General features: G+C 40.1%; 6 protein-coding genes and 1 non-coding gene across 7 annotated transcripts; 3 read left to right on the forward strand and 4 right to left on the reverse strand.

Annotated features, from left to right (window-relative positions):
• Positions 1 to 11,195: 11,195 nt before the first annotated feature.
• LOC134677180 (trypsin-3-like) lies at positions 11,196 to 12,251 on the reverse strand. Its single transcript, XM_063535623.1, has one exon. It carries the CDS (start codon positions 12,132 to 12,134, stop codon positions 11,292 to 11,294), a length of 843 nt encoding a protein of 280 aa, XP_063391693.1. The 5' UTR covers positions 12,135 to 12,251; the 3' UTR covers positions 11,196 to 11,291.
• An 8,081-nt stretch (positions 12,252 to 20,332) lies between these two features.
• On the forward strand, positions 20,333 to 27,985 carry LOC134676861 (uncharacterized). Its single transcript, XM_063535243.1, has 2 exons — positions 20,333 to 20,383; positions 22,491 to 27,985. Exons 1-2 carry the CDS (start codon positions 20,333 to 20,335, stop codon positions 27,720 to 27,722), a joined length of 5,283 nt encoding a protein of 1,760 aa, XP_063391313.1. The 3' UTR covers positions 27,723 to 27,985.
• A 12,246-nt stretch (positions 27,986 to 40,231) lies between these two features.
• On the forward strand, positions 40,232 to 42,461 carry LOC134677191 (uncharacterized). The gene has a single exon (XM_063535634.1). The coding sequence runs from the start codon at positions 40,460 to 40,462 to the stop codon at positions 41,714 to 41,716; it is 1,257 nt and encodes a 418-aa protein (XP_063391704.1). The 5' UTR covers positions 40,232 to 40,459; the 3' UTR covers positions 41,717 to 42,461.
• A 13,927-nt stretch (positions 42,462 to 56,388) lies between these two features.
• Positions 56,389 to 67,788, reverse strand: LOC134676879 (cyclin-dependent kinase 6). Its single transcript, XM_063535264.1, has 7 exons — positions 67,461 to 67,788; positions 66,260 to 66,428; positions 61,339 to 61,477; positions 59,480 to 59,647; positions 59,105 to 59,265; positions 58,495 to 58,630; positions 56,389 to 57,436 (listed from the first exon to the last, which is right to left on the reverse strand). Exons 1-7 carry the CDS (start codon positions 67,579 to 67,581, stop codon positions 57,350 to 57,352), a joined length of 981 nt encoding a protein of 326 aa, XP_063391334.1. The 5' UTR covers positions 67,582 to 67,788; the 3' UTR covers positions 56,389 to 57,349.
• A 2,840-nt stretch (positions 67,789 to 70,628) lies between these two features.
• On the reverse strand, positions 70,629 to 70,700 carry Trnap-cgg (transfer RNA proline (anticodon CGG)). The gene has a single exon. It is a non-coding gene; the product is annotated as a tRNA-Pro (tRNA).
• A 608-nt stretch (positions 70,701 to 71,308) lies between these two features.
• Positions 71,309 to 117,734, forward strand: LOC134676862 (uncharacterized). Its single transcript, XM_063535244.1, has 20 exons — positions 71,309 to 71,601; positions 90,510 to 90,653; positions 101,939 to 103,576; positions 103,916 to 104,107; positions 104,471 to 104,644; positions 105,215 to 105,353; positions 105,958 to 106,031; positions 106,324 to 106,439; positions 106,737 to 106,811; positions 107,003 to 107,113; positions 108,692 to 108,839; positions 109,912 to 109,990; positions 110,354 to 110,488; positions 111,199 to 111,324; positions 111,937 to 112,048; positions 113,417 to 113,485; positions 113,913 to 113,995; positions 114,633 to 114,712; positions 116,238 to 116,353; positions 117,579 to 117,734. Exons 2-20 carry the CDS (start codon positions 90,575 to 90,577, stop codon positions 117,696 to 117,698), a joined length of 3,666 nt encoding a protein of 1,221 aa, XP_063391314.1. The 5' UTR covers positions 71,309 to 71,601; positions 90,510 to 90,574; the 3' UTR covers positions 117,699 to 117,734.
• Positions 117,735 to 120,126: 2,392 nt separating this feature from the next.
• LOC134677186 (talin-1) lies at positions 120,127 to 219,519 on the reverse strand. The gene is made up of 62 exons (XM_063535631.1): positions 219,414 to 219,519; positions 218,802 to 218,941; positions 218,285 to 218,439; positions 217,543 to 217,698; positions 216,678 to 216,781; positions 212,078 to 212,219; positions 209,013 to 209,204; positions 207,334 to 207,412; positions 206,496 to 206,664; positions 205,081 to 205,253; positions 203,847 to 204,008; positions 203,459 to 203,550; positions 202,246 to 202,334; positions 199,779 to 199,898; positions 199,295 to 199,433; positions 195,817 to 195,897; positions 194,774 to 194,898; positions 194,242 to 194,343; positions 185,201 to 185,371; positions 183,596 to 183,797; positions 182,961 to 183,112; positions 179,916 to 180,035; positions 179,402 to 179,512; positions 178,959 to 179,048; positions 178,468 to 178,605; positions 177,758 to 177,876; positions 176,738 to 176,882; positions 174,582 to 174,775; positions 173,144 to 173,273; positions 172,065 to 172,189; positions 171,271 to 171,439; positions 170,933 to 171,100; positions 169,601 to 169,763; positions 168,767 to 168,894; positions 168,260 to 168,391; positions 167,180 to 167,365; positions 165,821 to 165,975; positions 159,364 to 159,507; positions 158,966 to 159,099; positions 158,081 to 158,193; positions 157,507 to 157,665; positions 156,888 to 157,048; positions 150,646 to 150,748; positions 150,362 to 150,492; positions 149,369 to 149,501; positions 148,634 to 148,757; positions 148,021 to 148,185; positions 146,439 to 146,629; positions 142,975 to 144,762; positions 141,141 to 141,257; positions 140,372 to 140,557; positions 139,572 to 139,764; positions 138,902 to 139,032; positions 136,808 to 136,927; positions 135,066 to 135,275; positions 134,011 to 134,189; positions 133,630 to 133,776; positions 132,018 to 132,521; positions 129,976 to 129,999; positions 127,352 to 127,513; positions 124,627 to 125,571; positions 120,127 to 121,341 (listed from the first exon to the last, which is right to left on the reverse strand). Exons 3-61 carry the CDS (start codon positions 218,418 to 218,420, stop codon positions 124,629 to 124,631), a joined length of 11,121 nt encoding a protein of 3,706 aa, XP_063391701.1. The 5' UTR covers positions 218,421 to 218,439; positions 218,802 to 218,941; positions 219,414 to 219,519; the 3' UTR covers positions 120,127 to 121,341; positions 124,627 to 124,628.
• Between the last annotated feature and the right edge of the window lie 68,839 nt (positions 219,520 to 288,358).

Raw genomic sequence — 288,358 nt, forward strand, 5'->3', positions numbered from 1 at the left:
TTGATTTAGTTGAAAATGATACTAACGTTGACTTAGAACCTAAACTTAAAAAATTATTAACCTCAAACGTCGCAGACGCTTAAACCCCCCCCCCCCCCCACCCCCTACCTGCATCAAAAATCTGGGTGGCTCCACTTCTTAAATCCATCCTTGGGTCCTAAGGACCAATCCTGCTAAAGGAAATCTCTTGTTCATGCAACGCCGTGGTTGACCTTTTTTTGCTCCGAGCAAACACAACTATAACCTTCAGCCTACGCACGAGTAGATGGCGTTGATATTAATATTTAGTCAAATGGCGTTCTAACAGTTTTAATCTTCCGTCGAAAGATAAATAAATAAAATCTACTGTAGCTAGACTTAGACCACGAAAAGTCTGCAGCGATTTTAATAGCCCACGCAGTGCAAGTGTTATTTATACGTCATAATTTCATAGATTTAAAATAACACTTGCACTGCGTGGGCTATCAAAATTGCTGCAGACTTTTCTTGATGGAACTCTACATAATTTACCATGACATCAGTAACTCTCTATTTCAAATTCTCTTTGTACCTGTAAAAGTTCCAACATGTATCAGATAAACAACAAATTGAATAGTATGTGTTGCCTCTCTGTCGCACTTGTAAATTTGTACGTAAGTGTGACAGGGAGCCAACACGTCGGACGTGGTTCGCGGTGGCCCTCTGTGCACCCGCGCCAAAGAGCGGACGCCCTTGGCAGGTGTGGCTCACTCCGCGATTTCGTCGCTTCGCTACAGGTAGCTAAAAGTACATCCGTTCGACCCCAATTTTGGGGTTTGCCATAAGCCGCGCGTGGCGCTGTCGCCACCTAGCGGCCATATCTGTACTGATCATGACAGACGCGTTTCGTTAGAGAGTGAGTCTTCTGTACCTTGTACTATTATTTATTCTGTGAGACTACAAAGCAAACTATATAACAATACCTATAGTGGTAACCACATATAGTAACATATCATTGGTCTTGCAATTTGGTTTCGGTTTTGAAAAGCTTTGTGTTTTTTGTACATTTTAAACATATTGTAAAATACGGGCCGAAAACATGTTCTGTTGATATTATATTATGTGACTGATAGCGTGACAACGATAGACAGGTCATTGTCATGGAGTATAGACATAGATCCATAGATATAGATTACTTCTATTAGAGATGCAACGGATAGTTGTTTGGCCGGATACCGGATACCGGATATTCGGCCGAATATCCGGTATCCGGTCGCCGAATATTCGGCCAGCGGAATTATACCTACATTTCGGTTTTTCAGGTGCGCATTCCGCAGGTTTGACCTGTTTCCTAGTGAACGTTCGCGCGGACACATTTCTAGGTTTGAAATGAGTGCGCGTGCAAGTCAGTGGAATGTTTAAATTGTTTTAAAATAATAAACAAGTACGATTATGACCGTGTCTGTTTCTTAAATCCAATTTGTTTACTCCAAAATCAAGCATTGTTACTATCCTGTATCCGGTCGTATAGTAAAATAATGGCCGGATAGGCCGGATACCGGATAGTAACCGGATATCCGGTGCATCTCTAACTTCTATACTCGATGCCCTCGAGTGCGTCAAGCAAATCTTGTCAGTAGCAATGTAAAGCAAACTAAAGTAGGGCAACACTCAAAGAGTAGTATTGCGCTAAGAAAAGCAGCAATGTACAATGTACATCGAACCAAAACTTTTTTTCCGCTGAGCGCGCCCTGTTACGTACGTCAATTCAAATTGTCACTCGTGGATTCTCTATTGAAAATGTTTTAAATTGTTATTAAATGGTATGGACGGACAATTTAAAAGCGGTGTGTGGTGAATTTGAAGATCTCAAAATAAAATTAGAAGTGGAATATGCCGTTGAACAAGAATGTAATGAATAAAATCATTGCTTCAGCAGATAGATGTCCTATTGGATTTTAATATTTTATTAGATTTATCAGTTAGAACTGTAGGCATTGTAGGCACCTTAGCTTTGATTAAGCACAATTTTATTTAATAAATTGGTATTTAATGGTGACACAGCAGAAATATCTCTTGAAATAGAATCGATTCAGAATGTAAACAAAGATGATGGCTGTCATTCGCGATCCACATTCCACAGATAAAACACAGATGACACGCGATTTTCGAATTATTCGAACACAGTGTTGCTAACCCGCGATTTTTCAAATTTGCCGCCGTTTGCTACTGACAATGACAAGATTTGCTTGACCCAGATTAATATTGAAAGGCCATGGACCTGAAAAGTACGCAGTACGCTACTCACCTTCATCCACTGAAATAGGTCTATGCCTTCATCCAATAAATATAACTTGAAAATAACTTGAAAGAGAATTAATTCTGTCATATCATGTGAAATTTCACTGTCAAGAATTTGCGATGTCGTAAAATTCTAAATTTTCTACGTAATTATTTGGAAATTGTCTGCTATACCTTTAGAAATTCCTTATGTGCTGATCAAGTTTTGAAAACGCTGTGTAACTGTATTCTTACGGGCCATGTGAGTTATATACCTCAAAATGCACCAAAATCCCAAAATGCGCTCGAATATTTAATAAAGCAAGAAGATAGGGTACGTGAGCCACCAGCCACCTAAGCGCACCAGAGAGTGGATCAGCTACACTCTAATAACACGAGTTAAAATTTGCCTACTCCAGAGCACACAGTCGCTGTGGCCGAAATCGGTCAGGGGAGCATCATCATCATCATCATACCTACCGTCGCTTTCTAACTTACAGCAGAGTACCCGATAGACTGAGCTTAGCTCGGAAAACAGGTATAAAAAACTTGAAAATGCGCGTTTTCCGAGAGATAAGACATAGCTAGATCGATTTTTAGCCCCCGAAAACCCCCATGTAGCAAATTTCTTCGAAATCGTTAGAGCCGTTTCCGAGATCTCCGAAATATAAATATACACGGTGGCTAAAAAAATTGTCAGTTGCCAGGTCGGTTTTGGGATTATACTGAGCAACTTTTATTATGGGACCAATTGTAAATTCGCGAAAAAAAAATACTGGGCTATTGTGTAGAGGAGCCATAACCATCGCATGGCCATCTCGCTGGTACAGCGCTGGGCCATCGTGTAGAAGAGTCATTGATTGACAGTTTTCAGGATCGAAGAAAGCGAAGTTCAGGGCTGCTATCGACCCGATCTGTTCAACTACGTCTCAAAGTGGCTCAAATTAATGGTAAATCATTTTTACTTACCTTGATTATCATGAATCTAAGTAGTATATGGGTCAAACAGATCACTGTGTAACGTCTTTCCTGCAGACATACACAAGAGTTAAGGGCTATAAAGGTTAATTTTCTTATTTCTTTAACCCTTATCCACGTGAAAAGGTCCTCCTTTTATTTAGAGAACTATGATAAAATCATTACTTACATGCCCACAAGCTGTTAACTATTGAGGATAACAGGAGAGAAAACTAGTGTGTTCGCGCGAACTGTACATTTTTCTGTGGGCAATAGTTAACAGCTTGTGGGCATGTAAGTAATGATTTTATCATCTTGATCTGGCATGAAATGTGATCTTTCTCTGTCCCTTGCATCTTTATTTGTGAAGCGCGATGCACACGGAAACTACCTATAAACTATTTTATGTATAACTTATATAATTATATAGTTGGTCAAACCAATTTGACAGTCAGAACCAGGAGAACTATACTTACCCTTACTTGACGACCGGTCTGGCCTAGTGGGTAGTGACTAGTGACCCTGCCTATGAAGCCGATGGTCCCGGGTTCGAATCCTGGTAAGGACATTTATTTGTATGATGATACAGATATTTGTTCCTGGGTCATGGTTGTTTTCTATGTATTTAAGTATTTATATATTATATATATCGTTGTCTGAGTACCCACAACACAAGCCTTCTTGAGCTTACCGTGGGGCTTAGTCTATTTGTGTAAAAAAATGTCCTATAATATTTATTTATTATTTATATTTATCCTTTTCTTTTGGGTCCTAGTACTTTAGTGTAAGACAAAGGTAGTTATGATACACTCTATGTTTGAAATGAGACAGTCAAACTATAATCTTGCAGAACAGCGTAATACGAGAGGTGTAATATGGATGCTGACCGCTTGATGCAGGCTGTGCTGCAGAGCTTCCTCGATGCTGATCTCCGGGTTTGTGATACCTTCATATACTGCATATTTTGAGGGCTATGCTCGGAGTTTCTCTGCGTGGTCGAATCAGAAATGAGGAGATCCGTAGACGAACTAAAGTCACCGACATAGCTCACCGGATTAGCAAGCTGAAGTGGCAATGGGCAGGCCACATTGCGCGCAGAGAAGATGGCCGATGGGGTCGAAAAGTGCTCGAGTGGAGACCACGGGACTAGCAAGCGCAGCGTAGTACGTCCACCCACAAGATGGACGGACGACCTTGTTAAGGCTGCCGGAAGACGCTGGATGCGGGTCGCTTCCTGCCGGTACGAATGGAGGTCCAAGGGGAGGCCTATGTTCAGCAGTGGACGTCTTATGGCTGAGATGATGATGATGATGATGACTGCATATTTCTATTTTCTATCGCATGTATAACGGGGAGTGCTCCGAGAAATTGTTCGGATTAATGCCGCTTCTTTTCGCGGGTTATCCGCAGATGGTCTATAGAACGCAAAATGACTAGTGCGACTTTTGCCTAAATCGCAATTAGTCAACGTCGCAAACGGTCTAGAACGCAAAATGCCCACTTTTTATATCACCACATTTTACATAGGTAGGTTAGGTTCGTTAGGTATCTTCAAATGGCCGAAGGCCAAACAGCACAGAATAGCAGCCCCGCGGGAGCGGGGCTCCGCCGACATCGCTATAAAGTTAGGATAAATCGGAAAAAATCATTCGGGCATTTTGCGTTCTAGACCGTTTGCGATGTAGACTAATTGCGATTTAGGCAAAACAACACACTAGTCATTTTGCGTTCTAGACCATCTGCGGATAACCCCTTTTCGCCATCGCCCTACGCGACAACATTACCATCTTCACCACTTGATGGTTGGCAGTCCTCAACTGTGCGTTTCTCCAGAAACTTCCCGCCTCGCACAGCCAAACTGTGGAATGAACTGTCGCCTGCGGCATTTCCGGACCGATACGACCTTCAAACCTTCAAGAAAAGAGCGTACTCCCATCTTAAATGCCGGCAACGCGCTTGCAACCCTTCTGGTGTTGCGGGTGTCCATGGGCGGTGGTAATCGCTAATCGCTTACCATCAGGTGACCCGTCTGCTCGTTTGCCTCCTATTTCATAAAAAAAATGTATTTATTACTATTAACGACACTTGTTTTGTATTGACTTATTGGCCGCATGGCAACGAAGTCGTGTCGTGGCGTGTCGTACCAAGGCCCCAATTTCACCAGGGTGACAGGTGCGACAATTGTAAAACATCACTGTTGCTGACATCACAGGCATCCATGAGCTCCGGTTACCGCTTACCATCGGGCGGGTCGTACTCCTGTTTGCCACCATCATTGAATTATTAAAAAAAAGTTTATTATATCGGAAAAAAACAGATATTTCTCTTGCTAAGTTTATGACAATTGTCACAAGAAACACTACAATTGTAACGAAATTCCGACATATAACGCATTTCCTGTCAAGATTCACCGACAATTCTACAAATATGTCGACTAGTAAAAATAATTCTTGTTTCACAACATAATTGTAATATACAATTGTAGCAAAATGCCTGTCATGTTTGTATTTCTATAGAAAATATTTTATATAAATTGTAATATGTCAGCTGTCGCTTGACAATTGTCGCTCGACATATGTCACTGACAATTGTAGCCGTGGTGAAATTGGAGCCGGACACTAAAGGGCTGGCTTCGGAAGTTCGGATCGACCAAGGTGGAGGCAACTTTATTTATTTATTTATTTATTGAAAACACGTTTACATGACATTACAGTGTACCTATAACTAATGCGCCATGAAAGTAGTAACATTTAAATTACAGTATATATACATAAGATTGACTAAGTTATAACAGTTGAACAACGACTATCATCCATCCTCTCGCAATACCGCAAACATATCGCAGTCAGTAGCTGATGTCATGAGCGCATTCAACAATGCTCACTTTATCACGCTGCACCGACGAGGGCCCAGCTCAACTGAATGATGTCGAGGAAGCGTAGAGATGGACGTATGGCTAATGGCTCCTCTACACGATGGGCCAACGCCGGCCGCTCCAAGGGACTCAGCCATGCGGTAGAATGAGATAGCAATATCACTTGCTCCCTCTAACGCGTAAATGCGTCCCTTGGAGTGGCCGGCGTTGGCCCATCGCGTAGAGGACCAATTTCACTCTACGCCACTGATAGACACGGGGATTTCCCCGTAGGTAGGTAATACCCTGTAAACATTAGAAACTTGAAGTTTCCTCTACTCTAAAACTGATTGTTTTTTTTTTTTTTTTATTGATAATGGGAAACAAACAGCGAAAAATAACACATATAGATAATTACAATTAAATATTATTATATTATTATATGTTTCAGGTAGAACTAGTGGCAAAACCGGACCAGTACCCGGTCATACCCGGGATGACGGCGGAGACCGGGTCCGGGCCGAGCTACGATGCCAGTATTCAGGCCACCGGACGGCCACCTAACAACTACAAGGTACAGTCAGCAGCAGAAGTTGCTAAGCGGGCCAGGTGTTAAATGATCTCCACGCGACTTTATTTTTAAGAGTATAAGAGCGTGTCGAGATAATTTTGGACACCTGGCCGTTTAGCGATTTCTGCTGCTGCTGACTTAACCTTAACCACTGAAAAGATTATAGCGTTAGACAAAGAAAAATCTGCAACGATTTTAGTAGCACCCGCAGTGCAAGTGTTATTTTTAAAGTCAAACTTCTATGACAATATGACGTTTAAATAATACTTGCACTGCGTATGCTATCAAAATCGTTGCAGACTTATCTTCGTCTAACTCTACAAGTGTTTCTCTCGCCCCAATGTTTCTTTTACCCCATCTAATATAATCTTATTGGTATGTCGCCGCTTTGGACTCAGCGGAGCGCAGAGCCAGGAGGATGATAGGCGACAAGAAGCTAACGGCTAAGCTTCAGTCTTTGGCCCATCGGCGGAAAGTCGCCAGCCTGTCGGTATTCTACAGGTTGCACTTCGGGGAGTGTGCCCAAGAGCTACACGAGCTCATTCCACCGTCCCCATTCTACCATCGGACTTTTAGACGCACGGCCGGTTTCCATCCTTACTTGGTAGATATTCCACCAATTCGCACTAAGCGCTTTGCTTCTACTTTCCTTATGCGCACTGCCAAGGAATGGAATTCCTTGCCGGCGTCTATATTTCCGTATTCTTATAACCCGGCAACCTTCAAATCAAGAGTGAACAGGCACCTTCTGAGCGAGCTCGCTCCATCGTAGGCCACGTCTACGCCTCGGCTAGTCTGTGGCCATGAGTAAGCCCATTCATAATAAATAAATAAAAATGACATTTTCATAGTACCCTGAGCCGGGCCCGGGCCGTGTGAGAGGCTTTCCGTGCCCCATAGTTCAACACGACAGCACCACACAAGCCGTCGATGGACAATATTCCACCATCTACAGAGTAAGTAATCCATAGGTACAGTCAAGGAATTTAAATTCCGACCCATTTCGTACTTTGTCACAGTGACAATCAATATGAAAGCCGCTAGAGACCTCATACGGATGTCACTGCGACAAAGTACGAAATGGGTCGGAATTTAAATTCCTTGACTGTACCACAGAATTTAATAAATAATAGTACAGAAGACTCACTCTCTAACAAAACGCGTCTGTTGCGATCAGGACAGATATGGCTGCTAGGTGGCGACAGCGCCACGCGCGGCTTATGGTTAGCCCCCAAAATTGGTGTGGAACGGATGTACTTTGCTACCTGTAGCAAAGCGATGAAATCGCGGAGTGAGCCACGCCTGTCCATTATTATTATTATAAATTTAAAGGCGAAAGTGTGTCTGTATGTCTGTTACCTGTTCACGCTTAAGCCGCTGAACCGATTTAGTTGAACTTTGGTATAAAGATAGTTTGACTCCCGGGGAAGGAAATGGGATAGTTTTTATGTCGGAAATTATCCCTGAAAAGAGTGCAAAGGGGGGGGGGGGGGGGGTGGAATAGAAAGAGTTAATGAATTGCCTAATAATTGAAGTAAGCAATGCGCGAATTGAATGATTGCTATTAGCATTATCCAGGCGCTATACCTACTTTAGCTGCTGTCACCGTAGACGAAGTCGCGGGCAAAAGCTAGTTATATATAAAGATAGTTTATTATTCAAGTAGGCATATTACAATGCGATTAAAACTGTTAGAACGCCATTTGAATTTGATCATTATTCTTTCACTGATATGTGCCAGTTACTTGAGAGTAGGCTGAAGATACTCGTATGGCGCCATCGCTCGAAACGATTGCACCATACCTTTGACCTATATATAGTCGAGTAGATGGCGTTAATTAATATTTAATAAGTTAACACATATCAGTAAAAGAATAAGGATCAAAGTCAAATGGCGTTCTAAAAGTTTCTTTTACCTGTCGAAAGATGGCAGTAAATTTACAGTGGCTACATAATTTACTTGACAATCCGTCTCTATGCACTCTATTCTCTTTGCCAGTAGTTACACTAGTCTATTGATGATGTTACCAGGTACATCACTGTAAGATGAACCCGACTTCGCCTCCTCCGATGACCTCAGAGTTTCCACCGCAGCGCCCCGATGTCGCCTACGGTTAGTTCCACTTATCGGAGAAGGTTATTCTAAATTCATATCTATTACTTCTTCTTCAAGAGAAAATACACACTAAAACCTTCAAAAATGATGATGAACCTGTGTCATAATTTTTGAAGGTTTTAGTGTGTATTATTCACCTAGTCCATCTACGCTGGGCCTTACTGAAAATCAGAGTCGCGGTATGTGCCATGCGGCTCATACCGTGACACCTAGCTGAGTGAGGACCATGTAGCGCAACTTTTCATTTTGTGTAACTTTTCTTAGTTTATTTAGTGTAGGTTTTATACACCCACAGGGGTGTTCATAATAATTTTTGGGCACAGGGGTGTAGAGGGGTGAAAAGTAGGGACTTTTCCCTATTACTACTATCCCTTTCGGCTATTTAGGGTTGCACGTCTTCAGCAGCGGAGTTGAAATAATCGGCCGGGAGAGTATATATATCTAGTCCATATATCATTATCTTATCTGTGGTCGTGCACGCGAAGGGACGTCAAGTTGAGCTAACTCTAATAATTGCTCGGAGCAATGCTGAGCCGAACGGAGCCGAGTTTGCGCGAAGCGAGTTTCGCACTCCTGCCCATTGTGAATAGCCTTTGTGTTCTCAGGGTGTGACAACTTCCAAGTTGGCGGCAGGGGGAGCGGGGAGACAGGAGGCGTGCCTGTCAAGACTACCAGCTACAGAGGAGGAGGAATGAACTGGCCCAACAGAGGTACATAAGCGTGTTCTCAGGGTCTTCAGGGGGAGTTGGGAGGTGGTAGTGTGCCTGTCAAGACTACCAGCTACCGAGGAGGAATGAACTGGCCCAACAGAGGTACATAAGCGTATTCTCAGGGTCTGCAGAGGGAGTTGGGAGGTGGCAGTGTGCCTGTCAAGACTACCAGCTAACGAAGAGGAGGAATGAACTGGCCCAACAGAGGTACATAAGCGTATTCTCAGGGTCTGCAGAGGGAGTTGGGAGGTGGTAGTGTGCCTGTCAAGACTACCAGCTACCGAGGAGGAATGAACTGGCCCAACAGAGGTACATAAGCGTAGTCTCAGGGTCTGCAGAGGGAGTTGGGAGGTGGCAGTGTACCCGTCAAGACTACCAGCTACCGAGGAGGAATGAACTGGCCCAACAGAGGTACATAAGCTTATTCTCAGGGTCTGCAGAGGGAGTTGGGAGGTGGCAGTGTGCCTGTCAAGACTACCAGCTACAGAGGAGGAGGAATGAACTGGCCCAACAGAGGTACATAAGCGTATTCTCAGGGTCTGCAGGGGGAGTTGGGAGGTGGTAGTGTGCCTGTCAAGACTACCAGTTACCGAGGAGGATGAATGAACAGGCCCAACAGAGGTACATAGATGTGACAAAGGTTTCTAGAAGCACTGTTGCTGAGCTAAAAAGGTATTTCAGAAATAAAACAAAGTATATTTTAATTTTCATGCGAACAATCAGGTTGTCGCGAAGGCATTGATCAGTTTTTTGTGTTTTTTGTACAGTCAACGGTAAAAATATGGGTGTACAAATCATTTCAAAAATATGTACCAATAACTCTTGTCAGTGAATTAAGAACTATGGGACATATTTTTGAGTAAGTTGTCTACACCCATATTTTTACCGTTGACTGTAAGGTACGAGTACTAGTGCTCGACATGCTATGCCCAATACATGACTCCCTGCTGTCACCTCTATTGACAATGACTTAATTAAGTTTCAAGATGACATCTACTGGGACCGCGTCGAGCACTAGTACCACCACCATTATTTTATCTTTCATACCAGTTCTTAAATTCATATTCTTATAAAAAGGTGCTTGGTTATAGAGAGGAGAGGTCCAAGAGGAATGAAGCCTTTAAAATATTCTAAGGATTGTCCCTTCTTCTGAACTCGTTCCATCGCCCACACTGTTAACTGTACAACGGTGGACCTTATGCCTTTTGTAATAAGGTCCACCGATGTACAGTTAGGAATGTTGCTATTTGTTCACCGTGAATCTGAATACTGAGTTCTCTAAGATTCAAGGCAATTCGACAGTCTTCATCCACACTTTGAACTGTTGCGTTTTTTTTTCGGGTAGTTCAGTGTTGTTTACTTATATCTCCATTGAAATTTTGCTGGGACGTCATCCTTTCCGTGACCACAGCTGGTGCATAAATCATATCGCGGTGGACCCATTCGTGTAATTCTAATTAAATATGTAGTTGATCCACAGTTCATCATCGTTCGTCTACGGTCCTTAGATCTTCTACCTTCTCTCTTGCCTGCAATTAGCATCTCGATAGCGTTTCCATTGTATAGTGGCATGTACCTACATTGTACACTGTATAGTAATCCTCGAAGGCAAATAACCTAAGTTTTTAAGATGCTTTAATGGCTATTCGAATACTTCTTCTTCTTCCTAGCGTTGGCACTTTGACACTTCTTTCTTCTTACTTTTTTGGCAAGATTTCCAAGTGGACGCCTGGAGTCTGGTCTTGCTCTCCGTCCGGTTATTAGGTTATTAGTACGGTTTCCTCACGATGTTTTCCTAGCGATTGGTTATCCGAGGATACGTGGTGCAATTATGTTCCAAGACCCTTAGTGGTAGGCACGATTCGGCTTTCGAACCGGCGGCCTTTCGGCCGAACGCCCGTTCGAATTCACGACCTGTTTTATCCAATGCAAATAAATACTAACAGGAGTGAATGCGCCACTCACAGAATTATGATGAGCCAGGCCTCCTTTGACGACGCCAATTATTGTACCGTTGAGCACCAGTGGCCCTCCAGAATCGCCTTGAAGAGCCAGTTGCTTTCTGTTCGAACACTTCGGTGCAACACATACCACCGTACCAGCATCTCGAAAGTTATTGCAAGGAATTACAATACCTTCACCAATTTGTAGAGGCGTCCCAGCGAGCTGAATCGTTTTATTCATAGAAAAAGGTTCAGTTATAGTGCCATTCGTTTTTCCAAAACCGGCGAATTTCACTCGCAGGCCGAATAAAGATTTATAGTCTAACGCTAATAGTTTCGCGGGTTTATTTAGAATTTTTTCAACTAAAACCAATCCTAAGTCTTCTCTTGGCGCCATCTCCCATCCGTTCCCTGACAACGCTGGAATATGAGACGTCGGTGGAGCGAATGTTTTTATTATATCAGTATTTAATGATGTCTCACTTGGTGGTAAAGTAAAATCTCCATATCTAACAGCCAATTCTAAATCCGTCATAAAGCAGTGTGCGGCTGTGAGCACCCAGGTATTGGCAATTAGACTTCCAGTACACATTCTAAAAGTAAATTGTGGAATCGTTTTTAAGTATAACAGCACAATAAAAGGGAATTCGTTTTCTGAGTCGTTTTTCCCTTTGTATATACGTAGAGGGCCCGCAGCTAATGTGGCACGTAAGAGTACTGACAATATAACAGCGTGTTTCATCATCTTGCTGGGACAATCTTTGGTTATTCTTCTTGAAAAAGTTCATGCGCGAATTGTCGTAAGAATTCAGGATTTTTGCATAACCTATTTGATTCCTAGCTGGATGTAAATTTTAATTTTTTATTTTTATCTCCGTAGAAAAGGCCTTGTGTTTTCTAGTTTACTATCGACTACCAATATAGTAGGTAGGTAATAGGCAATATAACATTATACTGTTGAATAAAATAAAAACCGGGCAAGTGCGAATCGGACTCGCGCACGTAGGGTTCCGTACCATAATGAAAAAAAACGGAAAAAAAATGCAAAAAACAAAACGGTCACCCATCCAAGTACTGACCACGCCCGACGTTGCTTAACTTTGGTCAAAAATCACGTTTGTTGTATGGGAGCCCCATTTAAATCTTTATTTTATTCTGTTTTTAGTATTTTGTTGTTATAGCGGCAACAGAAATATCATCTGTGAAAATTTCAACTGTCTAGCTATCACGGTTCGTGAGATACAACCTGGTGACAGACAGACGGACGGACAGCGAAGTCTTAGTAATAGGGTCCCGTTTTACCTTTTGGGTACGGAACCCTAGAAAGCGATAAGCGCTGAACACGGGAAACAACTGCAACAAAAATGATTTTTCACGATTTCTTAATAATTTTGTTACAAAAAAGAATGAGGATTATCGAGGAAACTTTAAGAATATGCAAGTTTGCATGACTCCCCACGAAATTGAGAAATTTCCACATGGTAAAATGTATAAACCTCTCATATTTTTGTATGAAAATCAAAATTTTCGATATCCAAAATGAAACTATCCATTGTTTCCTGAGAAAATTTTCTGAAATTTGCGAGTTTATTGTACTTCTTTGAAAACTTCGCAAATTGCACATCTGTTTAATAGACATATTTTCAGAACCCGGGAATTGGTTTACCACACTACAATACAGATGTAGCGAACAATCCTTTGCCATCGTATTCTCTCGGAAACGTTCGTATTTGTCATGCTACTTCAGTCGACCTCAGTACTTTTTGTACCGAGACTGACTGAAATAGCATTAATAACACATTCGTGCGTTTCCGTGAAAACACGATAGTATAGGATTATTTCGCTACATCTGTAAAGTAATCTGTCGTAAAATATTGCTATTTTTGGATTCTACTTAATATGTAGGTACTGTAGTATACAATTTAGTGTTGTTGTGTCCAAAGAATTATATGACAAAGAACAACTCTCAATCTTCAAAAGTGTGACCAAAAATGAAATGCAAGTGTGTGCGTAAATTGTCTATGTGAGATCAAAAATAGTGATGTTATGTTACAACATATTAATAATCTGTCGATGTTTGATTGCTTTATCGACTACTTTTTCAAATGTGTTATTTTAAACACTAAAATTCTATGACATTATGACGTATAAATAACACTTGCACTGCGTTTGCCATAAAAATCGTTGCAGACTTATCTTAATGTAACTCTTACTGTGTTGGAAAGTGAAGTTATCATGACACGCTAAACATGAACACCTTCAAAAAAGTATAACAATCGTTATTATTTGAAGTCGGTTATAAAAGATAATATTCTAATGATGTCTTGTGAAGAAATAATTACATAGCTATTAATATACCGACAAGTTATCGATACTGTCATATGGACATTTTGTCAAGCCCTAGCGTAAACTAACAGTTTATGTTTCTACACAAAATATTCTAAATTATTGACTAATATGATAAAATATTAGCACGGAACGGAAGAAAAACTTATAATGAACTGTATAAACCGGCTTCTTACACTTTTTACGCTGTTAATTTAACAAAATATCGCTAGGAAAATTTCGCTAGGAATATCATAAATCCTCTGAAATGAGTATTTGCTTGGATTATTTGGCCCTGTGACACTGCAATCCGGCACACTACAAGACACCATCTTCACTGAATTACTTTATTTAATACTTTTCGTCCTAATCCGTGTATATTTTTCAATTTGAAAATTACCGTGATACGCTCTTGGCCGTCCGCGGCCGTCGTCAAACTCAAAACTGGTTACGTTTTCTCATTGGTAGTCTGACTCTTTCGCACTTATGGGATGTTCATATACGTGATGGCTTCCCTTTCGCACACTTAAGCTGTCTGTCAAGCGCAAGCGAATCCTAGGTCTATGAGTAAAACTTGAATGTAGTAATATGTAGCTACAAGTGTCCTGTAATTGGCTTTCCATCTCTTATTAATTTCGGATACTCTGTGTAGATAGCTGTTGGATCTCCAAAATATAAATAAATAAATGAACAATCTGTGTATGTTTTAGGTGAAGTGTACGCTCCACGCATGTCGCGCTACTCCGACACGTTCGAGAGGTCGCTCCGAAAGTACCCGTCCGTGTCTCCAGAACGCTCGGCCGAAGTGTTTGAGCGCCTGGTTACCTACGCTATGCCAAGGACCTGTAAGTTGGCTGTAGTTTTTTTAATGGGTCGCTCCGAAATACCCGTCCGTGTCTCCAGAACGCTCGGCCGAAGTGTTTGAACATCTAGTCACCTACGCTATGCCGAGGACCTGTAAGTTTGTTCTAGTTTCTTCAAGGGATCGCTCCGAAAGTATCTGTCCGTCCCTCCCGAACGCTCGGCCGAAGTGTTTGAGCGCCTGGTCACCTACGCTATGCCGAGGACCTGTAAGTTTGTTCTAGTTTCTTCAAGGGGTCGCTCCGAAAGCATCCGTCCGTCTCTCCTAAACGCTCGGCTGAAGTGTTTGAGCGCCTGGTTACCGACGCTATGCCAAGGACCTGTAAGTTGGCTGTAGTTTCTTCAAGGGGTCGCTCCGAAAGTATCTGTCCGTCCCTCCCGAACGCTCGGCCGAAGTGTTTGAGCGCCTGGTCACCTACGCTATGCCAAGGACCTGTAAGTTTTGTTGTAGTTTCTTCAAGGGGTCGCTCCGGAAGTACCCGTCCGTGTCTCCAGAACGCTCGGCCGAAGTGTTTGAACATCTAGTCACCTACGCTATGCCGAGGACCTGTAAGTTTGTTCTAGTTTCTTCAAGGGATCGCTCCGAAAGTATCTGTCCGTCCCTCCCGAACGCTCGGCCGAAGTGTTTGAGCGCCTGGTCACCTACGCTATGCCGAGGACCTGTAAGTTTGTTCTAGTTTCTTCAAGGGATCGCTCCGAAAGTATCTGTCCGTCCCTCCCGAACGCTCGGCCGAAGTGTGTGAGAGCCTGGTCACCTACGCTATGCCGAGGACCTGTAAGTTTGTTCTAGTTTCTTCAAGGGGTCGCTCCGAAAGCATCCGTCCGTCTCTCCTAAACGCTCGGCTGAAGTGTTTGAGCGCCTGGTCACCTACGCTTATGCCAAGGACCTGTAAGTTTGTTCTAGTATCTTCAAGGGCTCACTCCGAAAGTATCTGTCCGTCTCTCCTAAACGCTCGGCCGAAATGTTTGAGCGCCTGGTCACCTACGCCATGCCAAGGGCCTGTAAGTTGGCTGTAGTTTCTTCAAGGGGTCGCTCCAAAAGTATCTGTCCATTTCTCCCGAACGCTCGGCCGAAGTGTTTGAGAGCCTGGTCACCTACGCTATGCCGAGGACCTGTAAGTTTGTTCTAGTTTCTTCAAGGGGTCGCTCCGAAAGTATCTGTCCGTCCCTCCCGAACGCTCGGCCGAAGTGTTTGAGCGCCTGGTCACCTACGCTATGCCGAGGACCTGTAAGTTTGTTCTAGTTTCTTCAAGGGGTCGCTCCGAAAGTATCTGTCCGTCTCTCCCGAACGCTCGTCTGGTCAACTACGCCACGCCGACTATACCGAGCACCTGTAAGTTTGTTGTAGTTTCTTCAAAGGGTCGCTCCGAAAGTATCTGTCCATCTCTCCCGAATGCTCGTCTGGTCAACTACGCCACGCCGACTATACCGAGGACCTGTAAGTTTGTTGTAGTTTCTTCAAAGGGTCGCTCCGAAAGTATCTGTCCGTCTCTCCCGAACGCTCGTCTGGTCACCTACGCCATGCCAAGGACCTGTAAGTTGGCTGTTGTTTCTTCAAGGGGTCGCTCCGAAAGTATCTGTCCGTGTCTCCCAAAAACCTAGAAATTCGTGTGATTTAATTAACGGATGACCCCTAAGTCATAAAGTAATTAACATTACTGTAAAGTCTGGGTAGGCAATTGCCGATTCTTATATCATAATTAACATGAATGGCCAAGATGACAATCGTAGGTACATCAGCAAACCCCAAACGAAAGGAAAAATGTATTGGGATTCGGCATTACAGAGGCTACGACAAGTCACGTGATTATTTCCATACATTTAAGGCCGAGCCACACCGGCTTGCGTGTGCGTGACGTGCGCGTGTGCGTGCGCTAAAATGTTGGATGGAGCCGCACACGCACACGTCACGCAAGCGGTGTGCCATCTCTCATAAGGATCTGTATGCTTCAACGCCGCACGCGCACGTGCACGGCACGCACACGCAGCCGGTGTGCACAGGCCTTTAAGTTTCATTTGGCGTCTTCTACCAACGATTGTCATGTTGGCTAGTCCTCCAGTTATCCCATTTTTAGCCCGTTCCCCCCGCCACTCCCCGCAGCGGGAGCCCGCCCGCCCCAAGACCTATGAAGAGACCATCAAATACAGGCCTAGGGCTCCCGAGGAGGACCCGACGAGAGACAGGAGGGATGATTTGAGGTAATCTTTAAATCTTACCTAACATACTTCATTCATCATTTTATTTATTTTATTTTATTTTATTAGTCAAATAAGTAACACAGCATTACAGTAAAACCAAGGCACTGTGAAACTAAAAAAAAATACAATACAAAGAAACTACAAATAAAAACCAAAGACAAATTAAACATTAGATTTGGGCGACGACGTAACAGCGTGGCTCCGTTGCGTCGTCTGACTTGGTGTAGGATTGGGCAGGTTGCCCCGGTACCGCCGAAACACCACACCCTTCGGCCTTCGCTTGCGATGGTGTACGCCGTCCTGCAGCGGCCGCGGCACGCGCACCACAAATGAACTGAAGTGCATATAGTGACGCGACTGTAGCTGGTGCACCCTCAGCGTGCACATCATATCATTAATTCATTCTTTTCGGCGCTGGATCGGGAAAAGTGGAGTGCTCTCGTTTCGGAGGCCAAGATCCTCTTTATTTATTTATTTAATCTTTATTGCACATAAGGAAATACACTGTACAAAAGGCGAACTTAATGCCATAAGGCATTCTCTACCAGTCAACCTTTAGGCAAAGCAGATAAGTTGTAGGCGGTGCAAAAACATGTAGTAGATGATACAATTAGGTACCTGTACGAACACAATACAATCATAATAAATACACTAATATAAACATACATAAATATAAATAATATTGATACAAATACATATACCTACTTACATATACATATACATACATACATACATATGAAATCAGATGAACTTACAAAACAGAAACATTCAAGATTTTCCAGTACTGCCAGCAAAGTGCTCACTTAAGGATTTTTTAAAAGCAAATCTGTTCGGACTCTTTGGATCGTTGAGAAATATTAGTTAGTTAGTTAACATTTACCTGCTTATTTGGGCCGATTTTTTTTTGTAGTTTCCTTTTTCTTCAAATTTCGATTGGTGAATAGATTGAGTACCGTATTCTGTATTTCATGACGTAAGCCCAATTTCACCGTTACTAAAACATAAGGAATTATCGACTACTTACTCGTAAGTATCTAGGTATAAGTTGCTGAGGCTTTGAACGACTAGGTATTATGACTTGGAAATAGGAGCTTTCCTATTTCAAAGTCATGAATATTTCTCCTTTAGATGTGCAACTCAATTTCATAGTTTATGTTTTTATATTTAAGTAAAACATGCGTTACACTATATGTTAACTCTGCTGCTAAAAGTGTTGTATGTTATGTTATGTTTAATTAATGGGGTTGGCCGGTCGAAGTATTTAGCAGATGGCGCTAGCATAGCTTGCCCTGTCAATCCCTAGAATTGTGTCAAATGTATTGTTTTTTTTAATAGCATTTTATGCCCTGGATGCCAGCCCTTTAAGCCAAATCTCATAGAAAAAGGGGCAAGCTATGATGGCGCCATCTATGCAAACCTTTGACAGTTGCCAACCCCATTGTAGGTGACATATGACATTGTGGTAACTGACATTTGTCTTACAGAGAAGCCAGTAAGCAAACGTGCACGAAGCACGGTGACATCAGGCAGATCCGGGAGACGACCAGGAGGCTCCGGAAGAGTCTCAAAAGTACATCTTCCTATGTAAGTCTACGGTAGCATTGAGAAATATAGTAAGAATCGAGTCATCATCATCATCATCATCTCAGCCTATATACGTCCCACTGCTGGGCACAGGCCTCCTCTCGAGCGCGAGAATAATAGAGTGCTCACCCAGTTTTGGTACCAAAACTACTATTTTCGCAGTCGACACCTATAGTTCGTTTTTTTTAGCATTAGAAAGAACTTCGCAGAAGTAAGCTTGTGGTTCCAAATCCGGCACTTTTAACGGTAATAAATTGAAGTAAATTATATGTATTGACCGTGCTACATTAGATAATTCAATAATTATTAAGAATTAAAGAGGCTGATAGAAACTGTACGCTTACTTCTGTGGAGTTCTTTCTAATTAATCCTAAAAAAAACGAACTATAGCATCGAGTAGCGGAGTTATCAGTACAGCTACTCGATACTAGAATTCTCTAGTGTCGAGACTCAAGAAAATTGTATTGAACTTGGTACTAAAACTGAAGTATGGAGTGAGCACTATGTATTTTTTTCTCTATGACGGTAGTTCAATTTATTTAATTCTTTGGTCAATTCCCAGACGCACACACATATACTCTCAACGTACCTGGATAGCATCGACCATGAGTGCGACACACCGATTCAGGAGACTTCGGAGACTGAACATGAAGACACGCAGCCTTCGCAGGAGTCTGTGAGTCGAATTCCTCTTCCTTCTCGTTATCCCGGCATTTCGCCACGGCTCATGGGAGCCTGGGGTCCGCTTGACAAATAATCCCAAGAATTGACCTAGTCACTAGTTTTCACGAAAGCGACTGCCATCTGACCTTCCAATCCAGAGGGGATTAGTCCGGTTTGCTCACGATTTTTAAGTTCTCATTCACCGCAAAGGATCTGGTAAATATCAAATGATATTGTGTACAAAATAGTTCCGAAAAACTCATTGGTATGAGCTGCTGGGGTTTGAACCCGCGACCTTCGGATTAAAAGTCGCTCGCTCTTACCGCTAGGTAACAGCGCTTCTTTGTGAGTCGAATGAAAGCTCTTTTTTAGGGTTCCGTACCCAAAGGGTAAAACGGGACCCTATTACTAAGACTTCGCTGTCCGTCCATCCGTCCGTCTGTCACCAGGCTGTATCTCACGAACCGTGAAATTTTCACAAATGATGTATTTCTGTTGCCGCTATAACAACAAATACTAAAAACAGAATAAAATAAAGATTTAAATGGGGCTCCCATACAACAAACGTGATTTTTGACCAAAGTTAAGCAACGTCGGGAGTGGTCAGTACTTGGATGGGTGACCGTTTTTTTTTGCTTTTTTTTTGTTTTTTTTTGCATTATGGTACGGAACCCTTCGTGCGCGAGTCCGACTCGCACTTGCCCGGTTTTTTTATAATAGCAAGTATATAGCTACATTACATCACTTTAATGTTTCAGAGCTACCCAGTGAATACCACAGTACAAGGTAAATATTAATTACACAGCAATATATCTGTGCGTATTAAATGCGCCACTCGTCCTATCAATCAACCAGTCAAAGCATTTATTTTCAGGCAACTGAAGCCTATAGACACATACCTAGATACCTTACAAACGAACATATATATATATATATATACAATAATAAAAATTGTTTATACGACAACGGTTTCACTCACTTGAATTTTTTGTCGCTATTGGCGACAATGTTTCGGGCCCATCGGGGGTCCTTCCTCAGGCTCGAGTGCTCGCGGCGACTGCAACTGCAATTTAAAATATGTGTCACGAAAGTTTAATATCGAATAATAAAAATCTTAAATACTAAAAAATCATTGTCGTCCTATGGTCGTACTAACCCATTCGCCTGTTTTCAGCCGCCGTCTCCACCATCTCACTAGGGGTGGGAGCCAAACCATTACCACCACCCAATCCTGTCAAACGTACAGTAAGCATTATTTTGTTTCTTATACACTTAGCATGTATCTTCATCGCTCTTTGGAATCGCTCCCAAATGTCTGAAGATCGTGTTCATGACCATGAAGATGATAAGTTCGATCCGAAAGTAAGGAAAAATGTGTAGGTGAACTTCATATTACTATAACATTTCAGTTCATCGATATACCTAAAGCGTCATTCTATGGAACTTGCTAACTATGTAAACAAAAGCTACTAAGTATATTCATCATTCAGAGACACAATACGGCGGTTTGTTTACATAGTTAGCAACTCCCATAGAATGACACTTTACACTAGGAATAGAAATGGGCTTAAAATAGATCCTTGAGGTACTCCCATTGCCATCGCTATTTGGGCTTAAATTTCTCAATTTTTACTACCTTTTGTGATTGGAGTCTGTGCCCAGCAGTGGGCAATATAGGCTATATAGTTTGTTATTTTTATAATATATACCTTTCAATTATTATCTCTATGTGAATACTGTGATCTACACAATCAAAAGCTTCAGAAAGGTCACAGAACACAGCAATAGCGCTGTTTCATTCCCAGCACTCATCTTGCAGATAGCTGTCCCTCTCTCGCTTACGCCAACGTCAAGACACAATTTGCCTATCGCAACCAATTCGCTAGGAGTGGAAACCAAACTATCATTCACAAACAGACGTACAGTAAGCATATTTCTATTACTACATCCTACAATAACATATAATACATTATTATAGTATGTACGCCATACGCTTAAATTAATAAATAGTATGTAGGTACCATAGTATGTAAATGATAGAAATGAAAATGAAAATATTCACACACTTCATCCTCAAGTAAAAATTACCACCTCGTCCACATACACCACTACAGCACAGGATAAGATTCCGAAGCAAGAAACTTGATAAGATTCATTTTATCAAGTGATTCTACATGAAATCTTAAAAATACACGCCTTATTAGCTGCTTAACTTATGTATTACGTATTGGTTAGTCCAGCAATGTGAACGAATGATAAAGGAGATAAGAGCAAGATGCAAGAACTTCTTTACCGTGCAATACCTTAAGTTAGAAACAAATAAAGAGCCTTATGATTGGCGGCCAATATTTCTTTCCCATTCTTGTTGCAGATAGCTGTCCCTCTCTCTCCCACGGTCTCGTTAAAATGTACAACTGGGACGGATAACTTCGTAAACCCCTTAGCCAACTCTATTCCGAGACCGATGCTTTCCCTAGGGGTTGAAACAAATCCATCGTGGATAAGTAAACGTACAGTAAGTATATCCTTAAATAAACGGGGCAAGTGCGAGTCGGACTCGCGCACGAAGGGTTCCGTACCATAATGCAAAAAAAACGGAAAAAAATGCAAAAAGAAAACGGTCACCCATCCAAGTACTGACCACGCCCGACGTTGCCTAACTTTGATCAAAAATCACGTTTGCTGTATGGGAGCCCCACTTAAATCTTTATTTTATACTGTTTTTAGTATTTGTTGTTATAGCGGCAACAGAAATACATCATCTGTGAAAATTTCAACTGACTATCTATCACGGTTCGTGAGATACAGCCTGGTGACAGACAGACGGACAGACGGACGGACAGCGAAGTCTTACGCTACGTCTTACGTAGGCGAACAACGCGCGAACGCGGCGCGGCGCGGCGCGGCGAAAGCGGCCGCCGCCGCGCCGCGCCGCGCCGCGCCGCCTGACATTCGCGTGCAAATCGCGCCGCACCGCGTTCGCAACGAGATCGCTTACGTAGAACACTTCTATGGGCATCAAAGGATTGATTTCGCCGCGCCGCGCCGCGCCGCGTTCGCGCGTTGTTCGCCTACGTAAGACGTAGCGTTAGTAATATGGTCCCGTTTTACCCTTTGGGTACGGAACCCTAAAAAATCAAGCGCAAGTAATGAAAATATTGTTAGTAATTTTTTTTTTTAAATATTTATTTATTATTATAGCTTTATTTATCCATACAGTTACATATTTGAAATATTTATGTGTATAGTATATGCATATTATTGTATGGCCCCTATAGGGCAGAAAGCCTCCTCCATCTTATTCCATGTTTGTCTGTCTTGGGCTGTGGTCACCCAGTTTTTACCAGCTGTTTTTACAACATCGTCTACCCAACTACCCATCTTGCCTTTTGTCGTCCATGTCGTCTTTTTCCTGTGGGACCAATTTTTTTATACCCATCATTAAATCCTTACCTTACTTTTATTACAGATAGCGGTTCCTCTTTCCCCAATCTCCTCCAAACTAACCACGCGAGCTCACGACCTGCCTAGCCCTTTCATCACGAAGTCCGTCCAGACCTTCTACTTTCCAGGCAGATCCGTAGAAACCGTCACCAGCAACACAGAACTTCCGAAATGTGAGCCTGTTCCGATCATAGCCAATAAAAGTAAGAGTCTCAACGATTTCAGACTGAAACCGGACTTCAAAAGTGAGATCATAGCCTGGCTTGATGATACCAGCGATCCTAGAATTATAGAAATAAAAGACATTGTGTTAAGGAATTTAAAGTTCAGGTTACAGGGAGTACCTGTAACTGGAGACGAAAAGAAGATTAAAGTGAAGGTAGGTGATTGTTTAAAGACTAAAAAAAGAGTTTTAATAGAGCCATCAAGTATTAAAGTTAATAAAAAGGAACCTATTAATTCTACCGAAAGCCAAAGTGCAATGAAATTCAAACAATTTGATAAGAACGAATTTAAAGTTGCTGTAGACGAATGGTTAAATAACGTTTCTATAAAGAAACAGGACATTCTATCGAAGCCAGTGGAAGAAGCACAGAATTTAAATACCTTTGTTGATAGAATTAAATATTTAGCATTCGTAAAATCAAAACTCTGCAGTGAACAGGCGATTAGAACAGAGATTTTGGGAATTCTTGATGAGGTAATAGTTGAAATCAATGCTTGTGATAAGGCAGCTTTCCTTAACAAACTTACAGACGCTTTGATGTGTAAATTAGACAATGCTTTACTGGGGGAAATAAAAACTAAACCTAGTACGTGTAACAAATCTAATGTAAATCAAGCTATTGAAAAAGAAACTAAAGATTTACAAACTCAAAAAGTTCTCAATCCGGATTTGATAAAGCAAACAATAGTAGATTTAGTAGATATTTTAAAAGATTCGGTAAATAATAACATTGGATTCGAAGAAATAGCTTCTACACTTTATAATACAACTAAGTTCGAGCCAGAAGAAATTTTACCTCAACGAATGGAGAAACGTAGAAAAAAGCTTGCTAAGAAAACTTTTAATACACAGCCATTAACCGTTTTTATGGTTCAGAATTTGTCAAGAAATTATGTTTCTAAAACATCAGATAAAAAAGTGTCGTCTCAACACAGTATTGGCTCGATCTTGGATAGGGATATCGAGGAAAATTTAATCAATTTCAAAACACAACTGGCTCAGCAGATTGACCAATGGCTTACAGATTTTGCAATGTTAAAAGCAGAAGATACAGATTTTAGACGAGCAGTAATTCTTGACTTAGCCAATGATATAGTTGAGAGACAAAAATATTTGGAGTTCAACAAAAATAAAAACTCATCTATAGATGAGCTTGAACATTTAAAGTATTTAATATTTAAATGGATGAAAAGGTATGTCGGTGAAGAGAATATGGAAACTGTACATCATGCTGTACAATTGATGGAAATGATAAGGAATATACCCGTACCAATGTTGAGCAGATCCCGAGTCCTATTAAAAAAATCTAGCAGTTATTTATGTTGTAAAAAAGCCGACTGTGAACCTGGTACTTCTGCTGACACTAGCAAAGAAAGTGTACAAAATTCTAAATCGGATTCTGGTATACATGATAGAGAGTCATTAAGTTCAGCACCTTCATTTATTGTGATAGATAGTGAACCTCTATCTAAAAAAAAGAATAATGACACGATAAAACAAAAAGATCCAAAGTCACCAGTTAATCGATCGAATAAACCTGACCTAAGTTTTAATGCAGATAAAATAAATACCGAAAATGTTGTTCAGAATAATGTGGGCCAATCTAGCTGTGTAAATAAAGAAGAGCATTCTAGCCAAGATAGTTTCGTATCAAGCAGATCTCAGGATGATTATCATGAATCCAATAGCGATACACGCTGCAAAGACCATATGCCCGCACCTGGTATTTCTATTAGCATTACCAAAGATGACGTAAATACATCAAACGTAACACGAAAGAAAAATCAAAATGATTCTATATATACGAACTATGTAATACATAACATCAGCAAGAACACAAGTAATAGAAGAGATAAACCACGAGAAGAAACAAACGAAGGAAATAGTTCAATGATTAAGAAGAAATTAAATAAAACACAAGATTCAAGCAACGCTTCTAAGGTTTTTGTATCTTGCGAAAGTGTTAAATGTGCGCAAAATAAAAATGATAGCGCTAACAAAATTAATCCTCAACCAGGACCCTCTGGGTTAGTGACTCCAGTACCTCCTCATTCAGGTAGGCCATCCAGTGCAGCTGACCAGCTTATGGCAGAGTGGCGACCACATCCAGTGTTCACTCCGCCGGAGCCTGGACGACCCCTACTCGATAAGGTACAAGAAGAATTTAAAGAATACCTCACGAACTGGTGTGAACAAATCCCGATACCTGCCAATACTTGCAACGAGATTGAAGTAGCAGCAAAACTGAGATTAGGCATTTTGAATGGCATTTGGAGAACGATAACGATATTAAAAGCGCAACCGGCGGTGTTTCAGAACAAATTTTACTATGAAGATGTATTAGGGAAAGAGATAGATGGATTATTAGATTGTTTACCGCAAACACACGAGTTACAGGAAAAAAAGTACCCCCTTAAATCACAACTTCTCGATAAGATATCAGAAATGAATGATTTTATTAAAGAGACTGAAACTCCTGATAATTATAAGGAAATGGTAGCCCGGAAAGCTGAACTTTTGAAAGAACAGAAATTAAGGATAATCACCAGATTAGACCGCGAGCCTCCAGCGAAAATATTTGAAGAAATGCTGAAGTACTGTACCCTAGACGATTTTTTAAGGAAAAGCAATTATAAAGAGACCAATGAAATGGTAGGAAAAGCGTATAAAAACAAGTTATTGCAATCGATTCAGGCGTACATAGATGAATTTAAGAAAACTCATGATGGCAAAGAAATGGAAGAACTTTTCGGTGTCTTTAAAAAATGCGATATCTTTGAAAAACTTGGCAAAGTTCCCTTGCCGACAGAAGACGAAATAAAGGAAAATGCTGATGAAATTCTTCTGGGACTTGAAATTGAGGAGTGGGTGAAAGATTTGCCGCTAATTAAGAACGACGAACCAAATGAACAGCGTCAACGTGCAAGATTAAGGGATGCGTTGACGAAAAAAATATATGAAATGGGAAAAAGTCGAGTCAACATTGCTAACTGTTGCGAAGATACTGAAATGAAGCATGAGATTTCTTACTTTCTAGATATGGTTCCACTTGAAAAAGATCAAGATTTGAACATCAACAAGATGGTAGACGAGCTTACCAATAGATTAAAGAACAGACATGGCGGCGGTAGAAGAAAATCGGTAGCATTTCAAGATAGGAGTCGATTACTAAACAGAAGTGAGTATACTCTCGAATCTCCAGCATCGGATATTTATTCACCTTCATTCCAAGGCGACGAGGATGCTCAATATCAAAGCATTTTTAAAAATCCTCCTCTATGCTCCACTAGAATTGGGCAGACAGGCGAATGGGACTTGAGTGACGATCAAGACGCTCAATACAGGGCCATGTTTAAAGACGGCGTGCCGTGTTCTTCAATGATCGAGCCACAAGCTGGCTACGGCCCAGGCTCGCCTATGGCACCAGATTTTCGCCATTCATATGGTCAAGCGCAACATTTTGATTACCCTCCAAGGCAATTTAACGAAAGCGCTCGAAGTGGTTATTCTGTGCGTGGTTCGGTAGAATATCCTGATGTAATGGGACACCCAAGGACGCCTCAACAGGGCTCACAATCACCAGGGCTCTACAAAAGTGTAGCAGTAATGCCGAACATTCCACCAGACAGCCAGTTCCAATCGTTACAGGGAAGTAGAATGTCTGGTGCAGTTCCACCAGATATCCAGTTCCAATCGTTACAGGGAAGTAGAATGTCAGGTGCAGTTCCACCAGATATCCAGTTCCAATCGTTACAGAGAAGTAGAATGTCTGGTGCCGTTCCACCAGGTATCCAGTTCCAATCGTTACAGGGAAGTAGAATGGCTGCTGCAGTTCCACCAGATAGCCAGTTCCAATCGTTACATGGAAGTAGAATATCTGGGGCACCTTGTCAAGGTCCGAGAATGACGGGACAATTTAATCAGTCACGGGGTGTAGGATGGATACCGCCAGAGGAAGCATCAGGTTTAGTATCGGTCCGTGATGATCTTTCACCCCAAATGTTGCCTCCACTGCAGCGTTTCTCAAATGAACCACCTGCCTTTTCACATCACATATCACAAGCAGAAAGATCTGCAGCCCAAGGGTTTGTACCAATGACAAGCTACGGACACAGGGAGCCACAAGGATTTATTTCGATGGCTTCCGATAGACCAGGTGAAATACAGCCTGCTTCTTACCGTTCATTTCCTCCAAATGAATTCATGCAGCCACAACCTGCCGCGTTCATTCCCGAAGAGTCTCGTTGCTCAAGAAGATCAAAACCAGTATCAATTATTGATCCTAGTATGCGACAAGGAACAGTTATGGATCCTAGTATGCGACAAGTATTACCAGACGGCAGTGTTGAAATTGATCATAGTGTGGGACGGGGACCATTTGATGTATCAATTGAGGTTCATGAAGCGCCTCGTTCACGTCGGGAGGTACAAGATGGATCAGATCGATTTGTGTCAATGGTTAGCCAACAACGACAGAACAGGTCTGTTCGGCAACCGATCCAAAACCAACCCTGTATAAGAATTACTTCAGCTAGAGATCGAACTGATCTCGATGAAATTCAAGAGGTACCAAGCAGGAGCGCCCACTTGTCTCATATTCAACAACCCGAACCAGGTCGCCAGTCTTCACGTCAACCAACCGATAGAATGGAAGCGGCCAGCAGAGAGCCCTCGTCTCCTCAGAGAGCTAGATTAATAGCTTCAAACGCGCCTTCTACAGAAATAAGCAACCAGCCTGGCTTTTATTCAACTCCGAACCAACAAAGCCATCCACCTCCTCATAACATAAGAGAGCGAAGGCAGTTAGAAAAGGAAAGGGTTGCGGCGAGACGAGTTGACATGGACGCAGATGAGGCCGACGAAGGCGAGGAAAGGTGTCACTGCCGGCAAAGATTTAAGCAATGGAAGGGACATAATTGCCAGACTTGTGATGACTGTTTACAAGGAAGATTCCATCCTTACCTGTACCCGTTTCCGTATATGTATCCGCCGTATGGAAGACATCCGCCGCCGCCATATTGTAGAAGATAAATAATAAAGAAGTTTGTATAAAAACGCTTCAAACGCATACAATTTTGGAATAAATAACCAATCGCCGTCTCCTCACAATGTAATCTGGGGTCTACCGCGAAAATCTAAAATCGAAAATTCGTTATCCTGCTACTGTGGCTCGAATATGGAAAAGTGGTAGAGAGGCAGATGGTCTACCGCGAACCACGTTCTACGTGTTGCCTCCCTGTCACACTTACGTACGAATCTACAAGTGCGACAGAGAGGCAACACGTCGATCGTGTTTGGCGGTAGACCCTCAGATATCTAACGATATTTCGATTTTTGAGGTTGGTCCAAACCAAGATCCCACCAAACATATTTTGTAAATCATTATTAGACCACGACAATACGTCATACCTTATCGCTCGCACGAATATTATCTGTATCATGTATTCCAAACTCAATTTATTTTGGATTGTACCTATTTTATGTTTCTGTTACGATATAATTAAATAAAAAATAACAAAAAAATATGTAAAGCGTTTTTGTTGAAACAAATAATAAATCTATCTAAGAAGTATGTATCTAAAACCTTTAAACGAGCATTCCTGTCTATACATAATAATATATCTGGGGATCTCGGAAACGGCTCTAAGAATTTCGATGAAATTTACTATATGGGGGTTTCGAGGGCGATAAATCGATCCAGCTAGGTCCTATCAGTGGAAAACCCCTATTTTTTGACTTTTTATATATTTTTGTTTTTTTTTGAGCTCAGCCTCCTAAAGTACAAATAAAAAATCCTAAATATGCCACTGAAATACAGGGTGGAAAGAAAAGTCGGGCCCTGGAGGGAAACTACCTTAAATCCTTAAGCTGGCTCATTTTACTTAAAGGAGACATTCATTTATTTTTAAAAAGAAACAAAACTGCATTCATTAGGTAATATAAATAGTAGGTACCTATATGATGATACATTATTGACCGTTAACGATTATATAGTAACAGCACCAGTCATGGGACATTTAAGAGGAAATTTGGAGTATTTATGATATTTCCCTTATACATGTAAATGGTCTACCGCTTAGCGTGTTAAAAGATGAAAGTCCTATCCGTCTTTCATGTTTTAGGCGTGTTGTATCAAAGATACTGCAATTAGTTTCCACATATTTAACAAATTAAAACTATGCTTTTTTTCTCCAGTCATGGACACCAAAGTTCCAGTAATGGGCCCCCGGTAATGGACGTGGATCCAGTAATGGGCCCCCTATAATGGACATTGCTCTATCAGTATAAAATATTGAAATGGGGAATAAATTACGGCAAAATAAAAATTTTTTGGTATAAGCTTTTATCGCTGAAAGTATTTTTCTTTCCACAGCCAATTATTATTGTATATTAGATCCATCGAGACATTCTAATATACCCTAACACAATTAGTTAGGGTTTAATGCGATAAAGTTCCGATGGCCACCTCCTGTCTCCATCATCAGATCAGGTCCATGTTATCATAATATTGCATTATCATCCGATTTGCATACTTAATTACGTACTTACACAAAATTTCAACTGAATAGGAAATCGAAAAGTGGCTCAAATTCAGCTACCAAGATTGGACCCACACTAACTAACAGGGCAAGTTAAATAAAAGTTTGGAAAAACGATATTAATTTATCCGAAGTCCGAGAATACCTCCTGATTGACATATTTCTGAACTAAATTTTATTTCTGTATTGTTTAAACATGAAATAATGGCATAGAAAGCATCATTCTGTCATTTGTCCCATCATAGGAGGTACGCAGTTTTACAGCTCCTATAATGGGATTGGGCCAAATACCACTATTTTTTTACATCTGTGGAGTCACAACATAGTGTGTTGTATACCTTATCTCATGGTAAATGCAATTAACAAAACACATTCTAGTTTTCATCAAGTATTAATTAATTAAAATTTAACAAATTAACTCACCTCTCTTAGCGAAGTTGTTAAGAATTCGTAGTGGTATTTTTTTCAGTGACACGACAACTTTTAGGTTGGCGCCAATTTCTTAAAAAACAACCAAATTTAATAAAACTTCAAACTGAAACAGCTTTAGGACTCTTATTTATGATAATATACAGCCAGTGTTTATAAACTACTTTTAGATACTTATTTTAGAGGAATTATGTTTTTTTGTCCCATTACTGGTTCCACGTCCATTATAGGGTCCACTACTATATAGTTGAGATAATAAGCACAGGTCAAGAGGTGATAGCGGACGCTGTAACGGTTTCTTTTGGGGGCAATGTTACTCACTTTTTAGTACTGGGTAGAGGCTGTTTATAGTTTTTTTTAGCATTAGAAAAAAGGTAAACAATCTTGACATGTCTTTTTATTGAAAAACAGTTATGAAATATAAGTCACGGCAAATATGTAACAATTATAAATAATCTACGAATATTTAAAAAATTTTTGTTTCCATAACAAAATAATAGTTAGGTACTTACTGATTTTAAAAAGCGTTTTTCAATTAAAAGACCCGTCAAGTTCTCCTAGTCTTTTCTAATGCTATAAAAAACAAACTATAAGTAGGTTCTTCTTCGATTTGGCAGTTACAAAATGTGGCAGCGCCACTATATAATATAATACAATACAAATACTTACCTACTCTTAATACTTATTACCAGATATCGTAAATTTTATAGCATTTTCGGTGCAGCGGAGTGGTGACAGCACAGAAAACCGCCGGGTCTGTGCAGTGGTGTTACCATTTCAGTTGCAATTAAAGGTGAGTCGTATCGGCCCACTAGTAGTAAGTACTACTCACTAGTTGTAGCCAGAATACGCTTGGAGTGGCCCGCACTCTGCAGAGCAACGATACTAAATAGCTACGAAAGACGAAAGTGCTTGTTGCTATAGACAGGCGTGGCTCACTCCGCGATTTCGTCGCTTTGCTACAGGTAGCTAAAAGTACATCCGTTCGACCCCAATTTTGGGGTTTGCCATAAGCCGCGCGTGGCGCTGTCGCCACCTAGCGGCCATATCTGTGCTGATCGTGACAGACGCGTTTTGTTAGAGAGTGAGTCTTACTCAGTACAGTCAACGGTAAAAATATGGGTGTAGACAACTTACTCAAAAATATGTCCCATAGTTCTTAATTCACTGACATAAGAGTTATGGGACATATTTTTGAAATGATTTGTACACCCATATTTTTACCGTTGACTGTAGATACTATCATTTATTCTGTGCTATAGTCTGTATCTTTAGGTACCTATTTAAATAAAAGTAAACAAACAATTTGTAATATTTCGCGTAGTTAACCAACCGAATACAAAACCGCCTGGATCTGTCACTGCATGAACCACCTGCCGGCCTAGCCAAGGTTACAATCGCTATCGCTTCGACAACGAAAAGCATGATGTCTCTCTATCACTCTTCCATATTAGTGTGACAGTGACAGTTGCGTTTCGATCGCTACGGAGCGTTAGCGATTGGCATCTTGGCTACGCGGCCTGGCCCCTATTTCACCAACGTGACAGGTGCGACAATTCGACATGTCTCCTTGTTGCTGACGTCACAGGCATCCAATGGGCTACGGTTATCGCTTACCATCGGGCAGGCCGTATTCCTGTTTGTCACCATCATTGTATTATTTAAAAAAACTTTATTATATCGGCAAAACAGCTATTTCTCTTGTGATGTTTATGATGATAATGATGACAATTGTCACAAGATTTCAAAGACCTTTCGGTAATTATTGACAGCAAATGAGTTCTGTGTCGGAATTTCGTGACAATTGTCGTATTTCTTGTGACAATTGTCATTAGCAGACATCGGATTCCGTGGGGCGAAACTTCTTGACAGCTAGGGACTTCCTACGTCGATAAACTCATTTATCGATACTAGTTCTAAATACTAGTGATCACACAAAGGTTTGCTTATAAAATATTTTTTTATTAAAAGAGTATTATATAATAAAATAAGAACTAAATTTTCCTCTTCTTTTTTTAAAACGTTTTTAAAAGTTTACTCGTCACAATTTATTTCTTCATGACTGTCCCATCTATTGTTGTTAACCTTTTGGCCGCCGGACCTAGTCCGCAAAGACGCTCACTCACACGCCAGAGTAAATTCTAAGTAAACAACTAATAAAAAGTTTAGGGATTGCAAAATGTGATATCGATATTTACAATTTATGGTAAAAATCTTCTCAATTTGGCTTTGTTCTTAACCAACTTTAATTTATTTCGAGAATGCCAAAAATTAACATATTTTTTACACACGACAATGTTAAAAATAAAGGTCTTTATCATTAAAAACAACCACTAAACAATATCGATTCATGACGTAATATCACCGCACTAGGCTCTACGAGAAGTCTTGTATACATGACAACGGCGCGCATGGACTGCCCGCAGTGCAGACCGACAAGGACCGTTTCCGCGCGGATTAAGTAATAATAGTCTCTAGGTCAACGGCGTAAGCGCTTGTCGGTACGTAAACTTTATTAGCGTATGGTTAGAGCCGCGCATTGTGTGTCGATAATATAAATGTACCGGAACTGCATTGGGGAAAATGACACGTGGGTTGAATTGTCAATGAGTGAAGAACAATAATATTGGAAAAGGGTGGGGATCAGAAATGTTCGGGAATGCATGTTTCACATTCGACATGTTCCTTAGAAGAGCTTGTCAGTTCCCGTATTACACCCTCCCTACCATAATAATTTTTCGTCAATTTCAAATACATAACATTCTCATAGTTAGGCGACACTGACTAGTCCGAGCGTCCGCCTGTAGGTACCATTCTTGTGCGAAGCGGTCACTGCAGGGTATCACTCCCCACTACACTATCATCTCAAAATGAATCATTTGTTCTGCAAATAGACCACAAGGACAGATTTACTTGTCTGACTCTACTATGGACAGCTGAACAAGTTCCCTGAACTCCAGCTATAGTTATGCCTGTCCCTCTCTCGTTTAACGTATTCTAGTTACTAGTTATCACCAATTGGCATTTAACAGGTGTTCAAATGCTTAAATAAAACCAGATTGGCCACTTGATATTTATTTTGAATATTCTCTAGAGATGCACCGGATATTTTAGGTTTAAGATTCTTTATTCTCATTAAGAATTTGACAATTCACTTATATGAGAACTTAAAACTACACAAATACATTTATTTTGCATGAAATTAGCGAAAGAACTAAATAATAACATGGAGGGTATTTAAACATACAGTAAAATAAAAATCTGCCGACACACAAAACAAGGTGATTAGTGGTGCATCGATCGTACGGTTAACATTCCATCTACTTGAGATGTACAAAAACGATTTGCAGTTGACAGTAAGCTAAGGCCCAGTTTAACTTGTTTTCGAGATTCGTAATAACTATACGTCAGCGGGGATCATCCTTGGACTGGACTTGGATATTCGGTTACTATCCGGTATCCGCCCTATCCGGCCAGTATTTTAATATCCGGCCGGATACCGGATAGTGCCCTACTATCCGGCCGAATACCGGATAGTACCATTGTTTGATTTTGGAGTAAACAAATTGGATTTAAGAAACAGTCACGGTCATAATCGTACTTGTTTATTATTTTAAAACAATTTAGAGATTCAACTAACTTGCACGCGCACTCATTTCGAACCTAGAAATGTGTCCGCGCGAACGTTCACTTAGAAACAGGTCAAAACTGCAGAATGCGCACCTGAAAAACCGAAATGTAGGTGCAGCTCTGCTGGCCGATATTCGGCGGCCGGATACCGAATATTCGGCCGATGGTCAGGCCGAATATCCAGTATCCGGCCAAACAACTATCCGTTGCATCTCTAATATTCTCATATCGAATTAACATTCCCATCCCTAGCTGTCTTGTATACAAGACAACGGCGACGAGGAACATGAAAAACGTTGAAAACTGGAGCAATTTTTTTGATTGCCTTATTATAAAAGAATGGATTTATTTATCTGCTTTAAATGCAATTATTTAAAAAATCAAAGACCTAAAACATTAACACGAGTGTAAAAATATACTACAATTGATGTTTTTTCACATTTACCGAGCGGTTGAATTTGTGTCTTGTATACAAGACAGCGGCGCCAGTGTATCGTTCTATCGTTGTCTTGTATACATGCCAACGGCGGTCAAAGGGTTAAAGTAAACTACCAGAATTTTTTCCATATTTTCGGGCGTTAAGCGTCTCCGTCTTGGCTGAAAAATCCATTTCAGGTGGCTAAAAGACTTTTCAATTTCTGTGGAGGTTATAGGAGCATAGCAAAATTTCATAAAGTGATCAATGGTATTTCGTTTATTTATCGGTTGTAATGTAACTTCTTCACCTTTTAATAACAAATTGATTTTTTCCATTGTGTTGTACCCGGAGTTTTTGTAAAAAACGTTTTTAAATTTATCGTATACGATTTTCCCCTTTTTGTCCAAAAATATTTTAGATAATGCAGACTGTACCTTCTTCACTATTCGCACACCAAAGTCTAGAGACAAATTTGTTGCTTGTAATTTCTTTATCGACTCTTGAATGATATTTAGATTGTCGGCAATAAATTTAAGTTCACCCTGAAGAGAAGATTTATTTAGTGCAGCCTTGGCCATTTTAACTGCTTTCCCATCTGATGCAGAAAATGTATGCAGAACTCGTCTTATATCTTCAAAATATTTAGCGTAATAGTTTGCTGCTTGCAACCATGTGCCCCATCTTATAATGGTTGGTTGCGGCGGTAGAGGTACATTTGGTAACATATTTTTAAATACATTGATTCTCTTGGGACACTTCAAAAATACTTTTTTGAGGGATGATATCAAGTTATTAACATTTGGAAACAGATATCTAACTTTCTCAGCAACCCTATTTAATCCGTGAGCTGCACATGTTACGTGAGTCATATTTTGAAAAACTGAATCCAGTTTCTTACCCATTTTTATCATATAAGGTGCTGCGTCAGTCACCAACAATAGCACTTTTTTGAAATTATCGCTATTTGAATCACAGCACCAAAAATTTGATAGGGACGTTATAATCAAATTTGCAATAGTTTCATTATTTGTCTGCTGTAAACATTTACTTGCAATAACATACGGCCGACTTGGTGTGCTGTGAGAAAGTTTGCCAATGACAACATTTGCAATTTGGTCACCGTTAGAATTTGTAGTTTCATCTACCGACACGTAGATGTAATTGTTTCCAATTTCGTTCCTAATTTGTTGATACGTTTCATTATAAATTGGAGAAAGATAATTTTTTCTGATAGTAGATTCCGAAGGCACTGAAAACTTCCCATATCGTCCAGAAATGCAATTTTGAATAAAACCATAAAAATTTGGATTTTCTAATTGATACCACGATATATTGCAGGCCACCATGAACATAGTAAGCTCTTTGTAGAATTTATATTTTTCTTCTTGAATACTTGTATGTCTTCCGGTTTTCAAGTGCCTAGCAAGAGAATAATTTTTGCGATGAAAGGTCACTTGACATTGGCTACAGCGTAGCTTAGACCCGCGTTTAATTATTTCAGGATGCTTTTTAAGCAAGTCTTCTATTTTTTGAAGAGGCATTATTTATTTTCACTCATAAATATAAAATCTGTAATAAATAGCACGTCTTTACAAATGAGAATGACAGTGTCTGATGACATTGACAAGTATTGTTTCATAGTGAGTGTCTAAGTAGGTAAGGTACTTCTATTTAATTATCTGAAGAGGTTAAGATAATGGGTATCAACTATTTTATAATGCAATCGGTACTAGCCTTATCTATGTGTAACCTACCGATTATTTTAGACGCTATGTATGAATTTCATACTGGTCTTCAGAACAATAGTTACGAAAAACACACAATGTTGGGGGCGGTCACTAGTATATAGAACTAGTATCGATAAATGAGTTTATCGACGTAGGAAGTCCCTAGCTGTCAAGAAGTTTCGCCCCACGGAATCCGATGTCTGGTCATTAGCTTCGCAAAATAATACTTATTTACTGGCGATATAGTTGAGATTTTTTAAATTAACACGTTGGTGGCAAACACGTTAACGGGCACCGCCCGTCTGATGGTAAGCGGTTACCGTAGCCTATGGAGGCTTGTGACGTCAGTAACAGTGATGTCGACTAATGCGACATTTGTCACGTTGGTGAAATAGGGCCCTGACTTTAACCTACATTATTTGATAGTGTAATATTTCTACTTCATATTTCCCTCAACTGACGGAGCCATTTCAGGGTATAGATTTTGTTTACTTTTATTTAAATAGGTAACTAAAGATACAGACTATAGACCTAGGTAAGTACTTGAATAAAGAATATCTTGTATCTTGTTAGATAAATATATTTGGTCAAGCAGATCTTGTCAGTAAAAAAAGGCGGCTGAAAAATGTAGGCGCGAAGGGATATCGTCTCATAGAAAATTTGAATTTCGCGCCTTTTTCTACTGACAAGATTTGCTTGACCATCTATAGTTATTAAGAGCCCGTCGACGTGCACACTAGCGCCACTACTAAATTATTGTGATCAGGTATTTAAATTTCGCGAAAGATATTTAAAAAAGGAGGCCGCTACGGACTGTATTGTGTATTTAAGTACCTTTTGAATACATCAAACTAGTTTTTATGTTGCTGGATTTGTCAATCTATGCGTCCAAAGTAAAAACGTCCGTTTTTGTTCTGAGTTCCTAGATCGACGAATCCAGCAAAATAAAAACTAGTTTGATTTATTCAAAAGATACTTAAATACACAATACAGTCCGTAGCGGCCCCTATTTTTAAATACCTGTCGTTAAATTTAAATAATCACGATTATTTAGCAGTGGCGCTAGTGTGCACGTTGAAGGGCTCTTAACTACCTATCGCAGGGGCGGGCAAACTTTATTCATGGGGGGCCAGAAAGTTCAGGAAGTTTATGTGGAGGGCCAGAATTGTAGCCAAAATTTATTTTGATTTGTGATAATCGTGGGCCAAAGCCATATACAAATTTTTTCATAGGACCGGCGGCGGGCCGGATTAAATCCATTCGCGGGCCGCAGATGGCCCGCGGGCCGTAATTTGCCCACCACTGACCTATCGTATAATATATCGTTAAATCGTGAGCAACTGAGCAGTAAACTACCTTGCCTTGGACGATAACTATGTAATATTGTAGATTGTGGGCGCAACGCAATACTACCTTGAATATTACTACATAGGAAGGATTATATTCTACTGATGTATCAAATTTACGAAGTAAATAATAAACATTCAAGTACAGGATAGTCCGCTTTGTTTACCATTTAATTTTTAGGGTTCCGTACCTCAAAAGGACAAATCGGAACCCTTATAGTATCACTCATGCGTATGTCTGTCTGTCCGACCATTCTCCCCGTTTATCTCCGAAACTACTGGGTCTAAAATTTTGAAAAATATACACTAAATAGATCTTCACCTATACATGTCAAAGAAAACCTATTAGATGTGCAGTCAAGCGTGAGTCGGACTTAATTACTTAGTTTTTGATCCGACCCCTACGGGTTTTTTGAAGACATTAAATTTCATTCACGTTCGACATAAAAAAATACATTCTTAAAAATTGAGTAATGTACCTACGGAACCCTTGGAACGCGAGTCCGACTCGCGCTTGGCCTGTTTTATTTAGTGTATCGTATGGCATATTTTTTAAATACCAATAAGATCATGACGTAATTGTTTCGTCCGTTGCTCTAATGGGGACAACCTCCATTATCAATCACTTCTGACAACAAACATTGGGCCTATAAACAATAGAGGTCACTGAGCGCGTTCTTAATAAAGAGTAGGGGAGAGCGGGGCTAAACGTGCCGGAGGTAAGTTGTTCCGATGGGAATAGGAACGCAAAACCATGGAGCGATTCGTATGATGCTTGTCGCGAAAAGTCAGACCACTATGCGATTGCAGGAGCCGTTTTCGTTCCTTCCATTACAGTAGAATAGATAGTTATGGAAAATAAATCAAAAACGAGGGCACAACCAACCCCACGGAATATCCCATTTTTTTTTGGATTTTTTTACTAACTGTTGATAGTACACAATAAATAATCACATATTTCGACGAACTGCAAAGTACTATTTTAGCGTGTGTGAACCGAGATTAAAATATTTGACGAATAACTTAGAATTTTAAGCAACGGAACAACCAGCCCCATAGCGGGGTTAATTGTTCCGTTCCGACCTATCTCATGAAAAAAAAACTGGTAAAAAAAACAGTTAAACGATGCACAAAAAAATATCACTATTCAGAAACGCATCATCATCATCATCATCATTCTAGCCTTCAGTCGCCCACTGCTGAGCATAGGCCTCTCTTCGTGTACGCCACTTATCCCGGTCCTGGCTAGTCTCATCCAAAAGTGCCCCGCAATTTTCCGACTGTCATCCACCCAACGAGCTAACGGACGCCAGGCGCTTCTTTCATCCGAAAGCGGCCACCAATCCGTCAACCTTTTGGTCCACCTGCCATCACTCTGCCTAGCAACATGTCCCGCCCAACTCCATTTAAGCTTGGAGATGACGTCACCCACGTCTCGCACCTTGGTGCGGCGTCGGATTTCGACATTCCTCACTCGGTCTTGCAGTTTAATGCCGAGCATGGAGCGCTCCATGGCTCTTTGTGCTACTCGTATTTATGCACAGCCCCCCTAGTGAGCGTCCATGTCTCGGCACCGTATGTCATAGTGGGCAGGACACATTGAAGAGGCGAGTTTTCAGGCATTGTGGAAAGTTTTCAGATTTGAGGATGAAACGCAAATAATCATTACCTATTTAATATAGCGCAAGCAACATACCATATTCATACTGTTTTCATAGATTTTTGTATTTTATGGAAATCGACACGTTTAACCCCACTTGTATTGTATTGTACAACCATAAATACCTAACCGGATTTATTATATTTATAGTGTACTCCGTGTAGCTTCTTCTGTATTACTCCCTCGGGAATAAAATAAGTCTTTACTCCCTGTAGTACGCCTGCGTGAAATAGCACGTAGGTATATTCACCACCTAACCCAACGCTTTTGGTCAGATAGATAGTGTGATTAAAAAAAAAACAATATGATTTTAATGTATAGATGGTCAAGCAAATCTTATCAGTAGAAAAAGTCGCGAAATTCAAATTTTCTATGTGACGGCTTTCGGGCCTACATTTTTCAAATTTGCCGCCTTTTTCAACTGACAAGATGTGCTTGACCCAGTATATGTAATATTTAAAACATCTAGGTATTATATTATCAATTATCATATGGTCTCGTGAATAAACTTTCATTCATTCATTCATTCATTCAATGATAAGTTTGACGTATACTTAAAGAAGTATTCACTTTTAAGTTCTACGGAACCCTAAAACAGTGGGGCTACCGCGAAAACAGAAATTCGCAAATTGCGGGGATCTTTCTCATTTACTCCAATGAAGGCGTAATTAGAGTGACAGAGAAAAATGCCCGCAATTTGCGACGATTTTCGCGGTTATAGCCCAGTGTCGTAAATGTCGTAATTTACTTGAAATGCACGTCCTACGATAAAGTGCAACAACCATTACAATATTTAAAACCCTTCCGAAATCTGAGGCAAAATGCTTTGCATCACCCATGTAGCAACTACCTAGCAGACATTTTTTCTTCACAAATGTACACAAAAAACCACAGATTAGGTTTTTTTTTCATAAAACCGTTATGGCGTTTTGATTCGAATAAAACAAGTTTTATAATGCCGTTAGGTTATCTCTTTGTGGATCTTATTTGTTTGGTATAAGGTTGTTTTTTGATTAGTTTTTATTTAACAGTTGGAATGGTTAATTTGTTGCGGTATTGCATTCCAATGTTTGATGTTGATGTAAGTTTAAGGATAGTGGCTACCTTTGATGGAAGTGTAAGGTTTTTAAATGGTCGGCAACGCGCATGTAACATGGAGTTGCAGGCGTCCATAGGCTATGAGGACCGCTTATAGCCTGTCCGATTTCTAAGATCAAGTTGGCCATACATTTGATATGGTATTTAAAAAAAGTTATCGTTTTGTATGTACTTATTAAGAGGATACTGGATGACCGCTTCTCCATACAAAAATAGTTTTTAAGTAGTTACCACAATTTCTCTCTGGATATTGACATTATGTAATATATTTTTTCAAATTCCATACAAATTATTCGTCGGTGCCGCTAGGTTAGAGTTTAGACTAACTAGATTTTGGTCCTACGAGCCGGATTTAGTCTTTCATATTGTGTGTGTCTGTGTGATGGTAAAATTGTGGGTTCGAACCTCGGTTGTGCTGTGCCATACCTATGCCCATTTCTACCATACCAAGTTCAGACACCTGCCTAAAGGTGACAGTCCATTTCGAACGACAGCTGCATTACTGTTCATTTTACTATGGAAATTAACAATAACAGCGACGCGTTCAGTACTAGTAGTGCAGCTGCGGTCAGAAATAGAATGTTACCATTACGCATGATACCTACGCTACGCGTCCCGCACATTAAAATATCAATGCTAGCAATCCAGTTAATCACATCTATGGCCGCATGCACAGACAAGTCCACCGGCCACTAGTTTAGTTTTCGTATCGCCGCGCGAGACGAAGGCCGCGCGCGTTCTGCCAATTAAAAAAGTTTGTTTTCAACGCCACAACGGCCGGATTTTAAAAACAAAAGTGACAGTTGCCCGGTTTAACTAACTTTACATCGGTTTCAAAAACATTCGAACGTTATAATTAGTGTCTGAACAAGGACGACTGTAGTGTTGTGTAGTATGATTTCGCAATTAAAATAATACAAAATGGAGGACGTTTATACAATTAAAGTGAGAACTAAGCCTGATACAAGGAATTCTTATCCTTCTGAACGGAGATATTCGGCGTCTACAGTATCAGGGCTAGCTTGGGTGCACCTAGCTTTAGCTGCAACATCGTTTCTATTAGCATGTTTAGCTTTGGTCAACCCACACTCTGGCATAAAGAGAATAACTTTAAATGATACGGAAGAGCGAACAGTAAACAAAACTGAGCTGATATTTAATTTAACGGAATCTGTTGAAACGAATGATATTGAAAACATAACCAATGAAGTGCCTTATGAATCTTATGGTACACATGAAAGCAGCTATATTTTAGTGTTAGCACCAACTTTAATTACAGTTTTCGCAACGGCGGCCGGCATTGCCTCCATCATGGCTTCAGTGAGATGGTACATAGACCATAATATAACCTGGTTATTCATAATGTCAGTATTATCCACGATTTTCGCATTTGTATCGTTCACAATGATCATTGTCTGGTTCGTGACAACATCGAATACGGATTTTTCGGAATTTTATAAAGATAAAATACCATTTAAAGATCACTTGGTTGTAAAACACAGTGATGTGTTAATTAAAAATGAAACACATTTAGTTATTGCTTTAAATCCGCCCAAAGATGATGACGAAGAGGCATATGTATTTACAAAAAGAGTTCTATCAATAAATATCATGATAGCTGCTTTCTTAGAGCTACTCTGGTCGATTCTAAGCGTGAAAATATCCTTTAAAGGCATGAGGACTAATTACAAAGATGATACAGAACCGAGGAGCAACTGTATATCAGTAGTAACTACAATAAAAGGCAATAACACGAAGAAACTGCCAAGAAATGCTAAACTTCTCCCTCCAAAGCCAGATCTGATTGAACACTACCCAAGCAGAAAAATAAAGAAGATATTCTTAGCGCAAAGCGATAACGGTTTTTATTTAAAAGATCAGAATACGAAGAAACAAGACGATACAAGTTCCGAATTGTACAAGGAGAGAATGATGAACTTTTTGAATCGCTGCGCTCCCTCGGAAGTGTCCAATCCGGAACAGACCCCCAGTGTCCAGTCGGAAGCTCTAAACACTATACCGGAAGTTATTAATGTACAAATAAATGAGCGGGCCACTCCGGTCAGCTGGGGCGACACGCCTGATCACACGATCTACAACCAAAACAATATTAACTTTGAAAAGATTTTCAATTTCGGAAAAGAGAATACAGAAGAAACGAATGAAAATGTGCAATAAACGTGCAATAAAAGAGTGAAAATATAACACTGTCATCGAATTAAAAATTATGAAAGTTTCATGTTGAAAAGACTAAAATAAAACAACAACGATTCTGAGATTTTCTATTACGGAAAAGATGTAGAAAACGAAGTTTAAAGTAAAAATGTGCATGAAAAGGTTAAAAAATGTAAAAAGCATTGTTGAAAATACAACCAAAACAAGTTTGAGAAGATTTTCAAAGAGGAAAGCGAAGAAATAGTGAAAATGTGCATAAATAAGACGGTAAAAACGTAGAAAGTGTTGTGTTGTGGAGCGTTGGACTATAATTATATACTGCAGTCTGATTACTTATTATGGCTTTGAAATCTAGAATTTGCTTGCATACTGCGGTGGCAAAATACTTTTTGCTTAGGGTCTATTATGTTTTCTTAGTGCCCAGAAGTGAGATGTATGCATATGTGATGTTTTGAATGAAAATGTAACTTAAAAGCGACTTTTGTATGCTACCGTATATAGGATTACTTTTACTTTGTAACTCTGTTCTCATATAAGTGACTTGTATGTCTTTTGTGAGAATAAATATGTATAAACCTAAACCTAAAGGTAACACATGTTATAATATTGGCAACCGGATATAAAAACCTAGCTCAAAAACGGCACATATAATAGGTATAAGTACTATATGTTATGATGTGCGTATGTATGTAAGTATTACAATTAAGTTTCTATTGACGAAGAATGAATAAATCATTGAGATCAGGTTTTTGCTAGTTTTAAATATCTACAATAAGCATCAAGCGAATGCTCCTCTTAAATCATTAAATAGTGTGATAAAACTAAGAAAAAACCGGCCAAGTGCGAGTCGGACTCGCGTTTCTAGGGTTCCGTACATAATTCCGACTCATAGGTTTTCCTGTCATCTATAGGTAAAGAACTATTTTGTGTATTTTTCAAAATTTTAGACCCAGAAGATAAAGGGGGGAATGGTCATTTTTTAGCTATTTTCTTAAATAACTTCGAAACTGTATTTTAAAATGATAAAAAAATCATGTCCATCTTTTGGTTACTTTTGGCTACCAAAAATGAAATTTTTGCCAAAAACTTATTTTTATTACAAGCTTCTATTTAGTTTCACCTGACCGTTGTCTGTCTGTGTGTAATCAAATCTTGCAAGTTAAATTTGATCCACTTCCCGGTTTCCGATTGAGCTGAAATTTTGCATACATACGTAAGTCGGGTGACAATGCAATATTATGGTGTCATCGAGCTGATCTGATGATGGAGACCGGAGGTGGCCATAGATAGGAACTATGTGATAAAACAACGAAACCTAATTGTGTTTGGGGTTTGTAGAATTGTCTCGATGAGCATTAGTTGCCTGTGGAAAGAAAAGTACAGTAAGCGATAAAAACTTGTACCAAAAATGTAATTTTTGCCAAAAACTTTTGTGGCTTCGTTGTGTAACATATTATTGCAGGTGACTGTACTTATTTTCCTTGCGTTGGTGTGGTGAAAACGTTTGTGTTCACTTCACTCGGTAGCAAAGTTTGTTTACCTAACTATTATTTTGAGTTCATTGTTGCCGGACTTTTACAAGCATATTGACGGAACAACTGGTTTCATCAGTCAACAAAATTATTAGCCAATCTGCGCGTGCGCAGATATAAATAAAATCGTAAATATATATACCAGACTTACAAGATACCTAATTTCGAAACTGTAGGAATGACAGCAGGCGGTGTCAATGGCATTTCGAATGGAATAATGGAACCCGCGGGGCCGCGACGACATGACAACTCGACAAAAACTGACATAACAGTAAAAACAAAAAACCAAAATGCGTATAAAAAAAAACGGTCACCCATCCAAGTACTGACCCCGCCCGACGTTGCTTAACTTCGGTCAAAAATCACGTTAGTTGTATGGAAGCCCCACTTAAATCTTTATTTTATTCTGTTTTTAGTATTTGTTGTTATAGCGGCAACAGAAATACATCATCTGTGAAAATTTCAACTTCAAATTAAACCAGCGGTCAGTAACCTTTTAGCAGCCAAGTGCCACATAGTAGGTAGTTAATGAAGTTGACGCGGGCCACACTTTGGTAATATTTGTGACTTTGACATTTGTCAATACTCTGAGTCTGAGTAGAGGTTCGCGGGCCGCAAGCGAGAGGTTCACGCAAAATTCAACAGTCTAGCTATCACGGTTCGTGAGATACAACCTGGTGACAGACGGACGGACGGACGGACGGACAGCAAAGTCTTAGTAATAGGGTCCCATTTTACCCTTTGGGTACGAACCCTAAAAACTTAGGCCATAGACCTTTAAAGGAAATTAAAACTATAATATGTACAGTCACCTGCATAAATATATTACATAAAAGGCCGCAAAAATATCTGACACGATCTTATTTGTGGAGCCATAAATGCGTGTCACATATTTTTGCGGCCTTCGAAGAGTAGGTACTTAACATATTGTTGCAAGTCGTATATATAACGGACTGTATAACCGTAACACCTACGTAAGCGCTGGTGGCCTAGCGGTAAGAGCGTGCGACTTGCAATCTGGAGGTCGCGGGTTCAAACCCCGGCTCGTACCAATGAGTTTTTCGGAACTTATGTACGAAATATCATTTGATATTTACCAGACGCTTTTCGGTGAAGGAAAACATCGTGAGGAAACCGGACTAATCCCAATAAGGCCTAGTTTACCCTCTGGGTTGGAAGGTCAGGTGGCAGTCGCTTTCGTATTAAAACTGGTGCCTACGTCAAATCATGGGATTAGTTGTCAAGAGGACCCCAGGCTCCCATGAGCCGTGGCAGAATGCCGGGATAACGCGAGGAAGAAGAAGAAGAAGAAGATAACCTTAACACCTACATTTTATTCGTTTGGTTTTAATACGCACAACGTCGCAACTTCTAACTTTAAAATATAAGATTTAGTCGAACAACTTTTTAGGGTTCCGTACTGAAATTGTAAAAACGGGACCCTATTACTAAGACTCCACTGTCCGTCTGTCCATCCGTCCGTCTGTCTGTCTGTCACCAGGCTGTATCCTTATGAACCGTGATAACTAGACAGTTGAAATTTTCACAAATGATGTATTTTGTTGCCGCTATAACAACAAATACTAAAAGTACGGAACCCTCGGTGTGCGAGTCCGACTCGCACTTATCCGGTTTTTAACATACGTTTATAAACTTATGATTCGCGGCTGTCACATGCGAGTTGCTATACATTTAACCGTGAAGTGAGTGCAAGAACTGTTGCAATTGGCAATGACCTAAACAAAATGGCCGCCGCTAAAGAAAAACGGTCTTGGCGTGGCTAATTGATTGTATTGAATGTGGATATTGTAAGCTACGAATGTTGTAAGAATGTAACAATAATATTGTTACAATATACATACTAATATACATAGGAATCGGAAACTTAACAAAATTACGAAATTTCCACAGTGTTTTCGGAAACTTCTTATTCATTTTTATTGGGGATAGAAATTTTTCATTTCACAAATGAAATTTGCAATTGTTTCCTACAATGTTTTCCTGAAATTTCGAGAAACTTTACGAACATAAAACTACTCGCAACTTACATATGAAAAGGAAATTGTATGCGATTTCCAGAAGGGCCCGATTTGACTCGAGAAAGAAGCAAAACTTATCGTGGATTTAGTATAGTACATATTACTTGTCTCTCTTATAAACTCACGGGTATATACATCCCGGTCATTTGATAGGCGTGCGTGGGGATACAGATCCAACACGTAGAGGCCCTTTGGAGAAGTTTGCTGTTATGTAATACACCTGCTAGAACCCATTCACGGGTACAAATAGATACCCGTCAATCGGTCCCAACAGGCGTAGGGCTATTGTATACATATTACTTATTATTATGTATTAGGTACAAAAGTGATAGGATTACTTAGTAAGAATGACTTATTATAAGTGATAAGTATTTATTACCTGCTAATTACCTGGGATTGGTTTATTGTTTCAATGCCATTGTGTTTATTATGATTACATCATCAATTCATCACACACCGCATTATACTTGATATTGAAACAGTTCCGTATCCATAAACTAAACACCTGTACAATCGCCATCAGATATATCGGAGCGGCCAAGGTGTTCACAATATCTGAACACGCACTCTAACGCCCTGACAATAGAGGCGTGTTCAGATATTTGTGAGCGCCTTGGCCGCTCCGATATATCTGATGGCGACTGTACATTAAGGCAAGTAGAGATCCGCTACCGGCTTTGTTGTTTAAAAAACCGGCCAAGTGCGAGCCGGACTCGCGCACGAAGGGTTCCGTACCATTACGCAGAAAACGGCAAAAAGATCACGTTTGTTGTTGTCTTAGCGGCAACAGAAATACGTCATCTGTGAAAATTTCAACTGCGTATAGAGCTATCACGGTTCATAAGATACAGCCTGGTGTACAGACAGACGGACAGCGGAGTCTTAGTAATAGGGTCCCGTCTTTATCCTTTGGGTACGGAACCCTAAAAATATGTATTATAGACAAAGAAATACAAACACAACTAGGTTGAAGAATGTTATAGCCGCATAACTGACAGCTGACGTAGATGGCACTGGCTGGCCAAATTACAAAAGCTAACTTTGCACCGACACGAATTTATCAGAGTGTGAGAGTGTCATTAGGTCATCCTCACTAGGTCAGTCAAGGTCAATATCACTAGGTCATCTTAGTCCTAGTGATATTAGGCTTCATTTTGATACAAATATTTAAATATAAAAAATCTGTAGTCGGGTTGAACCTTTTAAACCCTTTTGAGTAAACTATTGTTTGTATAAATACTGAAACCATGTTTTTGATTTTTTAGAGCGGATTCGCACTACGTCCGATCCGAATCCGATCCGAACCCGTGAATATATAGTCCGTAGTATCCGTAGAACTATTTCTATGGTAAGTTACGCACTAGATCCGATCCCCGTCATCCGATTTCTTTCCGTCATTCTAGAATTCTAGTGCGTAACTTATTTTATTACCTACCATAGAAATAGTTCTACGGCTACTATGCACCATATTTTCACGCTCTTACTGTCTCATAATCTTCCTGCTTTTGTATCAATTGACAAATCGTTTAAACAATGAACAATGATTACAATGAAGTATTTGAACAAATTAAATTATTTTCCAGGAAATATTTTAATTTGTTTTTATCAAGTAGAAACACTACTATATAAATTATAAACTGAAATAAAAAACTACTACTACTACTACTACTGAACTACTACTACTAGTGAACTACTACTACTGAAGTAAAAAGTGCATATACTTGGAAAATTTGACTAATGTCTCTGTGACCCGGTGGCCGAGTGGTTCAGGCACCTGCCGCGATAGCAGAGGACGCTGCCGGCCTAGCCAAGCTTACAATCGCTATCGCTTCGACATCGAAAAGCATTATGTCTCTCTATCACTCTTCCTTATTAGCGCGACAGTGACAGTTGCGTTTCGATCGCTACGGAGCGTAAGCGATTGGCATCTTGGCTACGCGGCCTGGTTCGATTCCAGCCTGGGGCAATGGAGGCCTTGGTCACTTTTTCTTAGTATATGTCATTTATTTCAATGAACAATGAATTTGTCTTTGAGATATAAAAACATGATATAGATTATACATTATTCCTTAGAGGAGAAATCCATTAAATTATGAACCACACCTAAACATTTCTGCCATTAACTAAGGCGCGGCACACACGGGCGCGGCCGACGCGAGCCTCCATTATTTAGAGGTCTCTGGCTCGATAATTAGGGTTCCGTACCCAAAGGGTAAAACGGGACCCTATTACTAAGACTTCGCTGTCCGTCTGTCTGTACACCAGGCTGTATCTCATGAACCGTGATAGCTCTATACGCAGTTGAAATTTTCACAGATGACGTATTTCTGTCCGTCCGTCCGTCCGTCTGTCACCAGGCTGTATCTCACGAACCGTGATAGCTAGACAGTTGAAATTTACACAGATGATGTATTTCTGTTGCCGCTATAACAACAAATACTAAAAACAGAATAAAATAAAGATTTAAAAAATGAAAAAAATGAAAAAAAAACAAAAAAAACGGTCACCCATCCAAGTACCCCATACGACGACTCGTACGAGTACGAGTTTGTAGTATGGGGCTCCCATACAACAAACGTGATTTTTGACCAAAGTTAAGCAACGTCGGGAGGGGTCAGTACTTGGATGGGTGACCGTTTTTTTTGTTTTTTTTTTTTGCTTTATGGTACGGAACCCTTCGTGCGCGAGTCAGACTCGCATTTGCCCGGTTTTTATTTATACACGAAACACGCTCCATCGCGACCTTCCTGCTAAACAGGAAAATATTCATAAGTTGCTGTGCTATCTACATTCGGTGTTTAGATATTATTAGACTTGTTTAGTTTAAAAGCCACACGTCGTCGCCATAAAGCCACTTCCATACAATCCTCACAAGGTACCAAACTGTCCGGATCCGATTGGATTTACATATTCATGTTATTAAATATATAATCGAACCAGTAATTTACTAGTAATGTCCTTGAAAAAAACTCTCTATAGAAGTTTAGAGGGTTTCTAATCACTTTCCAACACTTTGGAGGACTATTTCTCCGAATAGGTTGAGATTGGGCAGCTAATAAATTCGGACTGTTATTTTAGACTACTCCGCCTAACATCGGTCTGTGTGATCTGTGTCAGCAAGCGGCTAACTCACCCCTAATTTCTCTCCCTCTCCCCTGAAGGCGGAACTTGAAGTAAGTTGACGGATGCGAATATGCTAGAAAATATATTCTATTCTATTCTAGATTAAGAGGACTATATAACATATTTTACAATTAAGTAGGTACATAAATATCCTTTACAGTACATATGGTCTTATTTTCCCGCACTAGTGCGTAAAATAGCACTTTTCGTGCGTATGTCAAAAGTTTAAAGGGCCATATGTACTGTAAAACGTTGTACAATATACGTGCGAATAGGTAATTCGCAACTCGTGTCGATTTATCGCCACTCGTTTCGAATTTCGTCTTTTCCGCACTTGTATCGTAAATAACTATTTGTATCAAAATAAATCATATCGGAGTCGGAAAGTTGGGTAGGTACCTTTCCTTGTAAGTCTATTACTAATTATAGTAATAGTGACAAGGTTATACTAGTTCTAGTTATGGTACATTTGCCCTGTAATCCCTTTTAGGTAACATTTATAAATGGTAAAAATCATTGACTGCTTCTCATGGACTGTTGAAAGGCTAAGTCTAGAACCGGTCTACGTCTAGATTATAAATAGGTAGCCTGGGAAGTCTAACGGTATGGATACCAAGGACCCAGAACAGATACGCCTGGCGAAGAATGACGAGGAGAGCCGACCCCAAAGGGAAAAGGCTAGGCGAAGAAGAAGAAGAAGTTGGTTTTATAAAACGCTGAAATTACTTTTATTGTCTTTTAATAGTATCCCCAAATACAAAGATTCAAGTCCCGCGCTCGAAAAAATGTTTGATATCCATATCCATACAAACTTTCAACCCCTTTTTCACCACCTTAAGGGATTAATTTTCAAAAACGCTCAAATTAGTCTTTTACAAAGTTGAAAGGCTAAGTCTAGAACCGGTCTACGTCTAGATTATAGGTAAATAGGTAGCCTGGGAAGTCTAACGGTATGGATACCTGCGTTGCTAGTTTGCTTCTGGACTCGAGTTAAATCAAAATGTAATATGTATTATTAAATTGGGTAATATTGGGTAGGTACCTATAAATAGCTGTGAAAATTACCTCCGACCTCCACTGGGTCAATTAACACTCGAATACATGGTGTCCCATAACTGACACGTCACAGTGACACTGGAAGCAAATAATTTGGCAATAACTCGAAAACCGTGCCACTTTTACTGGGGTCATGTTAAGTTGGTTTGGGTCCTCTTGGCCTGGCCCCAATTTCACATCGGTGACAGGTGCGACGAATTGTAAAATCACTATTGCTGACGTCACAGGCATCCATGGGCTACGATTACCACTTACCATCGGGCGGGCCGTATTCCTGTTTGCCACCATCATTGTATTATTTTAAAAAACTTTATTATATCGGAAAAAAACAGATATTTCTCCTGCGAAGTTTCTGACAATTGTCAAAGATTTAGAAGAATTGTAGGTAATTCTTGACAGGTAATGAGTTATATGTCGGAATTTCGTGACAATTGTAGTGTTTCTTGTGACAATTGTCATAAACTTAGTAAGAGAAATATCTGTTTTTTTCCGATATCATAAAGTTTTCTTTAATAATACAATGATGGAGGCAAACAGGAATACGGCAAAGCGACGAAATCGCGGAGTGAGCCACGCCTGACAAAAGTAACGAACATTTACGACAGTCAATTTTTTTTTTTTTGTAACATAACTTATATATAAAATAACTTATTAAAATAAACTAAAACTACAAAGAAATTAAAATTTTATTATGATGGTATGATATGAATTTATTAGGGTAAACATTTTATTGCAATAACAAGTAATATAAATAACAATAAATAACCCTAAATTAAAAATTACAAAATAAAATTAAAAACTAAACTTAAACATAATGAGTTGCTTAACTTTACATTCGGGTAAATCTATTTGTCAGATTGTGCGATTTTTGTATTAAGAAAAGGTACCTATATAATAAATGTAATAATATGGTAGATATTTGCTGAGAGGGTCGAATGGATTTACCCGAGTTTGAAGTTAAGCGACATAATTTTATTGCATATTTTTTATAGAAGTCAAAATTCTGTGACTATACGCAAAGGTACCTAATAGACAATTCGAAACATCACAAATATCACAATGTTTGAAGCCCACATTTAAAAATATGATATGTACCTATTTTTATGACACAGTCAACTGCAGAAAAAAGGTACCCCCACTGCATAGAATTTTGTATGCCAAGGTGCTCAGCTAATAGTATTGCTGACTGTAGAACCTATACTCCCCCCCCCCCCCTCAAAAAGAACGTCAGCGAGAAATTGATAGAACAATAACTGGTCACTCTCATTTTCATTTCGTGAGTGACTACAGAGTCATGTTTTTTTCAGTGGGTTAAACAGTTAACCCACTGAAAAAAACATCAACTTATTAAATCTTATTCTCAGGTATTTGTTCCTGAGTCATGGGTGTTTTCTATGTATTTAAGTATTTGTATATTATATATATCGTTGTCTGAGTACCCACAACACAAGCCTTCTTGAGCTTACTGTGAGACTTAGTCAATCTGTGTAAGAATGTCCTATAATATTTATTATTTATTATTATTTATTTATTAAATGAAATGCCCAAAGCAATGTGCAAGGACATAACAATACTTTTCAATTGTAACAAGATACGACCAGAATTCAACCGATTGCAATAAGTTTTTAATTGAAAGCTGGATATGATGGTTGCACTTGTCGACATAAATAGCGTAATATTTCAAAATAATTTGAATACAAATTGAATTCAATTTCCTTTGAATATAATTTGTGGGGTTCCGTACCCAAAGGGTAAAACGGGTCCCTATTACTAAGACTTCGCGGTCCGTCCGTCCGTCTGTCTGTCACCAGGCTGTATCTCACGAACCGTGATCACCGAACAACGTGAACCGTCAAAACAACATCAACTCATGGAGCAAAATATTCTCAACTTCTCAGGCCGGTTCTATACGTTAGTTTTGAAATAATAGTTCAATGCTATAATAGTTTGTGTTACAAGGGATCAAAATGATATACCTATTTCCGACGACCGGTCTGGCCTAGTGGGTAGTGACCCTGCCTATGAAGCCGATGGTCCCGGGTTCGAATCCTGGTAAGGGCATTTATTTGTATGACGATACAGATATTTGTTCCTGAGTCATGGTTGTTTTCTATGTATTTAAGTATTTATATTTATATATTATATATATCGTTGTCTGAGTACTCACAACACAAGCCTTCTTGAGCTTAGCGTGGGGCTTAGTCAATTTGTGTAATCATGTCCTATAATATTTATTATTTATTTATTATTATTATTTATTTCCGTCAAGGGCGTACATTGAATCCTGAATGAAGCGATGGGTTCTAAAGTAGAATCCGGAGCGTAATGAGGGATTCAAGTGTTAAAACCCAAGACGAAATAATTTTGATACCGTGTGACACATACTGCTTTTCACATCAACTATGAGGAAAATAAAAAAATCTTAATGTTGACACAATGTGATGCTTAAACAGATAATCAAAGCTAAAAAAATAATGTACAAAAAATGTAAAAATAGTGTGCTTGAACAGAAAAGTGTCACTTTGATCCTTCCTAGCAGGGAGGAAAAGTGCCACTTTGATCCCTCCTAGCAGGGAAGAAAAAGCTCTTTTCCGAATAGGTGGTGTGAAATAGTACATTTCGATGCTAGTGCGGAAGGTATGTCATTACTTCACGAGTACCGAGATATCTTGCCACGAGCCGCAGGCGAGTGGCAAGACTCGGGACGAGTGAAGAATGACATTTCCGCACGTGTATCGAACGACGTTTTTTAATACAGTTGCGAAAAAATAAGAAAAACATTGTTAATCGTACACTAAACAAAAGTGGTAACAGTGACAGCTCGGTTAGACATCGTCTTTAAGTATATTACATCTATGGGCGTTTGGCAGCTATTCCGTTCCATTCAGTCAACTTATTAAGAACGGAATTTTCAAAATTGAATATTAAAAAATAAACGTGTTATAATGATGAAGAGGTAAGTAATTAAATATGAAATATGTAATATTTTTCGTATTCTTACATTAACGGTAGGTTTTTATGCTGATTACGACGTTTAAAGGAAACTAATATTAACACTCATCAATAAGTAGTCGTGAATTGGAACAAGTATAAATTTAAAAAAAATGGAAAAGTAAAAAGCACTAGTTCGAGATAACCAACTTTCCGCACGCTAAACAGCTACGTAAAGTAGCACTTTTTGAGCAACTGTATTAAAAAATACATATCCATTTTTTCGATCTCATAAAGAACCAAGAATTTTAGTAGGTCCTACAGTAAATGCCTCTGCACATAGGTACAAGTCAAGGAATTTAAATTCCGACCCATTTCGTACTTTGTCACAGTGACAACCGTATGAGGTCTCTAGCGGCTTTCATATTGATTGTCACTGTGACAAAGTACGAAATGGGTCGGAATTTAAATTCCTTGATCTGTACCTACTTTTGACTTGCTCTTAGTCTTAGTAATTGAAGTTATTTCGTTTTATTTTGAGATGCAGAATTCGTGACTACTTAAATTTATTCTGTTCTATGCCATGACACAATGACATGTAATGGCATCATTATGCCGTAATCGGCTCTAAATAAAAGATAATCGCCATTTTGATGCATATTATAATATTGAAGACCGTTGCGTAATATAAATGAAGAGAAAGAATACAATTGTATGGTCCGACAATTATTCTGAGTCTATGCAAATACTTCATAATTTAAAAAAATGTTGTGTTGAACAAAAGTGTCACCGTTTGAGGAGTACAATCTATGTTTTAATTATTTGCTCTTGTTACAGGCCACACCGAGTATAGTCGCACCAAACAAAGTCTGCAGCGGATTTGATAGCCCACGCAGTGTAAGTGTTATGTATACGTCATAATTTCATAGAAGTTTGACATTTAAAATTACACTTGCACTGCGTGGGCTATCAAAATCGCTGCAGACTTTTTACGGTCTGACTATATATTCTTTTCTCACAGGTTAGCTACGTAACAGCCATATACTTTTGATGGCTGCCTTTATAAGCCATTAGGGTGTCAGGAATTGTGCAAAATTGAACCCTACCACTTGGAAATAAAGTTCAAAATCAGGTAGGAAATATGTTCCGTTTGCCTCATAAAGGCTTAAATGCCGATCCGCACCCCGTTCCAACTGACAGCGAAATCAGACTCTAAATTCAAATAGAGTGACAATAAGCCAGTCACTGATCAAAAAGGCTGTAAAGGTTGTAAACCTTAACAGTATTCCAACTGTCCAATGTCATTGCGTCTCATTCACTCGCTAAGCAAAATGTGAGTAGCAATATACATTTGTGTAAGAAATTGGATATATATGTGGAATACGGGTGGTACGGTCAGCCAACTCTTTTCGACTCTATCATCTGATTCAGCGGTTCTCAAACTTTTTTGGTGACGGAACTCTTTTTCCGGACGGTATTTTCGTTCATCACTGTGGATGTGGACCAGATATACCTATAGAAGAGCTGGTTTTTTTCTTATTATTACAAGTATATTTTCGCGGAACCCCAACAGAGGCTTTGCGGAACCCTAGGGTTCCGCGGAACACACTTTGAGAATGGCTGATCTGATTGATAGAGTCGAAAAGTGGTAGACCATTTCTTGGCTGACTGTACCTATACATAATTTAAAGAATGTAGAGAAAACGAGTTGCAGGTGTTTTCGTTATCAGTTAAAATAACTGTGGCTACCTAATAAGTATTGTTACGTGTGTGACCTAATGGTAGGTATAATTTGAGACGTAATCGTCAAAGATGGCGGAAATTACAGGATGCCAGATGCGAGCGTTGCAGTGATTATGTCAGTAACACGGACTAGGCAAGTAAGTTACATGTATTAGGCCTGAGTTACACTTGTAAGTTTTACTTACGTAAGTAGGGACAAAGCTATTTGTTAGAATGAGATAACGATATTCATCTCTCATTCTGTAGTATAGCCGTGTCCCTACTTACGTAAGTAAAACTTACAAGTGTAACTCAGGCCTTAGGCCCACTTGCACCATTCCACTAACCCGGGGTTAAGCGGTTAAACTATTAACCTAGTGTCAAATTGTATGGCTAACTATGGCAACTCCTGGTTTAACCGGTTAACCCCGGGTTAGTGGAATGGTGCAAGTGGGCCTTATCCTTATAGTCTAACTAAATGAGCCCTAATCGATATAAGGTGGTACTGGTGCTCGACGCGGTCCCAGTACATGCCATCTTGAAACTTATGCCATTATCAATAGAGGTGACAGCAGGGTGTCATCTATTGGGCATTAGCATGTCGAGCACTAATAGTATCACCACATAAGAGCTGATTTAGACGGTGCGCAAACTCGAATGCGATTTTAGTTACATTGCGGACTGATGGTTTAAGGGGTCATCCATTAATTACGTCACACGAATTTCTAGGTTTTTTGACCCCCCCCCCCTCTCCTTGTCACACTTGGTCACATTTGGCAAACCCCTCCCCCCTAGTGTGACGTCACATTTTTTCTTCGAAATCTCCAAATCGAATTAAGTAAGTACCTAAGTATTATTAAAATAGTATCAAAATATTTTTGACAATATAAATATTAATTTTATGACCCAAAACTGCTTAGGAAAGAAAATTATACGAATAAAAACGATTATCATTTTAAAAACTTGTTATTTAAATGTACAGCGAATAAAATAATTTAAATAAATTTTCGGTTACTGATGAAGTTAAAGTGACGTCACAAAGTTTGTGTCTCTCCCCTCCCCCATGTCACAATATGTCACATTTTCTTGACCCCCTCCCTCCCCCTAAACGTGTGATGTAATTAATGGATGACCCCTTATGTCCAATTCAACGGACCGATCAAAAACCGCAATGTAATGAATCTCACATCGTCTAAATCAGCGGTCGGCAACCTTTTATCAGCCAAGGGCCACATAGTAGTTAACGAAGTTGACGCGGGCCGCACTTTGTTAATATTGATGACCTTATCAAACATTTGCCGGTTGTCAATATTACATACAAAATTGCCAGGGAGGCTCGCGGGCCGCAAGTGAGAGGTTCGCCGGCCGCATGCGGCCCGCGGGCCGCCTGTTGTCGACCGCTGGCCTGAATGAGCCCTTAGAAGAGGAGTAGCCCTTCTTACCCGGCGGTCTAGCATAAGTTGCGTTCTCACGCGCGAGTCCATACATCAAGCGCGACTTCAAGTGTGGACTCGCGCGAGGCCGCAACTCATGCTAGACCGGCGCATTACGTGTGCATGCTTATAAAAGTGAATTTACGCACGAGAATGGAATAACAGCTACTTAACTGCCCAGTTTCACGAAAGCGATACCTAATTCATACGCGGTTTCTCTTCGTGACTGGTTTAGTGTCACGATTCGACGACAGGTGGCGCTGATCAGCTGAATATAACCATAGAAGAAATAATAGTACTACCGTACAGAAAGGACACTTCCTACAAACCCGAAGTTTGACAGCGGTTCAGGGTCGAATAGTGCTATCCCTTTCTAATATGTGACTATCCCTTTCTGCAATTTAGGGTTGTAAAAATTCAAGTTATTATCTTATCTGGGGTCGTGCACGTAAAAGGAAGTGGTGCCAACCCTAATAATTGCTCGGAGCAATGCTGAGCCGAACAGTGCCGAGTTCAACCGAAGTCAGGAGTGTCTCCCCAGTGATCTAACTATAGTTCCGTTTTTTAGCATTAGAAAGAAGGTAAGCGATCTTAAAATGTCGTTTAGTTGAAACACGCTTTTTAAAAATCAGTAACTATTACTTATGAAAGCAGAAGAATATAAATGATCGTATTAGATTCATTACATAATTGTTACATATTTGCCGTGATTTATTTTTAAAACGTGTTTTTCAATTAAAAGACCCATCAAGATTGTTTACCTTTTTTCAAATGCTGAAAAAACAAACCAGTCCATCTTGTGTGCATTTATGAAATAAATGAGTATAAATAAAACAATATTGAAATACAAAAATAATTTTATTTGGCGACAATTCGAAAAGGAACATTTTATTCTTGTACAATTATGTTGATCATTAATTATTATTATCATTAATTAATACTTAACATTAAAAAATGCGATTGTATCAAAAATACTTATTAATAAAAATAGTAGTTATTAAAAATTCTAACCTAAAATTATGTACTTATCAAAATTGCATTATTTTGCATCAAAAAACATTAACTTAACAATCTTATAACTATTTTATTAAAGTAAAGCTCAAATGACAACATCTCAAAACGTAGGACTGGGTTTAAAAAATGTGACGTTCCACGACAAAAGGTACCTTATGGGGGCTGGCGCCTACGTAGCATAGCACCGCAATAATATTGGAGCGGCGTCAATAATAGCGTAAGCGCCAAACGCCATAAGGTATCTTTACCTGTGGGACGTCACAAATATTATTTGAAAAATTGTAACTTCTCTTTTAGTTACTAGAGTTAGACGAACGAAAGTAACAATTTTGATAGCATACGCAGTGCAAGTGTTATTTCATTTATACGCCATAATTTCATAGAAGACACGTTAATAATAACACGGGCACTGCGCGTGCTATCAAAATCGTTGCAGACTTTTCTTGGTCTGACTCTATAGTTCGTTTTTTTTAGCATTAGAAAGAACTTGAAAGAAGGTAAGCGATCTTGGCATGTCTTTTAGTTGAAAAACGCTTTTTAAAAATCAATTAGAATTACTTATGAAAGCAGGAGAATATAAATGATCGTATTAGATTCATAATTGTTACATATTTGCCGTAACTTATTTTTAAAATGTGTTTTTCAATTAAGACACATCAAGATTGTTTACCTAATTTCTAATGCTAAAAAAAACGAAGTATAGGAAATGGCGGATCAATGTGCGATATTCTTCGTGCTTGCCGTCCGTGCTTTAGTAACTGCACTATTGTTATTGTTTTGTAGACGTTACGTGAGGGGCTCGTCGGTGAAGTAGGGGTGCTCCAGACAGTCGAGCGCCGTCAGACGCTTGGCCGGGTCGAATACCAGCATGCGCTGCAAAAATAATAAAGCTTAGCTAAGGCCCCCCCCACATCTAGCGTCTTTCGAGCGTCGGCGTCTGTCGGCGCTATGGAAAATGACGTCGCTGCGCAGTTGCGTCGACGCTGCGTCGACGTTGCGTCGAGCAGCGGCCATAGAATTGTAGACGCCGACGCTCGAAAGACGCCAGATGTAGGGGGGCCCTAACCCCTTGCCAAAGGCGTGTTAGTTGTGTCGCCTAGACCTTATCTGGGGGACAATTTTGATCAAATCGCTCGATTTCGTCACTCGAAAATCGGTGGAAAACGGCGAAATGTAAGTTATTGAAATACGAGCGATAGAAATTGAGAATCGAGAGATTTTGATCACTCGTTTTAAATTCTATTTGCAGAAAGTGGCACAGAATAAATAATAGTACTAGAGTCGGACCAAAAAGTCTGCAGCGGATTTGATCGCAGTGCAAGAGTCATTTATACGTCATAATTTCATAGAAGTTTGACGTTTAAAATAACACTTTCACTGCGTGGGCTATCAACTCCGCTGCAGACTATTATTGGTCTGACTATAGGTACATAAGATTCACTCTCTAACAAAACGCGTCTGTTACGATCAGGACAGATATGGCCACTAGGTGGCGTCAGCGCCTCGCGCGGCTTATGGCTAGCCACCAAAATTGGTGTGGAACGGATGTACTTTTAGCTACCTGTAGCAAAGCGACGAAATTGAGGAGTGAGCCACGCCTGTAGTGGAAATATTATTGAACGAAATACACGGAATCGAGCGGTCGAAATTCAAAAATTGTCCCCCAGATAAGGTCTAGGGCGTAGGGATATATCCTGGCAGTAAGCTGTCCGCTACGATGGACACATCTGGCCACTTCCCTGACCAATCGATCTGAAGACGAACATGTAATAGGACTCACCCGTATAAGGTCCAGGGCGTGGGGGTGTATCCTGGGCAGCACGTCAGCCAGGTCCTGTGGGGGGTACTCCGGGAAGCTGTCCGCTACGATGGACACATCCGGCCACTTCTCTGACCAATCAATCTGAAGACGAACATGTAATAGGACTCACCCGTATGAGGTCCAGTGCGTGGGGGTGTATCCTGGGCAGCACGTCAGCCAGGTCCTGTGGGGGGTACTCCGGGAAGCTGTCCGCTACGATGGACACGTTCTCCGGCCACTCTTCTCTGGGCGGTCGCCCGATCAGTCTGAAGAAACATGTCTTGTTATTAATATGGTGGCTTTGTCTGACCTAATTGCCAGCAGTTCTAAAACTATCTTCGAAATATCAGGTCGAAACTCCAAGGTTGGCTTAATAAACCAGTCACCAACTTAAGGCGATATACCATGGTACGTCACCCCACCTTCTGTCTAGCAGTTCTTAGCCTACCCTCAAAATTGCAGCTCAAACTTCCAAGCATTTCTAAAGAAACTGGTCACCAACTTAATGTAATATGTCATATGACTTCATCCCACCGAATCGCCAGCAGTTTTAAACCTATCCTTAAAATTCTAGTTCAAAACTTCAAGGTTGCCTGAGTAAACCAGTCACCAATTTAAGATAAAACGCCATAAGACTCCATCTGACTTTACCCTACCTAACCGCCAGCAGTTCCTAACCCATCCTCAAAATTTCAGCTATAAAATCCAAAATCTGTAGAACAGACCAGTCACCAACTAACCTGAATATGCAGTGCAGCTGGTCGGAATCAGACGCCCCGGGCAGCAGAGGGGCCCGGGAGTGCAGCTGGGCGAGTACGCAGCCCGCCGACCACACGTCCACGCCGGTGTTGTAGGATACTCCGAGGAGGACCTCGGGAGGCCGGTACCACAGGGTTACCACCTGGAATGATAATATTATATCTAATACAGAAATATTTTGCTACACCTGGAATAATCCGTTTAATTTGTTCTGCTACTTTTAAAGGTCTTCAGGAACAAGAGGTGTGATTTTTCTAGGATTTAAATCTAATCTACAGTTGTCACCAGAAGGGGCAGAAGGTTGTGTGGCTTCAGGTCTCGGTGGACTATGGTAGGAGTGGAGGAAGTGAACTTACCACACTGGTGAGCTTCATATCTGTATCGTAAGTCTTGGCGAGGCCGAAGTCAGCAAGTTTGACGCGGCCTTCAGATGTGACCAGAAGGTTGTGTGGCTTCAGGTCTCGGTGGACTATGCGGTGGGAGTGGAGGAAGTCCACGCCGGAGAGGATGTCGTAAGACATGCTCTGAAAATTTACAAAAAATTGCTTATGTTTGGTACTCCGAAGACTATCACACACACACAGCATTACATATTACCATAAATCATTCAGTCTAGTGGAACTTACTAACTATGTAAACAAACCGCCATATTGAAATTGTCTCTGAATTACGAATTCACTAGTGACTTTTGTTTACATAGTTAGCACGTTCCATAGAGTGACACTCTGACACTTTAGCCCCCCCCCACATCTAACGTCTCTCGAGCGTCGGCGTCTGGTCAGCGCTATGGAAAATGACGTCTCTGCGCAGTTGCGTCGACGTTGCGTCGAGCAGCGGCCATAGAGTTGTAGACGCCGACGCTCGAAAGACGCCAGATGTGGGGTGGCCCTTAGCGTCAACTAGCGGATTTAACAGTACTGCTACTTGACAATAGATGTCGCGACGAACGAAGTCTAATGCTCAGTTCAGCTAATATTGTAACCAGATTAAACGGAACTACATATTTTGAACTCCTTCTGCTTGTATGTATGTATGTATGTATGTATGTATTTACTTTATTGTACATAGAAATATAAACACGAGAAACACAGTTACAGAGTCAATTAAATACAACAAAGGCGAACTTATCCCTGAATGGGATCTCTTCCAGTTAACCTTTGAGGAAATGAGTAGAACAGAAGTAACGATGAATGACAAACAAAAGCAAAAGTGTACAATCCCTAAAATAAATAAAATGCACGTTTTGAATACACATTACTCCAAATATACATAAATAGAAATATAACAATACAAGAGTACATATACATATAATATATATAGGTATAAATAAAAATAAATAAATACTCAACATATAATATAAATAGATATATAGATATTAATTCGAACCAGAAAAGTAAAGGAAATGAAAGAAATAGGTACATAATCGGGAAAAACAGAATTATCTAAGTATCGGAAAGCCACAATTTTCTAAGCCTCTCCTTGAGTGATGCTACAGATTGGGATTGCCTCACGGACACCGGAATCTCGTTCCATAACTTAGCGGCGTGGACAGTAAAGGATTTTTTGGTTAGTTGTAAATTATTTCAGCAATATATTTCTCGTCAGTCGCGAAACTCGTGACGTCGACTACAAAATAACCGGCGACTTGGTAAGAAAACTGATATATGGAGTTAGCGCTCTTCCCTTAGAAGCGCTGGTGGCCTAGCGGTGAGAGCGTGCGACTTGCAATCTGGAGGTCGCGGGTTCAAACCCCGGCTCGTACCAATGAGTTTTTCGGAACTTATGTACGAAATATCATTTGATATTTACCAGTCGCTTTTCGGTGAAGGAAAACATCGTGAGGAAACCGGACTAATCCCAATAAGGCCTAGTTTACCCTCTGGGTTGGAAGGTCAGATGGCAGTCGCTTTCGTAAAAACTAGTGCCTATGTCAAATCATGGGATTAGTTGTCAAGCGGACCCCAGGCTCTCATGAGCCGTGGCGAAATGCCGGGATAACGCGCGGAAGAAGACTCTTTCCTTATTCCTCTATGGCAGTGCAGTATCATGGCCCCCCCACATTTGGCGTCTTTCGAGCGTCGGCGTCTACAATTCTATGGCCGCTGCTCGACGCGACGTCGACGCAGCGTCGACGCAACTACGCAGCGACGTCATTTTCCATAGCGCTGACCAGACGCCGACGCTAGATGTGAGGGGGCCCTTATAGTAAACTCACCCGGATCCTATTTTCTGACAACGGTCCCGGAGCCCGCTTGAGGTACGAGTCCAGGTCCTGTTCCACATGCTCGAAGACGAGGAACAGCACCAGCTGCTCCCGCTCCATGGAGTGACCGCCATGACACACGTCCAGCAACCTGAACAAGATATTACAATCGGTTGACACACATCCAGCAACCTGAACAAGATATTACAATCGGTTGACACACGTCCAGCAACCTGAACAAGATATTACAATCGGTTGACACACATCCAGCAACCTGAACAAGATATTACAATCGGTTGACACATGTCCAGCAACCTGAACAAGATATTACAATCGGTGATCATACTTTTTCCAGCATTTTTGGTGCAGCGGAGTGGTGTTAACGGAATTGGTATAAATAATTTCAACCCTAATGATTAATTAGCGTTAATTACGTTAATATTAACTTGGTACTAATACTAACGTGGGCTAACTTTAAGCAGAAATCCTTTGACTCTCTGAGGGTCCAGTATAACAACATTTTCAGGGCCCTGGTGAGGCTCCCGCGATACTGTAGTGCTTCTGGCATGTTTGCGGACGCGCATGTAGACGATTTTTATGCCATTATGCGCAAAAATATTGCATCAGTGGTACACCGTATACGTGGGAGCACCAACGGGATCCTGAAAATGATAGCCGAGCGAGCGGTTTGATTCTGTTATTTTGGGACGGTATACCGAATTGCATGTTCACAAACATGCAGGTCGGTAGATCGGCCACAATAATCAGTTATTTATTGAGTAAGTACATATGTAAGATATATATATATATATATATAACTTCATTAATGTAACTTAGTGTATTTGTACTGTAAATGTAACATAGCCTATAAGTTAGTACTAACAACTATGGACTGTAATTGTCTGAAAATAAATAATTTTTATTTTATTTTTATTTATTAATCTTAATTTACCATTTCAGTTGCAATTATCTATACCAATTCCGTTAACACCACTCAGCTGCACCAAAAATGCTGGAAAATGTACAATCACTGATTATAATTTTGACGACCGGTCTGGCCTAGTGGGTAGTAGAGACTAGATGCGGCGTCCGATGATTTTTTGACCGGCGGCGGCGGCGTGATCGGCGTGAAATCGGCGTGGCATAATTTTTGATACTGCATGAGAACGTGGCTGTAGAAACTCTACATTAAAGACTTCTGAGTATTTATACTAAGCTATTAAAAGCATATTATGTGTGTTTTCTAAATTATTGCCGAAAATTATATCCCGGCATGTCACTTGGCAACCATTTATTACCAATACCAACCTAACGGTTACCAACGGTATGTTTAAATATTAAAATAAAAAGGATACTTTAAAACGCTACATTTTAGGCAGTATTTTTACTTACTTTGTAAGTGAAATACAAATAAAACCCAAAAAGAATCTTTAAATTGCCTTAAATCTATATTGACTTTTCCCAGCCGCTGTCGCCTCACGTAGGATTTGTTACGAACGAAATAATGATGAATACTTTACATTTGCCTGAAGTGAAGTTTAACTCAAACGTATGTTAGAATAAAGATGTCATCGTTTTCGAAAGTAAACGTCTCTGGCAGGTTGATTCGCTCAACAGAATGTCTTTGAAGTGTCCCGTTTTATGGAATATTAAGGTCTACTTTGTTTTCTTTACTGCTAGCTTAGTGATTTCAGTTCCTATAAGTAGGTATAACTGCTTATTACGAAGCTTTAACCTGACTTTTATAATTTTGATTGAAATATATATTGTTAATTTAAAAAAGCTGATAATCACCATAAAATGACTAAGAATTGATCGTGTGTATTTTTAAATGAAATTGTATATTATGTGATAAATAAATCAAATCATATCTATCATATAATGACATTGATGACCCTCATGCGTGTCACCAGCATCATACGAGAAATCATAAAATACGCAATTAAAATCGTGGTGACAGCTTGCTGGAGATTCTAATAAGAAAATAGCATGTTTATGTCCTAGGATATGAACCTGATATTATCTTGACATAAGTTTACTGATTAAATTGACAATAAAGAGACTATTGATGTAGAACAAAATGCGTTCTACAAAAAAGCTGCGCGATAGAATATCAAATAATACGTAGGTCACTCGATAAGTTTTGAGATACAGAAAAACTATTCAAGATATTAGCACTATTTATATTCCATTTTTTCAAAATACTCTCTATCATTCTATATTCAAAGTTCCATTCATCTAAACCAACTCTGAAAACATTTTTGCCAGTCTTGATCCGATAGGGCAGAAATCGCAACTGCATAAGTTTGTTAGAGCAAACGCGGGATCTAACGACAACAGAGCTTCCTCACTCCAAGATATTGATGTAGGATTATATTAACGCCCCCCGAATTGACCGCTAGGATCTTCTCTATGTTCTTGTATGTTATTCGTGGATCTTCTCGCACCAACATTTCAGTAGTCCACACGTTTTCTGCAGTTACTGCTGTTTGCGGGCTACCACTTCGGTGGTCATCTTCGAGGCTGGTTTTACCCCTTTTAAATTCGTTGAACCATCTAAAAACTGTTGCCCGTGAAGGAGCAGAATCTCCTAACGCTGACTGCAATCGTTGCAAACACGATTGTTCAGATAAACCAAATTTAAAATCATAAAATATCATAGCACGCAAATGTTCGCGGTTAAGCTCCATCGTTTCATTTTTTAAATTGGAGCGAATCGGCAACTTGTGTTCTATTTTTAAATAAATTTGCTTTTTTAAAACATATAATTCAGGTGCGTTCCATTTTCGAATTTCGAGCATCTCAAAACTTATCGAGTGACCTACGTAACCTGAGATCCAGAAACTAGATCTTGTTTAAATTAACGCTAAATCGTTATCACAGCTAACACCGCAACGACAAAAATGATGCTAATTTGCTTCACTGGCAAATAATAAGCGAAGAAGCATAAGGATCTTTAAATTATACCTCTGACACTATCTACTCACTACGCAACATGGAATAAAACACGATAGGTATCAAAATTTCCCACGCCGATTATACGCCGGTCAAATTTATCGGCGGCGGCGGCGTGGAAAAATCGTCGGCGGCGGCGGCGCGGCGGCGCGGCGCACATGTCTAGTGGGTAGTGACCCTGCCTGTGAAGCCGATGGTCCTGGGTTCGAATCCCAGTAAGGGCATTTATTTGTATGATGATACAGATGTTTGTTTCTGAGTTATGGGTGTTTTCTATGTATTTAAGTATTTGTATATCTAGACACGCGGCAGCGTGTCAAGCCAAGTTCAAGCAAAGGAACTGGCTAGCCAGCGCCAAGTGTAATATTACACGAACCACTTGGTGCCACTTTTGACCCTTCTATAACTCAAAACATCTTTAACGTAAACACATAAAACTACGTGTGTTTAATTATATCCATAAGGACATCTAGAAGCCCAAATTTCATGAAGCTAGCTCAAACGGTTATAAAGATATGAAGGTCAAAAAGTCGTAAATTTTAAGACTGACATACCTATAGTACCTAAACCTAACCTACTTCCAGATGACCTAGAAGGATGAAATTTGGAATCCAGCTCAGTTATTGTGTGAAAGCGTAGGAAAAAATCTAAAAATTAAAAAAAGTTATAAAATAGGGGGGGTCCCCATACAAAAAAAACCATTTTTTATTGTGACTGACATATAAGTACCTAAACCTAACCTACTTCCAGATGACCTAGAAGGATGAAATTTGGAATCCAGCTCAGTTATTGTGTGAAAGCGTAGGAAAAAATCTAAAAATTAAAAAAAGTTATAAAATAGGGGGGGTCCCCATACAAAAAAAACATTTTTTATTGTGACTGACATATAAGTACCTAAACCTAACCTACTTCCAGATGACCTAGAAGGATGAAATTTGGAATCCAGCTCGGTTATTGTGTGTAAGCGTAGGAAAAAATCTAAAAACAAAAAAAAGTTAATAAATAGGGGGGGTTCCCATACAAATTTCTTTTTTATTGTGACTGACATATAGTACCTAAACCTAACCTACTTCCAGATGACCTAGAAGGATGAAATTTGGAATCCAGCTCGGTAATTGTGTGTAAGCGTAGGAAAAAATCTAAAAATAAAAAAAGTTAAAAAATAGGGGGGGTCCCCATACAAAAAACCTGTAATACGCGCTAAACAACCGGCCAACGGTGTGTCGTTGGCGGCGCGCGGCACCACATAATTAATACAAAGAACAGAAGTAAAAAACATGCAGCGGAAACACAAGAAAAAACATTAAATCTCAATACCTGCCTAGTTTTCTTTACAAAAAGTATTGATATCCCATCAAAAACATAAATGTAAAAAAGGAGAGCCAAGGTCAATACAAAAATTATGCTTGGCTGTGGGGTTCGCCGCAAAAAGAATGGAGATTTAAATGAGTGCCAAGTTCTATGCAAAATCCAAATATGTATTTATAGGAACAAAATAACATTATAAACAGGTATTAAACTCTATTTCTTTGCTTTATTGGATACCTATAACAATTGCTGTTATTTAAAAAAAATGTGAGATCTTAAAGTAGGTTAGATTTGACTTGGCCCTGCGTGGGCTATCAAAATTGCCGCAGACTTTACTAGGTTACTGGAGCTAAATATAATATAATATAATTACTTAAAAAAATCTTTCTTCCCAGTATGTACACAGGCTGTTGGTCTCTTACCTGACAATGTTGGGGTGTTTATAAGCCCCTAGCTGTTGCAGCAGTGCTATCTCCCGCAGTGGGGACAGCGGGATCCCATCCTCGGTCAGCACCCCCTTCACTTTCTTCATGGCAACCATCTTACCTGACAATGTTGGGGTGTTTATAAGCCCCTAGCTGTTGCAGCAGTGCTATCTCCCGCAGTGTGGACAGCGGGATCCCATCCTCGGTCAGCGCCACCTTCACTTTCTTCATGGCAACCATCTTACCTGACAATGTTGGGGTGTTTATAAGCCCCTAGCTGTTGCAGCAGTGCTATCTCCCGCAGTGTGGACAGCGGGATCCCATCCTCGGTCAGCGCCACCTTTACTTTCTTCATCGCAACTATCTGCCCGCCTTTGAGCAGGTCACGGGCTTTGTACACGGTTCCATAGGCACCTGTAAGGAGGATGTTGTATAATGTAGGGTCTTTGCGCTAGTTTTTGCCCAGTTCCAGTTTCCGTCCACTAGACGAAATTTGAATATAAACCATTGCTGCATAAATTTCGACTTATTGCATCCTTAATATCGAAATAATTTATCTATCTACATAAAAATATATTCATGCAAGTAGCAAATTATAAATGAAATGTATTATTTACTAATCTGACAAGTGGACGGAAACTGACACTGGACGGTAAACTGACACAATGACCCTATTCAAAACGTGGTTATTGCAATTAAATTATTTTATGCAGTGAGCTGGATTAGATCCATCTGAATAGAGAATATGCTTGTGCCCCACACTGGTGGAATCCCATCTTAAAACATACAATATTTTCAATAATACTGTACAGTCACCTGCAATAATATCTTACTCTTCGAAAGCTGCAAAAATATGTGACACTCTCTTATGGCTCTAGAAATAAGATTGTGTCAGATATTTATGCTGCCATATGTAACATATTATTGCAGGTGACTGTACATGCTAAGACGCTTATTTTATGTCTGAATTCTGATCTGTTATTCATGACTTGGAATCAAAATTGTAGTGTTAATTTAATAAATTGGTGACAAAATGTAATATTTTCAACAAAAAGGTGCATTGTATGTAAATAAAGGCGTTTTTATTTATAGCATCATTAAGGTAGTATCGCCTTATTGTCAACTGAAGGCAAGTTACCTTTTACTTGAGAACGTCACAAATTTCTTTACACGGAAGTCAACCTACTACAAAAAAAAACTTGACCATAACTTCCGTGTTTCATACAACATACCTACTTACTATTTATGTGTGATATCTTATATAGCTCTTACGTTTAAAGCTTATACTATAGATTTTTTAGAATATTTACAAAGATTTTAGATTTGTAGCATTTCTAAAGGCGCTTACAGAATCGTGCGTGAAATGTATTAAAAACCCGGCACATGGGAGCCGATACTATTTAGGTTACATTATGAAGTCACAACATTATTAAATAGATACAATACCAGTGCCAATCACGTTCAGCTCTTCATATTTCTTCGCAGATTCGAATAATCCACTCACTTCACTTATAGAGACGAGAGGAGCTGATTTTGAGCTACCACTAGCTGAAGAAGAGTCCGACATTTTTGTTGTTTGGAACTAATTTTAACTCACAAAACACTTAACTATATCACAGATCACATATACACACTCTTCATGGCTGTTTTAAGGATTTACATAGGTTTTCACACAGACAAAGCTCTTTATTTTGCCCTTAAACTTGTTTAAAAGTTAGTTTTATTTCAGTGTGAACTTTACAAGTGCAAGCTTTGTGTGAGGTGGGGGTAACGGGGAGGTGTAACTGTAATCCCATCAAAAACATAAATGTAAAAAAGGAGAGCCAAGTTCAATACAAAAATTATGCTTGGCTGTGGGGTTCGCCGCAAAAAGAATGGAGATTTAAATGAGTGCCAAGTTCTATGCAAAATCCAAATATGTATTTATAGGAACAAAATAATATTATAAACAAGTATTAAACTCTATTTCTTTGCTTTATTGGATACCTATAACAATTGCTGTTATTTAAAAAAAATGCGAGATCTTAAAGCAGGTTAGATTTGGCTTGGCCAGTTTTCATTACATCAGTCATTTTATAAAGTTATTCAACATATATATTTTGTAATTCTGATAAAAACTGGCCAAGCCAAATCTAACCTACTTTAAGATCTCACATTTTTTTTAAATAACAGCAATTGTTATAGGTATCCAATAAAGCAAAGAAATAGAGTTTAATACTTGTTTATAATATTATTTTGTTCCTATAAATACATATTTGGATTTTGCATAGAACTTGGCACTCATTTAAATCTCCATTCTTTTTGCGGCGAACCCCACAGCCAAGCATAATTTTTGTATTGAACTTGGCTCTCCTTTTTTACATTTATGTTTTTGATGGGATATCAATACTTTTTGTAAAGAAAACTAGGCAGGTATTGAGATTTAATGTTTTTTCTTGTGTTTCCGCTGCATGTTTTTTACTTCTGTTCTTTGTATTAATTATGTGGTGCCGCGCGCCGCCAACGACACACAATTGGCCGGTTGTTTAGCGCGTATTACAGGTTTTTTGTATGGGGACCCCCCTATTTTTTAACTTTTTTTATTTTTAGATTTTTTCCTACGCTTACACACAATTACCGAGCTGGATTCCAAATTTCATCCTTCTAGGTCATCTGGAAGTAGGTTAGGTTTAGGTACTATATGTCAGTCACAATAAAAAAGAAATTTGTATGGGAACCCCCCCTATTTTATACTTTTTTTTTGTTTTTAGATTTTTTCCTACGCTTACACACAATAACCGAGCTGGATTCCAAATTTCATCCTTCTAGGTCATCTGGAAGTAGGTTAGGTTTAGGTACTTATATGTCAGTCACAATAAAAAATGGTTTTTTTTGTATGGGGACCCCCCCTATTTTATAACTTTTTTTAATTTTTAGATTTTTTCCTACGCTTTCACACAATAACTGAGCTGGATTCCAAATTTCATCCTTCTAGGTCATCTGGAAGTAGGTTAGGTTTAGGTACTTATATGTCAGTCACAATAAAAAATGTTTTTTTTGTATGGGGACCCCCCCTATTTTATAACTATTTTTAATTTTTAGATTTTTTCCTACGCTTTCACACAATAACTGAGCTGGATTCCAAATTTCATCCTTCTAGGTCATCTGGAAGTAGGTTAGGTTTAGGTACTATAGGTATGTCAGTCAGTCTTAAAATTTACGACTTTTTGACCTTCATATCTTTATAACCGTTTGAGCTAGCTTCATGAAATTTGGGCTTCTAGATGTCCTTATGGATATAATTAAACACACGTAGTTTTATGTGTTTACGTTAAAGATGTTTTGAGTTATAGAAGGGTCAAAAGTGGCACCAAGTGGTTCGTGTAATATTACACTTGGCGCTGGCTAGCCAGTTCCTTTGCTTGAACTTGGCTTGACACGCTGCCGCGTGTCTAGATCAAAGAACACCTGTCGTATAATCCAACTATATTCAGAAGGCGAAATACAACTTATTTGTAAATGCAAGTGACGACTTTTTACTCTAGTCGTGTTTTTGCTACTGTTAGGGTGGTATTCCACCTATCTGATTTCTTGGTCCAATGTGTATTTTGTTTCACTTTTTTGCTTAATGAGAGAGTGAGAGGCAATAATATTGGACCAAGATATTGGATAGAATGAATGGAATACCCGGAATACCACCCTTCAACAACTGTTGTGGTACGTACATTGCCACCTAGCGTGAAATGAAGGAACTAGATACACAGACGAATCGTCAACAGTTACGATTAGACGTAATAGAGGGCAGCACATATCTAATTATGGGGAATCGAAAGCTTTACATGTACATATGTATGTACTGAAATGAGATTGTAAATAAATAGAGAAACAGAAGTTTTTCTTTTGATATTTTTAATTATTGAAATAATGAGTTCTTATTTCTTTCTTAATTTTACCAAATTGCTTATTTATAAATTGTGTATTAATATAAGGGGTCATCCATTAATTACGTCACACCAATTTCTAGGTTTTTTGACCCCTCCCCCCCTTGTCACACTTGGTCACATTTGGCAAACCCCTCCCCCCCTAGTGTGACGTCACATTTTTTCTACGAAATCGCCAAATCGAATTAAGTAAGTACCTAAGTATTATTAATATTTTGTCAAAATATTTTTGACGATATAAATATTAGTAATTTTATATCCCAAAACTGCTTTATTACGAAAGAAAATTAAACGATTAAAAACTATTTTCGTTTTAAAAACTTGTTATTTAAATGTACAGCGAACTAAATAATTTAAATAAATTTTCGGTTACTGATGAACTTAAAGCGACGTCACAAAGTTTGTGTCTCCCCCCTCCCCCATGTCACAATATGTCACATTTTCTTGACCCCCTCCCTCCCCCCAAAAGTGTGACGTAATTAATGGATGACCCCTAAATATAAATAAATCAAATAAGATTGATTCTGAAGTTTTACATACATATTTCTATAATAAAATATCATTAATATGCAGTAATAAAAAAAAATCTAAGCTTGTATATCTCATTAAAAACATAACCCATTATTTACCATTTAACAGTAGGGTAAAAAAGTAAAATTAAAATATGTCTCAAAATCACAAAAAGGACAGCGCCGGGCTCGTCCGGGATTTGAACCCGGGACCTCTCGCACCCGAAGCGAGAATCATACCCCTAGACCAACGAGCCATGTTAGATGCTGGCGAAATACATTATCATCCTGCACGAACGATGACGTACTTAGTTTTAAAAGGAATTGGTGCAAATCTAAACAACTTTGATAAGTTTATTAGTAAATATAAGGTGCTAAAATATATCTACAATCATTAATCATTTATTAGCGTTCTCTGCTTGTAAAGTTTCAAGTTTTTCTTCATACTAACAGCAATTAAAATTGAAAGAAGAAAATTGGGCTACTCATTATCATTAATCTTTCTTGTTTGACGTAAGTTTCGTGCTACAAATCAAGCATTTCGTGTATAACGTATCACATTACCCTTTCAAAGATGCTGTAGCGTCACAGTTTTTGTTTCTCGCAATAAACTTTGCATTTTCTAATAGATGCCTGTATTTTTTAATAATTTTGATAGCGCTACAATTAACCTGCAACCGAATACACGCTTAACTGCATTGAAATAAGAAATAAAACAGTTCGAATCATTTTAGAAAGTTGACGCGGGAAAGGAGAAAAAAAATACCGCTACATGACACCTCTAGCCGTCTCTTTCTTTCCCGTCATAGCCGTATGTTCTCTCTTTCTCGCTTACGGCACGGTCGAATACATTTTGAATGAAGCCAGTCGTGTGTTGTGTGCTGCGCGCGCATGTTCGAAAATGGCCGATATTTTGTAAAATAAACAATTAGAATACTTTTATGAATTGAAAAACTTTATTTTCGCCATTTTTAGTGTCGTGTCAGTGATTGTAAATAGTTATTTGTTGTGTATTTAATTGTTGTTGACTATTCAAGTGTCTAGACGTGTGCTGTGCAAATGTGAAAGTTTTCTTATAAGAAAAGACTGTGTTCTTTTTTGCAAGTTCATCCTACTTTTTTTATTTGAACAGCTGTTTTTATTGCTAATTAAGCTGAGGTAAGTTTCGTATAGAAATAATAAGTAAGATCATTATTTATAATATGGTGGGTAGTTTCCTTTCATGGTTTTGTATTTGTTTCGGATGCTGACGATTTTTGCCAAAGTTAAGCATGACCGTTATGACATTAGGCATATACACCTCCATCAGGCCTAGCTCTTTTCGCTCTCTCCTCTCATCTACTCAAAGGTTAACCGGAAGAGATCCCTCAAAGGGATAAGTTCGCCTTTGTACTTCTTACTATTTGTATGTTATTTTTAATAAGTATGCCTTTTTCTACAATAAAGAGTTTACTACTACTACACTACCCTACATCACCTACATGTAAATATAGGTAAGGCGCAGGGGGCAATTTAGACTGCGGGGTAATTTAAACTATTAAGTAATCAAAATATCTTCCATGCATGTTTTACATTATTAACGGTCCGCCTAACTAAAGCAAAGGAACTGCAAAGAAAGACAACGGTTTGACCAAAAATAGAAAATATATAGGAACCGTAAAATACTTTCAATCAAAACGCTATACCTAGAGTAATGAGCATCTTTTGTAGGAAAAGCTTTTCTCTAAAATCGATAATAAGGTTACACTTTCCTCTTAAATTGTATCTTAACTTAACATCTGGTGTACTTCTTTGAAGGTCACTTCCTAAACCAGACCGGTCCCTTAATCGGGTCAGCGACGCCCTATATAAGAACATGCTCTAATCGTGGGTATAGTACTTACCAGACTCGAGAAGATACGAGCCGTCGTGTACAGTTAGAATAAGACATTCCATCGTATCGCAAATAAACATGGGTATCGTCTTGGGTCGTCCCATTAGTTTTTCGTCAAGTTCTTAAATTAGTCCTATTCTGCTTTCGTCACTCATGCTACATTCGTCACAATCGTCGATGGCTTTCAATGTAGAATAAGTGACGAAAGCAGAATAGGACTAATTTAAGAACTTGACGAAAAACGAATGGGACGACCGAAGGCGATACCTAAACATGAACGCTTTCAACCGCAGACATCTAGATCCAGTACCAATACAACATTGATTGTAAACCTAATTGTTTTTGATAAATAATTTAATGTCTGACCCCTTAGCATGACAGCATGTTGCGCGTGACTCCATACAAATAAATAGGCTGAATATGGAGTTTGCCAAATAGGTACGCATGTTGAGATCTAACCGAATAGGTGTATTCGCCCGAATTCTTCGGTTCATCTACTTCTCAGTACAGTCAAGGAATTTAAATTCCGACCCATTTCGTACTTTGTCACAGTGACAACCGTATGAGTAGCTCTACTATGAGTTCCGTGAATGACAGTGAGAAGTGAAGATAGTGAGAAAGTTAAGGAAAATGTATGGAGTAATTGTACAGTGCCTCTACCGGTCACGTAAAGAACTAAAAAATTCAATTTGTACCATGAGTTACAAACGTTTTTACGCGAGTTTTCCATACTTGCCTAACTTCACACCTAAAACGCTCTCTTTCTAATTATATAATGAAATCTGAGCCAGAATTATTCTGCGTAAATACTTTACGCGAGTAAACGTGACAGATGTTATGGAAAAATACGTGCGTTTCCAACGTGACATTGCTGTCAACTTGTAAACACAACAAATACGCAGATTTTTCACGAATATCAATGCAATTTTCAACGTAATATGTATAAATTTATAACAGTATGTGAACTTCAAGCAAAACTTTAAGGGATAAATCAATTAATAGTTCGATAAAAGGCTGATTTAGTACAAAGGTAATGAGTTATACTTGACATCATATTTTCCTATTTCTACTGCTACATTTGCGAAAATCACATTGCTTACGAGCAGTTTTTGGTTTTAGGCAAGAAGCTGATTGAAAACAACATTTCCATGAAAACCCGGATTGCATCATGTATGCATGTAGAAGTTACATATGTATTAAGAATTAAGGCTCAATACAAGGAGCGGTACATAGACATGTTGCTGTTTTTGTTGCTGGGTGCACATAACACATAGTAAGAATAAGACATACCGCAAGACCTATTATAATATTTACACAAGAATTGCTACGTATTTTATTAAGCATTATTATCTTAAATAAAATAAAACATACAAATGTTCTGTGGGTTTATTTATTTTTCTTCACTAAGTAAGTATTATTTTATTTTCCGTTGTTCAAATTATTGTGTTTGGTACCTAGGTAATCGTTTTTCATGTCAACTTGGTAACAGGAAATATAAAACTTTCTTCAAAAACTTTTGCTGGTGGTTCTGAATCTGAAAATTTAAATAAAATTTAAACACATTTATTGCCAAAAACCCGCTGCGTGGGTTCATTTTGTATTGGAAATGGGGCGCTTGGCACTGAAATATACTCGAGATTATATAGGTACTATAAAATTAAAATCGCTATTAAGGTCATACGTAGGGTCTGTGCGGAAAGAGTCGTAGGTATAATGTATGGGCTCCCCTAAATTTCACGACTTTTCTCTTTCCGGACACTCTATTAGATAATGTTACTTAGCAGTAGGAGACGGCCGCTGTCATGATGCGGACTGAAGCGGACCATTATAATACATACCTATTTTAATATTTTAAGATTTCTTCTCATGTGTGTATTATTTTCATCATAGGTAATAAATATGTAGCCAAAAGTAGCCTGTATAATCGCGCCGTATACTTTGCTTCCTATTTTTTAACACGCAATGTCATAATTTTAACTCGATTATTAATGATGTTTACGTAATTATCATATTTTGCAATTTTTGTCTTGAATACAATTATATTTTAATTTATACATAATTACCTCGAATTTTAATTCACAAATAATTAAGTAAATATAAAACATTAAATTAGCTTACAAATAATAATACAAACTATCTCTAAACTAAATAAACTTAAAATAAAAAGCCTATAAATAAAAAACGTCCTCCAAGTCACTGCCGATGGGCAGTGTGCCCAGAAGGCTGGCCGCATTGCCACGTTGTATGGCAATACTTATGCGTTGAGCAAAATACTGGCCAGCCCTCTGGTCTCCTGCGGCTGTTTATTTATACATTGTTTACTAACATTGATGTGTTTATTATTTTCGTAACTATGGCAACGTCAAATCTTTAAAAAATTGTAGAATGAAGGTTGAGTCAGTAACAAAGTGACAAAACTGGTCTTAGAGCATTTAATAACTGGAGTGGCCATTGAGTGCTTACTGTTAGGATTTAGGATTAGGCCGGGTTCCAAGCAGGAAAGAAAAGCTTGTTTTAACACCATATTGGTAATGTTTATTAATCTCAAGCAAGACTACATAGTAATGGCGTCTCATACGAGAAGAAAGTACACCTACATTTGTTTTATATTGACAACCGAATAAATCAAATATCATAGTCGTAGTAGTCTCGTAGGTATACTCTTTTTTTTTCCTGACATTATTACTTACCCCTCTGCCGAAAAACTTGCACAATTGTGCAAACTTTTGTATGGACTGACATGGCTATTTGTACGTTACGTACAAATCATGTAGAAATAGCAATACATTTGACGTCCCCTCCCCCGCAAAAATCGGCAGACTGTTTTGTAAAGAAAATGACAGCGATGACATCTCCCTTCTAAATGCTCTTAGTGGATGGTAGAGGTAAGGAATACAATCTCCATGTAATTAATAATGAAAAAGTGTCCGTCAAAAACCTTAAGAGGGAAGTATACTACGTAATCGTCCATACAAAAAGAGAAAACGTTTTTCCACTTGTAAATACGAGTATCTTCCATTCCCCATGATTTTTAGTACGGTATTGATACAACGAAAAACTAGGTTTATGGGTTTTCTTTTTTTCGCTACTCTGGAGAGATTTAGAAAAATTATAATAGCTGACAGCGTGCCTAGTTTTTGCAAATATTCTCCCATAAAGGAGTTTTCTCATAAAGTCATAAAGGATTCTCCTTACCTCTACCCTCCATATTCACGGCTACCATCAGTATATGTAACATTACTTTCTGTGCATCTCACTTGCACTAATATGCGAGAGCGAGATGCATAGATAGTAAATTACGTAGACGTGAGAAAATGTGTCAATTTTGTTATTTAGTTCTTTAGGTGAATCCTAGAGGCGCTGTATAAAACTCCGATAACTCTTGCTCTGTTTTTTAGTATACTTAGAAAGGGACAGCATCGTTTGGAGTGGAGTGAAGTTAGGTACATAAGACCGTAAAGAAACGTAAAACGTGACTCACGGCACGTTTATTCACTGAAAGTAAGTGAAAAATACTCTGCCAACTGATAGTAGAGCTAGAGGTCTCTAAGGTTGCCTCCAGAATCTCGCGAACTAAATTGACAGGTCAATGTGCACAAATGATACCACAGTTTGGCCAGTGCTGTTTATATCGATATTTTCTAAAAAGTTTGAATTAGAGAATATCGCGAGAATTCACCGCTAGCGGCGCTACTGTTGCGCGATCAGTTAAAATGTATCTTTAAGTAATTTAAATTATTTTACAAATGTTAATTGGTATTGGTATGGAGGTCCAAGGGGGAGGCCTATGTTCAGCAGTGGACGTCTTATGGCTGAGATGATGATGATGATGATGATGAATTGGTATTTCGAAAATTGTGCATTTTTATAGTAATAGATACAAGAATATTGGATAAACATATTGTAGGTAATTAAATAAATATTTTCTTATATTTATTTTATTTTATTTGTTATTAAAACTTACAGCTAGAGTAACAAGTTGTAGGTGATAACATAGAAACAGTGATTTTGGCTCTAAATACAAATAAGGCCGACCCAGACGGGGAAATAAGATAAAATTTCTCATTTATTTTGTGTGGTGTGGACGTAAAAATTAAATCGTCTCGGTGATCCCTATTGCTTCGATTGTAAAGAAGACCAGTCCCTAAACTGGACATTCAAGTTGACAATTAGGTCAGAATTTAAATACAGTTAGACCAAAAAAAGTCTGCAGCGATTTTAATAGCCCACGCAGTGCAAGTATTATTTTAAACGTCAAAATTCTATGAAATTATGACGTATTAAATAACAGGTTCACTGAGTGGGCCATCAAAATCGCTGCAGACTTTTCTTGGTCTAACTTTAATTATCGATCAATCTCATCTACAGGTCACATTGTACAAAATTAAATCACTAATTTTAGATTTATGGCGACATCCGCGAGCTCTTGATATAAACAACTTGCCCCCAAACCTGCATATTAAGAGCCAACAGGAGTGGTCATATCTCCATACAAACGTCCTCGACTGTTTCCTCCGTGGGTTTTGATGCTAGAGCAATGATTTTTTCAACACAGATTAATATTGTCAATATCTGTGTCGGACCGTTTTGCTTTTTTTGATATTTTTGTTTTTTAAGGCGCTAGAGCCTTTCAAAAATGGCCAAAATGGCCTCATTGACTATGCCGCAATGAGAGGCGTAGTATTCAAAACTGATATCAATTAGCCAAAAAAGCGAAACGGTCCGGCACAGATAATTTTCGCCTTGTCCTTATCGCATTAGTTTTAGGAGCCGCTTCCGTTAGCGAGATGGGTATATTTAAATAAAATATTTAAAACTCAGATCCTGTTTCGTCTTAGCATTGAAACTTGTCAGTTTCACATCCGCACCTCCTGATTTGATTGGTAACGTCACAATCTTACAAATGATTCAACACCACTTTTCGCGTCACATTCATACAAATCGAAATCGTTTGTGACCCCTTTATAATTATCACATGGGTAGTAAGTGCATCTTACTTATCGATATCATTTTATCGACATATACCCCTGACTATTTTTTCTTTGCTATTCCTGGTATCATTTTATTTGTCAAACTCATGTCAATTTAGTTCGCGAGTTTCTGGAGGCAACTGTAGCGGCTTTCATATTGATTGTCACTGTGACAAAGTACGAAATGGGTCGGAATTTAAATTCCTTGACTGTACATCTTCTTCTATCATCATCGCCTATCATCATCATCATCTATCATCATGGTATCATCTTCTTCTTCGGTACATCTAATAAACCACGAGATAAACGCTTCAATTATTTACGCCAGTACTCCAAACCAAAGGACATTGTTTTTAAATACTTATGTAAAATATTCTTGTAAAACGGAACACAGTTTTACAGACCACTTAAAATTGCACTACATTCCTTTGTAGCCCGCATGGAAAAGCATTAAAAGTGAAAACTGATAAGCTAGCACGTTTATAGCACTCTGAACCACTCGGCGCTTAAAGTTACCTTTAACTATACACCGTGTTTTTATTTAATTCCGTTAACTTCGGGGTATGGTTAAGTACGTTTAAGAGAACTAAATGGCATAGTTAATTTTCAAAAACAAAATACTTTTTTTGCTTTTTTTGAAAAAAAAAAATTAAGTTTAAAAATCAATTAAATGTAGCATATAGCGTTGTTGTAACACGGGCATTACATATAACTCAACCAAACAATTGAAATCTGTGACATATCAATATCATTTCGAACATCGATCGACCGAGATTGTACTTAAGTTTAGTAGCAAATGCATGAACTCATTCTAAACACTGATCAATATGTAAACCGGCCCTAAGGCAAGTGTACACGCTTGTAGAGGCCTTATAGGAAAAAAATAAATTATTGATTATCTCCGAAATGGAGTTAATTAGAATATCGGTGTCTTTGAGAAAGTTACTTGATTTAAGCTCAGGAATGCACCCCTGAAATTAACGGAAATAAAAAAAAACACGGTGTATAACATTTACGGCTCGATTCGGGAAATGAATTAGAGACTCACTAGATATGAAAGTATAAAAGTAAAGATAAGTATAGTAGTAAAGATAATATCTTATTCGGGAAATGAATTAGAGACTCACGCAGTTAGTCATAAACTGAAATACATAGATGCAAATATTTCAAAAGTAAATAGGACCTATATAGTATCCTATCTTCGTACATTCATTTAAATAACTAGCACCGGCCCAGGCTTCGCACGGATTAACAAATTATACACCATAATACCTTTAGTTTTATATGGGTTTTAAAATGGAAATTGTGTCTAAAAATAACTGCTGTCTACGTTTCTCTATTACCGTAAAACGGGGTGAGTAGGTTTCGCGAGGAGAGTTGGGTTATGAATGGGGAGAGAAAGTTTGAGAGGGGGTCGAGAAGGAATTTTAAGGCTACTGCTACAAAAATAATGTATTCCAATTTAAAATGGGGCTATAGCAATGCGCATAATAAAAAAAAAACGACCCAACAATCTTCCTAAATCACCTAAGGCACTACGGGGTGAGGTGGGTTTTCCTCTTTATCGTCGAACTACCCAAAATAAAATACAAACGTCCGAACCACTTATTATATACACCATTCAGTTTTCACATGTAAAAATAAAATTTTATCGAGGTTTGACAGTCAAATTTCACCCAACTCACCCCATTTTACGGTAGTAGGTGTAGATAGTGTGACTATCTGACTATTTAAATCAAGTTTCAGTCAAGACACTTTTGTTTCCCAAAGTTGTAAGCCATTTTGTGGTTTGTCATGACTGTATTTAGCTCTAAAATGCAAGTAAACCCAATTATAAACCACTGTCGACTCAGAATAGACACCCACTGCTCCACTGAGCTCCATCTAGATTGCAAATTACTGGCCTAGGCCTAGAATTATCCTCTTCCCATGGGACTATTGCGGGTATAAACTTACCATGGCGTAATTGGCATTGACAGGTGCCATGGCTTTTGAATTTAGAATCCACAGTGGGGGGATTAGGGTAGAGTTAGACTAACCTAAGTTGGTAGCGATTTTGATAGCCCAGTGGTGGGCAAAGTACGGCCCGCGGGCCAGCTCCGGTCCGCGAATGGACTTTATCCGGCCCGCCGCCGGTCCTATGAAATTATTAGTATATGGCATTGGCCCACGATTATCGCGAATCAAAATTAATTTTAGCTACAATTCTGGCCCTCCATGAAGCAAGTTTGCCCACCACTGGCGCAGACTGTACCTACAATAGTGTTATTTTAAACGTCAATCTTCTATGAAAGTAGATATGCATATGACACTCGCACACTGCGCAATTCGGGAAATGAATTAGACATTCACTAGATATGAAATAGTAACGACATGTGACGTTCCACGGCAAAAGGTACCTTATGGCCGCAATAATATTGGAGCGGCGTTAACAATATCGTAAGCGCCAACCGCCATAGGGTACCTTTTGCCGTGGAACGTCACATATTGTTACTATTTCATATCTATACTTCGTTTTTTTTAGCTATAGAAATTAGGTAAACAATCTTGATATGTTTATTAATTGAAAAACACATTTTAAAAATAAGTTACGGCAAATATGTAACAATTATGAATCTAATACGATCATTTATATTCTTCGGGAATATCAAAATTGCTGGCAGCTTAGCTTGGTCTAACTGTATCTAAATGATACTAAAAAAAGCAATGAAAAGTATAATCATTTCTTCTGTCCTACTCATTTCCTCAAAGGTTAACTGGAAGAGATCCCATTCAGGGATAAGTTCGCCATTGTTGTATTTAATTGACTCTGTAACTGTGTTTCTCGTGTTTTTATTTCTATGTACAATAAAGTAAATACATACATACATACATACATACATATCATTGGAACTTATTTTGTAGGATTGCCACGAATTAGCTACATGCACGATTTTTTTGGAAGACATCAACCGATTCTATTGCCGAAAATCAAATGTTTCTAAAACAGCAGAGATGAGAGCCTAATTCTTGTATATGACCCAGGTACCAAACCATTATGGGAAATGTGATATGTTAAGGGGTATCCAGACGGGACTGACGAAATCAGTCGATTTGTTCAGGAAAATAATTGGTCAATCTCATCTAGCGTCCACACGTACACAAATTAAATCACCAATTTGCATTCTACTATGAAAATTGGCATTTGTGTTTCCGCACCTGCTGATGTGATCGGGGAATCAAATTGGTATTTGCGTCCGCACGGCCCTGTTCAATCGGAGAATTTCATCAGATTGGCGAAAAATTGTCTCGCCTGGATACAATTTTAGAAAGAGCTCACATTGATGAGAATGACGCATCATGGGCGTCATGTCATGATTCAAAACAATTGTCGAAATCATTACAAGAAATTAATCTTCGACCACCCTTATGTGGGTTTCAATAGAGGAGGTTCCTTATGTATGTACATGGTTCATAAGGGCCCTTTAGGCATGGAACGCCACATAATTATTTCGAATCAATAATTATCTATCTACCTATGCAATTAGTAGTCCAATCAACGAAGATTTAAGATAACGTACAATTACAAATGGCGGGTAAAAGTCCCACGTGAGGCACGCGCATAACGGTATGACAGGTGCGCGGGCGACCCACATTCTGGTACCGTAGACCCTTCGGCACATACTGGCCTTGAACGAGTTCTAATACATACAGGGTGGCAATGTTTTTGATTCATACACAAATAGTATCTATGCCATAGGCGGAGTACGTCTAGGCTTAAATTAAAAGGATATTCATATATTTATCGCATCCATGGTATTATATCACTTTCAGCTCGTTTCATACCCACACTTGGATTTGCTTTTAATTACGTAGGTAGCAGCCACATAAACTACAATTATTTGACTCTTTCTTTTTATTGTGTTATTATTTAAGTTTCTACATTCATAAAATTACGCAAGTTTATGTAAGCTGTTGACATTTTGGTAAAAACTCTCTCATGATCTGTAATCTGCATAATTCGTCTGCGTCTGCATTATGGAAGTTTTCCAAGACGATTGCATAATAGTACAGTCAACAATAAAAATATGGGTGTAGACAACTTACTCAAAAATATGTCCCATAGTTCTTAATTCACTGACATAAGAGTTATGGGACATATTTTTGAAATGATTTGTACACCCATATTTTTACCGTTGACTGTACATAGATCAATAAAGGTTCCGATATATATTATTTCTCTTATTCTCACAAACAACCGAAATTCGTAGCCACGGCAGCCCGCTATCTAGAGTCAATATCTACGCCCACAAATATTAATATTAATTAGGTAAATTTAGTGATAACTGTGATAAGTCTATTATAATTATTTTTATTACCTATTAGATTTAAGCTAGTTATTAATTTCGTTTAGTATACCACTGTATATACCGGGTGTGGCCTGTAACACGAGCAAATAATTAAAACATAGATTGTACTCCTCAAACGGTGACACTTTAGCTCAGCAACTTTAAAAAATTATGAAGTATTTAGACTCCCTATTTTTCATACGCCATATCATTGTGACTGACGTTGCTTGTCACGCCTTAAACATAATAAAATTTGCAATACATTGCGTCTTAGAATAAACTTTAAAGTATATTAAAAATCAAACCACAAGTTATTTTTAAAAGTCGCTGAACAAATGTTGGTCAGTATGGGGAGCACAGCCTACAGTTAAATTTTTTGCTCATATTACAAGCCACACCCGGTATAGTGTGTGTAAATAAATGATTTTAATTATTTTTAAGTACATATGTTTGCAACCCATAACTTGCATATTTGGTTTAACTGTCAATGTAAAGTTGATTAAATAACTTAAAAAAAAATTATATAAATCAGAAATGAACATAACATATAAGTATGTATCTTCACATTTTTTATGCTATCCATCCCAAACAATCGATGTCTGTCTACGCTCTAATTTTAAGACGAAAAGCTTGAGAGGAAAGGGGACAGCCGCTTCTCCATACAAACGTAGTCCCAATTTTCCTCTCTGAATACTAACATTATGGAAAATATTTTACATAATTTGATGTAGGATGCATTAGGGTAAATGCGAATGGGGTAATTCCGAAACTGGCAAATATCGACTAAACTAGAATCAGTTCATACTTTAGCAACACTTACGCCGCTGCAACGCTTACATGGCATCTTGCGTACTGTTGCTACAGTAGAAAGTGTTTTTAATTTAGTAGATATTTGCCAGTTTCGAAATTAACCCGCCTTCGCATTTACCCCAATGTACCCTAGGTACTTATATTAACCATAGCAAATATGCCACGTTTGATTTTTTAGGAATTTATTTCCCATCTCCAAGTTCGATGATCGCATGTACCTATACTTACCTATGCATAATAACCACATTTACATACTTTCTTGTTTATATAACAGCAATTTGACAGGTTTCGGTCATTGAACCGAACGGTTTCTTATCATTAGGAGCTCGCTTAAGCGGTTTTACTACTTTTTACTAACAGTTACGTGAAATAGACGAAAGGTATCGCATCCGATGTTCGAAACCTGACAATAAATAACCAAAATTGGGTTAAAAAACTGGCCAAGTGGGAGTCGGACTCGCGCACGAAGGGTTCCGTACCATTACGCAAAAAACTGCAAAAAAACACGTTGGGAGCCCCACTTAAAATATTCATTTTATTCTGTTTTTAGGGTTCCGTACCCATAGGGTAAAACGGGACCCTATTACTAAGACTTCGCTGTCCGTCCGTCCGTCCGTCCGTCCGTCCGTCTGTCACCAGGCTGTATCTCACGAACCGTGATAGCTAGACAGTTGAAATTTTCACAGATGATGTATTTCTGTTGCCGCTATATTCGCTATAACAACAAATACTAAAAACAGAATAAAATAAAGATTTAAATGGGGCTCCCATACAACAAACGTGATTTTTGACCAAAGTTAAGCAACGTCGGGAGTGGTCAGTACTTGGATGGGTGACCGTTTACTTTTTGCTTTTTTTTTAGTAGGTATTGCGGCAACAGAAATACATCGCATCTGTGAAAATTTCAACTGTCTAGCTATCACGGTTCATGAGATACAGCCTGGTGACAGACGGACGGACAGTGATGGAGTCTTAGTAGTAGGGTTCCGTTTTTATCCTTCGGGTACGAAACCCGAATAAACATGCAAAGAAAGTTCAGTTACCAACATAACGCCCCATTGCTGTACACTGTCCCGATAGATGCCACCTTCGATTATTGGCCGCAGTATATTACAGATGGCATTTTTTTTAGGGTTCCGTAACCTATTGTTAAGACTCTGCTGTCCGTCCGTCCGTCTGTCACCAGGCTGTATCTCACGAACCGTGATAGCTAGACAGTTGAAATTTTCACAGATGATGTATTTGTGTTGCCGCTATAACAACAAATACCAAAAACAGAATAAAATAAAGATTTAAGTGGGGCTCCCATACAACAAACGTGATTTTTGACTGAAGTTAAGCAACGTCGGGCGGGGTCAGTACTTGGATGGGTGACCGTTTTTTTTGTTTTGCCTTTTTTTGCATTATGGTACGAAACCCTTCGTGCGCGAGTCCGACTCGCACTTGTCCGGTTTTTTTTTATTAGTGCATACGAACTTAATATACATAGGTACTTAAAAAAAAGATGGCATTAGATTATACCTCTCAATCCTACAAATAGGGTCAAATTCTTGCTTTAATTTGATCAGTACTGAACATATTACGGCGTGCGTGACCTCAAGCTAACCCCACAGACTTTGAAGTCACAAAGTATGCGAGTGGCACCATTACGTCTAATATCTATGAAAATACTAGCGACAGTAAGAAGTACTAGTGCTCGACGCTGCACCAGTATTCGACATGGGCACTTTATGTCAAAGTGACAAGGATTAAATTAGAATACAGAAAAATCTTAGCCAATCAAAAACCTATATTACTTAGACATAAAATGCCCATGTCAAATGCTAGTGCAGTGTCGAGTTCTGGTACGGTCGCCATCAGATATATCGGAGCTGCCGAGGTGCTCAAAAAATCTGAACACGCACTCTAACGCCTTGACAGTAGAGGCGTGTTAAGATATTTGTGAGCACCTTGGCCGCTCCGATATATCTGATAGCGACTGTACTTTTAAATTAGTGACCCGCCCTGGCGTCGCACGAGCTACACAAAACCTTAACACATACACTTTAACCTTCCTCAAAAATGAAAAAAAAAAAATGAAAAATGATTTATTTAGGTATCAAAAATGCAGCGTATTACATAGTAGAAGGGTATTACATTTTTAAAAGTATTCTATTGTTAGACAGCCTAGGAATAGTGTCCTGAGCCCTAAACTAGGTAAACCTGTCTTATAGGGAAATCACTCTATTGATGGGTGAAAACCGCTTGAAAAGCCGTTCAGTAGTTTTAGAGTTTATCACGAATATACACACAGTCAGACGCGGCGGGGGACTTTGTTTTATAAGGTGTTAATGATATCTATGTGGCGGCCGATCATAAGATCAGGCCGATCGTAATGTTCCTATGTATTGTTTTGAGGATAGTCACATTAAACCAATATATAGGTAAGATAGGTTCGTTAGGTTGCCTTAGATGCCTGAAGGGCAAACTGCCCATAAATAGGAGCCCCGCGTAGCGAACGAGTCAACGATATGCCTAGGAATTTCATGATATGCCTGATCTTACGATCGGCCGCCGACATCTACGCAAAGTATGCCTCCATCCATAGTTTTAGGATGTCCGCCAGTGATTCATCTCACTAGATTGAGGCCAGATAGAGGCCTTCTCGACATCAACACTTAAACTTGACGCAAAAGAGTTTTTAGTTTTCTGTGTCACAAGCGGCTTACAGTGTTTAGTCTACAGCCGGAGATTATTGTTAGTTAACAATAATACCACAGAAGTATGCGACGTGGTATTATCGTTATACGTGTAAGTATGTCGTGAAATTATCAATTCTAAGATCAATCTTACAACTTTATAACAAATCACTTATAAATAAAAAATTTGCCCTAAGTCATGGTCCGTAGGTAGGGTGCCGAGAAGGCTGGCCGCATTGCCCCGCTGGATGGCAATGCTGATCCTTTGGGCAAAATATAGGTCAGCCCTCTGGTCACCGGTCATTCTAAGATCTAGAATTTATAATTTCGTCGTTATCAATCATGCAGCTGAATGAAAATATTTTAATTAATAAATAGTATTAGTTCTTACACAGATTTACAAAGTCCCGAGGTAGAACATGGGGATTCCAGACTCAAACTTTTCCGCCAGGTGGCGGCTTGTAAGGCCTGTGAGTTGTGTTGTGCTTTGTGCTGTAAGCTGCTTCGGACCACCCATAAATGGGAAATCCTATTTCTTCCGCCGTCCGCTACAGTTTCCGCTCCTAAATTGGCTGAATGAAAACAATATACCATTTCGTTCAGGTCATCAAGAAAAATTAAGGCAAACGCTAAAAAGTGAAACACCTTAGGGGTCATCCATTAATTACATCACACGTTTAGGGGGAGGGAGGGGGTCAAGAAAATGTGACATATTGTGACAAGGGGGAGGGGGGAGACACAAACTTTGTGACGTCACTTTAACTTCATCAGTAACCGAAAATTTATTTAAATTATTTTATTCCCTTTACATTTAAATAACAAGTTTTTACAACGATAATCGTTTTTATTCGTTTAATTTTCTTTCCTAAGCAGTTTTGGGTTATAAAATTACTAATATTTATATCGTCAAAAATATTTTGATAAAATATTAATAATACTTAGGTACTTACTTAATTCGATTTGGCGATTTCGTAGAAAAAATGTGACGTCACACCAGTGGGGAGGGGTTTGCCAAATGTGACCAAGTGTGACAAGGAGGGGGGAGGGGTCAAAAAACCTAGAAATTCGTGTGACGTAATTAATCGATGACCCCTTATATGAATGTGCATGTAGCGTGGGACTGAACGGTGAGATAGGAGACTGAGTAACAGTTAAAAAATACATGGCTAATAATATGATGCATAAGTACTTATAGTTCGTTTTTTTAGCATTAGAAATAAGGTAAACAATCTTGACGTGTTTTTTAATTGAAAAACACATTTTTAAAATAAGTTACGGCAAACGGGTAACAATTATGAATCTAATACGATCATTTATATTCTTCTACTTTCATAAGTAATAGTTTCTGATTTTTAAAAAGCGTTTTTCAATTAAAAGACTAGTCAAGATCGCTTACCTTCTTGCAAGTTCTTTCTAATGCTAAAAAAACGAACTATAGGTACCGTAAAACGGGGTGAGTAGGTTTCGCGGGGAGAGGTGGGTTATGAATGGGAAGAGAAGGTTTGAGAGGGAGGTGAGAAGGGATTTTAAGGCTACTGCTACAAAAATTATGTATTCCAATTTAAAATGGAGCTATAGTAATACGCATAATAAAAAAAATCGATCCAACAATCTTCCAAAATCACCTTTGTATGAAAACCCCTCTCACCCCAAATACGAGGCACTACGGGGTGAGGTGGGTTTTCCTCTTTATCATCAAAGTTATGAAATGGAACTACCCAAAATAAAATAAAAACTAAAATACAAACGTCCGGAACACTTATTATATACACCATTCAGTTTTCATATGTAAAAATAAAATGTTATCGAGGTTTGAATTTCAGTTTTGACCCTACTCACCCCATTTTACGGTATTGACGTTTATTTATGTATTATGCTTAAAATTCGTGAAAACCCCTACAAATTGATTGACTCCTACAAATCCTTGTGAACAACGTATACTTTTACTAGTTCTTCGTATAGTTATTTGTTTTACAAGAGGGCAAAGTTGTCGTTTAATCCTTCGTGCTAATTCTCATACCGGAGCAAGCGAAAGACACCACAATTGAACCACGAGCGTAACGAGTGGTTCGAAATAATAGGTATGCTGTTACTTACTTAATCATTTTAATCCGGCACAAACCTGCCTTAATGACGTCATTCGTAACCCCTCAACGATCGGTGAGTCAACCCGGACGCGTTGCCCAATTGTCGCGACACACGCGTCGTTGCTTGCGCGAGCGCAGCGCAGAACGTAACACGGCCATCACAAGTCACAGGGTTACGAAACTGGGGGAAGCCTGCGGAACTTTCTATTGAGTTCAAGGAAACTGACGATCTATGTTGATCTGAGTCTGAGGTCTAATTAATAAATGTAGGCTCTGTGACCTGCAGAACTCACGGAATCTGAAACCAAAAAAATTGATCGAGGAAAAAAATCCCTATAGGTATCAAACCTGCTCACAAAATTCCATTAGAATTAGAGAAGAACAGCCGGATATACGATCGCATTTTTGGGTCGACCATATTTTAGAAAACTTCTGTGGACATTATGTACAGCGACTCTGGATCCCGGTATTTCTTATGGGTCTCAAATATACGCCACGACAGAAACTCGGCTGAGATATGTGAGCCTGGGTCTTCCTTTGCGTCTTTTCCCCTCAATCTTGCCCTCCGGGATGTTTAAAAAGATTCTATCAAAATCTTGCCCTCCGGGATGTTTAAAAAGATTCTGTCAAAAATGTGTGTGTGTGTGTGTTAGGTAGGTACTGAAAAATGAGTGGTTGGCTGAGAGTGCAGCGTAAAAAATATCGTATACTGCAAAACGTAATTCAAGACCAAAAAAAGTAAGAAAATGTTGCCACAGTAATAATTTGTTTGTAAAATAATCACGCAAAATTCCTTTTGATAAATAATCACGCTAAGCTAATTAATTCCATAGTAATTTTACTCCTACTATTTAAAAAAGTACTTTTATTTACTTATTTGTACATAAATACAAGACGCGCGGTAGTAAAAAAGTAGCAACCTTTTTTACTTTTTTTGGTCTTGAATTACGTTTTGCAGTTAGTTTCCATAATTACGACTTTGTCTTAGACAGTGCAAATAAGGTAAAAGAAGTTTATAATGTAAATTATGAAACAATAAAATGTTACACAGCTCCAGTGGGTATACATACAGCTATGGTGGCACGCTTGAGTGGACGCGTGCCAAAGAAACCATCACGAACATATACACCGTGAAATTTTAGTGGTTGTTTTCCCGCAACGAAATGATTCTGCTATCGATATACAGTCGATGTGTAATCTTTTATTTAAATAATGTTAAGAAATGCCAGATTTATAAATGTGTCGAACGAAACTCGAAAGTGACCTAACACCAGTAGTAGCACTGCAGTAGTACGTCAGTACCTACCTAATTCTTTTGAGTGAATGAAACAAAATAACCTAAAAAGTAGTTCCATTTATTTTTCCTTCACACATTTTACGTGCAGTTAGTTTGCAGATCCTTAAAAGTAAACATAACAAGTTAAGATCAAGCTTTTAATGATCAAAAACTTAAACAAACACTTAAACTTCCCGATACCGCAATAATTGTTCGAACTGCAATCCGCCACGTTCAATACACAATCACCTCTGCCCTGTGCATGTGCTGGCGTTTGAAACTGCCCGTGGTTAAGCAGCCGCTGTGTTGCGGCGACAATTGTTCGTACGTGTGGAACTTGGGGGTTTAAAATGCCCCGAAGACACAGCGACTGTAAATGGTCCAGTTCCGCGTAAAGTCGCCGGGCGGCGTGGGAGTCGTAGTTAGCCCTAGCGTACAGCTGCACCATCGCGACGTACTCTAAATTAGAATATTCGTAATGTCGATCCATTTTACTAGAAATAGCAGTGATGACATTGACAGGATCTGTTATCACATTAGTTTAATAAGCGAAGAGGATGTAATTATTCAATTTACCAAAGTTGACACAACGTAATGGCAATCATCAAACTAATAAAAAGGTTTTATTTCAACTGTTAATCGTGAAGGAACAGTCTAAGTCAATTTTAATTTCAGTTGTCAAACAGTAAAGCACTCTAGCCTGTTACACAGTTTAAAAAAGTAACATGTGCTTGTTTATTTGTTTATCTGTTTACAATATCGGGAACTGTCGTCGACTTGCAGTTTTAGTGTGTTACTATTGTTTTTCGCTTGTTCAAGTTTAGGTTATTTTTTTTGTAATTTTTTTTTGGAAAACAGTTTATTTATAAGTTTGTCTATCATAATTCGAAAGTACTACCGATAGCAAATCGCCCTGCCGCGGGAAAACAACCACTAAAATTTCACGGTGTAGATTAGCTGGATGCCGCAACGGAATAAGTATGTAGGTTAAAAACGAAGCTCTTCGTACAATTTTGACTTCAATAAGTTTTGGGCAAAAAAAAAAAATTTTGTTACAAGCTTTTATCGCTGACTGTACTTTTCTTTCCACAGACAACTAATACTCATCGAGACAATTCTAAAAATTCCAAACAAAATTAAGTTGCGGTGGCGAAATTATATTATAAAATTTATAGGTATATTTTTTACATTAAAACAATTATTTAGCTGCTCTATTTATTCTAAATTTAATTGACCACTATTGTTTAGTAAAATTATAGTTTTAATACTCTACTTGGGCCGAAATTGGGCACTATCATCCTACAGTAGATAGTTTTGCAACAATTGCAAACCTAATTAATTTTCAATGAATTGCAATGTTGATAAGGGGCTATTCATAAATTACGTCATTTCAAATTCGGATGATGGTAGTACGACGTAGGAAGAAACGCGTAGGTATTGTAGGCGGTGGGGGTTCAAAAATCGTCAAAAATCGATGAATCGATAACATAATTGCCCCTAAGTAATTACGGGGTCTGGTCAGTGGTCACATATCACTTCCAGTATGTGTCGGACCGTGCAACTGTTATCCGTTTGTTATTCAACGGGCGGCTGCCCCACTTTACTGCGCGGGCGCACGACGGCATACCTTCCTCACCTGCCTTTTGAGGTTTCCAATACAGTTGCTAATTGTTATGGAGCGAGGTCCTTTGGTGTAAGGACTGCAACGGGTGTATTCCATGAAATTGTCTACCGTTATCCCGTACAAACGCGAACAACGTACAAGTTTTTATTCTGTATAGGTACCTATCAATATACGTAGTAGGTACCTACACAACAAAAAAAACAACGGGTTGCACTCCGGGAGTGCCGACAGAAGTGAAAACTGAATTAAAACGTAGTGATTATATGCTCTTTGCAGAAATGTTTAAACTTACATATTGAAGTGTGTAATTAGTAGGTACTACGGGTAGGGCCATGGCCTTACGAGGTTATTCTCATCTAGACATTAATAAATTCCCACTTCGTTTAGTGGTATATTTAATCCGAGATTTCCTTGTTCCAGCCACAAATGTAAGCGCCAGGAGAGCAATGAAGAGCGGATGGACAGCGCACTGCTGAGTCCACAAAATGGCCGCCGGGACGACAAGATGGTGGACACAGTGCCGCGGCGCGGTGCTGTTCGCCATACTGCTGCAAGTTGTTAACGGTATGTTCTGTTACTTATCTTTTTTAAATGAGCTTATTATGGAACTAATAAACGTCCCAATATTTAGTTCTAAACCGTTTTTGTTGAATAGCCATATCCGAGAGCACGCAAACAGCAATACTTTTAATTGTCCATCGGTGGACCTTATGCCTTTTGTAATAAGGTTTACGAACTGTCAGTTAACAGTGTGGGCGATGGTACGCGTTGGCGGACCGACGCTGAGCAGACCCCCCAGTGGTCCTGGGCTATAACCGCAAAAATCGAAGTTCGCAAATGCGGGGATTTTTCTCTGTCACTAATTACGCCTTCGTTGGAATAAAAGAGAAAGATCCCCGCAATTTGCGAATTTCGGTTTTCGCGGTAGACGCTCTGTTGTGACTCTTCGAAGAAGTTTTGTTATTAAAACGTAAAATATCGGTACTTACAAAACGAATACGAATAATATGAAGCTTGCATGGTATGATCTAAACACCGGAACCACGACACGACTGTATTTTTTATAACCGCCAACAATTAGGTACTTTGCTGTGCGTCGACTGGAAGCCTCTTTGGACTTATAAGTTATAAATGAGCTCATGTAAGTTTTTACTCCGATATGTTATTCCAACCGATATCCAATAAAGGCGAGTCGAACGTTCCGCAAAACTACTGTTCTGTATGGATATGATGGCCGTATTTGTCTACGTCTATCATTGGCCACAGCATCTTTGCAGATGATAGTTGCAGCGACTAAAGAAAGTATTTTGAGGAGGTAGTCTACAGTCTACGTGACAGCGTGATAAAACGGTGTCCGTCTCTTTCTATCCCGCAGAGTTAAAAAGTGACAGTTGTTTTATCACGTGGATAAATGTGCATAAAGCGATCCATAATAGGCTTGCTGTAGGGCTAAGATGGTCGGCTCTTTATCATTTGTCACCATGCCTGTCACGTTTTAACCAATATGTAAGTGCGAAAGAGACGCATGGCATGACGAGTGATAAAAATGTGGCCATGATACCGCTTGGTCGTCTCTATTATCGAATCACTTTCGTGGATTGGATACATTTTTGTAAAATTTTATCTCTAGAATTTTTGAGTAGGTATTTAAATCCCTTTCCCTCAGCCATAACTCCACGGATAATTTTCAATTGGTTATAGTTCGTTTTTTTAGCATTAGAAAGAACTTGCAAGAAGGTAAGCGATCTTGACATGTCTTTTAATTGAAAAACGCTTTATAAAAATCAAAAACTATTACTTATGAAAGCAGAAGAATATAAATGATCGTATTAGATTCATAATTGTTACATATTTGCCGTAACTTATTTTTAAAATGTGTTTTTCAATTAAAAGACACATCAAGGTTGTTTACCTTATTTCTAATGCTAAAAAAAACGAACTATAGCAGATTACCTATATGTATAATAGTTGCCTCAGCTGTGCATTTTTTCAGAAACTTTCTTCTCAAGAACGTCCGATTTTGGCGGCATTTTTCTTCTTCTTCTCAACCGTAGCCAGAGCCGTCATCTCATGCTTGGAAAGTTATTATAACGACTTGATTGTCGAAGGCATCTCGAGCCTCAAGGCCGCGCGGTCAGCGCCTCTATATCTAATAATAGCCACGAGAGTTCAATTATTTAAGTTTAGGACCCCTATTCAACAAGCGCCGTTTGACGTATCGTGTTGATCTCCCGTTGATGTGGGAAAAATCATAAGTTCTCGAATAGGTACAATATCAAAATTTGACATTAACAATCCACAGTTAGGGTGACAAGCAAACCAAACCGAACCACCCTTAGTTTAGAGTTGAGTTTTGGTTGTACCAAATGATATTATTCACCGTTGATGGAATCAACACTCAGTATGCAATAAAATCAACTGTTGATTTGACGTGGATGCGAAATCTGACATTGACGTATCGAATTTGGCCCTAGGTTGGTGTAGAAACAGCAACATTCACTGTGGACATAAGTGGACCTTATTACAAAAGGCATAAAAAAGGCCCACCAATGGACAGCTTGTTAGCTGCAGCTTAGTGTGGGCGATGGTACCTATCCTAATAAACCATTGTCGCTTGTTTAGGCTCATTGAATGCCAATCGAAAAGACAGACATGCAAACGAAACTAAAGTCGCACCAATAAAAGTCTGCAGCGGATTTGGTAGCCCACCATAGTCTAATAAAACATGGTCTTCTCTTCCCAGAGTGACACAGGCCTACGTCACACTAACATGGCCGCTATATATAGCGCTATCGCATATTATCATATAGCGCTGTCGCATGATGACGTAGGCTTGTGTCAGTCAGGTGACCTAGAAAAGACGTAAAGAGAGTACCAGGCGGAGTATATTATTATACCATGGTAGCCCACGCAGTGGAAGTGTTATTTATACGTCATAATTTCATAGAAGTGTGACGTTTAAAATGACACTTGCACTGCGTGGGCTATCAAAATCGCTGCAGACCTTTTACGGTCTGACTATAATGCCTAATTCGAATTGCCGATTTCGTTGAAAACAAAATTGGGGGAGGGGTTTGCCAAATGTTACAAGGAGGGGGGGGGGGGAATTAGAAATTCGTACATTTTTTCCTTTCGTTCATGTTTTGTCAAAGTACAATTGTCATCTTAGTTAGGCGCCCGGTCTGCCGGCATCGAAACGCTTTGTGTTTCTCTATCACTCTGCCATATTAGTGTGACAGTGACAGTTGCGTTTCGCTCTACAAGGCCTGGGTGCGTAGCCACCGTGCAATCGTTAACGCTCCGTAGCGAACGAAATGCAACTGTCACTGTCGCACTAGAGGGGAAGAGTGATAGAGAGAGATGACTACGATACGTTACGGAGCGTTAGCGATTGGCACATTGGCTATGAGCCCTACTGGTCCTCTAACCCAGGGCTCTCCAAACACCGGCCCGCGGGTAACCAGATACACCCCCCCCCCTCTCCGCCGACGGTGGCCCGCGCGAAGTTTTTTGAGGCGTAATATGGCCCTCAGGTAAAAAAGTTTGGAATAAGGTAATAATAATGCCTTGATTGGAGGCATCTCAAACTACAAGGCCGCGCGGTCAGTGCCTCTAAATAGCTACTATAATAGTTCGATACGTAACGGTACCCTGTCAGATTCCGAAGTTAAACATTAACATGTTTCTTACACGTCTTATGAGGTCAAACATAAACATGTTTTCACCACACCAGCTCGGAAAGAATTACTTTGCACTTCAAAAACGAATAGCAAAATTGCATTTTATCCACATGTGAGGCAAAGTAATCAAATGCAAATTTTGAGTTGTTTTCTTAAATTATGATTTTGAATGATAAATATTTAATAACATGCATTTGGATTTGATTTTGTTTTGATATTTTACATTTAATATTTGCTTCGGGTTGGTGTGGTGAAAAATTTTGTGTTTCACTCGGGGGCAAATTTTGTTTAACCCTCGTGCTTTGAAACCCTCGCAACGCTCAAGATTCCATTAAAACAAATAACTATTCTTACACTTCTTATGACAGGTAGGTAAGGTATTGACAAGGATTTGGTGGAAATTTCTCGAGTCAGTACAGCTTGGCAAAAAGAGTAGAAATTAAAAAGTGGCAACGCTGTAGTGTCCCGTTTTCTTATATAAATGGGTTTGAAAGGGAGGACACTACAATTTATATTTTTTTTGCCAAGCTGTACTCTAAAAGCGGTGGTGGCCGAGTGGATATGACGCCCGACTTTCAATCCGGAGGTCGCGGGTTCAAATCCTGGCTCGTACCAATGAGTTTTTCGGAACTTATGTACGAAATATCATTTGATATTTACCACTAGCTTTTCGGTGAAGGAAAACATCGTGAGGAAACCTGCATACATCTGCGAAGAAATTCAAAGGTGTATGTGAAGTCCCCAATCCGCATTGGGCTAGCGTGGGGACTATAGCCCAAACCCTCTCGTGCTTGAGAGGAGGCCTGTGCCCAGCAGTGGGACGTATACAGGGTGATTCATGAGACGTGAGCAGGACTTATCCTGCACACTCAGTAACTGATAATCGATCGATCACAGTCGTATTTAGGTGAACCAACCACACTTTTTCCTATTTTTTACCTTTTTGGCGAGGGCAAATTTAATTCTCTACAATCATGGTCACCCTACAAGACCTAATTAATAAACATAAAACCTCTTTAACCGTAATGACAGCTTTATGATTACGAAGAAAATAAACTGTCAAACTTCAATTTGACACAGAATATCGGTAGTTTAGTATTCTAATTGTAGGGTGACCATGCATGTCGTAAATAAATTAATAACTTTTTTTTTCAACACGACTAGAAAATTAACGTTAACCTCACTAATACTGATACGAAACAGTTGCTTATAATTTACGAAATGCGCAGTGTTAGTCCTGCTCACGTCTCCTGAATCACCCTGTATAGGCTAAATTATTATTATATATTATTATTATAAGCTGTACTCTAAGTTTTGACGGTACACACGACACCGAACATCAAGATTAACAACAAAAATTTATTACATTAAACATCGATTGAAACCACTCTTCTACCCCCACATATGTATTACCTAACCCGAACATCAAGCGTAGGTAGGGTAGGAGTAGTACCTAAAGTGGAGTACAATGAATTTGCAAATACTATTAATGTAAACATACCGGGTGTGGCCATACGAGCAAAAAATTAAACTGTAGGCTGTACTCCTCATACTGACCAACATTTGTTCAGCAACTATTAAAAATAACTTGTGGTTTGATTTTTAATACACTTTAAAGTTTATTCTAAGACGCAATGTATTGCGAATTTTGTTGTTTCAGGCGTGACAAGCAACGTCAATAACAATGATATGGCGTGGCGATGGCGTCCATTGAAGATTAATATTTATTTTGTATGAAAAATAGGGAGTCCAAATACTTCATAATGTTTTAAAGTTGTTGAACAAAAGTGTCATTCGTTTGAGGAGTACAATCTATGTTTTAATTATTTGCTCATGTTACAGGCCACACCCGGTATATGACAGATTTTATTAGCATATTTGACTAATTATAACCTAATATTTTTATGAAGGTGGTTTAGGTGGTTACAACAATATTTTAAGTGTAAAAAATTTATAATAAGTACCTATGTAACCTGTTGATAAGGTCATGGTTGTCCTTAAAAAGTGCGATATAAGAAGGTAAAATGTTTTGTTTTCACTACTTATTTGCAATTTCATTTGATTTTCACTTAAGACATGGGAACATAGACAGATCGACATATTCCCGTAATTAGGTAAGAAGTGAGTTTAATAAAAATCTCATGTACGAGTGGTAAATAAATAATTAGGGTATTTTAATGTATTTTGAAATAAATTACTTTACACCATGCAGTCCATGCATGAAATAAAGCAGCAGAAGATTAATAGAGAAACGTAGACAGCAGTTATTTTTAAAAACAATTTCTATTTTAAAACCCGTATGAATAACTATAAAGAGTAGGTAATTTGATTGTGACGTCACATGATAGTGTTTCAAAAGTCCATAATAGCTGATAGTAGCAAAATCGTTTTGAAAGTTCGAAAAAAGAAATTTATTTAAATAAATAAATAAATATTGGGGACATCTTTACACAGATCAACCTAGCCCCAAACTAAGCCAAGCTTGTACTATGGGTACTAGGCGACGATATACATAGGTATATAGATAAATACATACTTATATACATAGAAAACACCCGTGACCCAGGAACAAATATTAGTGTTCATCACACAAAATAAATGCTCTTACTGGGATTCGAACCCAGGACCACCGGCTTCGCAGGCAGGGTCACTATACCCACTAGGCCAGACCGGTCGTCATATTTGACAGTCAAATACTCTATTGCCAATTAAAATAATAGTTAACTTGAACCGAAACGCACTATTTGTTAAGACGCAGTTATAACTAACTGTATGTGTTTGTGTATGGGTAATTAACGGAGCTGTATGGGTGTAAATCACTGCATGCTCCAGTGGGCAGTAAGCAGTATCTACTGCTATCTATTACAAGCCGGTTATTATAGAAATTAATAATTAAATATCTGTGAGACCGAGCTTTGCTCGGAAAACATAGCACTAAAAAACCGGGCAAGTGCGAGTCGGACTCGCGAACGAAGGGTTCCGTACGATAATGCAAAAAAAAAAACAAAGAAAAAAGCAAAAAAAAACGGTCACCCATCCAAGTACTGACCACTCCCGACGTTGCTTAACTTTGGTCAAAAATCACGTTTGTTGTATGGGAGCCCCATTTAAATCTTTATTTTATTCTGTTTTTAGTATTTGTTGTTATAGCGGCAACAGAAATACATCATCTGTGAAAATTTCAACTGTCTAGCTATCACGGTTCGTGAGATACAGCCTGGTGAGAGACGGACGGACGGACGGACGGACAGCGAAGTCTTAGTAATAGGGTCCCGTTTTACCCTTTGGGTACGGAGCCCTAAAAATGCTTATTTTTCCAGAAATAAGGCTTGGCTAGATCGATTTTCCGATACCCCTATAAATTTCATCCAAATCGTTACTACTATATCCCCGAAATACTATAATATATATAGGTACCTATTTATTTTTTTATGCTTTGGTGCTTTGCTCATTTAAAGGTATAAACATTACTTACAGTTACTATTATTAGCTAATAGTGAAAATTAATTGAAATGTGAAATATTAATTAAGTTATACCTACTTATATACTTACAGTACATATTAATATGGTGCTACTTTACCGCAGTAGGTAATGAGCTAATTAGCACTTTACGTGACTATGTCGAAAATTTAAAGGGTCATCAGTACGGTAATAGTTATTACCTATTCGCACGTGTATCGTACAACGTTTTACAGTACATATGGTCCTTTAAACTTTTGACATACCTACTACGCACGGAAAGTGCTGTTTCCCACACTAGTTCGGCAAAGTAGGACCATATGATGCAGGTACTGTAAAGGCTCCTCTTCACGTTGGGCCAACGCCAACGCCAACACGGGACGCATTTATGCGTTAGAGGGAGCAAGTGATATTGCTATCTCATTCTACCGCATGGCTGCGTCCCTCGTTGGCGTTGGCGTTGGCCTAACGTGAAAAGGAGCCTTAAAATGTTGTACGATACACGAAATAGGTAATTCGCAAGCGCAACTCGATGTCGATTTTTCGCCACGCGTTGCGATTTTCCCAATTTCCTACCTATCGCACTTGTATTCGTAATGTAGGTATACAGGTAATGTTACAAGTGTTACATAATCAATTTGTTTTCATAGATTTTAGTTTGGGCACAATAAAAAGTTATTGTAGAAAAACAGAAAATTCTCATGTCGAACCACAAGTAGGGATTTTATTTTATTTTTACATAAATAAAAGAATTAACAAAATAATTAAACTAAAAATTAAAATTAAAACTAAAACTAAACTCTAACAACTATATATATACACATATTTACAGATAAAAAATGGGAGCTAGCTCGGCGCCGGATGGTAGGGTGCCCAGAAGGCTGGTGGCATTGCCGCGCTGAATGGCAATGCCAATTCGTTGGGCAAGGAAGTACCCAGCCCTCTGGTCACCCGTAGCATCATTAAATATTTGGTGTGCCCCGGGTCCCCAAGGCCCGAGGGTTTCCACCCCAAACGGCTCAAACATGCAACCAGAATCAATGGCTATATCATCATTCCACTTTGCGACTGATGACGGTGTATGGCGTTCGTGTTTCAAGATGTGTATCTAATTATTCTAATTTGAATAGAAAACTAGCCTATTAGGTATCATTATATTTGTTACCTGCCTATTACTTCACATTCCTAAGAAAGAATGTTATTCGTGTTACGAAGACAGTTGGCAGTATGTAGGCCTCACCGTTACTCGCCGATTGTGTGTATAGGAAACGCGTACTTACCGTACAAGACAGAAGGGCGTATCTCTAATCCGGTTTCATAGGTAGATGCGACCTTTTGGAAATAATACTAGCTCACGTAGGTTCTTACCGTGTGAAATAGTTGTATCTTCAAACTGGTCTTATATTAACTTACAACATTTTGAAAGTAATAGTATTTACTTTATTTTTACTTTTTTTTTGTTTTTTTTTTTATTTTAGAATTATGTATGTAATTATGAGTCACAGATACTCGAAATAAATGAATTTTAATTTAATTTAATTTGCTAACATGCCTATAAAAAGGTGAATTTACACCTGCTAATCCTGATGCTATTGGTGACGTTCCACGGGTAAAGGTACCTTATGGCGGTTGGCGCTTAAGACGCGTAGAATGGTATTCGTATTGGAGCGTGGTGAATAATAGCGTAAGCGCCGGCCGCCAATAAGGTACCTTTTTCCATGGAGTGTCACAATTTGTTATTCTGTAATCAGTAAAAATAGCTACCTAGCCATAGAATAGACAAAGTTATTAATTCAGATAAGATAAGATAACAAAATAACACATAATTACACGGTAACACTTTTGTAGGAAACGCATTGTTGGGAAAAATACACAACTAGCTATTATTTTAGAAAAGTTACAATTACCGCCTAAATAAAAATAGGTTGAAACTGATGAAAGTTGGTACCAATATGTACTACCATTGCCAACCATTGGTAAGGTGCCGATTTAAGGGTAGGTACTAAAACTAAGTAGGTATATGTATAGTAAAATTTTAGCATCTCTGGAGAACAGGCATTCATGACGTTTTATTTAGTCTGTGATCAAATGCCGTAATGGCCGTCGTATAATCTGACTCCACAGTCAAACAAAATGTAGTTTTGTGGAGCATTGTCCTTAACAAAAAAGTTGTAACTTCTTGTATAATAAATAACTAAATAAATAAAATAAATATACTTAATCACAGTAATGAATTGTTTATGATTTTATTATGACCCAATATATATACACGGTGTAACATGAGGAAACCGAATAATATTAACCACGCATTTCTGAGGTCAAAAGAAGGAAAAAATGTAATATGAGTTTAAGTCAATTACACCAAAAAAATATTTGTTTTGTTTTTAAATTTTTTGAGTGTGTTTGTACATAAAAAATAAATGTTATATATAATAAACTTGTCACTTAAAATTGATTTTTAATTTTTTTTTGTAAAACCTACTTTTTGCAAAGTGTTACTTGTCACTTTTTGACATCTATCAATAAGGATATTTTGGCCAAAAAGGCCTTTTAAGTACACTATGTAACAATAAAAGCTTGTTTTTTTAATTAATATTATCTCTGAAACTAGGCGAATTTCAAAAAAAATTATAGGACATTTTTGTCTCTAAATATGATCAGGAATACCTACGCTGTTAAAATTATTCAGTTTCCTCATGTTACTCCGTGTAGCTATCACCAAATTTACAATAAAAAAATCACAGTAATTAATATTGTTTATTACCTATAACACGTTGTCTCATCTATTATTTGAAATACTCGGAAGCCTAATGAATCTCACTAGTTATTGCTCCAAAACAATCGCAATAAACGTACTTTCACTGTATCTAGTCACGATTGTTTTCCACTTTCGCCATTTCTGTTTTGTACATGTCTAGGATGCCTCGAATTCTTATATGGAAGTGTTTAAAAACACGAAAAATCTCTGCTTAGCGTGACTGTAACATATTAATAAATATTAAAGATTAATTATGTCCAGATAATGTCAATATTTGAAGACTAATATGGGTTTCGCTATTTAAGAAAAGGGGAATGGAACAAAGGAAAAATTACATTCTTTTATACTTTTACTAAATTCTTAAGTTACTTATACACTTTAAAGTTGACTCTCGCTATACCGTGCCGTGCCCGGACCGAGGCATCCGACATGTCATTTGCTATGACGGCTGATTGGGTATCACGTGGTGCTTTCCATAGACAACTAAGCTCCGGAAGCTCCGGCCCGGCCACGGTCCGGTCTAACGTGAATCATCCTTTATACGTTTTGGTTGTTTTTATGATCCTCGGGTAGAGTTTAACCAAAAAGTAGGTAATTTTGGCGCGCATCAAAGGGACTAATAAAACATTTTAATCCCATTAAGGCGTAATTAACCGTTTCAACGCCATGCCTATCTTCCGCGACGCGTCACTGTGAACCATGTCGGAATGCACCAAGGTTCATATTGGGCTGTATATACAGTTAAAAACGTCTGGTGGTCAAACGGTTAAAATGACAGAGAAAGATGCCGCAATTTGCGAGCTTCGGTGTTCGCGGTAGGCCCTCTGTTTTCCTTTAGCTCACTTAAAATATCTTAATTAAGTAATTGTTTGGGTGTCTCGAATAGCCCCGCAATTGCTGGTCAAATGCATCGCAAGCCTTTCGCGAGCCGCAGTTTACAGATGCCTGAATTAAAATATCAAACAATGACGTTTAGGTCACTTTAGGTTCCCTAGTCTTTTTGCAAGAAATCCGAAAACCACAAAGGTTCAACCACAGCTCTGGCACCTGTGTCATCTGTATTACGACTGTCAAATCGTCCCCAAAACGCGCACAATTCGCATTGTGCTGTCACACAGAGCGCGCACAATGCGGTGACGTAACTGGCAGTACTTTCACTGTTATAGTCTACTTGGATGAAATCTATGCATAACTAAATTAACTCGCAAATCGACGGCGAAGTACCATGAACTAACTATTGTTACTAAATGAATGAAAATGTTAGTTAGGAGTTCATGGTAGGTACTTCGCCGTAGAAATATGAATAGAGTCCGTCTATGTTAACTTTGCATCGATTTGAACAGAAGGGAATTCGCCGGGCGAAGCTTGCGAGTCAGTTGCGATTGCGACGGAAAATATAGCTGTCGCGCGGGTAATTGTCTAATATCTTATAAGAATATTTGCATAAGTATATGATATTTATATATTTTACTTTCAAATAGGAGCGGTTTCCGCATCGTCTCGCTTTCGTATTTTAATGTACATTTTAAATCTGAACGATGACTCGGTATTTTATTATAAAGAGTAAAAGTTTTGCCTGAAGGTTTATAGTGTGGCTTGTTAATTTAAATATAGTGAATAGCAAAATTATCTGCACACGCTTTTATGCCTCTAATAATGGAGTTGTATTTCGATCATTAATAGAAAAAAAACGCCTGGGTTCCCACCAGAGATGTGCGAGGATACATAGCGAGGGATGTGTTTGTTAAGAACCAATAGAATATTGTCGACTATTAGAGCTGCGTTAAGCGTGGATAGGTTTTAAAGTGATTCTATTGGTTCTACAAACACATCCCATGCGACACATCCCCGCACATCTGGTGGAAACGCAGCCTTAGGCCTCTTTAGAATGCAATAAGACAATTATTTAAGAGTAAAATTAAAATACTTAAGATTATTTGTTTTATTTCAGGTTACGAAGAAATCTACACGATATCCCAGCTATCTCCAAAATCAGACTCCGTCGATCATTCAGAAGATCAAGTCCTCCACACTACCCAGTCAGACAACCTAGCTTTTAGGATAGAACCTAGCCTCGCCAGGTACGATGACCTAGACGACCTAGAACCTGAAGACATAGTCACTGATGAAGAAACAGAAAAACATGTCATTGTAGCCAGATCAGCTGATCCTAGTGACAGAGCATCTAGATCTCTAAACTTTGATGAAATACCATCGTCAAACAATGAAATAGACAACGAAATAGAACTACACAATAAAAGGAAATACTATGATATACATCCAACGAAAACTACGGGTTTTAGTCACGAGAATGAGGTGCTTATGTCCTCAGACGGGGATAGATTCGAGTTTAACTTTCCGGGGGAAGCCAGAAGGGCTCCAAAGGCCAGGGCGTTGCCTTTGGGGCCCAGAATACGGCCTACTGTAGTGCAGCCGATGTATGCCACAATCAACCCTAATGAGGGAAGACAGAACACAGAAATACAGAACATTATAACTGGTATAGTTAAGCTTCTAAACGGAAATGTCAACGTGCAAGCTAATACGCAACTCCTCAGGCCAGGCAGACCTATGAATTCTAGGATCAATAACAGAGGACCACCTCGAATATCTGATGTACCACCTATGCCTGACTTTGATAAACCTCTAACCCCTCCAACTCACACCTTTCATCCTACAAAAACCCCTCCCCCGTACCCCTTCGATAGACCCCATCATGGTGTTAATTTGCCTGAACAAATTGTACCACCACTGAACCCTCACAGGCCAGGGTTCCATAGGCCCAACATTCCTCCTTGGCAACGGCCTAGACCTAGGCCACCTAATATGCCAGGTAGAAGGCCCAACCCTGGTCTACCTATATACAAACCTCCTCCAATGCCTGTTGATATACCAAACTTAGACGAAGAGGAAGAAGCAGAAAATGACACTAATCATGATAACCATCTCGTCCAAGTTGAGAAAGAGACTGTACCATTACTTAATCTGCCTGTCTCTAACACTACCGAAGAAAACGAGAAAGAAGAAAACAAGCTAACCACAGCCCCTGATACTACAAGCAGTACAACAACAACAACAACCACAACAACAACGGAAAAAACAACAACTTCCACAACAGAAAAGACAACAACAGAACCACCAAATACAACCACCGAAAAAGCCAAAACCACAACTGAAAAAGCCAAAACTACAACAGAAAAACCAAAAACCACCACTGAACGCAAACCTACCACGGAAAAACCAAAAACTACAACTGAAACCAAACCAACCACTGAAAAGGCCAAAACTACAACAGAGACAAAGACAACTACAGAGAAAGCTAAAGTGGAAAAGAAGCCAGAAAAGAAAAAGGAGCCGTTTATCGCCGATAAGAAAGATAAATACAAGATTGATGAGAAACCAGGGAACAAGACCAAGATTGAGACTATTATAGACATCATTGAGTCTTCGATAGATGAGTATAAGTCTTCTGCTGCCGCGGCTGCGACTCCGACTGAAGGTCTGATGTCTCACGTTCCCACAGTTAGTGTGCTGGAAAGTCCGCATAGTGTGGTGAAGACGTCTTCTATCAATGCACAACCATCACCATGTAAGTATAAATAATTGTTTCATTTCTCTTTAGTCTTTTGTCGATGTATAGATACTCTCTGCCATTTCTTAAATTTTCTGATCCCCGGCACATCTCTAAAGAATAAAATTAAATAATGACTTCTGCTAATAACTTGGAAAACAGTTGTCTCACGATACGTCAAAAGATTAAACCAATTTCGCTCCAGATTAGGTATATCACATTTCAAAAAAAAAAAAATTGTTGTGTTTCACATTCTTATTCTCACCATTTAGTAAAACAATAAATGATCTGCGATTTTATTTTTATGGATGGACTATCATTAATAATTAACGAATGTGGTTGTACATCTTTCTTCAGCATCCCAAACGCCGTACCGTCCGTACCGTCGTCCCGGCATAGTGCTCGATGATCCGGACTTCAAGCCGGCCGGCAGCCGGCGTCCGGTGCCGGACGCCCCTGTTCTTACGGCACCCTTACCGGGGTATGGAGAAATCTTCGACGTCACTGTGTCTGCCATTCAGGGGCCTGGTGAAAAGGGCGGTGCTTCGGGTGAGTATCTAGAACTTGGTTTGGAATTTAAAGTTCTTGATGGAAACTTTGCTGTTGAAGAGCATTAAATAACGGTCTCCTAGCCTAGTCGGTAGTGACCCTGCCTACGAAGCAGGAGGTCCCGGGTTCGAATCCTGGTAAGGACATTTATTTGTGTGTTCATCACAAATATTTGTTCCTGTGTTATGGATGTTTTCTTTGTATGTAAGTATTCATATACCTATGTATACCTTATATATATCTTCGTCTAGTACCCACAACACAAGCCTTATTGAGCTTACCGTGGGACTAGGTATCTGTGTAAAATTGTCCTATAAAAAAATGACATTTAAAACTTAATTAACTCTTTTCTTTTTTTTCCAGTCCACATCGAGAACGTGAACCCAATATCGGGCCACGCTGAAGACGATATCATCGTGTCACCGTCGGGCGAGCAAGGGTTTGTGTCCATCGACGGCAAGCGGACTTATCTCAACCTGTTCGACACTTCCAGCCATCATGTGGAGCCTACCAGGGTGCAGAGCATACAGCATTCTGGTGAGTTATGCTTCCAGCTTTCTTTTCGTGGATGCAGTAGTGATGGTTGAATATACAGGGGCAAGAGATTGTCCGTCGTAGTTTTTTTTGATGAAGATTGTCAGCTTTTAACTACTATGTACCTGAGCTTATGCGATGGTCCCAATCATCATGTGCAGCATACTGGTAAAATTACACTGTTTGACTAAGAAATCAGGCTGGTTGTAACATCAGGATGGTTATTGTGTATCAAGAAATAGTGATGTTATAGATAGGCGCAAAAGGTTTTTGAGAGAAAATAATATGCGCTAAATTTGCTTCCTTAGAACGTGTAAATAAATAAAAAAGCCCCTAAGGAAAGATTTACAGTTAGTTATTGAGAGATTGTATATCTTTTGATCGAAACACATGGTAAATTCATCAGCAGATGGTTTTGCAACATTCTTGGCATCGTAACTTACAGGATACATAATTTCACACCCTCTTTTTGTATTTTTTTCTTAGGGCATTTTTTTGTTCTATCGGGCGCAATCCAGGCTTGAGCTCACGATTTTTTTTAAATTGCCACTGGAACTATTTGTCTGTTCATAGCACCTCCAACACCAGTCCTCCACCCCAGCCACCCCCCGGCAGTGGGTACCGGCGTAGCGGTTCCAGCGGAGCCCGCGCCAACACCGGCGCGGCGACCACCAGCTTATCGCCCCCGCCCGCGACCCCAAGCTACAGTCAGGTTTGTTCGCCGATATCCTCCTCGTATTGACGCTTTCCCTACTTAGCCTAACCATAGAGAAATATAAAGAAAGAGTGGTAGCGTTTTGGTAAGAAAACTTATATAATGAAGTTACCACACTTTCCATTTGTCTATGGCCGAACGGAGCTAGGACTTATCCTTACCAGCCAGGATTCGAATCCGTAACCTCTGACTATCAGCAGCTCCAACGCATTAAACCAGCGGTCGGTAACCTTTTAGCAGCCAAGTGCCACAAAGTAGACGCGGGCTACACTTTGGTAATATTTGTGACTTTGACATTTTGTCAATAGTACTCTGAGTCTGAGTAGAGGTTCGCGGGCCGCAACCGAGAGGTCCGCGGGCCGCAAGCGAGAGATTCGCGGGCCGCAAGCGAGAGGTTCGCGCAAAATTCAACAGTCTAGCTATCACGGTTAGTGAGATACAGCCTGATGACAGACGGACGAACGGACAGCGGAGTCTTAGTAACAGGGCCCCGTTTTACCCTTTGGGTACGGAACCCAAAAAATGCCTGTCTCGTGTGGTGTAGAGAAAAGTGTGAGGAGTTAAATCGCTGTCTCATTCATGAATACTCGATTGTTTGCAGGATCGACACGTGTATAGTTGGCGACGACTCCACATGTGACCAGGCGCAGAACGAGAAATGCAGGACGGAAGCAGGTTAGTTAAGAATTATTAACAAACCACTATATATACTCGTACTTAATCCCACGGTCACAAAGAATTGTTCCTATTCAGCGATAACGCTCAAAGTGCAATGCCGTCTGCTAACGGCTTCAACTGCCAAGCACTTGAAAATCTTTTGACTGCCAATTGCTTTTGCGTCTAAAATTACCTTAGGTAATCAATTTTAACACGACCTAGTGCGGATCAATGTGAATCTGATTAATTTTGCCCTGTATTGTCATGATGATTGTAACTGTGATTAATTTTGCCCTATCTTGTGCCCCAGGTATATCCAGCTGCCAGTGCCGACCCGGCTACGCGCGGCGCACGCACCGCGATCCGTGCCGGCGCGTCGTCTCTCTAGTGTTAAACCTGAGGGTGGACCGACTCTATGATAAACCGGTATGTATCTATTTTAATGTATGTGAGTCTGTCTGCGCCGAATTAGTATGTTTATATCCCACTTCCATAGTCGATTCCAACCCTTCAAGGGATGATTCCCAACAAAAAAAACTATTCTGTGTCATTTCGGGCTGAAACAATTTCTATACCAGTTCAGCCATTTAAGTGTGAAGAGTTATTAGATGGTTCAACATCTCATCACCTCGTACACTTTGTAATAGCTGTAGAAAAGATCAACTGCATGTTTGACACTAACGACATCTCTACTCCTATAAACCAAAAACTATTGCTTTTCAGATGACATGGGATAACAAGTTAACGGACAAGGATTCTGAGCTGTATCAGCAGTTGAGCTACGAGGCACTTAGAGCTGTAAGTATTTCTTATGCTAATTTACTTGTAATTATATTAAAAACGACAGAATATTTAGGTGTGTACAGTCAGAAAAATAAAGGCACCTAAGTATTACGTATTACTATTAAGTATTCGATATATATATTTTTCTCTAGTTTTTGAACCTCTGCAAATATTGTCTTGTAATAGTGATTAATATTGTCCCACAGATCGACTCTGCATTCTCAATGACTCCATTCTCCGACGAATTCGTGAGCGGGTCTATAAACTCGGTGCACCGCGAGCTTGGCTCGGGCGTCTACGTTAACTATACTATATTGGTATGTTTTACGATTTTTATGAATACATCGTACTCCACTGATTAGCGAACGTCCAATGATCTATCGTGCCCTACTGATTAGCGAACGTCCAGGAATTCATCGTGCCCCACTGATTAGAGAGCGTCCGGGGATTCATCGTGCCCCACTGTTTAGCGAGCGTGTAGGGATTCATCGTGCCCCACTGATTAGCGAGCGTGTAGGGATTCATCGTGCCCCACTGATTAGCGAACGTCCAGGGATTCATCGTGCCCCACTGATTAGCGAGCGTCCATCAAGGATTCATCGTGCCCCACTGATTGGCTAACCATCCAGTCATTTGTCCGTGCAGATTTAGCTTGGTCGAACTCTACCAGCATTATAATAATAATTCTCTCGCTTATAACATAATAATAGTAACTTATCCCTCCATCACCTCGCCTTACCAGGCCCAAACAGGAGGGGCAAACTAAGGTAGCGGTGGCGTAACGTCATCGCCAAAGATTTAAACGCCTGTGGGTTAGCGGAAACCAATGTCCAGGATAGAGCGAAGTGGAAGGAGAAAAGTAGAAAAGCGGACTCCGTCGCGTCGCAGTACGGGACAAACGCTAGGAGGAGGATGATGATGATGAGCATACATCGGGGTTATCGATGCGGGTTGTCTATTGTTTGTCCGAAAATTATATAAAATAATACTCATATGCCCGAATTTTATTTGCCCGAATTTCATTTGCCCGAATTGTTTGTTTACCATAAAAATGATGTGACATACTCTTTTTTTACCCGATTATTAGATTCCAGAACGTACGAGTGCCATACGTGTTGTTGTCCATATTATTAATTGTAATAATACTATTTAATAGAATATTTAACCTCACCTAACTAACCCACTTTTCCAGTAGTATTTTTTTTCTGTAAGGGTCGCAGTTTAAACCTAACCTAACCCATTTTTCTAGTAGCTTTGGTTTCCGTAAGGGTCGCAATTCAAACCTAACCTAACCCACTTTTCTGATAGCATTTCTTTTCTGTAAGGGTCGCAGTTCAAACCTAACCTAACCTACTTTTCTAGTAGCATTTATTTTCTGTATGGGTCGCAGTTCATACCTAACCTAACCTACTTTTCCAGTAGCATTTCTTTTCTGTAAGGATCGCAGTTCAAACCTAACCTAACCCATTTCTCTAGTAGCATTTGCTTTTTGTAAAAAAAATATATTATGGCTAGTGATAATTATGGCTTACAATGATGATGACAAATGATATTATTGAAATTGATGTTATGGGAAATAAAGTTTCTGGCACGTGACTAATATAGTAAACAATAAGTATTGAATATGTAATTATGGGAAACAATATAATGGCTGTTGACTATTATGGCAAATGAAATTATGGCAAATGAAATTCTGGCAAGTGGGTGTATACCATCGATGCGGGAATGATTTTTTGATGCGTTTATTTATAACTTTGTTTATTGTAAAATAGTTACCTACCAAACTATGAATTAATCGTTTTTTACAGTTTTTACCTGTTATTTTATTAGGCTAGTGTAAAACATTCCCGCACCGAAAACCCGGATATATGATTGATGAGTAATTTATCCCACAGATGTCGGAGTCAGGAGAGATGCTGCGGCCAGCAGTGGGCGCCGAGATACACAAGCAGGTGCTGGGTGTGCTGCGGCGCCGCTCCAACAACGTCGGGGCTTCGGCGCTGTGGGTGGATCACCTCGCCGGTGCCGTGGCTCCACTTAAAGGTACAGCCACACCCTAGACCCTATTTAGTCTTTTAATTTTAAGTTTTTCATTTGATATTCGCACGCCAGAAAAGGCGTAATATGTAGAACAATTTTGTACGTTTAAGACCACTATGTAACCATATTACTGCGATTAAACCATTTGTATTTAGAACCTAAATGGTCGCTTACTGTGCGATTTAAGAGGAATTTCCTCCCGCGGACGCTCCGGCTGTGGAATGAGCTCCCTTCCGAGGTTTTCCCGAGGTTCTACATTATGGGGTTCTTCAAAAAAGGAGTGTACAGGTTTTTAAAAGGTCGGCAACGCGCATGCAACACCTCTGGAGTTGCAGGCGTCCATAGGCTACGGTGACTGCTTACCATCAGGCGTGCCGTATGCTTGTTTGCCACCGATATGGTATAAAAAAACAGCATATTCCTAGTGAACAAAGAATGATTTATCGGTATTCCTGTGTCTCCCCGCTTCGATCACGTGGAACGTGGGTACAAAATTCCTTCCCATCTGTTTGAGTATTGAAGGGGTGGGCAGATAAAGATTGCTCGATGACAGTATACTCGTACCTACAGTGTGGAAACTACCTTAAATCTTTAAGTTGGCTCATTTTACTTAAAGGAGACACTCCTTTATTTTTAAAAAGAAACAAAATTGCATTCAAAGATTTTTTTTAAATTCGCTTTGTCTCGACTGGGAATTGAACCGAGTAAAACTTCCAAAAAATATACACTCGCAATTTTTTGGATGTTAATGTTAATGATAACATTTCTCCGAGAAACATTAGGTCTTACACGCGTCAGTCGTACAAAATATCCATAAAATCGAATATTTAGTACTCAAGAATATTTTTAGCAAGCGAAATTGAAGAAATAAAGAAAAATCTTTATATTCTTTTTTTTTTAAACAAAGGAATGTCCTTTAAGTAAAATGAGCCAACTTAAGGATTTAAGGTAGTTTCCCTCCAGGGCCCGACATATCTTTCCACACTGTACCTATATTATATACAAACAGCTTACTTATGTACTTGGAATCTAGGTGGTTGGTGACAAAATAATTCATCATGTTTCTTTATTTCAGATCTGGATGAATGCGCTTCTCCAGAGTACAACGACTGCCACCAGCTCGCTCACTGCGTCAACACCTGGGGAGGCTTCCGGTAAGACAAACTCATCATCTTTGCGCTTTCCCGGTTGCACCCTAAAATAATTGATTGACAACCTAAATGTCAAATATAGCACAGGATTTTATCCAGAACCAAAATTTTTTTGCCCCAACATTACAGTGATTCAGTTTGCCCCGAATACCACAATTATGCCTACTGATAAATGTAAACGTTTCGATAAATGTGAAAGAAAGAAAGAGAATGCCTTTAATTGTAATTTTTTCTGAGTTTGAGCAATGAAGTAATTTAATTAAAATAAAAAAGTTTCGGTATACTTATAGGTAACTATTTGTCGCTCAAGCTAGCAAATGCTGTCAGCCTAACTAGTATAGTTTAAAGAACTATTCTGCTGTTTAGGTGCTCCTGTCCGGATACGACACTAGACGCGCAAGAATCAGGGCCGTTAGCTGGAAGAGATTGCCGCGCGTGCGCCAGCAGTCACTGTAACGAGAGGGGTACCTGTCACTACAACAACCGACGCCCCACCTGCAGGTAATAGCAACGGTGTATTCCCATGTGTCCACGAACCATGTCGCCCCACATGACTAAAGTGGGGACAGATGGGAATACGTACACTCGTATGAATCATTCCCATTTGCCCCCACATCATGTACGGCGGCGCGGTCACTAGAGGTGGGGAGAAAGGGGAAGACACCTTTCATTTCCATGGAAATTTAACTAGAAAAGACGCACCTGGGCGCCGTGACCAAACGACGCCCCACTTGCAGGTATTTAGTAGCAACTGTGTATTCCCGCCTGTCCCCGACTCACGTGTCATAGGCGGGGACAGAGAGGAATAATATCATTTCCCCCTGGGACCGCGGGAATACATGGATACAAAACTATTATCGGAAGAAACTGTCTCGAAACTTAACAAACATGGAAGTAAAGCGCAATATTCGCTGTTAAAATGTAATGTATGGTCATTTTATTCCTAATATACCTAATTGGTATTGGTGGCCGGAAGGCGCAGCGTGGGTAGACCCCCCACAAGGTGGACTGACGACCTGGTGAAGGTCGCGGGAGTCCGCTGGATGTAAGACCGGTCATTGTGGCACTCTTTGGGGGAGGCTTATGTCCAGCAGTGGACGTCCTCTGGCTGATATGATGATGATGATGGTTGGTAAAGGCATCGTCAAGGTCGGTAATTTTTTAATGTGTACAAAAATGTAAGAAATGTTAAGATAGACCTGTATTTGCAGCTGTTCGTCGGGATACTACGGCTCGACTTGCGAGGTGGACGGCGAGGTGGTGGGCGTGGCGGTCGGCGCGTCCCTCGCCGCTGCACTCGTCATCGCCGCAACGCTGGCTGCACTCCTCAGTTGGAGGTATTACACCATAAGCAGTGGCGGATTTGCAGTATTTGCCGCCCTAAGCCCAGGCCCTGTAGCCGCCCCTTTCTCAGCACCCAAGATGGGTGCACCCAAATGACTACATTTTGAGTTATTTCTTGTTATCATCAGCGAATTTTTTTGACAATTTTCCGGTCTAAATATCTAGGCCCGGGCCCACTGGGCCTTATGGCAAATCCGACACTGACCATAAGTCATTGTTTCCTATATAATGTTTTACCTGCTATTTAGGATCAAGGAGGGAAAAAGTGATTCGAAAAAAAATAGCCGGGTACAGTGGCTCACTCAACCTAATTCCAAGATGAGAGAGTATAGGCTATTGTTTTCCTGATAATACAAAAGAAACATTAGGAAATCGAACAAATTAAAATGGACGAGTTAATAAGGTTATATGAATAGAGGGGTAAGGGTGCTACAGTGTATAGCGATATTTGGGCGACTGACTGAGCCACTGTGTACGCTGAGTCACTGTTTCTACCTTGACCATGTGCATTTATCGTCGCCCGGTGCCCACTATAATATTTGATTATTTTGGGGTTAAATTGATCTTACATAGTCCCCAAATATTCTAATTGTATTACGTTGCAGTCGCAAATGGTCCCGCGAGCAGAAGGCGGCGGGCATGGGGTCGCCGGTATTCAGCTACATGCAGGGGGTCAACACCATCAAGGCCCCACCAGTAGGGGGCCCGCCGTACCAGGTAATCTTACACTCATTTCAGTCGTATTGTTTCTTTGATTCATTTTGCCCTAACTTACTCGAAGCTTCGGCATTATGCTGATTCATTTTGCCCTAACTTATTGAAGCTTCGGCATTATGCTGATTCATTTTGCCCTAACTTATTGAAGCTTCGGCATTATGCTGATTCATTTTGCCCTAACTTATTGAAGCTTCGGCATTATGCTGATTAATTTTGCCCTATAACTTATTGAAGCTTCGACATTTTGCTGATTCATTTTGCCCAACTGTTATAAAGCGCCTATTTTTTGAGTACTTTGAATCCTTTTTAAGTAGTTTTGCCTTGTCCCACCGTTAGTTTATTTTGGGCTAAAAATATTTAAATTGTTATTTTAACCTTTTAACCGCCAGCAATTTTTGATCGAGCTTGCTCGTGTCGCCACCGACAGTAATTGTACCACGCAGAGTAAGGTTGGCATAGTTACGGGAGTTATAAATGTGCTGTAAAAACCAAATCAGATCTTTGTCTTATTTATCAGACTGTGGCAAAATGAGCTGGATATGTAATGACTTATATATCAGACTCTGGCGGTTAAAGGGTTAAACTAGAAACACCATAAATAATAAAGAAGATTGAATACATTAGTCGAAGTTCAATTTAAAGCATTTGCAAAAACTGAAAACGCTGGTTTAAACCCAGCCCAGATATCTGTTTTGATTTACATTTAGATACTTTGTGTTATTTCTCACTTTCCATAAAACATTATGGGCCACCCCACCCCACACTATTATAGCGTCTCTCGAGCGTCGGCGTCTAGTCAACCCTATGGCTGCTGCTCGACGCAACGTTAGCGCAACAGCGTCTTATTCCATAGCGCTGACTAGACGCCAACGCTCAAAAGACGCTAGTGTGGGGTGACATTACTATACAAATACATAAACTTTATATTGTGTATACAGGGTGTCCCATAAGTGACACGTCACAGTTACTTTTCTAGTATTTTTTTTTTCACGACAGGTGGTCAAAGTCGAAATTGATGTTTCGCTGTGAATTTAATTCAAGATTAAACCAGTACTTTTTTGTATTTTACATTGTTTATCGATAAAATACCTATTCCGTTATCTTAATTAACTATTCATGATGCCGTACACATAAAAAAACTAACTTCGAGACCTTTCCGAGTGCACACTGGCACAAACAATGTTAAAAACGGTAAAAATTCATGAAAAACCTTAATTTGGCAATAACTCGAAAACCGTGCCACTTTTACTGGGGGTCATGTTAAGTTGGTTTGGGCTGGTCTACCTCCAGTGTCACTGTGACGTGTCACTTATGGGACACCTGTATGTATGTGTCGTAGAGAATGATGACGATTGTGTATATGTATAGGTGACGTTGGAGGAGCGCATGCGCTGGGCGCAGATCGCCGAGGCGATGGCTCAGTCCAACCACTACGCGGTAAGATATAGTTTGTCAAAGGACTGTCTCATTTCAAACATAGTCAGAGAGAATCATACTATTTTTGTCTTACACTAGTACTAGCACCCAAAAGAAAAGGATGAGTATAGTTTTTTTGTTCTTATTTTTTGACCTATTTGGTTTGACCAATCTATATTAAATACTTATTCTGATCGTGACCCATTTCTATATATATGTGTGTATGTGTTGTATTCCCATTTGTCCACGCCAGGCACGGATGGGAATAGTCGCCGCATATAATTCATTCCCATTTGTCCCCGCCTCATGTATGGCGGCGGTCACGTGGGACGGGGACAAATGGGAATAAAACGAGTAAGGTTTACTTCTAAGTTTATGAAATTTATATTATTTATCTGATTGTAGGTACCTATTACTAGACGATTATATTAAATTGGTGTGTTTTCAGACGGAGAGCCAGACGATGGCGACGCGGCCCTCCTCGGCCATGTTCGGCGGCTACCCCACGCTGCCGCCCGTGCCCATGCCCAGGTACTGTACTACTACCAGTTACCACAGAATAAATAATAGTACCTACTTACTAGGTACAGAAGACTTACTCTCAAACAAAACGAGTCTGTTACGATCAAGACAGATATGGCCGCTAGGTGGCGACAGCGCCACGCGCGGCTTATGGCTAGCCTCCAAAATTGGTGTGGAACGGATATGTACTTTTAGCTACCTGTAGCAAAGCGACGAAATCGCGGAGTGAGCCACGCCTGCTACTACTATACTACTTATAATATCTTCTTTATATTTAAGAGCTGTGTTCTTGTCGGTGGAGCAATCTCCAACTCGTCGTTAACCTTCTGGTATGACACGACCTAAACCTTTTCTTTTATTTGGTTGAAATAATTTATTTTACTTATAATATACTAAATATAAAGCAAGTCCCACGTTGCTGAGTTTAAAAGTTGTGAGGCAACCGCGCGTCAAGACATAAATTATATTTAGGTACTTATATGAACTTTTTTCCCACCTCATTCTAGGTCCATAGGGGTATAGGTAGGTCATTCTAGGTAGGTAGGTAGGGTTAGGTAGGTAGGTTATTAATATTGAATTCAATTGTTTTCCCTACAGAACCATGAATTGTTCTCATATAAAATTTCCCATGGTTTGTTGTCTACAGATTGGGTCTGCACCACTCGGGCACGCTGAACACGGTGGCGTCGCGCGCCAACACGGCAGGCTCGCACCACAACCTGTATGGTCAGTACCTAATATTTCATTCACCCCCCCCAATAACCCCTAGCAAAGTGACGCGACAGTATTTCGCCTGCAACATAGATTACCTGTCTTTTTCTAACTGTATTAATTAGAGATATTAATATCAATTTATTTATTTTTCTTCTTAGGCTAGGTCATTTATAATATGAATATAAAAGTAAAATACAAAAATATTAATATTATTAATACGAGCCCCGATGCAAATTATTTCGTCTAGTTCCACGCAACAATTTTGTTTATTTTAATAAATTTTACACATGAACATAAAATGACCCAGTAATGGGAACCATAATAGCAATGTTTAATGTAGTTTATTTTGATCGTATAATAAAATTGCATGAGACTTTTATTGCTGAAAAAAAGGACTTTTCAAAAACGTTGTCCAAATCATATTGTCCTCTCCTACAGCACTGCTGCATGCAGGGGCTCGAAACAAAATTGTCAGTACATTGGCAGAGCCCTATTGCTTTCCCTAGTAATAGCCCTTCACATATGTTGTAATCCTACCCGTCAATAAAAAAATAAAAAGTCATAATTTTTTTTCTTTCAGTACTAACGGTTCTTGTATTTGGATTTAGTTATTGCAGAGTATTACCATATAAAATAAAATACATTAGTATAAGCATTAAATATTAGTAATTTTTAAACAAAAACATTATTTTTGAACAAACGCGAGAACCTCAAAAAATGGTCTCACTAGACGAAAACATGTGCATCGGGGCTCGTACTGTCGCGCCACTCCTGTAGGGCTACCGCCAATACCGAAAATCGTCAATTGCGGGGATTTTTCTCTGTCACTCTAATTACGCCTTCATTGGAGTAAAAGAGAAAGATCCCCGCAATTTGCGAGTTTCGGTTTTCGCGGTAGCCGCTCTGTGCTAAGGCCCACAGAGCAACAATACGAGTAGGTACTATAGAGGCGACAAAGGGGAAGAGGGAAAATAACCGATTGAGATGGTCTTATGGAACTTTATTAGTAGTAAGTTCTTTTACAGTACATATGGCCCTATTTTTCCGCACTAGTGCGTAACATAGCACTTTTCGTGTGTATGTCAAAAGTTTAAAGGGCCATATGTACTGTAAAACGTTGTACGATACACGTGCGAATAGGTAATTCGCAACTCGTGTCGATATAAAACACCCCCTTCGGTCGTGTTTTAATTTATCGCCACTCGTTTCGAATTTCCTCTTTTCCGCACTTGTATCGTAAATAACTATTGTATACAGTTGATTCTTAAGGCGTATCCAGATTAGTTCGTTTTTCGCCAATCTAATTAAATTGCCCGATCAAATCAGTAGGTGCGGGCACAAAAATGCCAATTTTCGAAGCTATCTATGGAATGCTAGGATCTTGCGTTTTTTTGTGGTTCTAAAATTTGTGATTAAATTGTGAACGTGTGGACGCTAGATGAGATTGGCGCCAATTATTTTCCTGATCAAATCGACCGATTTGATCAGGCCCGTCTGGATACCACTTTGATATGTAATAATTTGTCTGACGTGGCAGGCTACACAAACCACATGGCGACGGAGTCTTCATCATCTGAAGCGTCGTCGCACGCGCAGGAGCGCGCGGACCTGCTGCACGCGCCGCGCCCCAAGTCCCGAGCACGCAGCCTGCACGTGAGTACCTACCACACAGACAGTCCAGACAGCATAGTAGCGCTACCCCCTCTGCCACAAATACCGGGTGTGGCCTGTAACACCAGCACACACAACAATTAAAACATAGATTGTACTCCTCAAACGATGGCACTTTTGTTCAACAACTTTTAAAAATTATGAAGTATTTAAACTCCCTATTTTTCATACAAAATAAATATTATCTTCAATGGACGCCATCGCCACGCCATATCATTGTGATTGACGTTGCTTTTCACGCCTTAAACATAACAAAATTCGCAATACCTACATTGCGTCTTAGAATAAATTTTAAAGTGTATTAAAAATCAAAGCACAAGTTATTTTTAAAAGTCGCTGAACAAATGTTGGTCAGTATGAGGAGTACAACCTACAGTTTAATTTTTTGCTCATATTACAGGCCACACCCGGTATACGGTAGTTTTACTCATTTACGCCCGTGTCTTTGAATGGACCAATCACGGCACGGGACTCGCTCACCTCGTCCCCCGCACCCCAGTATATTTGGCAGCATCGGCTTCATGAAATAATTGCTCTAAACTCCGTCTAGAGGACTCCTAGTCTATAAGTCTATGACCTACCACTATAATTTCCGTTTTTCTATCCTACAATTATGACATTTCGATTGACCATTTTATTACCTAGTCTATGTTTGTGTACAAATTTGACAGATCGCTTCGAAACATTAGGGCAAATAAAATAATAGGGCATAGAAAATAGACCAGCCAAAATGTATGAAACAGCCATTTTTTTCGCGATTACCAGGCTGGTACCATAGTAAAAGTTGCTCAATATAATTCCAAAACCTCCCTGGCAACGGGAATGCGCTTATTTTTTAGCCATCCTGTAAGTATATGACATTTCTAACTGAAGCTATTGATTTCATCATCTCAGCCATAAGACGTCCACTGCTGAACATAGGCCTCCCCCTTATAGCTATTGATTTAAAGAAGCTAAATTCCTTCAATTATTTCACTTATACATACTTATACTTAACTTTCTTTTTTAAGTTTTTCTTAGTAAGCATCAATCCCGGCAAGTCAAAATAAATGCCCCTTTCCAAATCTTCATATTTTTTCTACCTATGCATGACGTTTAGAGCTTTTATCAATATAGCGTTTTAAATGATTCTAACCAAAGAAACGCCTAAGAAAATTTTGTTCTAATGTTCTCACGTTACGTTATTAACATAAACAATCTCCCCCAGAACCAAACGGGTATCTACTACGACGTGGAGTACGAGAACGCGGAACCCATCTACGGAACCAAGGGCATACCGTTATCCACGTACACGGTGAGCCGCGGGCCGCCCTTCTACCGCGCCTAGTACTTGTAGTGTCGCTGGCCAGCTTGTGCCCTTACACACTTCCATAGTCTAATAAAACATGGTCTTCTCTTCCCAGAGTGACACAAGCCTACGTCACAATAACATGGCCGCTATATATAGCGTTATCGCATATTATCATATAGCGCTGTCGCATGATGACGTAGGCTTGCGTCAGTCAGGTGACCTAGAAAAGACGGGAAGAGAGTACCAGGCGGAGTATATTATTATACCATGCACACTTCTACTAGTGAAGGATGACTCACGCTAGTCTTTTGAACGCCACAGACGGCAATTGACGTCACCGCAAAATCGTGACGACGCCAAAGATGGCATTTGACGTCGATCGTTTTCTGATAAAGATCTACTGAAAAATACCCCACTTTTAGGTTGGCATTAATTATTCACAAATGTTACCCCCGTGGCGTCAGTGGCACGGCAAATGGATGCGGCGTTTGGCGTTCAAAAAGCTAGACCGGGCCGAGGCGTCCTACAGTCAGCAGCAGAAGTTGCTATGCGGGTGAAGTGTTCAAAATTACCTAGACACGCTCTTATTCTCTTATCAATAAAGTCGCGTCAAGATCATTTTGAACACCTGGCCCGCTTAGCAATTTCTGCTGCTTACTGTACTGGTGCTTTCCATAAAAAACGAAAGCTGTAGCTTCCGTTTAAATATACAGAGTATAGGCATTTACTGGAACTTGTGTAGTGAACGAATAATCGAGATAGTGGTTGATTTAATGTAATGGCTCCTCTACATGATGGGCCAACGCCGGCCACTGCAAGGGACGCATTTATGCGATGGAGCAAGTGATATTGCTATCTCATTCTACCGGCCTGCGTCCCTTGGAGTGGCCGGCGCTGGCCCATCGTGTAGAGGAGCCATAAGTAGCTGTCGGTACCTCTATACTGAATAATGGCTTAAAGTCGTATCGCCAATATTGTCCCAGTGGCGTAGTTAGGGGGAGGCGGCGGGGGCGGTCCCCCCCCGGGTGTCACCCATTTAGGGGTGACACCCGACCGTGATCATCACTAGGCCCACCTATAAAAATTCGTAAAAAGAAAGTGATGGAGTAAATCCTGAGCTATTTAACAAAAATTACAAATACTCTTTTTAAAGAAAACCAATAAATATATTTTACAATTTTGATTGAATTTTGGGGTGACACCCACATTTTCCGCACCGGGTGCCACCCATGCTAGCTACGCCACTGCCTTGTCCATATCAAAAAACTCATATATTTGGTGCATTTTTTACAACGAAATGAACGAAAACGCCGTCTATAAATCGAAGTTTAATTTGTCTTTCGCGATGCGTAGTTTATAATATATTTAATGTATTGAGTCTTCTCAAAATACGAGTACTTAGTCCAATAAGAATTTTTAAGAATATACTAAGATTGTACATATTTAATTTAATAATTAACATATAAGTCAAGATATTTTAAATATTTCCTTTTTTCGGGCCATCGACACAATAGTTTTTTTGTTACTTTCAACGAAATCTTTAGACTGAATAAAAGTAGATTTAAGAAGTTTTGTTTTTGATTTTTTAACCAGTTATGTAGTTTTTATTTTATTTGTGAAAAACAGTGATTTTTGTGCATTGTACATATTCGATATATCGAATTAACATAGTCATTGTAAACTTAAGGTTGCATTTATAATGTAAAATCAGTTTTTATTTATACAGATACATAGTTATAAGAAGTTATATGTATTTATCATATTTAATTACATTTAAATATTAAAACTTATTTTTTGTTTCATTTTTTACACTATTACTGACACTCCTTAAGCCTATTCAACAAGACAACGAAGCGATCGAATATCATTTTATAATTCAATTTCGATAATAGCCGAATGCACCTTAGCCTTGAATTTAGTAGATTTTATGTGTGTTTGTGCGCGCGCGTGTGTGTGTGTGTGTAGGTATGAATGTTTGATTGTATCTTCGTTCCTTGGCAATTAGCTAAGTTTACCCATCTATGTTTTAAGGGAGTTCCCTCTGCCAACAAACTGCCCTGCAGTTTGGCAGAAGAAATCATTAGTAAAATAGGGTTTGTTTCATCTGAATAAATGATTTATTTTATTTGCCATGTCCTATACCCTGAGGCTAGGTTCACACGGCGTAATTTTTTCCCGTACGCCGTATACGGGATTTTATCGAATACCGTAGTGACAGCCAAATTTGTAAGGAAACGATCAAAGTCGTTCACACGGCGTCTACGCGGGAAAGCCGTCTAGCCGTCTGAACGATTTTGAACAGCTCTATACCAATTTTGCTGTCAATACGGTACTCGATAAAATCCCGTATATGGTATACGGGAAAAATTTACCCCGTGTGAACCTAGCCATGACGGATTTTAACGAATATGTTCCTAGCATTGGGAGTGATTTTTGGGAAAATATGGAAATAAAACAAGTAATCCAATTAGTTATTTATTACACCCATACTGTAATGTAAGTTACAAGTAAACCCCACAGAGGGCGCTACCGACGACAAACAATAAACTTATAAATCGAAAGCGATTTAAACAAAAACAATAATAATTAGTGATTTTATTTGGTATTCCCTATAGAGGTTACACTGTATAATATATTATAATAAAGAAGTATCAAAAAATTATTCGCGTGAGAACTGTATGCGTTCGAGACTTAAATAATATTCATAAGAAATTAAATAAAATAACAATACATATCATTTTTATACAGAGTAATTTTCAACGAGATACAATATCGGAGCAAATCGCTTAGTTTATTTTAAAACGTGCTACCATTATAATTTAGAATAAGATGAGATTTTCACTCTTGTACTTTTACAATATTTTATTCATTCATTTGTTTGTAAATAACGGCCTGAGTATTTATAACTCGTTTAAAATTAATCTGTACAATAATTGTACAGATGAATTATTCATAATATCAGGCATACAGTTCGCACGCAAGCAGGACTACACACTATATAATTATATTAGATTTCAAGATTACATAGTCGGAACTATATTTATATTAATAATAATAAGACACCAGATTAGCCTGACGTTGCTGAAACGTCATAATTATTACAAACTTAGCTGCAAAACTCACGTTTTGTTATAAGTTTGTTGCCTCGACAAATGTAGTCAGCGTCATATATCTAAGCGCTAAAATTTACAAGAAAATACAAAAATGGCACATAACAAAAATATATTTGTAACACTATCAATGCGTGGTGCCTCTTTTGTATTTCACAGTTAATAGCGCCTTATATTTGACACTGACAGTCCCAATAACTTATATTTATTTTACTGAGTATAGTTAATCATAATTATATTATATGAAATATATGTAAAGTTAATATAGACATAAATCTATTTGCTTGGTGTTATATTACCTCCAGTGGACGTGTCGCTTGCGCGGGCTCCTTATATTAATATAATATAATATTAATATACAAAAATATTAATTATCACACGCTTAATAATATAATTACCGAATTCAAACACTAAAGCTGTCATCAAATAATATATATGTATATTGGAATTATGTATTATATATTTAAGCGTGCTGGAATACATTTTCAAGCGAAATTAAGGCACAATTATACATATTTTATACAGGATGTAACGTTCTTCAGACCACGGCCGACGTCGCCATTACTTTTCTATAAAAAATAAATCATATATCATAATTTGTTTACATTGAAATAAATATGTTATAAGCATTAGACATAATCTCAGATATACGCGCGATCTATAAAAAAGCTAGTTTTAATGAGACTCTACCGTATAAATGCTTATTAAAAACTATTTTACGACATCTATAAATATATTTAAGCAATATTAATTAATATCCAGATGCACTAATGAATAAATCGAAAATATCTGAGACTATTAGGTACCTAACTGTTACAATAATTAGTACTTAATGTAATTTAATACAAGCTACGTCCGCTCAACCGCTCATACATATAGTATGGACGACTGAGCTTTGCCTTAAATGTTATTTGTTACATAAATTGCACCCTACACATCACATATTATACATAAATTATGTACAAAAATGGCTGTTCATGGCACGTTTGTGGGTAAATTTGATATAACATGACATAACATTATATCAAAAGTACCTTTAGTTACATTTGACGTTACGCGTTGTAATAACATACAATTTGTAATAAAGACATTAGAAGGTTTTATTTATTTGTTTAAAGGCACGGTTGTAAATAAATGTTTTAATGGCACATTTGGTTTTGGCTCCGAGACTAGGGGCGTGGGGGCGTTTATATTTTTAATTTTTTTTATCTCAATATTTTACTTATTTATCACTTTTTTTATATTTCGGGGCATACGCGTAATAAATAAATTATATAGATATCTATGGCAAGAAATACAATAATCTAAATTTAACCTAAAAATATAAATATTTATATATATTAATATAAGTAAAGTTTATAAATCTACCTCTGACTTTTGTCTACACAGATATTTTAATTGAAAAGGAATCTATTAAGTTTTACCACCTACACAATTTTAGCCTTTATTTTATTATTTTATTTTAGTATCATATTTTTAAATTCATTTTTGCCTATATTGAAAATTTAAAAAACATTTTTTCAATCTCCACGCCCCTTTTCGTGTGCTGCCTGGGTTTATATATTTTTTAATTTCATATTTCATAATATAATATATTTTAAGGCATAAGTATAAGGTACCCAAAGGGTTAGCACTTCGTATGTCGACTAGGAGCTTCAATATTTTTTTAATTAAAATAGTATTAAAAATTTAAGGCAATCGTACAAGTAAAATTATCACGTATATTATTTCATTTATTTATGCAACTTCTTCTGTAGTAACAAGTTGTTTTTTTTCACACTCTGTAGCATTAATTTTTAATAGACTAGGCACAATATTTTTATTATTTTTAGAGGATCACACACAGGAAAAATCATGTTAGGTATTTATATGTATTGTGTTATTTTGTTGTATCCCTATTAAGTTTATTAATTTATTTCATAGGTAGTTAGTGTTATTCATTATTGGATGTTTAGTCCAAACCCAGTTTATTTTTTATTAAATTTTAGTTAATTTTATATCCGCTCCCAGTCGGAATCATAATTTTCACCAAAAACATCAACTTTTATAGAATTTTCAAATTGAAACAATAATCTTTGTATATTCTTTCTAAGGCCAAGTTTAGGCACTAGGTTCTAAAGTAAATCGTGTCTAGCACCGAACAGAGAGTACTAACTGTGATACTTTTGTACAAAAGGGAGTTTTTTTGCAAAGAAATATTTCAGAATTTCATCTCTCGTTAATTTTTATTTACACCCCCTTGTTTTTCACAGTTACTACTCTCTCGCAGTTAAGGCTACACACACAAAACGTTTTAATAATATGTAACAACTGTTACATATTTTATAAAACTAGCATTTCCTGTGGCAGTAACCTCAACTTAATCGTCAAGTAATTTCTAGTTCCTTCGGTCTAAAAGGTGTTTCTACATAAGTACATTTTTTTATACTGTTAGGAACTAAAAATAACTTAATCGTGACACGTTCAAATATCGAGACATTAAGGCAGTTTTAAATCTAAACATAAAATCTTTCGAGACATATATTTTATATTATTAAATATATATTTAAATTTCAACGTGCGTTCACATATTTCATAAGAATCAATTTCATTGTAATGCACACACAAATGCCATATAACATACGCGTGAACTCTATCACCTTAATAATAAGGACTAGTTTTTGTTAATCCACGCGCTACTGAAGCCCAGCGAGATTGTATGACGCCATACAGTACAGTAAGATTGTATGGAGCCATACAATCGTACATCTAGTTTGACTACTGAAAGCTACACACATTACTACTCCTTTCGAAGTCGGTTGACGAACACAACATCTACATTAAGCCTTTAAGCCGATTCTATTGATACAATCAAATATTTAATATATATACAATAGCCACAGAATATAAATGTTCACTTGAAAAAAAGGCCGCCATTCGTAACTTTATTTTACCAGCGGATTGTTTCTGAAATGGATATTTTAGCTTTTCTTTTAACTAAATATCAAATGCGTTGCCAATTTTGAAGAAGAAGGAAACGTATGCTTATAAAATATCATCTGGCTAATAAAAAAAAATATTTTTCACCTCAGCAGCTCGAACAAGGGTACTTTGCTTCTTAAAAACAGTGAGCAAAATGAGATTTTGCTCACTGAGTCAATTTGTCTCACTCAGTGAGCAAAATCGCATTTTGCTCACGGATTGAGACAAAATGACATTCAAGTGACCTTTATAGTGACCTTTATCGTCATTTCAACATGCGGGGTCTAATACAAGTTCGATATACTTGGGTTCTATTATCTCTGTCCTTCTAGGTATGTTCTCACTGCTTAGGGTGAAAAAATTTGTGTACTACACGAGATCAAAGTTATTTACATCTCGTGCGCTTTTGAATCCCTTACTACGCTCAAGATTCTAAATTATATTATAGAATCTTTTGCTTGCACGGGACTCAAAATAAGCACTCGGAAAAATATCAAACTTTGATCTCTTGTTGTACAAATAACTATATTCTTGAAAACAATAAAACCGGCTATACTAGCAAGCCTGAGCTCAAAAACTTAATAAGTGCCCCTGGTCTATATGTACATAAGTTATATTGTTTGATTTTAGACAATAATTGTAAATAATCGATGGACCTATTGCAATAAGGTTTATAATGTTGACGATTGCATAATATGCACATTTCGGTGTGCGGAAAGTTTTAAATTACTCAGAAATTTCACAGGAAACTTTAAATTTAAAAGGAAAATTTCGATTCCCATAAAAAAATAAAAGTATCCGAAAATATTCCATGTGGAAATATCGCAATATACAAAACTTTCCGATGACGATAAACTGCTATAGTCTAAGGGCACTCAAGTTTTATAACGAACCTTTAAATGTTTCCAAACTTCTTCGTAACAGTCGAACTTGTTTCCGACTTGTGTGAACTTGTCATGACGCTTTTCCTCTCAATGGTCTCCGAAGTGATCGTAGACTTTGAGAACTTCTTGTCCAAGTTGTCTATCTCTTTCGAGAGGTCCTTTTTCACCGAATGGCCCTCTGTTTTGAACTCAGATGGTCTCATGAACGAGCGACTCGTGTCCGAGCTTAATTTGGACTCTAATGTGTTGAATCTAGAGTCCAAAGTGCTGTAACGGCTATCGTTATCAAAAGACTTAGATAATTCGTCGATCCCTTCCAGTTTTACAGGCTCATATTTAGTATTTGTCGTAGTTAGATTTACTGGTGAAGAGCTGTATATTTTAGTAGTAGTGACCTTCTGAGTACCGTTAGGTATTTCTTTAACTTCAGTCATAGTTTCCTCCGTGTAATTCGGACCTCCGTAGCTATGGACCTCTTTGCCGTAAGGCGAAGATATTCTTTCGTAGTCAGGTGTGGCGGCTTTTACAAGATCTGTGGACGTCTGTTTAAATTCTTGATGATAATCCGACTTTTCAAACTTAGACGGAGTTGAGGTTACAAACGGTGATTTTGTTTCTGTTTTTATGAATTCAGTTTTCGGGTAGCTTTGATAAGATTCGCTTTTAACGGTGAATTCTGTCTGCTTGGTGCCGCCCGGGATCGCTTCGGTGGACTTCTGATGTTCGGAAAAGCTTTGTCCGACGCCATCGAAATTCGCGGGTTTTTTAAGCGTCGAATAAATATGTTCTTTATCATCGAACTTGAGGTCTCTGGCGTTGAATTTAGGGCTTAGAGGGCTCATTTTCGGTGCGTCGTATCCGAATTCCTTCTTAAAGATGTTCGATTCGTATTGTCTCTGTTCTTCAGTCTTGGAGTATTCGCTGCGCGGAGTATCGTAGAGTCTCGTTTCATAGCTGTAATGTTTTCCATTATTAGTGGACGACCGGATGTTACCCGTCACCGGAAGGGAAGCTGTCACCATGCATGCAGGCTTTAGTTACAGTTAAAAGCGATGTGCGATGTCTCTGTCGCACACTGTGCGAGTGTGAGCGAGACGCCGCCTGTGGTGGAGTTTGGTCAATGTCGACTTTAGCAATTCTTTTTTACGGCAAATGTTTTTGGTGCTGACGACGGCAGGATAGGTCTACAAAAGTATTATGACAATTATGATTTTTGAAGTGCCACTCTCCCTCTGTATAAAGGAGCCAATACCTATTTCCTGATTCGCTATTTGCTATGAAAACAAATGTCAAATTAAATAAATGACGCACTTGCAGTCGAGTATATAACGTTTTGTAAGTTACTTTGCCTCCATCAATAAAATGATGATAACTAAGTTTTAAAAGGGGGTATTCTAGCAGCAATCTACATAACTCTTTAGATCCTACGAGCTTGCCGGGACGCTCAATCAACACAAATTTATAACTTTAAAAAGCAAAATAGCGTAGCATTATTATTACTTTAGCAAGAAACATCAACAGAACTATTTCTTTTACACCAAAAACTTAAATATAGTCTGACAAAGGACTGTCTCATTTCAATCATAGACAGAGAGAATCATACTAAGTATCTCTGTCTTACACTAGCACTAGCACCCAAAAGAAAAAGATGAGTATAGTTTTCCTTGTTCTTACTGACTGACAAATTGGTTTGACCAATAAATTAATAAGTCATAATTGTCATAACACTTTCGCATCCACAACCGTCAGGGCCCTGTTCCACAACGGTGACAATTGTCATCTGACTGACAATTCGCCGTACATACACTGCTGGTCCGACAAGTAAATATTGCTGCTACAGTCCGTTTTTTTTAGCATTAGAAAGAACTTCGCAGAAGTTCGCTTGTGGTTCTAAATCTAGCACTTTTAGCGGTAACTATTTGAAATAAATTATATGTATTGACCATGCTACATTAGATAATTCAATAATTATTAACAATTAACGAGCCTGATAGAAACTGCACGCTTGCTTCTGCGGAGTTCTTTCTAATGCAAAAAAAAACAAACTATAGACATCATTACTTATCGGCCCGGAAATAGACAGAGAAATGTCAGTGTCAGGGTGTTTTCACATTGTCCGATCCGATATCGGGTGTCGGATGCGACTACAAAGAAATAAAATAGTGCCTTTTATATATTTTTAAACATTCCATTTTATTCTGTTACTTTGCACACACGAACAACATAATAAATAAGTAATGCATTGAATTATTGTTCGTTGTTCAAAAGTGTTAATGCAAAAATACAAAAGGTACTTTATGGCGGCTGGCGCTTACGTCTCATAGCGCCGCAATAATATTGGAGCGGCGTTAATAATAGCGTATGCGCCAACCGCCATAAGGTACCTTTACCCGTGGGACGTCACATATTAACGACTTGATCTTAAGATCGGTTTTCCTAGGATAGCGGTGCCGTCATAATAGCGGCCGTCTCCATACTAAATAATACGGCTAAATATGGATGTCGTAGTATCTGTATGGAGACGGCCGCTATGTGACGGCACCGCTATCCTAGGAAACCAGAGCATTACAGGGCGTTACTTAGCAGCTGTTTTTCAAGGTCATCCAACAGCCGATATGGGACCCGACAATGTGAAAACGCTTTCAATTGTCAGCGCAGTGAAATAGGCAGATGATGGTGCTAATGGCTGTCCCCGGTGCGGAAAATGATTCAACCAACCCATTATTCCGCATACTTTAACAACGAGGCGCGACGCGGCGGCGGCGGCGGCTTCTCCCTCTTGTAATATATCCTGTCTCCCTCCCGCTTGAGGCCGTCCGGGTCCGGGCCCACGAGCACGGCCGTCCGGACTTGGGGCAGTTGCAGCGAACGCACGGTTATCGTTTCCTCCATGCTCCTATTAGTTCCCCATGCAGGTTTAGAAAATTAGTTGCTAGGGTCAGTTTGAGGGGTGGGTTGTTTCAAACAAATTTTGATCTATTTTATTTGATCCTCTTTTTTTTAAATAGCCATAAAAAGACGAACAGAAAATAGAAATGATTCTTCGCTATTTCCTGGTTTGGATACTTGAATTATTCGGGTGTTTTAATTACCAAGATTATCAAGTGTTTGACGAATCATTTCATGGATGTTTTATTTTTGGGTGCGATAAAACTATCTAATTACTGCTATGATACCTATTTCCCAAATCTTTAAGAAATTCCTAAGAACTATTTTTTCCTCGGCAATTTGATCTATATTTAATAAAAGGCCCCGTGCATGTACTATAGGGGGCAGCATAGGAGCCATCAGATTTTTGGCGCGTGGTGTAAATGTACCGTTAGGCTTCCAATGTAGCCCACAAGATGGCAGTACCTACTATGCATAAGGAAACGTACCGACAAGAACGGTAGATGGTAGCACTTGCTTTGGCAATGTACATGTGCACATATGTGTCCGATTCAGGCCACAAGATGGCAGACCCTCCAACACGCACGGTCCCTATAGGCTCAGTTCAATATTTTTTGTATTCGTAACAATAGTTTGAAACAACCCATACTAAATCTATAAGTCAACACGTCATTATTACAGTTGGTTATCTCTCAAAGCTGGAACAAGACTGTAAAACATGGAATATGTACAGAACGATGGTTCGAAGCGTGTGTCGAATCCACACAACTAGGTACCTCAACGTATTACTAGTACCTAAGTAAGTAGGATCAATTAGATTAGTATTAAGAGTCAATTAATAATATACCGGGTGTGGCCCGTAATATGAGCATAAATTTTTACTGTAGGCTGTACTCCTCGTACTGACCAACATTTGTTCAGCGAGTTTTAAAAATAACTTGTGGTTTGATTTTTAATACACTTTAAAGTTGATTCCAAGACGCAATGTATTGCGAATTTTGTTATGTTTGTAAGGCGTGACAAGCAACGTCAATCACAATGATATGGCGTGGCGATGGCGTCCATTGAAGATAATATTTATTTTGTATGAAAAATAGCGAGTTTAAATACTTCATAATTTTTAAAAGTTGTTGAACATATGTGTCACCGTTTGAGGAGTATAATCTATGTTTTAATTATTTGCTCATGTTACAGGCCACACCCGGTATATTCGCCAGACAAATATATATTTAATTCCTAGTTTTTGTAATTTATTCCTATAATTAATTATTGTAGTTAGTTTCTTATTCGTGTCTTATTTGGTTATAAAAGATAGGACAAACTACACAATTAGTTGTAAGTTCATGTAAGGTACCTTGTTCTGTGGATTGACACGAAAAAATGCCATTTTCAAAACGCGGGAAAAGCGATCAAAAGTCGGCGTCAGAGAGAAGAGTATAAGAAAAGGATAAAAAAGTCTATGAAATTTTCATTCGTTTTTCCAAATGAAAAAAGAGGTAAGAATTAGCCATATTTTAAGAAGAAAACTAGCATCTTCAGCTATTCATAAATTACGTCATTTCAAATTAGGGGGGGGGGGGGGGGCGGTCTGGACATCGGATGACGGTAGCATGAAGTAGGAGGAAATGGGGTCATTTAAAGCATGATTTATGGATTATTATAGGGGCGGGGGGGTCAAAAACGTCAAAAATCGATGACGTAATTTATGGACAGCCCCATAGCACCCTTACAAGCATTTGAGTAACGTAATGGAAGAGGTTAAATATATACAGGAGAAATATATTTACAATTAAGCAATCATTAACAAGAATAAATTGAAAGGAAATTCGGGGAGATAATATGTATATAAATAGATATAATTGTATATAAAATAGAAGAATCAGAAATAGAAATAGTTTTAAGTATCTGACGCCGACCACACGATATTGCCATTGCGCACCACAATCCGTGTTCTCATACATTTGTACAAAATGACAGTCACTTCTAGAGATGCAACGGATAGTTGGTTGGCCGGATACCGGATATTCGGCCTGACCATCAGCCGAATATCCGGTATCCGGCCGCCGGATATACGGCCAGCGGAACTATACCAATACCTGTATACATTTCGGTTTTTCAAGTGCGCATTCTGCAGGTTTGACCTGTTTCCTAGTGAACGTTCGCGCCAACTCATTTCTAGGTTCGAAATGAGTGCGCGTGCAAGTCAATGGATTTATTAAATTGTTTTAAAATAATAAACAAGTACGATTATGACCGTGTCTGTTTCTTAAATCCAATTTGTTAACTCCGAAATCAAGCAAGGTTACAATCCGGTATCCGGCCGGATAGTAAGTCACTATCCGGTATCCGCCCGGATAATAAAATAATGGCCGGATACCGGATAGTAACCGGATATCCGGTGCATCTCTAGTCACTTCATACAAACGTTGCCAACACGCATCATGTGCCTAAGCTTTAAAAAAAACTTACGGCATCGTTCTGTCATTTCTGCTTCTGGAAATTAAACGGTTTACGGCTAGATATAGACATAACACAGATTATAAGAAGATCTAGATCTAGACATGAAGCAAGCACCGGTCTGCGGTGGTCGAGGAAAGGATGTTACTAGTTTCCTACATAACATTTTGTTCAAACTTCAGAAGTGGGATCAAAAAGTAAGCGACTTTAAAACAATTATAGTTTAAAACTAAATTTACCTCTCTGAACACAAAAAATAGCCATGTATTTATAATTGCATTGTATGCAATTGCATAATTGCTTTAAGTCTTACCGTGATGTAATCGCTTACTTTTTCACACTTCAAAAAATATGTAAATAGAAAACCAGTAAAACAATAATTTTTATTATAAAAGTTTGCGTAATTTTCATTTGTCTTAAAGAATGGACATCATAACTTGACGCTGTCCATTCTAAAGGACAGAAGAATTATTCAGTTTTTGCCCAAGAAAGTATAGAGCAAGCGCTAAGCCATGCTAATGACAAGAGTATATATTCTTAAAACTAACTTAAAATATGTTTAATTAGACACAATCATAATGAATAAACCACACTTTTTTGACGTGAAACATTTATGTTAGACACATTTTCGTAGAACAGCATTCTAAAGCATTTCAAGTATTGTGCATGATAGGTTAGAAAATTAAATTGTGATTTGTTAAATATGACAGAGTAAACTTTATGAAGGCAATATAGTTATTAGGAATGAGCACAATACTTTAATTTGATGTTTTGACAAATAGCGATCGAATAGAGTTAGGCCAAGAAAAGACTGCAACGATTTTGATAGCACACGCAGTGCAAGTGTTATTTATAAGTCATAATTTTCATAGAAGTTTGACGTTTAAAATAACACTTGCACTGCGTGTGCTATCAAAATCGGTGTAGACTTTTCTTGGTCTAACTATAGATATAATGATTTAATGTAAAAAAGGTGTCAATGTTTTTCAAATATTTTAGAAAAGTGTAGTGTATTCTTAACAATAACTTAGTCTCTTCTTTTATGAATGAAATATGACTTAAAAGCAAGAGAAGAAGTAGTGTAATAAATTTGTGGTTTATTTCTAAAAATACCCTCAAAAATTAACTAAGAATTTGAGGGTAGTCTAAAAATGAACCGTTCCTCTAAATAATATTTGTGTAATATAAAATTTGGAAAATCTTATCAAAAAACCTTAAGCTATTCCAATGTCTTTAGGCACAATTTATAATTTGTTCTGTAAAAGGCACTTCTAAAATTATTCATAACAAAGTGTTTACTTTAAAATTATCACTCAATGCATTTCAAGTATTTTAGTCATAAATGCAGCTCAGTATGCATACAAAAACGACCGTTATGGCACATATATGTGTTATAAAAAGTACAAAATCATACTTGTCCATTAAAAAGGACATTATTTTTAAAGTATCCTCCATAGCGGAGAGCAGTCTTGTTATAGTGTTCCTGATGTTATGGTGTTATATACAGGGCGTTATCTTCTGGTGGTCCGATGGTAGCGTGTAAAAAAGCATTAAAAAGTTAAAATTTGTGAAAATGTTAGTTCTTGCGATTTTCTTTGGCAAATGAAAGGGTTTTCCGCATGATATTAGAGGTAAATGAAAATATTACTATTTAGTGTAAAACATCAATAATAAATTCTAAATCAATATGTATAATGTTCATTAAAATACAAGGTTCCAAAAAATACACACCACTGAATTTTGCGACATTAAAAGGTTGTGTACATATTTGAATAATAATAATATTTGATTGACATAAAATACAATGTAGTTAGTTACTAGAGTTAGACCAAGAAAGGTCTGCAGCGTTATTGATAGCCCACACAGTGCAAGTGTTATTTTAAACGTCAAACTTCTATGAAATTATGACGTATAAATGACATTTGCACTGCGTGGGCTATCAAAATCGCTGCAGAATTTTCTTGGACCCTTTCGAAAGCGATAGTAATATTTCCATTCCCCCCTAATGTTGATACCCAGTTTGACCATTTCCCCCCCCCCCCCCCCACACTCACCGAGTAGTGAATCCCTCGTAGTTCTGCTTGGGTTCCTCCTGGGGCCGGAAGCTCGAGAACGTCGGGCTCTGCACCGTGTACTGTTTCTCGTCATGCTTTCGTTCCAGCGTGTTATATCCGTTGCTCGAGTGCGTCGTGTGAGAGACGTTTTGCTGGTTGTAGCTTGTGTTTTGCTGGTTGTAGCCTGTGTTTTGCGGGTTGTAGCCTGTGTTTTGCTGGCTGTAGCCTGTGTTTTGCTGGTTGTAGCTTGTGTTTTGATTATAGCCTGGACTGGGATGGATATTTTGACCATGAGTTTGGTATCCAGGACTGGTAGGATGGATATTTTGACCATGATTTTGGTACCCTGGACTAGTGGGATAGCCCTGGTAGCCGGGGCTCGCGGGGCCGTGTATGGAGTTGTCTAGGTTGGATATATGTTGGTTTATGTTGGTGTTGTGAGGAGAGTAGGTGCTGTTGGGGCTGTATGTTGTGTTTATGTAGCTGCTGTTAGGCGTGCGGGGCCTGGAAAAGGTGAAGAAGATATTGTGACATTGGACATTCCATAAAGTTATACCATGCCACCAAATGCATCATGCATTCTAGAAGATTTCAATTCGTAAAATTAGCAAATACGAGTAAGTACCTATAAATAAATGGTAATTAGAAAGAAAGAAAGAAGAAAGAAAATACATTTATTTACGTCAAACCAACAACTTAAATTACAAATTAATATAGAGACATACCCCCTTATTCATAAACGTTTACTAAAGTTGACGAGCCGATAATAATCGTTTGTCCCTTTCCATCATACCAATACGTCGGAAAGGGACAAACGATTATTATCGGCTTGTCAACTTTAGTAAACGTTTATGAATAAGGGGGTTAGACGTTAAATAGGACCCCCACTCAGCGTAATGCTACGACGGTAAGCCGCAGCGCTGATTTTCGGTGGGGACCTAACTTATCACTAACTTAAAACTAATAAGAAGAAAATCAGATAACAAATGTGTTGAGGCCTACCGCCAAACAATTAATTTACTGATCAGGCCGCGTAGCCTACATGCCAATCGCTTACGCTCGGTAGCGATCGAAACGCAACTGTCACTGTCGCACTAATATGGAAGTGTGATAGAGAGACACAAAGCGTTTCGTTGTCGAAGCGATAGCGATTGTTACCTTGGCTAGGCCCGCTGTTATCGTTAACAAATGGAACTCGTCTCCCGAGTTCTCTAGTTACGCCGCGCATCTTGTACTATCTGTAATATCTGAACACGCCTCTATTTTCAAGGCATTTAAGTCCGTGTTCAGATATATTTGAGCACCCGATTATGATGGCGACTGTACTTGGCGTGCGGATCGTCTTCTAGACCCACAGACAAGACATCCTCTAGACGGACCTTAGAGCAATAAGCAATTATATAATGAAACTGATGCTGCCAAAAATACAGGGGACGAGGTGAGCGAGTCCCCTGCCGTGATTGGTCCGTTCAAAGACACTTGGGCGTCACGTAAAGACACTTGATCGAAAATGGAGTAAAACTACCGTATATTTGTGGCAGAGGGGGTAGCGCGACTATGCTCAGTCTGGAGGATGTCTTGTCTGTGTCTAGATCTTTCTAGAGGTACATACCTGACGGGAGCCCTGCCGAGGGTGACATCCGTGTCGGTCTCGTCCCCCGAGGTCTCCGCGCCGCGCATCTTGTACTTGGCCTGCCGGATCGCATTGAGGCGCCCTCTGGCTTCTTCTAGCTCCTTCTCGATGCGGAGGATCTCAGATCTGAGGATGAAATTAAATTAGTTATTAGTCGTATTCAGGTTCAAGCTACAATCGACCTGTGGTAGCAACGTTACAGTGCATTATGGCTACGCTTAGTCTTTGTTTAGTTAGGGCGTTGTGTTTTGGGGACAGCGTGTATATGAGTGTTGCTGTTAACATATTCACTGCCAAGAACGTTCATGTATGTTCATTTTGTGCTGAAAACGGGGCGCACAGCACCAAAAGTGTTAATACCTTGCATCAATCTCTTGAGCGATGCCTCCAACCATTCTCCTGTTCAACACCAGACTACGTTCCTCCTCGCAATGCATGGCGTCCCTGGCGGCTCGCACGAGGTTGTCGGTGGAGCGGATGACCTCAGCCCCGGCGGCTTGCAGGCGGCGGGTGGATTCTGATGACGGGTCCGCTTTCACCTGGGCATTTTAAGATCGTATAGTAGATTAATAAATAAATAAATATTATAGGACATTCTTACACAGATTGACCAAGCCCCACAGTAAGCTCAAGAAGACTTGTGTTGTGGGTACTCAGACAACGATATAGTATATAAATATGTACTTAAATACATAGAAAACAACCATGACTCGGGAACAAATATCTGTGTCATCACACAAATAAATGCCCTTACTGGGATTCGAACCCAGGACCGCGGCTTCACAGGCAGGGTCACTACCCACTAGGCCAGACTGGTCGTCAAATTATAAACATACATCGGGGTTTTCGGTGCGGGAATGATTTCGTGTATTTATAACTTTGTTTATTGTAAAATAATTACCAAACTATGAATTAAACGTAGGTAGTGAGGTCCAAATGTGCTTAGAAAGGTTAAATTAGTATCGTTTTATACAGTTTTTACCTGTTATTTGGCTAGTGTAAAACATTCCCGCACCGAAAACCCCCGATGTATGATTATAAAGATGCTAACGCGCCATACCAATGATGAAATTAGTTATGAAATTAACATAATGAGAAGTTTGCTCAAAGTTATTGATAAGGGTGGTATTCCATCTGTCCAATATCTTTGTTCAATGAGTATTGCGTCTCACAATTTTGCTTAATGAGAGAGTGAGACGCAATGACATTGGACAAAGAAATTAGACAGGTGGAATACCATCTTAAGGAGCGACATTGGAATTCCGGAGATTGATTTTAGATATATTTGCTGAATGATGCTGAAACGGATTCAAGTGAAATTTGCTACACTGATAGTTCATAACTTGACTTAACGGAGAAACTTACTATCTCAGAATTCTTCTCATGAAAACTTAAACGTAATAAAGTGATGTTACCTTGCAAGCGACCAACAGCTGAGCAGTGGAGGAAGCCACCTGTCTGGCGCTAGATATGAGTCGTTCCTCGGAGCCGGCGCCCTGCACTAGCGCGTTGGCCGCCTCCACCAGCGAGTGCGCGGCGGCGGCCACGAGGCGCGCCGCCGAGATCAGCCCCTCCGACCACTGCCCGTCGTCCGAGGACGACGTCGGCCGCCGGGCCACCTTGCCCTACCGAACACAAAATATTGAATTGAAATTGAATTGAAAATATTTATTTCAGATTTGCATCCATATTTGTTAGTATAACTTAGGAACTAATGTTAATTTTTACACCTAGTATATGTACATACATTAAACTATAACCTAATCTATTTTCTAAATTTAAGAAAGCCTATAACTTGGCGAATCCAATGCGCCAGTATAGGATTCTCAGGCCTTTCTGCAATGACATCCAGAATGCTGTTGGTACTGCTCCTAAGCCGACCCATCATCGAGACGATTCTCTTTCGCATAACCGCATGGACATCGTCTGTATGGGCCTCGGCGAACATGCGCGATGCGCTGCACCATGTGGGCAGACCCAACAACATTCTGAGTGCATTATTATATTGCACGCGCAGGGCATTTAAGGCTTTTTTCGTATACTTCACCCACAGGCTGCTCGAGTAAAATGATTGATTGAAAGCTTTAAAAAGCACAATTTTTACCTCTCTTGAGCATCGAGCAAACCTGCGGGCGAGCATGTTAGACCTTACAGCCAATGCCCTGCGCTCCCGCTCTATATCTAGGTCATCATTAAGGTCTTGCGTTATGATATGCCCTAGATATTTCACTTTATCCACAACAGACAGTGTGGTTCCATGCAGTACAACCGGGGGTACAGAGCTTGGCGTGTAACTACCAGCCTTGAACATTAGCACCTGACTTTTCTTTGGGTTACAAATATAATACGTTAGAAAAATTTAACACACACAAGATAGTCCAGTTTCAAAACAACGTGCTAATTATTGCCTGCTACACAATAGTTATTTGTTTTACAAGGGGGCAAAGTTGTTGTTTAACCGCTCGTGCTAATATTGATACCCGAGCAAGCGAACGATTCCAAAATTGAGCCCCGAGCGTAGCGAGTATTTCGAAAAATGGAATCTTGAACGTTACGAGGGTTTCAAAGCACGAGCGGTTAAACAAAGTTTGCCCCCGAGTAAAACACAAAATTTTCACCACACCAAACCGAAGCAAATATTAAATGTAAAAAAAATCAAATCAAAACCAAATTAATGTTTATAATGTAAATAATATTAAATATTTATCATCCAAAATCATCACATAAATTCTACCAACAAACATAAGAAAACAACTCAAAATTTGCTTTTGATTACTTTGCCTCAATGTGAATAAAATGCAACTTTGCTATCAGTTTTTGAAGTACAAAGTAAGCCTTTCCGAGCTGGTGTGGTGAAAAATAAATTATTGTGTCATTAACGTCCTGTAGATACGGTATACATGGAAGTATTTAGTTCAGTTTTAACCCCCATTTTTGTAGGTAAGTAACCATCACAACTGTAATTCGGTAAAAGGGCCACAACCTCCCTCTCTCTCTCTCTCTCTCTGTATGAGTGTGTGCCAATTATTTTTCTAATGGTCGTTACCATCTCTGCCGTCCTTGTCTTCTTCTAGTACATATATTATTAGTGTTCCGTACAAATATTGTTCACGGAACACTTATGGGATCACTTCGGTCTTCATTTTATGATACACACCTGATCGATGAGTTCTCTTTGCGCTGCAGACGCAGCCCGCACCAGTGCAGAAGTGGCTGTGATGATAGATTTCGCAGCCTCCAGGATCATCTCGTCGAAGTTCAGGCTCTCGTCTGCCTCCTGCACAAACATATGAAGAGAATTTAAATCATATTCATAAAATGTACAATACAATTTGTTAGGTATTGTATTCAATTTGTTAGTATACAATAATAATTCTTATCTCTAATCAATATAACAATATGTAGAGAACTCAGTTGAACATTATGCAAAGTTGTGTTTATGTCTCCCTGTCAGCGTCAAAATGTACATATTCATAATAAAGAGTCCAGAGAAAAAACGATGATAATAGTCTTTTTATATTCTAAAACTATACTTCACCATTCACCACCACACCACACACACCACACACCACACCACATTTCACCATTTAAACTATAGTTCGTTTTTTTTAGCATTAGAAAGAACTCCGCAGAAGCAAGCGTGCAGTTTTTATCAGGCTCGTTAATTGTTAATAATTATTGAATTATCTAATGTAGCATGGTCAATACATATAATTTACTTCAAATTGTTATCGCTAAAAGTGCCAGATTTAGAACCACAGGCGAACTTCTGCGAAGTTCTTTCTAATGCTAAAAAAACGGACTATAGAGTTGAGGATGGGTTGAAATTTTAGAGAGGTTGAAAATTTCTCCTTTCTTGAATTGTAAAATGATATATATTAGGAGAACATTGATCACAAAAATATATGTAGCACAAATTAAGAACTGTCGTTTTTTTCTCTGGAAATTACTAAATGTTAGACACAGGTGCAAAATAGTAAATATCAACAAAAAAGATATAATTTAGCCCATTACAGTCAGTCATCTTCTTAACTCGACGAAGCGCCAGAGTCGTTAGGTAATATGTTTGATTCCCGGGTGATACGCAGAACAACCAAGAATATCAAACATATCTCAACGACCACTGGCATTGTCTTCTTTTCTTCTCTTCTGTTCTTCATGCCGGTCTATGAATTTTCTTCTTGGATAAATTACATATTTAGAGCATTTTGAGGTAAATGGTAACATTAGTTATACGATAGAGTTTTTATTGCACCGTTGTGTGTACATACTTAGGTAAGTAATACATAATTATACAGGGTGCTTCCTGTAACAGGAGCAATAAATTAAACTAAAGGTTGTACTCCTCAAACTGACCAACATTTGTTCAGCAACTTTAAAAAATTATGAATCCTTTAGACTTCCTCTTTTTCATACAAAATAAATATTGCCTATTTGCCTTCAATGTACGCTGACATCAGTGTGTTTGTAACGCTGTAAACATGACAAAATTTGCAATACATTGCGTCTTAGAATAAACTTTAAAGTGTAATAAAAATCAAACCATGAGTTATTTACAAAAGTTGCTGAACAAATGTTGGTCAGTTTGAGGCGTACAGCCTACAGTTTAATTTATTGCTCCTGTTACAGAAAACACACTGTATCGATAATTGGAAATACAAAATGAAATCAACTGTATTTAGTCTACCTGATTTAAGTCTACACCGAGTTGACATAGTACTATTTGACACATCTGAAGTAGTTGGCGTACTAAGTGTTAATGGGGTTGGCAACTGTCAAAGGTTTTCATAGATGGCGCCATCATAGCTTGCCTTTTTCTAGTTGAGTTCGATGATATTTGGCTTAAAGGGCTGGCATCCAGGGCATAAAATTATAATAAAAAAAAAACAAGATTTTAACACAATTCTACGGATTGACAGGGATAGCTATGCTGGCACCATTTGCTAAATACTTCGACCGGCCCCATTAAGTAGATTTTTAATGGCTCCTCTACACGATGGGCCAACGCCGACCACTCCAAGGGACGCATTTATGCGTTAGGGAGCAAGTGATATTGCTATCTCATTCTACCGCATGGCTGCGTCCCTTGAAGCGGCCGGCGATGGCCCATCGCGTAGAGGAGCCATAAGCGCTAACCATTGAGACGAGGCCAATCTATTTCAAAGATCAAATATACAGCTATAATATTTTGCATGAATTTAACTTTGTAGCGTGGAAAATAATGTTTTGTTCTACTATGAGGGGAGCTGACCTGTACTTTCATGCTCTTCCTGGGGCGGAGCGACTCGAGTTTCTTGGCGGCGGCGTCGATGGAGGCGGCCGCGCCCAGCAGCTCGTTCTCCGCGATGATGGTCGGGTCGTCGGGGTCCACCCAGTCCGACCCTACAATCATTTATCATACATTTATTATAAATGTCAGACCAACTTCTGAACGGGACTTCGTCTGAGTTAAAATGATAATTTTTGTTGAATAATTTTACGGTTTAGACTCTTTTTTAGTCACTCATGCGACATGTTTCGGAGAGGCTAGGTCTCCTTTCTCAAGCACTAACAGTCAATGTTAGTATTTCTCTCAACAGTTCGAATTCTATAATTTTCGTGATAAAAATTATCATCTCCTCGGGATCTATTTATTTATTAATTTATTATAATGAAAGAAATGTTCGAATCTAATTTATTGGTAGAAGGAAATATTTATTTATTGACATTTGACGTTTATGATAACATTTCCACGCTCTGTGCTATCAAACACGCTGCAAACTTACCACGGTCTAACTCTAGGCACTTTTTTAAAGTAAAAAAAAACCCTGGTCATGGCACCAAATTGTAACCCTTCATGTAGTAACCTCCACACAAATTAAAAATTCAAATTTCGTAACAACGGTCGGTATGCTCTCTAGTATAATAACTTAGGTCCATACCTTTAAGCAGATCCGCAGCGGCGATAATATCAGCGACAGCAGCGGCGACGCGTCGGGACAAGTCGGGCAACTGTCGCTTGCCGTTGCCACTGAGTACGGCTTGGAGCAACGCTCGGTACGCCAGCGCCGCTTCGCGACCGGCCTCGATGGTGCGTATGCGCAGCTCGTCGGTTTCCGCTGTGAATGCTGCCGCCTGGATTGAAGGATTTAGTTAAACAAGGAACTAGTAAGGTCAAAAAACATATTTTGTGCATGAGGGTACCCTACTGCACTAGATTTAATTAAAAGATTCGAGAAGTGTGTAACACGAGTACTAGAAGAGATGATAAAAAAATTATAACGACTCATTCTAAGCTTTGAAATAACGACTTTGATAAAAAAAAGATGAGAGACGCCAACAATGGGATATACATTTTTTTTCCTAGCCTATTTTGGTGTCCCAATGCTGGGCCAAGGGCAAAGGCCTCCCTCCCTTGATTTCCACGACTCCCGGACTCCCTTGGAACGAATACTAGCAGTAAATGACACATCAAGTTATATTAGATGCCAGTATCAAATTAGTGTAAAAGGAAAATTATATTTTAATTTACGACATTAAAAAACAAGGACTCTTAAGCCCCACTTAAATGGTACAAGCACTTGCATGCAATATTCGATACATAGCTAACTACGGAGTACAATGAATTCAGTCGATCGACCAAATAACGCATTGTAACGAAAATCGCATGCACAAGTTCTTTGAACCGTCTAAAAGGGGCTTTATAGTATTTCCCCTGAACTGTTCAAATGTATATATGTACCTTGCAAGCAGCCAGCAGGTCCACAACAGTCTTTCTTCCCAAATTAGCAGCGGCAGTCAACTGGTCCTGCTTGTTACTATTTCCAGCTGAAACTGCCTTCGCTGTGCTGACGGTCATCTGGCGCGTACAGCGGATCAGCTCTTCTGGTGTAGCTGTAGTTTTTGGTGGTGTCGGGTTCATGAGGATCTGTAGAAGTTAAATAATAATAAAGTCATAATTGTCATAAGTCATAGTCATAAGTAGTGAGCCTTGGCAAAAGCTAAGACAACGCGAGGAAGAAGAAGAAGTACAGAGTCATAATATCGAAGAACTTTTGATTTAGAAGAGTCAAATTTGTGGAGAAATTCAGCGATTTTAGTTTTACGTATGAATATTTTAAGAAATCATTAGAAATAAAATACACAATAATAAAAAAGGGGGTTACAATTTGGTGCCGTGACCAGGATTTCAATTCGAAGTGAATTAAGAACCTGTTTTCTTTGACCCCAGGTTGTATTCTGCATGTTTTCCTTTAGAAATATTCTAACATTTTAGTACACTAACGTAGTTACAGACAACTTGTCTCGATAATTGTAATTCTAATTCGTTGTTTGTGGCAATATGTCTAATATAACACGTAACGTCCTTATGCCTAAAGCAACAAACGAGTGTTTACACAATAAGGCCACTTTAGCTGTCTATTTTTATATGATGCTGAATGTATTACTCATTTCTAGGATTCTGTCCCCGAAGGGTTATAATCGTAATTATAGGGTTATTTCTTCCTTACCTCAATCTCCTGCGAGATAGCCTCAATGGTGCTCTCAAGCGCCCTGGTTCCTCGCGTGTGCTCGTCTTCAACGGCCTTGACTGTTTTAAGCAGTGACGTCACGTTGGTCACCATCACCTGAAAAATTATTTACTTTATAATAAAACAAACCAACATTTAAATACCTTGACTTGCATGGAGTTGAGCCAGAATACCCATATTATTAATTCCTTTAAATGGAATTGTGAGATGTCCAAAAATTAAGGCCAAATAATGTGTTTAAATTTTCTTCACCGATATATTATAAATGCTAATGAAATGTGATGTTATACCCCATCAATATCCCTTATTTTCATACTCCATTCAACTCGACAATTCAAGGCATTTCTACCCAAGTGTAAATGGGAAGCAATGGCGCCAATTATAACCTACTATTTATCCCAATGTTGCCTGCTTAATATTAATATTCAAAGCTTAGGGTTGCCAGCTAAGTTTAGGATGATTTTAAAACAAGTAAAGCACCATGCCATAGCGGAAACCCATAAGCTTTCGACACCGTGAAATAAATACATAGATATAATAGACGAAGCTCACGTCAATATTGGACTTTTATTGCTAGTGAGATAATGAAAGCTTGTGGTTTTGAGTTATTCACTGGTATACCATTCAACGACGACCACGAACCATAATATATTCTAAACACAAAAGAAAACTAAAATATCATATAAAAGTTTCAAGGGCAAAATTGGCAGGGTCGCCATGTGTCGTCGTTGACTGGGGTATGGATGTCAAGCGGAACTTCCAATACCATGAGATGAATCGAAATGTGTTTAGTAATTCATACAGTCCTGAAAAACGAACGGCACATTCAATGGCTACCCCACAGGGGTACCCTTACCCTGCTAGTTAGAAATTTTGATACGAATTGGCCTGATTTGTGTACAAATATGAAAAAAAATAATCATAATATGTGTATTTTAGATATTTCAGATTAGATTTTATGAAGTGAGTAATTTCCAAGATTTTTTGGTACAATTGTTTTTCCATAAAGGACATGATGAGCGTGCAGTCGCCCTTGCCCTACGAGCGAGGGAAGCATGCCACACCAAACAGACTAAACACATTTCTAGATGACACAAGAGCTGAAAATGACAAGAAGAAAGGTGATAGCTCGTGTCCGGAACACAAATACTTTATAAATATAATTTTATATTCTTTATATCCTGCTACCCCAAGGTTGTCTGGAAGAGATCGCTTACAGCGATAAGACCGCCTGTTGCTACCATTATTTACACTGTAAATCTGTTATTGTATTTTTCTTTGTGGTGCAATAAAGTGTATTTACTTACTTACTTTATAATGATTATTATAAATATTTTATACAATTTTGCTACGCGTTGCAACCACAAGCATTTAAATAAAATATATAATTGAGTTTGACAATCGCAAAATTTTACAAAAAAAAATTAGATCTCCATAAAAAATGGGGACAGCTAAATTTTAATCAAAGCCTTTGCTCCTTTAATCAGGAGAAAGCGGTCAACATGTTAATTTTTTTTGTCCGTCTGATATTTTAATTTATTTTATTAGTTTTAGAGATCTATTTAGCTTAAAAGATACAATAGCAAATAAATTATAGGTAATTTCCGCTCTCGGCTTCTGCTTTGAAGTGAATTTGCAGACAAAAAAAATTAAGTTTGTTTTAGTCCATGTGAGGACAGACTTTAACATATTCTATATTTTAATTTACTTCGGCTATTTTCGTATATTGCTGTTTCGGACACAAGCTTAACAAATCATTATAGCACGACACTGATTCCCGGCGTCATGCGTTAGTCGTGCGACAGACTCTGACCGATTCTCTGTTATCCGTCGCCACGTCCTCCGTCTCCGTGAACGACTGCCTCTTCACATCTTCCAGCATCTTCAGTTGCTCCTCCATCCTGCTGCTTGGCTTCTTTACACTCCTTAGACTATTCCTGTATTTCACTACTGCTCGGATTTTCTTTAATTCCTCATCAGACGTGTCTTTCTTATTTAAGATAGCTTCGTAGAAATTCCACCAGTTATCGATAGAACCGAACTGGTGCTCTCTATTTTTGAGGATGTCTTCGTAAATCGACCACCAGTTATTGGCGTAATATTCTTCTGGGTAAGTCCTGGTCAGGTCGAAGATTTCTAGACTGTTTTTGGAGTTGTTGCTGTTGATTTTAGAACGTTTTAAAGAGTCTCCGTTTGTTATTATTGTGCTGCTGTAGTGGTTTATGTTTTTAGTTAGATTCTGACTTGAATGGACATTTAAAATGACGTTTCTATGGAAAGTTGGTGGCGCTGACTGAGTTTCATCTCTACATAAGCTAGGTGATCTGTCGTCTCTTTTAATATTTTCTTTATCATAGGTTTCTTCTTTATATTTGCGGATGATTTCTTTGTAGTATCTTTCCAACAGACAAAGCTCCTCATATGTATATTTAGATATATCAATTTGCGTATAAATATTAACAATGTCTTGAATGTTAACTTTCTTTTTACGAGATTCTATCTGTATATTAGAAAGAGCTTTGAGTTGTTCTATTAATGGATCAAAACCTTTATAAATGAAATCTTTCTTCGCAAATTCTATTAGTTTCAAAACCATATCTTCATATTTCTTATCATATTCCAAATCTTTATTTACAGCTTTCGATTTATCGACATCATCGATAAACGTCTGTAACGTTTTCTTCTCATTCTCATACTTGTCTATCTCGTTTTGGTAGTCACCTAGTACTAACTCATGTCCGCTAAACCTTTCTAATTCTTTCCTAGTTTCTTCCATTTTGTCTAAATTCTTTTTAGCTATAGCCTTCCACCATTCAGAATCATCGTTCAACATCTCTTGGAAGATCACTTTGACATCTTTAGCAACAATTTCCGGGGCTACAGTGATTTCTTTGAAGCCATTTTGTTTTTCCGGACTAGGATTTTTCACTTCCACGTTTTTCTCTGGACTAGGACTCTTGACTTGAACGTCTTTATCTGGACTAGGACTTTTACTTTCTAAACTGACTGGTTTAACTTTCGTAACCTTAAATATTGGGCTCTTCAGTCTTTCTACTTTATTAGATCTAGGGAAAGTCTGTATGGATCTTATCGTCTTTGTTACTTCTTTAACATCATCTACTTCAGAGTCCATGTCTTCAATAACTTGTGATAGCCTCTTCATTTCTTTATCAAGATCATCATTCGCTTTCAATCTCTGAATCATCGCCCTCTTACGCTTATTCTCCGCTCTTTCATTATAATCTATAAACAGATCTACTAACGTCTTTATTTCACCGAGGAGTATATTTTCTCCATACTTCAGTACTCTCCAATCCATATCTAACAAGCTATTTTTCGCCGCCATATTATACCTAATATTAAGATCATCATCGACACCTCTTTTCGCAGGGTTTTTCATTAATCTTTCTATATACGCGATGATTTCCTCGCAGTTATCGTGGAAGACGGATGGGGATACGTCATCGTCCTGACTGGAATAGTCTAGCAGCTTGATAAGTTCGTCTTCTTGGTCTGACTGGAAGAGATCGGTTTCGGAGTCGGCCGAGTTGTAGTCGCGGCGGCGCGGGGTGGGCAGGCTCCGGCGCTTGTCCGACAGCCGCTATTGGAAATAACACGTTAGGACTGCTTCTGGACAGACATGGAGGACCATTGGGAAGCTTTGGTGCCACCACTTCGATTTCAAGGAAATTGGATAAAATGCTGCAGTATTTAAGAAGAAAAATTAGAAATTTTCATTTTGGAAATGGAAAATTCTGTTGTCAATACAATAATGAGAAAAGTCTGAATATTTCGTAACTATTGAAATTTTCAGTTGGCACATCAATAGTCAAATTCAGCTGTCTGTGTAAAGTAGAGTGAAATTCAATCATGTTAAATTCCTGTTTTGTTGATTAGTCGAATTACTGTTTTACGTTAGTGTTGGCACCAAACTCACTTCCGCAAAGTAGGTTCTGTCACAGTTAAACAGCGTTTTCAGTCCCGCTTCTAAAAGTCCAATATTGACACAGACAACACACACATTTACCCAGGATATATACAAAACGACACAACCATTAGTGCTAATACCTGAAATACAACTTACTTGACAAGTTTCTTATTTTAGTTACGTAGTCAGGATTCGAACCTCACAATCTCGCAATAATATTTTTGTAACTTAGTAATGGCATGTTAAAAAAATATATAATAGTGACCAGTCAGTCAGTTCTAGAAGAATTTTTAATGACTTTACCAATATGATGTACTTATACCCCATTTCAAAAGCCATGGCCCGATTCCACTTGAAACTGCACAGAGAGAACCATAATGCTGGTCTATTCTTTAATGATTGCTTTACAAGCTCTGCTCTTCAAAGTCAGCATGTGGTGGTATTACCTATAGCAGAGATATATATAACTCCGTATAAGATAAATAAAGTCTAAGAAAAAAACGTGCCTCGGAAACCAAGAAAAAGTCATCCTCGAATAGATGGCGCCATCACCTTTGGCGTATTCTCGGCTAGATGGCGTTGACGACACCGTTTGATATTTAACAATTTTAACACATATCAGTGAAAGAACATGGGTCAGTATGGAACAATAAAAATAAAAAATCATTTATCCGTAAACATATTTTTATTACTTTATACATTTTCAATTTTATTTTAAGTTTTAATCGTGTGTCGATAGATGGCTGTAAATGTACCGTGACTACAAAATTTATTTTGGCAATAGCCCTCTATACTATCTATTCTCTTTGCCTATAGTGAAGTAAACTCGGGTAGGTATCTTTTGTTTTTATTTTGTACTCCGCAAAAAAGGTTTTGCCGGGTATCTTTTGCTGTCACTACCCGTATTGTTAACGCCTAACGAAGGCCTCAAGTGGAATCTGGCGTTTGAAATGGGGTATAACAACGTTTCGCTCAACAAAACTTAGTTTCACTGTATTCTGCTTCTATAGTTCGTTTTTTTTAGCATTAGAAAGAAGTTGCAAGAAGATAAGCGATCTTGACATGTCTTTTAATTGAAAAACGCTTTTTAAAATCATTAACTATTACTCATGAAAGCAGAAGAACATAAATGATCGTCTTAGATTCATAATTGTTACATATTTGCCGTAACTTATTTTTAAATGTGTTTTTCAATTAAAAGACACATCAAGATTGTTTACCTTATTTCTAATGCTAAAATAAAAAAAACGGAGTAAAAAGAGATCTCGTTGTCTTGAAGAGCAGAAGCAACATGGCGGCTTGTTTCATCAAATACTCTGCCTCGACAGTAGTGAATGCCACTAACTTACCTTAGCAGCATGTTTAAGCCTCTCGCAGTCAGGGTGTTTGAGTTGTTTGCCGCTGGCCGCCGTGGTGGCTGCAGCCAAGTCTCTCAGGGCCGCGCACACGTCTCGGGCGGCGTGGAGCAGCAAGACTTGGGGCTCCGGAGAGTGGGAACCGAGGGACATCGCGCCTTGCTTCACCACTTCGCAGAGTTGCACTGTGGAAAAATAGCTTAAGTTAGCATAGGCGTACCCACGGTGGGGCAAGGTGGGGCAGTTGCCCCACCCTGGTCTCTGGCCATAAGCTAAGAATTTCTGTTTCAACCGTACCCTGTTACAACGTACCCAGCCTCCCCTACTTCTGCCCCACCCCTTACAAAAAGTTAGCATTAGTGAGGAATAAAAGCCTATTGTAGATCTTAACTTATTTTAAACAGAAGTTCAATGCGTTTCCGATTTTGACAATATAATCATATGTTTTTGTCATAAATTTTCCTCAATTTCGAGTTAGTTTCATAGAGTTGACTGGTTGCTTTTTAGATGCTCGGTTAAATATTAATAAAATAAGATTCAAAGCATTTTTTTTTCATATTTTCATTGAATATGTAAGTAGATATTCAAGTAAAGCCGAAAATTTTCAGGGTCAATAATGTCAATATAGTTTGTGAAAGGACTGTCTCATTTCAATCATAGACAGAGAGAATCATACTATCTTTATCTTACACTAGTACTAGCACCCAAAAGAAAAGGATGAGTATAGTTTTCCAGGTTTTTACTAATTGGTTTGACCAACTATAAAAGATATTTCAGTTAAAAGAATTACCAATGGTAGTAACAGAGTTCTGCGCAGCATGAGCGAGCTGTTCCTGGGTGCCGGCCGCTCCCCCGACGAGGGTCTCGGTGTCTTCCACCAGCGTCTTGGCTGTCTGGAGGATGTTCTGTTAATAGACTCACCAATGGTAGTGACAGAGTTCTGCGCAGCATGAGCGAGCTGTTCCTGGGTGCCGGCCGCTCCCCCGACGAGGGTCTCGGTGTCTTCCACCAGCGTCTTGGCTGTCTGGAGGATGTTCTGGTAATAGACTCACCAATGGTAGTGACAGAGTTCTGCGCAGCATGAGCGAGCTGTTCCTGGGTGCCGGCCGCTCCCCCGACGAGGGTCTCGGTGTCTTCCACCAGCGTCTTGGCTGTCTGGAGGATGTTCTGGTAATAGACCCACCAATGGTAGTGACAGAGTAATGCGCAGCATGAGCGAGCTGTTCCTGGGTGCCGGCCGCTCCCCCGACGAGGGTCTCGGTGTCTTCCACCAGCGTCTTGGCTGTCTGGAGGATGTTCTGGTAATAGACTCACCAATGGTAGTGACAGAGTTCTGCGCAGCATGAGCGAGCTGTTCCTGGGTGCCGCCCGCTCCCCCGACGAGGGTCATGGTGTCTTCCACCAGCGTCTTGGCTGTCTGGAGGATGTTCTGGTAATAGACTCACCAATGGTAGTGACAGAGTTCTGCGCGGCATGAGCGAGCTGCTCCTGGGTGCCGGCCGCTCCCCCGACGAGGGTCTCGGTGTCTTCCACCAGCGTCTTGGCTGTCTGGAGGATGTTCTGTTAGTAGACTCACCAATAGTAGTGACAGAGTTCTGCGCAGCATGAGCGAGCTGTTCCTGGGTGCCGGCCGCTCCCCCGACGAGGGTCTTGGTGTCTTCCACCAGCGTCTTGGCTGTCTTGAGTATGTTCTCGCGGTGGTCGGAGAACGTGTCGTTTTCCTTCTCAGAGTGGAGAGTGCCTGGGGGAGGAAGGTAGAAATGATTAAAATAATCACTGAAATTTTAATTCCAACCGTTTATTTTTAGTTTTAAACTTCAGACGGTTTGAAAGAAAGTTGTGCGACGAATTTCAATTAGAAGGGAGATTAGTTGGGGTCTAATTTCTGTTTAACATGAGCAGAATATAGTTGCTCACAGTCAAACCAGCACACAACGTGCATATAACACATTATAAACAACTATGATAAATTCTATTTAACCGCCCTAGTTAAGCGGTAGAGCTAAAGACAAAACAGGGGTACATTTAAGAGACTTTAAAATCAGGAAATAGAATATTCCGTTTTTAAAAGAAAATCTGTTTTTATAAGTTTACATACTAGACGTTTTTATGTTCGACCATGTTTAAGTGGTAACTAATGTAGTCATGTTCATATCCACGGAATAACTCGAGTGCTAAATAGCATTTACCTGCGCTAGCGAACAGGATGGTGGTGTCCAGGTCCTGTATGATGGCCGCGATGGTGGCGGCCGCGTCGATGCAAGCTTGTGTGCCACGTGATCCGGCCTGTAGGGCAGCCAGTACCGACACCACCTAAACACAAACATTATTATAGTTATTTTACGAAAAACATAACAAATATACGTCCCACTGCTGGACACAGGTCTGCATTAACAAAAAAGTTGTGCACAACCGGTGACAGTCGCTATCGCTACGAAACGCTTTGTGTCTCTCTCACTCTTCCATATTAGTGCGACAGTGACAGTTGCGTTTCGATCGCTACGAAGCGTAAGGTATTGGCATGTTAGCTACGCGGCCTGTCTTTAATCGATATTTTATAGTGAAAAATCCTGGTCACGGCACCAAATTGTACAACGTAAACTTCTGGATAGCTCAACTCAAAATATTAACAACGTTTTACAGCACATATGGCCCTTTAAACTTTTGACATACGCACGAAAAGTGCTATTTTACGCACTAGTGCGGGAAAATAGGACCATATGTACTGTAAATAGTTTTTTTTTCTATTTTGTCTTGTTTTTAAATAAAACATATGCATTTTACTTTCCTCGTATTCAAAATGAACAGTAGAGTGCTTAACTCGGATGACAGGTATAATTTCAGCCTCGGACTATTGGCGCTCTCGCTACGTTCGACCGCCAAACTTTCATCCCTTAGTTAACAGTCTACTATTGTTAACGTACCTTTTCGCTGACGCGGCGAGAGCAGTCCGCGACGAGGCGACGCGCGTCGGTGTTGGAGTTGAGCCGACACGCCCCGCCCGCCTTTATGAGCTCGGCGGCCGCTTCGCCCAGCTCCACCACGGCCACACGGATGCTGCAACAAATTATATAAATAAATAAATATTATTGGACATTTTTTACACAAATTGACTACGCCCCACAGTAAGCTCAAGAAGGCTTGTTTTGTGGGTACTCAGACAACGATATATATAATATATAAATACTTAAATATATAGAAAACAACCATGACTCAGGAACAAGTATCTGTATCATCATACAAATAAATGCCCTTACCAGGGACCCGGGACCATCGGCTTCATAGGCAGGGTCACTACCCACTAAGTAGGCCAGACTGGTCGTCAACATATATATATATATATGGTATATATGTGGTATATTAGTGAATAGAATCAGGCGTTTGCAGATGAAATTTGGTATGGAGATAGTTTGAGTCCCGGGGAAGGACGTAGGATACTATCGGGTCAAACACATATACATATATGCGCACAAACAACTATTATAGGCCCGACAACTGACGGGGGGCTCCGAAATGGCTGAATTTATCGGAAGCGCTTTCCGATGTCGGAAAGCGCCTATGACAAAAACAGCTGCAAGAGAGTGCCATTGGCATTAAGTCGGCTCTTTTTTGTGTTATCTATCGTTTTTAGTAACAATTATTAATTAAATGTATAAATAAACAGAGAAACACTTACTTCTTACATTTTACTTCCTTCCGACATCCGACATCAGACCGGACAATGTGAAAACGCTCTTATCCATATGAAAAGGTACTTATCCTTATATTTGGATAAGTATGATAAAATCATTACCATTATTATTACAAGCTGTTAACTATTGCCCACAGGAGGGTCAGTTAGTAGTAGTTAGTAGTCCGGCTGGCGTCCGTGGCTGATATATCGGTGACACGGGCGTGTCGTGGTTGGAGTGGCGTACCTGTTGGCCACGTCGGCGTTGGGCGTGGTGGCGGAGGCGCCGACGCTGTCCTGCGCCAGCTGCTCGTACTTGACGCACAGCTCGTTGCCCAGCACCACCAGCCGGCTGGCGTCCGTCGCCGCCTTCGCCGTCTGTAGTCAACATCAACATTTAATAAGTTTTTAGCATAATTTCATTTTTGGGACAAGCTTTTATCGCTGACTGTAGTTATTTTAGTATAAGCTATGATAAATATTCTTTAGTGCGTAAAAAATAGATATGAGTGTGGCATGCCAGTGGCTCACCATGTCAGTGGCGAGGCGGGCGATCTCCTTGGCGGTGCCGACCATCCTCGTCTGGTAGTCCACGAACGAGTCCGTCTCGTCGAACGAACCCACCAGCGACAGTCTGAAACAACGACCATTATATTTATTGAAGAAGTTCTTAAGAGCCAACAGGAGTGGTCATTTCTCCATTCAAACGTACTCAACTGTTTCCTTCGTGGGTTTTGATGCTATAGCAATGATTTTTTCAACACAAATTAATATAGTCAATATTTGTGTCGGACCGTTTTGCTTTTTTTGATATTTTTGTTTTTTAAGGCGCTAAAGCCCTTCAAAAATAGCCAAAATGGCCTAATTGACTATGCCGCAATGAGAGGCGTCGTATTCAAAACTGATATCAATAAGCTAAAAAAGCAAAACCTTCCGACACAGATAATTTCATAATCATTTAGATTTCCAAGTTTGGTTAGGATTGGTTAAGTTTTGGAGGAGGAAACAGTCGAGTACGACACCTCGATTTTTGAGATTTTTACGCGGGATTTTTCGCCTTGTCCTTATCGCACTAGTTTTAGGAGCCGCTTCCGTTAGCAAGACGGGTATAAAACTCAGCTCCTGTTTCGTCTTAAGGTACGTTGGGCAATTTTGGATGGGAAAAAATCGTTGAACGCACGACACTGTTACCCGCGCGACCTCGCGTGCGATTTTAGTTACATTGCGGGTTGTTGGCTGCGTCTAATTCAAACGAGCGATCAAAACCCGCACTGTAATGAAACTCGCATGCGAGTTCTCGCATCGTCTAAATGGGCCCTTATGAAAACTTGAACATCTGCATTAATTGTTCAAGTTTTCACTTCTGTCGGCACTCCTGGAGTGACACTGTTTTTGTAAGGTCCCGTGAGTTCCGATGTTTCTATCACTCTCACTGAGTGTGACCGAGATGGCTGTGCGTGCCCGGGATGGCGGATATCACGTTATAGAATTTTATTTTTTACTACCTTACCTACCTCCCTCCTAAAGGTTTGGGACCCCAGTCCCGAGGTATGGAAAATACATACAATATAAATAATAATTCAGCCTATATACGTCCCACTGCTGGGCACAGGCCTCCTCTCATGTCCAAACCCTCTCGGGCAACCGTATTATGATTTAAAAAAGCGTTATCATTTATCAATAACTGTTGGCTGAACCCACAGCACCTTAATAGTTTGAAAATAAATGACAAATGAGACATATTTCAATCATTGCTAGGATTCCGTATCCAAAGGGTAAAACGGGATTACTAAGACTCCACTGTCCGTCCGTCCGTCCGTCACCAGGCTGTATCTCACGAACCGTGATAGCTGGACAGTTGAAATTTTCACAGATGATTTATTTCTGTTGCCGCTATAACAACAAATACTAAAAACAGAATAAAATAAAGATTTAAGTGGGGCTCCCATACAAGAAATGTGATTTTTGACCGAAGTTAAGCAACGTCGGGCGGGGTCAGTACTTGGATGGGTGACCGTTTTTATAGATAATGGTACGGAACCCTTCGTTTGCGAGTCCGACTCGCACTTGGCCGGTTTTATTATGTTTTATTTGCACATTAAATATTGATTTATTGATTGATAATAACGGGCCGAACGGCGTCACAGCTCCAGGCAGACTTTCGGAGCATATATTATTATATATCAGAACGGGAAAGATCAATAATATTTATTTATTTGACCTAATTATTGATCGGTAGACTGTAACTTTTCTTCTTAGCTTAGTCATGTCAGTACATTATTTTTACAGTGAAAAGTATTAAGAGGAAGTTATCAATCCGGTTGTATGTTTTTTTCTTTATGCGATGACTCCACCAATTGTGAACTTGTATTGTTTTTAGGGTTCCGTACCCAAAGGGTAAAACGGGACCCTATTACTAAGACTCCGCTGTTCGTCGGTCTGTCGGTCTGTCACCAGGCTGTAACTCAAGAACCGTGATAGCTAGACAGTTGAAATTTTCACAAATGATGTATTTCTGTTGCCGATATAACAACAAATACTAAAAACATTATAAAATAAAGATTTAAGTGGGGCTCCCATACAACAAACGTGATTTTTTTGCCGTTTTTTGCGTAAGGGTACGGAACCCTTAGTGCGCGAGTCCGACTCGCACTTGGCCGGCTTTTTATACTTAGGATCTATCCTAATTGAAACATATGCTCAATACTTCAACATACACCATAACGAACACATTCAACACACATCACTAAACACGCCGATATTTTACAATACAATTGACCTTGTTTTGAGAAACACATCTTTCATTTTACGAAGGCGATCCATCGGTGCGTCTGTCGCGGGGGAATGCGAGCGGCTACTGACACTGTATCTGTTATTAGGTACTTAGTTTAAACCATAGACTGAAGAATCAGTAGACGGCTAGACGCACAAAATGTTGAAGGCCCAGGCCGCGTAGCCAAGACGCCAATCGCTTACGCTCCGTAGCGATCGAAACGCAACTGTCATTGTCGCGCTAATATGGAAGAGTGATAGAGAGACATAATGCTTTTCGTTGTCGAAGCGATAGCGATTGTAACCTTGGCTAGGCCGGCAGTCTTTACGGCACAGAATAAATAATAGTACTAGGTACAGAAGTATCACTCTCTAACAAAACGCGTCTGTCACGACCAGCACAGATGTGCCCGCTAGGTGGTGATAGCGCCACGCGCGGTTTATGGCAAACCCCAAAATTGGGGTCGAACGTATGTACTTCAGCCACCTGTAGCAAAGCGACGAAATCGCGGAGTGAGCCACGCCTGACAGAAGGAGCTTTATATTCTTGGGTCAGAGGTGTAGGGTTGGAGCCGGTGTAGCTTTATTTGAAGTTCATAAGCGCATGGTAAATTGTCTACTTTCATTCAGTGCCGAGAACCCGACTATCGGGTATTTTATGATTTCGTTCCCAGGCCGGACGACCCGATAGTCGGGATCGTGGTACTACCGCTTTATATGACGAAATCGTTCATGCTACTTCAATCAACCTCAGTACTTGTTGTACTTTAACTGAAATAGTAAGACACGTTCGTACGTTTCCGTGAAAATACGAAAGGAAACAATTGTGACGTTATCTATGAAAAGGGACCTTATTGTCGATGGCGCTTACGCCATTATTAACGATGCTCCGATATAAATACAATACCGCGCGACGCAGTGCGGCGTAAGCGCCATTGACAATAAGGTCCCTTTTCATAGATAATGCCCCAATTATGAACTACAAGGAAGCGAAAGAGATATGTCAGGATCGTAGCAAGTGGAAATCCGTGGTCTCTGCCTACCCCTCCGGGAAATAGGCGTGATTATATGTATGTATGTATCTGTAGTCAGTTATAACCAACGAAGTTACCAAGTCTGTTTAGACTATCTTTAGTGATTAGATCACCGCTCTCGAGCGGGCAGGCGGCCAAGTGCAATCCATTGAAGAACCGCATTTATACTTCGATCTCAACCCATCCGTCGGTATCTGGTCGGTATATTCCGAATGAGTCATCTGACCTTTCATAATTTATGCACACAAATTATTTTCTTTATTAGGGTTCCGTACCGAAAGGGTAAAAACGGGACCCTATTGCTAAGACTCTGCTGTCCGTCCGTCTGTCCGTCTGTCTGTCACCAGGCTGTAACTCAAGAACCGTGATAGCTAGACAGTTGAAATTTTCACAGATGATGTATTTCTGTTGCCGCTATAACTTGCAACAAACACTAAAAACAAAATAAAATAAATACCTATTTAAGTGGGGTCCCATACAAGTCAACACATGTGATTTTTTGCGTAATAGTACGGAACCCTTCGTGCGCGAGTCCGACTCGCACATGGCCGGTTTTTAAAGTAAATATTGGCCAGTAAAAATGTTGTCAATAATTCGCCGATTGATTTAATCTATACCTATTAGAGCGATAAATAGCGTTGGGGGTTCTTTGAGAAACAAAGATGTTTTTAATGTATGACGAGATGAGCCGTTATCATTAGTGTAAAATATTTACAATCTTAGAATAGGGTATTGACTGTATTTAAAATAATTTTTACAGTACATATGGTCCTATTTTCCCGCAGTAGTGCGTAAAATAGCACTTTTCGTGCGTATGTCAAAAGTTTAAAGGGCCATATGTACTGTAAAACGTTGTACGATACACGCGCGAATAGGAAAATCCCAACTCGTGTCGATTTAAAACACTCCCTTCGGTCGTGTTTTAATTTATCGCCACTCGTTTCGAATTTCCTCTTTTTTCGCACTTGTATCGTAAATAACTATTACACCATGCCTAAAGTAAAGCACCAGAAGATTAATAAAGAAACGTAGACAGCAGTTATTTTTATACGAGTACACAATTTCTATTTAAAACCCATGTAAAACTATAAAGAGTAGGTAATTTGATTGTGACGTCACATGCTAGTGTTACATATAAATTCCATAGTAGCAAAATCATTTTAACAGTTCGATAAAAGAAACTGATTTGATTAGTAGTCAAATACCCTAAAGGTGTAAGGTAAACGTACTGGTCCTCGACGCGGTCCCAGTGCATGTCATCTTGAAATTTAAGTCATTGTCAATAGAGGTGACAGCAGGGTGTCATCTATTGGGCATTAGCATGTCGAGCACTAGTAAACAAAGCCCAGATGGCCAGCGCTATTCCGGTCCCGCGGGTCACCGTGGTATTTATAATCGCTAGGTTAAGGACGCCCTGACGTAACTCGAACAGCGCGAATATACAAACGATGGACATTTTGAACAACTACGGGTCCTATTTAGACGACCGGTCTGGCCTAGTGGCTGGGTCCCGTGCCTGTGAAGCCGACAGTTCTGGGTTCGAATCCCGGTAAGGGCATTTATTTGTGTGATGAAGACAAATATTTGTTCCTGAATCATAGGTGTTTTCTATATATATATATAAGTATGTATTTATTTAGTATGTATTTATCAGTGGCGGCGCGTCCATAAAAGCCGATTCCCACCGGCTTGCCTCTTTTTGGACGTTTGAGCAGAGTTGTAAAGGAAATATGTAAGCCAAATTAGCCCCCGGCTTGCCTATGGATATGTTTGACGCGCCGCCACTGATATTTATCATTGTCGCCTAGCAACCATATTACAAGCTTTGCCTAGTTTGGGACTAGGTTGATCTGTGTAAGATGTCCCCAGATTTTTTTTGGGTATATTGACTCAGGGGAACTTAGCTATTGGAAGAGCATAGAGTCAAAGTACCAGTAAAGAATAAATTATGTCTATATTGCTAGTCATTCTGGTCAACTACGTTGTTTTAAGTATACAAAGATTGTAGGTCTTAAAAATGTTATTTGCTTATCATGAATAGTGACACAAAACAAAATGAAATGCCATTCGATTTTAAATCTTACCAGTAAAAGATAGAATATTAAATGCAACAGCATTTCGAGTTGTGCCACTGTTAATGATAAGCGTCGATTTGAGCGTCAGGACATTAATGGTCTTAGGCCCAGACCAACCATGGTAACTCTAGGTTTAACCGGTTAACCCCGGGTTAGTGAAATGCAAGTGGCGTTAAAATCTTGGGGTTATATTACTTATTTTGTTATGCCCATAATTCCTGGTTACCTGCTAAGATGCACAGATGTAGTGCATAATCGTTTTCCATCGTATTTTCTCGGAAACGTTCGTATTTGTCATGCTACCTCAGTCGACCTCAGTACTTTTTGTACCGAGACTGACTGAAATAGCAAGACACGTTCGTAAGTTTCCGTGAAAATACGATGGAAAATAATTATGCACTACATCTGTAAAGGGGCCCACTGATTAACAGTCCGCCGGACGGTATCGGCTTATCAGTTAGAACATTTTGACAGTTCCGAACAACTGACAGGCCGATACCGTCCGGCGGACTGTTAATCAGTGGGCCCCTTAAAGGCTGCTGAGAAAACCATGCAGCGTGTCGTGCTAAACAGCCGGTATTAATCATTCTAACAGTTCGGTAAAATCAGGCCGTGTAGCCAACATGCCAAACGCTCCGTAGTGATCGAAACGCAACCGTCACCGTCGCACCAATGTTCAAGAGTGATAGAGAGACACAAAGCGTTTCGTTGTCGTAGCGATAGCGATTGTCACCTTGGCTAAGCCGGTAGGGCGGATTAGCTGAATTTGCTGATCCACAGATCCCATCCGTTTTTACTCATTTTACCGATTTTTTTTGACATAGGTTTTTTTATATCGGCTTCATTTTTAGATAAATATATCTGTGGAAACGTTGTATAAATCGTTGTTTACCTGCTAGGAGTAAGCTTGCAGACCGAGCGCTGCAGCGAGTCCAGCAGAGGCCCGACGGCGCCGCGTTCTGTGCTCAGCGTTCTAGCACATTCTAGAAGCTCGGTCAGAGCAGAGCGGCACAGCTGGCTCTGCTGGTCCACGTTGCGGTGCGCGGTGATGGCCTGTAACAAGGGGAATTGTAAGCGGGAGCTCAAATTATGGAACAATATCTGGGAGACCGAGCTTTGCTCGGAAAATATAAAAATCTAAAATGCGCGTTTTACCAGAGATAAGACCGAGCCAGATCGATTTTACGCCCCCTAAAACCCCCATATAGCAAATTTCATCGAAATCATTAGAGCTGTTTCCGAGATCCCCGAAATAGATACTTATATAAACATATAAATAAATAAATGTACAACAATTGCTCGTTTAAAGGTATAATATAGAAGAAGCTAGAATGCTAAATTTTGAAAATAAAATAAATATATGTACATAATTATCAATAAACTAGACCGTTGCACAATATAACACTTAGTTTACTACGACTATGTTCAGTCATGATTGCAATATGGCATTATATTCTGGGGTTAGTTTTATCAGCCCGATAAAATACATTCTGTTAACAGTGACTACTTACAGTAGGATTTCCGGCAGCCTGGCTAGCGGCATGGGTCACTAAAGCCAGAGTCTCCAGCACAGTCCGAGCGTGCTCTATCAGCTCGCCTGATGATGACGATGACGTCATGTTGGACGCCGCGCCGATGGTGGCAGAGACGAGCGGCTCGCAGTATGATACCTACAGAATAATCATAGTTTTTAGCTAAAAATCATCTTATAAAACCATTTTGTGCAAAAATTAGTACAACCAGTGCTTATTTAAGTTTGAGATATATACTTCAATGGTATTCTACTAATATTATAAATGTGACAACCAATTTATATAATAGGTATTTGGATATTGGTTGCTCATTCACACAATTAACGGCTGAACACATTTTGGTGATCTTTAGCACAGAGATAGTATAACCTGGAATAAAGCTTCTGAATTCAAATAATTCAACAAACTGGTGAATTGGGAGTTCTAATTTAGTACAACAGTAGGTGAGGACAACTAAAAGCACCTCTTTGCGGAGGAATTAGCAGGCAATGACTAGTCTATATTGGTACATAAGACAAGTGCGAGTAAAGATTGAAATGTTAGCAATATTTACCAGTTGTACAACCGAGTGTCCGAGATTCTCCGCCTCCCCCTTCGCCGCGACGCGGACCGGCTCGATGCGCTCCAGCATCTCAGTGGTGCTGTTCTCGATCTGCTCCAGGTAACCTGAGAAAAAAAAATGGTTGACTGTTAAGTCAGTTTACACCCCCGGGACCCGGGTATGTCCTTAAACAACGTCCAAGACCACCGGTGGACGGCAGCAGCGTCCCTCAAATTCGGTGTACTCGACTGCGATCGCCAACCCGCCTGCCAAGCGTGGCGATTATGGCATTCACCCCAAGGCCAAGAAACATTCAATCAACAAACATTTCAGGGGCATTCAAGGGGGAGGCCTATGTTCAGCAGTGGACGTCTTATGGCTGAGATGATGATGAAAGTCAGTTTACGGACGATAATTTTACGTGATAACGTCATAAGAAAACATTGCTGAAAAATTGCATACTTTAGCCGTAACGTTACCATGACACTCTTTTGTGCATGCTACCGGTGTTCATCGATTTATAAGACGTCATCACGTCAAAAAATTAAGCGTTAGAACGACATAGATCACTGAAAACATCTTGAATTTTTCTAACCACCCTTAATACCATCTGATTTAGTAATGGTTCTAAATTAATATTAAATTATATAACATTTACATTCCCAGCGGTACTGATACTTCGAACGCATTCAAGGTAAGAGGCCGTTTGTTTGTTCATCATGATCATCATATCAGGCAGAAGACGTCCACTGAGGAGGCCTATGCCTCCCCCAAAGAGTGCCACAATGACCGGTCTTGCGCCACCCGCATCCAGCGGACTCGCGCGACCTTTACCAGGTCGTCAGTCCACCTTGTTTGTTTGTTTGTTTGCACATTCCAAAAGTGTCATAATGTTACCTTGCAGCGAGTCGGTCTTCATCTGGGGCAGCTCTTGGGCTACGGCTTGTAGAGCGGCCTGGTCGAGGGCGCGCCGTTGTCTGCCGAGCGTCTCCAGCGCGGCCGCGCACTCTCTCTGTCCCGGGGCTTTCTCTCTGTGAACAATAGTACATTATTGTCGAGGCTCGGAAGTAGCTACTTGCAGGCTGAGGATTCGTTTTAAACGGACGACCTTGGGAGTCCGTTTAATCGAATCCGAAGCCAGCAAGTAGCCTTCCAGACGAGTCATATATAGTGCTTTTCTCAAAAATGGTGCAAGAAATATAAATATCATTGAAATATTTTTCAAAAGCAACGTTCTTGCGTATATATTTTCGTCAAAGGTCGTCCTAATGCTAACGATGATTTGGAATTGTTACCTGATATCGCCGAGTAGACTCTTGATGCTATCTGAAACGGTCTTGCTGTGCGTAGCCAACGCCTGCCACTGTGGGCGGGCTTCTGGCGTCACCGCGAGAGCCTTGGCCGACTCCAGCATCGAGCATGAAGCTGAGATGATGCTCCTGTGGACAAATAAGTTGGCAAAAAATTCATTTTTGATACAAGCTTTTATCGCTGACTGTACTTTTCTTACCACAGGCAAGTAATGCTCATCGAGACAATTCAAAAAACCCCGAACACTGGGTTTCGTTGTTTTATCACATAGTTCCTATGGCCACCTCCGGTCTCTATCATCAGATCAGCTCGATGACACCATAATAATCATTGCATTGTCACCCGACTTACGTATGTATGCAAAATTTTAGTTCAATCGGAAACCGGGAAGTGGATCAAATTTAACTTGCAAGATTTGATTACAGATAACGGTCAGGTGAAACTAAATAAAAGCTTGTAAAAAAATATAAATCATTACCAGATGTCACATCAGTTGCGTTTAGTCTTCGAGCAACACCGGCTGCCGACACGTCCGAAGGGAGGGGCCCAAGCGATATCTCACCGTACAAATCATTCTGCCATTTTTCGCGGGGGGAAGGTGCACACAGTCGCACTTCTCACACACTTACATACAAAATCCAATCAAATGCCCTACCGCGAACCACGTTCGACGTGTTGCCTCTCTATGGCACTTGTAAATTCATACGTAAGTGTGACAGGGAGGCAACACGTCGAACGTGGTTTGCGGGAGGCCCTCTGTAATGACGTCACAAATACATAGAAAATGACACACGTCAAAGACAAATCTTGCAAACCTCGATCTCTTTTTGTGTACGGACGAGTGACTAGTGTCACAACACGCACACTAACACATTTTCGTTGAAGTATGTCATTGTATTCTGAGAGATGAGAAGTCGGATTTGTCGCTCGACCGATCCGCAATTTGTACTGAGCGAGCAAAATCGATAAATCCAACAATTAGTTGAGACTAAAATATAATAATTGTATTAAATGTAATTAAACGTATGATATGTAAAAAAAAAATATTACATGTGAAATGTAACACTTTCTTTTTGTAAATTTGATGTCCCCGACCTCTTTTTATAACAAAAAACTGAGCAAACAGGCATTTTTGTGCAGCAGTGTTCACGCGCGCGTCTGGACTCGGTCTAGTGAAAAATCCAAGTGCAACTAGTTTTATTACCCGCGCTAGATTATATTGACGCGCTAATCTTGTACCTCGGCAGAGGGGAAATAGTGCGAATGCCGCCTCCCTTCCGTGTTGCTCGAAGCGTTTAGTAACATTTGGTGTGATCGCCAACATAATTTTATTGGTCAAGCGTATGTCAAACTCAATTTTAATAAATAAATAATAAATATTGCAGGACATTTTTAACACAAATTGACTAGGCCCCACGGTAAGCTCAAGAAGGCTTGTGTTGTGGGTACTCAGACAACGATATATATAATATATAAATACTTAAATACATAGAAAACAACCATGACTCAGGAACAAATATCTGTTTCATCATACAAATAAATGCCCTTGCCAGGATTCGAACCCGGGACTATCGGCTTCGTAGGCAGGGTCACTACCCACTAGGCCAACCGGTCGTCAAATTTTACACCAGTAACTTGTGAATACGGCGGGGGGAACTAGCATCCCATAAAGCTCTCTCTTCTCTTCTCTCTTCCTCTCCTTTTCTCTCTCCTTTCTTCTCTTCTTCTTTTTCTTCTTTAGTTTTTCGTACACACAACTACTTATACGTTTAGTGCAGTGGAGGAGAGATACTGCAGTGAAATAATCCCAAGTGGCAGGTGAAACTTTGAAAAGTGGAATTCCTAAAATTCCTTGGAGCTCGAGTGCAGACTATAAGAGAATCTTTGTAAGATTAAGTGCCCTATGCACCATCCCACTAACACAGGGTTAACCGGTTAAATCTGGTGTTACCATGGTTACCGGTAGCAATTTGACACGTTATCGGTTTAACCTGTCCTGTCCCACGAGCATTGACTTCAATGAAAGTTGCTTTGTCCATATGGCCCTATTCTTTCTGTCCCAGATTTGAGCGTGTGGGAGAGGACAGGTTAACCGCTTAACCTCGGGTTAGTGTGATGGTGCAAGGGGCCCTGAGTGGGGTAGGGGCATACCTGCCGCTCTCGAGGATGGAGTGCTGGTTGTGGCGCGCCTGCGGCGAGATGCGCGCCGGCACGGAGCTGAACTGCGGGCTGTCCGCGAACTGGCACAGGCTGCGGACTGCTTCCTGCAGCGGGCCCGAGATGTAGGGGCATACCTGCCGCTCTCGAGGATGGAGTGCTGGTTGTGGCGCGCCTGCGGCGAGATGCGCGCCGGCACGGAGCTGAACTGCGGGCTGTCCGCGAACTGGCACAGGCTGCGGACTGCTTCCTGCAGCGGGCCCGAGATGTAGGGGCATACCTGCCGCTCTCGAGGATGGAGTGCTGGTTGTGGCGCGCCTGCGGCGAGATGCGCGCCGGCACGGAGCTGAACTGCGGGCTGTCCGCGAACTGGCACAGGCTGCGGACTGCTTCCTGCAGCGGGCCCGAGATGTAGGGGCATACCTGCCGCTCTCGAGGATGGAGTGCTGGTTGTGGCGCGCCTGCGGCGAGATGCGCGCCGGCACGGAGCTGAACTGCGGGCTGTCCGCGAACTGGCACAGGCTGCGGACTGCTTCCTGCAGCGGGCCCGAGATGTAGGGGCATACCTGCCGCTCTCGAGGATGGAGTGCTGGTTGTGGCGCGCCTGCGGCGAGATGCGCGCCGGCACGGAGCTGAACTGCGGGCTGTCCGCGAACTGGCACAGGCTGCGGACTGCTTCCTGCAGCGGGCCCGAGATGTAGGGGCATACCTGCCGCTCTCGAGGATGGAGTGCTGGTTGTGGCGCGCCTGCGGCGAGATGCGCGCCGGCACGGAGCTGAACTGCGGGCTGTCCGCGAACTGGCACAGGCTGCGGACTGCTTCCTGCAGCGGGCCCGAGATGTAGGGGCATACCTGCCGCTCTCGAGGATGGAGTGCTGGTTGTGGCGCGCCTGCGGCGAGATGCGCGCCGGCACGGAGCTGAACTGCGGGCTGTCCGCGAACTGGCACAGGCTGCGGACTGCTTCCTGCAGCGGGCCCGAGATGTAGGGGCATACCTGCCGCTCTCGAGGATGGAGTGCTGGTTGTGGCGCGCCTGCGGCGAGATGCGCGCCGGCACGGAGCTGAACTGCGGGCTGTCCGCGAACTGGCACAGGCTGCGGACTGCTTCCTGCAGCGGGCCCGAGATGTAGGGGCATACCTGCCGCTCTCGAGGATGGAGTGCTGGTTGTGGCGCGCCTGCGGCGAGATGCGCGCCGGCACGGAGCTGAACTGCGGGCTGTCCGCGAACTGGCACAGGCTGCGGACTGCTTCCTGCAGCGGGCCCGAGATGTAGGGGCATACCTGCCGCTCTCGAGGATGGAGTGCTGGTTGTGGCGCGCCTGCGGCGAGATGCGCGCCGGCACGGAGCTGAACTGCGGGCTGTCCGCGAACTGGCACAGGCTGCGGACTGCTTCCTGCAGCGGGCCCGAGATGTAGGGGCATACCTGCCGCTCTCGAGGATGGAGTGCTGGTTGTGGCGCGCCTGCGGCGAGATGCGCGCCGGCACGGAGCTGAACTGCGGGCTGTCCGCGAACTGGCACAGGCTGCGGACTGCTTCCTGCAGCGGGCCCGAGATGTAGGGGCATACCTGCCGCTCTCGAGGATGGAGTGCTGGTTGTGGCGCGCCTGCGGCGAGATGCGCGCCGGCACGGAGCTGAACTGCGGGCTGTCCGCGAACTGGCACAGGCTGCGGACTGCTTCCTGCAGCGGGCCCGAGATGTAGGGGCATACCTGCCGCTCTCGAGGATGGAGTGCTGGTTGTGGCGCGCCTGCGGCGAGATGCGCGCCGGCACGGAGCTGAACTGCGGGCTGTCCGCGAACTGGCACAGGCTGCGGACTGCTTCCTGCAGCGGGCCCGAGATGTAGGGGCATACCTGCCGCTCTCGAGGATGGAGTGCTGGTTGTGGCGCGCCTGCGGCGAGATGCGCGCCGGCACGGAGCTGAACTGCGGGCTGTCCGCGAACTGGCACAGGCTGCGGACTGCTTCCTGCAGCGGGCCCGAGATGTAGGGGCATACCTGCCGCTCTCGAGGATGGAGTGCTGGTTGTGGCGCGCCTGCGGCGAGATGCGCGCCGGCACGGAGCTGAACTGCGGGCTGTCCGCGAACTGGCACAGGCTGCGGACTGCTTCCTGCAGCGGGCCCGAGATGTAGGGGCATACCTGCCGCTCTCGAGGATGGAGTGCTGGTTGTGGCGCGCCTGCGGCGAGATGCGCGCCGGCACGGAGCTGAACTGCGGGCTGTCCGCGAACTGGCACAGGCTGCGGACTGCTTCCTGCAGCGGGCCCGAGATGTAGGGGCATACCTGCCGCTCTCGAGGATGGAGTGCTGGTTGTGGCGCGCCTGCGGCGAGATGCGCGCCGGCACGGAGCTGAACTGCGGGCTGTCCGCGAACTGGCACAGGCTGCGGACTGCTTCCTGCAGCGGGCCCGAGATGTAGGGGCATACCTGCCGCTCTCGAGGATGGAGTGCTGGTTGTGGCGCGCCTGCGGCGAGATGCGCGCCGGCACGGAGCTGAACTGCGGGCTGTCCGCGAACTGGCACAGGCTGCGGACTGCTTCCTGCAGCGGGCCCGAGATGTAGGGGCATACCTGCCGCTCTCGAGGATGGAGTGCTGGTTGTGGCGCGCCTGCGGCGAGATGCGCGCCGGCACGGAGCTGAACTGCGGGCTGTCCGCGAACTGGCACAGGCTGCGGACTGCTTCCTGCAGCGGGCCCGAGATGTAGGGGCATACCTGCCGCTCTCGAGGATGGAGTGCTGGTTGTGGCGCGCCTGCGGCGAGATGCGCGCCGGCACGGAGCTGAACTGCGGGCTGTCCGCGAACTGGCACAGGCTGCGGACTGCTTCCTGCAGCGGGCCCGAGATGTAGGGGCATACCTGCCGCTCTCGAGGATGGAGTGCTGGTTGTGGCGCGCCTGCGGCGAGATGCGCGCCGGCACGGAGCTGAACTGCGGGCTGTCCGCGAACTGGCACAGGCTGCGGACTGCTTCCTGCAGCGGGCCCGAGATGTAGGGGCATACCTGCCGCTCTCGAGGATGGAGTGCTGGTTGTGGCGCGCCTGCGGCGAGATGCGCGCCGGCACGGAGCTGAACTGCGGGCTGTCCGCGAACTGGCACAGGCTGCGGACTGCTTCCTGCAGCGGGCCCGAGATGTAGGGGCATACCTGCCGCTCTCGAGGATGGAGTGCTGGTTGTGGCGCGCCTGCGGCGAGATGCGCGCCGGCACGGAGCTGAACTGCGGGCTGTCCGCGAACTGGCACAGGCTGCGGACTGCTTCCTGCAGCGGGCCCGAGATGTAGGGGCATACCTGCCGCTCTCGAGGATGGAGTGCTGGTTGTGGCGCGCCTGCGGCGAGATGCGCGCCGGCACGGAGCTGAACTGCGGGCTGTCCGCGAACTGGCACAGGCTGCGGACTGCTTCCTGCAGCGGGCCCGAGATGTAGGGGCATACCTGCCGCTCTCGAGGATGGAGTGCTGGTTGTGGCGCGCCTGCGGCGAGATGCGCGCCGGCACGGAGCTGAACTGCGGGCTGTCCGCGAACTGGCACAGGCTGCGGACTGCTTCCTGCAGCGGGCCCGAGATGTAGGGGCATACCTGCCGCTCTCGAGGATGGAGTGCTGGTTGTGGCGCGCCTGCGGCGAGATGCGCGCCGGCACGGAGCTGAACTGCGGGCTGTCCGCGAACTGGCACAGGCTGCGGACTGCTTCCTGCAGCGGGCCCGAGATGTAGGGGCATACCTGCCGCTCTCGAGGATGGAGTGCTGGTTGTGGCGCGCCTGCGGCGAGATGCGCGCCGGCACGGAGCTGAACTGCGGGCTGTCCGCGAACTGGCACAGGCTGCGGACTGCTTCCTGCAGCGGGCCCGAGATGTAGGGGCATACCTGCCGCTCTCGAGGATGGAGTGCTGGTTGTGGCGCGCCTGCGGCGAGATGCGCGCCGGCACGGAGCTGAACTGCGGGCTGTCCGCGAACTGGCACAGGCTGCGGACTGCTTCCTGCAGCGGGCCCGAGATGTAGGGGCATACCTGCCGCTCTCGAGGATGGAGTGCTGGTTGTGGCGCGCCTGCGGCGAGATGCGCGCCGGCACGGAGCTGAACTGCGGGCTGTCCGCGAACTGGCACAGGCTGCGGACTGCTTCCTGCAGCGGGCCCGAGATGTAGGGGCATACCTGCCGCTCTCGAGGATGGAGTGCTGGTTGTGGCGCGCCTGCGGCGAGATGCGCGCCGGCACGGAGCTGAACTGCGGGCTGTCCGCGAACTGGCACAGGCTGCGGACTGCTTCCTGCAGCGGGCCCGAGATGTAGGGGCATACCTGCCGCTCTCGAGGATGGAGTGCTGGTTGTGGCGCGCCTGCGGCGAGATGCGCGCCGGCACGGAGCTGAACTGCGGGCTGTCCGCGAACTGGCACAGGCCGCGCACCGCCTCCTGCAGCGGGCCCGTCGCGGCGGCGCAGCGGGCGCGGTTGGACTGTGGAAACAATTCATTACTAACTTATACACTTAAGGGCCCCCCCACATCTGGCGGAGCGTCGGCGTCTACAATTCTATGGCCGACGTCGACGCAACTGCGCAGCAACGTCATTTTCCATAGCGCTGGACCGACGCCGACAGACGCCGACGCTCGAAAGACGCCAGATGTGGGGGGGCCTTAAAATCCCGGACCCGGGTATGACCTTAAACCACGTCCAAGACCACCGGTGGACGGGCAGCAGCGTCCCTCAAATTCAGTGTACTCGACTGCGATCGCCAACCCGCCTGCCAAGCGTGGCGATTATGGCATTCGCCCCCCATAAGGGGGAGGCCTATGTTCAGCAGTGGATGTCTTATGGCTGAGATGACGATGATGATGACACTTAAAATCAAACCCTACTGCAACGAGATAAAGTGTAATTATGGTTCATAAGTTCAGTTCTACGTTACTACTAACCCAATAATGACCGTGTGACTAAATTCTCTATATTCGTCACTTACTACTGTCATCGAACTTATCATGCATATGTTGCATCCATTTTGAGATATGGCCACAGAATAAATAATAGTACTAGGTAAAGGTTCACTCTCTAACAAAACGCGTCTTTACGAGAGATATAAGCGCAGGCGCGAGCAGACGTCCATTCCATAGCGGTGTGCGGCAACCACTACTGCTAGACACCAAAACTGGTGTGCCCGCATGTGCTTGTAGCGACGCGACGAAATCGCGGAGTGACCCACGCCTGATATAGCACACTAGTGTTGGATAGTTTCATAAATAGAGCTTAAATAGCGTTTTCAGTCTACAAAAAATGCAACGAAAACCGAGCTCATTATAATTTCCCCTTACTGTTTATTCATATCATGGTTATGTGTTATTCATATTAAGATACGGCATGCTTGTGTGGGGAAATTAAATACAGGTAAAGTAGCATTTCAGGCCCTATAAAGTAACATTTAGCCCTATTTCAGTGATCTGGCTTATGTTATTTGTCTAAAAATTAAACATTTCGTCGCTTTGCAATAGGTAGCCAAAATTACATCCGTTCGGCACCAATTTTGGTGGCTAGCCATAAGCCGCGCGTGGCGCTGTCGCCACCTAGCGGCCATATCTGTCCTGATCGTAACAGACGCGTTTTGTTAGAGAGTGAATCTTCTGTACCTAGTTAGTACTATTATTTATTCTGTGCTTATGTACTAACCTCGCTATAATCGCTGTCCAGGGCCTTAATCTCCTTCACCAACGCCGCTGTAGAGTTGGCCACGTCCTTAGCGGCCTGAACGAAGTGTCGTTTAGCTTGCGGCTCGGTGGTCTTTCCGGAGGCGACGCGGCACGCGTTGCAGAGGGCGCTGGTGTGCTTGGCGATCACTGTGGCGGCGGATAATACCTGCAGAACAAAGAAATCATGTCACAAAATATATATAAAGTATATAAAGCATTATGGATTATGGAATTTCTGTTTTGATATTTGACCCTTAACTTCACACAGTCCAAAATACTGGACATAATATTTTACCCTCATTTTGCACATTGTAAAATAATTACAACTATCATTAATTACAACTATTGACCACCGAGGTTTGAACTAACGACCTTTCGTGTTTTGAATCCAGTTTAGGAAAGTAAAGATTACTAAAAGTCCGTTTTATGGAACAACAAACGTTAAATTATGAAACAATTCTGGAGATAATGAATTGCCATGAGAATTCGCAATATAAAACTTTAGCAAAAAGGTAGAGTTAGGCCTAGTTGAATCTGCAACGATTTTGATAACACACTCAGTGCAAGTGTTATTTATACGTCATAATTTCATAGAAGTTTGACGTTTAAGATAACACTTCCAATGCGCGTTTTATGAAAATCTTTGCCGACTTTTCTTGGTCTGACTCTATAGTTCGTTTTTTTCAGCATTAGAAATAAGGTAAACAATCTTGATGTGTATTTTAATTGAAAAACGCATTTTAACAATAAGTTACGGCAAATATGTAACAATTATGAATCTAATACGATCATTTATACTCTTCTGCTTTCATAAGTAATAGTCAATGATTTTTAAAAAGCGTTTTTCAATTAAAAGACGTGTCAAGATCGCTTACATTCTTTGGAGTTCTTTCTAATGATAAAATGACCTTCTTTGGAGTTCTTTCTAATGATGGTTGACTGGTAGAGAATGCCATTAGGCATTAAGTTCGCCATTTGTACATTATTTTTATGTTTTGTGCAATAAAGTTTAAATAAATAAATAAATAAAAAAACGAACTATAGAACATTAAGAATTGACCTGTTGTTGATCGCTAGTAGGGTCAGCCAGAGCTTGGCAGGCCTGCTCGATGGCCACCGCGGCGCGCGCGAACTGCGCTTGGTCCACCAACCCTGGTCGGCCGGCCACTGACGTTGAATCCGATACGGCCACCTGAGAAACAATACACTTATTAAACTTATCCGGGCGGACTTTTCAAAACTTATTAAAATAATCCTGGTCACGCCACCAAAATGTAACACTAATATAATTATCGTTTTTGCCAACTATGGCGGTCAGCATAATATAGTCAGCGCGTGTCGATAGCTTAGTATAGATTAGAGCACGCGCTGATTCTGTTGAGATATTGTATGTGTCGCCGCCGATTAGACTTGTGATGTAAAGATAACAGGATGTATGAAACGCCTAAAAGAAAGAAATAAATGAAGTTGGTAGCAAGAAGAGGCATGGCGTGATCTGGTGTCGGAGGCCAGGACTCACTTTGGGTCATTGCGTCACCGTAGTAAGTAATGATTTAGTGTTGCTTACCCAATAAGCAGCCTGAGCGGTGCAGTCCACCAGCCCCAGGACCGCGTCGGCCACGTTGCGCACGGCGCGACAGAACTGCGCGTACTCCGACCGCTTCACTGACGTCGCCATGCTTGACATGCCTTCGCCTGTAAAACGATTAGGTTAAAATCATGCTAGTTTCATTGGCCTTTGGGTCTACTGCAGACGATTTATGGTGTAACACTGGAGAATCACCGTTTTTGGTGGCCGAATAGACCGATGCGAGACAGGCCTGACAAGAGAGATTTGTGGAAAACGGTACTGAGACGCCTTGTCGTCGTTTTTTGCCTTTTGTCAGCGAGTGCGGCTAACCAGGTCTCATAACAAAACTTGCGACCCTTCACAACACGTTTGCGCCATAACGTTCGCTGTACTACGAGCCTCTCCCAGTCTGGGTGGTCGACTCATTACTGCAAATTTTATAAGACATCCAATATTTATGCTTTTCTTTTCATTTTGTTTAGTTTATTTTCTTAATTAGTTTTCTTGTATTATGTATTCTCTGTTTTCTTAATTATTTCTTCTGTGTATCTTTTGCAATGTTTTAATATTTATCTTTTTGTGTTATCTGTTGTGGCAACACCGAATGGGCCCTACGGAAGACCAGCGCTGGCTTTATCATTATGTTGAGTAGGGTCCATTTTGTGATGCACACTTATTGTTCTCTTCTTTTCTTGCTGTTGTTGTATGTACATGTCCGTACATGTTTTGTGATCGTTACGAATTAAAATCTTTTATCTTTATCTAAATAACGAAGCACGAAAATAACCGCAATTTTCAAAAGGTTTTTCGGAGTAATATTTGTTTACTTACTAAGAGCCTTGCTGTGTCCGACGCAAGCGTCGACATTAGAGAAGTAGCTGAGCTCGCTGACGGGCTGCGAGGGTGCGTCGAGGAGTACCCGGGAGCCCTCGATGCTGCGGATGGCGGCCGCGCACTCCTTCTGGCCGGGCGCCGCTTCAGTGCACACGTCCACCTGAGGGATTTTAAAAGCTTCTTTAGCGGCGCTGAGCACTTTTTGAGGTGGGGAAAAAATGATAAACTCGAGACAGCGTACCGCGTAACGCGCTGACGTCATGGGTGACGGACAATGTTATTCACCAAAGAACTTTAGTATAACGTATCATAATCAGGTCAATTATTTCAAACTGGACTTTTATATTAAGCAACAAAGCTCAATGTTCTAATCTTGTACGGGCTGAAATACGAGGATCTCACAGTTACATTCTAACTTTATATCACTCCAATATAATTCAATAAAGCTACATCTTGATGAAATCGCTAATAAAAGGGAACTCTAGTACTGGTGAATAAAACTCAAAATATCATGACTTAGATGCTGACATGATTTAGATGCGAGGTCTGCAAGGTAACTTCACAATTTCAATTCGAATTTTAAACAATTAACATTTTTCAATAGAAAAGAGAATGGGTCAATAAAATTATACAGTGCTGCAGACATTTTGGACTAGTCATTGAGTTTTCACTTCTGTCGGCACTCCCGGAGTGCAACCCGTAGTTTTTTTTTGTTTTATAGAAACAATAACACATGCTTGCTTTCTACCAAAGACATATGTAACTCCGTATAAGATGAGTGGAAGGCGAGAGAAGTCGCGGTCGCACGCCAACCAGATGGACTGGCCAAGTTAGAGAAGCCACTTTCTCTAGCAAATCCCATAAAGCTGTGAGGGCAACAATGGATCGAGACCGATGGAGACAGCCGATCAGGGATGTGAAACCTAGTGATCTCGATCCTCAGGAATGAGGGAACGACTAAAGAGAGATGAGGAAAGTCTAAGGAAAAAACGTGCCTCGGAAATCAAGACAGTCATTCTCGGATAGATGGCGCCACACCTTTGGCCTATGCTCGGCTAGATGGCGTTGACAACACCGTTTGATATTTAACAATTTTAACACATCAGTGAAAGAACATGGGTCAAAATCATATAAAAGTACCATATATCCGTGTATATATTTTTTGTAATTTCTATACATTTTTATTTTTAATCGTGTGCCGATAGATGGCAGTAAATTTACTGTGACTATGACAGTAATCCTCTACACTATCTATTCTTTTTGCTTTCTACAGAGGTGATATCTGGTTAAGAAAGAGAATCATTTCAGCTGTAAAAAGAAGAAACTTACCAGTCTATTGATGCTTTCTGTGACAGCTCTCGCGGCCGCAGCGAGCTGGTTTTTGGCATTGGGACGCGTCAAGTCCTGGCTGACAGACTTGGCGACCGTCAGCAGCTTCGAAGAGTTGATCGTCACGGATTTCATCGAGTTCACCATCAGGGTTTGGGTCTCGCGGTCCTGCAAACAATGTCACACTTGAATAGGCGTTTGGCAAAAAATGGGACAGTCTATGAAAGTAGGTAAGTACAAAAATACATTAATGAGGGGTGATTTGAGGCCTATAACTTTCATACCTCAGTATTTATACCCTAGACCCAAAAATGGTTAAAAGGAGGCCTAGATCTTACCTCAGTCTGCCCCGCCATCTCCATGCCAACGCCCAGCAGACGGTTGAAAGCGTCTCCGAAATGCCTCGAGTTATCAGCGAGGGCCGATGGGGACTCGATGCCTTGTACCACCTCGGACGAGGCCGAGTTGAGGCCTACGGCGGCTGCGTTCAGTTCAGATTGAAGTTCACTGTAAAGAATATTTAATACTCGTAACTTATTGGGACTTGTATTCAATTTGATACCAAAGTAAAGATTGGTGCTATATGTTATCTCCAAGGTGTTATATATGTGTTTGTTTTAACCTTTTGAACGCTAAACGGCGCATCCATTTGCCGTGCCACTGACGCCACGAGGGTAAAATTTAGTTTTGTGAATAAATAATGCCAACCTATAAATGGGGTGTTTTTCAGTAGATTTTCATCAAAAAACGATTGACGTCAAATGCCGTCTTTTGTCACGATTTTGCGTTGACGTCAATTACCGTCTGTGGCGCTCAAAAGGTTAATTGTACAATATGTGTGCTTTGAGCCTTTGATACTATACCGTGTACTGTCGTGTAACGTATCATATATTCAGTTTCTATTTGCGAGTTCCTATCATTGGCTCTGTAATGCTATCTAAAAGTTTAATGTATCTTTCAAAGCTCTTGGAAACAGCTCTAACGATTTCGATGAAATTTGGTATGTGGGGGTTTGCGGGGCCCAAAAATCGATCTTGCTAGGTCTTATCTCTGGGAAAACGCGCATTTTGAGTTTTTATATGTTTTTGTCACCCAGATATAAAATAAATAAATAAAATCAATGAGTTGTTACCCATAGCTGCGGTCGCTGGGCGGGAACTCGCCCATGTTGAGGATATTGAGCGTTTCGTTAATGTTCTCCATGGCCGCGTGTAGCTCCGAGTGAGAAGGCACCGCCTCCAAGCTCGTATCCAGATTCTGCACAATAATAAATAAATAAAATAAAAATAAAAAGCCCATTTATTCCATAACCAAAAATTAAATTAACATATCAAAAAGGTAATTAAAATCTATTTTTTATATTTTGTACACTTAAACTAATTTTTTTTTTAACTATAATTATATAATTTGGTTAGGACCCCTCACGGGTAAAGGCCTCCTCCAGCTCTTGCCATCTTTTTCTGTCTTGTGCAGTATTGCACAATGTCAAAGAGAATTTGAAATAGTTACTGTCATGGTAAATTAGGTAGCTACATTACATTTACTGCCATCTTTCGACAGAAGATTAAAACTGTTTGAATGCCATTTGACTTAGATAATTATTCTTTCACTGATATGTGTTAACTTGTTAAATATTAATATGAACGCCATCTCGCCGTCGGGTATCTCGGGAACGGCTCTAACGATTTTGATAAAATTTGCTATATGGGGGTTTTCGGGGGCGATAAATCGATCTAGCTGGGTCTTATCTATGAGAAAACGCGCATTTATGAGTTTTATACCGGGTGTGGCCTGTAATATGAGCAAAAAAATTAACTGTCGGCTCTACTCCTCATACTGATCAACATTTGTTCAGCGACTTTTAAAAATAATTTGTAGTTTGATTTTTAATACTCTTTAAAGGTTATTCAAAGACGCAATGTATTACGAATTTTGTTATGTTTAAGGCTTGACAAGCAACGTCAATCCCAATGATATGGCGTGGCGATGGCGTCCATTGAAGATAATATTTATTTTGTATGAAAAATAGGGAGTCTAAATACTTCATAATTTTTAAAAGTTGTTGAACTAAAGTGTCACCGTTTGAGGAGTACAATGTATGTTTTAATTATTTGCTCGTGTTACAGGCCACACCCGGTATGTGTTCCGAGCAAAACTCGGTTTTTCAGATATTAAGTTATAATTTAAGACACAAATCATAGTATATTGTACCTGAGTAACATCTTTAGCGATGGTAACTATAGTGGAGATGTCGACACGTTCTGAGGTGGACAGATACGTCTTCACAGTTTCCACCAGCGTCAGCGAAGAGTGGAGGACTTCGCGCCCAGTGGACGTCAGTCTGAAAGAGACATGAAAAAGTTGAGACTTGTGATGTGAATTTATATGAAACCAATTAAACAAGCAGATACGTCTGCGAACTATTTTGCGAGCAGCGAGGGTTCAAGTCCTGCCGGAAGAGTAACTTTTTCCATTTTTTTCCTTTAAATAAATCACATAAAAAATATATACATACAAACATGAACGCTGAAAACAATCTCTTTTATTTGGGCAGTCGTGTAAAAATTAAAAAAACTAAATCTAAAAATGAATGAGTAATAACTAATCTTAAAATAAATAACTAATAACTATTCCTCTGCGGCATGGTGCTGTATGGTTTTTTTTTGCATAAAAAACACTACGCGAACTTGACGTGTAATTTACTGAAAAACATTTTTAAAAAATCAGTTACTTATGAAAGCAAAAGAATATAAATGATCGTATTAGATTCATAATTGTTACATATTTGCCGTGACTTTTTTTCAAAAGTGTTTTTCAATAAAAATACACGTCAATATTATTTACATTTTTATTTTAAAATATGCTAAATTAGTTAAAAAAACGAACTATACACGCTGGCAGTATTTCCTCGCTGTATCGCAATACTTATTCTTTGTGCGAGGAAGCTGCCAGCTCTACGGTCACCGGAGGCGTCTGCTGTTCTTTAAAGGTCATTTCGTGTTTCATTATTCATCTTTCACTCAAAGTGACAGATGTGAACATAAAATGAGGAGGAGTGTGCCCAAGAGCTACACGAGCTCATTCCACCGTCCCCATTCTACCATCGGACTTTTAGACGCACGGCCGGTTTCCATCCTTACTTGGTAGATATTCCGCCAATTCGCACTAAGCGCTTTGCTTCTACTTTCCTTATGCGCACTGCCAAGGAATGGAATTCCTTGCCGGCGTCTATATTTCCGTGCTCTTATAACCCGGCAACCTTCAAATCAAGAGTGAACAGGCACCTTCTGGGCGAGCTCGCTCCATCGTAGGCCACGTCTACGCCTCGGCTAGTCTGTGGCCATGAGTAAACCCATGCATAATAAAAAAAAAAATGAACCAATAGTGAAAAATAAGAGTCAAGAGTGAAAAGGTGAAGGTTTGAAGGTGGGTTAGATAGTTCTCTAAATAGTGTAGTGGTATAGTTATGTAGGTCGATCGGGGAGTCACCTGGGTGTGTGTTCAGCGTCAGGATCAGGGTCAGGGTCTGGCGCAGCGCGGCGGACAGGCCGGCGGCGGCGTCCCCGCAGTCCGGCGGGTTTTGTCGTCTCGCCGCGGAAATTAGTTGCGGAGGCCATGGTGTAGTTATCTAGGTTGACAGGGGAGTCACCTGGTTGTGTGTTCAGCGTCAGCATGCGCGGCAGCCCTGACGCCGCCCGTCCACTGTCGTAGAGCAGCGGACAGGCCGGCGGCGGCCTCGCCGCAGCCGGGCGGGTCCTGGCGCCGCGCCGCGGACACGAGCTGCGCGGTGGAGCCGGCGGCGGCGCGCGAGGCCGACGCCATGGTGGAGCGCGCCCACTCCGCCTGGTGCATAAACACAATTCCATTATCTCATCGTTTTCGGGGGCCCTTCCGGGTACATTTTGACCCGTGAGGATCTTTTGTGCACTTCCTAGGAAGTATCCGTCAACTACTCAATAGATTTTCCCACCATCTCCATGTGCCGGATGATGGAGATCATAGGTAGCATTTTAAAATCCTTCGGTTCCAGATATCAGACATGTGTAAGTAATGCTCGTAATATCACAAATGAGATAGTTATCTCTCGAACACGTAATATGGCATTACGTATCTCTCCGCGAAATCAACCAGTACTTCAAACATCACTCATCACGCGAGCCGCACCGAGCGCGCGAGCGCCAACGACCGGTCGAAGCACGCGAAATGGATTCAATTCCAAATACATTGACTCGCCGATATGAACGGTCAGTTCAAGTCTACGCACAGAGCGCGTAATGTGTAATGTCACTTGTGATAGTGTCATGTTTGATCGCCATGCCATGCCATCATTGCTTTGTTATCTCGCTCACACTCGCACTCAGTGCTCGCTCGCTCTCGCTCTACGATGCTTTCGGCTATCTTCGGAACCATTCGGATAGGTCCGCTCGGCTGATCGCCGCGGTTTAAGTTGTCACTCACTAATATTTTTACGAATATGATTTTCTGCAATAGATTTAAAACTCTAATGCGTCCGCGTAGAGCTTAAAATGTTTTCTTATAATACAAGAAGGACGCAGTCAAATGGAGTAATTTATTTGCGTTTTTGTATTTGACGAAAAGAAAACCGTTTATTATTATTGTTGTGAAATGTTTGATAGTTTGCTTGACTTTCGCGGTTCGCGGCAAACTAAGTACGAGTTAATACTTGTTTATCCTTTAATATAATTGTGAATTAGTGCATAACGAGACTGACTGTAGAAATTCGAGTTGTTTATAAAGACTGAGTGAACTAAATTGCAAATATACTTAAATTAAATTGTGAAAGGTGTAAATAATAGTTTCGTTATGGCAATATTCTAATAATGTATTAGTGCTGGTGAGTAATCGCTTTTTTACGGACTATTGGTGACTTTAACTTGATTGACCTATTTAAAAAAATGGCTATAAACGAACCACTTTACGGAGACAGAACCAAAGCGAGCAAAATATACGCATTGTTATAGAATACTCGCCATATCGGGAAGCTCCATAGGCAATTATCTACCTCCGAAACTTACATACATATTACATAATTACATTATTTTATAATTTATAAGAACTAACAAAAAATCTTTCACATAAAGGTGACAAAACGCAACGCGTAATAAATAGATCGATCGCCGATACGGATCCGAAACGCCTAGAATCACTAGAGTGCTGTAGATGCGCTGCGTAATGTAAGAGATAGCTGTAATGTGGCCGTCTCGCGCGCGCCCGAGCGCTGTTTCACGGTCGGGTCATGTTTCGAGTGATGAGTGATGTGATATCTCAGTGTACCATTACGTGTTCGGAAAAGTGATGTGATATAGCATCACTTTTCGAAGCACTGTTTCGCGCATGTCTACCAGATATCCTGCTCCAAAGTCCATCATTCTTTGTCTGGCGATTCCATTATCATTACACCTTATAAAACAAAGTCTCCTGCCGCGTCTGTCTGTTTTTATGCACGTATGTTCGCGATAAACTCAAAACGCTCCTGAACGGATTTTTATGCGGTTTTCACCTATCAATATAGTGATTCTTGAGGAAGATTTAGGTGTGTAATTTGTTAAATTTTGTGTAACCCTTGTGAAGCCGGAACGGGTCGTTAATTATAATTAAATTCATGGAAAAGTTAGGGGTGGTAGAGCGTGCCCAAAACGGCCTTCAATTTTTTTTACTTTTTATTTTATTTGGTAGCGTTCATTGTACCTAAAACTTAAACAGCTCCAGTCCGATTAGCAAAGAGTGGAAAACCTGTTATATCTGTGCAAATAAAAAATGACATAGACCAATTACAACACTTACACTTTGTCCAGGCAAAGGTTTCAAATCGAAAGCCCTCGCAGCTTCGTCTAGTTCGTCCAGTTCGTCTTGCAGAGAGCGGATGATTTCAGCAGCTGCGTCCAGTTCCAGACCCTTGCATGAGATACGGGCACGGCTCACGGCAGACCTAAACATTAATATTTTAAATGAGAAAAAATAACAATGACATATCGTATAATTTCTATTGGAATTATAAAAGTGCGATTGCTCTTTAAATTTTAACTAAAAAGAACGGTTGGACGGATGTAAGTGACGGAACAAAACTCTCTATATTTTCTAAAAAACAAACTAAATTATAATGGTCTCCTCTTCTTCTTCCTCGCGTTATCCCGGCATTCTGCCACGGCTCATGGGAGCCTGGGGTCCGCTTGACAACTAATCCCATGATTTGACGTAGGCACTAGTTTTACGAAAGCGACTGCCATCTGATCTTCCAACCCAGAGGGTAAACTAGGCCTTATTGGGATTAGTCCGGTTTCCTCACGATGTTTTCCTTCACCGACTGGCAAATATCAAATGATATTTCGTACATAAGTTCCGAAAAACTCATTGGTACGAGCCGGGGTTTGAACCCGCGACCTCCAGATTGCAAGTCGCACGCTCTTACCGCTAGGCTACCAGCGCTTTTTCATAAATTTTTGCAAACTAAATTATAATGGTATTTTCCCAAAAAAAAAAAAACTAAGTTACCAGTGTACAGTCACATGCAATAATATGTTACACAACGAAGGCCGCAAAAACATCTGACACGATCTTATTTGTAGAGTCATAAGAGCGTGTCACATATTTTTGCGGCCTTCGAAGAGTAACATATTATTGCAGGCGAGTGTACCTATGAAAATTTAAAATTTCTGTCGTTTTCCATCATCAGATCCTGACTCGACAAACGATAACAATAGGATAAGCTAAGCCTAACTGGCCAAAACAGTTTAGTTATTTCAAAAAATCGGAGAACGAAATGAGAACCGCTTCTTGTTTGATTTCGGTTAAAAAATGTGGTACCTGAGGTCAGCACAGCTGGCGGTGAGCTGCTGCGTGGTGTGCGTCAGGTGCTTGGCGGTGGGCGCGTCCGCCACCGCGGGCAGCGCGGCGCGCGCCGCCTGCAGCACGTGCCCGCTCGGCTGCAACCACATCCATGTTCACTAACGGCTTGTTGCATAATCTACTTAGCACCCCCTTGCACCATCCCACTAAACCGGGGTTAAGCGGTTAAACCTAATAACCTTATGCCAAATTGTACAACTTGGCAAAAGAGTAGAAATTAAAAAGTGGCAACATTGTAGTGTCGTCCCTTTCAAACCAATCTATATAAGAAAACGGGACGACACTACAATGTTGCCACTTTTAATTTCTACTCTTTTTTGCCAATCTGTACTGGTAACCATGGTAACTCCAAGTTTAACTGGTTATTCCCGGGTTAGTAGAATGGTGCAAGTGCGCCTCAAATGAGCAATCTATCATAATTACGTATTGTAAACTCTCCTACATTCATACCTACGCTGTATCCCCAATATTCAACGCCATAAGGTAATAAAGAGTGAATGTAGCCGTAATATTACTTATACTTGATACTTAATGTTACTGTAATATTACAGCACCGGCGATAAGATTCAATCCCGCGTCAAATCCATCTCTTCTGTTTCCCCAAAGCACAACACCATAACTCAATAAAGAATGAACATACCCATGATACGTCTAAAAGCATTGCTTACCTGTAAGAAGGCGTCAGCACTGGCGATAAGGTCCAGTCTCGCAGCGGCGTGGTCTGGACGGCGTTCTGCAACCTGCACCGCGTCAACCACGCGGGGGATGTGCTCGGATAGTACTTCGCACTCTTGCATCAGAGATTCCTAGGAACAAACAATAAATAAATTAAAATATCACTTTAACGCTCGACATGTTTCACTCCGTACCGAGGAGTGTTATCAGGCATTTGCGTTTTTGGATTTAAAATACGTGAGTGACCCGTTCTTAATATATTTAATATTATAACTTTCTTAGGCCTTTTATCCCTTTCCCCCCTTGTTCATTGATATTTGATTTTTGTACAAGTACAATGATTTTTGATTTTTGTAGAGGTGACAGCAAGGTGTCATCTACTGGGCATTAGCATGTCGAGCACTAGTACGTATACTTTACTCACGCATTATGCGTCTCATTTAGTTTCCTGAGCAATAAAATCCGAGTACATAGTCGTACTGACCTGTGAGTATTTGTTGGTGTTGTGCTGCGCCGCGTTATGAGCGGACGTGATGAGCTGTGTGGCGCTGGAAGCGGCGTGCCGGGCGGTTTCCTAAAGCAAACTCATTGTTAAACTCTGTCTTTATACCTTCTTCTTCTTCTTACTTATACAGGGTCATTTTTGGACCGTTAGGGCTCCCCCACATCTAGCGTCTTTCGAGCGTCGGCGTCTACAACTCAATGGCCGCTGCTCGACGCAACGTCGACGCAACTGCGCAGCGACGTCATTTTCCATAGCGCTGACCAGACGCCGACGCTCGAAAGACGCTAGATGTGGGGGGGGCCTTAGCCATATTGTGCGAGGTGATTAGGTAGGTCATACTGAACAACTTTTTATATGGGACCAACCCCGAAATCAGAAACCCTGGTTTAATTATATGTAAACAATGTTTGTATATAAATTACCTGCAGGCGAGCCATTTGCGAGCTAACAATGTCTTGCCCCTGTGCGTAGTCGACGGTGATGTAACGTAGTTCCTCGGCTGCCTTGCGGAGGTTCTCCTGCTTCTCGCGATCCTGCAAACAAACATATTTGATTATGTTTCAAATCACATTTAAAAAAACCAGCAAGAACTTCGTTGAGTTATCGAACTTGGTCACAAAATTTCACGAGAATCGGTCAAGAAATGTGACCCGTAGAAGAGAGCCTCCGTACGAAACCATTTTAGCCCAAGCTGAAACTGCTTAATCTTTCTGGTTTAGCCCATTGGTTGCCTGGTAGAGGCATAAGTCATTAGTCCGTCATTTATACAATCATGCATTGAGTAATGAAGATTAAATAAATGGGACCTTATTGTCGATGGCGCTTACGCCAGACAGCGTAGCGCGGCATTGTATTTTTAAACGAGCATTGTTAATAATGGCGTGAGCGCCATCGACAATATGGTCCCTTTTCATAGATAACGTCACAAATAAATACCTGTGGTGATGTGGCACACTGCCGGGCGGCCTCCACCATCCTCGCGGTGGCGTCGGCCAGCAGCTTAGCGGCCGCGAGCAGCTTGCGCTGGGCGTCAGAAGGTTGCTTCTCAGCTTCCGTCTATATAAAAAAAAGTATCCGTTACTACAAAATTCTGGTGAAAAGATAGTAGAAGGAAGGAAGGTGTTTCAGTCAATTATTTATTTATTGATCAAATAAGTAACACAGCATTACAGCACATTTCAGCAGCATTTCACGCACGCGTGGCTCAGGGGTGCGTAATGTATTTTCTTTCATTATTCTAATGTTCAACCCTTTGAATGCTACGCCTATCGTGCGCGGCGCGTCATTGAGAACTTCGTCAGAGTGCACAAAGGTCTGTCAGGCGCTTCAGTTGACATTAGAGATGCAACGCATAGTCGTTTGGCCGGATACCGGATATTCGGCCTGGCCATCGGCCGAATATTAGGTATCCGGCCGCCGACTATTCGGCCGGCGGAACTATACCTACATTTCGGTTTTTCAGGTGCCCATTGTGCAGATTTCCTAGTGAACGTTTGCACGGACTCGTTTCTAGGTTCAAAATGAGTGCGCGTGCAAGTCAGTGGAATGTTTTAATTGTTTTAAAACAATAAACGAGTACGTTTATGACCGTGACTGTTCCTTAATCCAATTTTGTTTACTCCGAAATCAAGCAATGTAACCGAATATCCGGTGCATCTCTAGTTGATATCTTTGGCGGTCAAAAGCTTAAAGTTGTAAAAGCTAGCTTTAAGCCCGAGGGTTGAATAACAATGATCTTTACCTTGATGTTGGTGATGAGGTGAGCAGTCGCCTGCCCCAGCAGACGCGCCTGGCGGACCATCTCGGCAGGGTCGTGGGCTTCGACCACACGTTCGCTGGCCGTCATCACGGTTTCCACTGACCGCTCCGTCACGCTGGGCTGGATGGCTCTGGATCCTCACCTTGATGTTGGTGATGAGGTGAGCAGTCGCCTGCCCCAGCAGACGCGCCTGGCGGACCATCTCGGCAGGGTCGTGGGCTTCGACCACACGTTCGCTGGCCGTCATCACGGTTTCCACTGACCGCTCCGTCACGCTGGGCTGGATGGCTCTGGATCCTCACCTTGATGTTGGTGATGAGGTGAGCAGTCGCCTGCCTCAGCAGACGCGCCTGGCGAACCATCTCGGCAGGGTCGTGGGCTTCGACCACACATTCGCTGGCCGTCATTACGGTTTCCACTGACCGCTCCGTCACGCTGGGCTGGATGGCTCTGGATCCTCACCTTGATGTTGGTGATGAGGTGAGCAGTCGCCTGCCCCAGCAGACGCGCCTGGCGGACCATCTCGGCAGGGTCGTGGGCTTCGACCACACGTTCGCTGGCCGTCATCACGGTTTCCACTGACCGCTCCGTCACGCTGGGCTGGATGGCTCTGGATCCTCACCTTGATGTTGGTGATGAGGTGAGCAGTCGCCTGCCCCAGCAGACGCGCCTGGCGAACCATCTCGGCAGGGTCGTGGGCTTCGACCAAACGTTCGCTGGCCGTCATCACGGTTTCCACTGACCGCTCCGTCACGCTGGGTTGGATGACTCTGGATCCTCACCTTGATGTTGGTGATGAGGTGAGCAGTCGCCTGCCCCAGCAGACGCGCCTGGCGGACCATCTCGGCAGGGTCGTGGGCTTCGACAACACGTTCGCTGACCGTCATCACGGTTTCCACTGACCGCTCCGTCACGCTGGGTTGGATGACTCTGGATCCTCACCTTGATGTTGGTGATGAGGTGAGCAGTCGCCTGCCCCAGCAGACGCGCCTGGCGGACCATCTCGGCAGGGTCGTGGGCTTCGACCACACGTTCGCTGGCCGTCGTCACGGTTTCCACCGACCGCTCCGTCACGCTGGGTTGGATGACTCTGGATCCTCACCTTGATGTTGGTGATGAGGTGAGCAGTCGCCTGCCCCAGCAGACGCGCCTGGCGGACCATCTCGGCAGGGTCGTGGGCTTCGACCACACGTTCGCTGACCGTCATCACGGTTTCCACTGACCGCTCCGTCACGCTGGGTTGGATGACTCTGGATCCTCACCTTGATGTTGGTGATGAGGTGAGCAGTCGCCTGCCCCAGCAGACGCGCCTGGCGGACCATCTCGGCAGGGTCGTGGGCTTCGACAACACGTTCGCTGACCATCATCACGGTTTCCACTGACCGCTCCGTCACGCTGGGTTGGATGACTCTGGATCCTCACCTTGATGTTGGTGATGAGGTGAGCAGTCGCCTGCCCCAGCAGACGCGCCTGGCGGACCATCTCGGCAGGGTCGTGGGCTTCGACCACACGTTCGCTGGCCGTCGTCACGGTTTCCACCGACCGCTCCGTCACGCTGGGTTGGATGACTCTGGATCCTCACCTTGATGTTGGTGATGAGGTGAGCAGTCGCCTGCCCCAGCAGACGCGCCTGGCGGACCATCTCGGCAGGGTCGTGGGCTTCGACCACACGTTCGCTGACCGTCATCACGGTTTCCACTGACCGCTCCGTCACGCTGGGTTGGATGACTCTGGATCCTCACCTTGATGTTGGTGATGAGGTGAGCAGTCGCCTGCCCCAGCAGACGTGCCTGGCGGACCATCTCGGCAGGGTCGTGGGCTTCGACCACACGTTCGCTGGCTGTCATCACGGTTTCCACTGAGCGCTCCGTCACGCTGAGTTGAATGACTCTGGATCCTCACCTTGATGTTGGTGATGAGGTGAGCAGTCGCCTGCCCCAGCAGACGCGCCTGGCGAACCATCTCGGCAGGGTCGTGGGCTTCGACCACACGTTCGCTGGCTGTCATCACGGTTTCCACTGAGCGCTCCGTCACGCTGGATTGGATGACTCTGGATCCTCACCTTGATGTTGGTGATGAGGTGAGCAGTCGCCTGCCCCAGCAGACGCGCCTGGCGAACCATCTCGGCAGGGTCGTGGGCTTCGACCACACGTTCGCTGGCTGTCATCACGGTTTCCACTGAGCGCTCCGTCACGCTGGATTGGATGACTCTGGATCCTCACCTTGATGTTGGTGATGAGGTGAGCAGTCGCCTGCCCCAGCAGACGCGCCTGGCGGACCATCTCGGCAGGGTCGTGGGCTTCGACCACACGTTCGCTGGCTGTCATCACGGTTTCCACTGACCGCTCCGTCACGCTGGGTTGGGCTCGGCGATCTGTCAACAAAAAAAGAGTGTTAAACAACTGTTCCAAGTTTACATATTTAAACGTATAACAATTATTAGGGTTGGCACCAATTGACTTCCTTTTGCGTGCACGACCACAGATAAGATAATCACTTGAATTTTGACAACCCTAAATAGCCGAAAGGGATAGTGCCATATATTAGTTAATGACGGACAATGACATTGTGTTTTTTGATTTAAATGCCATCTAGTGAGTTTCTCTCAAACTGGTATTAATATAACTGTAGTACTCACAGTGATGTGTTTAGGGGTTTCAAGTAATGCGACGAAAAAACGCTAGATTGCGTTAACCTCAATTATACATAGTGCTGCAGACATTTTGCACTAGATGGAGCTGTTATTAATATTTTGAGTTACAATGTTGTTGAGTTTTCACTTCTGCCGGCACTCCCGGAGTGCGATCTGTTCTTTTTTTTTAATTGATACATGTCGTCACGTCGTTACATCCCTTACCAGTATGACAGTGCTGCAACAGTCGCTCCAACTCTTCAGAAACGCGTCTAGCGGCCGCCATGAGTTGTTCCACGTTCTGCGGCGCGGCGGACTCTGCCGCGCGGCAACTGTCGATCAGTTTCTCGACCGCTCGGGCGACCAGTCGCGCGGCTGAGGTGAGTTGCTCGCGGCACTGCGGGTTGTGGAGTGTTGGGGCTACCACCTGGATGAACACATTAATAAATGTATAGAAAAAAGGAGGGAAGAGTATAAAATCCCCAAGACTTAAGTTCCACTTCACCAAATGTGTCGTTCCTATAAAGGTTCCGTCACACAGGCTTCTGCCCCGTGAGCGTTTTATACATCTGTAAAAGCGGCGCGCCCCGCTCACGCTCCGCCCGCAATGCGCGCCTATGTGACGGAGCCTTTAGAAATAAAATAGTAACTATAAAAAATACAAAGACCCGCCCACAAATCAAAACTTGCCAAGACCAATGCAAATTTCACTAGACTTATATCGACCGGTGTATGTACCGTGATAACCTTTTGTATTGTTTTCAACCGTGGTTTTCTAGCTCCCGACATTTCATAAGTCCATTACTCTAGTGAAACTAACCGTGAATCATTCAAAACTGCCAATGCAAAATTGATTTGTCAAAAAATATTCATGGAATGGAAATAGAATAAGAGACCTTTTTATAGGTCGAGAGGTGGCTAGATGTTACGTCATAATACATATGTAAATAGTTTCTTCGGTTTCGCCAAAAATCCATTACCAGGTCTTTCGAGAAATCGGAATATTATTTTAAAAATCAGATGAATTGAAACTTGAAAGCCTCGCCTTTCGAAATTTTGAAGACGATTAAAAATTAAGCTTATTGGTGATATTTAAGACGAAACAGGAGCTGAGTTTTAAACATTTTAGGTAAATATACCCGTCTCGGTAACGGAAGCGGCTCCTAAAACTAGTGCGATAAGGATAAGGCGAAAAATCCTGCGTAAAAATCTCAAAAATCGAGGTTTCGTACTCGACTGTTTCCTCCTCCAAAACTTAACCAATCGTAACCAAATTTGGAAATCTAAATGATTATTAATTATCTATGTCGGACCGTTTTGCTTTTTTGGCTAATTGATATCAGTTTTGAATACTACGCCTCTCATTGCGGCATAGTCAATGAGGCCGTTTTGGCCATTTTTCCTCTAGTTTTGGCTTTAGCGCCTTAAAAAAGAAAAATATCAAAAAAAAAGCAAAACGGATACTGACACACTATTGACAATATTAATCTGCGTTGAAAAAATCATTGCTCTAGCATCAAAACCCACGGCGGAAACAGTAGAGTACGTTTGTATGTAGAAATGACCACTCCTGCTGGCTCTTAAGGGTTCCCCCAAATATGTCAACGCGGAATCGGCAAAATCCGATGGAAAAAAGCTTTATGTCTGCGCAATAAGAGCGAAAAAGTCGTCGTTCGGCTCGGCTCGCATCGGCCGGCGCCGGCCGACGCGTCGACGGCTTGTTCGCTCTTATTGCGTGGACATAAAGCTTTTTCCTATCGGCTTTTGCCGAATGCGCGTCGATATATCTGGGGAGACCCTAAGTGTCTGACATAGGAAAACAAGATTTACCTTAGCGCAGGCGACGAGTTGGCTGGTGGCGAGCGCGCAGTGCGTCGCGGCGGCAATGATGCTATTCTGCAGCGGCTGGTCGTCGCGGCACTGGGCGGCCACGTTCTTGGCCTTCAGGACCAAGGCCGCTGTGGTGTTGGCCACGGCCTTAGCGAGCGACAGGAGAATGTCCTGGGAAAGAAATGTTCACTGAGAAACTCGGTTTTTTGCAACTCGTGCGCAAAAAGAAACGGAAAGACTTCACAATTTTGGTTTTTCTGCTCGATAACTTTTCATTTCCATGCATAAAATGCCCTAAGTAATTAGTGTCAATTGAAACCTAATAAATAATAATATTAACCTATTAAAAAACACCACAATTACATTTATATCAGGTTTGACAATTGAAAAAAAAACACCTGTTTTCTAAGAATAAACAGTTTCTTTGTTCGCGAGTGTATAGTAGAGTTGTGCTTTCTCGAGCACGTTCTCTGTATTGTTTGGGAAATGTTCTCGCTCGAGAATGTTTCACCATAGGAAACGAAATAAATTCTCGGGAAGGGCACAACTCTAGGGTATACTGTACGTAATTCTGAATACCTAATTAGAAATGACTTTATGAAAAGTATTTCTAATTAGGTTTAAAAAAGTATTTCTAATTAAATTTAATTCTGCAGATATGTATTTACACATCTGCAGAATAGATCCAATCCAAATGTCTTGATTTTTAATAGGTATTTTTGACAGTTAATATACAGGATCAAGTACCTAGATAGATTAGTTTATTTTTAATTATGAAAGAGATAGCTGAGATTTTGAGTTACAACCCAGCATAAGATTCGAGAATTACTTTTCCTTCTAACAGAAAAATCTCATTACAGCGTTGAAACCTCTATTTAAGGGGCATTCCACGAGACTGTCGCTTACATAACGCAATTCTTCTAATACTTCTGGAAATGCTGAGTAAGCGATATTGGGTCCGGTAATATTTCATGACTTGGCTAACAAATTGGCAGTATATTCTCGAGATTCACGTATTTTATTGAGGTAGCTGCCATACAAGGCAAAAGCGTTCTGTAAGCGACAGTCTCGTGGAATGCCCCTTCATATAGCTAACAATACTAATTGCAAAAACGGGACGGTCAGTGAGAGAGAGCCCTTACACTTACCTATATCATATTCGGGTCGTAGACCTTCAACTTACATCGATTTCTTCGGAACGCTGTTCTGTATTCTTCAACCTGACGTTTACATTTTTATATACTTGTGTTTATTTTTCGCATCTTTTGGTTAATTCGATTAGGATGGTATTCCATCTGTCCATCTTTGTCCAATTTCTATATTCAATAATTTGAACAAATTTCTTTGTTGGAGGCCCATTCCACTTATACAATATCTTGGCCAAAGTTTTTATACTATTTGCATTTTGAATTAACACATTCATTGCCGCCCAGCCAAACAAGACGTTCGCGCCAGGCCACAACAATTTCGTCATCCGACTATCTTGTCGTCCGGCCTGGGAACGAAATCATAAAATACCCGATAGTCGGGTTTTCGGCACTGAATGTGTTAATATTTGATCAAATGTAGGTTTTTCTAGGAGACTTGATGAAATCATCCAATTTAAAGAAATTGGATGATTTCATTAAATTGGATGATTGATCAAAGGATCAAATGCACATTAGACAAACATATTGGACAGAAGGAATACCACTCTTAAAGAATATTTTGCTGCGGTTGTAGGTAGTACTATATACTTGTGTAAGGTATTTGTAATATGGGCCTTGTTGCCTGAAGTAAATATCTAAATAAAATAAATAATATCATACTTACTGTTCGTGACCTTCTTATAAAACTAACTAGAGTCAGACCGAGAAAAGTCTGCAGCGATTTTGATAGCCCACGCAGTGCAAGTGTCATTTTAAACGTCATACTTCTATGAAATCATGACGTGTGAATAACACTTGCACTGCGTGGGCTATCAAAATCGCTGCAGACTTTTCTTGGTCTAACTCTAAACAATTTTGAATTCTGTGTTCTGTAAAGAAGAGGCAGCTAAAAGACTGATTGTGTTTAAGGGTCTCCCCAAATATATCGACGCGCATTCGGCAAAAGCCGATAGGAAAAAGCTTTATGTCCACGCAATAAGAGCGAAGAAGCCGACGACGCGTCGGCCGGCGCCGGCCGATGCGAGCCGAGCCGAACGACGACTTTTTCGCTCTTATTGCGCGGACATAAAGCTTTTTCCTATCGGCTTTTGCCGAATGCGCGTCGATATATTAGGGGAGACCCTAACTCAGACGGCTGGTAGGGGATGCGGCAGATTCGGCTTCGTGTAGCGACATAATCATCTGTCTTATAGAGTGTATATGTATTTTCTAGTAACGAGTTTATTTATTTAGTTTATTTCTATATATATTTTTTCACCAACCATCTCCGAGTTAAACGGTAGCCTGACACGTATGCATATACTATTTGGCCTATATCCTAGTTATGATATGAAACTATCAGCGCTATTTTTCGTCTCTCTTTTGGTTGCTGGGCCTATAGGTGTAATATATTTTTTTTTTATTATGAATGGGCTTACTCATGGCCACATCCCTCCCTCCCTCCATTTCACAAAATTATCCTAACAGTTCATTGATTTTAAGGATAGTTAGTATTGAAGTAGACTGTGTCACCAAGCAGATATAGCTGATATTTCATACATTGTTCAAAGATGTAGTGCATAATTGTTTTCCATCGTATTTTATCGGGAACGTTCGTATATAGCATGCTACTTCAGTCAACCTCAGTACTTTTTGTACCGAGACTGACTGAAATAGCAAGACACGTTCGTACGTTTCCGTAAAAATACGATGGAAAATAATAATGCAATTCAAGTGTATCAGTTTGGCTAACGTTTGTAATTTACATATGTCATAATACAAATCGTCGGGTGACAAGCAAAAGTCACTAAGTACTATCAAAAAATTAAAGTAACAATGCACTTTATTACACTCATAACACGGTTTATTGTCCAATAATTTCAATGGTGTTAGTTAGTGACTTTTGCTTGTCACCCGACTCGGGCTTAAAATTTGTTTCAAAGCCATCGTTTTCTCTATAGATTCATGAATTATTCTTGCCACTACATTTACTTGTGCTTTGGACAGTTAGTGTAAAATAAAACCAAGGTTCCAGATCAAGCAAATGTATTAACAAAAATAATCCAACATGGCGCATGCGTGCTAAAAATAATAAAAATAACCATCACCACAATGTGTCCGCTTTAAAATGGGTAAAATAAAGAATAACAACTAATAGTTATTTACGATACAAGTGCGCAAAAGAGGAAATTCGAAACGAGTGGCGATAAATTTAAATTGACACGAGTTGCGAATTACCTATTCGCACTTGTATCGTACAACGTTTTACAGTATATATGGCCATTTAAACTTTTGACATACGCACGAACAGTGCTATTTTACGCACTAGTGCGGGAAAATAGGAACATATGTATTGTAAAATACATTTATGTACCCCTGCATATAAACATGTATGCAGGGGTGCCAAGCTAATGGTTTTAATGACTGTACGTACTGTTCGTGCATGGGTTTTACTTTTCATACATTTTATATCAAATCGCGTATACGAATCCGTGGCAACTATTGGGAGTGTTTAGCACTGGGGAATTTACGTTAGTCATGATTTCTGATAAATGATTTTTTTTATTTATTTTCTTTTATTTCTTCTAATAACAAAAAATAAATATCAGTAGAAAAAACCACAGAAAAAACAATATTTGGTAAATGTTTGTGATTGCAAAAACTTACCCATTTTAAAGCGTTCAAGATTGTTTAAAAATAAACGTTTCTGACAGTTAACACCGTTACCGTTAATGTCGTGAGTATAAAAATATAAGTAAAATATTAACATAACTGTCAAAAACGTGACTATACAAGGTGAAAAAAACTTAATGAGTAACAAAAATAAATAATAATAATGTAAAAACGGTTACAAAATAAACAATGTTTGAACAGCCAAAAAAAAAAAAATTAAGTCCCGTGGCACTATACAATTTTAAGAAAACACCAAAACATGGTCATTTTAAATTGCCTTACAATTGTTTATTTTAATAATGTGTGTAAAACATTAACCAAGTTAGTTTAGTAGTTGGGCAATAGTTCATTTAAGAGCCCTTCAACGTGCACACTGGCGCCACAGCTAAATAATCGTGATTATTTAAATTTAACAAAAGATATTGAAAAAATGGGGCCGCTACGTACTGTATTGTGTATTTACGTACCTTTTGAATACATCAAACTAGTTTTTATGTTGCTGGCTACGTCGATCTAAAAAATTAAAACAAAAACGGTCGTTTTAACTTTGGACGCATAGATTGACGAATCCAGCAACATAAAAACTAGTTCGATGTATTCAAAAGGTACTTAAATACACATTAGAGTACGTAGCGGCCCCATTTTTTCAATATCTTTCGTTAAATTTAAATAATCACGATTATTTAGCGGTGGCGCTAGTGTGCACGTTGAAGGGCTCTTAATAGTTGAAGTCACAAGTAAGGCAATTTTTATATCGACCATAGTGTGTCAAAATTTTGACCAAAATGACATCAATGAGTTACTATACCAATACCAACCAATAAATGCTTTTGTTGTAAGTAATTAGTTACCATATGACTAGGTTTTAGTACCTTTTATACTTAATATTAATTAAAATTTAGAATTTTAGCAACTCAATGATGTATTTCATATAAATAAACGCCAAAAACAATAATACTGATAATTTTGTTAAATAATACCAAATAATAATTGTAAATGCCAATAACCATCTTAATAAATTAATATAATTTATAACAAAAATCAAAAATAGTAACGTAAGACTAGATTAGTTAAGCGCTGTATAATTGTTAACAAAAATATAAATTAACAATTAAAAATAAGGTAAATAATGGCTCGTGTATGGCAAGACGTAAGTCTTTAAAATGAACATAAATAAACATGGCCGATTTCAAAACTATATATTTACCGTCACATGACCCTAAGACTGAATAATTTTAAACTATGACCAGCAGCTATTTTTGATTTTGATAAGACTCAGCTATAAGCGAAAATAGTAAATACCTATACTTCGTTTTTCTTAGGATTAGAAATTAGGTATAAACAATCTTGATGTGTCTTTTAAATGAAAAACACATTTTAAAAATAAGTTACGGCAAATATGTAACAATTATGAATCTAATACAATCATTTATATTCTTCTGCTTTCATAATTAATAGTTATTGATTTTTAAAAAGCGTTTTTCAATTAAAAGACATGCCAAGATCGCTTACCTTCTTTCAAGTTCTTTCTAATGCTAAAAAAAACGAACTATAGTTCAAACGGTGTAAACGAAGTATGACGAATCAACTGGTTCATTCATATTCAGTTCAATAGTTTAGAACCCACGATGGGACCCACTGCCTCCTTTTCGCATGTCATAATCGACGTCGAAAAGGTCTTGTGACGGTTTTGTATTATGTTTAACAAACAGTCTATACTACTTTGTCATGCTAAAAATAAAACCTTATATCTACGTCATTTGGCAGTCTTCTTCCTTAAACTTTTGTCTTTTAATGAGTTACAAGTAGTTCTTAAAAAGCTTGAAAAACGAAGCTCGTGAAAAGTAAAAGGAAAATGACATAAAGGTATACTCTGTATCTTTAGGTATTTAAATAAAAGTAAACAAAATGTACCCTCAAATGGCTACTTAAGCCAGTTGAGGGTAGATGAAAACATTACACGATCAAATAATGTAGGTTAAAGTCAGGTCGTTCAGTGACTGATCCAGGCGGTTTTGTATTTGGTTGGTTAACCAATAAACGCTGTAAGTACCCGAAAATGTACAAATTGTTTGTTTACTTTTATTTAAATACCTAAAGCTACAGACTATAGATCAGGCAAATAAAAACCCTTGTCCATGCCGGTGGAACCTATTCAATATATTATTTGAAGTAAAATTTAATTGTGAGTGCTTTTATTTATTTTCGTGCCTATTACAGCTACAGGTATAATTTTCGTTTTCATAAACGATTTTCATGCAATGACACTTTTAAAACTGTACTTAAGTGAACATTGATAGACAAAAAACACAAAACACATTAAAAAACAAAAGGTTTTTATTTGCTGCTCCCAAAATAATGTGGAATAAAAGCATATAAAATACAGCTAAAAACAAGGTGATTTAAAATTGTCAAGAGATTCGGCGATTATGATTATTTCCTACTGTGAAATAATGACGTCATTATACGAGATATTTAATTAAGTACTTGAATATTAGATCATATAATAGGAAGGCAGTTTTGTCAGATTTATTTAACTGGACACAAAATAACCACAATTACAGTCAATGTAGTTGTGATATTTATGCATACTTTTTCGGTCAGCTATCATACTTCCATAGAATTTTAGTACGATATTAAATTTGCCAAATTTAATTTTATCAAAATTAGTTTTTAGAAAATCGACGGATTTTGAACAAGACATAAATTGTATAACTTAACCACACGATGGCTTCATGTAAAAAGTTTAGACACAAATTAAAATACGACAAATGAAATATTGGATAAGCATTCGTAGGAATATTAATAGGCTACCATCTATGTCCTCCATAAACCGACCTTTTATATATGATTGCATTGATATTATTTGGATTTTAATAAAAAAAACATGGACTATTCATCCCAAGCAGTACTCATCATATCTTTACTTTCCTCTACATTTCCAACCCTATTCATTTTGTCATATTTCGCTCACTCCATATCCACCATACTTCAAATTGTCGGATAATTCCGATAGTCACCCCCATACTTTAATCATTAACCTTCTGACGACTGGCTATCAAAATTAACTGCATAACGTAATTCAAGACCAAAAAAAGTAAGACAATGTTGCCACTGCAATAATTTGTTTGTTAAATAGTAAATTCATTTTGATAAATAATCACGCTAAGATAATTTATTTATTAGTAATTTTACTCCTACGGTTCAAAAAAGTACTTTCATTTACTTATTTTTACATAAATACAAGACGGGCTAGTAAAAACGTGGCAACATTTTCAACTTTTTTTGGTCTTGAATTACGTTTTGCAGACGAAAAAGTAAAACATGATTGAGGCTTATCTGCCGTGTCACGCCAAACTCCGTTAACTCGAGTTACATGAGTTACGGATAACCAGTCTAAATCATCTTAAAAACCATTAAATATATATCTTCTAAAAGAAAATTTTGAAAATCTTCATTATTTACTGAGAAAAGCATATGACTAAGTCATGTAACTTCATTTTTTTGCCGATGGCGTCAGGCACATCTCAATTAACTTGAATTGTATGACTGACACAACCAAAATATCAACATCGTTTCTTAAGTTACCGGACTTAGGCATGACTGGCCGAGCGCTTGATTTATACGACAACAATATTTGTATAGAATACGTGTCACGTTTGATGACGCGTATGTCATGTAACTTGACTTACATGACTTCGTGTGACCACTATATAGTATGGAAGAGTTGATCATGCGAAATCATTTAATTCGAATAAAATGAAAACTATACAATTATGCGAAAAAAAATTAAAGGGCCCAATTTGTGACCATATTTCCTACATGTAGATTAGAAAAAATAAAAAAATTACGACGAACCGTCAACGATAACAGCATTTGAATCTTTAAAACTTTAAACGTAATTATCTCGAAACTCAACTTTTAAAGTTACATGAGATGCGCGTGACACGGCAGTTATGTACCTACAACGTATAAGGACTCTTGTCATCAAGAGGTTATAGTGTTAATTTTCGGAATTATCCCATGTTTTGAATAAATCGTACCCAAACTTTAAACTTACTTACTGGTCATCTCAAAGCATTTGTCCTCACCCTCCTTCTCGCATACGTCTTTAGATACAAAACACTGCACCAGCAACGCAAAAAACGCGGCCACCAGCGCCAAGAACAACAATATATTCAACCAATTCTCCTTCCAAATAGTTTTTAGCTCTATTTCCAAGCAAACACATTTGGGACAGCATTTCTGCTGGGTTCTTGGACATTTTCTTTTGCAGTACTGACAGAAGCCTTTTAGGAAATTTGTAGTTGTGTTCCGAAATGTAGGATTGTAGAAAATGCGTATTTCAGTTTTGCCTTTCTTGTCACTGTCTAATTCTACTGTTGTTTTACGATCTCGCATCTCTGTCGTGTAGTATTTCTCGCTCTTTTTAACGAATGTTTCGAAATCATCTCTTTTGATGTTGATTTCGTTTTTAGTGAAGCTGGCTTCCGCTTTTTCCATGAACGTTTCTGTTGTTGTTAAGACTCTATTGTATTTGTCTAAGTTGTTTAGAAGTTTCATGTTAAGAGCGCCTAACACTTTAACATCGGGGCCAGCTTTAGTGACGTCATTACGAATGCTATGACACTCAATTTTAGTTCCATTCTGCTTATTAATCTGCTCATTAATCTTATTCTTCTCAACGTTATCTGACATAAAGAACCTTTCGCGTAATATATCATTCTTAGACTTATTAGGTTTCCCAAAATTGATATTAACGTAATCATGATGAGAGAAATCTTTCTTAAAATTGTATATTTTATCCGACACAGACTTAGGATACAACTTAGGACTATCATTATCACTAATCACATTCAGATTAGAACGTTTAGAATCAACTTTGTCATCAACATTCAAATTTCCTTTCAAATCTTTATTACCTTCTAAATAACCTTCGCAATCATTCAAAATCGCTTCAAAATCACTACCTTTATCATCATCTTTATTTTCTTCTATAATAGCTGGATTACCAGGTTTGAACACAGCATTACAATAATCAAGACTCCTATAATAATCCGAATCACTTTCCTCCTGAATAACATCAAGTTTCCAATGCCCCGTATCTATATCTTCGTAGATACCGTCATCATCATACTTGGGGTCGAAGTCAGCGCCGTATTGGTTGTTGTCTCCGAAGAAGACCTTATAGAAGTTGTCGTAGCAGTAGTGCAGCTTGCGGTAGAAGGTCGAGGGCTTTACCTGCGTCTCCTTGTCGAGCTCCGAGTCCTCGCCGATGGTGTGGAGCACCGAGGTTGAAGCTTCTCCGACGCGGGAGGCCGCGTTCAGGAGACTCTGGCGCGGCTGAAATTTAGAGACGATATATTGTATATTTTCGTTCTGAAAATATGAGAATTTCAAATAATGGGAGAATTGAATTGAATTGACCGCCTTGTTTTAACTATTGCCATCTGAAAATTTCTAAGGCGAATGTTTATATAAACGAAAACAAATCTAGGTTCTGTGTCCTATGACAACAAAAGAAATATCACATCTATTTTTTACCGAGCAGTTGCGTGCTCTTGTGTTGGAGGCCAAGACTCATTTTGGGTCATCGCGCCGACCAAGGAAGTATCTTGTTGATATGACATAAGTACTTACAATCTCAACAGTATTAAAAAGAAGACTGGGCGTAGCGAGGAGTCCAAACCTCTTTGGCAGCTTTCAGCAGGTTACTCAAGGCGAGCGAGGGGGAAATAAAGGAGTCAGAGCGTAGCGATGTTAGCATCCTTACCTCCTTGGTCTCAGGTTCGGCCGCCTTCAGCAGGTCGCTGAAGGCGGAGCAGAGCTTCCTGGTGGCGTCCAGCAGACGGTCCCCGTTGTCGTCGTCCTCCATTAGAGCGGCGATCATTTGGACGCCTGTGGAAATGGTCAAATTTGAATCATTCATATCACAAAAAAAACTAGATAATATAGGGTATTTGACTGTATTTAAAATAAATTATTTCACACCATGCATGAAATAAAGCACCAGAAGACGAATAGAGAAACGTGGACAGCAGTTGTATTTAGACACAATTTCTATTTTAAAACCCGTATAAAACTATAAAAAGTAAAATTTGATTGTGACGTCACATGCTAGTGTTTCAAATAAACTCCATAGTAGCAAAATCGTTTTGACAGTATGAAAAAAGAAACTGGTTTCACTAGTAGTCAAATACCCTATAAGGGGTCATCCATTAATTACGTCACACGAATTTCTAGGTTTTTGACCCCTCCCCCCCTCCTTGTCACATTTGGTCACATTTGGCAAACCCCTCCCCCCCTAGTGTGACGTCACATTTTGTCTACGAAATCGCCAAATCGAATTAAGTAAGTACCTAAGTATTATTAATATTTTATCAATATATTTTTGACGATATAAATATTCCCAAAACTGCTTAGGAAAGAAAATTAAAGGAATAAAAACGATTATCGTTTTAAAAACTTGTTATTTAAATGTACAGCGAATAAAATAATTCAAATAAATTTTCGGTTACTGACGAAGTTAAAGTGACGTCACAAAGTTTGTGTCTCCCCCCTCCCCCATGTCACAATATGTCACATTTTCTTGGCCCCCTCCCTCCCCCTAAACGTGTGATGTAATTAATGGATGACCCCTAAGCAGTACCTTCTTCTCCTAACTCCGCTTGCTAATTTTTCCTATGGCAGCTCTCCACTTCTCCGTCGGTTGCTTTGTGGAAAGCGTTGCTTAGTTGTCCTCTGGGCGGATGTTTGGTCACACCATCTCGTTGGACTTGGTCCTCTAGGCAGTACCTATTAGAACTAGTGGCTCACCCTTGGTCATCTCGGGCAGGTTGCTGGTGATGGTGGTGATGGCCGCTCCCACCGCGGTGTGGTCCACTTCCTCCGTCGAACCTGCAATAAAATACTTATTTTAGAGCGCGCTGTTTTTTATACTATTACCGCAGAATCAGTAATAGACTACCTTAGAGAAAAGAGTCTTCCTACAAAACCGAGGTTTGACAGCGGTTCAAGCACGAATCATACTGTCCCTTTCTATAGCTCGTTTTTTAGGGTTCCGTACCCAAAGGGTAAAACGGGACCCTATTACTAAGACTTCGCTGTCCGTCCGTCCGTCCGTCCGTCTGTCACCAGGCTGTATCTCACGAACCGTGATAGCTAGACAGTTGAAATTTTCACAGATGATGTATTTCTGTTGCCGCTATAACAACAAATACTAAAAACAGAATAAAATAAAGATTTAAATGGGGCTCCCATACAACAACGTGATTTTTGACCAAAGTTAAGCAACGTCGGGAGTGGTCAGTACTTGGATGGGTGACCGTTTTTTTTTGCTTTTTTTTGTTTTTTTTTTTTTGCATTATGGTACGGAACCCTTCGTGCGCGAGTCCAACTCGCACTTGCCCGGTTTTTTATACTATTACCGCAGAATTAGTAATAGACTACCTTAGAGAAAAGAGTCTTCCTACAAAACCGTGGTTTGACAGCGGTTCAAGCACGAATCATACTGTCCCTTTCTATAGCTCGTTTTTTTAGCATTAGAAAGAAGGTAAAACGATATTGACATGTGTTTTAATTGACTAAAAATCAGTAACTATTACTTATGAAAGCAGAAGAATATAATGATCGTATTAGATTCATAACTGTTATATGTGATATTTGCCGTGACTTATTTTTAAAACGTGTTTTTTAATTAAAAGCCACATCAAGATAGTTAACTTTTTTTATATTGCAAAAAAACGAACTATAATGTATGGCATCTATCCCTTTCGGTTATTTAGGGTTGTCAAAATTCAAGTACTTATCTGGTGGCTGTACACTCTAAAAAATGAAGACCAACTAAGAGCAGTTTTCTCTTAGTTGACGTTAAGTTAATTACAACAATAACGATCTTATTTAACTCAAAGAAAGCTGATTACTTAAAACAATAAGTGTATCTGTGATTGAACTAATAAAGTAGGTATGTTATTAATCCTAACAATTGTATACTTTGCATCTATTATTAACTTGTTGGCATAATTATGTAACGTAGGTTAATTCAATCCTTAACAATTTAATTAAAACAGATAAATATGTTAATAGTTATGAACATTTTAATAGTTTATTTGATTATTTTGTCTTTGTTGATTTACATAAGATTTGCTAGTTGAATCAACTAAACATATAATATTTAGAACAACGAAGATAAAACACTCAATCCCATTATGATCAAGTTATTGTATTGATTACGAAACTAATATTCCATTCTACTAAGAATTATTTGTTAAATCGATTTCCTTAATAATTAAATTAAATAATCGGTTAATCCGATCAATCAAGAGATAAGTAGGGGGATCGCCTGTACACCCGCTCTCCGCCCCGCCTGCGCCCCTCTCGTGGCGCGTGCGACCGAGCAGTCAGTCTCTGTAGCACGCAGTTGCGTTAAGCTCATTCAATTACTTATTCCTCTGGAAAAACCTGGTGTGTACAAAGTTGATTGCAGTTGTGGTAGTTCGTACAGTGGGCATACCAAACGCACTATTGCCTGCAGAATTAAAGACCACATCGCTGCGGTCAAGAACAACGACGCTCGCAAGTCAGCTATTGCTCAGTGTCACCTTGAGTCGGGTATAAGTCACTGGATCGAGCTGCATAGTCCCAAGGTCATTTCGACAGCACGCCACTATATACCAAGATTGGTAAGAGAAGCCTTAATTCACAAATACAACAATTTTAATCGTGAAAATGGGTTTTTAAACTGTCAAATGTGTGGAATCTTGTGATTTGTTTGACTAAAAAACAACCAGTGACATCCGAATCAAACTTGCGTAGTGACACTGTGAGTGTAGTGTGCTTGGATAGACCAACAAGTGTGAACGTGATTGGACCAACGAGTGTTAACCCCTCGTATGCTTAGACACGGATCCGTGCGTGTGAATTTAAATGCAAAACGTTTACTTTCAAAATGATTAAATGAATAAATAACATCTTATTATAATATTTTTTTGTTTTATTCATTTACCCCCTTTTTATAAAACCTTACGGGCTTGATTTAGTTTAATTATGTTTTATCCCTTTCTTTGTTGTTATATTTTATTCACTACTTATTCGTTTAAATTTTATAAATTTAAACGAATATGTAGTGACCACCAGCATTATTCAGCACGGCGCGTATAAAAACTAGAGATCTGAAAGAAATGTTTTAGTAAATGCGACAAAGTAAGTCATAGTACAATTGAACAAGAATGGTATTGTACTAAACAAGCTTCATAGTTGAAATGATTAAACAATTAAAATTCAAATTGAACAATATCTTAGTTCAGGCTAATAAGATGCATAAGTCGATGTAATCATGTTCTTAGTTGAACTTATTTAGGTCAAATAGTTAATACAGTAATTCTTCATGTTAACATTGATTTACATCTTAGTTGAAATGATTAAACAATTAAGATTCAAATTGACCAATATCTTAGTTCAGGCTAATACGCCATAAGTCGGTGTAATCATGTTCTTAGTTGAACTTATTTGGGTCAAATAGTTAATACAGTAATTCTTCATGTTAACATTGATTTACATCTTAGTTAAACTAACTTGTTTATTTTCATTATCAAGCCCTTAGTTGATCTTACTAGGATCAATTAGTTAGCATAATTATTTTTCGTGTAAATATTGAACAAGATCTTAATTGGTTCAGTTACCTAACAATAGTAATAGCAATCAGAATTACCTTGTTTGATGTGTTTAAGTTCTTGTTAGGCTCGTATGGAATCAAGATGCTTGATTACGGCCATCAAGATATTGATAGGGCCAACCAAATTTTTTTTAGAGTGTACACGCAAAGGGACGTAAAGTTTTGCCAACCCTAATAATTGCTCGGAGCAATGCTGAGCCGAACGGAGTCGAGAAAACTCGATCGCTCTAGTTTCCTACCCGTGCTGTTACTGATAAAATTGGTTTGTTATGGTACCTGATATCATTTGATATTTACCAGTCGCTTTTCGGTGAAGGAAAACATCGTGAGGAAACCTGCATACATCCGCGAAGAAATTCAAAGGTGTATGTGAAGTCCCCAATCCGCATTGGGCTAGCGTGGGGACTATAGCCGAAGCCCTCTCGCGCTCGAGAGGAGGCCTGTGCCCAGCAGTGGGACGTATATAGGCTGAATTATTATTATTATTTGTATGTCTTTTCCATATCTCGGGGCCATGGGGTCCCGGACCTTTGGGAGGCGTGCGTGGGGCCGAAGCCAACAGCGCAGAGGCCCTTTAAGACACTTTAATCTAAAAGCAATTATTGTTACTATTATGGTTACCTGACGTGAGTGTGACGACTTGTGCAGTGGCGGCGTTCATGGCTGCGATCTGTGACGTCACTACTTGCTTGCTGGTATCCATGGTTACTTGCTTCCACTTGACCGAGGCGGCATCTTGGCCGAGAGATGGCAGGGTCGCCTGAACAAAAAACAGGATTTACAAAATTGTACATTTAATAAATTGTCAAACATTTATATACTATATATACTTCAGAGCTTCATAACCAAAATGGCGAAAACAAAGGACTTACCACGAAAACCAAAAATGGGGTCATTTGAAGCATGATTTTTGGATGATTATAGTAGGGGTTGTGGTAGACCATGTCGATCTCGCATCGGTCTATTTAGCCACCAAAAACGGTGTTACACCATAAATCGTCTGATATAGACGAAAAGGCCTATGATGATGATATGATGATAGGAGGGGGGGGGGGTCAAAAATCGATGACGTAATTTATGGACGGCCCCTAACCCCTATACATACCCTGTGAAGACTCTCCTCCGTATGCTTGATGAGCTCTCGTCCGGTGGTGATGGTGGTCAGTAGCGCCCTCTGCGGCTCGCTCATTATTGACGTGACCCGGGTTTGCTGGACTTGCGAGGCCTGCGAATGGGAAAATATACATCTAAAGTTCGTTTTTTTTAGCATTAGAAAGAACTTGAAAGAAGGTAAGCGATCTTGGCATGACTTTTAATTGAAAAACGCTTTTTAAACATCAGTAACTATTACTTATGAAAGCAGAAGAGTGTAAATGATCGTATTAGATTCATAATTGTTACATATTTGCCGTAATTTATTTTTAAAATGTGTTTTAAAATAAAAAGACACATCAAGATTGTTTACCTTATTTCTAATGCTAAAAAAACGAACTATAAAGTACTGGCATTATACAGTCGGCAGAAGTTGGTAAACGGGCCAGGTGTTCAAAATGATCTTGACGCGACCTTATTGTTAAGACAATAAGAGCGTGTCAAGGTAATTTTGAACACCTCGCCCGCTTAGCAACTTCTGCTGCTGACTGTACATTTAATCGATTAGAAAATATGAACATTTCAAGGTAAAATGTGATAATGGCTTTAAAAAGTGCTAATAAGTTACATTGACTGATGATTACAGATACAGAATGACTGTGGCCTATTTTATAAAGCTACAAGTTACAATTTACAAGCGGAAGTCTCTTTCTAACCCTATGTGTTAGAACGAGACTTCCGCTTGTAAATTGTAACTTGTAGCTTTATAAAATAGGCCACTGATGTCATGTAAAAGGGGTCATCCATTAATTACGTCAACCCCTCCCCCCCAGTGTGACGTCACATTTTTTCTACGAAATCGCCATATCGAATTAAGTAAGTACCTAAGTATTACTAATATTTTATCAAAATATTTTTGACGATATAAATGTTAGTAATTTTATAACCTAAAACTGCTTAGGAAAGAAAATTAAACGAAAAAAAAAACGATTATCATTTTAAAAACTTGTTACTTAAATGTACAGCGAATAAAATAATTTAAATAAATTTTCGGTTACTGATGAAGTTAAAGTGACGTCACAAAGTTTGTGTCTCCCCCCTCCCCCATGTCACAATATGTCACATTTTCTTGACCCCCTCCCTCCCCCTAAACGTGAGATATAATTAATGGATGACCCCAAAGTAAATAGTAAGGTTAGTATGTACCTACACAGCCTATCTCGTAGACTTTAAAGTCCAAAGGTAATGCGTGAAACAAACAAAGTTTAGGATTAGCTAATGTTATTATAAAATTTTTGGAATGCGATTTTTAGGAGAAAGCATAAAAGATTCAAGTTATCGATTGTCAAAACTTAGCACATAAAATACAAGCAAACAATAATAATAATCTGGAGCAAAATGTTTAATCGTCAAAATCATAGAAATCTCATTTTGATTAAAGAGTACATAAGTCACCATAGGAACTATGAAACCCCATTATGTTCGTTTGAATACTCTACACTACAATATACTGCATAACTATTTACCTTTGTATTTTCGCGGAAACGTACGAACATGTCTTGCTATTTCAGTCAGTCTCGGTACAAAAAAGGTTGACTGAAGTCATATGACAAATACGAACGTTTCCGAGAAAACACGATGGAAAACAATTATGCATTACATCTGTACAATGGTTATTCAGAAATACGTACAAGTGTTATGCTCTAGTTTCCTAGGATAACGGTGCCGTCATATAGCGGCCGTCTCCATACAAAATAATACGGTTAAATATGGACTAGTATTTTGTATGGAGTGGAGACGACCGCTAAATCACGGCACCGCTATCCTAGAAAACCATAGCTTTAAAAGTAACTTTTTGACCAAGATATTGTAAACTGCACATTTTGCTCCAGAATAGGGAATATTAGGCAAAGCTCTGCGTAGGTGGCACTAGTTGTACACATACAGTAAACAAACATCATGCGTCACTGCGTCTATCACATGGCCTGGCCTACCGTGAAACACGACAGTCGAAAGTTCGATTTCTGCCTCTCTATCACTCTCGCATATTCGAGCGATAAAGAGGCAGATAGCTAAATTTCGATCTACGCGTTTACCGGTAGGCCCTTGTTAACAAACCGCCTTGATGCATCAATGTCATATTTTATCGTCTGTGAAACTTGTCAAAAATAGTTTAAGGCACAATATGTATAAGTTAGTCTATGAATGGGGTTGGCAACTGTCAAAGGTTTGCATAGATGGCGCCATCATAGCTTGCCCCTTTTTCTATGAGATTTGGCTTAAAGGGCTGGCATCCAGGGTATTAAAAAAACAGAAATTTGACACAATTCTATGGACTGACAGGGCAAGCTAGGATGGCGTCATCTGCTAAAAACTTTCACCGGCCAACCCCATTAACTAGAGTCGGTAGTGCTGCACTCTGGCGGCAGAACATTGCAGTAATATCCCCTATTATAAAATAAAAATAAAGGTAAACCCACAGCGGGCGGCGTGTGGCCCGTGATGATCTGGCCCGACACCGTGGTCTGCTGCGCGCTCGTCATGTGCCCCACCGCGAACGACTTCGCGCCTTGGAACGTAAAATAACGGGAAAATTAAAAATAAAGTAAAACAAAAACTTATGTGAGTAAATTAGCGCTAAAATGTTGTGCAATGTAAACCAAATAAAAGTAAAAATATACAGATACAAGATATTGTAGTGAATCCAATATCAGACATTACTACATCTACATTCAAAATAGTATCCTGGCTATTTCCTTATATAGGGGTCATCCATTAATTACATCACACGTTTAGGGGGAGGGAGGGGGTCAAGAAAATGTGACATATTGTGACATGGGGGAGGGGGGAGACACAAACTTTGTGACGTCACTTTAACTTCATCAGTAACCGAAAATTTATTTTAATTATTTTATTCGCTGTACATTGAAATAACAAGTTTTTAAAACGATAATCGTTTTTATTCGTTTAATTTTCTTTCCTAAGCAGTTTTGGGTTATAAAATTACTAATATTTATATCGTCAAAAATATTTTGATAAAATATTAATAATACTTTAGGTACTTACTTAATTCGATTTGGCGATATCGTAGAAAAAATGTGACGTCACACTAGGGGGGAGGGGTTTGCCAAATGTGACCAAGTGTGACAAGGAGGGGGGGAGGGGTCAAAAAACCTAGAAATTCGTGTGACGTAATTAATAGATGACCCCATATGAGTTCTTCTGTGTACCTAAGGCAAAGGTACCTTATGGCGTTTACGTCGCGTATAATGGTAACATTCCATTTCTAACCGCAGCTGCACTCCTAGTACTGTACGCGTCGCTGTCATTGTCAATTTCCATAGCAAAATGAACAGTAATGCAGCTGTCGTTGGAAATGGACTGCAACCTTAACAGCGCAAGCGCCGACCGCCATGGGGTACCTTTGCCCATGAAACGTCACTTGAGGAAAATGGGAATACTTGATATATTTCATTGTTATAACTATACCAGCATATTGAAAATCGAAAATAAGTTACCTTTTGTTAAAGTAACCAAAACAGTTTGAATCAAAAGTGTTTTTCACTGATTTCGTTTTTTCCCAGTGATTGTCTGGCAAAATATTTCGATACAATCACTTTTTGTACTTTATTACTTATGTAATAGAGTTTAAAATAAATAAATAAAACAGTCCACATATGTTGAAAGCAATACCTTCAGCTCCGGGCCTCATGACAGCGGGCTTGGCCACCGACTCGGTGTTGACTTTGCCCGACTTGAATGTATCATGCTGGATGATGTTAGCCCTGCAGACAATACATACATACACAATCAATATTTGTAAATTGTTTTCACTCACATTTCAATCACTGTGGCTTTCCATCACAGAAAAGTCCTTATAGAGCATTCGACGGGCTGTCCCGTACAAATTTTACAATAACATAAAACCTAGTTCAATGTATTCAAAAGGTACTTAAATACACAATACAGTACGTAGCGGCCCACTTTTTACAATATCTTTCATTAAAATTAAATAATTACGATTATTTAGCAGTGGCGCTAGTGTGCACGTTGATGGGCTCTTAAAACTAGTACAACTTACTTGGAAGGCGAGACGGAGTCCTCAAGCATGGCGGAGCCCTCGTCGCCCTCGATGCCGAGGTGGTCGCGCGCGCGGCGCTTGCGCACGATGATGTCGATGTAGCCGGCGATCACCTGCAGGATCTGCTCCGCCTCCGTCGTCTGCACCGAGTAGTATTGGTCGCTGGGGGCAAATGGGAACATGGTCATCTTATGGAAAACACAATACAACACTCTTCATTGTACACTTCATTAAAACAAGTGCGAGTTGGACTCGCCCACTGAGGGTTCCGTACTTTCTTAGTATTTGTTGTTATAGCGACAACAAAAATACATCATCTGTGAAAATTTCAACTGTCTAGCTATCAAGGCTCATGAGATACAGCCTGGTGACAGACAGACAGATGGACGTGGAGTCTTAGTAATAAGGTCCCGTTTTTACCATTTGTGTACGAAATCCTAATAAAAATGGCACAAAATAAACAAGATTACAGACAAGTAGAGATAACACAACAGGCGACCGCCTTAATGCCCAAAAAAGATTACTACCTATTCGAAAGGCGTCAAAAGATGTGCTTACTATCTGACAGAACTGAAAATCATCAGACCTTGGTTTGCTTTATTTCCAAATTATCTTTGATGCTACCATGGACAAGGTTTTCAAACTTTATTCACCCGTAGCCTTCAAATGTCATGTAGTTCCAAATGTTAGGCGTTAAGTCTGCAGGGTTTCCTTGATCCTCTCGGTGACCCAGGAGACGGAGACCAGCTGATACCAACCTGTAGTCGCCGAAGTCCAGGGTGAAGGTGTTGGGGCTGACGCACCAGCGCCGCACGGTGGTCAGAGGCCAGGTCTGCAGGATCTCCTTGGTCTTCTCGTCCAGACGCAGCACGGAGTCCTTGGTGACCCAGGAGACGGAGACCAGCTGATACCAACCTGCAGTCGCCGAAGTCCAGGGTGAAGGTGTTGGGGCTGGCGCACCAGCGCCGCACGGTGGTCAGATGCCAGGTCTGCAGGATCTCCTTGGTCTTCTCGTCCAGACGCAGCACGGAGTCCTTGGTCACGCCCAGGAGACGGAGACCAGCTGATACCAACCTGTAGTCGCCGAAGTCCAGGGTGAAGGTGTTGGGGCTGGCGCACCAGCGCCGCACGGTGGTCAGAGGCCAGGTCTGCAGGATCTCCTTGGTCTTCTCGTCCAGACGCAGCACGGAGTCCTTGGTCACGCCCAGGAGACGGGGGACCAGCTGATACCAACCTGTAGTCGCCGAAGTCCAGGGTGAAGGTGTTGGGGCTGGCGCACCAGCGCCGCACGGTGGTCAGAGGCCAGGTCTGCAGGATCTCCTTGGTCTTCTCGTCCAGGCGCAGCACGGAGTCCTTGGTCACGCCCAGGAGACGGGGGACCAGCTTGTTCTTGCCCTTCATTTTCTCCTGTAAGATGGTGGAACGGTTTAAACCCAATGACAACAACATTTAGTGCATAAAATACAAAAAATACAGAAATACAGAAAATTTAGGACGTAAGAACAGACTTGTAAGGCTTTTTTTTTTCGGAGTGGGAATGCATTTACGCACGGTGTGTGGGACTCGCCGCTCCTTGTCTTTCTCTTGACGAGAGGGGGGGAGAATTTGGCCCTATCCACTAAACCCACTCCGGCGTTTCACCCTCTTTGGGGCTGTCCATAAATTACGTCATCGATTTTTGAGGATTTTTTGACCCCCCCCCCCCTACAATCATCCAAAAATCATGCTTCGAATGACCCCGTTTTCTCCTACATCATGCTACCGTCATCCGATGGCCAGACCCCCCCCCCTAATTTGAAATGACGTAATTTATGAATAGCCCCTTTGGCGTTCGTGAGGGCGCACTGGGATCGATGTCATTCCACCACGGAGACTTGTAAGGCCTGCGTCTTGGTATATACCAATTCTAATGTTATAGCCTAACCTCACTGTCTCTTAGAGCATTTAATAACTGGAGTGGCCATTGCGAGCTTACCCCTCTGCCGAAAAACTTGCACAGTTGTGCAAACTTTTGTATGGACTGTCATGGCTATTTAAATATAAATAAATAAATAAATATTGGTGGACATCTTACACAGATCAACCTAACCCCAAACTAAGCAAAGCTTGTACTATGGGTGCTAGGCGACGATATACATACTTATATAGATAAATACATACTTATATACATAGAAAACACCCATGACTCAGGAACAAATATTAGTGTTCATCACACAAATAAATGCCCTTACTGGGATTCGAACCCAGGACCGTCGGCTTCGCAGGCAGGGTCATTAACCACTAGGCCAGACCGGTCGTCAAATATTTGTACGTTACGTACAAATCATGTAGAAACAGCAATACATTTGACGTCCCCTCCTCTTCCAATAATCGGCCCTGCTTCGTAAAGAAAATGACAGCGAGGACTGCTTAGGTCTAATAGCACAGAATAAATAATAGCACTAGGTACAGAAGACTCACTCTCTGACAAAACGCTTCTGTTACGATCAGCACAGATATGGCCGCTAGGTGGCGACAGCACCACGCGCGGCTATGTCTTTCCCCAAAATTGGGGTCGAACGGATGTACTTTTACCTGTAGCAAAGCGACGAAATCGCGGAGTGAGCCACGCCTGCTAATAGTAAGTGTAGAATATGACATTAAACTGACCTTGACAAGGAAGAAGGCGACGCCGTAAGTAGGCAGGTCCCTGGCGTTCTTGGTGTAGAGCACTTTGGCGTCCAACTCGGACAGACCAGCGTGGCGTTTGTGCTCTTTGAACACTTTCTTTTCGACGCCTTTCACTTTCACGTACGAGCCGGGGAGGAATTCCTTCAGACTGTGGACAAAAATATATGACATGATTTACAATTTTGCTATAGTATGTTGTGAAGTGTATAATATGGTAGGATTACGAGACGAAAAATCCATAACCTAAAATGTGCAAAACAGAAAAATCTATAACCTAAAATGTGGAACACAGAAAAATCCATCACCTAAAATGAGAAAAAACAGAAAGATTTATCACCTAAAATGTGCAAAACAGAAAAATCCGTAACCTAAAATGTGCAAAACAGAAAGATGCATCACCTAAAATGTGTAAAACAGAAAAATCCAACACCTAAAATAGACCCGTTTGTGTAATTAAATATACTATATAGATATAGAAGTATTCAATTTATATAGTGACTGCCCCTTCTAAATCATTTAAAAACGAAACTCATATCAAATAAATGTGTTGAAAGCACAGACAAAACATCCTCCAGACTGAGCATAGTCGCGCTACCCCCTCTGCCACGCATACGGTAATTTTACTCCATGTTCGAGTCAAAAGTGTCTTTGTGTGACGTCCGTGTCTTTGAACGGACCAATCATGGCACGGGACTTCGCTCACCTCGTCCCGCGCACCCCCGCATTTTTGGCATCATCGGTTGCATGAAATAATTGCTCTAAACTCGGTCTAGAGGATTCCTAGTCTATGGTTGAAAGTGTACAAATAAACACTTACTCCAAGAACCCGGTGGTGTGTTTGTCCTCCTTGTGGTCACCGAACTGGATCTGGCACTGTATGCCGGCGAACTCGCACGCTGTTAACAAAAATCTGTGTTAAAATGTTCATCTTTAATTTATTTTTCACCACACCAGCTCGGAAAGGCTTACTTTGCACTTCAAAAACTGATAGCAAAGTTGCATTTTATTCACATGTGAGGCAAAGTAATCAAATGCAAATTTTGAGGTTGTTTTCTTATGTTTGCTGGTAGAATTGACTTTATATAATACATATTATGATTGATATTATGATTTTATATAATACAAATTTAATAACATTCATTTGGATTTGATATGGTTTGATTTTGTTTGAAATTTTACATTTAATATTTGCTTCGGGTTGGTGTGGTGAAAAATTTTGTGTTTCACTTGGGAGCAAATTTTGTTTAACCCTCGTGCTTTGAAACCCTCGCAACGCTCAAGATTCCACTTTTCGAACCACTCGCTACGCTCGTGGTTCAATTTTGGAATCTTTCGCTTGCTCGGGTATCAATATTAGCACGAGCGGTTAAACAACAACTTTGCCCCCGAGTGAAACAATAACTATATATTCTACTCCCGTACTTTTATTTGTTATTTAAAGGGTCGTGCACACACATTTAAAACCTTACCTTATAGTTGTCAAGACAAGTCTTTAGTCTATTCCCCAAAAAAAGAATTTGTGCATACACGCAGTATCTTTTTAGCGAATTTACGATACTTCGTGTAATGACCACTTAAAAAATATTGAATGAAATACAGTGTTTCCAACCTTATTTTAAATGTCATCTCTGACAAATAAGTGAACCATAGACATGTTTTTTTTAATTTCATTCATTTATTCTTTTCCCGCCCGTACCCTTCATTTTTGCTACTTCTTGAATTAAAAAGTTTTGTCAAATTGTCAATTTTATTTCAAAGTAAAATTTCTACTTGGTCGTAGAAAAAGTATTGTATGCAACGTAGTTTAACTGAGTCAAAAAATACTCGTGGCGTCTTTATTAACAATTTTCGGCTTCGCCTCAAATTGTTACTCACGCCACTCGCCTTTTTTGACCTCTCTTAAACAACGGTTGCATAAAATACTATTTCCTGTAACTTTACTTTTCTGGCGATCTGTATCGTATATGACATTTAAGGTATTTTTGATGAATCATGTGTCCATTCGGTGATATCGAAGCCTAAAACTCCCAACTAACTCCCAAAGGCCTTTTAAAAGGACAAATGCAGTACATGGCGCTTACCTTTATCTTGAGTAATAGGATGCGTCCCATCCAAAATGGCGTCTCTGGCTTGGACGTACAGGAGATTCAACTGGACGGGGTCTCTAGAGTCCACGTTTCTGTCCGAGAAGAAGAGCTTGCTTCGAAGGACCAGGGTTTCGGTGATATCGAAGCCCAATGGCCTTTTAAAAGGACAATTGCAGTACGCATGGCGCTTACCTTTATCTTGAGTAATAGGATGCGTCCCATCCAAAATGGCGTCTCTCGCTTGGACGTACAGGAGGTTCAACTGGACGGGGTCTCTGGAGTCCACGTTTCTGTCCGAGAAGAAGAGCTTGCGTCGCAGGGCCAGGGTTGCGGTGATATCGAAGCCTTAAAGCATCCTCCTAACTACCAAAGGCCTTTTAAAAGGACAAATGCAGTACGTGGCGCTTACCTTTATCTTGAGTAATAGGATGCGTCCCATCCAAAATGGCGTCTCTCGCTTGGACGTACAGGAGGTTCAACTGGACGGGGTCTCTGGAATCCACGTTTCTGTCCGAGAAGAAGAGCTTGCGTCGCAGAAGGAGGGTCTCGGTGACGTCGATGCCTTGCTCGCGGAGGGTCTTGGCGGGTTCCACCCAGTTCACTGTACAGACAAACAAACGTTCATAGTGATGATAAATCTTGCGACAACCGACAAGGGGCACCTACTATAGTTCGTTTTTTTTAGCATTAGAAAGAACTTGAAAGAAGGTAAGCGATCTTGGCACGACTTTTAATTGAAAAACGCTTTTTAAAAATCAGTAACTATTACTTATGAAAGCAGAAGAGTATAAATGATCGTATTAGATTCATAATTGTTACATATTTGGCGTAATTTATTTTTAAAATGTTTTTTTCAATTAAAAGACACATCAATATTGTTTACCTTACTTCTAATGCTAAAAAAAACGAACTATAATTACAAAAAAAAAATGATTTTTTAGACCTAGCTCCCCCCTTGTCGGACATTATTTATTATTTTTGGACCGTTAGCCATATTATGCGAGGTGATTAGGTAGGTCACACTGAACAACTTTTTCTATGGGACCAACCCCGAAATCCCAAAAAAAATTAGGTCTTCCCATAGAAAACGTCGACATCCACTATAGAATTAGCAATAAGAAGTTGTAGAGGGAAATGCTAGGAACACAATTTTTGACTACGTAACTTTGTTTGGACTAGTTAGGAGGTGAACATATCAAAAGTCCCCGGCCGTAGCCCCGGTGCTGGGGGGTAGAGGGGGGAAAGAAGGTCTCATTTTTCGGTTTTTCACTTATATCTTGGAAATTTTGCGTCTTAGCGACATGACTACTAAGACAAACCAAAAGCTGATAAAATTTGTTACAAGTTTTATTCAGTCAAGTTTTTCGATATCTTGAACAGTTTTTGAGATATCCGCTCTTGAAAGTTTATTTAGGGCTTTCAATTTTATCTTGATATCTACATTAGTGACGCTGCTAGACCGTGTTTGGTATCATTTTTGTATAAATCGGGGGTGCTGAATTCAGTTTTGGTATCACATTGACACCATTCCTAAGAAAAAACATATAAACTTTAAACAAATACCTTTTTTTTTAAACTCCTCTTCACGCTTAAACCGCTCAACCGATTTAATTGAAATTTGGTATACAGATATTTCGAGTCCCAAGACAGGACATAAGATACTTTTTATCTCAATAATCCTCCTTTAAAGTTGTGAAATGGAGTATGGGGGGAATTCAACTTCGTCGACGAAACTGAATTCCTGAGGTTAATACTGCTCAAGGTGAGGTTTGAAGTCATGTTTGGTATCACTTTCATCTAAATCACAGATGTATTTCGTCCTAAATTTCATCTAAACCAGTTCAGCGGTTATTGACTCCCCATACAAACTTCCACCCCACTTTTCACACCCTCAAAAGATGCTTTTGGTTATAAAAACTATCCTATGTCGTGTGTCGAGATTTAAACTATTTCTATACCAAATTTCAACGAAATTGGTTCAGCTGTTTAAGCGTGAAGAGGGATTTAAAAAAATATTTATTTTTAAATTTTGGTTTTTACTTCGGAATGGTGTCAATGTGATACCATAAATGAATTCAGCACCCCCGATTTATACTAAAATGATACCAAACATGGCCTAACAGCTTCACTGACGTAGATATCAAGATAAAATTAAAATCCCTAAATAAACTTTCAAGAGCGGGTATCTCAAAAACTATTCATGATATCGAAAAACTTGACAGGATAAAACTTGTAACTAATTTTATCAGCTTTCGGATTGTCTTAGTAGTCATGTCGCTAAGACGCAAAGTTTCCAAGATATCAATGAAAAACCGAAAAATTCGACCTTCTTACCCCCCTCTATATGTTCACCTCCTAACTAGTCCAAACAAAGTTACAGAGTCAAAAATTGTGTTCCTAGCATTTCCCTCTACAACGTTTTTTGAGCATTCATTTCTTGACCTACTAGGCCAAAATGTATTTTTTTATTTATTTATTGTTATATATAAACACAAACATACATATACAGTAACAAAAATTTCGCCAAACTGTACAACAGTTTGTTGGCGGTGCGCTCTTATATTTTATCTTAAATTAACAGTTAACAAACTCAAATAGAAATAGAAGTGCAAAGAAAGCAAACAAGTATAACTAGTTACCAGTTCACCTCGATTTAACTACACTATAAGTAATAATAATGCTATGTAGTGTACCTATACCTATACTAACAGTGGTTTTTAGAATAATTATTAAGTATGAAACGGTCATAATTTTTATTGTGATTTCGGAGTTGGTCCCATAGAAAAAGTTGTTCAGTATGGCCTACCTAATCACCTCGCACAATATGGCTAACGGTCCAAAAATTACCCTGTATATACTTTTGTTTCCAAGAAACTACATATATACTTTTTTTTCGTACAAGAGTACGAAAGTGAATCCGATTTTTTTTTACGAACCATAATATGGTGGATGAGCTTTCGGTATGATGACGAAGCCTGCGCTGTGGATCTGAAGGCATGCAGTTATTATGTTTCGATTTTTGCTTAGTAAATTTATATTGTGGATTTAGAATTAAAAAAAAATAGAAATTTAAACTGGTTATGTTCAGTCACGCTCCGTGATTGTTGAGCCATTTAGGGTTCTAGCTAAGGGGGAGGCACATCTAGCGTCTTTCGAGCGTCGGCGTCTACAACTCTATAGCCGCTGCTCGACGCAACGTCGACGCAACTGCGCAGCGACGTCATTTTCCATAGCGCTGACCAGACGCCGACGCTCGAAAGACGCTAGATGTGGGGGGGGCCTAAATTGGACATTCCATAGCGTAAGTATTGAACAACCAATTCAGCTAGGACCGTACCTTCGTCATCAGTCCTGAGCTTCTTCCTGAGCTGGTCCATCTTGGCGTCCCTCTCCTTGTCCTGGTGCTTCCTCTTCAACGTCAGGGTCCCGAAGGTGTCTCGTAGGGTCCTGGGTTAAGTTAAGCTGTGTATGTACCTTCATCATCAGTCCTGAGCTTCTTCCTGAGCTGGTCCATCTTGGCGTCCCTCTCCTTGTCCTGGTGTTTCCTCTTCAGGGTCAGGGTCCCGAAGTTGGGCTTCTCGCAGGGGTCGGGTTCCTCTTTCAACTCTTCGCGGACCTAGATGTAAAGAGAGCGTCAAAAATTTTGTCGGTTTCAGTCGGTGAAGTGTTCAATTAAAGAACACTAGCACAGAATAAATAATTGTACTAGGCTACTAGGTACAGAAGACTCACTCTCTAACAAAACGCGTCTGTCACGATCAGCACAGATATGGCCGCTAGGTGGCGACAGCGCAACGCGCGGCTTATGGCAAACCCTGAAATTGGGGTCGAACGGACGTACTTTTAGCTACCTGTAGCAAAGCGACGAAATCGCGGAGTGAGCCACGCCTGACTATAGGTACAATACAATATTATAATTACACTACAACTCAATTTTCATTGACTGAGCGTTGGCGAAGGTCTCCGTTTCAGCTTGGGCATACAAAATGCTTTCGTATGTCCGGTATGTTCTCTACAAGTCGCAATTCTTGACCGAATTTTGTAAGCAGGTTTGATAAGTAAACAAAAAAAAGGTCAATTTTTATGGAAATTTTTCAAAATTGCGGAGCCTCACAGAGCTACTAGTAGCTACAGATGTCCACATAGCAGTTAACGAAGTGGACGCGGGCCGCACTTTGTTAATATTTATGACTTTATCAGACATTGTCACTTGTCAATATTACATAAAAAATCGCCAGGGAGGCTCGCGGGCCGCAAGTGAGGGTTCGCGGGCCGCTGGTTGCTGACCGATGTATTGCATAATTGTTATCCTTCGTCTTTTCACGGATACGTACAAAACGTAACGTAAACATCTTGCTATTTCAGTCAGTCTAAGTACAAAAAGTACTGAGGTTGACTGAAGTAGCATGACAAATACGAACGTTTCCGAGAAAATACGATGGAAAACAATTGGGTAGGTAAAGTTTTTTGAAGATAGGCAAATTATATTTTTTCCCGATAGTATTCATTATAGCGATCACGGAAATGCAGCTCTTTTATTTTTATTTCATTTTATTGATTAAATATAATTTTTTAAATGATCGATATGACGTTTGTGAGGTGAAATGGCAGATTCGAGTAATTAATTCCTTTGCCCGTAGTAAATGGGACGAGAGAGAAAAAAAATCGATGTCAACTGTCAGTGTCATTCTTGGAAAATAACTTGCAAATAATTGGAAAATAATGGTCGGACGAAACATTTGTTTTCTTGTAATTGGATGCCGGTGTGATTTCTAGAATAAGTATTTTTAACGTCCCTAGCACGATCAACACGGATATTTTGATAATGATAACGATTGCTTTCGACTACTTGGCACTGCTTCTTGGAGAACATTTTCATTCACGCCTTCACCACGACTCTTGGACTGCTACACGAGTCATTTTGGATCTCAGTATCAACACAATAGATGGAGACGATCCCGGAAACGTTCGAATGGAAATAGAATATTACAGAGATGAACTCAAAGTGCGTCGTACCGTCTTGTAGGAAGTACAGACGTTACTTTCCAAATTCAGCGTATTTGAGCACACCAAAGTCTTTAACAGCGATTCGGTGCCAAGCTTTGAAGATATATTGGCCAAAATGGTAACTTATACGTTTGTGAGGACTATATAAACGTGATTGTTGTATTATACATACATAATGATTAAGATTGTAATAGTCTTATAACTAGGTCGTTATTGGCTATTATATATGGGCTCGGCAAGGTGTTCACAATATCTGAACACGCACGCCCTGATAATAGAGGCGTGTTCAGATATTTATGAGCACCCTAGCTGCACCAATATATCTGATGGCGACTGTACTTTAGAAAACTTATAATATAAATCCAAAATAATATAATATAAATCCAGTAAATTTCGTTTCGTTTTATTTTATAAATCCACAAATTATTATCCTTAAGCATTAACATTACAACAGTATATAGAATCACGCTGTGTGGCGTGCCCTTGAAGAGAGTTGAGAGGTTCAAATATGGTCAATATGTATAAGTATGTCTGTAGGGTAAATGTGCTTCACGTTGGGGCCTGTTTACATATTGATTAGTGTTGATTGCGGGTTTAATACATTTGCCACTATACACAAGTAGCAAGTGTATCAACTCGCAAAAATACTACATTTTTGCTTCCATTGAGGTTTACATAGTAAGCACTATTCTCAAATTATGTGAGGAAATAAAACAAATTCAATTTAGTAAAGCGTATTTAATAGGGGTAAAGTGACGCGAATACAATTAAAAAAACAACGCATATTCTTAGTTTATATTAAATGTAGATGGCTTTTTAGTTTTCACTTGGTCACAGAAATACGCTAAAAACCACTTTCAGAGTAGGTGTTTCTTGCGTTTTGGCTGTCCTTCTTGTGTCCTTCCACAGCATGAGCATGTCGTAAGTCCTGTTGTATTTGTCCCTGGACTTAGCAGGAAGCTAGTTATTCATTATTAAGTTTGCTTCTGCTTTCAAATGAGGTGGTGTGCCGTCTATTCCAGGTCGTTTTCGTCACTTGAACTCATTTTGTTTATTACGAGTATTAAAATAACAAGCGGTAACTTATTGAGTATTGCACAACGAATAAACTTTGCCGCCTTTTATTTACATATTTTTTTAAATTATATTACCATAGATACTAAGCATACGGTACGCGCATGCGTCAATCCGCGCGCACCGCGCAACGCCCTTTCGCGGTGCTAAAGCGGTATCCAGACTGATTGGCGTTGACCAAATTGGCGTCAATCTCCAATTTCAGATTTATGGTGATATTAGAGCCATTTAAATTGAAAAAATGCCCCATAACGAAAATACTAGCCTCACAAATTGGTGTTCTTGTGTCCGCACCTCATTTTATCGGTCATTATCGGCGGTTGAATTCGGCGAGCCAAATTGGCGTTTGCGTCCGTACGTCCCGATTCGATCGGGCAATTTAATCAGATTGGCGAAAAATTGACTAATCTGGATACGCCTTAAGCAACATCGAGTTCACGATAATTTGACATATAATAATAATAGATTTTTAGCATAAGTTGCATTTCATAATACTTAACCCAAATCATTTGTACATTTTCAAGTCAAAGATAAAGACATGTCGGTTTTAAAATTTTAATAAGTTTAGACCATAACATTGTCATGATCTTGTAACATTGTTAAAATAAGAGAGTCTCCCATTTTCATTTTATTGCATTTTTTATAAAATGTCTTTAGATTCTCGGGATATCTTGGTCCTAATTCGATTGCTCTTTTTTATGGAAATAATTATATCCTTCAGATTCACAGGATGCTCGAGGCTTAGCCGAATAACACTGCAAGGAAGTATGTCATGGCTCAATGGTTCTAATTAGCCATCAGTATAATACCGCCAATGAATGTTTACATCCACCTGAAAATAAGAACAACATTCATAAAATGAGGATAACCACACAAAACTAACAGATGGTTGAAATTGTTAGAAAAAATTAGACCGATTTCTTGTTTACGAACTACTGTTAAGCTGTTACTACGAGCTGTTAAGCTCATGGCAATTTAATAATAAAAATCAAAACACAAGTGAAGAAAGTTTTATATGTATTTCACGGATACGTACTCCTGTACGGCCATTGCTCCTCTAATTCAACGGCATTGTGCTTATCACTGTTATGATAATAATTTCAAATTTGTAGAATCTGCTCGCAATCTCGTATGAACTCGCTTATTTTTCTTGCAAAACTCTGTCCAAGGGTCAGCGCAGGGGCCGTCGGGTAGGGGTGGGGAAGAAAACGTTGTCCAATAATTATGCAGTCCCAAGTTATCGAAAGTAAATTCAATCTTTGTCCAAATACGCGCAGATGTCGTGGGGAATCAGAAGTCCGTGGGTCGTGCTGAGGTCGTCGAAAATCTCAATGATAACATTAATAGCAATTCGCAAGGTAACATGAGGCTTTGTCCGTTATTTTTCGGGAATGAGAGCTAAGTGACACTGACAGTTGACATCGTTTTTTTTTTTCTATCTCGTCCCATTTACTACGTGCAAAGGAATTACTCGAATCTGCCATTCCATCTCACAAACGTCATATCGATCATTTAAAAAATTATATTTAATCAATAAAATGAAATAAAAATAAAAGAGCTGCATTTCCGTGATCGCTATAATAAATACTATCGGGAAAAAATATAATTTGCCTATCTTCAAAAAACTTTACCTACCCAATTATGCACTACATCTGTATTAGCCTCCTAGGGGCTGTTCATAAATTACGTAATCTATTTTTAACCCATCATCCCTCCCCCATCAAATCATCCAAAAATCATGCTTCGAATGACCCCGTTTCCTCCCACGTCATGCTACCATCATCCGATGTTCCTGACCCCCCCCCCCCCTAATGAGCTAATTTATGAATAGCCTCATAGTACTTATTCAGTTCAATGAAATTGAAATCATATTCGATTGGAACAGAGTTGCTTTTGCTGTTGCGTTCAGTTTTTGAACAACGCAAAATCAACTCTATTTCCTACATTCTTGGGTTATATTTCTGTGGCAAATTTGGCAAATGTAATTTCTCACCAGGCCATATTCGTCGTAGTTGGTGATGCCGATCTTGGTGCAGATCACCACCATTAGATTGGCAACGATCTGACTGTCGTCCACCAGGAGTGTCTTCACGGAACCTGGGAAAAAATGGGGTTATTGAAAACGAAATACACTCCAAAGCAAAGAGAATGGGTATGAACAATTTTTTTTTATACAATTTTTTTTTATGTTTGCCGATCTTTTTGTGAAATTCTGTTATTATGGAATAATATTAACATCAATAAATAGCTCTGATAATTGAGATTGATTGAGATAATACGCGTATGTATCTAATAAGTCTAATAACTATTCGAAAGTGCTTGTTCCTAGGCCTACATGAATAAAGTATATTTTGACTTTGTGATATTTTGATAGTGCATACGCATACTGAAAATAAGATTCAGATCTTTATTTCTAACAAACACAAACTCAATAAAGTTTTTTGTGATATTACAGATTTCTATTTGCCACTTCCGGTCTCCGACATCAGATTTAATTTTTTTGAATTTAGATAACGTGATGAATTCAGATGAGATAATATGGAAAATTACGCAAAACTCTGCGTAGAGGGCGTCACTAGCACAATCACAGGGCCTACCGCGAGACACGAAAGTTCGGTTTCTGCCTCTCTATCACTCTTGCCTACTCGATCGATAGAGACAGATAACGAAATTTCGATTTTCGCGGTAGACCACCTGTAAACAAACCGCCTTGATGCATTAAAGTCAGAGTGAAAACTTTTCAAATAACTGTTTAAGGCCTAGTATGTATAACTTACTTTATGGTTTACTAGGTGCACTATTATTAAAACAGCTAGGTCTTCTATTGAAGTTTTATTTGTACAAAAACATTAGCTTACCATCCAACATGCGTACGCGCAAGTTTCTGGTCTTCCTGCAATATTCAAGGATGTCTCCATTGCGCAGCATATAGTAGTCAAGGCTGCGTGACGCTTCGAGCCAGATTCCCTTCTTGTTGTCCTCTTCTGACGCAAGGAACAGCCCGTACTCTTTCGCTGTGGGAGAGAGACAGGATTACTTAATAAGAAAACTTTAAACTTGAGACAAATGCATATCATGGTTATACACCGTCTGTTCTTCAATACGGACTGTTATTGTGGGGTAATCCAATATATGAAAACTAGTTGGTCTTTTCCAAAAACGGTGTTATGGTTATTTGTGGTATATGTCAGTACTAGTTAAAAACTAAACTTAAATATAAATAGTTTTGTTTACTTTATGTTTTATTTTAACACATTCAACACCAAGAACCCGACTGTCGGGTACACTGTTCGTAGCGACTACGCGCTACATACGACGAAACCGTGGCTACGCGCTACGAGCGTAACCCGTAGCACTTAGTGGTAATGAATGTGTTAATGATGAAATTAATTTGTTTCATCAGTAGTATTAGTATTATCATACTACTATTATGTCGGACCCAGAGGATACATTAAAACGCAGTTTGGCACCAGTTATATAACTCAGCTCCGTTCGGGCGCTATCGTCGGATCTCGTCACGTACAGTCGGCTCCATTCTACTAATCAACTTCTATCAAGTGTAAAATATGTCTAGATGTTAACAGTCCAAGCAGTACTCACGGTCACTGGAACTGGCTTCCAGGATCTTCTCTCTGATGATGCGACAGGCATCGTAGATGGTGGTGGAGGGGTCGAACTGAATGGTCTTGACCACCTTGCCGCCTTCGAGCGATATCTTCAGTGAGAGCGTCGCCATCTTGGTTAAGGAGTAGGCTCTGAAAAAATAGATGTTGGTGTTTATTTTAACTAATATATTTAACTATTATTATTTCATTTATATTATTTAGACCAGAGATCTCCGAACTATAATCATAATCATATTTATTTGCAGAAAAAGGGTTAGTTACAGGTCTGAGGTTAGGTTAGTAATGATCCACCTCGATCCGCTATCTCATGACAGCTATCTATATATCCATCCATTCATCCATCCACCCATAGATCCATCCATCCATCCATCCATCCTTCCTTACTTCCTTCCATCCATCCATCCATCGATGATCCAGAGGCCGTGAGTTCAATTCTCATCCAAGACAGTAATATTTCGACTTTTAAATTTATTCTAAACTTAATCACTAACCTGCTAATAGTAGCAGTACGCCCAGGGTCTCGTTCGGGGCTGGATTCTCTGCTGGTGGGCTCTAGGTCTAGAGAGCGCGCGCTGGGCCGTCGTCTTCTCGGTTGGCTGAACGAGCGGAGACGCTCACGGTGTTGCCCGTTCTGTGGACGAAATTAGTGTTAGAACCAGTCATAACTTGTCGAAGATATCTTCAATCTAGTTGGCAGCTAATGCTTAGTAAAAAAGAGGAATAATATGTTCCAAAGCAGTCTAATATTTTGGCCTGTTCTGTAACTAGTAGACCAGCGACGGCAGCAACAAGGTAGACGGCGGGAAAATGCTGGCTCCAGTTGGGTCCGTTTCATATTCTAGATCCACCGCCATATTGTCTAGGCCTAGTACACAAGTTTAGCAGTGGAATAGGAGTATCTCCAGGTGTGCCATCTTAATATGGATGCAAATGGACTGAATAGTTGGACGTATGGATATTTACCGGATGTGTCAACCGTCTCCAGCTGTCTTGAAGCGCGTGCTCGATGCGCTCGCGCAGGCTGCGTCACGCGCGCGACGATGCTTGCGGTGCTGGGTCCGGGTCTGAACCCGCACCAACCGGCTGAATGGATGGATACTTACTGGATGAGTCAACCGTCTCCAGTTGTCTTGAAGCGCGTGCTCGATGCGCTCGCGCAGGCTGCGTCACGCGCGCGGCGATGCTTGCGGTGCTGGGTCCGGGTCTGAACCCGCACCAGCCGGCTGGATGGATGGATACTTACTGGATGAGTCAACCGTCTCCAGTTGTCTTGAAGCGCGTGCTCGATGCGCTCGCGCAGGCTGCGTCACGCGCGCGGCGATGCTTGCGGTGCTGGGTCCGGGTCTGAACCCGCACCAGCCGGCTAGATGGATGGATACTTACTGGATGAGTCAACCGTCTCCAGTTGTCTTGAAGCGCGTGCTCGATGCGCTCGCGCAGGCTGCGTCACTTACGGTGCTGGGTCCGGGTCTGAACCCGCACCAGCCGGCTGGATGGATGGATACTTACTGGATGAGTCAACCGTCTCCAGTTGTCTTGAAGCGCGTGCTCGATGCGCTCGCGCAGGCTGCGTCACGCGCGCGGCGATGCTTGCGGTGCTGGGTCCGGGTCTGAATCAATCTGTAACAACAGATAACTAACGTTCATTTCAATCAATCTGTAACAATATGAATCTATTTTAGATTTTAAACTCAAGTTCATCTATGCGTAAATTTTACGCCTTAAAGAAATGAACAGTCCCGCTGTTTCTGAACAGGCGCCCTTATACCTACAACATTGTGAACGAAAACCTTTCTGAATACAACTAGGTACATATCAACCTATCGACCTTTTCGGACCTTGGAGTTAAGGATGACTCACGCTAGACCGCGCCGAGGCCGGGCCGGAGCTTCCGGCGCTTCGTTTTCTATGGAAAGCACCACGCGATCACCGATCAGTCGTCATAGAAATTGACACGTCGGACGCCTCGGTCCGAGCCAAAGAGTATTAGTCCGGGCCCGGCCCGATCTAGAGAGAGTCATCCTTTATAGCACCTACGCTCTTTTCAAGTACTTGTCAAAGAGGCTATTAAACTGCAACCTTTAAACAAGCAATAAGTATATCGGGAGAATGCTAACAGGATTGATTTATTTTGCCGCGGGAGTATAACATATTTTTGTATTTATTCCTGATTTCTTTTCCTTACTATAGCCATGGTCACACAGCCTATGCCTGATAGTTGCAACACCAGGACTTTCACATGCGCATTTGTCCCTTTCTACAGTTCTTTTTTTTTAGCATTAGAAATAAGGTAAACAATCCTGATGTGTCTTTTAATTGAAAAACACATTTTTGAAATAAGTTACGGCAAGTATGTAACAATTATGAATCTAACACTTTAAACTCTCGCGTTTTGTACACATATTCAATAACACAATTACGGGAATTAAAGGTAAAAACAATGAAATTATACCGCGGTAGACCCGTTTGTGTAATTGAATAATTATGAATCTAATACGATCATTTATATTCCTCTGCTTTCATAAGTAATAGTTACTGATTTTTAAAAAGCGTTTTTCAATTAAAAGACATGTTAAGATCGCTTACCTTCTTGCAAGTTCTTTCTAATGCTAAAAAAAACGAACTATAACTACACCACACGGAATATATTAGCTGTTGTACTGACCCATATACACAGCCCAAGTTATAAACCTCATACAGTTTCAAAAGCAGGCCAGCCCGCCATCTGCCGTTACGCAACGCGCAGGCGCGGAAACAATTAAGGTTATTATTGGGCTCATGTTGTACTGCAATTTGAGGGCATGGTGATTGGGGACAATGTTGCCTCTCAGGCCAAAGGTAGCACAGTTATAAGTCACTGATGCTGTAAAGGTGCGATGAGAAACAGACCAAGTTATATTCATCATCTTCCTCGCGTTATCCCGGCTTTTTGCCACGGCTCCTAGAAGCCTGGGGTCCGCTTGGCAATTAATCCCGAGAATTTGCGTAGACACTAGTTTTTATGAAAGCGACTGCCATCTGGCCTTCCAACGCAGAGGGACAAGTAGGCCTTGTTGGGATTAGTCCGGTACTGATTGTGAACGACCTCCGGGTAGAAAGTCGCACGCTCTTACCGCTAGGCCACCAGCGCACCAGACCAAATTATACTATTACCCGAAATTATTAGACAGAGTATTACAATGTCTCATCTTAATGATGCAATCACACTGAGTCGTTCCTCGCATGACAACAATGAAGGTTGATATTAGGTAACCTGATACTTTGCATTTGGCATACGACCCGGTGATTATCCATAAAACCACACGGGATTGTTATGCCATTTAGGGTTCTTTCTAAATTGGAAATTCTATAGCGTAAGTATTGAACAACCAATTTAGCTGGACCCTAAATCGCACAACAATCGCGGAGCGTGATGGTTCTCACTAAAGTCTATTTTTTTATTCGGTAGCTAAAATGACATTTCATAGTATGAAATGTTATTTTATGTTCATACTATGAACTGTCATTTTAGTCTACCGAATAAAAAAATAGGCTTTAATTAAACTTACTATGTTTTTCGACTTGATACATCGTATGTTAGGTCATATCGCTATTTATAGTACTTTTCCCATAAATATATCTTAATACTTCGATGACATCATAATTATATCCGTCATTTGTGTATGACTTAATCCACTTCGCATACCAAAATAAGACGCACTTGACAAGACGCTTAGTTTGCACCAACTTGGCAATGACAACGAATGCTAGCATCATACTTGGGTCACACTTGTTGGGCCGACTCAGCCTCTGATTCTGATAATAATGGCAACAGATGTCAGCAGAAGTTTTCTCGAGGGATAACAGAAGGAGGTTCTTCTAAAAAGGAGCGTAAAGGTTTTTAAAGAGTGGCCAACGCGCATGTAACGCCCCTGGAGTAACAGGCGTCCAAAGGCTACATTGACCGCTTACCAATAGGCATTGTTTGTCACCGACGTGGTATGAAAAAAGAACAGAAGCTGGACCACCTAGGGAGTGACCTGGTCTGAAAAAAAATGCCAAATAATTTTTTGAATCACCCAAACTGTCTTCGAGTAATCAGGGAATATTCGTCAAGAACCCAAACTCAAAGAAACCTGGTATGGAAACAGGGAAAAATAATATTCCAAAACAATCCAGGTGTCTTGTAAGTGATCAGGTAATGTTCGCCATTTCTCCCATCAGGAAAAATGAGACGAACGAAACCTTTCTAAAGTCAGTCGGAAAGTATAATTCCATCCACTACAAATTCCGACATTTAATCATTTTAAAGTGCACAATAAACCCCTCATAACTGCGCATAAACTCTATATTGCGTCGTCAAAATTCCTACAGTCGGCCGCTCGGGTTTTTATGCAAAACACGAGCCATAACTTTTCTTGAAGGACCGTTGGGGTTACAAACGCGTCGGAGTCCTGACTCGCACAGTTCAACTGTGGAACGAACTGTCGGTATACCGCCAAAATGTATGTACAATCTTCTACTAGGAGCTCTTTTGTGGAAAAGTGGATGGCAAAAGAGGCCGAGAGGACGGTCACCCACCCGTTGGTCCGATCAAGTAAGGAACATTACAGGACTTACTGTCACTACTGCCCTTAGACAAGCCGAAGACAGGGTGAAATGGAAGCAGCTTGTCGAGGCCTCGGTGAAGGCATTTCAAGACAGGCACGACCTTCAGTAATGAAGAATACGAAGAAGAAGAAGGAGCTCTTTTAAACTTCTTTAAAACCATAATAGAAGGCAAGATAGAAGGAAAGAGAGGCAGGGGCAGACCAAGACGTAGCTATGTAGACCAAATAATAGAAGCTGGTGTCGAGTCGTATCAAGAGGTCAAGGATATGGCTTATGAGAGGGAGAAATGGAAAATACTCCACTAACAAGAGGGATACCTCTTAAATTAAAGAAGAAGCTCTTCAATAATTTAACACCTTTCATGATACATACTAGTTTAATAACGTTTTTGGATAAAATACAGTTGGTTAGGAGTGTGTTAACGTGACCGCGCTCGGATTGCGTCCGTCCGTACGTCGCTGTTGGTGCACAGTGCTTTACTTTTTTGTGCTTTGCTTTGATTCCCCCCGCCCTCTCACCTCTGCGCCAGTGAACAGGCAGCCAAAGAGGCCAAATTATTTAGTCGTATGGCATGCACAAAGAAGGACAATCAGAGTATGGCTTTGAGGTCGATGAGCCAGGCTACCAACTCAGGCGTGACTGGGTTCAAATCTTCAGGTGGTCCAGAGTACGAGTGAAGGGGACAGCGTTGGAATATATGGTCAGTGGTCTGCTCTTCCTGCCCGCATTCGCAGAGTGGAGAATAACGGAGAGGCCAAATAACGTTGGTTATCACAATTCGATTCAACGGCTTTACCAGTTGCAATTCAGACCCTGCGTTATAATGAACTGCATATGAAATTGGGATATTTGGGAGGATTGCACCCTATCATAAAGAGATGAGGTCTATTTTAGCATGATTACCACTTTGGTAAAAATAAGCGTAGCGCCTGAAACTTAGTTTAAAGGATTTTAAACTGTAGTGTTTGGAAGTTAAGTTCAATTTTGTTTGAAGATGGTTTGAATTAAATTTAGGCATGGAATATGTATGATTCAGAGTTTATTATTGTTTAGGAATTCCTAATTTTAGGGTGAGGATGAGACTATTTGTGAGGATAAAATAGTAATAAACATAGCGACCCTTTATATTACCATTTCTTGGTCATTAAATTTTATGTTATTCGGCACATGCCTTCAAATACGGTAGGTATTTGGTATTTTTCAGGAAATTTACTGGTGTGAAGTATTTAGTGGTTTTAATCTTTCAGTTAGGTATTGGTACTATTCGACAAAATTCATGTTTTTAAGGACTAGCTATGTACCCATACATAGCTAAAAAAATATAAATTAATTGTCGGTTACCGATGAATAGCTCGGATGAATAGTGATGATTTGATGAAGTTAAAATGACGTCACAATGTTTGTGACTCCCCCCTCCCTCATGTCACAACATGTCACATGACCCATTCTTGACCCGCTCCCGCCCCCTAAACGTAATTAATGGATAATCCCTATTTGATAATTGTGACGAAAATTTAAATCAAAAATTGTATATACTTCATATTTTTTGCCATGATGATTAAGGCGGTTGTTATATTAACAGTGTGCTCAACTGCTCATCACTTTAGTTCCACAAATGCACTCATACAAGCGTTCGTTGCATCGTTGCACTATATTGTTGACTGCCTTACTCATCAAAACTAATAAACACGAGCTATAAGTGTACGGAGCAATAACCGTTACGATCTTACGATGTACAGTCACCATCAGATATATCCGACCGGCCAAGGTGTTCACAATATCTGAACACGCACTCTAACGCCCTGACAATAGAGGCGTGCTCAGATATTTGTGAGCGCCTTGACCGCTCCGATATATCTGATGGCGACTGTACGCGCAGAGTTTATGGTTAAAGGGGGGCGATAGATGAATGTGATTATAATCCGGCAGAATATCATATTATTAGGGTTCCAGCATACCTCAAAATTAAAAAATCGGATCTATTATAGGATCACTCGTGTTTGTCTGTTTGTCCGTCCGTGGAGTTGTAGACCTCATTGCTTTTAGAGCACTCCTGCAGCGGTAGCACGGTCGCATTTTTATCGCTTGTCACCGTGCCTGTCACGTTCTAACAAGTATGTAAGTGCGAAAGTGACGGACATAGTGACAAGCGATAAAAATGCAACCATGCGCCCGCAGCAATCTGAGCATTGCCTGTTAACTCCACACTGAGAGAAAAATCATCACCAGGAATTAAAAAAACAGTTCTGTACTGGGGGAAAAAATGAAGTTTTAGTAATAATTATGGACGTTTCACTATTTCTGTAAAGTTTATTTATTTCTACAAACAGCTGCGTAATCCCAAATATAATTTCAACAAACAGATAATAGAAATTGCAAGAACTAATAGAAATTGCAAAAGTCAATTTGTTCGTATTAGTTGACTCTCCTTGTCCCCGGATTAAGTTTATTTTTGTAATTCTAAGTGTGTTTTTGTTGTACTTTTTTCTCAATGCAACTTCCAGACTTATTGTATAAATATTTGTTTTTACTACACTCACTTTTTGCTACGTCCATACACAAATCTATTCATTCCGTCACCGACAATCATCGCTAACAATATTTGACAGCCGCCTGTCACTCTTTATATAAATAAACGCGTACGCACCTGCGCTGGCGCCGGTATGAAAATACAACTAAACGAAACGCACAAATATTGACTTTATTGTTAAAGAAAGAAGGCTCAAATTGCTTTGAGAGCTTCTATGGATTTTCCTTATCGTAAAATCAATAGTTAGTTGAAATAGTGACCTTATTGTGTGGACCAGAAGGTTTACGTCTGTAAAACTTTAACTAAGTATACAAATCGTTTAAAAAACGATCATACACTCTAGAAAAGAAGATATAAATTCCAATGACAGTTTTGACAAATTATGTTCTTAAAGAACCTAAACTGTAAGTTCTAACGTCGTATGTGACATTATTTCTATAAGTATTTTAGCTCTTTTAGAATGAGATTGGTATATTGTGTAACTAGCCAGTAGTATGCGTAGTATTATGGAAAAATGAACTTTATTCACCTAGTAACCAAGCGTAAAACAAGCCATATAGTAAGTAAAACTACGGTTCATTTTCCAATGATCGAAATGACTATTTCTCTGAGGATTTACGCTCTTTTAGAATTAAGATAAAGTTAAAGTATAATATAGGACGTATGTGTAATATTGAACTTAAGCGTATAAGACCTTTTGTAACTGGGAGTATTTAATGTTTTCACGGTAAGAATTGATTTCATAGTAACGGCAGTGTTTTGTTTTTAGTTTTGTATGTTGTAAGCAGTTTCAGTGGCGTTTTGGCACGAATGGTATCTTAAAATATCCGTTTACCTGGGGGACGTATAGTAACATTGTTGGTGTTAGCAATGAGTTATTTGTGACGTTCCACGGAAAAGGTACCTTATGGCGGCCGGCGCTTACGTCGCATAGCGCCGTAATAATATTGGAGCGGCGTTAATAATAGCGTAAGTGCCAACCGCCATAAGGTACCTTTACCCGTGAGATGTTACATTTATCCTCGTAAGGCCCAGCACACAAAATTTCCCTATATTCAATTTGACCCTTGTTGTTTTGGAGATTAGGGTGACTTTCGTTTGTTTTAGAAAACAATGAAACAAAAAATGCTACCTTATATAGTTTCTGAAAGGTTCAAATTAGTTTGAAACAGAGTGTACTTATAAGCGCCATAAATAAATGTTTGTTTTCAAATGGTACCGTATTTTAATTAGTCATTCCTAATTATCCTAAGACTAAGTGTATGTTTATGTGTTGCCAGATCAAAATTAAATAAAAGTTCGACTGGAACTCATAACATAAACTAAAATGAAAGTGGTAGTATTACCTGTTTTTTTATCCATTAAGTTTTGTAGTACCTAGTAGTAGTAGTAGTAAAACACGTTATTGTACAAAAAACAAAACAAAACAGGAAAAATAACATTCGTCATTAGTACAAAGGCGAACTTATCCCTTTAAGGGATCTCTTCCAGTTAACCTTTGAGCAATTGAGGGAGAATTGGAGACGGTAGACATCCGTACTTTACCAACAGCGTAAATAAAAGAACAAGAAAAGAAAATCATAATGATAATAAAACGAAAAGTTTCTTAGTTACTTATAATATTAGCAACTTACCTACAGCAAATATATACATATTTTTGTCACGAATAAAAACATTCTATTCTATTCTATTCTAAAGATTGGTCGCACAAATTGGGGCAATCGACATTTTAGTATCTGGAATATAAAAGCAATGATCAGTTTCAAAGCAGCAGTAGTTTGAAGTAACAAACTGTGGAAATGCCACTTTAAACGCCTTAATTTCATAGTATAAGACGACCGGTCTGGCCTAGTGGGTAGTAACCCTGCCTGCGAAGCCGATGGTCCTGGGTTCGAATCCCAGTAAGGGCATTTATTTGTATGATGATACAGATATTTGTTCCTGAGTCATGGGTGTTTTCTATGTATTTAAGTATTTGTATATTATATATATCGTTGTCTGAGTACCCACAACACAAGCCTTCTTGAGCTTACTGTGGGACTTAGTCAATCTGTGTAAGAATGTCCTATAATATTTATTTATTTATTTATAAGTGTCCACAGTCCACACTATGTAACTGCAAAGTCTGTTAGCTTGGTGCATAGACTAGGAATCCTCTAGACCGAGTTTAGAGCAATTATATCATGCAAGCGATGATGCGGGGGATGATGATGACCAAAAATGCGGGGGTGCGCGGGACGAGGTGAGCGAATTCCCATGCCGTGATTGGTCCGTTCAAAGACACGGACGTCACACAAAGACACTTTCGACTCGAATACGGAGTAAAATTACCATACGCGTGGCAGAGGGGGTAGCGCGGGGTCCATATTGGGTCGCATAATAATTGATTGTCCTAATGTTACGCATAAAACTCATTTCGCATAATTGTTATTGTACTGGAAATATTAACATTTCTGAAAAATTATAACACAAACCTAACCTAACCTACCCTATTCTACACAACCTATGCAAAATATTTTCGAAAATACTTTCTGTTTCAGGTGGAGAAAAAATATGCGAAAAGAGATTTATGCGTAACATTACATTATGACAATCAATTATTATGCGATGAGATAGGATTCCGGTAGCGCGACTTAGTACATAACATTTTTATTTTTGTTTTGTTTTTGTCCATTTTATGTAATCCTGTTTATGTGCAATAAAGTGTCATACATACATACATACATACATACTTAGCTCAGTCTGGAGGATGTTTTGTCTGTGGCGCGGCTCTATCTGGGGCACCTCGTACTCATGAGTATGAAGTCGGCCGCTATATTTAGCGCCATGAATGAACGTCTGATTTCGACAACAGCCCGTGTCAATGACTTTTCAGACGCTGTTGGGGCTGGAACGAGGTAATTTCGGCTTCGTTTGTGCTCAGAGATACACAGGTGAGAAACGATCTCAAATTGATTTAAATAAATCTCAAATTTCATATCGTATTAGACTTCATAGTTAAATACAAATAGGAACAGAAATTTACAAACTTATAACTAGGTAATTACAAAAATTAAGGGTTATTACATGCTATTAGGTAATTAGGCCATAAATAAATAAATATTAAGGGAAATCTTACACAGATTAACCTAGCCCCAAATTAAGTAAGGCTTGATGTACTATGGGCCCTAGGCGACGTTATACATGCTTATATAGATAAATACATACTTATATACATAGAAAACATCCATGACTCGGGAACAAACATTAAAGTGTTCATCACACAATTAAATGCCCAGGGATTCGAGCCCAGGACCATCGGCTTCACAGGCAGGGTCACTACCCATTAGGTTTTGTGTGTATATACCTACTAACATTAGTTGTAAGATTAAAATGTGTCACTAACGAAATAAAATTGATCCTTTGTTGGTCTTAAATAATAATAAATATTTAATTTAATTAGGCCAGACAGGTCATCGTATAGTTAATTTAATATCTGCGAGACTGAGTTTTGCTCGGAAAACATATTAAAAACTCAAAAATGCGCGTTTTCCCAGAGATAAGACCTAGCTAGATCGATTTTTCGCCCCCGAAAACCCTCATACAGCAAACATCGAAATCTTTAGAGCCGTTTCCGAGATCCGCATTTTTGAGTTTTTATGTTTTCCTAGGAAAGCTCGGTCGGTGGTCAGATAGGTATTGTTTGTATATGTGAGCAACTGTTTTGACATTTCACGCATGCAACATGCAAACAAATGCAAAGATAAGATCTCACCCATTAACCTGAAATGAGGTAATCTTTATACAAACAACGTTTATACATTATGAGCATTATCATAACAGCGACGTACCTAACCACAAAGTAAGAATATAAATACATTCGAGATATTGAGGTCACGGCACGCCAATATGTTGATATAATTATAAATATTTGCACGAATATGGCCTTGACTCCGCGGCTACGGATTAAAAACTTAAAGTAAGTACTTAGAACTTTTATTTGACTTTATGAATATTTAACCGTTGCCTATGGACGCTTATAATTACAGGAGTGTCACCTGCCTATGTCCAGCAGTGGACATCCTCTGGCTGATATGATGATGATGATGAACGTCGGACTACGCTACATTTTCATGCTATAGTGCTACGTCAATGATGAACGTCGGATCAAGCGAAATTTTCATGCCAAGTGCTACGTCAAGTATGGAGCATTCTTACTTCCAAGAGTTCCAAGTTTGTGCGAAGTTACCGTGGTCAGAGTCTACACTCCTTAATAGCCTTATACAGACTCCCGATCTCTTGAGATAACATAACAGATATCTCCCAAACGTACTGGCAGTTTAAGAAATGTAAAATATTGTTGTAAATATTACACCTACATTTAAATATATCACGAAAACGTTAAAATTTCTCGTATGTCATAAAATATGGTCCGGCGAAGCGCAAACCAATAAAGAACGGCTGCGTTAAACCGACAGTGTTATAATGTGTTGCAACAAGTGTCGCTATTCATACTGCGAACCGAGGACAGACGAGTCGAAGTTAGCTCTTTCCCACTGACGTCCAGTTATTAGCGGGTACGGTTTTCTGCAGGATCCCGTTTTAATAGTCTCTTCTTCCTGGCGTTATCCCGGCATTTTGCCACGGCTCATGGGAGCCTGGGGTCCGCTTGACAACTAATCCCATGATTTGACGTAGGCACTAGTTTTTACGAAAGCGACTGCCATCTGACCTTCCAACCCAGAGGGGAAACTAGGCCTTAATGGGATTAGTCCGGTTTCCTCACGATGTTTTCCTTCACCGGAAAGCGACTGGCAAATATCAAATGATATTTTGTACATAAGTTCCGAAAAACTCATTGGTACGAGCCGGGGTTTGAACCCGCGACCTCCGGATTGAAAGTCGCACGCTCTTACCGCTAGCGAATTTTGTTGAATATAAATTGCCTGACATGGCATATGGCACTCTAGTTGTTTAGAGCGCTCGACTCTGCTCGCGGCGCATTTGTTAAGAATCTGGAATGAAACGCAGTCATAACCTTACGGCCATTGAGCACGAAGGGGCAGTCACCGGCACGCATCCGAAATGCTAACTTTTAAGGGTTGGGGGGTTGTAAACTACTTGCTGAATTTACTATAGCCTTTTGTGAATTCTACATTTTGTTTTAGTACCATTGTCCATACTTAACTGACGATTTGTAAATCGGTATTGGCTTAAACGGGCCTACTGATTAACAGTCCGCCGAACGGTCCGCAGAACAAAATTTTAACAGTTCCGAACAACTGACAGGCCGATACCGTCCGGCGGACTGTTAAACAATGGGCCCCTTTATTATATCAATTGCATATTATGCAAAAGCTGGAAGAGATCACTCAGGGATAAGTTCGCTTTGGTACCATCACGCTCTGCAATTATTGCGCCATCTAGGGTCCTAGCTAAATTGGTTGTTCAATACTTACGCTATAGAATTTCCAATTTAGCAAAAACCCTAAATCCTAAATGGCATAACAATCCCGTGTGGTGACTGTACTTTCTAATTCTGCTGTTGTGTAACTATCCTTGTTTTATACAATTAAATGTGCATGGGCGGCGCCAAGAGGTGGATCATTGGGTCGTAGCCCTAGGATAGCTCTAAATTAACAAGTTTAAATGTTTTATTTTGACCACGTGACCTGACAATAAAGCTGGATCCGCTTTTGAAAGACTAACACCAACCTCAGAGCATAAGTGGACTTTAAATCTTAGCAATAAGGTTTGCTTTACAGTCCCCTTCGCTAAGGAATATCGGATTCGACCCAGAGGCGACGCCGCGGCGCCATCCCGTCGCCTAGCAACGGGTGAGAAGGAAACTTTCAGGACGATCGTACATCTTAATTTTTGTACAGATCATAATCTCAATAACAGATATCAAAAAAACTCACTCTCTCGGGCGAAACTCGAACTTGAGCTTGAGACTCTGGGATACTAGACATTTAGGCCTGAGTTACACTTGTAAGTTTTACTTACGTAAGTAGCGACAAAGCTATTTGTTAGAATGAGATAACGATATTCATCTCTCATTCTGTAGTATAGCCGTGTCCCTACTTACGTAAGTAAAACTTACAAGTGTAACTCAAGCCTTAGACAGTGAGTTATTCCACTTTACCTACCTACATTCAATTCTGATTTCTACAGATTTTTCATGGAGTCCGAATTTTACTTATAATTTCTTCCTACAATTTGTACTCTTCAAAAAACTTCCTAGAGTTGGACCAAGCTAACTCTACGTGAAATTCGCATTGAAAAATTGTAGCAATGTCATCATTGATTTCAATTCTTTATGAAAATATGACGTTTATGAAAATAAACTATTGACCAGTGGCGACAAATCAAACATGCCCGTCTTAGAGCATTTAGTATCTGCAGATGTCATCGCTGTCATTTTCTTTACGAAACAGTCTGCCGATTTTTACGGGGGAGGGGACGTCAAATATATTGCTATTTCTACATGATTTGTACATGACGTTCAAATAAGCCATGTCAGCCATGTCAGAATTTTTCGGCAGAGGGGTAAGCTCTTAAAAGCGACTCCAGTTATTAAATACTGTAAAGGTGGCCACTGACGAGCTTTCCGACAGTCTAAATAGCGTGGCTGCAGTCCATAATCGGTCCGTGAATGTCATAAACGTAAAATGTTTAATAGGATGCCGTCCATTTGGATGAATCCATTGTAACGGCATCCATTTGGAAGGCTCGACAGTGGCCTGCTTAAGATGCCCGTTAATAGGAAAAAGAAAATCCGAAGAGCACTAACACAACAAGATGAATAAGGGAAAATGTAACAACATTGACACAAGTGAAACATAAACCAGGCGACGTGAAGGGTACAGACAAAGCCTGTCAAACTGACAACGCTACATTAGTGTAGGGTTGCGAAGATAATAGAAACAAGCCACGTATACACAATGTCGAGGGTATCAATATGAGAAAAGACTATACGTTACTTGAAGTATTGGTGAAAGATGTAGAGCGTTGCAGACTTTTCTTGGTCTAACTCTAGTAAAGAAACCCAATTTTTAATAGCTATAGTTCTTTTTTAGCATTAGAAAAAGACTACACGATCTTGTTGTCTTTTAATTAAAAAACGCTTTTATAAATTCAGTATTTGTTACTTATGAAAGCAAAAGAATGTAAATAATCGTATACGATTCATAATTGTTACATATAAGTGTTTCAATAAAAAGACACGTCAAAATTGTTTACCTTTTTTCTAATGCAAAAAAAACGAACTATACATTAGTGTAGGTACATACGTACCGGCCAAAAATATACCTTCAGGTTTTTACGGCAAACCTTTATAGGGTTCCTAGTATTCTTTATTGATAGAAACAAAGAAATAAATTAACAAACATAATAAAACTTACAAAACTATAGGTAAAAAATTTGCCCCAGATCGCCGTCAACGGGCAAGGTGCCCAGAAGGCTGGCCGTTGGTTCCTAGTTGACTACGGAACCCTAAAACCTGAAGGTGATTGTATTTTTAGCCGATATTGTATAGCTACGAAGAACAAAAAAAAAGTTCTAGGGTATATAAATATCAAAGAACATATCGAAGCATGAAAATCTTTTGAGCAGAAAGGCATAAATAACGATAACGAACAAACACTCTAGGAATTATGAAAGTTGATGATATACATTAAAGGAATGGTAGAAAAGGAAGGCGACAGAAAATAAATATAAAAAAACAGATAATTAAAGGAAAAAATAGAACCATTAACGAACATATAACGTAAACCTATTGTTAAGAAAATACAGAAACTTAAAGACCTGGTTTTAAGGTAATACAGACAGAAAACATGTTAAACCATCTCTAGACCACTAAAACTTAATAAAACCTAAGCTTGCCGCAATATTTCTTAAAGAACAGATACATCACATCATACAATAAAAACCTAAACCTAAAACCGATCAATACGATAAAAGGACCGGAGAAGAAACCAAATTCTTATATATAAGAAAGTAAATATTATACATAAGAACACGACACACCCTCATTGGCTACATCTGCACATAGCCGCACATACATAGAAGCCAAGCCATTTACCCCCACCCCAAAGATTATATACTCAGTAGATGACGCAAGGAAATCCATAAATCCGGAGAAATCTGCGCAAACAAGCTTCGCGCATGCGTCACCCCCACCCCTAGGGGGATCGATAGACTCTGGCGCCGGCTAGTCTGCCGCCTACGACGACGCCGTCTCGCTTTAAATAAGGGAGGTGAGAGGGATGGAAAACGGGGTGTGGCTGTATGAGAAATGGATTTGATTTTTTATGATAGTTTTGAAGAATTTGGTAATATAGAAGTCGGTCTGAAAGATAATGATTCATTATTAATGAGTAAAAATTGACAAAAACAATATACAATCCAAATTTTAAAAGATCCTCGTGTAAAACGCAGAGTAACTACTACCTACGCGAAAGACAAACTGAAGAATCATAAAAAAGTTAATCCTGATCAAAAGCAAATTGTATTTGATTTAATAGTAGCAATAGTGCCAGGAGATGACCAAGATGCAGAAGTTATTTTTCTAGATGCAAACATTGCCAATCAAGCAGTGTTTAGTCTTAAATGTTTCACTGAAAACGAACGACAGACTATTCTAGCCCTGAAAACGTTAGACCTTCAGAAAATAAGGCTGAGACTTCTTCTTCTTCATCGCGTTATCCCGGCATTTCGCCACGGCTCATGAGAGCCTGAAAATAAGGCTGTAAGTATTAATAACGTCAGCATTATTGAAAATTACCGGCTAGTTCTACTATACCAACACCTAATAGCAGTTCTTAATTCAAGACATCAAATATATGCCTAGAATATGTGTCTGCTCAAATAAATTAAACAGCATAATCTGTTGGACCTTTTATCCATTCCATGTCATCATCATGGGCCCTTATGTCACATACGATTTTTGATGGCGAGACCGAAATAAGACATTCCATATAAGAACTAACATTTCTTGATTCAAGACAAAATGTTTATTCAGGATATGTGTCTGCTCAAATAGATTAAACATCTACAATCTGTCGGACCGTCCATTACAGATAAAAGCCTCCGCCATATTGCACGTCCGGCCGCCGGAAGTCGTCACGCTGTCCGGTAATCCGATCGTCTGCTTTCTATTAGCATCGGGGGTGTGTAGTGGACCGTTAATGCAAGTTTTATTGGCTTGAGGGTGGATTTGTTAAATTCATTAGTCACGTAGATATTTTATGTGGTACTAACGGCAACACTCTTAACGTAACTGACCGACGATCGGTCTGGCCTAATGGGTAGTGACTTGTCCTGGGTTCGAATCCCAGTATTTGTGTCATGAATACAAATATTTGTTCTTGAGTTATGGGTGTTTTCTATGTAAATATATATGTATATCGTCGCCTAGCACCCATAATGGGTGCTAGGTTGATCTATGTAAGATGTCCCCCTAAAATTAATGTAGGTATTTTATTTATTGATGAGGCTTATGTCTTCGTCAATTAGGCTTACGATTTATGTGTGTGTGGACGATGGCATAATGATCTGCTTTTTAATAACTACATAACGAAAACCGCAGTTTTGAGAGCGGTTATCACGCACGATGTTAGATTGGATACGTTTGAGCGATCTGAGGGTCAGAAACCCATAAAATAATTTCTATTGGACATCAAACAAATATCTTACAGAATTGGTTTGATTAGTTAGACGGTTAAGAGAGACATCAGAATTTCTGCAAATATCGAATCGAACTAAAAGCAATTGTATGCACTTGATTAATGAAAATATGTATTTCCAAGATTTGATGGAAGCTAATAATCTATTAACCAATAGATGATGTTAGTGATATTTTCAGATGATCTTTAACTCTGTCCTATAACATAACAACCATATCATGTGAAAAAAACGACTATTTTACTTTTTTGTAAAGCTTCAACTTAAATACTGCAAGCTTGTAAGTCGTACGTCATTAAGACATGATCAATTCTTTGATAAAGAAATCATATTTTCTCTTGTTTATAATATAATACAATTTACTCAGCTAGAACACAAGAAAATAAGTAACACAACCCCTAAACCCGAAAGCCTAAAAACTCCCGAACACAATTCGCTCAATCATTCAGTAATTGGTGAGCCAACAGTCACCCGAGCCAGCAATTTAACAATTACGCTGCCATCGATCACCGAGGCCCCGTGGAGAACGAGAACTGAGACTAATGAAGAGATTTGAATAAAGAATCCCGTAGAGTTGAGGATTAGAAGTCGATAGTGTAGAGGTCTTTCAATAAGGACCCCGTGGGGATGCTGATAGATTAGAAGGTTCAGGTTTATTAGACGAAGACAAATGTAGTAAAAATGGTAAGTAAATTAGTGGGGATTAGAAAACCAATTTGCGAGCTTGTTTTCCTGAGTCTTTGATATAGGCCTAACAATAATATTTTAAAAATAAAGTATACTTTTTGGTAGGAATTAAAAATAAAGCAAATTTTGACGTAACCATTTAACGTTAATATTTAATTACACAATACACATCACATGGAAACAGACGTAATTGATATCACACATTAAACCAAAGTTAACATTTACGTCACCGTTATTAAAAATAAAAACCAGGCAAACTTTGACAAAGTATTTTTATACTTTGTCAAAGTTTGCCTGGTTTTTCAGTCAGGTTTTAATCAGGTTTTTACCTGATTCACTTTTAACTAGATACTAAAACAATTAATTGCTCTCTATCTCATGCATAATGCTACAATGATCCAATTTATTAACAGACAATTCGTAAACCTCACCGCAATGACTTTAAGCACACCAACGGATTGTGTTAAAGAATATAATAAAGACTGCCATCTAAAATGACCCTAAGGTACAATAATATAACGATTAAAACCGTTCACTTACAATACAACCCAATCCAGAAATGATTGCTGTATTTCGTACACCTATTAATAAAGACCTCACTGAACTCAAAATCAATGAAACCCGATTTAATTACACAAGTGAAACACATACGACTGCAGCCTGTCATTTAAAAGGAGCCCTAACGAACAGTAATGACAGGGCACAGGGTGCGGAAATTATTCTAATCTCAACAAACAGATTAGAGGGCAACGGCCCCGGTCGATGCAGCGTGATGGAGATGGAAGAGATTTTCGGACTGTTAAAAGGTAGGAACGTAACTGTAAATGTAAGGGAAAAAATTATAAAAAAAAACGGTTGTGAGAAAGAGTTTGATTGTTTGAAGTTTTACTCAAAAGAAAATCCTATGATTAAAGTCAATATGGAAACCACCACAGGAAAGGCTTTTCTTGAGAAAATTACAAAATAGTTAATAATTTGAGCAGGTTGTGAGTTGTCTAAGAAGACTGAAGTCAAGAAAGTAGTAAAGATAGTAAAGTTTAAAATTGAATTGTGATCACTTGATCAGAAACAAGCAGACTCAATGCTTAGAATTTCTATTGATAAAATTGTATTAAGCAAGTGTTTACAAAACTGTGAATGCAATCTGGCAAGTGTTTACAAAACTGTGAATGCAATCTGACTAAACGTAACTGTAAAAGAAGATTAGTAGGTACCTACAGTTAAATGCATCAAACAATTGACTATTTTAAAATTAATTTAGTCGGTTAAGGAGAATTAGCAATTATACAAGAATTTCTGAAAAAACTAATAAATCAAATACGGAGTATCTTTTTAAGAAATACTTTTATATCATTCAACCCAGTGAAATCATCAAGTAAGTGATGTAGGATAAGACCTTGTAGTAGTTAATGCTATCATCTTAAATGAGTATAAATTCTAAATCAGGAAATTGGAAAAGTTTGACACTAACTAAAAAGATAGATCTTAACTATATTCCTCGGCTTCAACTCAGTCTACGAAATATTAGGCCACTTCAATCAAAGAAAGCTGATTGAAATTGAAAGGTAAGATTCCAAAATTATGATAAAATGTAATATTACCAATCATAGAACACAATAGAACTTTGAAAACGTGACACTTTTCAAGGGGTATTTAAACAAGCACGTGGACTCACCTGACAGAGCGCCCCATCTCGCCGTCTCGTTCCCACAAGCTCCCTCGCTCTTTCACGCCCTGCTTCCACTTTGGAAAATTCAGGATCCCGTGGTCGGAGAGTATGAAAGAGCAAAGGACCACCGCCAGCGGCGGCCCTGCAAGGAGTGAACTCTTGGCGATGCTGCGAGACTCTGATGCTTCTGTCATCCCAGCGTTCATGAGGGGACGAGTCGCGCATGCGTATTGACCACCCTCCGTCTTTATCTTCCCCACGGGTGTGAAAGAGTGCGGGATAGGGATGATTTCGGAGGGTGTCAAGGAAGTGCATCTAGGAGCTCGCTCGGATTTCCTCCTGTGATTTTGTTTATTGATTTCGGTGGCTGCGTTATTAATTCTCTTGTTTGGTTATTTTTGTGATAAATGTGAGGTTTAATGATGCTCTTTCATGGAACACCTGTGGTTTTGATTTTTTAAAGAGATTGCGATCAATTATTTGGAATAGAATGTCAGCATTCACCGTAATGTCAGGCTAAAATCGACCCTAAATCAATGACGTAACTGTCAATATAGCAGCATATCGAATTAAAAATCAAAAACTTCAGCTTCCTTTACTAGCAGATTATGCAAGAACGATCTTTAACTATTAGTATTAGATGCTAAAAGATCTGAAGCTGGCAATACTATTGGGATTTGAATCGTCTCTTCACTATCTTTCGAATAATCTTTACACCATCGTCAACACTATTTACTGTTCGTAAACCTTATTTCCAAGGCATAAGATTCATCTACGGTTACTTGTTGCTTTAACCTCTAGCCGCCCAGGGGACTATAAAAAGGTCCTCATTCCATTGTATTTTGAATTTTAATTCTGACTAGTTAATTTTTGGGCGGGCAGAGGATAGGAATAGATAGCCAAGTAATAGTTGTTTTTCGCTTGTAAGAACTCAAATATTATATATAATTATGTCTAAATTAGAAGAAGATTTACGAGATTACGTTTAAGAAGTTAGTCTTTTGAATCATGTGTTTAGTTTTGTGTGAACGCGACTCAAAGGGAACAGAATAGGTGCGAATCGGACTCGCCCACCGAGGGTTCCGTACTTTTTAGTATTTGTTGTTATAGCGGCAACAAAAATACATCATCTGTGAAAATTTCAACTGTCTAGCTATCACGGTTCGTGAGATACAGCCTGGTGACAGACGGACGGACGGACAGACAGCGAAGTCTTAGTAATAGGGTCCCGTTTTACCCTTTGGGTACGGAACCCTAAAGACGGGTTTAAACGACGACTTATTGTTAGACTAGAACGGTCCGGGTCCAGGCCTAGGCGTCCGAAACTTCGTTTTCTATGACGTATGATCGGTGATCACGTGCTTTCTATAGAAAATGAAGTCTCCGTTCTAGCGCGAGCCATCCTAGTGTTAGACCAAGATAAGTCTGCAATGGTTTTGATAGCACACGCAGTTAAGTCACCTAGATGATTGACGTTTAAAATAACACTTGCACTGCGTGTGCTATCAAAATCGTTGCAGACTTTTCTTGGTTCAACACTAAATTCGTTTAATTGCATATTGCATCTTACATCCATAAACAAATGGACGATTATGAATATTTGCCCACCGAAGCGCGGAACGCAATAAGGCTGAAGTAACGCGCGACGACGTAAGGGTTGGGGGGACAAATAAATATACATTATACAAGTATTGCTTTAACTGAAAGCTAAAGTGTTTGTTTATATACAGCCTGACCAATAATACAGGGTGTTTCCTGTAACAGGAGCAATAAATTAAACTAAAGGCTGTACTCCTCAAACTGACCAACATTTGTTCAGCAACTTTTAAAAATTATGAATCCTTTACACTTCCTCTTTTTCATACAAAATAAATATATTGCCTTAAATGTACGCTGACATAAGTGTGTTTGACGTTACTTGTCACGCTTTTAAGATAACAAAATTCGCAATACATTGCGTCTTGGAATAAACTTTAAAGTGTATTAAAAATCAAACCACAACTTATTTTTAAAAGTCGCTGAACAAATGTTGGTCAGTATGAGGAGTACAATTTTTTGCTCATATTACAGGCCACACCCGCGGTATATGATTATTGCCAAGAGGGCGCTGTTATTTTTATGTACAGGGTGACAGTTCAGAATACTATGAAAAAATTTGTTCCAGTGAAATCACGCAATATCCGAAATCGCGAAAAAAGAAATTGGCTGTTTCATACATTTTGGCTGGTCCATTTTCTATGGGAGGGTATATATTTTTTTCACTTCTCATGCTCAAAAAGTGCACCATTATGTCGTGCGTAGACGACATAAAATCGCATTTTATGCTCTAGACTCTAGAGCATAAAATGCGATTCTAGAGTCTAGAGCATAAAAGTAAAATTTTCTTCTAAGACTAAGGTAATCGGTCTCAACAGCCAAACAGTTAAAACATATTGCACAATTTTACTCAGAAATAAAATTGTGTAGATGACAAAACTTGTTATATTATTTTATTTTTGCTACAATTTATTAGAAATCCGTATTTTCTGTCATTAAATTTAGTAAATCACATAAAATAGGAGTCGATTATCGTTCAAAAATGCTCCAAAATGTTTGACTTGGCAGAAAACCAAGCGTCTGTAATGTAACTCTGATCACATGTTGAAAATTAAAAAAAAATTAAAAAGTTAGTTGGCGGGAATTGGTTATGTATTATGTTCTTTCGCTTTACAACAATTTCGTGGTGTAAATTGCCGTGAAAAATATAATTATTTTCCTCGCAATCGAAGTGAAAAGCAGATCTACTATTTCGCGATTTCGGGGTTGGTCCCATAGTAAAAGTTGCTCAGTATAATCCTAAAACCTCCCTGGCAACGGGAACGCTGCACTTATTTTTTGGCCCCCGAGTATGAATGAGTGGTATCCAATTTTGTAGCATAAACACTTCAATTTAACTACATATTAATTTAGCTGAAAGTGAGAGGGTTAGAACCTTGAGTGTTTGTTTGTATAAAATCTCATAATGGTTTGTGTCAATGCTAAGGGCAATTCACTGTTATGTTTTTAAAAGACCTTTTTAACCCTATACAAACCAAAAATTATCGACACAATGAGCCTTTTAAGTTTTCCCCCTATTTGTAAACGCAATTACAAAAAGTAGCAGCAGTTACAGGCTTAATTTTTCGTAAATGAGTGTCTCTACTCTAGACTAAATGAAAAAAAAAATTATCGCCACTTGCACCATCCCACCATCCCGGGGTTAACTCGTTAAACCGTTAATCGAATGCCAAATTGTACTAGTAACCATGGTAACTCCAGGTTTAATCGGTTAACTCCGGGTTAATGGGATGGTGCAAGAGTGGCCCTTAGAGAATTATTAAGTACCTTAAATGATTTTCGAAAAATCAATCCAACGACATCTACGTGAAGAAAGCAATAATGAAAAACGTATTTAACAATTTATGCTTTACACGAGAGGGCCGTGACAGTATTTCACGCGAGAGATAAGACTATCCGTCTCTTTCTACTTATTATTATTACGGTTAGAAAAAGACTGGCAGAGATACTATCGCGCCACTTCTATGCCAACCATCCCAAATTGCAGCTTTCTGATACTATAAAGCTATAACCCATAAAAGTAGTTAAAGGTAGAGGAACCAAAATCGGCGGTCTCATCGCTAAAGAAAGAGCGATCTCTTCCAGGCAACCTTAGGGTAGCGGATTTGCGACAATAATCACAAAATCTTATATCGAAGTAAACATCAAAGGCTAAAACAAACGAATGACCATCACGTCCTGACCAGAGCTCAGTCTAAAATCCATACAAAGAGGGCACGCCAAAGAAATGGCAAATGTATGCAGCACGCCATGACGTCCGTGTAGAGGGGGCCTTAATGGATAACGCCAGAACTATATCTAATGGCTCCTCTACACGTTGGCCAAACGCTCCGCCAACGCTTGGCCCATGAGTTGGCCGTGCCTTGGTCGGAACGCTACTACACGTGGCCACGTATTCGTCATTTTTAGTGTTCCGTACAAAACTTTGTTTACGGAACACTTATGGGATCACTTCGGTCTTGCAAATCAGTTAAATACGTTTTTCTCAGAGACCGTTTGACATAGATACCTAAAATTTGGAACAGTTATAGCAATTACCACCACTCATATTTTGAATAAGTCAAAACTGCTTATTTCTTATTAAAGGGGGAAATTTAGGGGGTTGAGAGGGGTAGGCTGAAACTTTTTTCATTTGTAAGAATCGTGTGGGGTACCATTAGAAAGCTTGCAAAAAATTGAGTCGATGGACTGATTTTGACTTCATTTTAGACTGCAATAGTTTCGTCAAAAAATGCATTTAAAGTTGCAAGTTTTCATACAAAAATTTTCACCTCTGTCCTGGCGATTTTCGCGAAAACTATAGCTAACAGGCAGCTGACCAGTCAATACCCAACTTAAAGAAGCATGGAGACGGCGGGAAAATTATCAGCTTAACTTTATCTTTATTAGTTTTTCAACTGCAGCTTGACCTTTGGTTGCTTAGGGCTAGCTAACTGATGCTTACACTGGTCAATTCATATTAGGCGAGAAACATCCTTAGTTAAAACTTTGGCATTGAAATTTATGACTTATGTCTTTGACATAAAGTTTAATTCTGCTTGCTTATTTTTGTGGGATATTTAATTTTATCTCAATAGCCTACTATAAGTATGAGAGAGATCTACAAAATACGACCTTATTATATTGCAAATAAGTTTCAATTTCGAACTGGCTTTCCAAGCAATGGACTAGCATCTTAAAAATCTGAAAAATTCAAATTAAGAATTCCGTTCTTGACTGTCGTTGTGTTTTTTTTCCACAATAGGACACATAGAGTTAGTAAGGCGTATAGAGATAATAAAGTCATTTAATATTTATGAACACATAGATTTATAAGGCATAGATCCCTAGTCCGTACACCCCCAGTGAAGCCATTTCAAGTGCGACGTCTCGTCACACTCGTATCGTCGTATTCGAACGGCCGTCGCAGTACTCAAAGTCAAATCGGTGTGTGTACACCTCCCGTTTAAAAATCAAAAACTACAGGAAAAATAGTTGTTTGTACAGTGAATGGGTGTCACAACACATCATATAATAAAAACAAACCGACCGATATTACATTTCACGCGTAAGTACCGAGTTTAAAGTGATATTTTTACATAATCGTAAATACAAAAATCCAAATTTTCGTCAGCTGCCATTTCTTCTAAATGTTGCCAGTGTAGTGAATATTTTTTCCTCCAAATGGGACATGACGTCTACATTCTAAAATAAATACGCTCAATTGAATTTCATTGTATAATTGTAGAAAATTATAATTAAGTTAATTATTTAGGTACTTAGTTTTTTTCTTATTTTTATTATGTGTAATGTTCGTTTCAGGTTTCTGACTGATCTGCTGTCTGCGAGATGGAAGGAAAAAAATTAGACTAAATCGGAATGACGCAATATGGAAACATTGGAAACCGACTAAACACAGTCGAATATGCTCTGTCATATTTAAATGTATTCTTATTATTTTATGCACTTTTATTTTGTTGAATAAAAATAAAATAGTAAAAACTTATCAGCTATTTATTTAAACCTTATTTCACAAAGTACAGAAATGCAATAAATCCCAAAATAAACAAAAAGCCTTTGCTACAAAATCGAATCTACACACTTCCTAATTATTAATAACCAAGTGTGGATGTTGTTAAAAATCCCCTACTTTGAGAGATGTAAATGAATACTGGCAACATATTTTGTATATATGTGTGTGTTTGCTGAGCGTAAAACACGAGCGTCGCACGCACACATCCATCGTGTTTCGGCTTCACTTTTGGCAGGTTCACCGTATGGGGACTATCTGTCTATGCGTTATTAGTTTAAGTATGAACAGCTTTGGCCTCATGTATAGATTTTATTGAGAGTATCTGATTCGTCGAAACACAATATTCCTTTTCATTAAGTACCATTACATTTCTGTATTAATTGTAATAATTATAATATCTATTAATTATATTCAGTACTTATGTATATTTTTGAACGGATCGGTGAGCAACAAGATTCAGGGCTATAACCGCGAAAATAGAAGTTCGCAAATTGCGAGCATTTTTCTCTGTCACTCTAATTACGCCTTCATTGGAGTAAAAGAGAAAGATCCCCGCAAATTGCGAATTTCGGTTTACGCGGTAGCCCCTCAGTCCTGTTACGAGAAAATAATTTTGGAAGACATTAATAAATAGTACCTATATGACAGTTAAATATCACAGTTTTTTAGAAACAAAGGTAAAATTGACGAAATATTTAAAGTAAGTCGATCTTGTTTTTTAGCAGTTCTAAATAATATTAAAGTCTATATATATGGCATAGAACTAGAAACAAAATCAAATAAAAAATAATAATGAGTTCTAAATTCAAATTGAAGGAGTTATGTTACATTTTAAGGTATTATAGGCCAAGCGCGCACCACGATATAAATTTTTGCGACACGATTTTAGAATCGCGCTGTAATATATCGCAGAAAATTCACTGCGCGCACTGCGATGAAAATGAAAAAGTCGACCAGTCGCTTGTCATGAAACGTGTCTTTAATATGCGATTGCTGTATGACTGGTGATCCCCGTCTATTTCCATAATTAAATGGTCAACATCTAGCGTCTCATTTTGAGACTCCATTGGAGGTGCAGGTGCCGAGATGTTGGGGTTTGGAGAGCGAAATGCCGACTGAGGTCCGGCCGGGGTGCGATTTTATTATCATAGTGCGCGCGGGGCCATACAACTCCGCATGCTGCAATTCACTTTGCGACAATCGTGTCGCGAACAATTGCGGAAAAATGTGACAAATCACAATTTAAAAATCGCTGCGATTTTTTTGTCGCATATGCGCGCACTAACATATAAACACATACGTTGCATTTTGCGACAAAATTATCGCAGGACAAAAAATCGTGGTGCGCGCTTGGCCTTACTCTAAATTATTATAATACATCAAGCATTCGCGAGATGCTCGACTTCGGTATTCAAACAAAGCAATAGTACAAGAATCTAACTAAATGCAAAGGCCGAAGGAGCGATTCGAAGATCCGAAGCGTCCGACAGACGCGCGCCTCCCGTAACTTTTCCAAGTATTTTTAAGTACAAGTGTCTAAGTCGCAAAATCCAAAGGCTGAAGTCGCATTGGGCCGAAAGTCCGAAGCATCCAGGAGGTCAGTTCTAAACACAGGTAATTAATACAAGTGTCTAAATGCGAAGGCCGGAGGCCGAGCTCCGCATAGGGCCGAAGGCCCGACGCCTGCAAGATGTCAGTGGTTAAACACAGAACTGACAGCCTGGACGCTTCGGGCCTTCGGCCCTACGCGGAGCTCGGCCTTCGGCCTTCGCATTTAGATACTTATACTATTGTTCTGTGTTTAAGTACTAACATCCTGGACGCTTCGGGCCTTCGGCCCTACGCGAAGCTCGGCCTTCGGCTTTCGCATTTAGACACTTGTACTATTGTTCTGTGTTAAAGCACTGACATCCTGGACGCTTCGGGCCTTCGGGCTACGCGGAGGTCGGCCTTTGGCCTTCACATTTAGACACTTGTACTATTGCTCTGTGCTAAAGCGATGACATTTTGCTAAAGCTCGGCCTTCGGCCTTCGCACTTAGACACTTTGTACTATTGTTCTGTGTGTGTAGTTGAATACGGTACCCTAAAAACAGGCAAACAACCTCTGTAAAATGTAACGATGCGAGCGGTACGGCTACCATCAGTTTGGCATTGACATAAACGCTACCGTGGGCGTGAACGTAATTTACTTTCTATGCATCTCGCTCGTACTGACATATTAGTGCGAAAGAAATATACCTATAGGAAGTAAATTACGTTCACGATATCGTTTATGTCAATGCCAAACTGATGGTAGCCGTACGGAACACTAAATGCCTCGAGCTATCTCGGACTTGGCCAAATTATTAATTTTAAAAAACACAATAAGCATGAACGTCCACCCTCGACCGCGACCGAGCACGCACTGCCGATTGGGCCACGTGTAGATGCGTACCGCAATCGCTTGGCCAATCCCTTTGATGTGCGGCCGAAAAACCGACACCGCGGCCAACTCATCGCCATCCCGCGCGCCAAAAGCCAACCGACACCAATACCCCCTCTACACGTTGTCCCAACATATTGGACCAATAGGTTGGGCCAACGTGTAGAGGAGCCATAAGGAGTTGTTTTTTGGGCGTGCTGTGAAACTTGGAAATATTTTTAGGAAGTAAGATGTAGGTTGCGTTAGGACCCTCAGGGCCACTTGCACCATCACGCTAACCCAAGGTTAAGCGGTTAAACCGTTAACTTAGTGTCAAATTGTACTGGTAACCATGGTAACTTCAGGTTTAACCGATTAACCCGGGGTTTGTGGAATGGTGCAAGTGACGCTCAGTGCTCTCAGCACACGGCGTCATAACGTTTTTACTAGAGATGCACCGGAAATTCGGTTATTAACTCACATTATAGACGGGTCTAATGCGAATTTTATTCAATTACCTTGATTTACCGACGTTTCGACACAGGCTTCACTGGTCGTGGTGGTCGTGGTCATGGTGTGAGTTAATATGTCGTTGCTTATCATGAACAGTGGTACAACTAAAAATGAAATGCTATTGCATTTAATATTCTATCTTTTACTGGTAAGATTTAAAGTCGAATGGCATTTTGTTTTGTGTCACTATTCATGATAAGCGTCGATGTGTTCAAAACGCGAAAGTTTAAAATATTATATTCGGTTATTACCCGGTATCCGGCCTATCCGGCTTATATTTTAATATCCGGCCAGATAACGGATAGTAGTAGAAGTTACTAAGCGGGTGAGGTGTTCAAAATTATGTTGACATTGACGCGACTTTATGTTATGTGAACATTCCATTTCTGACCGCAGCTGCGCTACTGGGGGCCGATTTTTGAAATTCGACCACTCGATTTCGTGTATTTTGTTAAATGATATCTCCACTACTAGGCGTTTAAATTCTACTAATAGAATTGAAATCGAGTGGTCAATACCACTAGATTCCAAAATTCGATCGCTCGTATTTCAAAAATTAGCATTTCGCCGTTTTCCACCGATTTTCGAGTGACGATATCGAGTGATCGAAATTCAAAAATCGGCCCCCTGTACTGGTACTGAACGCGTCGGTGTAATTATCAATTTCCATAGTATTAACAGTAATGCATCTGTCGTTGGAAATGGACTGTCACCTTTAGAGCGTGTCAAGTTAATTTTGAACACCTTAAGTCATGAAGGTGTGATGATACTCCGTCGTGCTCCGCGGTTTCATACATGAGTAAGCTCATAATAGTGGTTGCGGTTGCATCCCACATCCCGATATGGAATAGGTATACAATATAGACAGGGTGGCTAAAAAATAACTGCATTACTGCTGCCAGGGAGGGTTTGGGATTATACTGAGCAACTTTTACTATGGGACTAACCCCGAAAAAATCTTTACCCTCCCATAGAAAATGGGCCAGCCAAAATGTATGAAACAGCCAATTTATTTCGCGATTTCGAAGTTGGTCCAATAGTAAAAGTTGTTCAGTAGAATCCCAAAACCTCCCTGGCAAAGGGAATGCAGTTATTTTTTAGCCACCCTGTATGGGAACCCCGGAATTTCATAACAAAAGTTAAGTTTAAAAAATCATAACTCGAAAACTACGAAAAATCGGCTAACATACATGGGGCATATTCTGATAGCCCACGACGTGAGGAATCTAAAAAAAATTTTTGGACTTCAAGGTTTGGACCACCCTGTATATATTTGAATTATTTGAACAGTCAGCAGTTCAAAATCACCTTGACGCGCTCTTATTCTCTTAACAATAAAGTAGCGTGAACATCATTGTGAACACCTCGCCCGCTCAGAAACTATTGCTGCTGACTGAACAAACACGCTAAGTGCAATATGTTGGATAAACTCTAAACTTGAAACCCTTGAGTCGTGGTGTCAACATGGAATGCGTTTCCATTTACATCCGACACGAATCGAAACTGGTACGGACCGATTTCCGAAATTGGCTACTTTCCTACTAGTCAAATCAGCTTCTTTTTTAGAACTGTCAAAACGATTTGCCAATATGGAATTTATATGAAAACTTGTGTAATGACGTCACAGTCAACTCGCCTACTTTTTATACTTCCATCCGATTTATTAATAATAAATTATGTTTAAAAATAACTGATATCTATGTTTTCCTAATTATTATCTGGGGGGTTATTTCGTACACGGTGTGAAATAATTTATTTTAAGTATAAGAAAGTACCCAATTGTTGTATGAAACATTTTTATATCACCGATTTTTGTCGACAGCCAAGCGGCTGCGGGGCGTCGGATCGTACAGAGGGCCTTTCGCGAACCACGTTCGACGTGTTGCCTCTCTGTCGCACTTGTAAATTCGTACGTATAAGTGTGACAGGGAGCCAACACGTCGAAAGTGGTTCGCGGTAGGCCCTCAGGTTAGTCGCTGTCAAACTTCGGTGTTGTAGGAAACATCCTTTCCGTACGGTATTTCCTTACCCTGTAACCTGGTGGGGTATGTCCTTAAACTACGTCCAAGACCACCGGTGGACGGGCAGCAGCGTCCCTCGAATTCGGTGCACTCGACTGCGATCGCCAACCCGCCTGCCAAGCGTGGCGATTATGGCATTCACCCCTCATAAGGGAGGTCTATGTTCAGCAGTGGACGTCTTATGGCTGAGATGATGATGTACGGTATTTAGTAGTGTTATTTATTCCGCGCTAGGCGGTCGTTTGTGGTCCAATATCTGAACAAACACGCAAAGTGCAATATGTTGGATAAACTAACTCGAGACCCTTGAGTTGTGGTGTCAATATGGGACGCGTTTCCATGGTCGACTGATTACAAAATTGGTATCGTCTTGGGTAGTCCCATTTTCGTTTTTCGTCAAGTTCTTAAATTAGTCCTATTCTGCTTTCGTCACTCATTCTACATTTGTTCCAATCGTCGGTGGCTTTCAATGTAGAATGAGTGACGAAAGCAGAATAGGACTAATTTAAGAACTTGACGAAAAACGAATAGGACGACCCAAGACGATACCACAAAATTGTTTGCACAAAACTGTTTTTATTCTAATTATTTTTAATGCCTTTACCAGTATTCGAACCCAGGACCTCAAACTTCGTCACTTATCTCAAACGGTCAGATATTCATATATCTTATAAGTACATACCTACAATTTTTAAAGAAAATGATTACCAATCATTCGTAGCCTATAGCCGGGATCATATTCCGATTATATTTCACAGGGTCTTCGGCGTTACCTGCGATGACAATCGGTCGGCATGTCCGTAACATCCAGGCTCCAATTTCACCACGGCTACAATTGTCAGTGACATATGTCGAGCGACAATTGTCAAGCGACAGGTGACATATTACAATTTTATAAAATATTTTCTATAGAAATACTTAGAAACATGACAGGCAGTTTGCTACAATTGTATATTACAATTATCTTGTGAAACAAGAATTATTTTTTCTAGTCGACATATTTGTAGAATTGTCGGTGAATCTTGACAGGAAATGAGTTATATGTCTGAATTTCGTTACAATTGTATTGTTTCTTGTGACAATTGTCATAAATTTAACAAGAGAAATATCTGTTTTTTCCGATATAATAAACTTTTTTTAAATAATTCAATGATGGTGGCAAACAGGAATACGGCCCGCCCGATGGTAAGCGGTAACCGTAGCCCATGGATGCCTGTGACGTCAGCAACAGTCATGTTTTACAATTGTCGCACCTCTCACCCTGGTGAAATTGGGGCCTGATTCCAGACTGGCTGTAGTGTCCCGCCGTGTTACAATGGAAACGCGCTCGGCGTGTGACGCGCTGGCTGTCGCAATATTGACTCGCGGAAGGGTTAGCTTATTAGCGCTGTTGCCACAATCTATTGTATCAAAATACTTGGTACACTCACGTGCGATAATACTGGCACAATAACGTGCTCAGAAAACTTAGTAAATATAATCTAACACCTTTGAACGAGCAATTCTTGTTTAATTATTTATATAATATATTTCGGGGATCTCGGAAACGGCTCCAACGATTTCGATGAAAAAAGCTATATTAGGAGTTTCGGGGGGCGAAAAATCGATCTAGCTAGGTCTTATCTCTGGGAAAACGCGCATTTTTGAGTTTTTATATGTTTTCCGAGCAAAGGTCGGTCTCCCATACTCTAAGTACATATAAAATAACGCTATTTTAAATACCTATATATGTATAAAACACACTGAGAGAAAAGAACAACAAAAATACACTTAGAATTACAAAAATAAACTTAATCCGGGGACAAGGAGAGTTAACTAATAGGAACAAATTGACTTTTACAATTTCTATTAGTTCTTGCAATTTCTATTATTTGTTTGTTGAAATTATATTTGGGATTACTGAGCTGTTTGTAGAAATAAATAAACTTTACAGAAATAGTGAAACGTCCATAATTATTACTAAAACTTCATTTTTTCCCCCAGTACAGAACTGTTTTTTAATTCCTGGTGATGATTTTTCTCTCAGTGCACTCCAAACTTAAATAAATGGCAGAAATATTAAAAATGAGCACGCTTCTGGTAAGCTTCGGTAGCTCAGTTGGTCAAGGAAGATTGGACTGAGTGTTTTAAAACAAAAATATACAGAAAAATGAACAGAAAATTGTTGGACTATTTTTTTCTATAAATGAAAATTAATGTTGTAACTTTAATTTTTTCAATAAACTTCCCGATACTCTGTACAGCTATATGAATTTCCTTGCAAAATGACATGTTTCCAATGCTATTGAGTGTATTAGACACCTCCAACCTCCAACATTCTTCTAAATTTCATAATTACATACTAATTAAGTAATAAAAATAAACTTACCAAATACAAAAAATATCTTCGTTCGCGTTTCGTTCGTTATAAATACGTTGTTAACAATAAAGGCACAGTTTCGTTGGCTTTGTGTAAGGCACTTGTTTGGCGTGTTGCTGTCTCTCTCACATCGCAGTTATACCTGGGGGAGAAAGAGAAAGAAATAATTAGTTAAAAGTTGTAAAAGGACCACTTTTGTAATTGTTTTTTTTATTTCACTTTTTACTTTATTCTCCATCCAAAAGTAGTCCAAAAGTAGAGAAAAATGTGGACTACCGTCTAAGGAATGCAAATCGGTTATTTTTTGTATGGAAATAACTGCGATTTCGGTTAAAAACCGATTATTTCCATACAAAAAATAACCGATTTGCATTCCCTACTAGTACGTTAGTGGAAAGGCGTTTTGGAGCAGTCCCCTTTCGTCATCTTGGGAACAAACATAAAAATGTGTACGGACCCCATAACCAGTAAAGTTCGGCTGCCAATAACGGTGCCACGCCCTAGTGCACAACAACCTGACAATGACATGTTTCATCTACCCTCGTTTCGGGAAATGATAAACATAAATCGTGATTCGTGACTAGATAACTCTTATTTTTGCGATTTTTCTCTTAGAGTTAGACTATTTGTGTGTCCCACTGCTGGGCAAAGGCCTCCCCTGGTTCTCCGTGACTCCCGATTTAGGGCCACCCCACATTTAGCGTCTTTCGAGCGTCGGCGTCTACAACTCTATGGCCGCTGCTCGACGCAATGTCGACGCAACTGCGCAGCGACGTCATTTTCCATAGCGGTGACCAGACGCCGACGCTCGAAAGACGCTAAATGTGGGGTGGCCCAGTGCTTCCTCCGGCCAGTTGTTAAGGAAGGCGTCAAAGTCGTCCCGCCATCTCCGCCTGGGCCTGCCCCGCCCACGCTTCTTCGTCGGCATCCACGGTGGCTATGTTAGCCACCTATCCGGATGCATGCGATAGACGTGGCCATCCCAGTCCCATTTTTGCGATTATTTACAATAAAATATCGAAATCATTTAGTGAATAGAATCAAGCGTTACTTTGCGGAAATCCATATTAATCAAAATCAACGTAATATTTTGGTTTTGATCGATGTCATTTTCTGATTTATTAAAATGCTTAGAAAGGGGTTTAGCACTAAACAAGTCCTTATAATTATTTGTATATTAAACTCTAATGGTACAAATAATACTTTCCTCCACGCGTGATTCGAACTTTAAGATACGTCAATTAATAGATCTAGAATACATATGTCAGTGTCAAATGTTACGTTACTCCAAACAGAAACGTCACTTCTGACACAGACACAAAACCCTATCGTTTCTAGATCTATTAATTGACGTATCTTAAAGTTCGGATCGGGCCGTAAGTTGAACAGAAACTGAAAACTAAAGGCCCCGAGCCCCGAAACGGCCGAACACCGTTATATAACAGGCTCCGGGGCGGCGGCAGACGACGCCCAGACGGCGCCTCCGAGCGGCGCCATGAGCGAGACGGCCAGATGAACCCGTCTCGCTTGCAAGAAACTTGGCGCCCAACGTGGGGCCACAGCTTTATGGTGAAAGATCGTATCTACCAGTGAAAACTGTTCTTAGATGTAACTACAGAAATACAGAGTGGAAAAATCGAGTGCCACATGGATGGCAACTACTTACCTTAAATATTGTAAATAGCACATTATGTGTAAATAGCACATTATGTGAGACTTTCCTTTGTTTTTAAAAACAATAAATTCTGCATTTAAGGATTTATGAAAAATCGCTTGCCTCAGACGGGACTCGAACCGGTCAAATGTGACAAAAAATCAAATTTAAAAGGCAATTGTTAGTTTTCATGGCCTTCCGTTATTCTGATTGTATTTGTTATTTAGAGAAAAATGAACCTTATCAGTAAACCTTTCAATCTGCATCATAAAATACGGCACGTTATTTTTTGTCACATTTGACCTGTTCAAGTCCCGACTGAGGCAAGCGATTTTTCATAAATGCTTAAATGCAGAATTTATTGTTTTTAAAAACAAAGGAAAGTCTCCTTTACACAAAATGTGCTATTTACAATATTTAAGATAGTTGCCATCCATGTGGCACTCGATATTTCCACACTGTATAATCTATTGTCTAGGCAATAGAGTTCACTGCAAAAGCGGCGCAAGCGGGATACTTGTGGGAAACTTGGCGCCCAACGTGGGTACACAGTTTTGTGCTGAATCGTGTCTATCATCAAATGTGACGTTCTACGGCAAAAGGTACCTTATGGCGGCTGGCGCTTACGTCGCATAGCGCCGCAATAAGATTGGAGCGGCGTTAATAATAGCGTAAGCGCCAACCGCCATAACGCCGTACCTTTACCCGTGGGACGTCACAAATGTTCTTACTTTCTACTAGTGGCTACGTGAGCTGTAGACCTCGCAATAAATAAATAAAATAAATAAATATTAGGGGACAGGCGTACCCAGGGTGGGGTAAGGTGGGGCAGTTGCCCCGTCCTGCTCTCACCATAAGCTAAGAATTTCTGTTTCAACCGTACCCTGTTACAACGCTGCCCACGCTGAGAGAAAAATCATGACCAGGAATTAAAAAACAGTTCAGTACTGGGGAAAAAAAATGAAGTTTAGTAATAATTATGGATGTTTCACTATTTCTGTAGTTTATTTATTTCTACAAACAGCTCAGTAATCCTAAATCTAATTTCAACAAACAGATAATAGAAATTGCAAAAGTCAATTTGTTCCTATTAGTTGACTCTCCTTGTCCCCGGATTAAGTTTATTTTTGTAATTCTAAGTGTGTTTTTGTTATCCTTTTCTCTCAGTGCAGCCTCCTCTACTTCTACCCCACCCTTTAACAAATGCTGGATAAGCCCATGCGTCTTACACAGATCAACCTAGCCTATTAACATCAATAAATTGCTCTGATAATTGGATTCCCAACGAACAATTAAGCGACACTTAGCACTTATTTTATCACCTAAAGACATGGAACGGCTGTAGAATAGATATTCTAAGCTTACAGGCTCTGGTGACATCAAGGTCTTTAAGAGGTCCATGTTGAAACGTACTATTTTATAGGGGTTAAATAATATTGCAAAGCTCCGGCTTGTTCAAAGAAAGCTATAGCACGTTAGCACAAAAAAAATGAAATTAAATCTTAATAAAAAATGTGGTGTCTAAATTGCTTGCTATAGGAACCTATTTTGGGAGATGAAAAAGGTGAACACAAATTATATTATAGAAACTTTATTTAAGCCTAAATATCTTGCCTATGGAATGTTAGTTGATAAATCTAAACTTGTTGACTTCTATGTGAACCTTTAACTTGATTTGACGACACCTAATTTCAGAACTTAGCTCAGTGGAAAGCTGGGCCGCTTAACAGGTCCAGGATAAAGCTTCACACAGAATTCTACTTATTTAAGAACTAATTTATTTTATACTAAATACTATGTACCAGGATTTTCAAATGTCTTTATCTTACTTTAGTGGTTGCTCAAAATTCTAAATTTACTCTAAACTTTGCAGCTGGCGCTGATGCCCTACTAAATTAAATCATGGAAAGGACCGACCTCAGAATTTAAACGTTCCTCAGATGCAGCGGGGTGACAGGCTGCTTTCCCCGGTGAAGCTAGATGCTGAGCGGAGACGTAGAGCTCAGGGGCCGCGCACGTGGTACCAAAATGACGTGGCAGAGGTAGATGGCGTGTTTAAATTCTTCGCTCCAGGAGGTCTCCAAAACTAAATTGACTTCTAGGATTTTTGAAGCTTTTGAGATAAATTACTCAACGAATGAAATAAATGAATGAATAAATCAGTAAATAAATCCCGGCTCCTGAAAACCGAGAAAAGGTTGTATTAGCCTTCGCCCTTTATGGCCTCTAGAAAAGAGATGAAACCATTGGAAATTTGGCTCACCGCACTGGTAGCTGCTAAGCCTTCTGGCGGAGCGCTCCCTTCCCTCGAGCAGGAGTCTCTCTGCAAAGAACCAAAATTTGGTTAAGAACAAACCCACAACGTCTCGCGCCATTGTGGAGTTGATCACCACGAAATTTAATTTCTACTCACTCAGTGGAGCTTCCGAAGGACTCAAGCCGTTTCCATCTTTCAGACCACCATGCCGAAAGTGTGGCCTTCCCACAAATTGGGCTCTTGCGAGCGAGTGTCCCCAGAGGGGTTCCCAAATCAAATGTGCCTATCATTCTCGAATGATCTCCAATATGGAGTCCCTGAGAGCCCTAAGGTAGGGTGGCAGTCCCTTGAAGACACAAATCCCACGAAAATTCTGTCTGAATTATTTAGACAATATCACTCCTGAGCCTAAGAAATATATTTTTACCATTTAATCTAATATTGTTTCATTCCAGAGCCACTTTGTAAGTCTGTAATTTCTATGTTTTGTTTTAAATCAAAATTGTTTTTTATCTTATAAATCCTACCTACTTCATACAAAGTTTTCCTGGAGTGACAACATAAATATCTCAAGTTTTAATTAATTTTAGTCATATGACAACCCCGACAACAGATAAGCATCGAGAGATGCATCTGAATGCAACAGATTATGCATAGAAATGCAATCAATGAGGTTTGTTTTGGACACCGTTAAAAACGTTGAAATAAGAAGAGGTATTTTTCTTTTAATTTTCAATCGACCCAAAATACTTATTTTGAATTTAGAAAAATGTACTACGTTACAATACCCCCCTCCCCGATTTTAAGGTTCAACGTAGGTGAACCGCTCGCTGTCCTCAGCGACTCGGATCCTACAAATAAGTTTATTGGACCAGACCAACAACACACCAAAGGCAAGAAAACTAACTTAATAAATAAGCTAATCAAATTGAGCAAAAATCTAACGCGGCTTCGAGATTTTGTCCCACAGGAGTCTAAGGACTCTACTCTATATATCTTGAAAAAAATCTAACGTTTCTACAAACATGGATCAACCGAATCTAAAAACCAACGACCAAAAAAGAAAATCTCGAACCCACGTTAACATACGGAAGGTGAAAAAAAAACTATGCGGCCATCTGCGCAACACATAGAAAAAACCTCCGTTATACCTTACTATCCAGTGAACAAACCGTTGGCCTTCTCAGCACAACGCGGAAAAAGCTTGCAGTTGTACTGAGAAAGCCAATTCCAACCGCCAGGACCGATGTTCAGCATTCATCAATATAAACTCTCCTTGTCCGGGCAAAATGATGAAGTCTGGGCAATAAACCATCACCCGACTCCAACAACCATAAATCCAAACCGGAAAACAATCCAAGAAAATCTAAGTTTTAAACCATTAAAGTTGCTAAATTGAGTTTTAATCTCTACCTAAAAAATTTGTCCCCGACTGACTTGTCGGAGGAAACGAAACGTCCCAAATCATGTTGCACAACACCCCCCAAAAAATACGGTATACCTAAAATAAAAAAAACGAGGTACGGCAACATGCGAAATAGTACTATAAAAAAAATCATTAGGACTTACGCCTAACGACACGTGAATTACAAAAATACGCTAAGTTAAAAAAACAAAATAAAGTACTATTTCGATATTTGTCGGGTATGGTAAGTACCGGACAAAGCGTAACAATGCGTTACCATTTGGTCATATTAAAGATAGCTCCGATGTTGGGGTTGAGAGGTACTTAGCAGGTGAGTGGTTTGTCGTCCTTGGCGGCACGACGACTGGTACAAGACGAGGGATCGTGCGTCCAAGGATAACTTTTCCAAACTCTAAAACCATACTAAGTCCTATAGTCCAAATCGCTCTGAGACTGAGCACAGCTTCGATCGCGCCTAACATACATCACGCACTAACATATTCAACCATTCATCGCCCATGCAAAAATAATAACGTAACAGTTTTACTGTTCGCCACGTTCCGAACAAAATTCGTGAATTAAATATTTCCCGAATGTTAACGTGGGTTCGAGATTTTATATTTGGTCGTTGGTTTTTAAGATTCGGTTGATCCATGTTTGGGGAAACGGTAGACTATTTTTAAGATATATAGAGTAGAGTCCTTAGACTCCTGTGGGACAAAATCTCGAAGCCGCGTTAGGTTTTTTTTGTTCAATTTGATTAGCTTGTTTATTAGGTTAGTTTTCTTGCCTTTGGTGTGTTGTTGGTCTGGTCCAATAAACGTATTTGTAGGATCCGAGTCGCTGAGGACAGCGAGCGGTTCACCTACGTCGAACCTTAAAATCGGGGAGGGGGGTATTGTAACGTAGTACATTTTTCTAAATTTAAAATAAGTATTTTGGGTCGATTTATTATTAAAAGAAAAATACCTCTTCTAATTTCAACGTTTTTAACGGTGTCCAAAACATAACAACATTGATTGCATTTCTTTGCATAATCTGTTGCATTCAGATGCACCTCTCGATGCTTATCTGTTGTCGGGGTTGTCATATGACTAAAAATAATTAAAACTTGAGATATTTATGTTGTCACTCCAGGAAAACTTTGTATGAAGTAGGTATGATTTATTAGATAAAAAACAATTTTGATGTAAAACAAAACATAGAAATTACAGACTTACAAAGTGGCTCTGAAATGAAACAATATTAGATTAAATGGTAAAAATATATTTCTTAGGCTCAGGAGTGATATTGTCTAAATAATTCAGACAGAATTTTCGTGGGATTTGTGTCTTCAAGGGACTGCCACCCTATTACCTTTTGTTAGGGCTCTCAGGGACTCCATATTGGAGATCATTCGAGAATGATATGCACATTTGATTCGGGACCCCCTCTGGGGACACTCGCTCGCAAGAGCCCAATTTGTGGGAAGGCCACACTTTCGGCATGGTGGTCTGAAAGATGGAAACGGCTTGAGTCCTTCGGAAGCTCCACTGAGTGAGTAGAAATTAAATTTCGTGGTGATCAACTCCACAATGGCGCGAGACGTTGTGGGTTTGTTCTTAACCAAATTTTGGTTCTTTGCAGAGAGACTCCTGCTCGAGGGAAGGGAGCGCTCCGCCAGAAGGCTTAGCAGCTACCAGTGCGGTGAGCCAAATTTCCAATGGTTTCATCTCTTTTCTAGAGGCCATAAAGGGCGAAGGCTAATACAACCTTTTCTCGGTTTTCAGGAGCCGGGATTTATTTACTGATTTATTCATTCATTTATTTCATTCGTTGAGTAATTTATCTCAAAAGCTTCAAAAATCCTAGAAGTCAATTTAGTTTTGGAGACCTCCTGGAGCGAAGAATTTAAACACGCCATCTACCTCTGCCACGTCATTTTGGTACCACGTGCGCGGCCCCTGAGCTCTACGTCTCCGCTCAGCATCTAGCTTCACCGGGGAAAGCAGCCTGTCACCCCGCTGCATCTGAGGAACGTTTAAATTCTGAGGTCGGTCCTTTCCATGATTTAATTTAGTAGGGCATCAGCGCCAGCTGCAAAGTTTAGAGTAAATTTAGAATTTTGAGCAACCACTAAAGTAAGATAAAGACATTTGAAAATCCTGGTACATAGTATTTAGTATAAAATAAATTAGTTCTTAAATAAGTAGAATTCTGTGTGAAGCTTTATCCTGGACCTGTTAAGCGGCCCAGCTTTCCACTGAGCTAAGTTCTGAAATTAGGTGTCGTCAAATCAAGTTAAAGATTCACATAGAAGTCAACAAGTTTAGATTTATCAACTAACATTCCATAGGCAAGATATTTAGGCTTAAATAAAGTTTCTATAATATAATTTGTGTTCACCTTTTTCATCTCCCAAAATAGGTTCCTATAGCAAGCAATTTAGACACCACATTTTTTATTAAGATTTAATTTCATTTTTTTGTGCTAACGTGCTATAGCTTTCTTTGAACAAGCCGGAGCTTTGCAATATTATTTAACCCCTATAAAATAGCACGTTTCACTGGCAGTATCGTTTATCAGTATCTTTATAAAACGAGCCGTTAATGACGGGTTCCCTAGCGTGCACTAAAAAGAAAGGAGAATACCCGGTGGTCTCACTTACTGCACTGTTTATCGCAAACCTGATTTGGTGCAGCTTTTCGTCCCATGTACGGTGATTGTCCTTTACGTAAGACGCTACGGCGGTCATCACTACCTTATTATAACGCTCGACTAAATTTACCTGCGGAGTATAGCGCGGGCCATAAAAAATGTTAGGTACGTTGTAGCGTTTCAATAACTGCTTAAACTCTGATCCCGTGAATTGCGTTCCATTGTCTGCAATCACGGTTTCAGGCACGCCATGTTCCAAAATGACATGGTTTTCAAAATTCTTCGCCACCAAAGCGCTAGTAGCGCGGCGAAGTGGAAATAGCAGTGTGTGTTTCGAAAAGCAACATGTAACAACAAATAAAAATGTATAACCTGCGCGAGAGCGCGGCAGTGGACCGACGAGATCTATACTAACTACCAACCATGGTCGTCGACATACCTTTGGCTGTCCCATGAGGCCTGCAGTCGGTTTCTGCGAGTGCTTGTACGCTGCACAAACATCGCACGCTTTTACGAACTCGACTACATCCTTATACATACCGGGCCAAAAGTAAGTCAACGCCAACCGGCGATGAGTTTTAAAAACACCTAAATGCGCAGCAGTTGCTTCGCAATGATTTTGCTGCAAAACTCTCTTACGATCACACTTCTTCACCACTTCCTTCCAATCGAACTCTCGCAACAAATTATACTTTGACTTTGAAAGTCTAAAAAGTTTCCCGTCTTTTAAACAAAAATTTGGAAAATTTGCGGGAAAAGATCTACAACCATTTAAAATCTTATCATACCATTCATCTGGCTCAACGTCATCATTTGTCACGTTTATTGCATCTACTTGCATGAGTCTTGACAGTGCGTCAGGCACAACGTTAAGTGATCCCTTTCTGTGCTCAATCTCAAAGTCGAATTGAGACAGTCTGCAACCCCAACGAGCTAACCTCCCTGACGGGTTTTCAAGATTCATGAACCATTTGAGTGACGCGTGATCCGTGATCACTTTAAACTTACGTGAGCCTAAATATGCCTGAAATTTCTCCACTGAAAATATGACCGCAAGAGCTTCCCTTTCAGTGGCGCTGTAATTTCGCTCACTTTTGTTTAGGGCGCGGCTAACGTATGCGATCGGATGCTCAACCCCCTGAATGGTCTGGGAAAGCATTCCACCGATTCCGTATGAAGACGCATCACAATGTACTGAAAATTCTTTTTTAAAATCCGGTACCGCCAAAATGGGTGCCGTCACTAGAGCGTTCTTCAAAATCTTAAATGCTTCCTCTGCTTCCGCAGACCACTCGAAAGGTGGCGCCTTCTTGCCCTGTGACGTAAGTTTATTCAAAGGAGCGGCTATCGATGCGAAATTTCGGATAAACCGACGATACCAGGAACACGTTCCTAAGAATGCCCTTACGTCACGCGCATTCGTGGGTGTGGGAAAGTTTAGAACGGCAGAAACCTTGTCAGGATCAGTACGCAACCCGAACTCGTCCACGACGTAACCGAGGTATTTTATGGACTGCCTGAAAAACTTAGATTTCTCGAAATTAATTGTTAAATTTGCCTTTTCCAACTTCGCCAAAACACGATTTAGCAAAAGCAAGTGCGTCTGAAAATCTGATGAGCAAATAACGATATCATCGATGTAACAAAAAGCTAAACCGGTTTCGATGTCACCTGTCAAATTGTGATCAATAAGGCTGTCCATCAGCCTCTGCTGACGCGCCGATGCGCCGCAGAGACCAAAAGGCATGACCTTGAACTTAAACATTCCACGACCGGGCACGCAAAAACTTGTCTTCTCCTGTGAGGTTTCAGCTAACGGGATCTGCCAGAATGAGGAACTTAAATCGATCGAGGTCAGGTATTTCGCTTCCTTCAAACTGTCCAAAATCTGGGGTATATACGGAATGGAATACGAATCTCCCTTTGTGACCGCATTTAATTTCCTGCAATCTAAACAAAATCGCCAATCACCGTTAGGTTTCCTAACTAAAAGAGCCGGGTTATTCCACGGACTCTCACAGGGTGTAACTACGTCCAATTTTAACATGCGGTCTAACTCGGAGGCTAAAGCAGCGCGTTTTTCCGGCGATAACGGGTACTGTTTCGTTTTGATGGGCGTGGCATCACCAGTATCGATAACATGCTCCGTTAAGCTGGTTCTGCCAAGCCCCTTCTCCTCGAACGAAATGTTTTTAAATTTCCCTACGACGGTGTCCGCGAGTTCCCTCTCGGCCGCAGTTAAATGCTCGTAAGACCGAATCGTGTGTACTTGTTCTGCACTTAAACCGTTACAACTAAAATAATTTTCAGGTGGAGTCATGTGTTCCGCATTTTTCAAACATTCAGGCAATAAATCAAAAGCTTTCCAAAAATCATACCCTAAAATAACGTAATTTACGATCGAGGGTATTACTACAAACTTTATTACTTTCGTAGTATTTTCAAACGTAACCGGGACAAAAATGTACCCAATCGACTCGCAATTTACTCCATTTGCGACCCTACACGAACTAGAGTACGCTTCCTGAAATGTAAAACCAAATTTGACAAAATCTAAATGGGCATTGTTCCCTAAAACTGACAATGCTGAACCGCTATCGGCCAATCCATAAATCTCAAAATCATTCGCTTTAAATTTTAAATATGGTCTAATATCGTCTTTATTTGGAGCAAACAGAATCGTAGCAATCGAACTAGCATTTTTATTTTGTTCAATCGATTTAAACTTTAATCGATTCGATTGACACTTGCTACGATTCAACCTTAGGCGTTTTTTGACTGTTGTTGCATTGGTTTTGTAACGTTACCCTTTTGACAGATCTCACATTCCGATCGTATTGTATTTGCTTTCCCACAACCAAAACAGCTATACGAATTTAATTTAGGCTTTTCTTTACACAATTTAAAATTATGATCCGGTTTACCACATTTGTAACAAACTCCACGATGTGGTTTCGAAAACTTCGCGTCCGAAAACCTTGGTTGCTGTTTTCGCTGTGAAAAGGAACTATCCGACTTGGTCGCGAAGCTTGAGCTTTGTTTAGCAGCGATGGCATTCACCTGAGGTTGCTTGGCACTGGAGCCTTTATAAACATGATCACGACAAAGTGTATGCTCGCTGACCTTGGGCGGTTCTACAAATAATTTCGCCCTTTGCTGTGAAAACTCAACCTTGCGACAATAAGCCTTCAGTTCGGCGACCGACTTAATATCTACCAATGCCAACTGCTGCGTAAAATGTGGGCGAATGTTGTGCAACAAGATGTCCAGTTTCGCCTCCTCCGGTAAGTCTGATTTTAATCTAGCAAACATTCCTGACATTACCGCAAAATATAAGTGGATGGGTTCGTTTTCCCCCTGCGTTCTAGCTTGAATTTCCTGTCTCAGCCTAAAATCATAGTCACCGGGGACAAACTCATCCAACAAAAGTGACTTTAAATCCTGCCAACTTGAAACCGAACCCTTGACACCTCTAAACCACAACAACGCCGAGTCTACAAATAAATGTGGTGCCGCCCTAAATAGTTTGGCATCTGAAACCCCATTTGCTTCTTTTAGTTCCTCCACACGCTCCAAAAATGAGCGCGGGTCTGTCAAACCATTAAATTTAACCTGCCATTTTGAAATATTCAAATCACTAGAGCACTGAACCTGCATTTCCCTAATACCGCTTGTTAACATTTCAGAACTATTGCCGGAGATCAAAGGATTTGGATTTGAAACCTCTGCGCTGCCCTTGGGTGCTGCTGGACTTGAACCTGGACCCTCAATCTTTGCCAATAAACTCTCAAGCTTGGATTGCAAACTAGTCTTCAGTTCTAGCAATGTCTGGTTGCGTTCCGGCTGAACCCTAGCCAGACGGTGATAAATATGGTAGCCGAGGGCTTTAGCGCGACTTAAAGAATACCTCTCCTTTGTCTCACAATATTTGTCAACAATAGAAGCCAAATCGATCACTTTCTCCGAGACAATGCCTAGCTCCGACTCCGCTGACAGTTCAGTCTCCACTATGTCCTCGCTAGGCGCTTCTAAAATAAGAGACCTAAGTTGCTTTCTCAAAGCGTCAACCGTGGTTGCAGGCGTTTCCGACCGAATTTGAACCTCATAAATCAACTCATCCTTCAAAAGACTGTGAAATTGAATGCTGCGCTCCATTTTTAACTAGTGTATAAACTACTGTATTGAAAATTCTGGTATTAACAATATGTATTGTATGTATGACTGTATCACTATGTTGTTTTCTAACAAGATTAAATAATATTAAATAGTGTACTATTTTCTTTAAACCAATCTTAATCTACAAATAATGTAACTGTAATCCTTAATGAGTAAAGTATTTTTCCTACCGAAAATAATTTCTAACTGACAGGTGTACACTTTCAAACGTCAACTTTTTAAATTTGCAAAGTGAAAGCTACTATGAAATTGGTTCCAAACAATACCACAAACTTCCAAGAAGGTAATACTTCCAACGAAATTCAATACTTTTTACTTTAAATATGTAACAATGAGCTGACACTAAAGAAATTTAAGGGAAATGTAAGCAAGTACTCGAAATTAATTGTTATTTCTCAAATTCGAATATCTTTGTAATAAGTCCGTACTACAAAAGAATGCACAAAAACCTTTTTAAATTTCAATTTTACGCTTAAAAGCAACACAAATCTAAAACCAATGTTGAAATTAAATCTTAGTATCTAAAATGAGTGAAATTTCCTAGCATGTACTTGGTGCAAAGTACAAAACCACGTTATTTTTACGGTTGGCAATAACCTCAAAAATCAAAAAATTGCTTGTCACTTTCTCTTCTAAAAAACATCAAATAAATTGCATCAAACCAGCAAAATTGCAATCAAATCCTCAAATTACTATATCTAAAGACTATTTAATGAACAGAGAGCAACCAAGACTAAACAAAAAGGTGATTAACACAGTAAATATTTCACAACTTTCCTGGTACATGAAATTTCACAAGATTCCTTTAGCAAGTTTATACCCAGGGCGCCAGTGAAACGTACTATTTTATAGGGGTTAAATAATATTGCAAAGCTCCGGCTTGTTCAAAGAAAGCTATAGCACGTTAGCACAAAAAAAATGAAATTAAATCTTAATAAAAAATGTGGTGTCTAAATTGCTTGCTATAGGAACCTATTTTGGGAGATGAAAAAGGTGAACACAAATTATATTATAGAAACTTTATTTAAGCCTAAATATCTTGCCTATGGAATGTTAGTTGATAAATCTAAACTTGTTGACTTCTATGTGAACCTTTAACTTGATTTGACGACACCTAATTTCAGAACTTAGCTCAGTGGAAAGCTGGGCCGCTTAACAGGTCCAGGATAAAGCTTCACACAGAATTCTACTTATTTAAGAACTAATTTATTTTATACTAAATACTATGTACCAGGATTTTCAAATGTCTTTATCTTACTTTAGTGGTTGCTCAAAATTCTAAATTTACTCTAAACTTTGCAGCTGGCGCTGATGCCCTACTAAATTAAATCATGGAAAGGACCGACCTCAGAATTTAAACGTTCCTCAGATGCAGCGGGGTGACAGGCTGCTTTCCCCGGTGAAGCTAGATGCTGAGCGGAGACGTAGAGCTCAGGGGCCGCGCACGTGGTACCAAAATGACGTGGCAGAGGTAGATGGCGTGTTTAAATTCTTCGCTCCAGGAGGTCTCCAAAACTAAATTGACTTCTAGGATTTTTGAAGCTTTTGAGATAAATTACTCAACGAATGAAATAAATGAATGAATAAATCAGTAAATAAATCCCGGCTCCTGAAAACCGAGAAAAGGTTGTATTAGCCTTCGCCCTTTATGGCCTCTAGAAAAGAGATGAAACCATTGGAAATTTGGCTCACCGCACTGGTAGCTGCTAAGCCTTCTGGCGGAGCGCTCCCTTCCCTCGAGCAGGAGTCTCTCTGCAAAGAACCAAAATTTGGTTAAGAACAAACCCACAACGTCTCGCGCCATTGTGGAGTTGATCACCACGAAATTTAATTTCTACTCACTCAGTGGAGCTTCCGAAGGACTCAAGCCGTTTCCATCTTTCAGACCACCATGCCGAAAGTGTGGCCTTCCCACAAATTGGGCTCTTGCGAGCGAGTGTCCCCAGAGGGGTTCCCAAATCAAATGTGCCTATCATTCTCGAATGATCTCCAATATGGAGTCCCTGAGAGCCCTAAGGTAGGGTGGCAGTCCCTTGAAGACACAAATCCCACGAAAATTCTGTCTGAATTATTTAGACAATATCACTCCTGAGCCTAAGAAATATATTTTTACCATTTAATCTAATATTGTTTCATTCCAGAGCCACTTTGTAAGTCTGTAATTTCTATGTTTTGTTTTAAATCAAAATTGTTTTTTATCTTATAAATCCTACCTACTTCATACAAAGTTTTCCTGGAGTGACAACATAAATATCTCAAGTTTTAATTAATTTTAGTCATATGACAACCCCGACAACAGATAAGCATCGAGAGATGCATCTGAATGCAACAGATTATGCATAGAAATGCAATCAATGAGGTTTGTTTTGGACACCGTTAAAAACGTTGAAATAAGAAGAGGTATTTTTCTTTTAATTTTCAATCGACCCAAAATACTTATTTTGAATTTAGAAAAATGTACTACGTTACAATGTATAGCTTTAAGATCCACAGTAGCCGTTTTGGCCGCTATAATGCATCTTAAGCCGCTAGTGTTATTGCTCAAAGTGAATTCTACCACCTTAATATCTATATGAGTAATAAGCAGCTGCAATTTTCACTTAAGGTTCTAAACAAGCGATAAAAAGTCTTTTATAGCTCCGTGTATCATAATCGCTACTTAACTCTCTTGTATCACTTACAGTCAAATAGAGAAGTTACGAGTCACCATTATCGATCATGTAGTCGCAGACGAGCGTTATTCAATACCTTAGTACATCTTATACTGTTATTAGAGTCTTACTTAGAACCTAAGCCTATAGCGCCATGTTAAGATGACCGATGAATCAATAAGCAAAACAAAAACTATTAATTAGAACGTAAATACTTCATAAAAATCGATACTTTTACTCAATATTGACCTAATGTTAGTATTGTTATATTTAAAACCGGACTTCACGTATACGAAAATGAAATACGGTGGACCACAAATAAAAAAATATTATATTCAGATAAATATGCAAAGGATCAGAGGCCCATTAAAATTTTGTTAGTAATACATATAGTTTTAGACAGTGTAATTAATTTCGCCATCATAAATCCGCAGATAACTCCTGCATCAGTGAACTAAAATAATTATTTGCTTTTAATTATCCGCCATTACATTTCACTTCAAGCTATCACAGAGCTTACGAATAATCATACAAAATGGAAACATCTGCAACCAAAGCAGATAGGGGCTAAGGAAAAAATGTGCAATTACCTTCTTGAGTGTTACAAATATTGACTTTAAATGCTAATATAGCATCTAAAGCTGAAAGTATCATCTATATGGCCCTACACTACTACTCAAATAGTTAGTATTCGCTTATTTGGCACCCTTTTAAATCCTAAGTACTTAGTCAACGCTATTACAACACTACTCTAGCGCTCTTCTACTACAACAGTTTGTAGTCACCTATATGCAACCCATCTAGCTCCTAAAGAATTAATTAACACTATTGTAGCTCCACTATACCGCTCTTATGTCTCTTTTTTTATCCGCTAACCCTACTGTAGCACTGTTATAAATCTTATGGTGATAAAATTTGTGCCCAATCCGGGGTTAAAACGAGGTTATAGCCGGCTATAACTCCTATTTTTAGAGCACTAACCACACCTAAAGAGTAAATAGGCGCTTATATAAATCTCTTCTAACCCTTAAATTTAGCGCCTAATGTTAGCTGGGTTAAGATAATATGTACCTAATAACTTGTTAACATTCATATATCCTCCTAAGGCCCAGCCATACAAATAAATAATCCAAAATTTGCCACTGCAATTTGAACCTATACTGTAAGAAATTGAGTTGATTTTGCTTTGTATAAAAAATGAACGACGCGAGACAAATGCAACTCTGTTCCAATTGGATATGATTTAAATTTCATCGAACTGAATAAGTACTATAGGTAGGACCTTGGGCCTTACGAGGATATAAGTGCTTGTTCCTAAGCCAACATGAATAAAGTATATTTTGAGTTTGACTGACCCCAAACTACGGGTGCTAGGCGACGATATCCATACTTATCATCATCATCTTCCTCGCGTTGTCCCGGCATTTTTGCCACGGCTCATGGGAGCCTGGGGTCCGCTTGACAACTAATCTCAAGAATTGGCGTAGGCACTAGTTTTTACGGAAGCGACTGCCATCTGACCTTCCAACCCAGAGGGTAAACTAGGCCTTATTTAGATTAATCCGACGATATTTTCCTTCACCGAAAAGCGACTGGTAAATATCAAATGATATTTCGTACATAACTTCCGAAAAACTCGTTGGTACGAGCCGGGGTTTGAACCCGAGACCGACAAAAAAATTACTACTTTAAAAAAACTACAAAAAACGAAACGATAGAAGAAGAAAAATATTTATTTATTATTTCGAAATAAAATTGGCTGTTTCATGCGTTTTGGCTGGTCCATTTTCTATGGGAGGGGTAAACTTTTTTTCGCGATTTCGGGGTTGGTTCCGTAGTAAAAGTTGCTCAGTATAATCCCAAAACCTCCCTGGCAACGGGAATGCATTTATTTTTTAGCCACCGTGCCCACCGTGTATTTTTTAAATGCTTAATAAAATGGGCCTACCACATCCTCGCCCGTCTTGCGGCACCCATACCGTGGTTATTTTGGCCACCTCTGTGGGTGCATGCGGCAGATATGGCCGGCCCAGTCCCATTTCAGTTAATAATAAAATGTGACGTTATCTATGAAAAGGGACCTTATTGTCGATGGCGCTTACGCCATTATTAAGGATGCTCCGATATAAATACAATACCGCGCGACGCTATGCGGCGTAAGCGCCATCGACAATAAGGTCCCTTTCCATAAATAATGCTGCCATCTTAATTACTCTTAATGCATGTTCATTATAAGATGTAATAATGTATTGACTAGATGTGTCCCGCCGAGTTTATTGCCGGTCCCATATTGGGGTACCCTCCTCCAATTGAGGGGGGATTTAAATCTTCTCGGGGCAGAGGTGTACGGTTGGAGCCGGTAAAGGTTTATTTGACGTTCATAAGCGCATTGTAATATGCCTACTTGAATAAACTATGTTTTTTTTTTTAAAGTAATAGTCAGCAAACGAGCACACGAGCCGCCTGATGGGAAGCGGTCATCGTCGCCCATGGACATAAGCAACACCACAGGAGCCACTTAAGCGTTGCCGACCCTTGAGAACCCTAAATACCCGCTATCTTTTATCTATTATTATTATTTTTATCTTTTATTTTTTATCTTTTATCTTTATCTTTAGTAGTGGACCAGTAGACACAAATCACTGACTATCGACATTGATAAACGGACAAAGAGCTGCTGTACCTACTGTAGTAGCTAGTGTAGTAACACAATCTGTACTACAAGGGTCGGTCTACACTACAACCTGTACTACTATTATCTATTCTGTGACGATGCCCACGATCGAACCACAGATAAAAAACTACTGTATTTAATATTAACTCACATTTATAGCCGGTTCTATCGCGATTTATTTTATTACCTTTATTTACCAACGTTTCGACACAGATTTCACTGGTCGTGGTCGCAGCTATCTAATAAAAGTTTTAAATATTATACTGTATTTTTGTCATCACTACGCTCTGAGTGTAGACGCGGCCTTATATACGCGCACGTGCCATGTGCGCCGGCGCCGATATGGCACGCGACAGTTGTTATTGAATGTGGAACGCACAGTTTATATAATTTGATTATATGTATGTAGCTTACGGTACAGCGATATTAAAGCCTGACAAGTAATATATGATCATCTTAAATGTGAGAGTTAGACCAAGCAAAGTCTGCAGCGATTTTGATAGCCCACGCAGTGCAAGTGTTATTTACACGTCATTATTTCAGAGAAGTTGGACGTTTAGAACAACACTTGAACTGCAGATGTCGCGAGTGATGTTGTCACTGTTGCAAAGACTAAATTCGCGTTGATTGACGGAAGGTCAGGCTATAACCGCGGAAATCGAAGTTCGCTAATTGCGAGGATTTTTCTCTGTCACTCTAATTACGGCTTCGTTGGAGTAAAAGAGAAAGATCCCCGCAATTCTCGAATTTCGGTTTTCGCGGTAGCCGCTCAGCTGGTGGAATTGACGGTAACGCATTGGACCGGCAATCCAAGGATGTATCCCTTTCAGCTATTTAGGGTTGTCAACATTTTTAAGTCATCAGTGGTCGTGCATGCATTAAGACGTCAAGTGTTGCCGACCCTAATAACTGCTCGGAGCAAAGCTGGGCTATAACCGCGAAAATCGAAGTTCACAAATTGCGGGGATTTTTGTCTGTCACTCTAATTACGCCTTCGTTGGAGTAAAAGAGAAAGATCCCCGCAATTTGCGAATTTCGGTTTTCGCGGTAGCCGCTCTGAGCCGAACGGAGCCGAGAATATCCGAAAGGAGGGGTGTCTCCCCACTGCCACCACTTAATTATTCGATTTTTACTTATTTGTTACTTCGTTTTTCGTTTGTTATAGTTTGAAGTATGTCCCCCCTGTTCGTACAAACAGCAACACTTAGGGTAAAGGAGCCTACTGATTAACAGTCCGCCGGACGGTATCGGCCTGTCAGTTAGAACAATATTTTGACAGTTCCGAACAACTGACAGGCCGATACCGTCCGGCGGACTGTTAATCAGTAGGCTCCTTTACCCTAAGTGTTGCTGTTTGTACGAACAGGGGGGGACAGTTAATGGTAACATTCCATTTCTAACCGCAGCTGCATTACTGTCAATTTTACTATGGAAGTTTACAATGACAGCGACGCGTTCAGTACCGGTAGTGCAGCTGCGGTTAGAAATGGAATGTTACCATTAACTGTCTATCCGTGGACCTTATGGCTTTTGTAATAAGGTTTACGAACGATCAGTTCACAGTGTGGGCGATGGTTTTGAGCGTGTACCCAACTTAATTAGACAGTATTATATTATAATAAACCTCATACCGACTACAACTTGTGTTACCCACACATCTCCCACATCGCATTGTAATAAATTCCCTTTACAGTATATATGGTCCCATTTTCCCGCACTAGTGCGTAAAATAGCACTTTTCGTGCATATGTCAATAGTTTAAAGGGCCATATGTAAGTACTGTAAAACGTTGTATGGTACACGTGCGAATTGGTAATACGCAATTCGTGTCGATTTAGAACACTCCCTTCGGTCGTGTTTTAATTTATTGCCACTAATTTCGAATTTCCTCTTTTCCGCACTTGTATCGTAAATAACTATTGAGCATATGTGATTTCTATCATCACTCCGACATGGCCGAATTTATCGGAAGCACCTTTCCGATATCGGATATCGGGAGGCGCCTATGACAAAAACAGCTGCAGGAGAGTGCAATTGGCATTAAGTCCGCCTTTTTGCGTTATTTATCGTTATCTAGTAATAATAATTATTCATTAAATGCATAAATAAATACAGAGAAACACTATATCTTACATTTTACTTCCTTCCGACCTCCTTCCGACAATGTGAAACGCTCTAAGGCATGTAACGGACGATTTGAATGACCAAGCCGATTCTGAATGGCTTTTGTAATGACAAAGTGTGGAAAACCCATAAATGTTAGAGGAGACAGATGGAGACTATGATCGGTATAATGTCAGTAAGGTGGGCACACAGCCCTTATAGGGCTCGGAGCAGCTTTCGCCGACCTTTAGGTGTTTAACGGACGATTTGAAGCACTAAATATTTTTACTACAGTCGGACCAAGATAATTCCGAATGGCATTTATAATGACATAGTGTGAAAAATCCCTTTTTTTGACATAATTATTGAAAGTCATAATGTAACGATTGTCAGATTATCATTAGTCATAATTCTGAAACCGTTAACTTTACAGGATTTTCGTAAGGTTATCCTATAGATAGGTTAGGTTAGGTTTGTTTTATGGCAATCCTGAAAAGTTACGCGTTTCCGAGAAAAAACAAATTATGAATGACGAAAATGCGGACTAGCAATACCTTATGACTTAAAACTTTATGGGAGACAATAGAGAGCCGTGGAAATGTCATAAATATAAAATGTTAGAGGAGACAGATGGAGACTATGTTCGGTATTATGTCAGTAAGGTGGGCACACAGCCCTTATAGGGCTCGGAGCAGCTTTCGCCGACCTTTAGGCGCGCGGCGCGGCGCGGCGTGGGACGCGCCGCGCCGGATGTGAGGCAATCCGCAAAGTGGAGCGACGGACGGCTATGGCTGATTCGCCGAGCTTTTCAAGGGACTAAATGCGAACTATACTTACAAGTTATAATTTGGTAAATTCCGCTTTAAGAGCGGAGGAGTGGTCATTTCTCCATAAAAACGTACTCCTCGTTTTCCTCCGTGGTTTTTGAAGCTAGAGCAATGATTTTTTCAACACAGATTAATATTGTCAATATCTGTGTCGGACCGTTTTGCTTTTTTTGATATTTTTGTTTTTTAAGGTGCTAGAGCCCTTCAAAAATGGCCAAAATGGCCTAATTGACTATGCCACAATGAGAGGCGTGACATTCAAAACTGATATCAATTAGCCAAAAAAGCAAAACGGTCCGAAACAGATAATTTCATAATCATTTAGATTTCCAAATTTGGTTACGATTGGTTAAGTTTTGGAGGAGGAAACAGAGTACGAAACCTCGATTTTTGAGATTTTTACGCAGGATTTTTCGCCTTGTCCTTATCGCACTACTTTTAGGTGCCGCTTCCGTTAGCGAGACGGGTATATTTACCTAAGATATTTAAAACTCAGCTCCTGTTTCGTCTTAATTAGTGTCCTCCCCCTTAGTAATTGTACCCAATTTTAAGAGGATAGTGGACTGCGATTGCAGTTTGTTGGTGAGTTTGTTCGGAAGATACGTTTACACCATCTGATATATAGTAGGTATTATATTCCTGTTTATGTCTTTTAGTAATTTATATTAATAAATCTGATATAATATGTTGTGAATTGTGAACCCGACTGGGGCTAGTTAAAAACTTTTATTTAGTGTCACCCAGAGGTTCCACCTATCCCGTTATCTGTATCTTATAATCTCTCTCTCATCCCTGTAATAAAAACATGCAGGTTTTTGACCCACTTCCCGATTTGTGATGAAGCTGAAAATTTGCATACGTATCAGTGGCGGCGCGTCAAACATATCCATAGGCAAGCCGGGGCTAATTTGGCTTACATATGTCCTTTACCACTCTGCTCAAACGTCCAAAAACAGGCAAGCCGGTGGGAATCCGGTGGAAAATTTATGGACGCACCGCCACTGATACGTATGTACCTAAAGTCGGGTGGCAATGCAATATGGCACCATCGAGCTGATCTGATGATGGAGACAGGAGGTGGCCATAAGAACTCATGATAAAACAACGCAACCAAATCGTGTTTGGGGCTGTTAGGATTGGCTCGATAAGTAAGTTTCCTGTGGAAATAAAAGTACTGTCAGCGATAAAAGCTTAAAAGATTAATCATAAAATAGCAAACCTATATTCAAATTTGTCTTCAACAAACACAAATAAGACGACTGTCAAGGGCTTGTTAGAAGTGACAATAAGCGTGTATGAATAACACCATTAATGTTTTTCATCATTTTACCTCAACATTTATGAATGAACCATATGTTTCCACGAACTTTCCTCATCTACAATTAAATATAAACAATGTATCATACAATCTAGACACGCGGCAGCGTGTCAAGCCAAGTTCAAGCAAAGGAACTGGCTAGCCAGCGCCGAGTGTAATATTACACGAACCACTTGGTGCCACTTTTGACCCTTCTATAACTCAAAACATCTTTGACGTAAACACATAAAACTACGTGTGTTTAATTATATCCATAAGGATATCTAGAAGCCCAAATTTCATGAAGCTAGCTCAAACGGTTATAAAGGTATGAAGGTCAAAAAGTCGTAAATTTTAAGACTGACTTATGACTTATAGTACCTAAACCTAACCTACTTCCAGATGACCTAGAAGGATGAAATTTGGAATCCAGCTTGGTTATTGTGTGTAACCGTAGGAAAAAATCTAAAACTAAAATAAAGTTAAAAAATAGGGGGGGTCCCCATACAAAAAAACCACTTTTTATTGGGACTGACATATAAGTACCTAAACCTAACCTACTTCCAGATGACCTAGAAGGATGAAATTTGGAATCCAGCTCGGTTATTGTGTGTAACCGTAGGAAAAAATCTAAAAATAAAATAAAGTTTAAAAATAGGGGGGGTCCCCATACAAAAAAACCATTTTTTATTGGGACTGATATAAGTACCTAAACCTAACCTACTTCCAGATGACCTAGAAGGATGAAATTTGGAATCCAGCTCGGTTATTGTGTGTAAGCGTAGGAAAAAATCTAAAAATAAAAAAAAGTTAAAAAATAGGGGGGGTCCCCATACAAAAAAATATTTTTTTATTGTAGCGTTGGAACCGTTACAAGCAGATATTTGAAACTACCCCAATATATGTATTATTATATTTGCTATATTAAAATAAAGTTTAGTCAAAAAATAAGTGGTGTCCCCATACAAAAAACTTTTAATACGCTCTAAACAACCGGCCAACGGTGTGTCGTCGGCGGCGCGCGGTACCACATAATTATACAAAGAACAGAAGTAAAAACCATACAGCGGAAACACAAGAAAAAACATTAAATCTCAATACCTGCCTAGTTTTCTTTACAAAAAGTATTGATATCCCACCAAAAACATAAATGTAAAAAAGGAGAGCCAAGTTCAATACAAAAATTATGCTTGGCTGTGGGGCTCGCCGCAAAAAGAATGGAGATCTAAATGAGTGCCACTGCCAAGTTCTATGCAAAATCCAAATATGTATTTATAGGAACAAAATAACATTATAAACAAGTATTAAACTCTATTTCTTTGCTTTATTGGATACCTATAACAATTGCTGTTATTTAAAAAAATGTGAGATCTTAAAGTAGGTTAGATTTGACTTGGCCAGTTTTCATTATATCAATCATTTTATATATATTGTAATTCTGATAAAACCTGGCCAAGCCAAATCTAAGCTACTTTAAGATCTCATATTTTTTTAAATAACAGCAATTGTTATAGGTATCCAATAAAGCAAAGAAATAGAGTTTAATACTTGTTTATAATGTTATTTTGTTCCTATAAATACATATTTGGATTTTGCATAGAACTTGGCAGTGGCACTCATTTAGATCTCCATTCTTTTTGCGGCGAGCCCCACAGCCAAGCATAATTTTTGTATTGAACTTGGCTCTCCTTTTTTACATTTATGTTTTTGGTGGGATAATCATATACCGAAACAAACCGCAAAAAGCTCAATAAAATTATCCTTCATACAAACCTTGACACACTAACATACAAAATTACCTTATTAGCACTTTAAAAATATCATCACGATCAAATATAGTATTTATTACTTCGTTTTAAGGTCGAAACAATACTTGTAGCGAATTTTAATGTTAAAGGTAGTGGTATATAGCGTTTATTAGGTCGCTGAAGGTCATTTATTATTGTAATATTTTTTTCCCTCGAGATGACGTCACTATGTGTCATCAGTGTCATAATATGACGTCACTCGTCATTCAAGACATTTGACATGCTAGGGATGCAAATATCTCCGTAAGATTTGGTGGACAAATCTGCCAATTTACGGCGAGAGTTATTTATTTTGTACATAACTCTCTCTCTGAGTTATGTAGACATATGTACATACATATGTCTGCACTAACTGAGCACAACTTTATTATTAGGGAGTTGGAGCGTGCACAGATAATTTTGACCACCACGCCCGCTTAATTATTTTTTTCTGCTGTCTGTACGGCCGAGGTCACAAATGCCTTCACAGGCCAATATTCCAAAAATGTATCAACACGAGGTTTTCAGTACCTTAGAAATGTGTAAATATACTTTTGGAACGTTGGCTTGTCAAGATGTTTATGAAGTCGCCTGTATAAAGGTGAACTTGGGCCAAATTCGACATGTACAACTGTCAGATTTCGCATCCACGTCAAATCAAAACGTCGTCAAAGGTGTCGTGTTTCGGAGGTTCCGGGGCAAACTGCGGAATCCGACACAAGAGCAGCCGATGCAACGGAGCCACGCCGTTTTGTCGACTAAATAGTGTTTAGCTTTAAGTTTATAAAATACATTATGTATGTTAGTCTGTAAGGTATTTGTAATATGGGCCTTGTTGCCTGAATTAAATTTCTAAATAAAAAAATAAATCAACAGTTGATTTTATTGCATATGAGTGTTGATTCCATCAACGCTGGGATAATATCATTTGGTACAACCAAAACTCCACTCTAAACTAAGGGTGGTTCGGTTTGGTTTGCTTGTCACCCTAACTGTGGATTGTTAATGTCAAATTTTGACATTGTACGTATTCGAGAACATATGAATTTTCCCACATCAACGGGAGATCATCACGATACGTCAAACGTCGCTTGTCGAATAGGGGTCATCTTAAGACGTATCGACGGATTTATATTAATGTAACATAGGTGGGCGAAGGAAAAGTTATAGATAGCTGACGCCCACGCGTACAGACAGGTAAAACCCACAACAATAGACTAAGATGCTGTAATGCTACTCTTTGGATATAATACTTGTTTGAAATATAGTCTGCGCTGTTAAAGTTCAATAAAAGTTCACATAAAACTGGTAAAAGCCCCGATAGCAGAAGTTCTAAGGTCCTGTTTTCTAAGGGGACCTTGCATTTTGGAGACAAAGCAAACCGCTTGGAACAGGTGTTTCTGGGGGTGATCTGAGCCGATTAAGCCCGGTTGCCAAGAGGTTCCACCCAGCAGGTGGGCAGGGGAGGGGGGGCAAATGTGGCTCCGGCGCGCCTCACTCTAAGCTATATATCTGCATACATCTAGCAACTATATCAAGTTTGGTGTCTTTTTCGTGTAATTCGAGGATGAAGAATTCATTTCTGTGACTAAATTTTCACTCTTCCATACAAAAAAATCGAGAAATTAAAAATTCCAAAAAAATCTTTTCACTTTTTATTTCGAAAATCCTCTACAAAATTAAAACTATGAGGATTTGCTCTAGAAAAAAAATACCTGTGAATAGCCCAGTTATCCTACTATATAGAATAGTAAACTTGTTAAACATTTTTTTTTCATAACTCTGATAAAAAAAAAGTTTTGTGTCGCGCGGCGTACCTGCATTGTAAGAGCGGTATGCAGCGTTTAGGATTTTTAAGTATGTTTCGATGGTTTCTGATAAGTTGTTATTCTTCTGGTTGTAGAAAATTACTTCTGGACGTGATATATATACAAATATAAATTAAACGTATAAATATAGATGTTGGGAAAACTTTCGCCAATAGAGTTATTATAAATGTGATAAAATTAACAAAGCAGATGTTTGATTAAAATGCGGGTTAAAATACGAGTAAGATATATATTGTTCGCAATTGCCACTACATGCCCATGGGTCCGTGCATTTTAGTTTTTTCTTAACGCAGTTGCACCTCCCTGCCCATTTTGTTTTGCAGCGGCAACGAATAAGCTCTAAACAAGCAGCAGCCGCCGCAGGTAGGCTTGTACATATGGGCTCCCAATAACCATTTTGTTTGGACCAGCTCCAGTCAGCAGGACATGGAAGCTGTTGCTGAGGGGCTATAATCTGTCCCCAAACATAGCCTCCTTGGTAAACTGCACGGAGAAATATGTTTACGTGGGTAGGGCATCTTCCATTGGATGCAGATTCTCTAACTGAAGATTTTTTTTTGTAAAAAGTACTTTTCGGCACTCTTTTGCACTCGTACTTGTACCTGATGTACTCGTAAAATCAGTAACAAAATACTATGCATTTTGTTAAAATAACGTCTAGGGGCCAATTCACACCTCGTAATTCAAATCTGTCCATACTTACTATTGTAAGACTCTTACTTGCCATACAAGACAATAACAATTTTTATCAATATTGGCAATGCCTGCTCAATATTGCCTTGTTTGCCGTATTTAAACCCCTCCGTTACGGCAGGATATGCGCTCCAAGCTTGAAATACGCTTTTTTCCCTGTCCATACAGAAAAGAAACAGTGTCGCAACCTGAAAAGGTGTGGAAGAATGACAAGACTTCTGACCTTTCTGGTCCTGTAAAATAAATTATATATCTATGCGTTACAAATAAAATCATATATTTAAAGAAAGTTTGCAGCACTTGACCAATTGCCCTGGTGAGCTGTCTCGTATACTGCGGTGACATATTTATTTTATTTACAATTAATGGAGGATTGGCACAGGAAAGAATCACCTGTTCCTCTCGTGCCATGCTATTGCATTTTCTTAAGCTAACGTTTGTAGTTCTTCCATTAATTGTAAATAAAATAAATAAATATGTCACCGCAATAAGAGACAGGTCAACTGGGCTAATGGTCACGTGCTGCAAACATTCTTTAAATATATGATTTTATTTGTAACTCATAGATATATGATTTATTTTACAGGACCAGAAAGGATAGTAGTCTTGCCATTCTTCCACGCCTTTTCAGGTTACAACACAGTTTCTTTTGTGTGTGGAAAGGGAAAAAAAGCGTATTTCAAGCTTAAAGCGCATATCCTGCTGTAACGGAGGGCCTTCTTCTTCGTTACACTCTTGATAGAGTGGTCGTGGCCATTATGAAAACTTTTGAGCGACTCATTTAACGACACGTCGCCATTCCTCCCGTAGAGCTGCTTTCCGTAAGCATTCGCTTACTGTGACCGACACACTGATTTGGTTTGGTCAGTACATCTCATTAGAGATCTTCCCCTAGCCCTGTCACTTCCTACTCTTTCTTGCACAACTAGACGTTCTGTCGAGGTTCCGTCTCGACGAGACACGTGTCGAAAGAAGTTGAGTACCGAGTTTTGCCCGTAGAAAGCAACCGCTCTTTAATGCCAAGCTCCTCAATAATTGATGCTCAGTCCATGATATGCCCAGCATTCGTCTCCAGCACCACATCTCTAGTGCATTCACTTTCTGTTTTTCGGATGCCCTTAGTGTCCATGTGAGACATACAGCATACAGAAAAGTGGGAAATATGAGGGATCTGACAATCCTGGTTTTAGTGGTCCTTGTAATGTTCCGGAGGGATTTAAATACGGTAAACAAAACAACATTGAGCAGCCAATTTTGGAAAAAAATGTTATTGTCTTGTATGACAAGTAAGAGTCTTACAATATTAAATCTGAACAGATTTGAATTACGAGATGTGAATTGGTCCTTAGACATTATTTTGATACTATGCATTGTGTTACAGTGTTCGGATCAGGTACAAGTACAAGTGTAAAAGAGTGCCGAAAAGTACTTTTTACAAAAAATAATCTTCAGTTAGAGAATCTGCCTCCAATGGAAGATGCGCTACCTACGTAAACATATTCTCCGTGCAGTTTACCAAGGAGGCTATGTTTGGGGACAGATTATAGCCCCTCAGCAACAGCTTCCATGTCCTGCTCACTGGAGCTGGTCCAAACAAAATGGTTATTGGGAGCCCATATGTACAAGCCTACATACCTGCGGCGGCTGCTGCTTGTTTAGAGCTTATTCGTTGCCGCTGCAAAACAAAATGCGCAGGGAGGTGCAACTGCGTTAAGAAAAAACTAAAATGCACGGACCCATGGGCATGTAGTGGCAATTGCGAACAATATATATCTTACTCGTATTTTAACCCGCATTTTAATCAAATATCTGCTTTGTTAATTTTATCACATTTATAATAACTCTATTGGCGAAAGTTTTCCCAACATCTATATTTATACATTTAATTTATATTTGTATATATATCACGTCCAGAAGTAATTTTCTACAACCAGAAGAATAACAACTTATCAGAAACCATCGAAACATACTTAAAAATCCTAAACGCTGCATACCGCTCTTACAATGCAGGTACGCCGCGCGACACAAAACATTTTTTTTATCAGAGTTATGAAAAAAAAATGTTTAACAAGTTTACTATTCTATATAGTAGGATAACTGGGCTATTCACAGGTATTTTTTTTCTAGAGCAAATCCTCATAGTTTTAATTTTGTAGAGGATTTTCGAAATAAAAAGTGAAAAGATTTTTTTGGAATTTTTAATTTCTCGATTTTTTTGTATGGAAGAGTGAAAATTTAGTCACAGAAATGAATTTTTCATCCTCGAATTACACGAAAAAGACACCAAACTTGATATACTTGCTAGATGTATGCAGATATATAGCTTAGAGTGAGGCGCGCCGGAGCCACTTTTGCCCCCCCTCCCCTGCCCACCTGCTGGGTGGAACCTCTTGGCAACCGGGCTTAATCGGCTCAGATCATCCCCAGGAACACCTGTTCCAAGCGGTTTGCTTTGTCTCCAAAATGCAAGGTGGTGGACCTTAGAACCCCAGCTACGATTTTATGTTTGCTGTCGTTTTTTTGGCTTATTTCGATACGAAATTTGGTGGATATGTCGGCGGCCGATCGTAAGATCAGGCAGATCGTAATGTTCCTGTGTATTGTTTTGAGGATAGTTACATTAAACCAATATATAGGTAAGATAGGTTCGTTAGGTTGCTTCAGATGCCCGAAGGGCAAACTGCCCAGAAACAGGAGCCCCGCGTAGCGCGGCTCCGTCGACTCAGGGAACGAGTCAAAGATTTTCACGTTTCACGATATGCCTAGGAATTTCACGATATGCCTGATCTTACGATCGGCCGCCGACAGATAGATTTCCTATTCTGAACATAATAAGCGCGATTTCATTTCAATGAGTAACGAAATCGTATGCTAAACGGAAAATTACATTTAACAGAATATGGTCCTGACCTGACAGGTTCGTGACAGTAGAAATACATCACTTGTGAAAATTTCAACTGTATAGCTATCACGGTTCACGAGCTACAGCCTGGTGACAGATAGACGGACGGACGGACAGCGGAGTCTTAGTGATAGGGTACCCTTTGGGTACGGAGCCCTAAAAACAAGTAAATTGTGGAGACAAGGCAAAAAAAGGAAAAAAAAAGATTGTCAACAAAATAAAAATCGGTCCATAAAGCGGTAACGGTCCTGATACCAAAATATCAGTTCGACTAGCCTAGATTTTAGGGTAAAACGGGACCTTATTACTAAAGGTGGCCACTGACAAGCCTTCCAACAGTCCAAATAGCGTGGCTGCAATCCAAAATCGGTCCGTCAATGTCAAAAACGTACAATGTTTAATATTAGGATGCCGTCCATTTGGATGAATCCATTGTAACGGCATTCATTTGGAAGGCTCGTCAGTGGTCTGCTTAAGACTCCGCTGTCCGTCCGTCCGTCCGTCCGTCTGTCACCAGGCCTGTATCTCACGAACCGTGATAGCTAAACAGTTGAAATTTTCAGATGATGTATTTCTGTTGCCGCTATAACAACAAATACTAAAAAGTACGGAACCCTCGGTGGGCGAGTCCGACTCGCACTTGTCCGGTTTTTCTAATATGTCGGAGCGGCCAAGGTGCTCAAATATATCTGAACATCTGCATTCTAAGCGCTCGAACTATTGAAAGTATTGAATAGTTGACTACTAGCTCCGGAGGTTCTATAAAAAGATCGGACGGAAGTAACGAGTTCACCGTTGGCAACGATAACGCGTGACTCACCGCATCGGTAGTTGTTTTTAGGGTTCCGTACCCAAAGGGTAAAACGGGACCCTATTACTAAGACTTCGCTGTCCGTCCGTCCGTCCGTCTGTCCGTCTGTCTGTCACCAGGCTGTATCTCACGAACCGTGATAGCTAGACAGTTGAAATTTTCACAGATGATGTATTTCTGTTGCCGCTATAACAACAAATACTAAAAACATAATAAAATAAAGATTTAAGTGGGGCTCCCATACAGCAAACGTGATTTTTGACCAAAGTTAAGCAACGTCGGGCGTGGTCAGTACTTGGATGGGTGACCGTTTTCTTTTTGCATTTTTTTCCGTTTTTCTTTTTTGCTTTATGGTACGGAACCCTTTTTGCGCGAGTCCGACTCGCACTTGCCCGGTTTTTTATTTATCTGTAGTTTTTTCAAAAAATTAAGTTGTAGTGTAAACATGACATTGTACAGTCAGTAGCAGAAGTTGCTAAGCGGGCGAGGTGTTCAAAATTACCTTGACACGCTCTTATTCTCTTAACAATACAACACTTCGCCCGCTTAGCAACTTCTGCTGCTGACTGTATCAACATCGTATTTATTTTGATATATCGCCAGTGATATTTGTTGCATCACTGTATGTAAACTGCATGTGTTTTTAACAAGCTTTTATTAGCCTCCAGGACCACAAGGTTGAATTCCTAAAATGTTGAAATCCCGAAATGTTGACTTTCCCAGAAAGTTGAATATATTTAGTTTCGCAAAATGTTGAATTCTTATAATGTTGAAATATTAAAAAGTTGAATTATCAAAATGTATAATTTCAACATACTGGGAAAGTCAACATTTTAGGAATTCGGCTTTCATTAGTTTACTGGTAGATAATGTTTTAAAGTATACGACCGCTTTAGCCTAGTTGGTAGTGACCCTACCTACGAAGCTGGAGGTCCCGGGTTCGAATCCCGGTAAGGGCATTTATTTGTGTGCTTATCACGAATATTTGTTCCTGAGTTATGGATGTTATACATGTATATAAGTATGTATTTATCTATATAAGTATGTATATCGTCACCTAGTACCCATAGTACAAGCTTTGCTTAGTTTGGGACTAGGTCGATTTGTGTAAGAATGTTCCCTAATATTTATTTATTTATTATTTATTTAATTATAAAGTCCGCCAGTTACTTATACTTCTGTATTGAGAAATAAAGTTTAAATAAATAAATAAAAAAGTGGCCCCCACTTAGGTATATTACAACGTTAAAAAATACCCCATAAGTAAACCTTTTTTCTGTATTTTTTTTGTATTTTTACACTTTTAGCTGGTCATATATGGTCGGGCATTATCTTATTGACTTTTAATATAATTTAAATGAAAAAATACTTTACAGTTGGTAAGTACCGCAAATTCAATTTTATGCAAATTCAACATTTTAGGATTCAACATATCGCAAATTCAACTTTCTGCAAATTCAACTTTATGCGAATTGGACATAAAAAGAACTCAACATTATGCAAATTCAACATTTTAACATTCAACATGCTGCAAATTCAACTTTATGCAAATCCAACATTTTAGGAATTCAACTTTGTGGTCCTGGAGGTTTATTAGGTCGACCTGTATGTAAATATGTAATGGAATCTAAGGTAACTAATTTAACCCTTTTCCAAGGATCGTAGCGTCATGAAAATTGGCAGCTGTATGTAGTTCTGATGACAATACAATAATATGGTACTGTCGAACTGATCTGATGACGGAGACAGGAGGTGGCCATAGGAACTCTGTGATGAAACACCGCAACCTAATCGTGTTAGAGGTTTTTAGAATTGTCTCGATGAGTATTAGTTGTCTGTCGTAAGAAAAGTACACTCAGCGATAAAAGATTATACCAAAAATGAAAATTTTGCCTAAAACTTATTATTTGTAATAAATAAGAGGATAGTGGACGACCGCTTTCCTTACAAACGTAGTACCTATTTTCCGCCCTGGATATTGACTTGTTGACATTATGAAACTGACGCCGTGACGCGCCGCCGCTGCTTACATTTACCCATAGTCTAATAAAACATGGTCTTCTCTTCCCAGAGTGACACAAGCCTACGTCACAATAACATGGCCGCTATATATAGCGCTATCGCATATTATCATATAGCTCTGTCGCATGATGACGTAGGCTTGTGTCTGTCAGGTGACCTAGAAAAGACGGGAAGAGAGTACCAGGCGGAGTATATTATTATACCATGCATTTACCCATCTGTGGCAAATTGTAAACCGTCGTATTCTCCTACTGCAGCGGTTCTCAAACTTTTTTGGTGACGGACCCGTTTAGCAAGCGAAATATTTGACGGAGCCCCAAATAAAAAAAAAATCGTTCATTACTGTGGACCAGATATACCTACAGAAGAGCTGTTTTTTTCTTATTATTACAAGTATTTTCGCGGAGCCCCAACCACAAAATAAATAATAGTACTAGGTACAGAAGACTCACTCTCTAACAAAACGCGTCTGTTACGATCAGCACAGATATGGCCGCTAGGTGGCGACAGCGCCACGCGCGGCTTATGGCAAACCCCAAAATTAGGGCCAAACGGATGCACTTTTAGCTACCTGTAGCAAAGCGACGAAATCGTGGAGTGAGCCACGCCTGCCCCAACAGAGGCTTTGCGGAACCCTAGGGTTCCGCGGAACACACTTTGAGAATGGCTGTCCTATTGTATTGCTCCAATTCCGTAACAATTGTACTAACTACACTACGTAGCTAAATGATTGGTCCAAGCCAAAAAATTCGTACTTTTTTTAAGGAGCCTATAATGGCTCCTCTACACGATGGGCCAACGCCGGCCATTCCAAGGGACGCAGCCATGCGGTAGAATGAGATAGCAATATCACTTGCTCCCTCTAACGCATAAATGCGTCCCTTGGAGTGGCCGGCGTTGGCCCATCGTGTAGAGGAGCCATAAACTGTCCCACTGCTGGACAAAGGCCTCCCCCCTAGACTTCCATTCTTGATTAACTGCAGCATCCGTCCAGTTGCTGAGAAATGTGTCCAGGTCGTCCCGCCGTCTCCTCTCAGGGCGACCCTGCCGGCATTTACATTGTGGCACCCACTCCATGGCTAGTTTAGCCCACCTCTGTACATACGTCGTACATGGCCTGCCGGTGCCGTGTGGTGCCGGCATCAGAAAAGAATAGCACCACCCCATCTCGTCCCGTGGGTGTCGTATAAGGGCCCCCCCACATCTGGCGTCTTTCGAGCGTCGGCGTCTACAATTCTATGGCCGACGTCGACGCAACGTCGACGCAGCGTCGACGCAACTGCGCAGCGACGTCATTTTCCATAGCGCTGGACCGACGCCGACAGACGCCGACGCTCGAAAGACGCCAGATGTGGGGGGGGCCTAAGGCGACTAAGGGAAAACTGGCGACAGATATGCATATGAGCAAGGCTCGACCGTATCCTTAGCGGGGTCCTTGCCTTGCTCACAAGAGCTGTGCGCGCGCCACATCGAAAAAAAACAAGAAAAAAACATGGCCTGCCGTGCCCAGTCCCACACTAGCTGGCGGTTTTAACACCATATGTATGTTTTAATTAACTATCAAATGCAAGACGACGTGTCGTGTGCCTGCACGGCTCAAACATTTTCGCGCACGCTAAGCACATGCAGCCGGTGTGTTCTGGCCCCAATTTCACCACGGTGACAGGTGCGACAATTGTAAAATAGCACTGTTACTGACGTCACATGCATCCATGGGCTACGGTTACCACTTACCATCGGGCGGGCCTTATTCCTGTTTGCCACCATCATTGTATTATTTAAAAAAACTTTATTATATCGGAAAAAAACAGATATTTCTCCTGCGAAGTTTCTGACAATTGTTAAAGATTTAGAAGAATTGTAGGTAATTCTTGACAGGTAATGAGTTATATGTCGGATTTTCGTGACAATTGTAGTGTTTCTTGTGACAATTGTCATAAACTTAGCAAGAGAAATATGTTTTTTTCCGATATCATAAACTTTTTTTTAATAATACAATGATGGTCGCAAACAGGAATACGGCCAGCCCGATGGTAAGCGGTAACCGTAGCCCATGGTTGCCTGTGACGTCAGCAACAGTGATTTTACAATTCGTCGCACCTGTCACGTTGGTGAAACAGGGGCCTGGCCTTACTCGTATATCGGGCGGTCTAGCGGCAACGCACATAGGGGTATTTGACCCAAAAAGCTGGCCAAAATTATTTTTAACGTTTTTAATACTTAAATATGCCTAATATACTAAACTAATTTATTTTGGACTGATTTTACATCTTGACGTTACAGTCGACTAATGGCCAGCTTTAAGGGGCACATACCCCTATGTGCAACGTCATGTGAGGAAAACGCTCCGGCTGTGGAATCGCCTCAGCCTTTGCCTTGCCCCGATTACGTCAGTCGGCCATTGCCGTATTTCTCGATAACGCGGCCTAATTGACTCGCCCGATCTTTAATTTAAGGACGATTACGAAACACTGGCAATTTGGCGGATACCAGTACTTTTCATAGCAGTGTTTGACTTTACTTTTATCCATGGTATAATAATATACTCCGCCAGGTACTCTCTTCCCGTATTTTCTAGGTCACCTGACTGACACAAGCCTACGTCATCATGCGACAGCGCTATATGATAATATACGATAGCGCTATATATAGCGGCCATGTTATTGTGACGTAGGCTTGTGTCACTCTGGAAAGAGAAGACCATGTTTTATTAGACTATGACTTTTATCGCATTGACGATTTCTTTCTTTTTTCTATACTAGCTAACTAGCTATAAGCAGGGGTGCGAAACTCCTGACTTCGGCCAATCTCGGCTCCGCTCGGCTCAGCATTGCTCCGAGCAATTATTAGGGTTGACACAACTTGACGTCCTTTTGCGTGCACAACCACAGATAAGATAATGGCTTGAATTTTGACAACCCTAAATAGCCGAAAGGGAAAGTGCCATATATCGTCGGCCTAATCTAAGTCACAAACCTCTTAACTCCATTTCAAGGAAATTAGTAATTCCTACGTTGGACAACAATACTTATAGTCGCAAACCACTTAAGACGAAACAGGAGCTGAGTTTTAAATATTTTAGGTAAATATACCCGTCTCGCTAACGGAAGAGGCACCTAAAACTAGTGCGATAAGGACAAGGCGAAAAATCCTGCGTAAAAATCTCAAAAATCGAGGTTTTGTACTCGACTGTTTCCTCCTCCAATCACAAATTTGGAAATCTAAATGATTATGAAATTATCTGTGTCGGACCGTTTTGCTTTTTGGCTCATTGATATCAGTTTTGAATACTACGCCTCTCATTGCGGCATAGTCAATGGACCACTCCCGTTGGCTCGTAACTCCCCCGGAGGACTACGAGGTTTGCGACTTAGGCCGAGTTATATTAGGGCTCCTCTACACGATGGGCCAACGCCGGCCACTCCAAGAGACGCAGCCATGCGGTAGAATGAGAAAGCAATATCAGTTGCTCCCTCTAATGCGTCCCTTGGAGTGGCCGGTGTTGGCCCATCGTGTAGAGCAGCGGTCGGCAACCTTTCAGCCAAGGGCCACATAATAGTTGACGCGGGCCGCACTTTGGTAATATTTGTGACTTTAGCAAACATTGTCGTTCGTCAGTATTACATACAAAATAGCCAGGGAGGCCGCAAGCAAGAGGTTGGCGGGCCGCTGGTTGCCGAGTGCTGAAGTAGAGGAGCCATTAGAAAGGGTCAGCATGATTCGACCCTGAACCGCTGTCAAACTTCGGTATTGTAGGAAGTTTCCTTTCTGTACGGCAGTACTATTATTAATTCTGTGCTATGAGTCATTTAATATAAATTGCAATAGTTTCAACGGTCACGTACATTATAACATTATCAATGGCGTCAGTGTTTCTTGGAAATGTAAGAGGCTGAGCTATAGGCGTTCTGGGTATTTTGACTTTGTATGTTGTATCTGTGTAGACGTTCGACGTATACAGGGTGGAAAGATAAGTCGGGCCCTGGAGGGAAACTACCTTAAATCCTTAAGCTGGCTCATTTTACTTAAAGGAGACATTCCTTTATTTTTATAAAGAAACAAAACTGCATTCCGACTTTAAAGCTGGATCCGCTCTTGGCTAAACCCCAAATTCTGAAGTTTTTAACTACTTGAATCTAGCCACGCGGTAGGGTGTCCAGCCAAGTTCAAAGTTAAAAGCTCCTCTACACGATGGGCCAACGCCGGCCTCTCCAAGGGAAGCATTTATGCGTTAGAGGGAGCAAGTGATATTGCTATCTCATTCTACCGCATGGCTGCGTCCCTTGGAGTGGCCGGCGTTGGCCCATCGTGTATAGGAGCCATAAGGAACTGGCGACGCAGCAACCGCGTGTAATATTACACGAACCATTTCGGGCTACTTTTAACATCTTTCACAACATGAAACCTACTTAACCTAAGTATACACATGAAATTTGTACACCTTATATCAAAATGTGTCCGGATAATCCAGTAGAGGCAGGTCAAGGTCTACAAATATTTGAACTAAACCAGACCTAGTAGGCGTTGGTTACATTACGTGTATTTACCACTTAGCAATAACTGTGTAGAATGTAAACTCAAAGAGTTTTTGAATACTATGTGAAGGATGGATTTTTGTCAGAAGAAATTGACTATTCCTAGATCAGATCACTGGATTAAGGGCCAGTTGCACCAACCACATTTAATGGACTGATTAATGTCAATCACCAGTGTATAGTCCGTTTTTTTTAGCATTAGAAAGAACTTCGCAGAAGTAAGCTTGTGGTTCCAAATCCGGCACTTTTAGCGGTAATAATTTGAAGTAAATTATATGTATTGACCATGCTACATTAGATAATTCTATAACTATTAAAAATTAAAGAGCCTGATAAAAACTGCACGCTTGCTTCTGTGGAGTTCTTTCTAATGCTAAAAAAACGAACTATAGTGTGAAACTTCCCATACAATAAAATTTAGCAAACGCTTTAACGGTGACGGACAATTTTGTGCAACCTACCATTCATAGATCTCTGCTCAGCTGTGTGACATTGATCAGTCTGTTAACTGTGGTTAGTGCAACTGGCCCTAAGTAAAGCGGTCTTAATTTTGGATGTTCCGCACGTTGCTCCGATGTGCGAGCGAGCATGCATGGTGGTGTCTCACTCACACACCAGAGTGCTGTGCGGATCTGCATCAGTGCGATAACCAAATAAATGATCATTGATCAGTGGTGGACATCTTTTAAATGTTGATTATATTCGTTAAATATACCTATGCCGACTGGCAAGCGAGCACCCAAAACATTTAACAGTGAATCAGTGAGGAGATGGGAAGAGCAAATAAACAGCATTTGGGTGCCGCAACAAAAAGGCTATAAATAATATTCGTTAAAAAATAGCACCCCAACCTCCAATCTAAAAAAAATCCAATCCAATCTAAAATCTTTTACAATTTTTTTGTTAATAATACTATGAATCAGCCATCAGACATGACTAACACACTACTGTTTTTTTAATTCTCATTTTCCTGCCCCATGAGTAAAGTGATCAATGAAAATATTCGATAAACATAAATTATTTCCCGTTTGAATAAAACAATATCTTCCGGAGAATAAATGTACAAGGATAAACTGATTACACTATATCAATTAGTAATTATTAACCACATCAATAACCACTGATATTTAAATTAAATTGAAATATAGTTGGTTTATCAATTAAATACCATAATCTATGGTATAATGAAAATGAATATATTTATTTAAGACACCAAGTATATGTATATGCCGCATTAACAGCGCCAGGAACCCGCTCGGTGGGTTCCTCTACAAAGCGGGAAAATGCTGCGATGGGCTATGACTGTAGTGCTACGAATATGTTTGCAGTGAATGTGTTAACTTACTATTATTTTACGACTTTATCTCTCTGCGTTATGATTTAAAAATGGTCAGTTTTGGTGTTCAATCAGTGTCACTGTTATCAAAAACATGTTAACATTTTAATGATATAGCCATTTCAAAATTATTTGTTTGTTTTTTTCTTGTTGTACACATCTTTACCAAAAGTGAGTACCATTAGAAAATTTAAATTTGAGCCAGTTAAATTGAATTCCGTTGAAACATTAGTAGCGCAGAATTTCATATTCTCACTAATACCTATTTATACTAAGTTCTAGTGATTATTATTACAGTTAGCTTAATGGTTATTGTACTTAATTTAATAATAATTTTATATTGATCCTCAATTGTTTTAGTATGCACATAAATAAAATGCTGGGTACTTAACATTTGTTAGCCATAGAA

Source organism: Cydia fagiglandana, chromosome 25 (genome assembly GCF_963556715.1).
Source record: "Cydia fagiglandana chromosome 25, ilCydFagi1.1, whole genome shotgun sequence".
Lineage (NCBI taxonomy): Eukaryota > Metazoa > Arthropoda > Insecta > Lepidoptera > Tortricidae > Cydia > Cydia fagiglandana.

What these genes read in the sequence shown, in the direction of transcription:
- LOC134676861 (XM_063535243.1), top strand. Translation starts at nt 20,333, where the DNA reads ATGTCTGAAGATCGTGTTCATGACCATGAAGATGATAAGTTCGATCCG. An exon ending in ATGATAAGTTCGATCCGAAA is followed by an intron (nt 20,384 to 22,490) that starts GTAAGGAAAAAT and finishes CTTTTATTACAG; the next exon opens with ATAGCGGTTCCTCTTTCCCC.
- LOC134677180 (XM_063535623.1), bottom strand. Translation starts at nt 12,134, where the DNA reads ATGATGAAACACGCTGTTATATTGTCAGTACTCTTACGTGCCACATTA.
- LOC134676862 (XM_063535244.1), top strand. Translation starts at nt 90,575, where the DNA reads ATGGCCGCCGGGACGACAAGATGGTGGACACAGTGCCGCGGCGCGGTG. An exon ending in GCTACGAGGCACTTAGAGCT is followed by an intron (nt 106,812 to 107,002) that starts GTAAGTATTTCT and finishes ATTGTCCCACAG; the next exon opens with ATCGACTCTGCATTCTCAAT. An exon ending in ACGTTAACTATACTATATTG is followed by an intron (nt 107,114 to 108,691) that starts GTATGTTTTACG and finishes TTTATCCCACAG; the next exon opens with ATGTCGGAGTCAGGAGAGAT.
- LOC134676879 (XM_063535264.1), bottom strand. Translation starts at nt 67,581, where the DNA reads ATGTCGGACTCTTCTTCAGCTAGTGGTAGCTCAAAATCAGCTCCTCTC. An exon ending in AAACACCCCAACATTGTCAG is followed by an intron (nt 61,478 to 66,259) that starts GTAAGATGGTTG and finishes TATCTTGTTCAG; the next exon opens with GTTGCTGGACGTGTGTCATG. An exon ending in CAGCTGCACTGCATATTCAG is followed by an intron (nt 58,631 to 59,104) that starts GTTAGTTGGTGA and finishes ATGTTTCTTCAG; the next exon opens with ACTGATCGGGCGACCGCCCA.
- LOC134677191 (XM_063535634.1), top strand. Translation starts at nt 40,460, where the DNA reads ATGGAGGACGTTTATACAATTAAAGTGAGAACTAAGCCTGATACAAGG.
- LOC134677186 (XM_063535631.1), bottom strand. Translation starts at nt 218,420, where the DNA reads ATGGCGACGCTCTCACTGAAGATATCGCTCGAAGGCGGCAAGGTGGTC. An exon ending in AACCTTTGCCTGGACAAAGT is followed by an intron (nt 174,776 to 176,737) that starts GTAAGTGTTGTA and finishes TTTATGCACCAG; the next exon opens with GCGGAGTGGGCGCGCTCCAC. An exon ending in GACACTCGGTTGTACAACTG is followed by an intron (nt 157,666 to 158,080) that starts GTAAATATTGCT and finishes ATTATTCTGTAG; the next exon opens with GTATCATACTGCGAGCCGCT.